The sequence below is a fragment of the Semicossyphus pulcher genome, unplaced genomic scaffold (genome assembly GCF_022749685.1).
Source record: "Semicossyphus pulcher isolate SPU_LCO1_2020_fin unplaced genomic scaffold, fSemPul1.0.p SCAF_5, whole genome shotgun sequence".
NCBI lineage: Eukaryota > Metazoa > Chordata > Actinopteri > Labriformes > Labridae > Semicossyphus > Semicossyphus pulcher.
In genome coordinates this window covers 27242525-27475046 of record NW_027211726.1, presented here as the reverse complement: position 1 = coordinate 27475046, position 232522 = coordinate 27242525, and the positions used below count along the sequence as shown (strand labels likewise).

At 40.3% G+C, this 232522-nt stretch overlaps 1 protein-coding gene across 1 annotated transcript; it reads right to left on the bottom strand.

Moving 5' to 3' along the window:
- Positions 1-102688: 102688 nt before the first annotated feature.
- On the bottom strand, positions 102689-227224 carry khdrbs3 (KH domain containing, RNA binding, signal transduction associated 3). The gene is made up of 9 exons (XM_069681438.1): positions 226804-227224; positions 168448-168566; positions 159182-159298; positions 149460-149606; positions 148491-148630; positions 139618-139798; positions 123651-123733; positions 108004-108056; positions 102689-103807 (listed from the first exon to the last, which is right to left on the bottom strand). Exons 1-9 carry the CDS (start codon positions 226892-226894, stop codon positions 103716-103718), a joined length of 1023 nt encoding a protein of 340 aa, XP_069537539.1. The 5' UTR covers positions 226895-227224; the 3' UTR covers positions 102689-103715.
- Positions 227225-232522: the final 5298 nt, after the last annotated feature.

Sequence of the window (232522 nt, the reverse complement as noted above, 5' to 3'; positions counted from 1 at the left end):
GTAAATGTGACACGTAGTGTAAAAGCAGCTTTGAGTGGTTGTTAAGACTAGAAAAGCACTATATAAGTACAGTACATTTACAAATATGTTGCAGCTGGTCAATATATGCTCTATTTCTCCATTATGTAATCAGGCTATTGTTGACCGATGTCTTATATGTTAAATCTAAATAATGTTAAGATGGCCCGATTTAGGTAACTTCATCAGTTACTGGAGGCAGCTAACTTCTGGGCCATCTCCCTCTTGACCACGTTGCTGTTAGTGAATAACTCTCAATTCAGTCTATACCATAGATGTATTGAGGGAGCCAGACAAGGTCAGTCATTGCTAGAAAACTTTTTGGGTTTTTACACTTGGTAAGCAATTTCAAGTCAAGTTAAGGGTGCCCTGGGTTTAAATCTGGTACTCAGCTCCTTCAATACATCCAAGGTCTTGGCTTGAGAATCCATGGGTGTACATCGATTGATTCAGTGTTGTAGAGTTTTAGCGCTGATGTACTTTGTGGGTGCAGGAGTTGGCCCAAAGCTCTGCTTCTTCTGCCAATGCAGTAAAAAAGATCTGAAAATAGACAATGCAGGACAACTGACAACTGTTACCCTTTTGGCTGCTAACATGTTAGCCGGGCTCATTATGCTTGTTCGAGAGGTTTCCAATCTCCAGCCTCAAGACAAATATCTTCAAATAAACTAATGATGTATAATGGATGTACTTTTTAGACTTTTACATGAGGCTGAGGAGAGGTACACAGTATTTGCCTATAACTATCTCCCACATTATACATAAATGCATTGCCCTTGTGGTACTGTGACTAAAGGGTAGCAGCTATTTCCTTAGCTGAAAAAAGTTGGTAAAAACTTAGAAAACCGACTTATTTGTGGGTGGTGACGCATGCTCATCCTTATCAAAACGATCAGACATAAAAGACTTGAACAGTGTAAAGCTGTTGGCGGCGCAGTTGGGTTAATACTGTGGCAGCATAATTCAGATTTACTGAGGCTGCAATATGATATAGTGATGACAAAGATCAATCCTGTGTGGGCGTATCATCCCTCCCACCGGGGAATATTGGGCTTTGGTGAAGTGATCTGAAATATGACTTACTTCCCTCTCTTACTTTCACTTTTTCAGACCAACACATGCACAAACACGCACATCAACTGTCAAGGGAGAGGAGAGAATCTGCAGGCTCCAAAATTTACACAGTTCACTATTCAAACAGCACCTGTTCAGTAATGATAGATCAACACTGCGAGGAGAATGAGAGAGCATATTTAATTGGATGTTTACATGAGGAATAACTTCAGCCATATGGATTAGATTATTGGACCATATGCACTTCGGCATTTCATCTGGGCGGCAGAGTTGCTGAAGAAAATCACAGCTCTCATGAAAACCTACAGAAAAGAAATCAAAGCTCCTTCAAATCCCATAAACCCACATCCTCCTTACAAAAACAAAAAAGGTAAAAATGGGGACATAAAACACATATCTGTTTAAAGCCCTGCAAACACCCCATATAGTTGCCTGAAGACCTTTAACAAACAGAAACTGTAAGTTTGATAGATTTGAAAATTGAAATCTGTTCAGGAAAGGTCACCTTTGATCACATCGATCCCAGCACAAAGGATGTCTAATATCACTAAGTAGATGATGCATTTACAAAAAATCAGGCTAACTGTATCCAGTAGGACATCACTACGAGACAAAATAACTGTACTACCAAAATGCCCCATACAGTTAACACATTAAATACACATTTATCAATATGAAATCTATCACAATTAACATATTTTCAAAAATGTATTAGAAAAATGTGAAACATTAATTCACATTCAAAATGGCCTGCTAGGCAGTTTGCTGTACAAACCGTCCCTCCAACACGTACTATTATATCATTTATATGTCAGCACCAAGGGCTGTTTATAAAGATGGACTACATGTCTCCATCTGCTTTCATCGTATGAAATTGAAGCCAAAACAGCCCCCGTGATAAGCGCTGCCATCTTGCAATAGTGACATCATTTGGAGCCAGAGTTACGCAATAAAGATTGGCGGGTGGAGCCGCTGTAGCCACTTCCATTAACGAAAACACACACTTAAATGACCAAAAAAACCCAGCAAGGATCCCGCACTCCGGCGTGTTTAACAGCTACCAACACAAATAGAATCTCGTGTTACATACAGTGCTTAACTAGCTCATTGGCAAGCTAATGAATTAGCCATGGGGCACAAATTGTTTAGCTTTGATAACTTGGCGTTTGCCTACCCTTCACCCCACCTGTGCCACCCACTTGTCAAATATGGTCATTTCTGGCTCCAGTAAACAAACATGTCGACAGACCAATGGGTGTCGTCACGGTGGCTACTTCCATTTTTATTCAGTCTGTTATCCCTAACAGTACATTATTTAAAGTAGGAAAACATTTTGGAAGTAAGTATTCAATGATAAATATTCTGAAACAAACTGTCAGTTCATCAAGTGCCTTGTATAAATTAATACACTGTGAATGTAGGCCTTCTGGTGGCCCCCAGGGGTCCAGGGGCATCTGGTTGCACAAACAAAGTGATGAGATAAGATAGAAACAGTTTCTAATTAAAATGTTGTAACATTCTGTTTCTACATAACTTATCTAACAACCAATGCATGACAGAGAAGATATTCATTATATACCATTGTGTGACCTACATTTAGCCACACTCCATTTATCCAACCATTAAACTGAGACAAAATCGTCCATTTCTGAAGCTCAAATGAAGATGTACCCATGCATCATCGCTTTGAGAGTACAGGCTCTTCATTATCCACTGCACAAAGTCCAGAAATAACATGCCATTAAAATAAAATCTTGTACAATTTAATTAAGTGAAATCAGAAAATAAGATGACTCCTTCTGGTTCAGTCGTCTCTAAAGTCAATGTGAAGCCGAACATAACTGAGCAGCATTACAAATATACTGTAGGTCGTATCTGATTTGATTATGCATTGGTTCAACAGGTAAAGAGCACGGCTGCTCTGATGGTAAACAAAAATCCTATTAGGTCATGATAAATGATTGTCTCTCTGTGGAAAAAACGGTTCCATCGTTCTCCTGTGTGCCTCTTAATTAAGTTCCTTTGCCCCGGTGAATTTAAAGAGGTAAATAATGATATGATTTTTTTATTACAATTCATCAACTTTGCCTTTTGCTGCTGTTGGAGCTCGAGAGTGCCCCGAGTCATCATCTCTCATTAAGTAATGAATAGTGATTGGTATGAAATTACTTCACCCCACTCTGCTGCCTGTCCATTAGTCCGTTAATCAACAGCATATGACTGCCAGGCTGCACGAAATCCTCCTGCAAACAAATCACCCTCGCCCTCCATCCCTTCCCTTCCCCTAAAATACAATTCCTAATTTGCATAATGAGGGCCAAAGGAGGGCAATGTTTGCTCATAATCAAAATGCATTTATTCACAGGAAGCTATCCTGTTGCACCCGCTTAATTCACACCTGCTCTTTTCTGTAATCAAAGCCAGGGTTCATGTGGAAGCACAGGCCTTGTAATGCGCTCTCATAGGGCCCACAGTCTGTGAACTGACAAGGGAAAGAGTTTTATGATTCAGTAAGCTTCACAAGCTCGGAAAAGTACAAGAGAATCGGGAATGTTCACCTTGGCAAATACAATATGAACACAACCAGCATGATTGTCAAACTGGGGATCCTTTTGTCTGTGAATTATTTTCATTTTTGGTTGTTTTCAATTGACAATGTTTTAATAAAGCGGCGTGTTAGTCTTGAACGAACCTTTCTTTGTTCTCGTAAACTGAATAACAATTCTCAAATGCCCTTCATTTCACCTCCACAAAAAATAAAAGGCTGTTCCTTCAGCTCATTCAGTCAACTTGTACCTGAATAAAGATATTCCAAATGAACACAGGTAGAAAGGAAGAATCCACACCATACTTTTTTGGCTAACATTTTCCTTTCCTGAATTGAGGGTCTAAGGATAAAGGATGGCATGTGAACATTAAGAAGACCCCTGAGGAAAATTAATGATTAGTGATATTGGGCTGTATAAAAAAATTGACTTTGCATTACCGCCTTTACCACCGTGCTGTCACATAGCTGTTGTCTCACCAACGTAGACAGGCCAGTTCTCATATTGTAATCCTAAAATAACTTACATGGCTTTAGACCCCTTGTCTACACCCACCATGCATACAAGAGCCGAGTAATGTGCCACCCACTCATCTGGTCAGAAGCACTCTACTGAACAAAACTTCATAAAACCTGAGCTGACTACTTTACTGATGGTAAACATCAGAGCATGAGGCTATAAGGTGGAGATTTACTACTGCACTGATGTGGTCCAGCAGTGTGTCTAACTCTGACACAGAGAAAGGTTTGACAGTTCAAAATGCATACTGCATTTGACTGCTGGGCTGGTAAGGTCTTTGTAAGGGCAATCATAAATAAATCGTTCATATGCTGTAACGCTGATGAAAGACTGTTTGTGCTGTGCATATAATGGAAATTCGAGCATTTAGAATACTTACAGTTGTAATTCTAATTCCATTCTATTATGTCCACATCGTGAGGACATTTTCTGTACAGTCTGCCACTGCACGCCACACATCCCAGGTGCTAATCCTGATTAGCATCTTGCAGCACTGTTTCTGAACTGCACCTACCAAAGCTCACTTGTCAGTCAAGCTGTGTTTGGTATAGTGTGGTGTCTCTTTGATTTACTGTTTGACTTTGTGTAGGCAGCAGCTTTTCTTTTCCTAAGACACAGTACAGCTACTGATGCTCGGGCTATCTTTATTTCCCGTGCATCTAAGGATTTTTCAGTGTAAAAGCCAACAATGATCCAACATAAGCTTTCATATAATTGTTATGAATGAATTCTGTTTTATGTTTATGGCTAATTGTAAGTAAATATACATTTATTAATATGGAAATGTAGCATTGTGCTGCTTAAAATCATTACGCGCTGACGTTTCTATTGTTATGGCCTCAGTGGCTCTATAAACCAGCAGCTCTTGTTCATTATAAGCTCACCTCAAATATGACAGTCCCAGTGAAACATGTAAATGTGAATATGCTCTGACCTAACAAGGACACCTTGTTAACCAGCGTCATTCTATATGATGAAATGAGAAAAAGCGCCCTTATCCATCTCTGTCAGAAAAACAAGCCTCCTAATAGAAGGGATAAGGTCAACACCAAATGTCGAACGTGTTTACCCTCCAGAGGCAGACAGATTGGCCAGTATTCATCATAAACACAACAGGTTCCCATTACTGGAACATTCTCTCATCGCATTTTGAGCTGCTCGGGCCCCTTACTCCGTTTAATTGTGTGAAAATAAAATGAAAGAAAAGTGAGGCAGGGAATGTCCAGCGCTGATTTTTTTTTTTCTCGCTAAACGCTTCATGCTGTTTAGGGACAGTAAAGGTCATCTGTTCATGAATGATGACACATTCTGAGCCTATAAAGCAGGGATTTTCCCTGTGATCGCTGAAGGCACGTGCAGGCAGGACTGCGTGTGTGAAAAGGACTATTGATTGTGGCGCTCTTGGCTGTTATCCACAGAAGAATTGGGGAACTATGAGCAGCTAAGTAAGATGGATTCTCCTGCTTCTCCTCTTCTGTTAGAGAACATACAGTCTGTCATATGAGAACATTCTAGATGGTATTTACAGTCCATCTGCTGCACATGGCAATGATGAGAACCAAATTGCTCCATAACACATCTTGAGTGATAAAGATTCATGGCAGAGTGACCTCAAATTCCCTCATGTCACTGTGTAATCCCTGTGCTTCATTACAAGTATAATAGAAGGTGAGAGTTTAAAACGGGTGCCCGGGACGATTTATTATTCTCTACAAGGCCCAAACAGTTTGAGATCAATAGAACAGGAGTTAGCAGAGGGCTAGAGGTGCAATGTGTCATCATTTTAATGAAATATAGATTTGGGACTATTAAACAGCTTGCTGGTGCGGGTAAAAATTGCTCACTTTTTCACCGCTAAACAAAGCCATCCATTTAACTGTAGAGGAATCGATAGCGGGCCGTGACCAATATGTACCTTTCAAATGTGGGTACAGTTACATTGAAGAGAAGCTAATAAATCAAAGCAAAGGGTATCGCATCTTTTATAGTGATTGCATCAATATAAACCTCTGTGGCTCTGAGCAGAGTCTTTCATCATGAGGCACCACTGAAACAAAACACTGAAACAAAAGTGCTCGTCCTCACTCGTTCTATATTATGTGCACGTATGCACAGCATTGTCTTAACCTTTTGTTATGGTCATTATGTAGGATGTGTGACTACTATTCTAACACTTTTGTTATTTCATCAAATCACAGCTCATGTACAGCAACATGTTCTGCTGACGGCAAAAAACTTTTCAACCTTTTTTGATGACTATCAGGGTCAGGGAAAATCACAAGTCACACCATATTACATCCTCTATTGCTCTCCAGAAGTATCAATAGAACTACAATATTGCAACGCAATATTAGGTAACTAAAAACCATAGTTATCAGCTATATCAGCCAGTCTAAAAGCTGTCATCATTAAGATGTTATCTTGAAGATTTCAGTTTCGTTCTCTTTGGCGCCTCTAATGGTGATTTAAAGTTACTGAAGGAGAGCACCTCCCAATTTAACCAGACGTCTACGGTTGGCTCCCTTTGTCACGGTTGTAACTCTTTTCCTCGCTGATGGTCGCTTTCCCTTTTAAACTGTTTTAGACTTTTAGGCCACTTGTGATTTTTACCGCGAATGTCGCACCAGACACCCGGTCCATAATAATACTATATACTGGCAAAGGCTGTCATCAGGCTCAGTCACCATTGTGTTACCTCAATAGTAACTTAACAGACATTTATTTACAAGATTACGAGATTATCACCTTAATCTAATCATATTTTATTGTGATTAAGTTTACTAAAATAATTGTACGATTGTTAAAGTAGGCATGGAAGTAGATCCCATAACACACTTAGGTGAAACTGTTTTGTGGTCATTTCAAGCTTACCTTGCTTTCTCTTGAAGTAGATTTTTTTTTCCATAAAGCTACTTAAGTACATTTGTACCTTGATGTGAGTCTTTTACTGTCAAATGAAAGTCATTGAAGGTTATTAAACATGTATAACATCAAGGAAATGGCATGTGCACCAACTTCCAACCTGTCTAAATGCAATCCTCTACTGTCCAGATAAATCAAATTAAATATTAAATATGAATAACTTTTAACCCTTGACCCTCAAATCCAGTTGCCTTAATTCCTGTCTCCTTTGACTCTAGGCTAACTGACCATATTTAAGCACTACCTTATACTATCAATGCACCACGCGCAGCTAAGCAAGAGCTCGTACCATCTTACTAGTCTTTTGGCAACTTGACTGTGTTTAACATTCATGTGTTATGCTAATGTTGTTGTCATTTAAATCTAGTGAATGAATGAATGAATCATCAGTACAACAGACACTAAGAACCCCTTTTTGTTCAAAGGTAACTTTAAATGCCAAGATTAATGTTTGGACAATCGATGTTAGCTAACATTTAATGTAGCCTTATTAGCCTGTTATCTTTTTGCCTTTATTTATAGGACAGCTGAAGAAACACAGGAAATGTGTGGAGTTGAGAATGGGGGATGACATGCTCCAAATGATCAGGAACCAGGAGTTGAGCCTGCAATCAGTATGTTGAGAACTGTAGCCTCTTTATAGGGGACACCTGCTCTACCAACTGAGCTAAACCAGCGCTCCCTGTTGTTTTTCCCTTAACTGACTAAACTTACTGACATCACCATATTGTTGATTTAATTTGTGCAACATTGCAACATTTGCTTATTATTCATTGCTAACACGGTGTATGAACGTGTTTAGTACTCTGAGGCACTGCTTTGCTAGTATTAGCCACTTCTGTTGCTAAAGAGCTAAAGCTATCAGAAAAAGTGTTTTTTCCATCACCACATAGTTCATGAAACAGTGATGTCTGTAAATGATCTGATATTTCTTAAATGGATTATAGATTTTAAGCTGCAAGTTAGCAGTAAATTATTCAACTCCTTGTCATCCCAGCCAGTCCCTCCATGCAACCACAGATCAATATCCAGCTTGGACCAACTGAGCTCATGCCCACAAAGTCTGCACGGAACCTCTGTGTCATAACTGATGACCAGCTAAACTGTAAGGTTCACATGGCCTCGATAGCTCGTCATGTCGTTTGCCCTGTACAACATCAGACCCTACCTGTCAGAGCATGCAAAACAACTGCTGGTACAGGCTCTCATGATATCACGCATTGACTACTGCAACTCCCGACTGGCAGGCCTTCCTGCATGCACATTCTGCAGATGATCCAGAACGCAGCAGCGCGACTGGTCTTCAATCAACCCAAAGCAGCACACGTTGTGTTGCCGCTTGCATCAAATTCAAAACCCTGTTGCTTGCTCACAAAACAGCAACAAAAACGGCTCCTGTCTGCCTGAATGCCCTAATCCAGGTCCCCATGCATTGCTTTTTGGGCAGCTAACGCTATGCAAAGGAAAATCGAACTAGATGATGAATACTGTATGCTATTAAATGACTGAATGGCTTCAGTAACTCTCACTGTTTCACTATCATCTTATTGCCCCAAAGCTGATAAATGATCTTTTTATGGTTTAAAATATAAAGGAAACAAGGAAAATATGCAAAGTCCATATTCACTCAACAGCATTTTATTTGTGTATATATTTACACCTGGAGATCCCAAAGAGTCAATTTGTTGCTGTGTCTTCTCCGTGGGGTTTCTGCTCATCATGCGCAATTAAGTATGAATAAAGATTAGGCATGGTGGTATGTTAGATTTTTCGATAAATTTTTCCACATGTACAGGGGCGATGACAGCAACAATTGGAGTTATTTGTTGTAACATTATTGAAGAAAAGCCATAACATTCCTGTAGCGCATTTTAGTTCACAGCACTGCGTGTCAGTCTGCTGACACTCTGTGAAGCAGCAGTTCAGTCAGGTCAAATCCAACCTATTCATCACAGGCTTTTAGGCAAAGATGTCTGACACAAAATGGATTCAGACACGACCAATCAAATAGTAAAAGCCAGAGTCAAAAAAGCAACAACAACAAACCACAGTTGTAACGTACGTACAATTAGAAGATGTGCATGAATGGCACAGCAAGAGTCACTGTCAGGGTTTTATACATATCATCAAGCATCCCATTGTGAGAGCAAGTGCTTTTTAATAATAATAGGCTGTTGAACAGCAGCAGCGAATGCACTTGATGCATGTGGTGTTAATGAATATAAAACAAGTCGAGATTTGTTATCTGGACACATTCTAATTTAACCCTGCGTGATATGTTTGTTTTTAGTGCTCAAGCGCTGCATTTGGACAGATGGATCAGGAGACGAAAGCTCTTTGTATCAAGTGGTGCTCCTCCTACAAGAGGTCCCTGTCTCTGAAAGCGCTGCTAATGGCCACTTTTAAGGCAACCTAAGTGACCCTTAAAAGTGTGGGCGATGTTAAAGTGGAATAAATGGTTCCATAAAAGCCAGCTAGGATGTTTTGTCATCCGCCTTGAAAAATATCTCTGGGAAACGTGTATTTTTCTTTGTCACTTTTGTAAGACAGATATGAGACCAAGACCCCATACTTTATTTCAAGGCCTAAAATAACTACCCAACCTTCGACTTGGAGATATCAGTTTGAGCTTGGCTGGACTGAATCTCTTTATCTTTTTGCATAAAATTGACAACCATCTGGGGGAACCTTGGAAAATTGCCTTGCACTGAATAAATGATGAAGAGATGAGTCTACTGTCAGTTGTAATAATGTGGCTGCTTTAAATGCATTGGCACCATTGTGGTGCATAATTACAGCGGCAGGGGGATGCCATGTTTCTGATCTGGATCATGTAATGCAACTGAGCCGAGAGTCTTTTGGTAAGTGATGTACCTCATTTTGGGTGGTCTGCTATCATATTAGTATCTCTTCTTCAAACAGATGCGCTGTCCAGAGCTATTCAAAAGACACAGTTAACACAACGCTGCAGCTAGCTGCTTTGAGAGAAATGTCAAAACTAATCAGAGATTATCTGAGGGCGAGAAAGAGCAGGTGAGACTGGGAAAGTTGAGAATTCTGCAATCTGACAACGCAGAGCCGAGCCTGAGGAGCTGAATCTGAAACGTCATACAATGACCACTGTGCAGAGCAAAGCATGCATTCATTTAACTTTAACTCTTCTTCTTCTGCTGTCAGGAAATCTTCACCTTTTTGCCCCATATTACTAATGATTTAAGCCCTTTTCTTCCAGCCAAAGATTTTCTTGGCTCTCAGTGTTTCTAGTGTGGCGACACAAATTAAGTCTTATCTTAAACTACTTAAATAAAAGATTGCATGCTTATATGGGCTAATAATATTATAAGAATTTACGATATGCTAATTTTAGTTAAGCCTGAAAATAACTGTAGTTTTAATGTAAAAAAAAATACAGGTTATACTAAGTAACTAAAATGCTATTGTTTGTTTGTTTGACACTACTTTTGACTGTTAATGCCATATATTCAAGCAGGTTAAAGTAATACTTTTGAAGATGATGAAAGCCTATGGCAAGCCGTTTTAACATTTAATCGAACCACGCTCCTATCTGTAATTACATTTTAGATAGCCATAATAGCATTTCTCCTAGTCAAAATTGTATTCTCACTAGTCAGAATGGTAATTAAAGATACCCGCAATAACATTCTTACTAGTAGAGATTGTATTTCAAGATATCTACAACTTTGATTGTACTAGTCAAAACTAAATTTAAGATATCTAAAAATCCTTAAAAAGTATAAGTGGCCGTTTTAACATTTAATAGCTAGACTGGATATGTATTGCAGATATCTGTAATTCAATTCCTCCTAGTCAAAAAGAACATTTCAGATATCCACAATGACATTCTTCCTATCCACAATTATCATTTCAGATATCCACAACGCCATTCTTCCTGGGACAAATGACGTCACTTTTGCCATTCATGTGTATTGGGCTTTCAATTTCAGATATCCACAATTACATTCTGGATATCTAGAATGAACATTCTGGATATCTGCAATAGAATTCTTACTAGGAAAAACTCCCATTTCAGATATCTTCAATCCAATTGTTACTAGTCATAATTTTCATTTCATAAAATGGCGTCCTGTCTACCCGTCAACAGATATCAACAATACTTTTATGGATATCTGCAATTGTATTGTTTCTAGTCATAATCCTAATCGTAGATATCTGAAATTACATTTTTACTAGTCATAATACGAATTGTGGATATCCACAATGACATTTTTACTAGTCACAATGTATTTTGGATATTCAAAATTACATTCTGGATATCTGGAATAGTTTTTCATTTTGGATATCTGAAATGAAAATTATGACTAGTAACAATTGGATTGAAGATATCTGAAATGGGAGTTTTTCCTAGTAAGAATTCTATTGCAGATATCCAGAATGTTCATTCTAGATATCCAGAATGTAATTGTGGATATCTGAAATTGAAAGCCCAATACACATGAATGGCAAAAGTGACGTCATTTGTCCTAGGAAGAATGGCGTTGTGGATATCTGAAATGACAATTGTGGATAGGAAGAATGTCATTGTGGATATCTGAAATGTTCTTTTTGACTAGGAGGAATTGAATTACAGATATCTGCAATACATATCCAGTCTAGCTATTAAATGTTAAAACGGCTTGCCATAGAAAGCCTTTGCATTTGCAGTATTACAGACTGGGTGTCAGGTGTGACCTTCACAGAAAAAATCACAAGCCAGAGAGGGTAGGCGGAGCTAAATGGCTGCTTTTCCGGTCTCTGCAAGTGTTGTGGGTAAACAATAATCTACTACAGCGGAACAAACAAAGAAAAGATGGATGACTACAGATACAACTGCAATGCTTAGAAGGCGGCAAACCGTTTAACAAGGAAAGCAACCGTCAGAAAATCAAGAGCCAACTGTAGATGTCACACATGCAATACTGTTTAAATATCTGGGAAGTGTGCTTCCGCAGTTACTGTTTATTGCCATTGGTGCCGCCAAAAAGAACGAAACAGCAGGATGAGATTTTTTGTTTAAACTTAAGCATGTACAGGACAAAATCGGCTGACAGATAAGAGGTACGGCATTGTCCAAAGGGGGCGCCAAAATCAACACAAACCGAAAGTTCCTCACAGGAGCTTCAAGGTCAAAGCACAGCTGAGCTTAAGTAGCTAAGGCTTAGGCTGACAAAGAGTAACAGAAGACTAAAGAAAGAAGATGTACCCAAGTGGGTTAAACTAGTTATAGCCTGTACATTAGCGCCACCACCAGAGTTAGCTTTACACTTTAAACAAGCAGAGGTAAGAATATCATTTATGCACTTTTCATTAAGAACCTATTGTTTTCTGGTGTTTAATGAGCATTACAGCCTCACAGGGCCGATAGTATTTGCTATATTACTTTTATATTTTACAACTTCTTTTAAAGCAATACAACTTTAATTTTCAAATTAAGGAAAGGGAAATTTTAAGTCTTCCAGCCCCAAGACACTGATGTAAATGTTGCCTCCATTTCCACATTTCTACTGAACATTTTGACACTAAACTGCCATTTTTCAAAACGATAAGTTAGGAGAAAATCATCTTGATTCGTCCCTGTTCCTCTTCGCTCGCAGGATTATAGCAACGGATATCTCCTCTCTCTGTTGGTGTTAACTGCAAGCGATGCCAAAGTCTCATCCAACCAGAAGAACTAATTTAAAAAGACTTCATTGGAAACCAATGTTCTGATTTCTATGAAAAAGCTAAACTTGTTCTTCCAGACAAAATGACGTTACGTGTGCTGCGCAGTGCAAGGCGGCAGAGGAACAGGAGTAAGTGATCTGAGAGACTACATTTTGCACCTCATGCTTGAGATGTTTCCTGACAACCCTGATAGCTTACCATTTGCAAAACACTGATCAGCTCATGCTCCAGCGTGTCTGGCGGATAATATTTCAGCCTTAATGGTTTCATGAAGAAGCGGCTTCTGGTCCGGATAATTCTGCCCAACCAACTTATTAGTAGTGCAGAATTCCTCTCGTCTTTATGCAAACATACAAATATTCCTTGATGCAGCTTAAATTGATTTGAACTTTTGGAATCCATGCAGTTTCAATAAGTTGTATCTTTTAACATTTATTGTAGGGTTTTATTGTATTAGATGTAGTTATACATCGAAGGACACATTGTTTAATTTCCTGCTTTGTAGCACAGACACACTCTACTGCTGCTGAAGGAAGCGGGGGGAGGAGAGAATGAGCTAGGTGCTTGAATAATGCCTCGTGGAGTGTTGATAACCTTTCAGCTTATTATCCCAATTAGAGTACACAGCTGGAGGAGAAAATTAATTCAACACCGGGCAATTTTGTTTGTTTATTTACCGATGTGTGCGAATTGGAATGGGGTAAACAGAGCTCGCTGATCAAGGCTCCTAGTCGGCGCCATGATGATGGCCATCGCTCAAAGCAGACGCACAATGCAACCATTTGAGCTCCACAAGGTTGAAAAGAAACCTATACATTTTCTGAAATGCGAGTAAATGAAGCCAATTAAGAGCAGAATTTATTTTCCCTTCTCAGGTTAAAGAATGTAAATTACAGAAGGTGACATTAAACAGGGAAGACAAATGAAGAGTCAAAGGGCCGACTGCACTAACTACAAAGTAAAGAGAAAGCATAGGGAATATGTAATCAAGCAGCAGATGGAAAATTTTCTTTTGAGATCACACAGTTGGCACATTTTAAACTGCAAGATGTATGTGAGCCAAGAGGAAATGGTGCTTTCCTCTCCTCGCCTCATGCCATAATGTGGGTTTCCTCTGAACTGGTGTAATTCCCCTCCCAAGGGGACAAGGTTGTTCCACATGAGCTGGTTCCCTAATAACCAACCCAAGCCTCCCAGTGAAAAATCCATTAAGGTCAAGTCATGCATAGTTGATTGAACATCACGTCTGGTGGTCTGCTAAGGAGAGCCATGAGCCTAAGAATACCACATTAATCAGAGGCAAAATGTTTTTATGGTTATGGAACCGCAGATGTTCTTTAGGGGACTTTTTGGCACATTTGTATCATTAGCGCACAAGTCTGATTTAGCAGCATATTTCCAGCAATGAGTTGATGTATGACAGTGAAGTCGGATGTAAACAAAAGGAAAAGACCTTTAAATTGCATCCCAAAACAGTCCGGAGGGAGCGTCTCTCCCGCTCCGAACTCCCGGGGAAGATCCGGCAGCTCTCGCCACTAAATATTACTGCGCTCTCCAAAAAACCCACACTGACAGTACCCTGCTGTTGTGCAAATGCAAAGAGGTGCTTCAAGAGCACCCTGATCTCTCCTCCACCTCCTTCTATTCACAGCCAGCCTGTGTTCTCCCTGCTCCATTAGTTCAGACAACGCATCCATCCCGCCGAGCCTCGCACGGGGGAGGCAGAGCCAAGGACGTCACTGTCTGATGCCGTGTGTGTACTTGTGTGTGTGTTTTTCCATTGTGGCGGCGGAGGAGGAGGCGGCGGCGGTGGTGGTGGAGTGTAGCACCTACAAAATGATGCAGCCAAGCATGAAATCACCTCTCTTCAGCTTTAAAGGGCTTACATGGATTTTTAATGATGAGCCCATATCTTTTATATGCCAAATATACTCAATGACTCCATTCTTTTTAATGCATATTTAACAGTGAGAAAGAGGCTGGGACTATAACAAGATTAATGGGATATGCATAGGCGCAGGTGTCTCTCTCTCTTCGGGTTAACATTGAAGGTGTCATGTTACATGAGGCAGCCCTCTGCATTTTTAATTCAGTTATTTCTGTGGGTTAAGCAAACTAGCCATGAGGCCGACGAGGGGACAAATGAAATAAAGAGCAAATCTTTAATCATTCAATACATTTCATTCATAATCAGCTCATTACTGGTTTATAACAAAGCACTTTGTAGCAGATAGAATGATATTTGTGCAGCATAAAGCATCGACAAGCACTTATGAGAGCTTGATATAAGGAGGGTCTAATAGTTTTCAACAGATCTATAAACAGCTGTTAACCTGCTGTACATGTGTGAGTCATTTAAAACATACCAATAGTCAATATATACAAATTACTATGTTATAAAGAATTTAAAAAATGTGTTTGCGCAGGTGGATAATCACTTAATAAATGCTTTCAACTAACCAATGTATAGACACTCACCGGCCACTTCATTAGGTACACCTGAAAAATCTAATGTAATCCAGTCCACCAGCTCAGCCATGAGATTTGCTTTTATGCTGCCTGTAATGTACAGGCTTTTTTCTAAGATGTCATAGAGGTGTTCATTCAATGATACTTCAGCGTCAAGGTCATTATTGGTGGTGGGGCTGTACTGAGCTGCATTATATTCAGAGGTGTTTCTAATACTCTGGCCCCCTCATGTATGTAAATAGGGAGGACCAAAAATTTGAGAAACATCTCATCCTGTCATTGGACATTGGCGGGGTCAGTCAGTCACAGGGCTGACACATAGAGACAGACAACCTTTCACACTCACACCTATGGGCAATTTAGAGTCACCAATTAACCTTACAAGCATTTGTTTGGACTGTGGGAGGAAGCCGGAGACCCCAGAGGGAACCCACGCGTGCAACATGCAAACTCCGCACAGAAAGGCCAACTTTGCCCAAACTGGGGTTTGAACCAGTGACCTTCCAGCTGTGAGGCAGAGGCAGCAACGCTAACCACCCTGCAGCCCCTCAAAGAACCAGATTTGTCTGGAAAACCTGACACCTCATTCTGCATCCAACCCCCATGCTGTATGTTTAAATTATTAAATTATTGCATAAAAAATTGTGCTTTGAATATTTTTTTCTTTTACTCTGATTTAACCCCATTACTGTATTTAAAGGAATTAACTAATGTAGTGTTTCTATCTTTATATTGCCTCCAACTGGTTTGAACATTTAATGAAGGTAACGAAATACAGCAAGAGAAAATGCATTCCTGATTCTGAAAACTCAGTCGGAGAAAGCGACATGTACAGTATGTTGTCCAACATCACGTCTAACCCGCTGTTTGTCCTCTTATGAACACTCTGTGATAAAACTCCAATAATACACATCTAAAGAGACTTAATACTTGGAAGGGTAGTGCTGCAACAGTAATGTCAGCGCTAATCACAGATATTAAGCACGAGAACATCCTCATTTTACAGCTGCTAATAGAAATGTGTCATTTTCTGCAGCAGACCTTTGAAACTGTTAAACAGCCAAGGTCAGAGAAATGATCTAAAAGGAAGATATCCTGTTCTACTGCATCAATAAGAATACATTAAAAAAATAAATTATTATGGAAAGATATTACAAAAAAACAAATGCATCACATACACATGCTTGATAATAAAGCAATAATTAGGTGAACACATGTAAGACACAGTTTTTGTCAAAGTGCTGCACAGAGGTGAGACTGTACCTGCATGAAATCGTATGAGGAGCTCAGTATAGCAGCTCCCATCTGCTCAGCACAATGACAAAACTCTCACCACGGCTGCGGTTGTACCGCCGGAGGGGAAAGCCAATCAAATTAATCACCTACTCCTCAACCCTTGTGGGAATCACTGTGTGCATGAATAGAGAAAACTGTATTTATAATGGGGCATGACCCACTGATAAGTACCATGAGTGAAATGTATGATTAATTTAATGGGAGGCAGTAACATGTTGCTTGTGGGGGGTAAGAAGCCTAAACTGTTCCCAATGTGAAGGAGAAAAAAGTCAACAGCCGGGCTATTATACTTTCAGACAATTAAAATCATTATGGCTGCTATTCAAAAGTCACGACGCCAGAGGAGTTTCACTTCAGGTTCTAATTGTGTCAAGAAGAGATGGAGGGCACTGGCCGTCAATGCCCCATTTTTCATCTGCAGAGACATGCAGGGAATGTGTTCGCCTCTCTGCTCTTTTTAAACTCCACCTGAGAAACCGTGGCTGCATATTCCACATTCTGTAACGAGTCAATTTGCGTGACATTTCTGCACCAAAGGCATTTTTTTGTCATTGTTGATGTGCGTGCCTGTGGCGCTCTGGCGAAGAGGGAAAGCTTGTTGTCTTGAAAAAATGAGCTTCAGCATGTGTGACAAACACTTTAGCGGGAGTCTTTACACAGCCGAGGGCATCCTTCCCCCGGCACTCAAGCATGTTGCCGCTGTCAGTGCAAATGCTCACCTCTTCGAGCCTCCGCTGTTCAGGTTACAAGTCAATAGAGGGAAATTGTATGCAAATGTGACCTTCAGTTAAGTTGCCCATCTCGCTGCAATTTAGGACAGTTTGTTCAATTTTTATTTAAGTAACTCAATAATTGCTCTACTTACTGGACTGCAGGGAGAGTCCACGGGCTCAGATGTTTTCAAAGACAAGAGAGTTTTTAAGAAGAATGACTTTAGGAAATGCAACAAAAAACAATGGAATTTTACTTCTAATGCTGTAAGAAAAAAACTGCACTGTAAAAAAGGATTTTTGAGGGTAGTAAATAAAATTCATGCATGTAAATTATACTCAAAGTATATCAGTCAGTAAGTGAATTAATAAAAATGAGTAAAGTTTACCTAATTTTCAACATTAACAATTGCAACCCAAAATAATAAAATCTACCCAAAGATATCGGGCCTGTAGTGCAGAGTGCGCATGCGTCAACGATTGTTCTTGGCTTCAGGCCAGGGTTGGATTAATCGGTGCGAGTATCGCCAGTATTGGTGTGCCATCTGGGTTTATATATTTTTTAGTAAGATACCAGACGATTTGTAGTCACTGTGTTTGTACATAACAAGAAATTAAATTCCCAAAAGGCTGCACGGTGATGCAGTGGTTAGCGCTGTCATTTCACAGCTGGAAGATTCCTAGTTCAAATCCCGGTTCAGACATAGGGGAACTTTCTGTGTGGAGTGTGCGTGTTCTTCCCGTGCATGCGTGGGTTCCCTCCGTGGTCTCCGACTTCGTCCCACAGTCTAAAGACATGCTCGTTAGGTTCATTGGTGACTCTAAATTGCCTGTGAGTGTGAGCTTGAAAAGTTGTCTGTCTCTATGTGTTAGGAGTTATTATTACTCCTTTTTATTAAGTAATTAGATGTGTAATCTAATGAGAAATGTTAAGTAGAATTTACCCAATTTATTTTAGTATCTCATAGTTGTTAAATTCAGGTACTCTTCATTCAAAACATAGGGTAAAATTTACTCAATCAAAAAAAGTGCAAATTGTTACCTCAATTTTATTGAGTAGATTCTATAGGTTGCTTTTTATAGTGTATGCTGCAGTAAAAAGATGTTATTTCAAATTCATCACATTTAAGGAAAATATAATTTCACATGCGAGACCACAATATATGTATTTAATCATATTCTGCACATGATGTATAAAATAGGGGAAAACTGCAAGGCCATTTGAAAATCTATATTCCAAGTTTCTTCTCAATCTTTCATCGATGTCTGGTGTGGGTTTTTCTTTGCTTAAATCCTGTCTACTAACCAGTCATGTGGAAGACAAATCACCCAAGATACCATGTATGTAATTCATCATCATCATTTTCTTAAAATATATTGTATAAAAAAATATATTCCAAAATATTCTTCAGAATATGTATTTGTTAATACAGGCCTTTATCTTAACCAATAAATAAAAACATTGAAAGATGAATCTCTCATTAAAAGGCAACACATTCTTTCCCTCCCAACCTCATTATTCAGCCCAATCATTAAAAACACAGTATTCAAATCCCCTCCATCACTTAACATTTATGAATATCCCTTACGAAGTCTTTGGGTCTTCAAAGTCCTTCTGCATTTGAACTTAAAACATCCCTCCAATCCTCTCATAAAACTTAATTTCTAATCATTCTCAAAGGATATGCTGCAACACATCGGATCCAAAGTACAGCTCCCCTCTCATGAACTACATGACTTACAGCAGCCGTGCATTACAAGTAGCAGGGCCTCTCTTAGGGGACCGAATTTAGATTTTCAGACATAAATTAATCAAATTTCTAAGTAAAACTTGCAACGTTATGAGAAGAAAGTTGTAGAATAATATCTTTGAGAAGTATTATGAGGCTCTGCTTGTCTAAACCTGTCTAAACAACCAAGTATTTTTGTCCTCAGAGTCAGCTCACTGTAAGGGACAAATGTATGGGCAAGGCATTTCATAGTTAGGTTCTATGGCCTATAACAAATAATATGTGTACATTTGATTAGACTTGATTTAGAGTATTAACGTGGGCATGTTCTTAAGCATGATGGTTGATAAATGTCCCTACCCTATCTGTAAAGGGTGTCTCTTAAGGGAGTGCCCTATATGTATGCCTCATGTATTGTTTGCTGTTTAAAGGTGGACTGAAAATGTATGTATCATGAAGCACAGCACAGCACAGGTCTGCTCAGGCTTCAGGTTGCTTTTGTTTAAGGAGCTTCTGGCTCGATTCCCACATGGTCATCACTTATTGATGGCTACAAGACATTCTCCTGCCCTTCTGTTGTTGCTTTGACTCCTATGTGCCCCATGTGTCACGCTGTCAAGTACCCGGAGTGCATTGATTAAGGTTTTCTTACAGCATATTGTCATTCTTAACAGTGAGCTCATTGGGGAAACCAAAGAATGGCCTCACCTCATCGGGGACTCTGTGCACATGTTGGTCATCCTTTTTGAAAGGTGCGGCTAAGTGTTTTTGAGTGCTTTGCTGTGTTTTTGCAGCTTTCCTTCAGGCAACGTGGGGATATCAGCGGTGCAGCCATCACCTCAAACTCTTCTTGTTCGTCCTTCTGGGGGCTGAAGTTCTGTCTTGCAGAGTAGGGAACAATGTCAGAGGGTTTACCTTCTTACCTAGTTTGCAAAACTAGAATGCTCACTCTGACGGCATGATGTGACCACTCGATTTCAGGAGCCGCTGGTGCTGCAAGAGCAAATCTAACACACAGAAGCACCAGGATAGTGTAACTGTAAGGCAAACTGCCCAAAAGAGTGTGCCGTCAACAGTTTTCAGTGTGGACGTTTTGTTCAGTAAAAACTTTCTTAAGTAGAAAGTTGTTCAAATAAAAACTGCACAGAGAGGATTTCCTGGAGTAACTGGGCTATAATTTGTTCAAAGAAATGCTCTTGCTGTTGAGCTTTTCAAATGCTATTTTTCAATAATGTGAGCACTACCAACACAATGCCATTATCCTCCACTGTATAGCATTGTCAGCAGAAATCTCCTGGCTAAAGAAAACCAAAATTCCCAGCATGACTACATTCCACTGAAGGTGACCAAAAAGCAGCTTTTTAAAGGATTTGTTTGGACTGACCATTAGAGTGTTTTTAGTTTTGTAAATGTAATGTAACAGAGGTGAAGGTGAGGTAATGAAAACACAAACTCGTCCTTTTGGATGTAAATAGGGTGGCCTGGGGTGGCGAGGCTCTCCTGAAATCTGATTGGTTACCGCAGGGTGCCCCCCAATAAACTTGGCTTTGTGCCTGGTCAGAGCTGGAACTTAAGTTCAAATCAAGTTATAGGGTTTTGTTATAACAGGCTGCAAGCAGCATTTGTAGCATCTCAATGTAGCACATTGTCTTTAGTGGGAACTATATACTGTGACCTCTGGAGGTACAGCTTTTTTCAGTCTCCAAAGAATTAAGCACAGGAAATGTATTTGTTAAAAAACCTATACACAGGAGTGGAACAACTGTATGATTACTTCAGGTTAATAGGTAAAGATATAATGTATTGTTTCTCTTGAATATCTCCACAGACACCCAGTCTGTAATAATGCAAATGTCAAGGCTTTCATCAGTGGGCCATAGGCTCAATCACCATCGTGTTACCTCATGTGGCGATAGATAGTGACTTGACAGACATTTATTTAAATGAAAAACTTCGAGATTATATATTTAAAGTAGATATAATTAGTGGAGACAGAAATGGTGAATACTATTCGGACATGTGTGTGTTGAACTCTACTTAATGCGCCCACTTGCCAAGTCAATGCCCCATCGCCTCAATGAAGGCTGCATGATCAGAGGCCCAATGCTTTAAAATGTGATGATCTAGGTATCCCTCTGACAACAGTTTTGCCAAGCAGGGATCTGCAACCAAGTTAACAATAATAAATATGCATAGTCTAACAGCTTTATAATTTCAAAATAAAGCTGTCAAATTGGTGATGATCAAGAAGTAATGTACAGTTAGACTTTCAAAATAAAGCTTTCTGAGAAACATTTTAACTCTTTAACATGCAACTTTTTCCAACGCATGGTTAACACTGTGAGACGGTGTTCAGCCACCAAAACTATTTGGATAGGTTTAGGAAAAATATCATGGTTTGGGTTTGCATATGTAATAATGTGCATACATTAACTAACCTAGATCATGTGACCCTTTGCATAACAAACTTAATATTATAATACTAAAGTATTCTTAAACAACAAACTAACAAACTTCATGCTACTTCAAAAGATATCCACTTCTTAAAGCTCCAGTGAGGAGGCTGGTTATGAAACAGAATTAAATGAATTTTGATGACTCTATATGAGCTACAAAAGCAAACCAGACCATCAGCGACAAGATTGATTATTTCTATCTAGTTATTTTGAATGTCTGAGAACGCTGGTGTCAGATGAAGCGATTAACTGCACGCTGCCTTTGTTTACATTTTCCCAGGAAAAATCATCACAAGCAACAAGGTGTCAAAGTAAAACAGGAAATTATCTCTAAACAATAAAAGAAATGAAATACTTCACTAAACAAGACCAAATCATAACAAGAACACAGAAATAAACAATAAGAACTCATGACAACAAGAGACAAAGTGGCGTAAAACAGAAAATAATATCTGAACCCTGAAATACAAATCAAAAACATAACTAAACTAGAATAAAAAACACAACTTTAGCATGTACAAGACAAAATAAGCAAAGTGCTAAGAGGTACAGCTTTGCCCACAGGGGTCACCAAAATCAACACAAACTGAAAGTTCCACAGTAACTTTAAAGATGGCAACATTGGCGGCTTTCGATACTTCATACTAAATCTTCTTACATCAAACATGAGCAAGAGGACAGTATTAAGAAATGAAGCTACAAGGGGGTATCTCCAGCTTCATATTTTGAAGTGTTGGGCCACTGATGAAGCTGGCCCCTTTGATGAGTTTGTGACTTTATTTAATGGTGCTTTGAGTTCCTGGAACTTCTCTTCGAGGAACTAAATGGTTCCTGCGGCCCACTGACTGCGTTTCCACAGCGGCCTAAAGTCCCGGAGGATTATGCAAATCAGGCCAATGACGTATGAAGAAACTGTAAAAGTAACTGCACTACACCGCCATTCCAGTAGGTGGCGGTAATGCACCTTTAAGCTGGTTTGCCAACCACCATTAAAACTCAGAGAAGAAGAAGGTATCTTCATTTGTGCGACACTACAGTTAGCCTGTTAGCATGGAGGAGATTCACCTTGTGCTGTGTTTGATTTAGTCTAAAAACATGCCTTTTATTTTAATGGATTGACCTTAAGATATAACAGCAGGCTGCTTCCCAACCAATATGTGTTATAGATATAAATATATATATGTGTGTGTTATGAGTCTCACATTGCTTTCTCACATCACCCCTGGCTCCCCACTGTAACTCCATGGTGGGACAAAAAATAAATTCATAATTAAAAAGCATGATGGATGAGTGCCTTAATGTTTATATTACAGTGAATCCTCTGTATAATTGGAGTCTTACCTCCACATCTGTGATAGAGTCTGATGTCATTCGATTTATATGTCAGAACATATTCAGAGGCTTAAATCTGTGCTCTTAAAACAACTGCATGCACTTAATGTACTTGGCATTTTCAGCTTAACTGCAGCATTATAAAGTATGTCTAACTGTGACAATATAAAGTGATAACTTTTACATAACTCTGCTACAGAAAGGTGACTATTTGCATAAAGTTGGGTGCAATTCTCCAACACTCTTCTGGCTTTGGTCTGCAGTACAGAGTGGGAGGCTTGCTACTGGTTTATGGCTTTAATCCAAAAGCTGTTTAAAATGTCAATAGATGAGAATCGAACTTTGCACTTTCATCCGCTGACAGAGTTCCCTTGAGCAATGCGATTAATGTAATTGCCAACTTTTTTATAGGAACTATTAATGCCAGTTAAGACTAGATGCATTGATCAGATATACAGTTTAACCAAGCTCACATCTGAGTTGTTCAAGCAACGACCAAAAAACAACATATGTAAATGTTTTGTAACCGTATTATGTATTGTATTGTATGAAATGTATTATGACATTGTTCGCAAAAGTGGGAGTAATGTGATGTGATTATAGAATTATTATTATTAAAATATGCAGATGGAGAAGACTGGGTCAAATGGAGGAGTCAAAAACACGTTGGGCCACAGGAAATAACTGTTTTCCTCCTGTTCTCCTTTTTCACATTTCATAATCCTGTTCAAATTGATCTTAATTGAAAACTATAACAGCAAGCGCTTTGATTCCTGCAGCCGAATGTGAAGCCTGTCGTGTCATGCGTTATCACACACCTGTGTTGATGTCTTTTCATTCTGTTTTGTGTGGGGTAAAAGCAGTTGATGCAAACTGTCCACAGGAGATCATTGTGTGCATAACCCTGTTCAGATTGCTATAAATAAAAATAAAAATGTGTCTATATCTTTTTGCAAAAAAAGCCAAGACTTTCATCTGTCACGTCATCCATTGTACGCCTGTTGACGACATTAGTTAGTCATTTAAGGAATATAAAGCCTTTGTAATTGTAGGCACTGTATTTGGCATGACAAAACTTTGTACTGTTCTCATAAAAAAAGAGGACATTTCAAAATCTATAAAAGTACAGTGTTCAAATAATTTATGCAGTCATAAGAAATATTTTCTTCATTCAGAGCTTTTTCTTTTGTATTGCTGTTAAGAATACTATTTGACTCGGCCTGCCTGCTTGTGTGTGAAAAGGTGCAAAGAGACTCCCTCGACAAAACAGAAGAAGGATAAAAAAAAAATATGAGAAGCAGAAATGTTGAATTTATTCCATAATCTCTGAGCACTGACTCCACATTATTTGACAGCTGAAAGTTTGTGGGCAGGCAGACAGATTGTCAGTCTGAGACGATTTGTCACGCAGGGCCTGGCAGGTCTCCATTCAGTTTTAGACACTCCGGCTCAGTGTTTGCACCACTGACAGGATTGTCAGAGCTATTTGTCACAGCTCTGTTTAGCGATCAGATTGGTTGTAGCCTCTGTGGCCTCTTCCTCTGCTGTCCACAAAAAAATGGCAGCAGTTTAAATCTTAAGCTCTTAATCAAATTATCCACTCTCTGTGCGGATGTTTGTTTCCTCTCTCCTACTTCAATGACATATGAAGACGGAGGTCTAAAGTCACATCTAAACTGACCAAGTCAGACTGTTAAGCATGTGCGCTTTGAGGAGCATCATTAGCCTGAATCAAAGCTAGTTTGAAGCTTGCATAAAGACTTAAAGAGTGGGTTTGACTTTACAAGTACTAATGTCTTAAAGCTATCGAGTCTATGCAAGCAAATACGGTAAATTAATGAGAAGTAGAACCTAAGTATAACATTGGTTGAGACCAGGCTGTTGTCATTCAATGTTCATACATATACCTATGAAATGTAATGCTCTATAATTGGAAAATAACCCACTTAATCATGACCCAATTTAGAGGTCCTTTGACACCTTTGTTATCTATATGAGACTGCACTAACTCCAATGTAAACCAATCCAGGCATGGGGACAATCAGTTAACATAGCAGAATATAGTCCAGTTTAGGTGGGGGATGGAGGTGATGGATCAGTCAAACTCAACCAGGAAATCAGCGTTCACGTCCAATATGAAACAAAAAGTGAACATGAGTTATTATTTAAACCCACACCATTCATGGGTTAAATGTTTGTAAAATATCATACTCACCATATTTGAGGATTCAGCTCGCTCGCCCACAACTCTGTCTGGAGAGTGAGGGATGGGTGAATGACACAAACTTAAGTAAGTAAGTCATTTCTTACTTGACCCCCGGCATCTTTACGGGGAAATGCCAACAACAATCTACGCACGGGCCGCCACAAATAAATAATTGCAGAACAAACACATATGCACAGACCTGCTTATAAATGATAACATGAATTATGATAGTCCATTATTAGTCTGGTATTTGCTTTAATACATCTCCAAAAGGCTCCCACAACACAAACAATGCTGAGAGGATATACATTTAGTGCCTTCTATTAGCTGAGATGACGCTTGCAGACAGCTAGCTCCACCTTTCACTCAAAGTGACCATGCGTATAGCTTAATAATGCTATGAGACCCCCTCCAGTAAAAATCCAGTTTTTAACCTTGTAAACATCTCCATGTGGTGTTTGGAAATTGGCTTAGTGGGCGGGGCCTATGCAGATATGGGAATTTTTAATGAGGGAGAAGGAGGAGATGCCTTGGGAGGATTTTTACAAGGTAATTAAACATATTTTGCAGAAAAAAACAGATCAGACACAATTTATTATTTCAAACAGAGCATTGTATATGTTTTAAAACATGACTGGAGCTGGTCTTTAATGTAATCTAATATATAACCGAAGTTGACTCCCTCTCTGTGCCAGTCTCAAGTGGACACTCATGGAACTGCAGTTTTTATTTCTTTCTCCCTAAGGTTGCAGGATGATTTGGCACTAGAAAACAACCCCTTAAATATAGTTATATAACCCATTATTAAAAAATACAGATGATTGCAGCTTTGAATATGATGTTCAGTCTAATTTGGATTATAATATAATATATACAAATACTGGCCTTTGATCTAGTTTTGCACAGGTAAGGATGACATAAATACAGCACATCAGAGAGTTTCAGGAAGTTGTTGAATATAGCAGAGAAGTATTGATTTGATATTCTTCATTAGTAACATAAAACTCTGTAGGGATTTGTTGCCCCCTAGTTCTTCCCAGTCCCTCTGTGAGCGAGACAGTCAGGTAAATGAATCGAGCTTCTTGTCTGCTCAGGAACCTCTTTGATTTCATACTCCAGTTGTTTCTTACATACTCCTATGGTTTTTGCCTTTTCAGATTAGCAACAGAACCCCTGTCTGTATTTCTGTACAAATTACACATTCATCTTAGAACTATTTCCACCTTTGCAGCATTGAAGTTCTCAATCATACCGAAAAAGAAATGCTAGGTGCATTATTATACCGCCATTAGGCTGCTCTATGCCATAACGGCAATATGACACATTCGCTAAAATAATAATGTGTTTGAAAGGCAGTCGGTATTACATCAAACTAGCAGCAGCTGCCATCAAATGCACAGTGTGTTACTGGAAAACCAATGGCAACCAACTTCAGCACTATATACCCTTTTTTTCTCTTCTACTTCCTTCATTTATTTCCTGCTCTTTATCTTTCTTCCTTCGACTCACTTCAGAAAATGAACTGTATTAAATTAACTGGGTTGGCATCCACAGGGAAATCAATAGACAAAGGGGCCTGGATTGTATAACTTCACTGTACCAAATACTTTATTTATTGAACGGGAGAAAAGTTACATAGCTTGTATGGATTTTCTACCTCTCAATATTTCTTTCTCAAATCAAATTAAACAAGCGGAACTGAAACTAAAAGCTCAGTATGGATGATTAACAAGAGGATGAAAGATTAAAAAAAGGAGCCGTCACCTTAAACAACCCAGCGCACAGACTCAAACCTGAACTTCACACGATAAGTTGGTGCTCAAATCCATGGCCACATGGACTAAAAGGACTCTCTCTCATACACTGGGTTGTTATGGGGATCAGGGTAGTGTGATTTGATGCTGAAAAATCAGCAGAAATGCACAGCACTTCACAGCACGTCACAAATTGAAGAACTGCTGTATTTTACATGATACATAATATACAGTGAGGAAATCTGTGCCGTGAAGATGGGATGCTGCTCACTTAAGACTTGATCAGTGGTGGCCCTCTTATCTAAATGACCATAATGCTCTTGTTTTGGCCCATTTACTGAGCTAAACATGGTACAAGTGTAACGGCTTTGAAAAATAGGCCATGAAAGTGTGAGATGCATTACATGAGCAGCGATGTGGCAAGGCTGAAAGATTCAAAAGAAACACGCGTCACCTGAGTATCTTTTGTAGCATATCTGTTCTTTAAAGCTACATTTTATTCTCCAGTCTTATGTTCAAATCTTGAACCAGGACCAACATCTTTCCCTCACCTTGAAAAAATCAATCTTCACCAGAACCACCACACAAACCACACCACAGGCTGCTGTGGGAATGGGCCGGTATTTGATCAAAAAACCAAAGTATTGGACAAGATGTGTTTAATGCTGCGAGTTCGGAGGGTACAGTTTTCACGTTTTGTTTTGTATGGGGGCAGGGTTGCACTTTGGGAATCCTTCCAAAGCGTGGAGTTTACAGTAAGGGCATGGTTTTGTAGAATTTAACAGTGCACCCTTTAGCGAGCTCTGTGACCGTCACTGTGAAGCTATTCCTCTTTCACCCAGGAGACCGCTGTGTCCCCCCTGATGCAAACACTCAGTGTTAACATTTATTTTGGCCCAAAGCCAAACATTTGTTTGAATCAAATAAAACTGTGTCTGAATATTTGTTAGCTTTATAAAAAAGATCATGTTTAGGGCTAAATGAATAATCTATAGGCCTAATGTCAAAATACAGACCTTCAATCTGAGTACATTTCTTGTTGTTTGACATTATTTTTAAGTGTCAATATATTAGTCAAATATAGTAAATCCTTTGAACTTGCAGTCAAGTCACCTTGCAGCTGCAGCAGTGAAGTGATAAAGAGCAAAAGTTTAGCTTCATAAAAATTCTGAAGGTGTGATGAAGGTGCATGAGTTCTCCAGTAGGTTTCATTTTTTAGACACGGATTAGGTTTTAACCCTCCTGTCGTGTGCGTTTCTCCCCCCTACTTTGGTGTTCCCGGTCAAATTTGACCAGTCAGTAAATGCTCTTACACTAACACAAAACCATTAATCATCAACACCTTTTTAGGCTGTAAACAATGTCTCAGACTAGTGGTTGCCACGAAGAACTGCACTAAATACACAAAGAATAGACATTGAAAATGGTTTTGTTTTCCACGTCTGAGACATCCTCCTCTATCTCTGCTTCAACTTCAATCTCCTCTTCACCTGGTTCAAAAAATCGGCCCAGTTGTTCAGTCTGAAATGTGTGGTTCATGTTGGGGGGATGTGTGGGTGTGAATGTGGATGGGGAACATAATCTAGTGTTACACATTAATTTCATGCCATTTTTGACCGGGAACACCACAGGTGTTGCAAAGTTGACTAAACCACTGAAATATCAATGAAAGTGGTGATCAGCAATTTTATATGTTCAGATGCCGAGTGTGGAGGATGTCAGGAGACCTTGAGGCAATCAAATGTAAAACACAATATTTACGATTGATGAAAGTTGTAAATCAGTCAGATTTGACCCGAACACGACAGGAGGGTTAACTAAGTAAACACAGGAGCTGCATCTGGATCAAGTTAAACTCATAGAAAAATCAAAGCATAACCTGTAGCATGCACTAAGCAAAATTATTTTTTTAAATGAATGATTACATTTGTTTTAAAAGTCATATTTTCAGAGGAAAAGTAAACAGTGTGAGCAATGCCTTTAAAAGCTTCTCCTCACGCCACAAGGCTGTTATTTCTCCACATTAGTTAATGAACACTTACAGTTGCCGGCTAGATGTTAGAGTGGGGTAAAAAGATTCATTAATAACTTGCTAACATTCACAATTGCAGTGTGACTCACATAGAAGCTTAAGGACTTAAAGTGGCACTATACAGTACACTGATTACAGCCTGAGCTCGATGCTGTCTTACAGGCTGATTATTCTGCTGGAGAACTGCTGCGGGAAGACAAATGTAAGAGTTAATGATGTCACTCTTGGTGTCATTTTAGGATAAATGTCTTTCTGTGGGGCCTGTTTCAGGTGATTTGTGATTTTTGTAAGCGCACCAGAGGAGACTGAAATCCCATGAAATCGTTCTGTATTCACATCACGGCTTCAGTTTTAACTCAACATTGATCTTTTTCAGTTTTCTACTCTACTGTGAAGGACTCAGTATGAGCAAAAGCTCTCCTGTGGTGTACAGTATAGAGCCTGGCATTATCTCAATCATTCAGTACGAACTAAGAACATAAGAAAGAATCGTGTGACAGCTAAGCAATACAATCATCAGAAGGTGACGAGACATTTTCTTAATTAAGTCAGCTACAAGCTGCAGTCCTTCTTTGTGCTCGAGGGGAGGAAATGTCAAATTGGCCGTCGGTTCAGGAGCTCCTCGGCTTAAACAAACTGACTGTTGACCCTCAGCGTGCGGGTTCAAAGCTCCGCTATGTGTGACCAGGATGTCTGCTGAATATGTGCCTGCCTACTTAGTGTCAGATGAAAATTAATAGACACAGATGTACTCCACAGCTTAGGATAATCACGTAGCCCATGGGGCAGTGGGGAAAGAAAACCACAGTCTAAATATCTCATTAATTCAAATTCAGGGAGGTCACGGCGAGGTTTTGGCTTCTTGGCGCTGACATTTTAATCAGAAGTCCGCCCAAGTCTCCATTAATAGAATAATGGAGATTATGATAGCAGGCCTTGTGTAATAATACCTTTTCACATTTTGAGGGAGGTTTTTACTGCTGCTATTCTCTCTGGAATCCACCTGTGAGATATTCCAGCATTGATCGCTGCTGATACAGAGGAGATATTCTCTCTCTATTCAGGCTGTCACAGCACGAGACGTACCTCCTGTAGATGTGAGTACCCTTTCAGCAACATCGCATTTATAGCCCACGGCCCTGCTAAATGACACAGTTTTGCAGTAAAGGAGGTGTCCATTGATTCAATAATCCAACTTTATTGGAGCATTTTGGATCTGATCTCTTCGTCTTTGTGTGTTTTTTAACATGTTTCCACAACCTGTCAAATATGGCAGCTTGGCCAGTGGCGCTATGCTTCAAAATATGAAAGTCAAGGTACCCCAGTTGTACCAGTGTTGCACATGAATGGTTTTGTGGTTAATTTTTCTATAGTCTATGTGTAATGTCAGATAACAGTTAAAGTGATCTCAAACATTTTCATTTAAATAAATGTCTGTTAAGTCACTATCTCACCAAATAAAGTAACACAATGGCAAAATGGTGATTGAGCCTATGGCCCACTGATGAAAGCCTTTGCATTTGCAGTATTACAAGCGACACCGAGTTAGTGACGAGTTTTCCATCAGCCAGCAGTGGTTGGTCTGCCAGAGAAGGTAGGTGGAGCTAAGTGGCTGCTTTTCTGGTCTCCGCAAGGGTTGTAACAGTAATCTACTATGGCTGAACAAACGATTCACAGGGTCCCGATTCGATTCGATTTCCGATCCGATTTGATATCGATTTGTGTTGGGGGTATTTCAGTTACAATCTCAGTGCACCACTTACCTGGTGCATTATCAAAATGTTTAATGTTTACAATAAGAATTGACCTAAAAGAAGCTACATCATGGACTTTCTATTTAACATGACCAACACACAGCAGTCAACACAATATTAACAATTTCATCAATTAGACAGCTTATGAACTTTTTTTCCAGTTCAGATTTTCAGTCTGTACATCTGACAAGGTTTTGATCAAACGAACTGGGCTTCAACTTGGCCACGAGATCACATAGCGGGAAGAACAAAGGCACATGAGAGTTATAGGGAAAGGCATACTGTATAACAACATGCCGAAAGTACACTCGCGGCCAAAGCCAACACTAACAGAGAGTAACATAAACATCAGTGCAAAACTAACTTACATATTCACGGACGCACACACGATAAAAAGAGACTGTCGGCGATCACTGATGTCTCCGTAGTAGCTGCAGTAAACAAGTCCAGGCATGTCTCCCTCACTGCCGTTTTTTGAGGGGATGAGCTGAGTCGTGCTGCGTTCAGGAGCGCTCAGAAATATGATCAGACATGTTTTTACATATTTTTAAAGAGTGATCATGGGATTTATGAATCGATATTGGGTCATTCAAATGAGAATCGATTCGAATCGGAAAAATCAATTTTTTAAGCCCAGCCCTAATGTGGACGTCACACATGCAACACTGTCTGGATATATGTGCTCCCGCAACTACCGTTTATCACTATAGGTGCCGCCAAAGAGAACGAAACAGATCTTTGAGAATATAACTTTAAAATTAAAGTGGTCAAGTTAGTTGTAATAAATTGGCCATAGCTAGTCAAACTTTAAAAATAAAGCTTGCTAATAAAAATTCTACATTCTGAATGTGCAACAATAATTTACACAAGGTTAATTTTGCAAAGGGTGTCAGTTTGGTTAAGCACCAACATGAGTCACATAACTGGCAAAAGTTCCAAAACCAATGGATCGTATTTTAAGTAACAAACATGATTTTTTTTTTTACATCATTTTAATAAAAGTCAATTTCTTAAAAGAATTCAGTATTGACTATCACTTCCACACAGTGATTTTACTTTGGATTCCTGAATGATACATCTTGTACTGACACTAGAGGGGTACCTATTGTGTCATATTTTGAAGTGTTGGGCCCTTGAACAAGCAGCCATGGTGTGGAGTGAGAACGGGCTTGTATTTTACAGAAGGACAGTATTCACAATTTCACCTTCATGAAGTGCCACTTGGTGTTAACAGCAAAGAGGCCGATGGTATAATGTGTTGCAACACAGAGCATGAGAGGAATGTGGAAAGACTTAAGTGAGATTGAGGAATTAATTTGTGGCATCTTCAATTCATGATTAATTTCACAGTTTCAAAGCTAATTAGCAAGGGCTGTGTAATGAAGGCAACTAATGGGAACACATTCAATGTGTAAAACTGTAACTGAAATAGGCCCAGTAATACATTCAGCCATTTTTTACCATCTGCAACAGCATAATCAATACTTCAATACATAAATAAGTCTCCCCGAGAGCTTAAAAATCAATGAGAATCAGGTGAAACTGTGCTTCATAGAGGGTAAACTGTGAAGATACAAGCACTGTGTAGTGCTGGTGTGTGTGCTCACATGCATGCACAACATGTGTGTTTTTAATTAACAACATTAAACACATTCATGTTGACTTTGTGAATTGAACCTCGTGCATAAAGGAGAATACGTATCTCACACACATACAAATGGAGTCAGGGCAGATAAGGAGGAGATTAGAATAAAATTCATTCCTGCTATCGAGGCTGGATTATCCCAGCAGGAGTCCCGGGGGCAGACCCTCATGCTGAGCTCAATCACCATTCAATCCACTGAATGGACCAAGGATGTGAACCCCATCCTTCTCACTACATTTTATCCACTGAGGCTTCTAATGAAGTCCTACATGATCACCTTGGTGCTGTTCTTTTAACTCTAATGCAGTTCTCTAATACCCCTTTTCAATACACACTATTTTTTATAACTCACATAACTTTGTGTGTATCGCTGCATGAATATGGTTCAGAAAACTGCACAGCTTTGCTTTTACTTCACCAGTGTATTTAATTTAACCTTAAAAATGTGTATTAAGAAATGACATTTAAATTTGAACTTGTGTCGGCCTTCATGCTTTAAGAGATAAACAAGAAGTATTAATTTTTCTGATGTCTTCAAATGCCTTTGACAAAAGCAATATAATACTGTACACTCAAGTATTTTAGAGGACACACCCTCCTTTAAGAGTTTAGATACAGAGAGTACTTAATTTCTTTTAGAGCTCCATCCTGCAAGGGTGGGACGTAACCCATGAAGCAGCCCGACCCTATTGGGTTGTGCTGAGAGAATGTGTTATGTAAGTATAAAGAGAACAACCAACCAGGGACAAAAAAAGGAGTGGATTGGGAAAATCATAGCTTTTTTTCCCCTTTGTATCTTGTTTGGCTGACTGCTGGGGTCAGCCCTACACATGGGTCTGTATGTGACTGACTGACTGAGTAACTGACTAAGTGACGGTACTTTCAGAGCCATAGAGAGATGGAGAAAACGTATCTCACACACATACAAATGGAGTCAGGGCAGATAAGGAGGAGATTAGAATAAAATTAATTCCTGTTATCAATGGCGGATCATGGAGCATATTAGACCTCCACTGGCGCGACTCTCTGTCCATGTGGCTCTGGATACTTTGTTCGGGGAGTAGGCGAGCCTGCTCCTCCGCTGCTCCTACGCTGTCCTCACCTACGTCCCCAGCGTAAAGCGCACATTGCCCTGATGCGGTCAGCCACATACTAGGTTTTGTTACATCTTGTTACATCAATAATCATTCATAGTAATTTTTTTTCCATATAAAAACACCTAAGATAAACAAACATATTGCTAAGCATGATACTGAAATCATAAATGAAAGTTTTTGCATTTGATAACACCACTGTCTCTTCCCTATTGAGAACCAAAACACAAATGAAAGAGTTATCAGCCAGCTGGTGAACCTAGCGGAGCATTTAGCAACTAATGATCCCGACATATTAAACTGGAATTGGCGGAGACCAAAACAGAGCTAAAAGAAGAGTGAATATATAACTTAAATTCATCTCATGGCCTGAGACACAATTCATGCTCCCACAGTTTGCTTGATGTGTAAACAGGTCAGCCATATCAGCTTTATGAGGTGAAGAAATATCAGCTTGAGGCTTTATCCAAAGGTGGCCATTAAATGAACGCAGGTTTAAGGTTAGCATGAATTTGCGTTGTACATCAGGCCATGATATGGGTTAGATTACTTTTGCGCCAACTCTGGCTGACATATTGAGGCTACATCTTTATTCCAACAAACCAACATTAGTGAGTTGCACTACACATTGTTACTGCCAGGATCTCTTATAATAGAGAAATAAATGTGTTCATTGTTTTATTCCTGGCAGTAGAAACTCTAAATAGGGTGTCAAAGGTTCCGTTAAACAGCTTAACCTGAATAAAACCTTGACTGGATTGATACCAGTGGCTAAGTTTCTCTTAGCATGTAAACACAGCCGAGGACTACCCCTCTGGAAGTAAATGAGATCTAACGTACATTTATTTCTTTTCCTCTGGCTGCCTCCTAGACACAAAATCCAGACTTATTGTTTTTAGCCTTGGCAGTGACTGTGTGCTTCAAACAACAGGTCACTCTCACGGATTCTTACCAAGGTTTACCTACTTGAGGCTGTATTTAAACTCTTTAAAGCAGATTATAATGTGGCATGCAGCAGCAAAATGAGTCTAGAATGACTCATTAAGGCTCAGCTGTAGACAGAAGCTGGGAACATTCATAAGTCGTTACATTGTCTGAGGTTATTGATTACAAGTGTCAAAATCAGACGGAAGATAGAGAGTCACTTGAACAGAACATTCATATCAAAAGAACCTGATGCTATATTTAAGAGGCGAGCAGAAATAGAGATGAGAGATGATATGTCTTCTATTCATAGAGAGACGCTCTACAGAAGCCTGTCATGATGAGAAATAAGGAATATAATAGCTACTAAACTGAGAAGCCTATAAAATTTCAATCCCAAAAGTTTTCAATTATTGATATCATGGTCTCAAATGTAATTTAACAGGGCTTAGAATCTCAAGGCCTCACTAACACTAAAAGCTGCTGATGTTGATGACGTGATGCTACTTCATACAAAGGTATAAGACAGAAGAGATTAGAGAATAAGAGATCATACCAGTTGTAGGCTGAAAACACAATGACAGCATGTAAAAGACAAATAAGGTCATCTTTACTGGGGGAAATTAACCTTTTACAGATGGGGATTGAATTTGAGTTTGCACAAAGAACGCTAAATTAAGGCTAACATTGTTGTTCTCTAGCCAAAGACTGTGCAGTGTGTGTGTGTGAGTTCAGATTAAAAGTGAAGCGAAATTCGCCCCTCGAGCCATTTCTTGGTTCATTTCGTCCCCCGGAGGAGCGCCCGTTCATCTTTTTCTGGTAAGCCTATGTTTCACTGTAAATTGTAAATTGCACATGCAACATGCTAACCAAGCAGAAGAAGGCTGTGTTGTTGATTGCCGCGGTACTGTGCGCTGAAACCTCAAAAAAGAAGAGGCGCCGGCGCATCTGGACACGGAGATGGCTCAACAGACGTGGACAGTACGGGTTGTCCATTTTACAACATGAATTGGAGGTAAGCCTACTTTTAACTTGATAATAAACGCTACGCTTTAAATTCCCTGTTGTGCGGTATTATCCCCAAATCTGACTTTCTACGTTTTACGTTACAAGTCACTAACAACAGTTTAAATCAGGGTACAAATGATCTATTATCTATTATTATTATTATTATTATTATTATTACAAAGTTATCACTTTGCGCAGCCGCACTGAGGGAGAAATGCTCCGATCGGCTCGAGGCTCTGCTTCCACTGTGCGAAAGCCTTTGTCGGCCGACCAAAAATTTCTGACATGTCAGAAATTCATCCGACCGTCCGAAGGTGGTCCGGGAGCAAATGATCGGCCCTCACCCCCCCTGTACACTGCACGGAAAAATACGCCCGACGAAACGAGAAATCGGGCCGAGCGTCGCCAGGTGAGTTGCATGAATTATTAAACTTTGTAAACATAACGGAACCGTCAACACAGTGTGTTCAGTGTGGAAGATCAGCCTTTGAAACCAAGATCTAGTTGTCACACTGTTGTGGCTCTTTACCGTTAGCTATCTGGTACTGACGGGGTGCAGCACAAATGTTAGACTGCAGTCTCTTCTCTAATTCCTAAGTGGATTTATGGTCAAGAAGCCACAGGAAAACAATAGTAGGCTACACACTTAACCATCTTTATATGATATGGGCTTGCAACACAATGATTAAAATGTGACTGTTATTGTGACACATGGAAAAAACAACCACTTAGTGTAAAGTAGTTTAGCTCAAGTTTCAAGGAAGGTGGCAGACAGGCAAACTCAACAGACTTGCATATTTAGTGCCAGTCAATTACACGTGTAACTTATCAAACAAAAAAAAAGCAAATACAAAGAAAAACTTCAATTAACTCATAATCAACTCAAACAAAATGTGTACATGGTTGCACAGCTTTTCATCTGTCTCCCTACTGGAGCAAAACTTGACTTGCTTTATGGGGAGCACCACTAAGATTCTACCTGTCATCAGCCTATACCAAAACAATATGAGGTCTTCTTAATCAAACAATTAGACCTATACATGAAAACTCATCCCCAATTTGACACTAACTCGTTTAATCAACTAAATGTGAAAGAAATGTTTTTAACATAACTCAAAATGCATAAATTGAACACAAAGAAAACATATTTCAAGAAAGAAACCCCTAAACATGTCACTGATGACATCATCCACCCTACCCTTTCTACCAGCAGAACTGCATGTTGATCTGAACAGAGGAACAAACAAGGGTAAGTTTGGGCAAGGAAACAAGCAATTTAATATGTAAAGCTGCAACTTAATAAAAGTAACAGAAATTAACCCATGACTGTGTGTTTGCTTTAACTTACTCAAGTGCTTTGATGTGACTTGTAACATGATGCTTACACATACAAACCCGGGGTAGTAAGTGCTGCAAAGTTACAAAAGCAAAGGTAAATTATAGCAACATAAATGAATGTCCATAGTAATGTGATATATGTAACTGAACATAAGGGACAAGTAGTGAGGAAGCCACTTGGGAGCACATTTCATGACACTTTCTACATACAAAATATGTTGTGGAAAATTTGGCGTGGTGGTAAAGCGCCACAACATTCATGATCATAGTTGGGCACAGGAACAGTTGGATTTATTTTCAAAGGACCTTGAGCATTTATAGTACGTTTAATAGAATTCAGCAATTGGGTTTTGAGAAACAGTTTTGAACCAGAGGGGTTTTGTAAGGTTTTGAAAGTTCAGAGGATCACCAAAATCTTTAGAAATACATTTCTGGGTGGAATCATTATTTTCCAAATTTCAGGGCAATCTGGTTTGGCTCTGTTGACTTCTCAGACCAACCACTCAATAATAATTATGATGTTTGCACTCCAGTGTGTAATTTTCTTTCCTTATCACATTTGGCAAATTGAATATAAAACTGTTTTTGTATCGTTTGCTTCTTCAGCCATCAAAAGGCAGAACAACCACAAAGCAACTAACAGAAAACATAACAGATTCAATATTTTCCCTGGTGCAGGTAAGCTGTGCTTTTGTGGTCTACATTGATTTCTGAAGTGGCGACCTGGTGTGCCAGAATGGAAGGAAATTGCTCACTCCTAAGCAGGACACATACTTTGATATTGATTGCAGCCTATCGTCACTTTTCAAGGAGATTAGCTAAATTACCCTCCCCATAATTGGGACTTGCACTTAAGTAGAACTCCACTGTGAGGGAAGATTTAAAATTCCATTAGTGTCAATGACAGCTCGGCAGTGGGTTTAAGACGGGTCTCGTCTGATCAGCGTCCAAAATGTTCAAGGTAATTGATGATGAAAGAATTAGCCTGCCACTGCAAGGTGATTGATACCGGTGACTCTCTGATTAGAGAGCAGTGCCCATTTGAGAGGCCCTTGCACTTAAGCATGTTGGAAAATCTCTACCCCTTTCCTATCTGTTCAAAGAAATAATGACAGGGATTATAATTTTCATTTACAGTGTACGTATGTGGTCTAATCACATAATAGCACCTGAGTCATCATAAGACTTTTAGTTTGCTCATATCCCCGACCCCGCTCTTCACTATTTTGACATTTAGTTTGAGCTAATTGTGCCAGAAATACAGAAATGATGGGGTTTGCTTTGCTTCTCAGATATATGTTTTTTTCATCTAGAGACCTTACTAAATTCTGCACCTATCAACATTTTATTTCTTATTTCCAAAATGACTTTCATTTTTGTAGCGCCTGAAACTGACTGAATCTTGTAACTCAAATAACAAAAATAACTCGATACATAAATAAACAGCATTTAGAATTGGTGATAAAATAGAGATAGTAAAATTCAATTATTTTTCTTTCTTTTGTCTTTCCCTTGCTAGTTTCATCTTGACAGTTTATTTTATGTGTCGTAGTTAGCAGAGCAATTGATGGGACCTAGCTTGCTTACCAAAACAATTTAGCACATTTTGCCAGCCACCTAAAGCTTACACTCTTCTAGAACTGTACCTGTGTACCAAACATTGATTGTGACTGATCATGAGTATCATGATTGGGAGGGTTCCTTTAAAAATGTATTTTTCAGTAGTAGTAGAAGACGACAGGTTAGCTAACATTTTTAACTTTCATTCTGTGCAGCTAACGTTAGCGGTTGGTCTTACCTGTAAATGTTTCTTTAAATTAGATGTTGAGTCCTTGGATAATGACAGCATTTTCACAGCCAGAAGACAGAACTTGAACTTCTGCTGCCATGTTGCTCCCATGAATTGCTTTGAATTTTCCCATTGTTTTTTCCTCTAATCCCCACAAGTCAAATAGATCTCTGATATTTCGATCTTTTAATGATGCTTGGTTGAAAATGAGTGCAATATACTGTTTGAAAGAAAGAAATCCATGCCATGATATTTACTCAGTTTGTATTCAAGGTAGCTGTTATGACAGTCACAAGATCTCCGTCCCACTCGTTCACAATCACCATCTGCCTTCTCCACCACCACCACCACAAGAGAACAAGGTCTCATCTGCTGCTTTATTTCACACTTCACTTGCCATATTCTTCATTGAGCAGGACCTCTGACTCATCAGAGCCCCATACCAGCTCGAGAAATGTTATGCAAATGTTCATGTAGTCTGTGAAAAGTAGGAAGGAGGGGTAGCATCTATGAGCAGAACCCCTATCCGCTCCACGCACCAGTTCTCTTTTAAAGGGCACGCTATTTCCTCGACAACGCAGAAAGGAAACATCTTTAGCTAGGTGGATTGTGAATTTCAGTGGAGGGAAATACCAGCAGGGCAACAAGGTGAAGTTGAAAACAAAGAAGTAGAATCAACCCTAGCTATAGGAAAAAACCTTAAGTGAAATAAAGTATGGTTGCATGACTTTGTATAGAAGCAGCAACAGTGATGAACATAGTTAATAATGGATCTATTTTTCTGGAAAGACTTCCTGCTGGTGAACTCAGTTTCAACCTAGTGTCACAAGGTGACCCGTTTTAAGATTAAATCTGCCACATCTTTAACCACTTTGTCATTAATAAAATATTGACTGTAAAAGCATCCTACATGGTTAAATATTAACAGGTGGAGTGTTAGACATGAGGCCAGGTCATCAGATGGTAGTTGGCAAGCAAGTTGGTCCACACACCCCTCAATTAAAAAAATGTTTTCCAGCTCCTACTTCAGGGATTCCCAGGCATTCCCAGGTCAGATGAGATAGGTTATCCTCCCAGCATGTTCTTGCCTGGGGTCTTTCAGTTGGACATGCCCAGAAGACCTCCAAATACTTGTTTCTCAATCAAGAATGGCTGCCCTAAGTGACTGAGGGGTTTGCATGTCTTTTTGATCCTGGGAGCTCTGTTGTTGGGGGAAATGTTGTTGTAGGGTCTCCCAAAGTAAATGGCTACCAGGGTAGGGTCCAGACTAGCAGTGATTCATAGAGCCTTCTGAGAATCTGGGTCTCCCAACTGAAGCTGGACCTGGAAGGGAGGTAAGCTCACCGATGAGCTCCTGGTGGCCTTGCTGACTTGATTATTTGGGGCTCGGCTGGGCCTAAATATAGCCCTTAGGGATTGGCATTAGGGGTGGCAGGCAAAGGCTGGGACCTGGACATGCTGGGTCCAATAACTGGAGATGGAACATGGTTCTAAGAAAGTGAACATAATCTAATTCCTGCACAAATATGTGTTTCAGAAGAAAAACAATCGTATCAACCATGAAATATATTAAAAGAAACATAAATGGCCTGTGCCAGTTATTACCATGTCATGTCAATTAACTGTCCTTTAATCCCTATTGATATTGTGCTGGTTAACTGTTTCTTTTATGCTATGAGACATTTGCCACAGGACTTATCTGCTTCTTTTTATGCCCTTGGCATCCAGACACTCGGAAATTGGAGTAAATTGAATCTGAGTTGTGAGTGACAGAAGCATTATGGTTCGGCCGTCAGCAGTCAAAGTAGCAACAGGAAAAGGGAGAAAGAGATGAATCACACGGGGCTTTGTCGCTCTTATCCATTAAGGTACATATTTACCAGGGATGTAAACCAATACAAATACATTATTTGGATTTGGACACATAAAGCTATACAAACAGTTTTATTCTTCTTTTTTCTTTCTTTTTTTTACCACAAACATCGAAGCACTTCTTCTCAGAGATATATCTCAGACTAAATAGTCAAATAAAAACATAAATGTACCATCTCTACACACTGCTTCAATCACTATAGTTCAATTTGTTTATCTGTTGTTATCTCAGATTCTTCAAATCAATGCAGAATCTGCAGGCTGTGCTCAAGGTTTTGGCTGTATGCAGGATACATGTACGCGAGGAGAGCAAAAATATTGGATCGCCTATATGTTCTGAAAACAATTTAGCTTTTTTTTTCAACTCTATAATAAAGACATCTGCATACTAATACAGGTAACAATTTTAGACGTCGTCTCTCAACTCAAAATCCATTCTTGTCTCTTAAGTTGCCCGTCCGTCTGCCTTTGTCCAGGCAGTAGGTCATGGGTATCGACACCCCAAAACCTAAACCGACAGAGCGAAAATCAATTAATTTCCATGGCAATAACTACATTAAACAAGATGTGGTAACCATTGGGAGTCTTAGGGAATATATGGGTTAGGGGACGGGAAGGGAAGAGCCGTATACTTGTTTGTTAATAATAATAATTGAATTAAAATGTTTTGGCTAACAGCCAATTACAGGCACTTTCAATGTCTTGTGATAATATTAAGAAAAATGAGGATGATATTTATGATGGCTGCTAAAGATTATCTTAAATGATTACTATTAAACTAAAAGATTATTGTTACACTCCTAATTGTTACACAGAACTATCACATTCAAGGTCTGTCCTATCAGTGACTGGAACCACCTTGAAAGCTGATGTAAATATGTATACTTCTTAAACATTTCCCTTTAGACGAGGCTGTTTTACTGAAAGTAAACACTTCCCCGGACATATGAAGGGAGAGAGGTGGAGGATATGATGTAAAGGTCAACTATTAATTCATTTCTCCCTGGGGACACAACTGCCAAGGTCATTCAGCACCATGGCCCTGAGTATTTCTCACCTCTGAAGCAAATGAGCACAGTGTCATCTTACATCTCAACATGATGGCTTATTTTTTTCTCTGAAGCCCCGTCCTGTCAAAGTGTCCACTCTGAGTAAAGCAGTCCATCCCTGCACCTTTCAGGGATCTGCGAAAAAGACCACTAAAAGGAAGTGTAAATGCCAAAGAGAATTGGTTGATTTACTTTAACTTAATAAAAAAATTGTAAATAATTAAGGCTGTAAGCAGCACTATGCATCTCTCCACATGCTGGGGAGTGGCACAGTTACTGTGTGGTTGTTGGGCTCAGACAGGTCGACACAGCTCTGATTTATCATGCATTTTGGACACGTCGTTAGGAATATTAATGTAATTTCCGGTGTATAATGTGGGGCTAGAGAACGCCTGCCAATCATAAATAATCTCCCTAGAAATCAAAAGTTCCCATAACTATGACCCTGTATGTGGGGCAGATTGAATAATGTAAACTCACAAGCTCACAATAACTTCCTGTTTTATGTCAAAATTATACGCCATAGTGTTGACTGTAATCTTGCCAGCACATGTCATTCCCGGTTTCCAGCAGGTGCCGCCGAGTATAACTGAATTTTGGCATGTATGTGTCTCTCAGGACATGTGACGTCAGGACATACCACTTCCTGTTTTGTGACAAAACATGGGAATTTGACACCTTGCCACAGATGCTGTAAGCTTTTTATATAACTTAATCGAGTTTAATGTGGATTGGAAAAACCTCCAGCCTGTACTAAAAATACGACTCCAATGAATTGTAAAAATACACATACATTTATTTATTTATCTTGTTTTGTTATTCAACCATTGGTTAAAGTCTATCCTCCTTTACTTTTTTACTCAATCATTGGTTTTAAGTTGTTCCTCTTGTTTTGGTATGCCTTCCTGTCTTATTGTGTCTTCCTGTTTTATTCCTTCATTGTTGTGTATTTTATTGTTGGGCTTTTTGGTTTTGTAAAGCACTTTGTAGCCTATGTTTTGTGGTGCTATACAAAGACACTTTATTATTATTTCAAAATAAATTCAGAATTGCTTCTTGTTAGCTTTAGGTCATTGCAACAAAAGACAATTTTTTAAGTCTTTGGATAATATGTGTGCTTACCAAATCTGTGTGAAGTACTGCAACACAGTAGTGCTTGATATTTTTTTATGGGACGCTATTGAGCCACACTCAGGCATTATGAGCACCTTTAGCCCCTCGTATATGAGATACATTTTTCTTGAAATAATAAACCTTTAGGTGCTCAGGCCCTAAAAATCTATCTCACTTCTCTTATTAGTAAGACACTCACACACTCGCACACACACCTCTCTAAGTTCAGACTGCCAGATGGTAAATTAATGTTCAAGCCTTTAATACTCCAGATACTAAACCTATAAACAAAAACATTTTCCTCTATGTGAAGGAATATGCAGGTTGTATATTTATCCTGGACTCTAGCCGTGGATTCTTGAAGGATATGCCAATAACATTATAATTGCATGAGAAGAACAACAACACTATATTTTATGGTCCCATTTCACCTTGGTTTCTGAAGGAAAAAGTAAATGTAATACTGTATTTGAGGTAGTTGATCAAATACCATGACTCAGCAAGTCAGCAATGACTTCACCTTCCACTGGGTTTTTTATTATTATTAAAGAGGTTGTTATAGTCTGATCTAATATTCCAATATTTGACTTTACAGTGCATAATCACAGCTGTAGTTATTAAGCAAAAAAGCACAGAACCACCTCAGTTTTATATATGTACACACAAACACACACACATATATATATATATATATACATGTATGTTTGTGTGTATAAGTGAGAGAGATTTATTTTGATGTCTGTGGCACCATTTGAGGGCCAACAGAATTCCAGATGCAGGCTAATCTTATTTGTGTTGGTGTACCTGTAAATAGGCAGAATATGTGTCTGTCTGTGCCCTCTGCCAGTGACTAAGCCTGCACAGTAATCTTGTTACAGCTGCAGTGAAAAATGCTGTTATGGAACTTCTTGCACAATATTGAGTCTTGGCTGCAGAACAAGATCTGTGCAGAACTTTCCACTGTAACCCACGTTCATCAGGGGCTTGGTTGTAAAGGAAAAACATCTCAGCAACAACAACTACATTCGGTTTTATTTGCAGCTTCAAGGTAAAACGACCTGGAACTGCTTTTATCCATTTTTGAAGAAAAACATGGTCTGAAAAAATTCTGTCAATGAATATTTTGAGGAAATACTTAAAGCTGCATTGATCAATATATATGTGTATATCTATATATATATATATATATATATAATGGTGATGTGTCAAAAGGCAACACACAACATAAACATACATTTGAAATCAATTTTTGGCCACCTTGCAAATGCAAGTCCAATATTCATTCTTCGATAAGCTTGTAGCTAACCATGTCTGTTTACAGTGTCTGACCAATAACTTTATATATAGATGGACGATGTGGCTCCATCTGCTCTCATTGTATGAAATTGATGCCATGTTGAAAAATGCTTCACACATGCATTTCAAAACAGGCGAGAAGGAGAGGAACAGGTCAAACAAAAAAAAAGCAAACTCCCACACACTGTCTCACTTGCGGAAATAATATTTATTTGCAACTTTTTGAAGGCAAAATACCCCCGTGATAGGCGATGCCATCTTGCGATGGTGACATCATTTGGAGCCAGAGCTGTGCAGTAGAGATCTGCCGGTGGAGCTGCCGTTGCCACTTCCGCTAACCAAAACACACACTTGACTTACAGAGAAAAAAACATCAAGGATCCTGCACGCCGGCGTATTTCACAGCAGTAAATAAATCATAAGAATGACAACGAAAACATGAAATTATAAAAAGGTATAATGAAAAAAGTTGTACTGGCAAAAAAAGTAATAAAAAGCAATTCACATCATTGTTTTTTTAAATACCAGCGCACAACTGCATAATGTGGTTAAACTACCAGTTTAATTCCACAGTGTAGTTCTCCCCAACAGTGAAAAAAGACACTATGGACAGCTGTGGCTCTGTGGTATAATCAGTCATCTCTCAATCGAAAGGTTGGGGGTTCGATCCCTGACTGCTACAGTTACATGTCGAAGTGTCCTTGGGCAAGACACTGAACCCCAAATTGCTCCCGGTGGCATAGCCATCAGGTATGAATGGGCATAGATCTGACTGGAGATTGGCACTTATGCTGCCTTTTCCATAAGTGTGTGAATGTGAGTGTGAAAGGGTGAATGTGACATGAAGTGTAAAAGCAGCTTTGAGTGGTCGCAAGATTAGAAAAGCGCTATATAAGTAGAGTGCATTCCATTTACTATGAACGTAGTAAGAGTGAACCGAACAGCAAAGCCAGAAATCAACACAATGATAAGGGTTGATGATAAGAAAGGTCCATAACTAGCATCCCCTTTTACATTAAACACAGTCATGTTATCCATTGTAAAAGTATAAACAGGTTGTTGCTGCATAATCTAAGAATGTATGTGTAAAGTTCTTACTCTGGTTTATATTTATACCAGATGTGTTATTTTAATGCCTGACACAAGAGTAAAAGCTATATTTTAATCACTGACATCTGAAAAGCCGACCCAGTTCAATCAATGCTGGAACATATTCAGAGAACCCTCTCAGGAACTGCTATTTTTCAGTGTGCTTAACATTATTGTTACGTGTGACATTATCTTGTTGTGTGCCATTAAGCTCTTATAAGTTGATCTGTCAACACATTGTAATGTGCCAAGTATAAAAGCATGAAGCCTGGGAGGACATGAGAACGCAGAGAGCCATGGGGGACATCGACTCACCCATCAATTAATTGCACTGACTGTTGTCTGCAGCTTTACATCATGAAGGAGAGAGCTGCTGTTAAGCCAGCTAACAACAAACACTGAGTAGATTTGATGAAAGGCATTAGAAAACCTTTAGTGCAATGCTTAGACATGACAAGACGGTAGTTGGTTGTGTGCTTGGTGTGTCAGGGGCAAGCTTTATCTATATGGCCATGTTAACCTGACATGCATGTGGCCCACTTGCCCATTAGGTAGCATTGGAAAGAACTCAATATCATATATAACAGGTGGGTCTGTTGGAGGCCGTGACAGTCATTGCAGTTTGGGAGTTTTCCTTAAGAGGAAACCAATTGTTTCTTAGACGTACAGTGTGTGAATACAACTGCTCAACTATACTGTCAAGAGCACATGACGACTATTTTTAGAAAAGTTTTATCACAATGATCTACAAACGGCTTCTGGGTTTTAAAGGGCCAGTTTGCTGATTTTTAACCTCAGTCCTATCATGCTATTACGGGGAGCTAATGCCATTATGGTTGGGGAAAAAAAGCAATTTCTTCTGTGCCTTTGGAGGACTCTATCCGCTTCTCCAATGGGCCCCCGAAACCTTTGCCTGACTACGTAAAACGTGTCATCTGGCGGAGGCCAGGGAGCTCGCTAAACTACACTTCCTCAATCTAGGCCTAGGCCAGTGTTTAGTTGAAAGAACCACATACTGTAAAATGTAATCGTTTGTTCTGTGAGGTGCCTTGAAATGCTGCCTATTCTCCTGTTTTCCCTCTCAGACATTACACATTTATAATAAGAATAATTTTATTTATAAAGCACTTTTCAAGCTTGGAGCACAAAGTGCTTTCCAGGTTAAGTGTGATATACAAAAGTCATTCAACATACAATAGTATCACGGGGCAGATAAGATACAGATATAGGATATGATCACATAATAAAAATGGCAGATAGTAATCTCATATAAATAAATAGAATGACAAAAAAGAGTAAAAGAATAAATTCTTGAACATACGGAAAATAAAGTGCTTAGAAAGTACATAAATAATGATACTACTGCAGGCATAATGGCAACAAAAAATGTACATAATAAAATGGTAGGAAATATGAAGTGATGCGAGAAAAAGAACGGAAAACCTTCTTAGGAGTAGGCCATCTTGTAAAAGTGAGTTTTAAGGAGGCACTTAAAAGCTGCAGTGGAGTCTGCTGATCTGACACTGAGGGGAAGGCTGTTCCAAAGCCAAGGGGCCAAAACCGAGAACGAACGGTCACCCTTGGTTTTCAGTCTGGTCTGTGGAACAATTAAAAGGTTTTTTTGCCTGGCTGGGCTGTAGGGGGTTTAAAGTAATTTTATGTATTTGGGAGCCAGACCGTTTATGGCCTTATAAGTAATTAGTAAAATTTTAAAGTGTATTCTAAATGTAATGGGCAACCAGTGTAGTGCTGCTAAAATTGGAGTGACATGACAGAACCTCCTAGATTTAGATAATAGTCGGGCAGCTGAGTTCTGGATAAGCTGTAATTGTGAGACTGAGTGGGAATTTAAACAGGTAAACAGGGAGTTACAGTAGTCCAGACGTGAAGATATAAAAGCATGTATGACTTTCTCTGTATCATTAAAATTGAGCATGTGTCTGATTTTTGAGATGTTTCTTAATTGAAAAAAAAACAGGCTTGAATAACATTTTTGGTATGCTGCTCAAATGATAAGTGACTGAGTTGTGTTGTTCAAAATCGTCAGGTTTGAAACGTAGACTGAAGTTCCGATGTTATTTTGGATGATCCACCGGTATAATCGGTAGAAAACGATAGTATTTCACTCCACTCGTACAATAAACAGAAGAGATGGCAACACAATCATTAACAAGAAGGATGAGAATGTTTCTCTCTCTCTCTCTGTTTCTCTGCGCAGCATGTGATAGTCGGTAGACCCTTCTTATTACAGCAGAGCGAAGGCAAGGGCTGGGGTTAGATTGTCCACTTATCTTATGCAGACGGCATTGTCTTCTCGGACAGATAAAAGGATACAAATAAACCAGATGTACTTTCCATGCTAGAGCCAAATGCTGTGTTGAGATGTCCAGTTCACAAGAATGGGACGGGAATACTGGCTGTAAAAGTGAAAAGGGTGAAGTTTACCTTTGACCTTTTGGCACAAAGTGTTTTCACCTCATGGTTTTATTCTATTAGACATTTGTGTGAAATTGTGTTATAATTACCTTATGAATTCTTTACATATCACATATTCACAAGTTAATTTTGAGAGATGACAGTGACCTTACCCTTGATCTTTAAATTCTAAGCAGTTCATTCTTGAATCTAAGAGGGTGATTCTGAGAAGGTATTCCCTCCAGGTGTTCCTGAAACATCATTCAAGAATGACTTCACAAGAATGGAGTGGTTGTGAAGACCTTCGTACGTAGGAATGGATAGACATAAAACCAGAAAGGATCATTCCTCTGGCCACCGGTTATGTCGACCAGAGGCATACAAATGTAAAGATCCAGTTGACACGTTCACCAGACCATTAGAAAAAGCTTCAAGCATGGTTCTGTCACCACGTTTCCCTGTATTTTGAATTGAGATATAGGAGGAGTCCCGGCTGTAACAGACCTTAGGGAGTTATTTGTGGCGAAAAAAGTGTGAATAAACTTGAACGTGAACTGTTTTTAATGTTTCTGTCTCCAACACGCCTGTTGATTTGCTGAGGAAACTGTAGAACAATTAATCAGAGCGCCAGTTCAAGTTACTGAAGTTGTTATACAACTGATGTTGCATCCAGCAGATGTGTAATTTTGGCTTGATAGAGCCTAACATCACTCTAATTAAGAGACTTCAAATGGAACAGATACCTTTAGCTACCTTTAGACGGCTAGAAAAAAACAGACTAAAGAAAAGGCCTTCAGCACAGGCTACTAGCTGTTGTTGATCACAGAGCGGGCAAGTATTGATGCCATAACCGGATCATTTTTTTCTGTGTGATCACCTATCAGCTGGCTATAAAGCAGAGTACATAGAAAGCAGTAACACTTTATAAAAAATATCATGTCTTCTGACAGTTATACTGCATCAAACAGGAGAAATCAAGAGTGGATCTCTAAATGTGTATATTAACAGCTTTATAGCAGCAAACCAGACAACAGCAGTTACACAGGAGCCTCTCTGACTCTGTGATTTACATGTGATAAATTCATGACGAATTTAATCCATTACTCACTATTTACATAATTGATCAGATTGTCTGCGGGCTTTATTAATAGAAAGTGACAGTTCTTAAGATGAGATGCTTTGCAGGGCCACACGGTGGGTTCAGGGAGCCCAGCAGCTGATTTAATACGGCGTTTTTTCCCCCCGTGGCCCCAGAGTTGGATGGCACTGAGACCATCGCAGGGTCTTAATGAACAAATCGAGTTAGGTGAATCACCACCTGTACCCCATCAAACAAGATGATTTCAGCTCCAGAGTGAGGCAGCACCAGCGTCATTTGTCTTCCTCCCCTTTGGTTACCCTGGGATTAAATGGTCCGTATTTATCATCGGTGACAAATGTAGGGGATGCAGTCTACCTGTCAGTGGAGACACTTTGATAAAGTCTAACCAAACAAGTTATGGGCTTTAGCTTTGCTTGGACCGACAGTGATTCACATTCTCTGATTAATAATCCATGACCAAGTAAATGGTTGCACATATTGTTGTCACAAAAGCCCAACAAACCTGTAATTATTCCATCTCTAACAGTTTACCTTTTTGTTAATGTCTTACTTCCTGTCTGTACAAAGCCTATATACAGTTTTATATGTTCAGTCAAATGACACAGAGCTAATCTTTGCAGAATGTGGGTTAACATTGCCTTTACCTACAATTTGCCGACGGTAAAGAGACACACACAGTGACAAGCAAACACGTTCTGACAGCAGCGATGCTACTGAACTGGTGTTAGCTGCTGGTGGAAGAGGGAGACCTTTGATGGCTAATTACTGCAGGCAGCTGTCAGAACAGTAACAGCACAGATTTGAAAGTTTTGATATTACGGTTATATTTATGCTTTCACAGCTCGCTTTGTTCTCTGGGGGATTATTGGGTTGCCGAGGTGGTGCTGGTGGGAAGGAGGAGAGGAGAAGGGAACATCAGATTTCCTCTTCCCGCGCTGGATGTGACCACATTAATTATAGATCTGGGGAGGCAGCAGCAGCTTACGCTCATACAGTATATTTTTAGAATATAAGAGGCTGATTTATTTCTTTAATCGAAACGACAGGTGTCAGCTCGGTTCAGAAAAAAATACTATATGGAAAGCTGCTTAAAGTTGTCAGATGGTGACATTTTGAGCAGACTGAGGTGTGAAGCATCTATTTGTGAGAACCCGTGTGAGGCTAAAGATGCAGGTGAGGGCCTTACATACTGTACTGTGGTTTCAAGTTTCAGTATAGGCTACAATCTGAAAACCTTATGTTCAGTTATGAGAAGTAAATCAAAATGACTGAAGTGGAAGTAATATCAAAAATTAGCACAACCTATATGAATGAAAATAGATTCTGCGGTCAAAGTTAAAGACATACAGTACAGCTCCTCAAACAGAATTAGCTTCCATCAAAGCAAGATAAAAATCACTCCACGGTGATATAGCTCGAAAAATATGCTCTTTGAATAACTGGGTATTCTTAATGTATTCACATTTATGAAATCATATCCCACTTTATGTAGAAGCAGCCTACCATCAAACATGACCAAACTTTGGTCACTCACTGTGTCTTGACAACTCCTAATGTCATATCTGTTCTAACTTATATTGTCTATTTTAATTATTCAAATCTTAAACTTGGCCCTAAACTGATTCATTTCAAAGAAAAACATCACGACAACTTCTTCACAGCTTAACATAGATTTAAACCTATTCAAATCTTGTTAAAATTATAATCTTGAAGATTTTCATTTCAATAAATGTCTGTTAAGTCACTATCTATCGCCGATTGAGCCATTGGCCCACTGATGAAAGCCTTTGCATTTGCAGTGTTACAGACTGGGTGTATGTGGCGACTTTCGCGGAAAAAATCACAAGCGGCGCCCAGTTAGAGACACGTTCTCCATCACCCATCAGTGGTTGGTCTGCCAGAGAGGGTAGGCGGGGCTAAGTGGGTTGCGAGTAAACAGTAATCTACTATGGCTGAACAAACAAAGAAAAGACTGATGACTACAGATATAACTTCAAAATTAAGTGAAAATCCAAAGAAAAAGAAACAAACTCGACGCTCAGATGAAGGCAAACAGTCTGAAAAGGAAAGCGACCGTCAGTGAGGAAAATCAAGAGTTACAACCGGAGCCAACCGTGGACGTCACACATGCAACACTGTCGGGATATCTGGGAAGTGTGCTTCCACAATTATCATTTAACGCCACAGGGGCTGCCAAAGAGAATGAAACTGAGGTGTTCGAGATTACAACTTAAAATACTACTTCATATAAATAAAATAAAAGACCCATGGAATATGACTGGTAACAGCAGCAAGCTATAAGTAGCCTCATGAAACGCAATGTAACTTTGGTCACTTTCTGTCCCAGTGGCTTGCAAGGTCTCATCTGTTCTGTTCAATTTCAAAAATACTCATTGAAGTAATGTAATGCACTTGGGCCTCTCTTTAAATAACATACAGTAAAGAGTACGGTCTAGACCTGCTCTTTTGTGTCTCAAGATAGTTTTGGTAATGATTTGGCGCAAAACAAATAAAATTTGATTGATTGGTTGATTGAACTTAACAAAATATCACTAACAATAAGACAGCTCAGGTTAGCTAACATCAAACAGCTGCAAGTACAGCACCTCCATTTTGTCTTCATTTTGTTTTATGTCCCAATAAAATATCCTCATTATATTCCAACCACTGGACACACACTGTAAGTTAGCCATGTTAGCCCTGAACACGGTAACATTGTTGTCCGGATTGAAAACAGGTTCTGAACTCGCGGAGACTCGGGATGTAACAACGGTGCGCCGTTACCATACTTTATAGTAAACGGTATGATAACACGGTAAAGTCATACACAATGTTTGGTTTAGGTACAGTGTGTATGTATATATATATGTATATTTATATATACATATATATATATATTAAGGTGAGTACACAGGAAAAAATTAGCACATGGATTGAGCATTTACAAATGTTTATTTGATTGATTGTTTATGTATGTTAATATGTTTACAGTTAGAGTTGGGTGGTTCACAGTGGGACGCGGGGCTATCCATCTTGTCGTCCGCTGCGAACAGATGAGTATCAGTACACATTGATTAATGATTCAATTGTAGCAGATGGTTAATTGAACACAATATATTTTCCGACTCAAACATAGTGAATTTTAAGCATCAAATTGTGGTCATGGACCAGCAATCAACTTACCTCTGACTCTTCTCTCTTCCCAGGGTGTTCAGGCAAAAGAGTTCCCCGGGGCCCGGGTATCTACTTCTAGTTCTGGGAGGGTGAGGGAAGTGGGCAGAGGGGAGTTTGATTTTACTTTGCGTGTGTGTGTGTGTGTGTGTTTCTTTATATAGTATTTATGGGTATTTATTTAAGGTAATGAGGTGTGTAAATATTTACTAGGATTATATTAATTGTGGACTAATGTGTATGTAAATATGTACAGTATATTTTAGAGGTATTGTGATTTAGGTCTGTAATTAGGTGAATGGTATGATCCAGCCAATGAGAGTGTACACAGGTCAGTCATTTTTGTTTGATGCGGGTTGATGTTGGCTGTGGACTGGGGGAAGAAAATAAAACGTTTCCATGCTGAAACCGCCAACAGGACTGTACTTCTCATTTTCCTCTTAGGCCGCTCGGGCATTTGTAACACAGGGTTACCAGAAAGTTTCCGTCTTGTGACCCTGAACATTTCCACCCAGTGCTTTTGTGATGAATGTACTTTAAAGACTTTTCATGCTGATCTACCCATAAGTCTATGAGCCCAGTACTGTCACACTTCCTCAGCAGACCCACTATATTTACTGTAAAGACTCCCACACTGCTCCATTGTGTTCCCTTTTTTGAGTCCCAACATCACAAAGCAGTTACCAGTGATTTTAGTTATCACTCGTGGCTGTCTCTGAGTGCTCCCAAGTGCTTCTGAGTGCTTCAGAGTGCTGCCCTCTTTATTTGTTGGAGTACTGAGCACTTTTTTTGATTTTCCTTTTGTGTGGTCACCTTTGAGTGGGTTAAATACAGCATAGTTTTTCACACAGATTTTGTTCTAACCACAAAAAGGGACCTAAAGTAGAGAAGGCCATGAAGAAGTCTGGACTCAAAAGTTAATTTTGGCTGAAGACAAATGCTTGAAAGAACTTGAAGCAGTCTGGAGTTTCTTCCTCATCTCTGCCTGTGGCTAGCACCTAACAAATCTCAGATCATTCTATTGAACGTTGCATTGTGGGTAATGTAGGCAATGAAAAAATGGGGGGAAAAATACATTATTTCCAAAGATTATCTTGCCAGATGTTCCTGTGGTGTCAGGGATGTTAAGAGTGATTTTACTTCCCTGATCTGCTTGGAGGAACGTCTGGGCCACACTGATTTCAAATAGAAAATATTTAATATGTTCAATATATCTTGTGGATTGTGACGTGGAACGAACAATACCCATCTGGGAAGCGAGCTGACTGAAGAAGGAAGCGAAACAACCGCAACCACGTTCACGTTGTTGGTGAATGAATTAGAGGTCTGCACGGGTCTACCGGAACCCGGAACCCGGACGGCTTCAGGTCCACGTATTACGTGGTCAAACGGATCCGAGTCGGGACTCTATAATCCTTCGGTTCCGGGTCTGTTCAACATATGTGTATGTGTAATACCCAAGACGACCCGGGCGTGATTACAAAGCGTTCATGATTGAAGTGCTGTGTGTGTCTGTGTGTGCATTTTAACTTTATCAGTGTGTGATACGCAAGAGAACTTGTGGTAAATAAAGTGGAAAAAAACAGAAGAAAGAGCAACAACGAGTTTATTGACGTGTCACGTGACTGCAGGTTCAGAGAAAAGTTTAGGTCAAAGCTGGTAATGATGGATACCTTCGTCTCTGATGTGGACAAAAAAACTAAAAGAAAATGAATATAAAGAGGAAAAACCTTGTTTATGTAAATCATGGACAAAGACGAGAAGAAAGTAAGTGCAGTTAAGTGCAACGTGTGTGTGGCTTCTAAACGAGCCGCGCATTTGTCATCCATCTGCAACAGCAAGTGGACTTTTAATCTGAAATAACTAGTGGATTAGCATCGCTGCACGACATGGATAACAGAAAACTTGGATGTGTTTTATGAACTTTCTTGACGGAGGATGGATTATAGCCAGGCACAGTGGAGAAGGCTACGTCACACAGGTAGGACAAAAAGGTTTATTCTGACAGCTGACTAACGGTAACTTAGTTAATAGTAATCAGCTGTGACGTCGGTGCTGATCGGGTCCGTTTCTCCCGGCCGGGGTTGGGTCTGACATAACTCAATTCGGGCCCCAGCTTTCAAATAATAGACGGGTCCGATTCGGTTACGGGTCGCACAATTACGGGTCTCTTAGGGTTTAGGGCACAAAATTTTGGATCTGTGAAGACCTCTAGAATGAATGTGTTAGCATGTGGTGTGCTGTTTGGGTCATATCATTGCTCTCCACACACTATAGGAACAAATTCCTTATTTGTCATCATGTGTGGGGTCTAAGTTTAAGATTTTAAAAATCTTTTAGTGTGGGCCGGCCTTCACACATTAATACACCTTTCAGCAGACATTAAAATATGTTCTTTTAATTGTAGTTTCTTGTTGACCTCTAAAATTGTTTGGATGGGTCAGCCGAGTTAAATCCCGGAATGAGAAACACATTCCTATTTTCACTAGTAGTTGGATGACAGTAAAGAATTACTAGCAGTGATTGTGTAAGAGAGAGTCAGTCTCTAAAACAAACTTCCATCAACACTGGGGGAATCCCAGCACTTTATCTATTCAAGTAGTTTGCACCATTCCCAAGATATGGCTCTTAATGCTTAGTAAAATAAGCTTAATGTAGTAGCTTAATGTATCCATTAAATAGAGCTGTGTTACTAATGGACAAGAAGGCAACTTACCTGACTTTCGAGTGTGCATTTTATGAGGCAGTGCTGAGGGACTCTCCTGTTCTCACATGGCGCTTCAGAAACGATGAGGCCATTAGGACTTGGCAGAGAACATGATACATCCTAACTCTAATTTGTTTTGTCCAGGGATTAAATTAACTCATCTCTGAGCTCATTTGCACAGGAGAAGATTAAGTCCTAGCATCTCTCTGGTGTTTTCTGGTGTCACCTTGGGTGGAATTTCCTCCAAATGTGGTGCAAAATGATCAATACCCTGAGTAGTGTAAAATGGCAGGTGACATCCTCTGAAGGGGAGATGTGATAATGGATCCCACACCACGTCTGATACAGCAGCATGTCAGTGGCCTCTTCCTCCGATCTCTCCTGCGGTCTGCCAGAGGTGTATCATATCAGCTGATTGTTTTCAATGTGACTTTGATTGATATCAGATCCACGCTGTTGTCTAGTTCACAGACCAGAAGCTGGCTCTGAAGGGTCTCAGTTACCAGCGAGTCTCCACATTACCTTTGCTACAACTATACTTTGATACATGTGATGGCTCCAAAATACTTCATCCAGCTTTCAGGGATGTGTCATGTTTTATAGTTCTATAGATCACAGGGACGGAAAAGGAGTCACTTAAATTTGACAGATCAATAAACCCGTCATGTGTCCAACAGGGTGAAAGCTCGAGTTGAGCTATTTTTCTATCTCCATCATTTTGTTGAACTTTTTTCCCTTTTTTTTGTTTTGACCATAAATGGAAGAAACTGGCTCGGCTCAGGTTTGCTTCAATGATGGTTTGGGCTTTGAGGGTAGAATATTTGAAAGAGGGACACACTTAATAGCTGTAGAAAACATATAGACACCATCACTATTCACAGCGGAAAGAGCACCGTTACTAAAAGACACGCCACAAGATGTGTCTTTTCTAGAAATTCTAAAAAGTCATTTTGCTTTACTCAGTGTAAAGGTTTGAAATAGCGATCACTTACAGATGTTGATGCTGTGTATTTTGAATAGGTCACAAGTTGTGTCAGTACCATCTTTTACCATGCTGCTTTCGTAAGCCAATATCCTCAGAAATTTGTCATTGCAGGAAGTAGTGTGCCCAATGCAGCGAGGCAGAATGTAAGGACTTTTGGGTGGTCATAGATGCACTTCTTACACGGCTGTTTTAAATACTTGATTCTGATTGATTAGTTATGGCATTCCGAGGTCTGCTATTACTCTATAGCAGACAGTTGCTTTGAAGAACAGACCGTTACTAGGGATGTGGCTCTAATCACAGAATCTGGAGGACTAACTGTAATCATATCAATCCGCTGAAACAAGACCAGTAAATCTGACGTTGGTCGGTTTAAAGAGGGGAAAAAAGACAAGAGACGTAAACAGCAGAGAGAAAGCAATGGAGGTTATCGACGCAAAAACTGAAGGCTAAGACAGAGAGGTCTACGAAATTGAAGATGGCACATAAAGTAAACATTAAATAAGTCACGGGAGGTTTAAAGATGGTGAATGGAAAAGAGAATGTCAACAGACTCCAACAGTGACGAGACAGAAAGCCTCAATCAGCTGCTGCGCTGATTCCTGGGGCCCCATTCACCGTGTCTTACTTCACCATCAGTGGGAATGTTTCCGTTTAACGTGAGTAAAAACAGCTAGCTTAGCTCGTTTTTAGAAGGCTACAGAGTTAACCATTGCTACGGACGCAGCTATTGCTATGAGTTTAACAGACAATTTTTAAACAGAAAAAAGGAAGTATTATAATTTCAAAAATCTAAATTATGTGTCAAATTATGTTTTTCTTAAGTAAATAGTAAGGCGGTGTATTTTCGCGGGATAAAGTATAGTAAGCGGTTTGTTATGGTGGAATGGAACCCCGGCAGGGTGAGCAGGGCCCTGACGCGAAGTTTGATGTGATAAGTAACGCGTAACAAACATTCTTGTTTGAAAAACGTCATTAAACTCCTCAGAAAAATCTTAATCTTTACCAAGTGCTGTGAGTGATTCAACATGTTGTATTGCATGATGGGACATTGGGCAGAAAGCAAAATAAATGTTCTTTTTTTCTCTGATGTTTGATAGTAAAAGAAGACAGACTGGTGAGAGAGAGAAGGGATGATATACTGATTTTGACTTGATGATTTATTCAGTATCTACTTTTTTGGAGACTTTTGTGCTTCTTCAGCAACACATTGTGTATCCACCTTGCTATAGAGTTGCTTTACTGGTATGTTTTTTTCCCACTTAATTTATTTAACATTTGGTTGTGAGTTATTTCTAGTTTCAATACAAAACATCTATAGTATCAAAGTGACCACACAGTAAGTGATGGGGGACAAAATCCACAGTCTGCAAAATGCTTTCTGATCTTACCTGACAGTAATCAGAAGCTCAAGCAATTTAGCTTGGACAAATCAAGTGATTGATATCTGAAGTCATTTTAGCGTAAAATTCCCTGTCTGTCTTTCCCAGGGCGGACTCGGGACTTGCAGAGCCAAACAGGAAGGACATGACCTGATAGTTGGATAAAGGATTGGTACACAACACCAGCAAGCATACAGCATTATCTTTTCCTGAACCTTTCCAAGGCAGTTTTTCTTAAAAGTAAAACTACCTGTTAATGTTTAGCCACCAAAACTACTTGATAAGGTTTCAGTTAAATAGTGTACATTGAGTAAACACAGGCAGAGGTTAAGTAAAGGTTCTTTCATGACGTTACTGATGTCAGTTTAATGTATCCCTGTGCTTGTTCTGGCTCTATATTATACATCTCCAGCCTTCCTTAAGACCTTCATGTTAAAGGCAGAAACATACTACCAAGAGAAATACTGGTGTTTGAAATGAATGCTTAGTGACACAAAGAAAGGGATATTATGACATAATCCAGTCTACATTTGAATCATAAACTCAAACGGCTACATGGTGACAGTAAATGGACTGCACTTACAGTTATATGGTACTTTTCTGCCATAATGGACAGAGCACTATAATTTGCCTGTCATTGACCCTTTTACACACGCATGCACAAAGACACACGCAGAGATGGAGCTGCCATGGAAGGTGCCAGGTCTTGCTCAAGGACACTTGAAACCACCAACCCTGCAATTAGAGGACCACCCGCTCTACCTCCAGAGCCAGGATCTACACTTACAGTACCCTCTCACAGGACAGAAGACATCCGTGTATCTTGGAAAATATTGGCAATTGAAAACTGTAATCCATCTCGTTACAGAAAAGTCATCGATGAGCAAGCTAGCTAAAACACGTCAAACTGCAACTTTGGAACGACAGAAACATTTGGTGTCTTTTGGTAGAGACAGAAACACCTCAACCGCTAGCAGCAAGCTATCGTTTTGCAGACCACTCTGTCCACTGTATGCATTAAGACTTAACTGACTGGAAAGGGAAGAAGCTCTCCCCCAAATGTCAAAGCAAAGAAATGTTACTGGGACAAGTACCATTAATGCAACTACTGAATTAGCTACACTTGGAAACAACAGAGAATCCCTGGAGATTGAAAGGAAACAGTTTAGTCTTTTTTAATGAAGATAGTGTAAAGACAAAAGCAGCACTGTGAAAGCAGCAGACTGATCATAAACTGGTTATACAGAGATGATCACACCATATTGCCCTGTAAATATTAACAAGTAGCTCCAGATACCTACAAGCAAATTAAACCAATTAGTGAATCACAGCAGCACGACTGCTGCTCATTTACATTCATGCAAAACATACAACCGCATGTCTGCACTGTGGTAAAGTTGGATTCAAACGTTCCATTGATTATACAATTATATGATTCATTGGTTATACACAACTGTCACATCGCTGCCTGCTGATGTATTCCTGTCTTGTCAAGTGAACTACATGTCCCTGCATTGTATCAGTGATACTGTAGACACGCATGCACAAGTGGCAAATCAGCTTAATGCTGTTCAGCTATCTAGAGGCAATCACAAAATGAGCATGCTGACCAAGTCAATATATTATTACCAACCCCATTTGTGCTCTTTTCATAAATATAGAAATAGCTGTTTTTCTGTGGGAGAATGTAAAGTCAGGTGTTAGGTTGCACAGATATCTCTGCATGTATAAATGAACAACCATGGTCAACAAAACATGCTGTGATTCCTATCAACAGAAAATGCAAGCAATTTGTGTAGAGGCAGCCTTTTTTGTCAGCTCTATTTGCTCGATTTCCATACCCCCTCCCCTGCTGTTACCACCCCCACCCCCTCGTACCAGGCAGCAGGAAATAGGCATTCAATGCTTTCTAGATGACTTCCTGAAAGAAATGAATCTCTCACAGAAAATGAGAACAATGAATAATGAAACGCTGGATGGGATGTGCCTGACCCGTGCTATTCATACAACCTGTGCCATCGCAGAGAGCCATGTATGAAATTGAAGGTTGTGATCACGGGGCTGGAAAGAGCTGGTGGTAGCACCATTAGAGAGAGAGGAAACAAATAGGTTCTTCCTTGGTACACATATAATCATTTGATTTAGGCTAGATGCAGACCAGAGCGCTTCAGCCTGGATAAATCTTGCACTTTGCAACTGTTAGATAGATTCTATATTTTTCCTTCATTCGTAACATCCTGCGCTCCTTCTGGGAACAGTGGAATTTTCAATCACAGCGTTTGACAACAATTTCAGGCTGCAGAGGATTGAAAATTGATATAAAACTTTATCCCGCCTGCAAAAGTACACGCCCTGAGTGTAACTGAATGCAAAGTTCCTCAGGGAGGAATAATACAGTCAGAACTGAACAGACCATTTCCACAGCGCGGCCACTTTACTGCTGGAAAAGTGTCTTAACAACATCATAACCCCAGAGAGAAAATAATCCACCAATGACAACAAATACAGCTGTACAGCGCGGGAAGAATGCCGGGGCCAGGGGGTATTTTGGGTTTTGAAAGCCTCCTTCGCTTGCTCACATTAGCCTCAGCAGGATGGCCAAGAAAAGTAAGGCAAAGAAAAAAGTTGCTTGCGCCGTTTTAAAAAAGGAGTCCGACCGCAGCCCTGCAGCTACCGCTGCAATCCTGACATGAAGGAGTCAGCTTGAGCACTTACAAATCTTTCTAATCCCTTTCAACATTGAGCAGCATTTGCCAGACCCCTGCTCCTCCAGGGTCTTAGAGGCAGAGAGAGAGAGAGAGAGAGAGAGTGAGTGTGTGTCGATGTGAGTGTGTGTGCGTGTGTATATAGGTCTGTCAGAAAGGCTAAGTTAGGATGTGCGAAGGACTTTTGAGAGTCAATGGTAGGAGAGCTGAATCACAGCGGCTGCTCAGTATGAAACTCACACTGTGCTGTAGAGCTATCATTTACCCTTTGGGTGCCTGGGTGGCTTACCGCCTGCGTGTTACCAAAGGCTGTGAACTGCAAGATCAAGTAATTACTGAACACTGTCCGGGCTCCTGAGTGTGTGTTTCATGTTGCACTTTTTCATTGAAGTGAATGGCTTCAGTGTTCATTTGGCTGTGTATAATCATATTGAACGTGGTTGCAGGGGTGCCTATCTGACACCCAGCGCCGACTGCTGCGTTTCGGGTCACTGAACGCTGTTTACGAATCATTGATTTTGTTGTACAACAGCGAAAGACACAAGGCAAGGCTTCGCCTCATCACAGACAGTCCTAGTGAGGCGCCAACAAACAGAGTGGGGCCACCGTGAAGTGTCACTGCAGCCCAATTATGTTTTTGTAATAAGCCACTGATGCCTGGCCAGTTGCAGGGCCCCCGGGGGGGATCTTCAACGCTCGGTAATTGTATCGGAGTCGCCAATTCCAATCTAATCCTTGAAATGTTGGTATGGGTAATCAGAAGATTGATTGAAGGGAAGTGCTGTTCTGACAGAATACTGACATGGAGACAGCTGGCTGCCTGTCAGAGGGGAAGGCTGAGTGATATATGAGCATCCTCGCTTAAAACAAAGCAAAAACCGCCCACATTTGCAAGGTGATACTTAGCCCTCGCTAGTATCTGCGTTCACTCATTATTCCAGCATGTGAAGCAGAACCAGAGACCTTTTTTCTCCTCATGACTGTTGATCGCATCTGCACGTTTTTTTCTCCTTCCTCTGAAAAACGTCTTCAGCGAGGTTAAAGGGTGAGGCCTGCTTCTGCTACTCAGCAAACATCCAGCATCCCATATTCTGAAATATTCCCTCAGTGATAAAACACCAAAGATCTTAATTTCACTTTGCCAGAAAATAAACGACCCCGGAATCAAATCACCATCTATTTCCTCCTGTATTTGAATGAACGCTGAGACTAGAGTGCAGATATTGATATGCAAGAATACTCCCACACACACACACACACACACGCACACACACATACACACACACAATCTCATAGCTCATTTTAAGTACAGACACAATCATTAGGGGGAGAAAGCACAATAGAGCTACACTCCATTAAAGGTTAGCACTGTATAAAGCTGCTAGTGGATGATAATAAAAGATACTGTGTTATAATTAAAGCTGGAAATGCTGGAAAATATTATGAGCCTGTTCATTGTGGTGTACTGCAACAACACCACAAACTATGGCTGTGAAATACCTGCACATTGTAGATTAGTACGTGTGTTAAGTGTGGAGCTTTTGCACTGGATTGCACGACTTCATGTCCGATCCCTTTGTGAAATGTAATAGAGCAAATCTGTTTGTAAATCCATCAGATACTCCTCCTATGATCTGATTGATGCCGAGGAAAAGTGGTATTGATTGATTAGAGTCTCTTTATCATGTGTATTGATTGGGTTGAGTGTGCTGCGGATTACAGCCACATGTCCCCCTGCTTCAGGTAATGAAAGATGAGGATCTATTGAATTGGAAAAATAAATGCTTTAGAAAATATCGCTCTACAAAGTTAAGTTGACGGGCTTCTGAAATGATCATTATTTATGGGGGGGACAAGCTGGAGAAGATGACATGGCTCATCCCGTTCAGCATTTTTCATGCAACAAGATACACCACAGGAACGCTCGACTGTCTCCACATAAAAGACTGGGCTAAGAGAAAAAGTGCATGTGGCAATATGCGCGAAGAAAGCAGGATCAATAACCAATCTAGGCAGCAGAGAGCAGGTCAGGTTGAGAATGGCGGTGTTATCATATACTGTACCTCAACACGGCTAATGGATGTCTCTTCAAAGCGTTGGTCAGCTTTGTGGGTTATGGGTGCGGGCTGGGGTAGTATACATACTGAAAGGGTTTTTTATGGCTTAAACAAGAGACACCACACATCAAAATAATGTCATGAAAAATTATACAGTTGATCTTATGGCAACAACTGTATGCTTTGATTTTTGGCTCTTTATAGATCCTGTATTACAACGGAGAAGGAAAGTCCCTAACCTTCAGGTGAGCCAAGATGGGATTTTATTTCTGTTATTTTTCAATTCAAACATTCAATCATTTTGCAGGTCCACAAATGTGCAGATTTGTTCAGAACTGTTGAATAATAATACTGTGAAATATGTCATTAAAAACTTGAAGAAAGTCTTGGAGTACCACTTTATGCCGAAAACATGTTCAGCTCATGTACGTGTGTTTGCCAAAAAATAGCCATAACACATATAGGGCTGTATGCAGGGTTTTAGAAAGACCGAGGTCCAAAAACTGAGATTGCTCGTTGGGTTTGGGGACATGCCCCCCCCTGCAGAAATGTTGATTTACCTCATCTAAACATGTGCATTTTAAGACAAACGTCAGTGGGCAGTAGCATGAGAATCAGGTTAAATGTTGCACTGAATGATCCACACTAAAATCTGGAAGTATACGAAATATATAACATCTGAAAATGAATGTTGACAATGTTTTATTAATGTTTCACATCTACTCTTTGTTCTCTCTGACTGCCTGTCCCTTTCTCTGTGACTTCTCGCCTCTCCTGCCAGTGTATTAAAAATAATTTAGAAAAATTATATAAACTTCTTTATTTCATCTTTGTGTTTGAGTTTGCTTCAGTACATACACTTAAGCAAAGTGTGTGTTATACAATGATATATTTATAGAATAATACTACACTAGTATTATGTTGTTAAATTGAGCCTATATGTTCCACTGTAATTACCAAAGAGCATACTGTATATATCTCTGTGGTAATTACATTGTTTGATTTGGATCAGCACATGGACATAATGCTAGTCCTATCCTGGGCACTAGTGAGGGTTTTTTAACACCCACACCTACCCGACCCATTATGAGAGCCAATCAGCACCGCGTGACTCGCAAAAATATGCGTTAATCAACCATCTGACCCAAATCGAACCGCAAACGGACAACTTTATGAATTATAGTAAAATTGTCAGGACTGTTGTGTGTTTGAGAGAGAGAGAAAGAGAGAGAGAGACGGAGAGAGGAAGAGAATGTGGAAGGTGCTATGGCCATCTCTCTCGATAACTTTCTAGGAATTCTGCAGTGTGTGCACTCACTTCTTTTTTCAGCTGGGGGTGCCGTAATCTGCTCCTCATTACGGTTACAGGTTTGGCAAGCTAGCTTGCCAATACAAAGCTATGTAACAATAGGCTAACATTAACTTAACTCAATTCACAACTCAACTTTCCACATCCCCCAGTCCGTTTACCTTTGCAAGGAGCTGAAAGAACGGTCCTTACTGGAGGAACCAGCCAGCCGGCGTGAGGAGGTGAACGAGAGGGATAAAATCCAGGTAACAGCAGGAGTGTTGCTGTCAATTTTCAGATCCTCGCTAACATTATTGTCTTTTGAAAAGGCATTACGCACTTGTCAATCATCCTTGCTTGAAATATTTTTTTTGTAGGTGGGTGAAGGTAAGGGGAAGGAATCTGGCACTATGATTGGTCAAACTCTTTTTCTTCTGGTTTTGCTGCTGCCTCTTGCTGTTAGACGTGAGTACTGCCCAATTGGTCGAACGTACAAGGCGTCACCAGCTTTTTGTGCACTTGAATGTACAAAATGCGCACAGGTTGGCAGGTCTGCTTCAGTCAGGCTAGCTTTCACAGAACTGATTCACAGTGTTTCACGTAGCTGCAGCTCTGAACATGGCCAGACTGATTCCTGTTTCCAGTCTTAATGCTAAGCTAGGCTCATTGTCTCCCATTCTCAGGAACAGTTTATCATATAGGAATGTATGGTAAAATTTGAACATTCGTGTAGTAGAAGTTGTAAATTCCTTACAGTATACCCCATAAAAACAGGAATGTGAACAAAGAATCCAAGTCTAATATGAAATGAATGAATATGAATCCAATATGAATGACGGTCTGTTTCATGTTGAAGAAAGCTTGTTGGAAATATTTTCAAACTTGCAAATAAATGCAAAGCCTGAATCAGTAACACACAGCGGAATACTCTGGCTGATGACCTACATTAATGGAGCCTTTGACAGTGTGGTCTACTTATTAGAAACTGGGTTGGCAAATCAGATACAACAGTACCCATCATGCCATTTGTGTATTTAAGTAAGTATGGACACGCTTTGTTTTATTTACCTGATTGTCTTATACCCCAACAGTCATAGAAGTTGATAGCACTCAGCTCCCCTTCATATGTAAACTATTGGCATTGTTCAATTCTAAGTAATGTTGTTATCTTACATTTGGGCCATTTTCAAATCACTGTTCTGGGGTGTATTTGTTTATTATTGGTTGATTATATTCTTTTAATGGTTTTGTGACCTAAATAACTAACTTACCCTGCCACCAAACAAGAACTTAAATACTGAATAGCTTCCCCAGGCCTCAGTGTCTACTACAGTGATGCTCAAACAGGTCATAAATGTTCATGCTTGTAAGGGGATGAACCTGTTTAGCTGCTATGACCCATGGTCTTTCCTATAGAACCAAGCTCAGGGAATAAATTACATTTAGCACAACTGCTAGAAACGTTAAAATATCTATCTTTCATATTGCGAGGTACTGTATAAGCACGGTGGACTTTTTTTGTTGTACCTTATGTTAGCCTTTCCCGCTTCAGCATTCTGACCGTGGTCGGAACCCACAGGGGAGACTTGTCGGTCTGCTCTAGGGTCGAAGCTGCAGCTCCCGTCACTTTACACACACAGCAGCGAGCAGGAATCAAGACACGGGAGCGTGGCTTCTGTGTTGAGGAGTACGTGGCTTTATTCCACACACAGCCTTACTGTACAGTCATGCTATTATTCTCTTACAGGTGCATTTCTCTCTGCTAACTCCGCTGCTCCGCTTGCCGTTCGCTCTTATCCCTAATGCAGACACACTCACTTCCTGTCTCTCTCTCACTTGCTCCACCACACCACACTCACGCACTCAGCTATTCCCAAAAAGAGCTATGCTTCTAGTACGCGAACTGCCTTAGAGGATGATTATCAGTAAGTGTCCTTTTTTTTTAATTACTTTTTTATATTCCAAATGATTGATGTAAGGCTGATGGTAAACCCTGACTGATCCACAAAATTACACTTTACCCCCTTGAGGTTTTTTTTTAACCAACCTTCATAAATGATAGAAAACTCAGTGAACATGTTCAGCTTAGCCGCGGTTTCTCCTGAGTCCAGCTGTATCTCTGTTTCTGGTTTTACAAAAGTCTAATGATGAACGGTACCACAAATACAATTTCAGTTTAAAGTTTACAGTTTTTTAGTGCCTAGCTTTTTTTTTTTTAGGACATTAATGACCATTATTAAGCATGCCAGTACTTGAGCATTAGCATTTTCTGTCACTGTGTCAGACCTGTTACCGCTATCAAAAAGATTGCCATTGAATTTGGTACAGACATTAATTTACTCACTGATCCTTTATGTAATTAAGATGTATGCAAGAGTTTGATTGGATTGGTTTGAGGACCAATTCAAAATTAAAAAAATGAAGCATTAAATTGTTGCTTTAGCTTTTCTCAAGAGTATGTTGACAAAAAGAAAAGCATAAATAACATCCAGCTTTACACATAAAAATCATATTTTGTGAAAAAGTTACACAGAAACACGTTTTGTGGATGAAAGGCATCAGATTACATTCTGACGTGTGTTGATTACATGCAGTTCTAAAGTTCTGCTAGGTTCAGGTTAATTTCAAATATCTCATCTCTACGTTTGCAGCAGCCTTTAGGAACGTTCACATTGTGTTGATTGTGAATGCCCCTGTAAACAGAGCAGTATATATGTAAAGAACTTGATCTTGATATTGTGTCTGTTTTGGAAGGGAATGAAAGAAAGACGAAACTTCATTTAAATGTTTTAGTTTTTTAAACACTGCTGATGAGGTAATGTATCTATGTGGCTCTGTAGGATTCATTGCTGTTGTATAATGACTTTGTAAAGTTTATTTACCTTTCATACACATTGTTTTGCCTACAACCGACATATTTTGGATCGTATTAGTGGAACAACATTCCTCAGTTACCTTTTTATAATAAGCCAGCAGCTAAACCACATATTTAAATGGTAGCAGGGCCAACATGAATGTTACAAAATGAGCCAGATCTTTTCCTCCATTAACTGTACACAGCCAAGTCTCACAATGTATTTTATTATTGAAATAAACATGTTACAGGCGATTCACAGAAGAGTGACAAATCAGGATCTGTCTCTGACCGAGATTGACTTGTGTTCTGAATTGATCACGTAAATGTTTGAGGAAAAATCTCCTCCTTCTTCCCCTGAACGTACAACTACTGTTACGCACCCGCCTAGGGGGATAGGTGCACAGCATAAAAGTGCACACGATGTTCCTCCCCGGTTCCTCCCCGGTCCCCAAACCAAAGGCCGAAACTAAACTTCAAATTGACAGAAATAATTTGTTACAATTAAACACAATGCAAAAACAAGAGGAACCAAAGCAAATAACTCAGTGCTATTAGTTCTGTTTGTTTGAAGTGGGGTTGTATGACGTACTAATCTGTAGTAAGTGTACTACATACAGTAGGTAACAGTCAGCACGGCCCATGTTAGGAGAAGCCAGCATGAGTTCCTACACGGAAGCTAAGCACCGCTGCAGACAGGACCAGGAGTACCACTTACTTTAGCCATTTAAGAGTCGTAGATATATAAAAACAATTCCACTTCAAATGTACGCTGTATTTCAGTTTTTTGTCACCACGGCATGAAGAGAAAAACAATGTCCTCTAGTCCCAACCGTGAACGACACTTATATTTGTTCTCAGACTGACAGGTTTGAGACGTCACAAACCTAAGGAGCTAATCCCGTTAATGGACGGGGTGATGCAATGCATATCGTTACGTGAAACTGAAGGCAACCACTTCGGCGCTGCGCGAGTCAGCTGTACCCGACAACGTAATGTTTACAGACTCACTACTGACTCCTTACATTACTACTAATTACTACATTTCATGCTAGCTAAGTTTCAACAAGTTGCCACTAAACGATGGCAGAGACGTGTTTTGTTTTTGGCTGTAATTTTACAAAAGGAGAAACGTAGCACATAGTGGGCGGAGACTATGCAGAGTCCAGAATTTATAATGAGGGAGAAGGAAGAGATGCCATAGGAGGATTTTTACAATGTAGTTAAATGTATTTTGCAGAAAAAACATGTCAGACACAATTTTTTATTTCAAGCAGAGCATTTTATTCATCTTAAAACATGACTGGAGCTGCTCTTAAAGAATTTATAAACAGCCATCCTGCTGATGCTCTGGTTGCTTTTATAGGTCAGAATTCATTTGAGACTGTTTCATAACAAGCTAAAACTCTTGATAGTTGGTTAGAGTCTCTGCAGACCCTTCTGCACAGGGGGAAAGAAACAACGGATGAAAAATATCTGCTGCCAATTATCATCAATTAACCCTTTGTGGAAACAAGATGCAAAGACAATACTATTTATAGTTTGTTTAAGGAACAATTTGTAATTACTTTTACATAAAACACTGTGATTACATTCACACCCAGTATCTCATTAGCTTTATCCAAAATAAATACAACACTGTTAACATAACACAATTACACACAACACAATTGGAAATAAAAATATTCATCAGATATGAGACTCAGCTCAAAGACTTGTATCAGAGGTTATGCCTTATAAATAAGCTGCCTCGAGGAACCTAACACAGCAGCCAAAATAATTCACTTAGTTAATTAAAACTGGTAAAAGATCAATAAAGCTCCTGGTCCCTCTCTCCTAATTCTCCAGTATTAATTAAAGATACTCACTTTGAAGCGTGTTTTTTTCCCCTCTGTATCTAGTTAATTAGAAACTTTGAAGCAGTAAACGGCTCTAAAGGAGATGAACGAACAACGCTGGATCAAATGAAGCCACAGGATCTTAATCAGAGTTCAACAATGAGGCCTTTTGTCCTAAATTGACTAAAAATCTATATCACCGTATCAGGATCAGCTCAATATGTCACTTCAATCCTGCGAGGTTGTGCCATTAGAGTGGATGTCATTTTTTCACCAATCTGGATTCACAGTGAGGATTTAAATGTCATCTTCGGGGTCTGGGACAAAACATCACTGCCCTGAAATCGTTCCGCAGTGGCCTGAAGCACCGGAAAATGAGCCGAATGGCTTTCATTGCATCATAACCTTGACCACAGTGGCTGCACTGCTTTGAGCTTTGGCCGTCGATGCACCCGAGGGCCACTTTGTGCCAGTATTACCCCTCCATGCTGTCCTGCCATCACAATGCAGACAGCCCAGTGGCATAAAATAATAAAATGAAATGTCAAATCAAAGAGAGGACAGAGAATGGTCTTTACCACAGGGCTTAAATTTGAGAGTGAAATAGAAAAGCGTATTTACTGCGGCTTTTCTCTGTATTTGGCGGATATACTGCAAATTGAGTCAATGAAATACGGAATGAGCCAAATTCACACTCAGCTTCTGAGTAATGTATTCATCCTGTGACAAGTAGCATTATGTTAAGTGCTAAGAAAAGAATATAAACATGAATAAAGAAATTATACATTTACATTATTGTGTGACAAAATGTCATTTAGCATAAACAAACAGTTATACCTTATTTTACTGTTAACACAATAACAAATGACATAAACTCTTGAACCCTTGTTTAGTATCTGGATATCTAAGTGTCAATATTACACAATGATATGATGTTTTTACAGAAATGAAAGCTCCTGTGAGGAGTTTTTCGCTGGTTTTGAAACAGACTGAAATTAATTCTGATTACTCTTTATGAGCTACAAAAGCAAACCAGACCATGAGAAACAAGATTGATTATTTATATAGTTATTTTTAACGTGAGGTGTCAGACGAAGCGATTAACTGCACGCTGCCTTTGTTTACATTTTCCAGGGCAAAAACATACAGTGAGTGATACATGTGACTGTTAAAGAAAGATTGTTAAAAACCACCACTAAAGCATGTACAGAACAAAATCATCATAGCGATAAGAGGTACAGCTGTGTCCACAGGGGGCGCCAAAATCAACACAAACTGAAAGTTCCTCACAGGAGCTTTAAAAGTTGTCTCCCAATAAGTCCTCACCCCCGCTTCCCCCTGTGGTCTATCTCTGAATACTGTTATAATAAATATTGCAATGAAAATCACTTATATTCCATACAGTTCTTTTTTCTTCAAAACTTCAAATGCTGGAGACTATCCGAGCACGCAGTGCATCAGATGCAGGGTACAACCTGAACAGGCCGGGGGTCTACCACGGCTATCACACAGCGAGATCAATATCACTGACACTGACTGTTGAAAGCGGAATAACGAACCACACAAACGGTTTTTACATAATTATTTAGATGTTTTGTTTTAAGAAAAACACGAGACAATCCTTGTAAATATTATAAGCAAAACCATTACACTGTCCTCTGCCCCTGCCCTTTTACTAGTCCCCGAGACCAACATAGGTCAGTTTGCAGACAGTAGTGTAGTGGTTTTCTTGCTGGGTTTGGCTCCTGGCATCCCGGGGCTTCCCCAGTCTGACCCTCTGCTCAGGCCTCCAGAGATGGGCACAAACTGATGCCTGACATTCCTCTCACTCATCTTCCATCCCAACCGTGTCTTCATTACTCTCGGTGTCAGAGTCCACGTTAGCCTCAATGAAAATATCCTGTCTACGTAACTCCCTGTTGTCAAACTCCATTCTCCTCTGTGTCCCAACCCTCCTGGCCCCTGGTGGTCCGAAGCTCCTGTGCTAGTTTGAGGGGTGAACAATAACACACCCCTGTGTTCAGAGCCCTGACACCAGGCAGAGTCAGCTGATAGTACAGCTAGCTGCACGGCTAACTTAGATCCGTAGCTGTTCACTGCTGTACACTGAGCTTCTATAGGCTGGAGCACTTACGTTGTGTTGACTGGATTTGCAGCGTTTTTCTTTTGCATGTGTTTTCTGGGTTTGTGTGTTTTTGACTTTGCTATGCAATGCAAATGCAAAGTTAATGCATTTGTTTTGGACTTTTGAATGTGTTTCTGGAGTTTCTTCTAATGGAAATCGTCTGGGCTGTTGCAGCACGATTGCCCTTGTTGGGCACTGTTATTCACCTCTTAAGGTCAGTTGTTTTGGGAGGTCCTTTTTTCCCTTTTTATCGGGCTACTTTAATAACACATTTTTTTGTAGGTGTTTTTCTCAATTTTCACTTTAAGTTATCTGTAAAGCTTGTTGACACCAATTGGCAACCTCCGGTGTTGAAAAATCAAGCCAATGCGGAAGTGCAAAAAACTGCTGTTCCTCTAGTGTCCACTTGAGGCTGGCTCTGGAAAACAGGAAATGACTACTGCAGGTGGGATAATGCCAATTTTTACAGCAGAAATAAACATGTTTACAGGCTGGTACAAAATCATAGGAGCTAGGTCACTTGATTGACAGGTGGATCCTGCTGGCTGTCTGCTAGACGTCAACACAGACACAAAGTCACTGAGCTTAACTTCACCTGTTTGTGCTGTTGGAGCCTTTTGGGGATTTTGGGCCACTATCTCACCGGGCGAGCAAACAACGAGTCCACTACTTCTTTAGTCTGATAATTAAACACCTGCAGTCAGTCGCCACCACAAACAGAATCTCAGAAAGTTAAGTTTTTAGTCTCTTGGGTGCCACCTAATGGCAATATACGGAAATTTAAAGGAATACACATCCCAATTTAAACAGACGTCCATGGTTGGCTTCCTTTGTCACAGAAACCGGAAATGCAGCCGCTTAGCTCCGCCTACCCTCTCAGACAGACCAACCACTGCTGGGTGAAGAAAAACGTGTCACTAACTGGGCGCCGATTGTGATTTTCTCCGTGAATGTCGCCACAGACACCAAGTCCATAATTCTACTGTATACTGCAAATGCAAAGGCTTTCATCAGTGGGCCATAGGCTCAATCACCATTGTGTTACCTCATTCAGCAAAAGATAGTGACTTTACAGACATTTATTGAAATGAAAATCTTTGAGATTATTACTTTATGAATGAGAACGGAACCTAAATAGTCAAATGACACCATGGTGGGTGAAAACATCCTTCAAAATCTGTCTCTGCCACTGCACAAAGTAATAGTTAAGGACAATGATATTGATGCACATACGTGCTCAAAGTTATCTTTCAGAGAGAATTCCTGGTATTTGATGTGCCATGTAAGAGAAATGTTTACAATGTATTTAACATGATGTGAGGACCTGATATTATGATACAGTACTCAGCCCACAGACATGATGCATGTGAGTTCACCTCACACTCTGTGCTCATGCAGCGATATTACCAACACTCCATGGATCAAGCTGTAGTGGCAGCCTCCTGAGAGTCCAGATGCTGCAGAGAGGACCTCTGTTGACCTCACAGCAGACCCGGGATCAGTGTACTGCGGGCCCACAATGATCATCCTAGGGCCCTTTTAGATGAGGTGTGCATAATGGGGAGGTTTCTCTCACTGAAGGATGAATCAATGTGGCATGAAGAAGAGAATTTCCAGCCCATTTCCCCCCCTGATTACCCCACCACATACAGCTCCTTAATAGCTTGTTGTGTGTCATAAATCTCTTTTTACCACCATAGCAGCGCAGATGTATTACAGTGTATGCCTTACATATTAAACCAAAGGTGTCATTGGGATTTGGAGCTGGTAGCATGTTAGGACAGTACTGTAAGGATTCAGGTTACATGTTTCATTTGTCAGGTTGTCAGGGATGTGTTAGCCAGCACACAGAGCCAAACAGCTCTCTGGTTTATACTAAAACTGTCCATGTAGGGATGAAGAGAGTGATGCTGCATCTTCCTCCTCACAAGTGGGACTGGAGTGGACGTTTGGGCCCCCAGGCAATATAAACAGAACAAACTGTGGGTGTACATGGGCTCAGGGGTCACAGTGATCAGGTACCAGTCAGTTTCTGAACGGGAAAATATTGTTTTAAAATGATTCCAACTGAGACAACCGGATGTTGCTTATTTATTATCACTAACTTGACTGGTTTATTTTGAAGCCTGACGTTGCATACTGATTATAGTGGCTTGACCGCAGAGCTCAACACAGGCCAAAGTGACGCAAGAGAAGCACAGAGACTGACATATTTTGAAGCTTGGGGCCACAAACCCCGCTGCCATATTTGATGAGGTGGGAATTAGAATGTGTTGACATATCTGCACAATTTATATTCCCTTGAAGGCAGTACAATAAGTTCTAAGCACATTCACATATTATTAAATGTTGTTCTTATTTTGTCTCATTTATGATTTTTTCCACGAGATGAGACAGATAAAAACAGGTTGGTGGTCCATTTTTAAAATATGATCTTAATTGTTTTCTCTCCCATGTTTTTGACCTTGAAACATGACCTTCTGCAACAGTGCCTAACGAAGCTCGGCCATTATGAAGCCTTTATACTTTTACACTTAGGCCAGTCTATTATGGGGAGCTTCTCCAATGTGCCTTGGAGAGCGCATCATCTGGCAGAGGCCACTGAACTTGCTAAACTACACGTCCTCAATCTAGGACGACCGCCTCCGATGTCATGTCTCGTTCAAGATCGTCAGGTTTGAAATGCAGACTGCAGACCTGAAGATTGTTTAGACAATCCACCGGTATATTCTCGTCGTATTTCGGATTCTATACTGCTCTTAGACACTGCCTGCAGCGTTCAATTTCGGTAAAAATGGCAGTATTTCACTCCAGCGTCTCTCGCTGGGCTGTTCCTTTCAGAGGGAGGGGCGCAATGCACGCTGGGTGTTGTAGAAATGTAGAATAGGCGAAACCACAAGCTGTTTGTACAACTTTCTCCACAGCTATGGCGCCAATTTCAAATATTATTGCTTCTATTGATTACAGAGAACACCAGCTTTGACTGGCAGCGCCTTTTTCCAGGGGAAAATTTCTCCTTTAACGAACCAAGGCTGTAATATTACTGTCCTAGTTTGTATTTTTACACGTTTTCTGTACCTGGCAGATTTTTTTCCCCGCCTGTTAACCGATGAAAAATAAAATTCCAGTCCTAGACACAGGAGAGAAAATGTAAGTCATCCTTCAAAATGCATCTCAATATATTTTTTCTCTCAGTTACCTTTCAGGGCTTCCACACACAATGATTGTTCAAGGTAACATACCTGTCTTGATACGCAATGCATTTATACATAGTGCAAGGAAGCGGAGATGATGCTGTGACTTGCGAGGTAGAGTGGGTCGTCCACTCATTAGAAAAAAAAGCGGGTCATTCCCGGCTCCTCCAGTCGCATGTGTCCTTGAACAATATACTGAGCCCCAAAATGCCCCCCAACGCCTTGATGTGTGCGTGTGTCTGACTGAGAATGTGCATTAGATTAGATCCTGCTGAGCAGGCACTTTGCATGGCAGCCTCTGTCATCGGTGTGTGAGTGTTGACTGCAGTGTAAAGCGCTTTGAGTGGTCAAAAGACTAGACAGGTGCTATATAAGTGCAGTCCATTGACCAAATCAAACACAAAACAAAGAACACGCTCCACCTCCAAATCCTAAAACTGCACAAACTCTGATGTTTGATTTTAAAAGTTGTAGCAGTGAAAAGTCTGCGTATGTACATAAAGGGTTTTGAGTTTGTGAGTCACCCTTGAATAATATATTTTCATCGTGGATCATTGCTGGCTGGTACTTGTGATGTCAGAAATCATGACCATCATCAAGCTAGATTTCAGAGAAGTGTAGAAGAACCTTGGATCTTGTGCAGATGGCTGTAGTCAAAAGCAAAGGATTACAAAAAGAATATTTACTGATAAAACACTTTGCAGACATGAAATAAATAACAGCAGAGTGTGAAAAGAATCTTCATCAGATGTATGGACAGCAGCAAGAGTTTGGTGCAGTAAGCTTAAGCAATGTTTTCATTGGCCCTCGGCCTGAAAGCACCGTCTAACAAACCCTCTCAGAGTCATCATTTAGCAGACGAGGCCCAGAGGGAAATGTTTATTTGTCAGAGAGGATAAGGATAAGAGGATTTAGGTTGTGTTTCAACCTAGGTTTAATCTAAACAGAGTTTGATACAATACTTGGCATGTCCCAGTGTAGCCGTGGAGTTTCAGATAGATACATTCATGCTAGTCAGCACAGGTGTGAGGACACAACTTATTGTAAGTAATTCCGCAGTCAACCAATTACTGCTTTCAGACAGCTATCCTGTTGCTTTTATGTCACCTTGCCCCAGAGAGAGAAGTGCAAAGTCTGTAGTAGAATACACCGACTGCACACAGAACTCCAGCTACATTAATAGGCAATGGGATTTTTCTTTGCTGTCAGAGCTACATATGCAAATGTGACAGCAATGTACCAACTGGTCATGAAGAGCAGTGGGAGAGCTGTAGGCATTAGTCATCCCCGCAGAATGAACCGCACTGACAGAACCACTAATTAATGGTTAAAAAAAGATTCAAGAGTGATTTCCATCCAGCTCTCCTCCACCTAATCAGTTTATAATAGCATTTTCGTCCTCCGGGATGATAATGTCTCCTCTCAGATGTCTGCTTGCTCTGTCATTAAGCCCTTTGCAGGAGTTTAAGTGGATTTATCCATAGGTGTTTTGGAGAAATTGAACATTTACTTTGGGACCATAGTAAATAAGAGCAAAAACAGGAGGTATAAGAGAAAAAAGTTAAGAACACAGGACAACTTATGTTTGACACCTAGAATACTGACTTTAAGTCAGAACATTGGTTCACACTGCAACTGTCGTTGGTTCAAAACTTTCAGCGTTTTTAGGCCATATTAAATAATTTAAGGCAGATAGAAATAGAAATCATGATCGTATTGGTGGGTTCTTTACCCCCTGGTTTAGTTTCAAGGCAAACACTCAGTGCTGATACAGAAGCAGCTAAAGCAAAGTAAGGGAAGGAATCAGCGAGATTGGATTGGAGTGTAGCATGTCTGACTATATACAGAAGATAAGAGCGAGTCACAACTGCTCATTACAGCAATGTAGGCACAATCTTGCCCTAACTAACTATTTTGACTATTATAAAGCCTTTGCAACAAACAAATCTTCAGTGTGAACTAACTCTACTGCTCAACTAACTCATCAAAAAGGGACAGCAGAGGATGTACTTCCTGCGGCAGCTGAAGAAGTTCAACCTGCCAAAGACAATGATGGTGCACTTCTACACCGCCATCGTTGAGTCCATCCTCACCTGCTCCATCGCCGTCTGGTGCGCTGCTGCTACTGCCAGGAACAAGGGCAGACTGCAGCGTATCATCCGCTCTGCAGAGAGGGTGATTGGCTGCAATCTGCCATCTCTCGAGGACCTGTACACCTCCAGGACCTTGAGGCGTGCAGCTAGGATTGTGGCCGACCCCTCTCACCCCGGTCACAGTCTCTTTGAGACCCTCCCCTCTGGCAAGAGGCTGCGCTCCATCAGGACCAAAACCTCCCGGCACAAGAACAGTTTCTGCCCCTCTGCTGCCAGCCTCGTCAACAAGGCCCCGACCCCCCTCCAACCCCCCACGTGACATGGACTCTCATCCAGCCCCTCAGTCACTTAACACCTAAGATAGTGTTAACTCTGTAATTTGGACTATGCGTTACATTAATGCACACTGGACTTATATTGACTATACACTGTACTATTTTTAAATTAATACTGTAAGCTCTTTGCACTGTTCAATCTCCTGCACACCTGTACAGTTTTTAATCACACATGTTGTACATATTTTGTACTATTTTGTACTATATGTATTATACATATTGCTTTTCATATTTTTATTCTTATTCTTATTCTATTTAAGTCTTTTACTTATTTTTATTCTAGTTCTGTGTTAATTGTTCTGCACCAAAATCACCAAAACAAATTCCTTGTATGTGTAAACCTACTTGATTCTGCTCTCCAAAGGCTTATCACGGTCACTTCATTTTAACATCCTTATATCTTTTTTTAAACTCATGACAAAGTTTAAGCATTTAATTTTGCTTGTTTTAGAGAAAAAAGGTTTGTAAAAAATCTCTGTTATTTGACTCAAAACCAGATACAAACTAACTTTATCTAAATCTTTTCATGAGGTTAATTTTTATTCCCAAAAACCTTGCCAGTGGATTTGACCTTTGACCTAAAAGATGTAGTTACTCCAGTTTGCTTTGACGTTGCTTTCAAGAACCATTTATGGTTTGGGTGAAAATATTAAGTCAATGTTGACATTTGTTTTTACTAAGGACACAGGCACAAGTCTCCTGGGTGAAGGTACAGGGTTTGACCTTGAGGCGTCTCTGGCCAATCACAGCACAAAGGGTGGGATTAACGAGAGCTCAGTGGGGGGATAAAAATCACGTTTCTGAATCAGCACTGAGCTTCAGGCCGTACGAACAGTGATGCATTCACTTACTGTAGTACATGCTGAAGTGCATTTGAGGGGAAACCCTATTACTTTTATATAAAGTGAAGTGAACAAAATGATTGAAATCAGGAAATTGATTTGTAATTTAAACCCAGAGCCAACATTACCTTAAATACACAAAGTGACAGTGAATCAGGGGTGTCTTTATTCCTCCTATGGTTATGTATGGCTAACTGAACAGAATTTATGGTCAAAGTTTTATTGTGAGAAGTATTTGATTTAAATCCTGTAGAGTTGTTTGGATCTCTTTGAAGTTGTTGTGTCTTACGAACAGCTTGACGCGCAGATGTGCAGTAATATGGAGTTGCAGAGGACTGTCTGATTCCACTTGTCCTTCCCTCACTGTCTTGTTTTGATCAGAAGGTGAAGGATAGAGAAGAAATAAAAAATACCATCCTCAAATATACCACAGTTCCATGAACACTTTGTTATTTTGATTATAATAAGTTAAAGTAATGATCTCAAAGATTTTCTTTTAAATAAATGTCTGTTAAATCACTATCTATCGCCGAATGAGGTAAGATCTCAATCCTATGTATTTGAAGAATTACAGACTGGGTGTCTGGTGCAACTTTTGTGGAAAAGAATTACAAGCGGCGCCCGCTAAGTGACCCATTTCCATCATCCAGCAGTGTTTGGACTACCAGTGAGGGTAGGCGGAGCTAGGCGGCTACTTTTCTGGTCTCTGCAAGTTTTGCGAGTAAACAGTAATCTACTATGGCTGAACAAACAAAGAAAAGATCGATGACTACAGATACAACTTCAAAAATAAGTGAAAATCCAAAGGAGCGTAGGAAAATCAAGAGTTACCACCGGAGCCAACCGTGGACATCACACATGCGACACTGTCTGAATATCTGGCCAGTGTGCTCCCCCAATTACTGTTTATCCCCATAGGTGTTGCCAAAGAGAACGAAACTGTGATCTTCGAGATTACAACTTCAAGTCAGTACATGAGAAACAAGGTTTTCATAATGGAAAATTGAAAACGATTGTGATAAAATAAGTATTTGTAGTGCGCTGGCTTGGCGACCATATACAGAGGCTATCGTTGTCTCACCATCTCAAAACTGTTTAATGACGTTTTAATTTTTTTTTTAAATACATTCACAACATGCTCTTGTTTGTAAGGTGGGATGAAAAACCTGTTTTCAATTCATTGTCTTCTGTAGGGGGAAAGGAGAAGGGAAGTGAATATTTCACACCTGGTAAATGAAATATATTATTGATAATGCCCCACAGCAAAACAATTTGTTTCCTGCTTTTGGTTTAATCCCTCATTTATTCTGTCCAAGCGTTAGTTTAGCCTCCTAAAAAGAAAAATAAATATCAATCCGGAGTGTGTCAGATTTTTTTTCTCAAAGTTTAAAGACTTTGCCCATAGGTCAGGAGAAGCGTTCACCATAATTGGCAAATAAATGGGAAAAATGTAAATGACGGAGGATTCAGAGCGAGTGGGATCTGTACTGAGGGCATAGTTTATATTCTTTTTTATAGGACATTCGTACACCAGGACTAATATAAACGTCACACTGAGATATTTGTTATAGACTTACTTTATGAGGGGTGAATGTACACTAGGTGTACTCACAGCATGTGAATATAGACCCTTTGCTTGATAATTTCACTGTTTAAGCGGATATATTCTCTCTCATGAAAAGGATGGATTGAGAAAGCAGCTGTCGCCGGGGTGACGCTGAGTTCATTCATACCTTTGCTATGGAAATGAAGTCACAAGAACACTCGCTATTTGTTTTCCAGCCTCATTTAAAAAAAGGTGTCTGAGCAGTAACTTGTTTATCACAATAGCAATTCAATTGAGTGTTTGTCATAGACCGCTGCACTGACACTGTTTATTTGAATAAACAAAAATAAATCACCCCCCCCTTTCTGCATGAAGTGAAGGCAATAATCATGCACTGTAAGTGAAAGGCTTAGCTGACTCCATGGAAACCACAGAGTGTTGAGAATGACAGAAATTAATTCTGGTCTGGCTGAAACGTCTTTTTCAGCTGTATTTTTTATTGATTGTTGGTTTTGGTGGATCCATGTGCTTTATAAAGACAAATGTTTCCCAGTAAGTGTCTGATTGTCCGAAACAATAACAGATTCTTCTTTCTGAGAGGTGAGCAGGATTATGGTGAATGTGATCACTGGCCTATATTGATCCAGCACATGCTTTTGCTGTGAAGACCAATAATCAATACAACAAGAACCATGGGAAGAGTCATGTCTGTATGGAATAACAGACTGTGAAAAGGTCTCATTTAGTCTGGTTATTAATACCCTGTGTAAGATTAATATGCAATATTTATTACATAAATTAAGAACTAACGATTCTCCAATGACACATATTTAAGTGGTGTTAATAAATGATAGATAGCACAGTATAACATAACTATATATATCATATATATTTAATGTAAGATTGCACACATGAAGAGAGTTTTACAGTGTACGGTGAAGCATTTATTAACTGTTGATACACACGTACATCATTGACAGATGGGTTTTAAACTGTGTATAAAAATGTTTTGCCCTAAGGCATGCAGAGCTTGTAGATTTATTCTTGACACAGAAAAAAAACCTCCCAAGGTCCACTGACTAGATTTCTCAGGGCATTTAAAGCCACATTTTGTGGCCTTAGCTGTCATAGATAGTCAATGTGGTAGTGAAGTGAAATAATTCATATAAAAATACCAACTAACAAATATGTGTAAGTATTAAAGTATTAAAATGTATCAGTGAATAAAGTAAGGAAAAATATTTACAATGATGATGTGGTAATGAATCCTGATCCGAAGTCTTAAGCGCCTTGACTCAACGGGGAGATATGGTGATCAAAGGGTGTCGGCCCTGGGCAGCAGCGAGATACAGTATATCTACCATGGAGTCCAGACACTGGTGGTGGAGGTGTTGGCTGATAATGTCTTCTGAGGCTCATGGGATGACATAGGCTGATGAAACTGCAAAGACTGGGCGGTGATGGCGAGGTGGAGGGTTGCGCATAAGGACGGCATGAATCAAATGGAGGTATATTGAAAAAGACAGCAACAATATGATAACATGGTTAACAATGACGGTGTGTACAGCTGATGAGTGCAGAGAAATAAGAGAGCAGAATTGTATGAGATATTAACAACAGAACTGGCATGCAAATTATGGTCTTCCTGACTGAACTTACGCTTCACCTTCATGTAATTTTTTTCTATTTTCACACAATACAGCTTGTTTGTTGTCACTTTTGGCCTTCAGCACTGATTAGTTGGGTTGCAGGGGATCTCATCCTCAATGGAAGAAGAGTGGCCCCAGGCCATCACCTTTCAGGACATCTGATCATTTTATTTTATTGTATACGTAAGTTTGAGAGGAAAAGTTAAAGTGTGGTGCTGATAAAATGAACATAACACGAGGCATCTACAGGAGAAACTACTAAAATAGAAAAACATTAGATTCATGAAGGCAGTGTGAGAGCAAATGTTAAGTAATTAAATGAGAAATGAATGGACATAATTAAATTGTTACATTTGAAATAAAGCAGGGGGTCTCATTATAATGTGTAGTCACAAGCTGTCCACCTTTGTCACCTCACTGTATGAATGTATCAGCTAAAATTAATTGGAAAGTTAAAATGGCTATATTTTATTAAAAACCCCTTATCACTCCGGGCATTTTCGGCTAAAACGCCTAGAAAAAGCATTAAAAAAGTAAATAAAGATCTGTTTTTGAATCACTTGGGGTACATGCATGGTTTTGGGCTTGTTTGAAAGGTAAGACTCTGAATTTCCTCCTCAAACAGTCAGAATCACTGTCAGTGCTACTGGCATTGAGTTATGTAATTTGGAACAACACAGAAATTTGAAATTTTTATTGTCGCCTGAAAGCCTGCAGAGGATCACACTTACAGGTATGACCTGGAAAACACCATAGGGCCCTAGCAAAGTCGTAAACTTGTCTCAGTCCAAACTAGATAAGAATAACACAAAAAATGAATTTGTGTACAGCTGTTTTTCTAAAGGTTGGTCCATGCGTTTCCAAAATGGACCACTTGGAGACTCCAAAGAACCCATGCTAACCAAGGCCACATACTGAGGATAAAATGACTATAACTTTTGAATGCTTCAAGCTACAGACATGGTTCAGGGCTCTAATGAAAGGTGACACTTAGAGGTACCCTATCCCATATCCAGATTCCCTGTCAGTACTTCTGACACAGAACTATTGAAGCATAAACATCTTTTGAGTGCACTTTTATCCTGTATGCAAATTCACAGCCTGTTGGTAACATGGCAGCCATTAGAACAGTCAGAGCGAGATCAAAGCACAACGGCACGTCCCAGGACGAGCACTTTACTGGCGTCTTTGCATGACACTGCCTGCACTTCAGCCGACAAAACGCATTCGTAACTCAAACTAAGGCTTATTTATGTAATAATATACAGTAATATATGTTATATTACACACACACAAACACTTGCAGGTCAGCAGACGCACAGGGAAAACACACGGGAAAGCGATCGACAAAATGCGCATTCATAACTCTAAATAAGGGTTATTTATTTATAAATATAAAGTAATATAAATATATATGTGTAAGTTATACAATATAATCATTACTTTGAGGGGTCTACAGTCCAAAACAACAGCTCGAAGACGGGTCTCTCTGTTTACGCACCTAATGCGCACAGACGCAGCCAGCTCAGCCTCACCACTTTTCCCTTTACGCTCCCCCCTCCTCGGCTTGCATCTACAGTTACCCAGTCACATCATATATTGCCGCGTTCAGAATTTCATTGGCTTTCAGCTGACGTCAATCACACTTTGTTCGGTTGCATTTGGCCGGCTCTGCCTTCAGTCAAAGAGGAACAAGCACCTTCCTTCAACGCCGACTCTCGTTGGCTACTGTAAGCTGAGAATCAGTAATTGAAGCTCCTATTGGTTCAAATAAGACCTCTATAGAAAGCTAAGAAGCTTGCCTCCATTTTGATATCGGAACTGAGCGGTAATATGAATTTATTACAGTAAATACACTGGGAAATGAGGCATTTCTGACGGCCGATTAGTAACGACGAACGCCGATCTATGAATAATTATTGATGGAATAATGCTTTTGGACTAAATATTTTACTGGATTATATCATCTGGACCTTTACCAGACCTGGCAATGTACCAGGAGTGAATTTATGAAAAAAATATGCATCAATGGATTACAGTGAGCCTTCATCGGTGAGTTACGTCAATTTTGTAATTGTTTGTTTATGTATTGTTGGCGTTAATTGCACCTGCTGTGGTGATTGGATCTTTTAATGGTTTATATCAATGGAATCTTGAGAATCTTAGCTTTCTAACGTAGTGACACATGAGTGACAACATAAAGTAGATATGCAAATGTTGCAGTGATCGCCATGACGGCCCGCTGGCGGGCCGTAGAGTGGTAAGAGGCTACGGAACTTTGCCTCAGCTAAGTTAGCTTACTACAGAAGATACGAATTGAGAATAGGCATGTTTTCAAACAAGTGCCGTTGTACACTTTACATTAACGTTAGTAATGGTTACTTCCTTCTCTTTACGGGTTTTTTAATACTGTTTTATTTGCAGCAACAGATTTGTCAGTCCAGTGATGAAGGCCAGGAAGAAACATAGAGACATATAAAAATACATTTCCCAAGACATTCTTTAGATCAGGGGTTCTCAACTGGTTGGTCGCTGAGCTGTTTTCAGTGGGTCGCTGATGTGTGCTTGGACAAAAAAAAAAAAGTTGTGGTAACAAGTCTGTGCTGCGCTTTTATTTTGAAGGACATGGGTTTCCTTTGACGTGCATGCAGTAGTAGTGTAGTTTATTCACAGTCCATGTATCCACTGATTGGGTAATCCCAGCTTCAGTACAATCTTGAAACTTGATAAGCCCTACAGTGGTTGTAATTATGGTGCTGTTTTTAGCATATATATACTATATACTCCACACATGGCCACACTCAACACTTTGCTGTGCCAACAACACAGCCTCTACACAGATCTAATTCTATTTACAATTTAAAGAGTACAACCTGTCAGTCAAATATTGTAAATATAGACTGATATTGATCCAACATGTTCAACAAGCACATATGAGACAAAAGTAAAAGAATGCAGTGAGTCACAATATTTACAGTGGTTACATTTCAGTAAGGATTTCAAACTTCATTCAGGCATCAGAAACGTTTATCTTCACTGTTTCCTTTGAGCGGCAGAGACGGGATGAGCAGCTGAGGGCTTTAGTCAGAGTTCACGCAGACTGCAGGACAGCACTGCCTGATCCGCCTGCCGTCACAGCAGAGTCCTCCTCTGGCCCTGCATGCTGAGCAGCCACCAGGCGACCTTTGACCCCTGGCTAGTCACGGGGTTTTGATCCTACCGTCAGCCAGCGGCAGCACAGCTGTAGCAGCAGAGGGAGGCGTCCTCGGGCCCCAATTAGGCTCCAGAGTCGCAGCCGGCCCGCTGCGGCAGCGCTCCTCCAGGGAGCCGGGGCCTGACACTGATGTGGCTGTACAGCAGCTGAAGGGGAGGGCAGCGGGAGGTGCTACCTTTGAGGCAATGCCAATAAGTGGTTTAAAAATGTATGGCACCCTTGTCAAACTTTCTTCATTTCACGCTGCCATAGCAACCGACTTGGCTTGTGGCGTGGCTGGCGGTAAGAAAAAGGCGGGTCACATTTGTTCTCCTTGTCTTTCTCTTAGTTGCACATGCACACACACAATTCATAATTCAGTGACTACGGCATGGCTGTAACAGTGAGATGATGCCACAAGACGACAGTGATTGAAAGAACAGAATAGATTGTAGTGAGGATTATTGTTAATGCACAAAAGCAAACAATACTGTTGGAAATGATCAAGGCTGAAAGATGAAATGCTTCCTGAGAAACATTTTGGCTTTTTATTTGAAAGTAGTAGCTTTTTCTTTTTTACTTCTACAGTAAAAGCGAAGGCAGTTATGCTACATTATCCTACAGTCACCAGCAAATAAAACGTGTCAACATGTTAGTAAGGAATGTATTAGAAAAGACAAAGACTCAAATTCGCAATTGTGAAAGTAAATAAAAAAATGTGTGCATACGGAGCAGCATACAGCATTTGTAGTGAACTTAAATTGACCTTTGGAGCCAGCAGCTTTACAGCTTTTCACATTTTGTTCACAAGTTAATGCTTGTAATGAGTCACGGCCGATTCTTTGTTTTCAGTTAAAATGTTTAAGTGGAGAGCAACAGATGGGCAGTGGATAATTCCTGGGCATCAGAAGCTTGTGAGTGATTATAACTGACAGACACACTGAACTGACTGGTGCTCAACACCTTCCCTATATGGGGTCATTAAATAATTACTCTTTGTCATGGCCTTCGCTGTCTCATAGTAATGCAAAAGGTAGCATCTGTTTTCTTCCTCTCTAACGTGATGAAAGGTTCTGATGGTTAGCGTTTAGGCAAAAAAAAACAAGAAAAAAAAACTGTCAATATGTATCTGATTCATTTGTTGTGACCTTTTGTTGTCCTTCAGAGCCGGCAGCCTTTAAGCTTTTCACACTCAGTTCAACAGTTCATGCTCATACTCAGTCAGGGCTCATCCTTTTTTAATTGACATGGTTAAGTGGAAAGCATTATGAAAGAAAATCCTGGGCCACACTAGCTTGTGCTCATTTATACAGGGAAGGCACAATGGACTGAAGGATGCACACTTGACAGGACATGACAGCAGGGCTGCAGAACTGTCATAGAAGTCAGGGACCCATTGCCAAAGCAGCCTGGGTGGAAGACTATATTAGTGGAAAGACGGTACATTTACTAAGTACTGTGTATAAAGTCAAAATTAAAAAATGTAAGAAATACCTGTTTTTTCCTTTTTTTTTTCCTTTCTCCAAAACTTGTTTTTGTTTTTTACAACAAACAAACCTAATGTGTGAATTAGTGAATTTTAGAGTTGAAGGGGGATGTGATGAAATGGATGGAAGTCAAAGACACATTTCTGCCTTTTGCATGCAAAAAGCAGACAAAGTATTTTCTATTCTAATCTATTCTACTTCCTGTCATGCTAAGCTAGTAGCTTCTATCCCTGGCCGGATGTTGAATACCCAGCTAGAAATCTTTTGTTCTCAGAACGTTCTGAGAATGTTACGTGCAATGTTTTTAATAGTAGGAGAACGTTCTCTGAAAACATTCTCAGAAAGTTGCATTTCAGGAACGTTTTATAAATCACGTTCTGATAGTTCAGGCCATACGAACATCCTGAAAAGAACATCAGTAACATCCTTAAATCGTTCTTTGAATATTGGATTAAAACGTTTTCTTTTTAAACGTAATTACAACTTGTAGGTAATGTTAGCCAATGTTATGGGAACGTTCCCTGCTAGCGGGGTAAGCTTCTCAAAATCTTAAAACAGTAAAGTACACGTTTGAGGCTGCTTACTTGAGCGTTTCGATTTAATGCTAATTTTACTTTAACACCACCACAGCTTTTTTTCACTACTCTCATTTACAGCTATATTGGCTAATGCTATTTTGCAGGTTAAAGGAAGGGCAGGCGATTCATTTTGGAAGGACATTGTGTAATCTTTGTTGAAATTATCTTCCTCCTCCTGACAGCACTCAATAAATGAAATGCTCTTTTAAAAAAAGGGAAATAAATCTGGTGTCTGAGACCATCGAAACACTGTAACAAGTCAGTCCTTTTGATGGCCTACCTGTCCACCTCCACACAATCTGCCTTTCTACTTATTGTACCAAAGCAGAATCTTCCACAAGCCAAAGCTAGTGAGCTAGAATGACAAAGAAGGGTAGTTTGACGCTGTCAGCGCTGCACTCCTCTCACCAGAGCTCTCCCGTCGACTTGTCCTGCTCTGTACGCAGTGCACCTCAGTCACTTGTCTCTCTGTCAGACAGCACAGACTGCAGAGTGATGGTGGATGGCGTGGTTGGAAGAAAAAATACATAGAATTGACAATATTAAATATAAATTGCTCTGATTTTCTGCTTAAACAATATTCAAAAACAAAAGTTTGACCATTTCCTCGCCCGTCGTCTCTGTCTTACCTCTCAGTACTTTTGTAAGTTTGGGCCAATTGAGTGACTCTGATTAGCAGGTTTAAGGGTTTAGAGCAGAGGGTTGTTTCCTCTTATTATTTCTCACACATAACGAGGCCCAGTTTAACCCCTTTCTCCATAGTCACCAGCCAAACCATTTCTAATAAGGCTCTATAGCTACACAGCTAGCTATCAAGCTATGCAATCTGTCCACTTTCAATGTACAGTGATATGCTCACGTTATATAATGAAAAACATTCACAGCAGAACACTTGGCTGACAGCTCCTTCCCAACTTATGTTAATGAGCATCTCCCATGTTGAACAGTGGCCAGCACCCTGGCAGTGCGAGGGCGTGAGAATCTGTGCTGTCAATTATCCAAAGTGAAAGTAGCCTGGTAGGGACAGCTTGTAGCTCTGCTGCTCATCGACCAAATATAGTCACTCTAATGCATGCTGCCTTTCCATCAGCTGCTTTAAAGCGCTTGTTTAATGCACATCAAATCCTTTAAATGAAGTCTGAGCTCTGCTTTATGAGAAACAGTTGGTAATGGGCCATATTTGGTTTGATTTAGAGGGGAAAAATATGAGGGGTTTCCTGCCCTGTGACTGAAAAATGGCCAAAATGTGTCCGTGAGAGGTTTTTGATCAATACGAAATGACTGAGTAATTGTTTGGCCTGGAGCAGAGGTTTCTGGCTTCCTTCCTAACTTGAAACCCCCCTCTGCTTCACAAACAAACACACACCTCAACCCCACTTTAAGGGCTTTTTCTAACCACTTTTCGATGCAGGGAAGCGCTAAAAGCAGCCAAACAGCATCAGAAACATTTCAGCTCGGAGGGTTAAAAGTGAAGCTGACACACTGACAAAGCTGAATGTTTTTCCAGGATTCATGATGGCAACATGACTCCTCTTTACCAGACGTTTCTGCTGGAGCCCTGCTCTAATTACCCAGCATGCTGCTCTTGTGACATGTAAAGGGGTGGGGACGTCTGTGCCAAACACCTGGTGGTGATGTTGTTGGTTGCTTCACCTGCTGACAAACCTCAGAATAGATGACTTAATGTCCATTTAATTATGTTTTCAATCATTTGCTCTACCTTTTAGTACATTATGTGCATTTGACAGAAGGGGAAATTAAATGTGATCCGCTCAATCCATACATTATGTGCATGTGAAAAAGCTTTTATGAGGGATTGAGAGTATGGTCATGGTAGCCCTATCAATTTCCACCAGAGCTGCTGAAGCTATTCAGCCTGGATGCCAACCTCTCCAGAGGGGCTCTCAGCGAGTTCAACCAATGCCAATCATTCTGCCACTTTGTTCAATGTAATTTTCTCTTTTTGTCATATTTAATTACATTTGAGAGAACTCAATTGTTTCTCTGGCATTAAAATAATTACATTTTCAGAAAATCCAAGTTTCCTGTTTGGAACGGAGGGTCACATAACGCATAAGATCCTCCTCAGCGGGGCACAACATGGACGACTGATGAATGGAAGCTGCAAAACACATATTAACACATGAACCCTGTTTCTCATGCTGAAGGTCAGGCCTTTACATTTTATCTCTCTTGTGATTAGAGACGCTGCTAGCTACCGTTTGATCAGCTGTACCTAGTTTAAAGGATTTCATCATCTTGCAAGATATTTTCTTCATCCTAGAAGAATAAAAATATACCAATCTTTATACTATTTGTTTGGAATGAAGATATTCTTGATTTAATTTTCTCACATCGGCATGAGGCAGTTTGTTTAGATTATTTAACATTCTTCTTGGACAAGAAGTTTTAGTTTTTACACTTTCTACACAGCCAGGCTAGCTGCTTTCCAGTCGCTAGGCTAACTGCTTCCTGGCTGCAGACTCATATTTAACACACAGATATCATAGTGCATTAAAGTATATATATAATCACAAAATAAATTTTAAAAAACCTAAGAATTTTAAAGAGCTCAAACTCAAGTTATTTGTGTAATCATGTAGCCGATTAGTCCTGTGCTTTTTGGTTATGTCCTGTAGTTTACAGTTCTCTCTGCTTCTCTCTCACCGTCACACTTTTGTTCTCACTGTCAGCTTTGTTGTTATTTCTTTTGTTGTTTGCACTGACTCTTTGTTGCAGTTCTGACACATCAGCCTTGCGTGGGTGTGTTTTTTTGGTTCTGCATCCCTATTGGCTGTTAAGTTTTTGAGTGACAGCTCATTGCACCAAGATGCTTTTCAGTTAAGAAGTTGTGAGTTTTGGTCTTTGCTGTCATGAAAGACTTTAAAGAGCGGCTCATGATCCATCATAAATGTTGTCTGTGCTAAACAAACTGATTTTGCAGCACATAGTTTTAAACAGGAGTGAGTTGAAAGGTCGTTACACCTTTGATGTTTTGCAGTTAGTATTGGACGACTTGGAAATAAGAAGAGACTGATAAACTGATATTGAGGGATCGTTGGTCTGGCTGCAGTCTCAGATCCCATTGGCTACAGTCTGAGATGTTATAGCCTCTGGGATCACCGGTGAACGTGCCTGGCAGTAAGCGATAAATTACTTCCCGCCAAGACTTCCTTTTCCGCGTGCTGCATTGTTACAGAAAGAGAAACCGTTTTCTTGTGATTTACTTGTTATTATTGGGTCTCACCTGCCGAAATTTCAACAGCATGATTTGCAGATTTGTAAGAAGTAAAAAGTCAAGCATTGTCAGGTCTGTCCTCAAGAGGAGAAGATAACTTTTAAAATGCTTGTTTGTTGAACGGAGGTCAGATCGATCTGATGCATTCGAGGAAGTTGGGAAATCTGAATGCTGAATGGCTTTGGTGACACAGTGTCAAGGGAATTTTAGATCTAGAATGGATTGTTAGCTGAAATTACGTGCAGATGTCTTTTTATAAAGATGAATAAGAATCTAAATCGTCGATGATGGGAGCTGGGATTACGGCATTACGGTGGATTACGTTCCGCTTGCTTTTGCTCTCCTCACGGACAGTTTTTCTGCATACACCGCAGCCTGCTGATACGTGATTGCTCGATATTACTCGGACTACAAGCTTAGTTCAAACGGAACCAGAACACTTGCCTTCCTGGAAATCCACGTCCCTGCGTACAACAGAGATTAGTCTGGCTGTTCTTGGATTTGTTTTCTTTCTTTTGCTGTACATGTAACATTTTATGACTAATACATTTATCATAGTGGTCTTAATGAGTCAACACAACATTCTGACCTGCGTCATGTTTCGTCTGTTGAGTTAACCAGCTGATGGTTAACAGGAAAGGGTGCTAAAATAATCACTGAGAATATGATTTATGCTTATTTTGTCGGGGGAACAGAAAGTTGATCCAGTCCATCTGATCTCCTGTGGTGTTGTTGAATCACAAGTTGAGCCTCTTTAAAAGTGTAAATGTGGCAAAATCTCATGTTCATGTTGAGTTTTTACAATGAGGTCATTGAGCTTCTCATTCACATCAATGGATTGTCTTTGCTGAGGGCATGTGGAGTCTCCAGTTGTTTTGTGCTGTTAGAAACTTAATAAAAGCCCGAGCCAGTTGGAAAACATAAGAGATACTCTGTAATCCAAGAGCACACATGTGAAGGATGAGAAAGGGGAAAACAGAAGAAAAAGTGAAATTAGGATGGAGCTGTCCTTTAGTGAGACAGTAAAAGCACAGCGTACCCCTGAGTACCATTAGGGGAAGTCATTTGAAGAGGCCCAGTTCTGTTCCCTGCTTGGATAAAGACAAAAACATGCTAATTTCACCAGCTCTTGTTGGAACGTGACCCTGCTGCAACTCCAGGGGAGGATTTCTTGTCTAAGGTACCCCTGAGATGTGATATTTTTCCCCTAGTGATTTATTAAATGGGGCCGGCTGTAGAACAGTGGAGGGCCGTGATTGGGAGGGAGGCCCACTATCATTTTCCCCGGGGGATGTGTGTGCACACAGCTATGTGACAAATTAACATCAAAAAGGGCCTCTTGTTTCTGGAAACTTCCTCATGGCTGATTTATATCATCTCACCACTCCCACACACGCGGCCGCCCTGACCGTTCACACAGCTCTCACATTAAAGAGAGCCATCTCATTAAACCTAAAACCAAAGTACCTCATTGTCTTTGCCCTAAATATGACCTGCCATAACATGTGATGATCTGTCAGGATGAGCAGCCACATTACATTTCTCTGTCTAAGGGGGTTTTATGACTGCGAAGGTAAAGGAAGCATAAAGCTGCGGTCATGTGATGATTCTGAATCCCAGCGCTCTTTGCTTTTAATTGACAGATAATAAAGACATCCTCCGAGTCAGGTTCAGGTTCATTTTCAATTAAAGAAATATAGTAAATATATGCGCCACATAAAATACATCCTACTTGCATAACAGCACCTCAAGAAGACCGTGAAGGAGAATAAGTGATTTAGGCCTGGAGAAATACACTCTCTGTGAGAGGTCAAATGCCTTGGAAATATATTTCCGCCGCTAATCAACATTGACCTAAAGTAACAAGAGAGTAATACTGAAAATAAAAATGGAGGGGAGAAAGTCAGAAGAACCCAGAGGCCAGGCTGCAGCAGAGAATGAATGTGTATGAAAACCTGCCCTGCCCTGTGGGGGAAAAAGGTGCACAGACGAACAATCCCAGAGGTCAGGAGGTCCATCTCTGTAACTTTATTCTGCGGGCACAGAGAGAAAAGAGCACTGACAGTTTCATCATCTCATCCAACACTGATCTAACGCTAAAGCTGAGTCGTGTTCACCTGGCTGCCCAGGGGATTGCCCCAAAACCCGAGACAAAATCAAACTATCAGAATGACTACAGACAGAAGAAAACTGTGTCTGCAGGTCTACTGGCACCACGTTGTGTAAGGCAGCCTTTATGACAGGTTTATGAGTTGTTACTAATGGTTTTAATAATGCTTGATAAAAAAATTACTTATTTAGAAGTCATTAATAATAAGGAACTTTTAATTAAGTAATTAAAGCTTGGGTAGGCAACAAGAAAGCAGCCAGAGAGAGCCAGATGTTCAAAGTATACAACCGATATGATAACAAAGCCTCTTCCCCCAATGCATGAACATGCTCTCAAGGCGGGAGGGCGTTGGTGAGAGAACATTGTCTTTGCTAACTGTATCAAACTACCTTTCTCTGCTATTCACGTGTGACTTGCTAACTAGCGCTGAATGTGGCAGACTCTGCTCATGTGCATTGAGCAAGCAAACGCATATAAGGGAAATGTAATTACTTTTTCTTTTAACATAATGAAGAAATGAAATGTCACATAAATGTTGATATTAAACTGAAATACTCACTAACGACATATTTAATTAGTTTTCTGTCAAAATAGGCAATCTTGCATTACAATTTCCCCTCATAGTCACTTCTGCATCATTTAATTCATATAAATATTCTATATAACTCTTGATTAATGCCACACTTACAGCTTGATTCAGCAACCATATGGCTTTCATTTTTTAGAAAAGCCCCCTGACCCCTTCTTCACCTCCTCACCTCTCGCTCACTTTTCTTCCTTTAAAGGGGCCGTATCTTTTAAATGGATATTCTCATATTTTGCATGGCTTTCACATTTTTGGATGTTTATTTTTCACAATGAAAAAGTGAAATCTGCATAATTCTGTGTTTTACCAGATTGACATTTTTAAAAAGGTAGCCTCTGAAATGGGTCGTTCAGAACAGCTGCAAGTTTCTACATAGCACCTTGCTTTCGCTGAAATCGATCAATCGTTCACCATCATTCACCTCAGGATGCCTTCTTGCACGAGCTTGTAGTCAAGTCGTTGTCAAGATTTCAACTTACCATTCCGATACCTCCTGGTGATTCTGGCTCCTACATATAAGGTTGAATAACCGATTCTAGAGTTGCGGTATTTTCTACAACTTTGGAGTGACAGTGCAGTGTGGCCGTTCCCCCACGTGGGATCACACACATGGGGGAGGGAGGGTCACTCCGAATACTGTCAGCCAATTGTGGCTGAGGTCTAACCTTTGAATGAAAAAACGGCTTCTTTGTTCCAGTAGGAAGGAGGGGCTCCGAAAAATAATTAAATTAACATATGTTTACAATTTTTAAAATGAAATAAACTTTACCACCATAAGAATAATAGACAATTGATTGCATAGCTAAAATATGTCCCCTTTAACACTCATTTGCCACATAGTTCAATAATCACATGCACGGTAGAAATTATGGGTGTAGCTATTTAAAAAAAAAGTGCTCAGAATGCTGACGATTTGTCCTTTTGGCCGCTCCAGATACTGCAAAAACATTTTTCCCTTAGCTCAGCATTATAAAAGAGAGGTATTTAAAACTGTGGGGTCCTACTACAAACAAGGTCTTTTTATAATCTTTCTATCAACAATCACATTTTAAATCTACAGAAGTTTTATATTTTCAAAACTTTACCAGAGCTTAGAAGAAATGTCAAAATATAAAGAGGTATCGCGTGGGTGTTGCAAATGTAGGAAAACACTAATGAGCATGTGCAGTGGAGCGCACAGCACAGAGTAAACCTGAAAGCTGGAGAACTTCTTTTGACTTCTGCACTAGAGAGACCAATTTTCATTGAAATGAATGGACAAAATCTTGCAAGTCATTATTCAGCTCTAAAACTAATACATCAATTGGAAAAGGGCTTTTGTGTATTCTGCACCTGCTACATGGACTACATTGCAAAACGACTTGGAACTAAATGAATGCATCTTGTTCAGTGCTTTTAAATCCAAATAGCGGTGGACTCTTTCAGATTTAGACGTTTTTAACTGCAAAACCGACGGCTAGAAATCTAACGTTTAAAATGTGATTGCTTCTGTTTTTCTGTTCTCTTTTGTGTCATTTAAATGTTGTCCCTTTTTGTGCTGTTTTGTCTGTAACTATGTGTTTCTAATGCTGCTGCCTGTCTTGGCCAGGACTCCCTTGAAATGAGATTGTTAATCTCAATGGGAATTTTCCTGGTTAAATAAAGGTTATAATAATAATAATAATAATAACAATAACAATCAATGGTAGAAAGTTTATGATGTGGGATCTGGGATATTGTGGAATACGTGGTAACAAGAGACAGGTACTGCAGATGAAGTCAATGTCAGTGGTCCTTAAAAAATGTCAAACCTGAATAGATTGTTTTCATTCAAGCAGCTATGAGGAACTTTCAGTGTGAGTAGATTATAGCAGCCTTTGTACAAATGTGGTACACCTGGTGTTGTAAAGATCTTGTTCTGGATGGTTTGTGGATTTGTTTTTGAAAAGGATGACGAAAAAGAAACAAAAAAGCTTGTTTTGTCAAAATTAACGCATTCATTTTTGCGAATAATTTGAAATATTTAACGCGTAAAAATAAAACGCAATTAAGGCAGCTGTGTTTACTTCCTGTGGCAATTCCTGTGAGTGTTGCCAATTTAGCAACTCTCTCTCTCTCCATCTTGGCAACTCTTCTAAAAAGCGACTAGCGACATATTTAGCGACTTTTTTAGACCAGTGAACGACATTATATTGCAATTCATTTCTATGTATGAGGCTCAGAGTTCATGGCTCCTCTGCCAACAGCTCAGAGTTGCTCTCTCTCCTCTTGTCTCGTGCCCAGCAGCAACCTAGCCGAGTCGTAGGTGAGCACCGTTGGACCAAAGACTGTAGATGGACATGACAGCTTCCTAAAAGTGAAGCCAAAACATTTCGGCCACCCACAGGAATTGTAACTAAAACAACCACTACAGTCACTGAAGTTTCCATACCTGTGAACGTTAACCTCAGACCAACACAAAGAAGCTGCTCTGCTGTTAAACACGCTGGTGAGCGAGTTCCTTAAGTTAAGTGTGTGTTTTGGTTAGCGGAAGTGGCTACGGCGGCGCCACCCGCCGATCTCTACTGCGCAGACTCTGGCTCCAAATGACGTCACCCTCGCAAGATGGCAGCGCCTATGACGGGGGCTATTTTGGCATCACTTCCGTACAATGGGAACAGATGGAGACGTGTCGTCCATTGATGTATACAGTCATTGTGTTGGACTGGTGTTTTTGACCGCGCTCTATTTGTCCAGTTTAGCTTTGATGTTCCTTTGTCATTTTTTTCCTTTTTTCTTTGTTTAGTGATCCTGCCCTGTATGTGCATGTCTGTATTCTATATCCTGTCCTGCTTCTGTTTAACTGGCTAACGTACTGCTTACTATGGAGAACGTGCATGCCATGAATCACTTCATCTGAAATGATCCAATGACAGCAGTGACAGAATAACTGGTAGTGAGAATTGTCTGGTTTGCTTTAGCAAGTCATAAAGAGGCTCAGTTTTATATTGAGACTGCTTCATAGCCAGTTAAAAACTCCTCATCGTGTGGACAGGAGGAGCTGGGCCAATGACCTGCTCTAGTCTCAGAGGCCACAGCCTCCCTGTAATCAACTCCTGTGCTGCCTTTAACCTACTGCTAATGATAAATGCTGAGGAACATCATATGACTTTTCCAATCACAGTTTAATTGTACATAAAAAGCTGCCATTTCATTTGTACTCTGTTATTACACTGACGCTGTGGCACTTCATTAAGTGCAGGAGTGGACAGTGTATAATTTGCTAGTTCCAATATTTTATCAAGGCTACAACAGTCCAAGTTAACCCACTACAATTAAGCATTGTAGAGTGTAATCAGATTCCCCTTAGAATAAGAGGGAAGCACATTGATTATTTAACGTGTTCCTGGGCAGAGTTAAGGTGTCGTGGCTGAATAAGGACATTTTAAATGCCAAACACACTCATCTTAACAGAAGGCAAATGTCATTTAGAAGGTCAATGTTCCATGAGTGGAAAGAGGTGTTGAGGTAAACAGTATAGGTGATAGGCATTTAAATTTCCTCATGATGGTGCCTCCGCAATATCCTCTTACCCTACGAGTCTATTCAGCTCGCATTGCGATAGAATAAGTCCTGTGTTATTTCATTCTGAGTGCTCTGTCTGCTTATATTGCTGATAAATCCCTGTTTGCAATGAAAGCATAAGCAATTGTTTTAATCTCCCCGGCTTTGCTGGCGCTGCTGGTTTACAGAGCTGAGCAGCTCCCCCTCGCCGCTGCAGCTGAAGAAGAAAAGAGTGCGCCGAACAGTAGAGCAGGGACTGAGTACCATGAGAACCCAGCAGTACAATCACCAAGATGACCAGCGGCAGAGCCAACAAAACTGCTGCAGCCCCAGCCTCCAGTTTATTGGGTGTTATTCTCAGCTGAAAGAAAAATAAAGAAAAATAAAATAGGACAGAAATATGTCTGTGATGCATACACACACACACACAGACACACACACACACACACACACACACACGCATGCATTCCTATATTTCCAACTGTGGACTATTAGGCTACACCAACCAAGTGTGAACATCTGTTAGAATAGAAAAAAAGTGTTAACTTTGTAAACGAAAATAATGACGAAAAATGTTCAACAACCTTTTTCCATGACGAAGACTAAAACTAAATCTCTACAGTGCAGACTCTGGCTACAAATGACGTCACCATCACAAGATGGCAGCGCCTATCATGGGGGCTATTTTGGCTTCACTTTAGTACAATGGGGAGCAGATGGAGACACGTCGTCCATCTATATATACAGTCATTGATTTCCATTGACTAAAATGTTAGTGTCGGGCTGTCGGACATTCAAAATGCATATCTTCCTTCCCTGTGTGTCTAAGCCTTCTGTCAAAATACATACTTATGTATACATATACATGCAATGTAACTGTGTAACCCGGTTGGAGATAACAGGTATCACAACGGTGGTTATGAACTTTCTGTGTTAACAGGCTTTCTGCTTCAGGCTTTGCGCGCGCTCACAGAAAAAGGGCTGCTTCAGTCAGACGGTTTAAATAAGAAGTGATGGTGTAAAGTAATCTTTTGATGCTGTCTTCATCGTTCATTAACTGTATGGATGAATGAATTTAAAGTGCTCATTTTACCTGAAACAAAACAGGTAAAAATGAGGAGGGGGTCATAACGTTTTGACTAAAAGTAGGCCTACTAACTAAAATGTGACGACTTTTTATTGACCAAAACTGGACTAAAACATTTTGAGTTTCCGTTCGACTAAAACTATTAATGTCACAATGTTACAATTTCATTTAGCAGACGCTTTCGTCCAAAGCGACGTACATCTGAGAGATTATACAACGCAAGCAACGATCAAGACAGGAGGGGACGAAGTCAGTAAGAGCCAACAAACAGCTTCAAGTGCGATCGGACACTGGTGCCGACAAGCTGTGTATAGGGCGTTTTTTATTTATTTATTTATTAAAATAATAATAATCATCAGCAACATCAACAAGATCAGTTCAGGTAGGCAGGAGCCGTTTTTGTTGCTGTTTTGTGAGTGAGCAACAGGGTGAAGGTGAAAATGACTAAATGTGACTAAAACTCTGAATGAAAAGACTCAGACTAAATCTAAAATACGTGCCCAAATTAACACTGCTTTCCAATTACTGTACTGCAATTGCAATAATTAATAATTTTTTTTCTTGATTTCTTCTGGAATAGTATGCAAATAATCATGGGAACTGTAATTGACAATAAAGCGACAAAGTCTTAGGAGAAAAGTATAACCTGAAAATCAAGAGTCATATATCCTTAAATTTACATTCTACAGATTGATTTTATCAGTGCACTAATTTTAAGTTTCTCTTAGAGGTATTCATATTATTATGTTCTACTGCTGGACATTTTAATGATCTGTGTGGAATGATAAGTTAGCATTTTAAAGAGGACACACACAAGCCTTAGAAAAACTGTGCTGATTAAAAAAACTGAATTTCGAGAGGAAACAATGTGTCTGAAGAGGCCTGTCAGGGCTAACTGATCCAGTGAGGCTGAAAGTGCACATTATCATGTTGGGCTCCATCATTTTACGCTGCCTTTGACCTGTTAAAAACAACAACCGCTTCTTGTCTGCTTTTGTTTTTGTTTGCATCTGAGTACGTATTGATGGGGGGGCATGAGCAGAAGGACTTTAATCTCAAATTTCACCTCGCTGAGAAACAACTTCAAAGTGGAAAGGCCTGAAGGATGGAAGCAAGCAGAGGCAAGAAGCTGAAAGACTAAAGAACAGCAGCATTTACATGAGGAGAGAGATGTATCCAAGGCAAGCAGCGGTGGGGAACATACAATATTTAAAAGGTTGGAGACTGAGACAGCCTTTGCAACACAAACTTATTTGATCTGCAACTATTATTTCAAGGGCATATCAAGGTAAATAATATCCCTGCAATGGCAGGTTTTGAAGTTGGAAAAATATGCCAACTGCCAAAACTCATCATGAGCTTCCCCCACGGAGTTAATAAAAACATGTTTAGAGCAGACTTCATTATACTGCAGCGCGTCAGTCTTCAGCAGTCGATACAGTAGAATTGCCTTTATGGTTTGTTTGCCAGCATGAGTGAACATATACTGACTTTGAAGTGTGGTATCAAAAGCAAAACAGCTTCAGTGTCGCACAATCACAACACATTTGACAAAAGAATGTTAATCATCCTTTTTTACCAACATGAAGAAATTTTTATTAGCACATATGAGATTTATCAGCACATAGAAATGATAAAGAAATATGATATATACAGCATATTGTTGACAGGTACATACTCACTTTTAAAAGGTTTTGTTTTCTCAGTCCTGTTTGGTACCTGCCTCCCCCTTCAAAGCGTGTGTACATTGAATGGGAGATTTTCTGTTATTGTTTGTGTGCACCTTATCTCACCTTGTGTTCTCTTCTCTTTCCTTCTTTTTGTCTTTACCTGTGACTTTGTCTTCTTGTGTTTAAAGCCTCTCTGCTACTTTTTGCTACTTCTGTGTTGCCCTTAACGTGACTTAAATGCAAAAATAAGAGCATGTGGATAATTATACTTCCCAGATAAAGAAAAGCCTGGTGGGTATATTGGAGTCTTTCATTGGTCATCATAATGAAGGTACATTCCCTGTGTTATTGCTCGTGTTTACCCATGTTCACTTAAAGCCCCGTAACGATCGTTCCCTCTCAATCTGAGTTTCCACTCAGCAGACGACACAGGCTGACCCGTGGTCACATCACTGCTCACTTCTACAGGAGACGGAGGGGCACTTCAACATTGATCAGGGTGTTTTAATCTCAGTAAGATTAAGAGCCCTCCAGTTAATTACAGAACAAAAGGCAGGAGGCTGCCTCTTTGATCTGGCATGTGATTAAGAGGAATACAAGTGGATAAGCACACTTAACAGAATCAAAAAAACGCTCTTTTTAAATATGCTGGCTAAGCTAAAAAAAAAGGAAAAATCTAATTGACCATTACTCATATGCAGTTCTTGTAATGTTGAAAGTTGCTTGAAGTAGTCCATCTATCTCTTTCTGTATTTGCACTAAAATTGAAACCACTATGTGCAGAATTTTAACATTTCTGACTACGAAAAAAAGACACTATAACAGACAGCAATAGACGTTTCCCCTCACCCCTTCATATGACCCATGGGCTCTGAGGAAACAAGGTGAAAACATAATTTCCAACAACAAAACCAAATTCAAATGTAATACATTTAAATTGTGTTCATGACTTGAAAAAACAAAAACTACAAGTTTTATAGTTCAGAAAAAAAAACTCCCAAAGTAAGCAATGAACATTTTTCCAATTGAGGAAACACATATTTGCCTTTATGTTCATTGGGGAAATTGGAATCAGTTTGTATTGTAAATATTTATCTGGACCCAGTAGACCAGTAGAGTTCAGCTTAGAGAAAAAGACTGGAAACAGAGCATAAAAAATCTGCACTCCTTCTACTGTATAACTCACTAATTCTCACATTTTATTTTGTTTGCTCCATAAAAGCTGAATCCCACAGGATCCGTGTCCGGCAGGTTCCGTCTGCGCCGCGATTCAGTTCCGTCAGACGGCGCGAGCCCCTGCCCACAGGAAGCGTCTGATCTGCAGAACAGCGGAGCGCTGGCCCAAGCAGCTGGATTTGCGTGTTATTTTTTCAAGATTTCAGCATGTTGTTGTAATGAATGACCGGATGCTGTATGCTGTTTTCGTGTGTGACTTCGTGTTTGGAATGATCTGCTCTGTTCAGCTTAACGCATGCTTGAAGCGGCCTCCATCAAAAATAGACTGTGGCACGCATGGAATACGTTGGAGACGGATCCTGTGGAATTTGAGGGTAAGAACATAAACCAAAGTGTAAAAACAACATTCAACTAGTTTCAAGGCAACTCCAGGAAGTAACGGGTCCTAGCCAATAAATAGCCTAAATCTTTTCGTGGACTGTGTGGGGATGGTCTGATCACATATGATTGACAGTGCTGGAAACTCAAGGAAATTTCCCATTAAGATTAAGATTAAAGAAACTTTAAAATATAAAAATACATCACATAATTTGTTCCATCCGTTCCCATGTATTGTTCCTTGTAAAGAAAAGGACAACACCAGAACGGTTTAAACTTGTGTGTTCAAGTCGGGCCTTATCATTCATAGGAAGCAGCTGCTTGAGAAAAGACACTTTCAGGGTCTCTTAACTATTTCTAACAATGTTGTTCCAGATTCTCTGAAGCCTTTTAAAAACACCTCCAGTGGTCCTTGTACCCATCGTTAGTGACCCATCGATCTGCACCCAGAGATGGACTCGTCTGTCACACACACATCTCACAGTCCTCCTTTGTATGCATTCTTAATCAAATAAACTGCTCTTACTTTATTAACTTGGACAAACTCACTTCAGATAAGCCTGTCTTTTTAAGCCACCTCCGAGGGGGAATCAGCCCCCTGAGGTGATGAGAGTTGACTCTGGTAGCCTGAGATGCAAGCTTTAGGTCGCTGTGTTATTGTGTGAGGCTTGGCCCCAGGCTCCAGAGAGAATCACTTCCTCTAATGGAAAACTATTGTCTGCCACTGAGCACATACAACTGTGTGGAATACGGATCAGCCTATCTGGACTTATGCACAAGACAGAATGAAGCTCTCCACCCGGTAGAAAGCTATTTTGGAATTGTAATATCCACTGAAGTCGATTCTGATTAAGCAATACATCTGGGATAGACTGTACTCTTGTGTGTGACTGGGGGATGTTTTCCAGCATTGTGCAAAAGCGTAAAGAAAACCAACATAACAGCATAAAAGAAGAAAAAAATAGCTACTTCTCGTCTCATATTTTAACTCTGGCAATGAGACTAAACATCAAAACCTGTCATAACAATGCAACAACAAGGCACTTGCGGAATTATTTATTCATTGGAGTGGATTGGATATAGGTTAATGAGCATAATACTATTAGATTAGAAGTGTCTCAAGAAATATGATGTCATTTCCCTCGCATATTGCATTATTTATTTACTCATCCTCCCTAGTAGGCGACGGTTAATGTCTAATGTAAGTGGTAGACTCATCCCTTCTAACAACAGCCTTAATCAAGACATTCACAGAGCAGGTTCACAGTCAGTTCAGAGCACTCCTGTGTGTATGTAAAATGTATACAGAGCCAATGAAGCTCTGAAGGAAATATTCTCCGACAGATCGTCCCCGAGGATGTGGAACTCCATTTGCCTTACAGGTTTCCCCTTCCGCGTTCTCCGGAGAATGAAGATGTGCGATACATGCATTATCTTTCCCCCCTGTTTTTGCATCTCCACAGGTCACTTCATCTTGTCCCCCCGCAGGATTCACCTCAGTCCAGACTGTGAAAAATGTGGCCATTGGGCAGATCCTTTTGAGGTTGGACGGCTTTTTCAGGATCTGGTTTGACTTTGTGTCGGCTTGAATGTTTGGAGGGCAGCTCGTGTGTGGCTTTTTGGATCTATTAAGAGAGGAGAGAAGAGAGAGTCGAAGAATGTAAGCTTCATAACTAAAAAAAGGAAAAGAACATTTAAGGACGGTCATCACGTTCTGATATCTGCATTCTGTACTTTGTACGAGCACATGGTAACATTTTTGAACTGTAGGACCCAGCTGTGAGATAACACAGAGTGCTCTTATACACTTATTGCAATGGTACAAAGTGAGGCAGAGAGTCCAACGGAACAGGACTCTCCTTTTATGTGAATGTGGAAGGGCATAATAGGAGATCTGAGGGTTGAAATCCAAACTAGATGGAATGCTGAAGGATTTCTTCAAGCTCTGGAAAAATATTTTCTACATTAAACATCCATCAAGAGAACATCAAGTTTCCTCAAAGTCACATTAATATTTGATGTCATGATAACGCTGCGTCCTCTGAGGAATATTGCATTTTGTACTTGCTTAGGGTTTTCAAATCCACACCCAGACAGGTGACACCATCATTTGAGATTGTCAAGGTCCAAACCTTTACCAGTGCATTTCTGTTGTTGGCCTGTTACATACCCTAACCTTTTGGATGTAGACCATCTCAGTTTCAACCTTCCCCATTTTCACTTATTCGACTCACAGTTAGTGCTGTCAAAACTATTTTATAAAAAAAAAAATACGGAATTAACGCAGCCGTGTTTACTTGTTGCCCATTTAGTGACTTTCTCTCTCTCCCTCTTGGCGACTAGCGACAAATTTAGCAACTTTTTCAGACCAGTGAAATGTATTATATTGTAATTAATTCCCATGTATGCTGCTCAGAGTAATCGCAGTTCACGCCTCCTCTGTCTACAGCTCTGAGTTGCTCTCTCTTCGTTCCTCTTGTCCCGTGCGCAGCAGCAATGCACAGGCAGTCAGGGACAAGCGGGGCTGGCCTGGGGCAGCGGGCAGGAGGAGGACAGCGGCCAATCGGGGCAGCTCGCTCGCCGCAGCAGTGCTGCGGCAGCCGCCACACCGAACCATGCTGGCTAAAGACACACTTATAGGCCTGGGTTTTGTTGATATTTATTTTAGTAAATATAAGAAATATGCCTTTCAAGCTGACAGTAAATTTTGATGGCCTTGAGGGTTCTACTGGAAATCTGTGGTTCACAGGAGAGAATCTGTTTGAAGTTAAAAAGGTGCTATTAAAAAAAAGTATTTTAACTTAAATATATTTATTTTGTGTTGATTCTACATTCATTTCCTGATTTCACATTTAAATATCCCTTATTACAAGCTTCAGTCTTAAGAAGGAAAAAAAGCGATTAATCACAGCAGTGTGATTAATTAGTTAATTTTTTTTTCAATCGATCGACAGCCCTACTCACAGTATATAATCATGCTTACTGCAACAAAATCAGAGATCTTTATTTAAAGGAGTTGTGAAATTAAGCTCTCGACAATGTTTCTGTAGACTTCTTGGACGCTTTATAGAAATCCCCACGACTCAATGTATCCAACCTCAGAGCTTTATATTTGACATATTTTGATCCTGAACTAACCCTAAACTTTAAATATATTATGTTTCCATATTTAGACTTTTTATTGCATAATTTAGATCAATACTAACAATCATACATATTACAACTGAAAAGAGACAGATACAATGCTAATGCCTAAGGCCCCGTGTCCACATAGTAGTAATAGTGCATAAGTTTTAGAACATTTAGGCTGTAACTTGCACCTTTTAACTGTTTGTCTTTGAAATCAAGCTTTTGACAATTTTTCTGCAAACGTCTTGGAAGATTGTCATGGTTTCAATATTTTGACCCATATTTGACTTCAAGTTGATTTATATTTAACATCCAAACATAATAAACATCTCATGCGTAATACAGAGAGCAACATACCTTTAGCACCATTGAGATGATTGTATGGATGACCTTGTATAGCCGGGACATCGACCTAGAAAGGAATATAAACAACACTATGATCATGCAAGTTCACAACATAAACGTCATTTACATCTTATATTATGAACACATTGCCAAGACATAATATTTTATGGTTCAATTATTGTAACAGAGGATATGTTTTATCAAAGTCTTAGGATAAAGTTATTTCACTATACAGCTTGTTAAAATGTTACTGCTATTTATCATACTTATTTACATGTTTTTGTTAAAGATATCTAATTATTCCCAGCTTTGTGGCTAGATTACGGACTTAACAGAGACAGGAAAACATATTACATTTAAGTTTAGAGAGGTTTTATGTTAATCTACGTTAGGGGAGAGGTTAAACTGGGTCAGGTTGTTTACCTTGTGGGACGGAGGTCTTTTTATACAGCTACTGCCATCCTCTCTCTGCGGAGGTCAGCTGGGGGTCATTTAGAGTCTCTTTAATGGACGGGGCAAAGGCAGGCTCTTTAAACGACTGGGAGAGGGTCACATGACCAGAGGAGAACAGAAAGAGCAAAACAAGAAGAGAGAGCAATCCACCCCCACCCACCCCATACTGATCCGAACACGGCCTAGAGGTCAAGGAGGCTTTCATGCCGCGCTACGCGCTGTTTCTGTTGGGGTAAACACTCAGAAAGTTAATGTGTGTTTACTGATGATGCCTGACGTGATCAGCGTTCGCCTCACATCGAATTATATGAACAAACAGAGAGGAGAGCGCTTCAAGAGTGGTGATGTCGTTATCGCTAAATCCTCCAAATCTCAGTCGGAGAGATTTCCTACAAAATGCATCACATGGTGCTCAAATACAAATAGGAAACCATTCTTATCAGATTACACAGGTCATTTACAAGGTCACACACAGCCCTCTGCTGTTTGTCAGGATTTTTGGGAATATTACTGCAACCAATTTGGATTTTAGGCAGGAACATATGTTGTTCTTTTTGGTTAAGACGATATGCATGTTTTAATTCAATACATCTTTCTGACTAAAGATAAATATTCCAAACTATCTCGCTTTATCTTTTGGGTTTGTTAGTTTAAATTATAAGGCTTTTTTATGAGTCCATAATTATTCTCTTCCAACACACAGTGTTTTCTTTCAAAATGTTTATTCAGCATCAACAAAGAAGAAATATTAAAGGGCTTACATAAGCTCAAAATCAACAGAGTTGAATAAATCTCTAGATGGGAGTAATGACCAATTCAACAGCATGTGATTTAGGATATTAAAATTGATTCTTATGTCTACAAAGTCAGAAAAGTATCTTGTATTAAATCAAATAATGACATCAAAATTACTGAGTTAAAGCATCTAAAGAAATCACAAAAATGAGAGAGCTCCTGGACTGCTGTGCAGCTCCGGTCGTTCGGTCTACATAAAGTATGAGCGGTTATTTATAGATGTTTTAAAGTGGATGTTTTGGGGCCATAATGATGAACACAACTACATTTTTCAGAATAAAACAGCTGACAATATCCACAGTTGCACACCATGCTTTTATAAGCCCTTTAACACTAAAGAACTATTATTTTACAAAAAGGAGGGAACAGCAAAACAATATGTTTACAGTTGGACTTTTCTCTTGTTCAGTTTGTTAATGATTCATTTACAAGGGACACAATTTTTACCGATTACCCCTCAGAAAAAAAATATCTACAGTACTGCACTTTCCTAGAACTAAGCTACTACATTTTAAGTGATCAACCACGCAGTTCAAGGTTTGAAGAATAGAGGGTTATAAATTAAGTTGTACTGGCAGCTGTGTAGAAACATTGTATCGACAGCTTATACTGAGTCACTAATCATTACCAAGTAAAAGAGCTTGATACAATGTCATCCTTCACAATCACATCGCTGAGAGAGAAACTTAATGTACTATGGAATCTCAACGTCCAGTTGATCTCTAAGAGAGGAGCAGATAGATGACCTCAGTCGCTTTACAAATTGAACCCAGTGGGAGTATGTTTTTAGAATAAGGGGACGACATGTTGGAAAACCAGTTTTTACTCGTTCAGTGTCTCAATTTCATTTCTTTTCTGTTATTTTGTTTAGTTTCAATTCTAAAAAGGTGGGAGCGTCCATAAAAAATCCATTACTTGGGTTGAAACAGCCATGAGGACTCTGGTGTGGGTTGTATAAACAGTTCAATATCTGGTGTATGGCTGATCTCTGTACACTCCCTTGGTTGTTCGTGCTGACGGTGCCTTGCCGCGATTGTTTGCCCACTCCTCCAGACCTGGTTAGGAAGACAAGGAAAATAAGAGAAGAACAGGGAGTTATACTTAAATCATTCATTCACAGCAACCACTCTCTTCAGCTCTATGCAGATGTTGTTCTGAGCACTCTGAATGTCTGGTATTGATGTCTCTCAGCTCATAACAAAAGCACCTTTTCACGCTGGGAATAAAAACAGCGACGCACACCAAGACGCTTGACTTTCACCTGGAAGGATGCATCACAGGTAATTGAATGAGATGATCAAATAGATACTTGAAAAGGACCCGTTTAGTGGCTCCCAGCAAAAAGGTCACAATTACCATTAGCCCAAATCAGCCTCTGTTCACCCCCTGGTACTGTCAATGTGAAAGTGCCAGTATCGATGGCACCCTTTGTCTGATCTTCAGCCAGCGCTGAGACTTCCCTAGAGCTGAGGCTCACAAAGGCTTGTTTTTTTCTGTGTACAGGCTCTCTGTTGGCAGCACATAGCCAATACCCCTTAATTAAACCTGTCACCCTTTCACTGACAGTCACTTTGAAGAAGCAGACCAAGGTTACCTTGTGTTTCAAGAACAAGGATTCGCATCAGCGCTGTTTATCTGTTTCCTTTGAACTGTCGCCCTTTTTCTGTGTGACCCATGCGGCAGCACTTTTTATTTCATGTGCAGGTACGCTGCACTCTAATGAGCCCAAGGTGTTCAGCTCTTTCCCTTGTGTGGGAAGAAAAGTTGGTAAAAGTTTTTTATTAGGTTTGACTTCAGAAACAGGGACACATTTCTAAAGCATGATCAGCACATATACTGTACATGATAATAATATCCTCCTGATGCAGAGGATACAATTTACCTCATCTACCTTGTACCTCATATGTTTATATCAGAGCCAAACACTTCCTAAAGAAATTAATCATCTAGAAATGAAGTCAAATGCATTGCAGTAATTAAAAAGTAAAAAATCTGTCATCCCTTTGAGTTTGTAGCTAATTAAAGAAGTTAAAAAGTTAATGTTTATATTGTACATAAAAAAGTAAGTCATATTTTCTGAGCGCTTGATTATTTGGAGAAAGGATAAATAAACTCATCCACAACAATCCTAATTAACACTGTGTCCTGATGTTGCACCTACATTGTCAGAATGGTTGTAATTTAGATAATTAAATCAAGCACAAAAAAACAGTCTTTATAACTCCTTTAAGACTTTATTATCTACTGATGTATTTTTCAGTTCACACAAAGGCAGAAATAAATCATTAGAGATGGAACAACTTTCATCTATATAACAATCGGGTTACATACATAGACTGTATAAAAAGATGGACGACATGACAGCTCCCTAAATGTGAAGCCAAAACATTTTGAGCGCCCCCTGCTGACTGGCTGCAGTATAGGTCATAAAACCCTCCTCCATGTTAACAGATGGGACATGGGTCAAACTATAAAATCATAATACACATCAAATACATTTTTGTCAAACATGGTTTCTGTCATTATAGTTAGTTCTTATCATGCTGATTCACGTCCAAGTGTTCATTTTTCTGACAAGTTTATTTTTAATTAGTTATTTGATGCTGTCAAAATGATGATTGACAGCTCTGAATCTAGAGTCCGTACCTTTTTTCAGTAAATTAAAAACATGGAATTTTACTTGTAAAAAGAAAATCCAAAACCCAAACGTCTCATTTTAAACATTCTTATTGATTTAGAACATTAATTCATTTAATGTGGTAAAGTAATCAATATATAGTAATTTGGTCGGTACCCTTGAGAGTTCCAACACAAGCCCATATAGAGGCCTGGTCTGCTGTACTGTACTGTTTATCTGTACTATCCTTTGAGTACTCTCTGCAGCAGGTATGACCTTGGCCCACTTTTTCTTTTACCTGTCAAAAGCTGACACAGTATTGTTGAACATTATCTCTGTGGTTTCAACTTTGTCTGAACTCTGTGGCAAATGGAGCTGTTCACATCTCTTCTCAGACATGCTAAACTGCCTCTGACCCAGAGTCCACTCATTTTAAGTGGCATTAAACTTTAAGCAGCTGCGTTTAGCTGATTGCAGAGCCAGACAGTACTGGGTGAATCACACTCACCAACATTTCTTTGGTTTAAAACAGTGCTTCAATAAGAAGGCGCGTGGAGAATTTTGTTGTAGGTATATGTATGTTAAGGAGAGCATAATGACCTTGATGGAGACCTTAAAAGCATCCATACTTCATCATACTTTGCTAACCAGGCGCTGGATATTATCTACGGTGCCCGGTAGGGGACATGGGGGGAAAAAAATTAAAGTTGAAAAATAAAAAAAAATGATACATTTTTGGGAGATCTTTTGCAAGATCTCGCAAAACTTTTTTTCGGTCCACACCAACAATGGAGCGCACGCACCTGTGGGAGACGTTCACTGAATTTTAAAATGGCTTCAAATACAAAGACATTACATCAGTGCTTGGCAGTAGGCACGGTTTTCATATAAGCGAGAGGTCAGTGTACTACTTCAGGGTCACTTCAACCACACCAACAATGGAGCGCACGCACCTGTGGGAGACGTTCATTGAATTTGAATTGAATACAAAGACATTACATCAGTGCTTGGCAGTAGGCACGGTTTTCAGATAAGCGAGAGACACCTCGTCGCAGAGCTTCCTCTGACCTGGCAAGTCGTTTATTTCCTCGTTTGTGTACAACGGACACATAAGCCACGCCCACACACACTGTGACCGTCACCAGTTAATTCAACACCAGTTAAACTGTGACACGGGAAGTAGTACATAGACCTCTTCGAAAACTTTTTTTTTCTACCATAAATATGTTTCCCACATGTCCCGTCCCGGGCTCCATAATTATCTATCTTTGCCAAATAAAATTAAGTCACATTTAATCGATTTAATAGATACACAAAAAAAAAAGTTAACTATGACTGCTGGGTCTGTAGGTAATGCCTTCAATGCACTACAAGTATTTTAATCGGCTTGAACCTCAGACAATTTTTCAAATCTAAAACATTTCATTCACAGACTGTAGGATTTTACAACTATTTTGCATGATCACTTTTTACAAGACTACAACTGTCTGTGGTTATTGAGGCAGTAAGTTTAGCTCTGTTAGCATTATGAGCCTGCAGGCAGCTAGCAAGGCCTTCCCTTCTTTCGTACTATCCTATTAACAACAAAAGTACGACTGCCACATGAAATGCAGTAAGGACACAGTGACAGCAGCCCTTGAGTATGCAGTGGCTTACACCTTCCAGAGTCACCCCCATGTTTACTATCATCCCCAGTTCGCTGCTTCCTGTTTGGTGCCAAAGGGTGCACATACTGGTTGTTGACGGTGTTCACATGGTTGAACTGAACCAAAATGTAACACTTCATATGATATTTTAGGTCTTGATTTGATCTGACCATGAACAGAAAAAGACTTATGTTCAGACTTAGTTTTACGAGCATCTAACACCCTTCTGACATTCTGATAATTGTCTGTGACAATTAAAGTGTTGATTGAAATAAGGCCATCTTAACATATATACACCCGGTATTGTGGGATGTAAATTGGGGATGAATTTAGTAGTGTTTTTTTCTTCATGTGTAGTTTCAGCAGTCAAAGTATAGATCTTTAAGTGCTTTTCTAGATCCAGGATCACCTTTTAATCACAGAGAGATCAGTCAGTGTACAAAGTTCCTGTTAGTAAAATTATGGATTAAAATAACTTTTACAAATTCAGAGTTGGGGTGCAAAGTCTTAATATATATAAAAAGTGTTTTCTAAGATAATATCCTGCAGTTTATTAACATCAAAACAACCAAAAAGGAAAGAAAGGGGCACTGGTTTGGCTCAGTTGGTAGAGCAGGCGCCCCATGTACAGAGGCTATGGTCCTCGTCGCACTGATCGCAGGTTCGACTCCCGATCTGCTGATAATTTGGTGCGTGTCATCCCCCAGTCTCTAATCCCAACATTTCCTGTCTATCTTCAGCTGTCCTATAATTAAAGGCAAAAGCCAAAAAAATAATCTTTAAAAAAAAAAAAAGGAAAGAAAGTGATTGATGCAAAAAGAGCTAAATGAACCCCCACATGAGGGATAAAACCTGTGAATAAATTTAAACGTCAAACAACCCAGACACTCTTGCACCTGAGTTGAAGCAGTGGCAAATCGAGAAGTAGAAATTGTTACTCTGACAATTGACATGAGAGATATTGGAGTAAGAGAAGTCTGTGACTCACCATATGATTCATATGATTCCCCACTGTGTCCGTACTCATAGTAGTCATCTGAGCTGTGAACAGAGAGAACAGTGAGATGAATATCTGAATGTATAGATAATCATGAAATCAGATGGAGAAAAACCTCACTGTGCATCAAAGAGTGCATTTCAGTTATCAGCAAACAAACGGAATGTTTCCAGTGTTATTGTAGAAGATCAAAGCGATATTTACAATGATTCAATCTGATATCATTTATGCAGTGGCAATAAAGGAAAACATGCAGCAAGTGGTTTTACTCAGATATACTCTGCTGGATAGAAAAGTAAAACACAAACAAGAAGGAGCTTTCAATCCCTCAAAAGTTTGGTCACATTTGCGCTTCTACAAGGCAATTTCCTCCGGTATATTTCTGCACAAACTTCCAGTTCCAAATCACTGCATATGGAGATCTATGAGAGGAGGCATCTTTAATGAAAAATAAAAAGATGGGGAGGCAAGTTGCATAGCGGTTCATTTCTCTCTTATTTATTTATTTATTTATTTATTTGCGGTCGCAGGTGAGATGCTGACAGAACAATCCTGCCGCGGTATCATTCAGTAACAGCGCTATCATTCAAGAGAGGCAATTCATCATAAGGCTGCCACTGAGCCGACACCAGCCATCACAGCTGGGTCCTCTCCGCCTGCCTGTCACTCAGTCTGTCAGCGACAGCAGCACCTCTCTGCTCGCCGGATTAGAGAGCTGAAGGCACCATCTAAAACCCAACGCAGCACATCAACACCCCCCGACTGCTGAGGGCAAAGAGGTGACGGTAATGTCACACCACAGTGGAAGTAACAGATTACATTTTGCTCCAGTTACTGTCATAGAGTTACGTTTTTGCAGTGTGATCTTAAAAGCCAAACTGGGCTCTGAAAGGTTGAGACACTCTGCTCCTCTATCAAATTACACCGCAGTTTGCAGCACTCCAGGAAATCAATTTCAACAAATTCAGTCTGCTATTAAGTCTGCTTTAACTCAGCAACATGCACTTTGTAAAAAGGAGCTGCTTAATGATGAACATTTTCAAATAATTATTAATCTTCATGTCAATTTTTGTTTTCCTCTTTGTGTATTCCAACAAATTCTCTGACAGAATGAAAATGCATCCATCAGTCTTTCCTCCATTACACTGAGAGCTACTCGTAATAATAGTGCTACTGTGTGGTGTGGGTGTATTATATGCAGTGCCACCATGGCCTATAGGTTTGTGTAAAAAATGTTGTCAAACTACGATATGTTGTGATTATACAACATGCTTTATGTTACACAATCCCTGTGCTTGACATCTGCCACTTGTAGAAATCATATAATCATGCTACAGCACTTAACTTCACACTCAGTGCTTCAGTTAACTGAAATATTAAACTATATGGGTCAGTTGCTTAACGTTAACATGTTTGCTCTCAAGATAGTTTGCTGTGATAGCTAGCAAAATGCATGAAATATGTAATCTCATGGGGCACATTTATGGAACTTTGTAGTGTGATTCATTAAATATTTGGCTACGATGGTATTATGCTAACAAAATTACACCAAAACAACTTAAAGTGTCAGTTTACTCAAATCACAAACATTTTTTCTTCTCATGGCTCTTCTTGTGAGTACAGGTGACCTGGCTTTGGTTTTATCAGCACAGGTTTTTAGATGTTTGTATCTCAGATTTCTGCCACCACTTCACATGATTACATGCAATTTTTCAGTGGCGGCAGATGGCGGCACCAGTTTTTTTCTTGCAACCGTTGGCAAATGTTGCTAAGTGTTACTCATGGTGGATTCATGTTGGATCTCTCAATAATATGCCAAAGAGTACCTGCTCTTTATGTAAAGTTGATGGCGTTCTCAGCACTGAAAAACTGGTTAAAGGAAATTAAGCTTTTATGTGTGTTTGCAGAAACTGTTTTGCTGCTTTAAATCCACATAACAAACCGTCAACAGTTCAAGTTAAACTGGTGAACATTGTGTTGTGTCGCTCAACTTTGTTATGATAAATTAAATTACAATGAAGTTAACAATAAAAATAAATAATAAAAATACAATAATAATAATAATTACAATATGGACTGTACACTTTTCATTTATACAGCTAGGACTGTGGTTGGATAATTATACAGAGTGATTGCAAACAAAATCATTATGCACACATGGTGTAAAGAAAAACTCTGCTTCCCTACTCATAAAAAGAGTTGCATGGAATAATAGCGTAGTATAACAATTGTTGATTAAGGCTGATACCACAAACACTTTGTATGCACCTCACTTGTTTTGGTTTGAAGCCAAAAATCTAATAAACACAGACAATAAAGCTTGGGCAACGTAACTGTACATTTTCTGCATTGCTAAATATAATGTATAGTGAAAATGTGCATGATGATATACTGTCTTTTATTCTAGTACAAGTGATCGTACTTTGGCAGCTTCCCCTACTACTGCAAATGCCTCTCAGCAGCAGCAACATGACAAAGTGATTGGCTGCTGTATTGTTTCCTGTGACAATTTCTTAGTAAGTATGAACAAGACAACACGGCCAACTGAGGACAGTGGGAGGAATCGTTTTAAGAGCACTATGAAGGCTCAATGAGACATGAGACAGCTCCCTGCAGAGGCTTGTGCCTTAAGTCAGGCTTAGCATAAATTTTACACAGTTCATAATTCAACTACAAACAATGCCAAGCCAGCAGAAGCAAACAAGGCATTTCCCCTGTGCTAATATAGTCTCCCAGTGAGGAGCCAGGCCAGCTGCTGTTGCTGCGAGCGCAAGCTTTCCAGTCAGTCCTCGTGGCAGAGGTGCCACCATGCATCTGCCACAGATGTCAAGTCACTGCAATATCCTTGACACCACTCATTGGCCGACAGAGACAGAGGGAGGGAGGAGAGAGGGGGACGGAGAGACACGAGACAAGTGAATGCATGTTTGGCTCGTCATGTTGTGTACCCCAAGACAAGACCTGACAGGATACTAAATAATTAGATTTCACATTATGCTCGAAAGCAGGGGGTGTATTCCAGAGAGGTTCGCCTTTCAAATAAACAGCCATTTTTTATGAATATGAGGAAATTAATTTGCCACAGTACACAGGTGCTCACAGACATATGGGGAAGTATGTGGAATATGGGTAATCGCAGGCTTTCTTTTGTCATATTCAACAACAAAAACATCCAAATAACACAAAGCAGCATGCTGCACAGCGGTGCTAACACTGTTTCAGATGCTTGCTTACATGCTGTGGGCTGTCAGCATTATTTCCCTTCATTTATTTTCACTACGTTTATCTCACAAGAACTGAAAAGAATACCTTTCTCACTTAACTCTTGAAGTTTCCTTGTTGCTTAAGGCAGAAAAGACCAATAATAGCAGTCTGCCTTGCTGAAAGCTGCCAGTGCAGACCTGCTCTTTCCACAAAGGAGAGGAGTGCAACAAAAGCTGTTAGGCGCCTCTAATTTCTGAGGTGACATTTTATCAATATTGCTACAAAACTTCTCTCCGTAGTTACTTTCCTTTCTCAATTACAGAGACCGGTGAGCCTCGAGATGCATCCTGAAGGGCAAAGATTCCAGTAAAGTTGTGTTTTGTGTGTTCAAAGTTTGACAGCAACTGCTGTAGCTTTAACATCAATCAGCACTCTTTAGTGTGAGTATCCGGAATCTAACCCTTCGATTCCACAGGATCCGTTCAAGATTCAACATTCAAGTCAATGCTCGTGATTCCACAGTACGCGCCGCGGTCCGTCTCAAGCGCGTCCCAGAAGCGTGTCTCCGCTCTGCTCCGCTAAAGATACGCGCTGGGTCTATTTTTAACGGAGGCCGCTTCAAACATGCGTCACAGAGCAGATCGTTCCAAACAGGAAGTCACAGACGAAAGCAGCATACAGCATCCGGTCATTTCAAAATAAAACACCATGTTCAGACCGGTACAGACTCCCGTTTTTTCCCGTTTATTTTAAGATCAACGCACTGAAATCTCGAAAAAAGAAAACTTTTAATTAAGTAGTGTACTCCTCAATGGTAGAAGCACAAAAATCACGAAATGATTTCCAAATGAGCAGATAATCAACCTCGGATGTGCAGACATAACTGTAGTTTGTGTGTTGCGTGTTATTGCGTGATTTCTCAATTCTCGCGCGATAATGTAGTTCTCCCACGATCTTGTGCTCTCGCGAATCCAGCTGCTTGGGCCAGCGCTCCGCTGCGCTGCGGACCAGACACGCATCCTGTGGGCGAGGGCTTGCGCCAGAACGCTGCACAGATGGAACGCGCCGGAGAAGGATCCTGTGGGATCGAGGGGTTAGATTTTGTCAGTACTGCAAAAAAATGACTGCTAAAAGAAATCTGTAATGTGATTAATATTTTAACGCAGGTCCAATGTATGACAATAGACAATGTCATTAATTGTGCTACAAGCTATCCTGTCTGCTAACAAGGCCAGCAACCTAGCTAGACAACAAGTATGCTAATATAAGATGATTGACCAATACAGCTGTATCGTTGAGCTCATGGGTTTTCAAAGTGTGGGGAAGTGAGCCTCCCCTGAAACAACATAAAGTGGTGTCATTATGTAAGGAGACAGGGGGAACCGAAGCTTGCAGTCCGCTGTCCTGTAAACAACATAATTTCACTGGCAGCAAATGCACAGCGCGTCCCCGTGTTAGTAACAAGCAGAGATTCACGTGTTGTGAACTGGCCGACGTATGCCCATCTTACTAATGCGCTCTTTAAATAGCAGGGACATACTGCTTGCTGACGCTTTCCGGGTCCTCCAGATCGCAACGGGACACCTGTTTGCCTGACCACCCCTCATTTAAGACAAAGAAATTACAAAAATAATGACTGCTTTGCGCCAGGTGAACGATAGGGCCCTATGATGCGCACAAGCGGTTGATGCGGGATGCACTGTACAACGGAACATACGCAGATCATCCTCCACCTGCAACCTTCTTTACTCGCTTCGGATCACTTTCAATGTGGAAAACCGACGTGTGTCGTCTCTCTGTGTTACAAAACAAAAATACATCCATTTTGCCCACACATCGCAGAAGTTAACCAGATGCTTACAGATATTTTTCTGGTTTATTTTGTCTCACGTTGCGCCTCCCCTGAAATCCTCTGGCACCCCCCACACTTTGAAAACTGCTGATTTAGCACATTTTTGCAGCATTAGCATTGACTTCTCTCCCCCATAGTGATAGCAAAACTGTGGAATTTGGGTTGTACTGCATAATCACAATAAGATTGAGCTGTTTACGGTATATCTTCATACAAACTTGTGTCATTAGGCAGATGAAACGCTAAATGGCTGATTACTGGCATGCTTTGCACATTTAAGCAAATGTTTAAAACTTAAAACATTTAAAACTTTTTAAGTGGAAGAAAGTTAAGGAGGTATGAAACCCCTCTCCACTGCCTGATGAATTCTACATTCATCATTGATCCCAGATCACAGCTTCTCCTTGTCTGAATTCCACAGCTGGCAGCTTTACCACAGTCAGGAGATGAGGCGCCTGGGGTGGTTAGATTTCACTCGAGATATTGCCCTGTCATAGGTGTGAAAGAGCTTTGACTTTCTAAATAGGTCAGCTTTTGATTTGACATTCATTAGCAGAAGGCGGCCGCTGGTTTGTGTCTCCCCTAACTTCACGGGCCAAGAAAAGAAAACACATCTGTCTAAAGCGCAGGCGTGCACCAAGAGAGGCGAACGCTACACCTTTTAGATAAGTGTGTCTCTTTCATCAGGCATCTGATTCCAGGCCTACTTTTCCACAGGTAAAGACCCGGCCTCTCTGGAGCATCTGTCATCTCTGTAAATGCTTTGTCTTAAGCACTGATGTTGCCATTCCTGGGCACAGGAAACAGATGGCGGTGTTAAATCTGAATGATGTAGTACACGTCCCTGGTGGACTTTGTTTTCTTACATCGCCATTACTCTTCTAGTCCTCTGTGATAGATTAGAAGGAATCTAGTAGGACATTACGGTGGGCTGCAGAGGTAATACAGCGCCGGTCTGATGTGGAGGGAGGCTGATTTTCTTCTGCAGGCCTATTTCTTGCATATTGCACATTTTAACTCATCTGACTACAGTCCTCAAATTACTTCCTTGATGCTTCCTGGGTAAAAATGTTTTTCATTTATTCTTGGCACAAGGATGAAAAGGTAAAATGCTTACAAAATGCCCCAGATTGAATGCTCTGATTTTACAGACTCAGTGGTGATCTCCACTGACAACAATACAATGAAAATGAAAAAAGCTGCACTACCTTTCTTTTTTTTTTTTTGCCATTTAGTATGAAATGAAGCTCACATAATTTCAAATGGAAGCCCTCCTTACGGATACACTGGTGATTGCTCAGTGCGATGGCTGATTGCAAAGCTATCTCCGATGCTGACCCCCTGCTGGAGAGCCACAAAGACGGACAAAATGGCCTACGTCAAAGATTTGACTTTACAAATGAGTCTTCTTTCTGGGTGAAATGACTATTTATGTCACTTTGCTGTTTTTTTTGTAAAGTACATGAAATCCTGGTTCAGGGAAAATAGTCAGTCGACGGTATTTTAAAAACCACCATGTTGAAACCTTTGGTTGATATATATTATCTGTGGATGACTTTGTTATGTCTTATTGAAGGGGCATAACATTTATAAAATGCAGCTTTTTGTCTTGAGAGATAGAGAGAGTGATGTAAACCCCGCACCTTCTTTCCCTCAGATGGTCTAATTCCCGCCACAGCACCTGTCACTCATCTTGACAAGCTGTGTACCATGAAAACAACATCTAGGTACCCAGCATCTGTGAAGCACCGCAGGCATTTCACAGGCAGACAGCTAACACAGACAATCTGTACTAAGATTCAAGAAACACAATGTTGGTATTCCCATTGTACTAAATGGATGTTGTCTGCCTTAGGGCCCAGACACAACAAGCAAGCCTCAGAGAAGTAGCATTGACAAAGGCAGGCTCATAGAAGACATCGCGTCAACTGCGATTGAAGACAACTCCTGCCGACAGCTAGATGACTAGTGGCATACATGTTCTGTGCTGTTTTAGTTAGTGACGCTACTTTTATGCCAGGAGTATATAGCTTTTACATTGGTGCTATCATCCCATTGTAAAGGAAATGAGGTGACAATTAGGTAGAAACAACAATAAATGGGTTGTCTCCACATCTCTTCATCAATAGCCCAGTGACAGCAGAGGTTTAAATGATGTGTCAGGGCCTTTAGGATTAGCCTTTGTAAAACACTGCACGAGCGACCATTCATAGCGATGCTAGCGGCACGGCTTTAAGAATGATAATATCGACCTGTCAGTCCGTCCACCAGGTTGTTCCGGACCGAATTTTCTCAACTATCTCAATACTAATGGAGTCAAATTATTTAGGGCAGCTTTGTCCTCCATATTTACATACATGAGGGGGCCAGAGTATTAGACACCTCTGAATATAACGCAGCTCAGTACAGCCCCACCACCAATAATGACCTTGACGCTGAAATATCATTGAATTAACACCTCTTTGACAGCTTAGAAAAAAGCCTGTACATTACAGGCAACAGCCCCACAGCGCTGCACTGTACTCCTGAGAATTTCACGAGAATGTCCGTGTGAGGTGCTTGTGTTAAGTAAAATAGCGGAATCCGTGGAACCCCACCAAGTGGAACAATGTGAAGTCAGGGTGAGCAGATGTGTGAACGCAGCAGGTAATAGTCATTCAGTCATTCAGCTCTCTCATCTTTACTGATGGTCTCAGTTGCCAGCATTAGGTTTTCTACTATTGCGTTTGTATTGTGGAAATGTCTATACATGTTGTAGTATCTATCTAGTTGACCTATTCTAACCTTAATTTAAAAGCTCTGGCTTCTACATTTCTGACAATTTAGTTGCTTGGCTCCCTTAATGACAAAGCTGGACAAGCAAGAGAAACAAATAAACAACCATTTGCAACACCAAGATATTGAACCGCACACATGGATCGTAAACTTCCTGTTCCTATTCCAGCATTTACAGCCCCCTACTTTACTGGAGGGCCCAGATATTCACTGCTGTGACCACCATAATTTTATAGCAGTAAGCTGGATGCTTATATCTTTGTTCTGGCATTAATACATGTTGGAAAAAAAGAAGGCTGCAATAAGGAAACCTGCTTGGTGAATGTAGCATAAGCTAGAGTTAGCCCCCTTTGTCTGAATTAGCTTACAGGATGATTTCAACATCAACAAAACCGTCATGGAGCATCCCAATTAAATATTTTTACATCAGTACTTGCAGATGCATTACAGTCTTTTGTTGTATTGCAATGTGTTTAAATTACAAACCATCCCTCCATTCATTCAATGAATAGCACTTAGACTGAAGGTTTGTGTATGTATGTTAGAGCTCTGCAGTTTGGGACTCTTTCAAGCAATCCAGTCTAAACAGCTCCTCCTTCAACATTAGAAATCCAGCGTCTCTCCTCTCTTTTCCTCTGTACTGGTCCCTTGTACTAAGATTTACAGTTGCTCCTCAGGGAAGCGTCTGCCCTTTAAAACACTGTCACACAGCTCGCCTTGTGCCCTCAAGCCTCTGGGATCCAGCCTACGATATACCGTACCAAAGCAAGATGCGAGGGAAGGTGTGAGGTGTCAGCAGCCAACAGTCTCCGAGGTGTCAAGTATGAAATAACACTTTGATCACACCCGAGCTGCGAGAGACGACCTCGCTGTGACCTCCCCAAGTGTCCAGACAGGGCTGTGCCACAGCTGTCATCCTTCTCATTTCCCTACAGAGACGTCACCTTCTCTGCTAATAAAATTAAAGACGCTCTCCACACATGCAGCCCTCTCCAGCCTTCTTGACCTTAACATTTGATTGGTACCAATGCGCTGCTGCATCCAATACCTCTCCTGAGATGAAGCTCTCTGCTGCCTCTCCAAAAAAAGATGATGGCTCAGTGCTCAGTGTTGTATAAACACGGTAAGAGGAGGCTGTGATCTGGGAACTGGCGGACTGTCTGCCATGGCTGTCATGCTGAGGTAGTGTTCCACGAGGTTCCCCCAGGCGTCAGCTCTCTTCTGAAACATGTAAATGTCGCAAAATGTCCTCAGGGCGTCTTAAAACAGCTTTTTTAGCTTAAGTCTCATGTCTTAAGGTTGTGAGCACCTTATTTGCCTTTCAAATTGAATTATGTCTAAATTACTCAATTTTGGCTGTTCTGTTCGACAGGCTGTGTACAGTATAATTACACAGGTTGTCTCATCTCATTTGGCAGTGGTTAGTATAACAAGTGCAACATTTTGTTCCACTTAAACCAAGCTGAGAACATGAAGACTCTATCACTGACACTGCACCACACAGAGTATATGCTCAAGCACTGCAATAAAAGTCAAATATTACAGCTGCTGTGTGTGTTTCTTTTGTTATTATTGCATTTTCAAATGATGCAATTTGCACGCATTTTTGTTTGACACACACGAGACAATCTCAGGGAAAGCTGGTGTTTCCATGTATTTCATGTGGTGGATATTTGTCAAACATAGTGGCTGTGAAGTTACACTGAAACATAGTTCAATTCACTGATTGGTCTGTGTGTGTGGAACATGCAATGTTATCTAAACACACAGATTAATATTGAAATAGCCAGCTGTAAACTATGATCCACAGTTATAAAAAAAGGCTGTAATCAGGAATGATATTTTCAGTTCAACATCAAAGTGTAGCATTATTTTCATTATTGATGAATCTTTACATCTGCTGTATAAGTAAAGCAACTTTTTATTCAAATTGCTCCATCAGTACTTGCACTGGTATTTTTGCTTATTACGGTATAATGTCATTTTGAAATGCTTCATATCTCTTTAATTGATTCTAATCTCTATGTACAGATTCTACATAGAAATGTAGACAGGGACGTGCATTTCCGGGACGGCAAGAGTTATGGTTTCCGTTTGTACTTTGCTTGTAGTCCGAGTAATATTGACCAATCACGTAGCTACGTATCTAAAAGGGCAAACACACTGCAACAGCCCAAACGATTTCAATTAGTAGAAACAAGCTGCAAATTTAGAAACGATGTAAATTCAAAAACACATGCAAAAGTCCAAAACAAATGAAACGACGGAAACACGCTGCAAATGAAAAAACCTGCTGCCAAAAGCCAAAACAAATACATTAACATAAAACGCATTGCAAATACAGAAACGATATTAGATGTTCCTTTACTGAGAGGTATGTCTGATCCATCGGAGCTGTTTGATGTTTGTTTCCGCGTTGAGTCCTTTCCTAACTTTTTCCTCACACTGAATTTCAATGTTGTTTTGCGTTTGAAAACACTGAATTGAATTGAATGGACTATAGATTATCCTTACTATATTATGTTTGAATTATTGTTTGTGCACTGTTGGAGTAAAATCACGGACTGTATTTTGAACTTCTGGAAGTAATTGTTGTGCTTCATTGTTTGTCGTGTGTCTATGTTGCTGTTGGATTGTGTCTATTTTAGGTTCTGAGTTTTTGTAATTGCTTGATGTTGCTTGGAACCTTTGTATGGCTGACTTTTAAAAGGAAAACATTGACACTGACTCGCAAAACATGACTTCGGTATTGTAAAGCCCAGTCCAGATCAATGATTCAGTTTTAGAATGTTGCAGAGAAAATTGCAGCGTTGTGAACTGGTTAGTTGCAGAGTGTCTGAAGCCGTTGCGTGAAGTTGCAAATGATTTGACTTGCCAAATCTTCAAATGAAGTTTTAGCACTGCTATTTCACCTCAGCCAATCAGGAAACAGCAGTCTCTGGCGCTGCAGTAGCCAAAGACGGCTCCAGATCCTCTCTTTCCAAACTCTCTGTCTTCGACGTTTATTAATCAGAGTTACAGCTACCATTGCGAGCATGTCACTGTCACTGTCATCCATTTCTTTAACAGAAATCCAGTTAGTTAATTCATGAAATCTAGGCCTAGTACTAACGTTATAGTATTAATGCAGAAGTAGTGGGGCATGTCAGCGCGTCGTTACTCAGGAGACGGTCAGCTGCATTGCGTTGCATTGCTTTGATGTGAACGGCCCAGTTTTAGAACGTTTACAATCAGATGTCGAGGGATTCTTTTGGCAGTTGCATCCAGTCTTGTTGCAAATCATTGATCTGAACTGGCATTTAGTCTTTAACCTAACTGGCACCCCGGCACATGATCAAACCGTTACAATGCAGGCAACGATCTCCCAAAGATTGTTAAGGTCAAAATTTGACTTGTTATCAAATTATCTGGAATAGTAGCAGAATATATTTCTTATTTGACTGTGGAGCCCTGCTTTGATATCCATCTATAGTTAAATGTGTAATGGAAACATATTTCACCATTAATTAGAGTATGAGTAAATCCCATGATGCGGCATTACAGTCTTTCTAAGAGCAGAGGTCTTTTATAACCATCCTCTTCCTTTCCTTTGTGTTCACAAATGGCAGGCCTGTTTCTAGCATAAGCCATCGGGGTAATACCCTGACAGAGAGACTGTAAATTGTTCTGCTTGTTATCCTCCGGCAACTGAAATCCTGCCATGCAGTCAGAGCTCAGATTGGTGACTGGGAGCTCCTTAGGCTTCCAGAAACATTGTTAGTAGACTTCTTGTCCACATGCGCGCGCTCACACACACACACACACACACACACACACACACACACACTCACACACAAACACAAACACACACATACACAGATCTGCACGTCTCCCTCAGGCCCTGCTGCAGCTGGGACCTGCTATGACTTTCCTCGAGCTTGCGGTGAAAATAATGCACCTTTGTCCATCACAAAGCTAAACAGGAATGTGACTGTGAAGAGAAGCGTTGGAGGGACAGTATTATGTTGCAGGATTAACTGCAGATACTAAAATGTAATTAGAAAAGTGGGCAGCTGCAATGTAATATGCACCATGGACCCCTGGCCTTTTGATAGCATTAGAAGGCCTTTTATTGTCATGATGCACATAGTTCTTGATTTACTGCCTTCAGGAGTTAACAAAGGACAAACAAAATGAACATGCCACAAAATAGATCTTCTATTTATAGAAAAATTGTCAAAACACTTAAACACAATTAAATGCTGATAATATCACAAATATACTAGTTTAAGCATCTGCTGTACACATGCACAATGTCACACTGCAGTATCAGTAACTTCTCAAGCAAATCCAGCACACAGGACACACAAACAAGAGAAGAAGTAAGTGAATCAGCTGTCTCTGGAGGCACAGGCTTCGATGTCTGGGTCCTATTAGTTGCTTTGTCTCCTGCCTGATACGGACATGAAAATCTCTTTGAGTCAACCCAGCCCCCAGCCTTTACATGATGGACTCCATTTTTCTTCTCCCCCTCCCTGCTCCCACCTTCACAACAACATCCCCCACCATTATTCACGAGGCTGCTTTTAAAACAAATAGCTGCAGATTCCTGAGGCGGACCTGCCTTCCCCCCGGCAAGCATCTCTACACCTAACCCACCAACACTTCAAGAGACACTGCTCAGTTTGTTACAGTGGCCGACGATTGTGTGTGCGCGTTTGTGTGTGTATGTGTTGTGATCTGGCCCACCGGAAAAAGAGATAGCACAAAAGATGGATGAAGCCTGGGTGACATACATCCTGACACCTCGACAAAAGAAAACATCGACCACCCTGCTCACAAAAGCCAGGGGACAGAATGATGTTTTTTTCTGTTTTCTAGCTGCTGCCAATACAATTCAATTTTTGACACACTAAATGTGGGAACAATCACTCTTTCTTTGAAGTAGGACAGGCAGGCATACATAAATGTAGCACATTGTGTGCTGATGGAATACAGTGGGACGCCAACAAACCAAAGCGAAAGCCTTTGACCTTGTGTGGCTTGAAGAGTGTGATGGCTCCCTGGATATAAGGAAATCAATATTGTGCATTTAGCTGTGCAGGACCCTCTGCTAAATGGAGCAACATACCACTAAGACTGTTTTTCTGTATTGACATGAGAAACACTGCGAGGTATATGCAGCTTTGGCAAGATATTTTGAGTGCTGATTAAATCAAAGGTAATACACGTAATGAATGAGCTGCAATGCAATAATTGGATCCAAATGCGATACGTCACTGAGACTGGTTTGTTTGGGTCCCAAACAGAAGACCTCAATGAGTCTTTTCAAATCTTCTAATCCTGAAATTCAATGCTACATTTCACCTCCCTGAGTCAATCTTAAAGGACAACTTAAAGGTCAGTCAAAACATTTCACACTTCACAAAATCCTGTCATTAACAGGAAGTGTTCTAAAGAGTTTCAAACAGGGCAGAAAATGAGCATAAACGACTCAGAACAGCTCATGCACCATAATCCAGCTGCTTCGCATTCAAAAGACTTCAAAATCCCAATTTGACCTCATATTCTCGTCCATTTACTTTAAATGGCCAGACTTATATGCTCCTCTTAAACTTGTTCTTTACATAGTGGGAAGGCAGTTAATGCTCAATGTGCAGCTCAGGGTGGATGAATGGGATAAACATAAGGCCCGACCGATTTAATGGTCAACCGATTTTATCGGCCAATATTCGCACTTCTCAGATATATCAGTATTGGCGTGTATGTTCTCCAAAATGCTCCGATGTAAATTGATTTAACTTTTTGCAGTGCTGTGGGAGAAAGTCATAAAACCTCCTGACAAGCAGAGGGTGCAAGTTTTACTTTTAACAATAAGAAAGCCAGGCTTTCTATATTTGTAATAAATACAGCGGAAGTCAAGAAATGAAACAGCCAGCTCACTCGATACTCGGTTACAACGATAAACCAGCATAAAAATTACAATTACCAACATTTGCAGAACATATGTTCCAAACGGACACATATATCTTTTTGCATTTTGGAACATAAATCTTAACTTAAGTGGAACTTAACAACTTAAACTACTCAGTCAGTACTAGGCTGCATGCATGGTGGGAAATGAGGACGTCCCTATCACTGCCAGATTGCGCGTCACAGCTGAGCAGAGAAGCACACGCAGTGACGGAAAGCATTATCTTTCCCATACAGAACGAAACATTGTGAACAACAAAATCGTGTTAAAATCACAGTAATCAGCCAAAGAAAGCTTGCTTTCAGAGCACCGCTGTTTCTTTCTATCCTCTGCGCATCTAAACTGCGCAGACGAGATCCCGTGTGTGTACAGTCTGCCTCTCAGTAAGTTTTAAGTTCGATAGTGACGAAGGTACAGGAGCTTTAAGCTTTATTGTCTGCTAGTTTCACGGCAGTTACGCTCTAAACAACAAGCTTACACGTCTAAACCTCCGTATAACTCCGCAGGAAGATACAGGGTTTTGTTTTAATAAGCCATCGTCGCACTGCTGCCAGGTGTGTGCGTCTGTCTCCTCCGCCAGCAGCACACCTGCAGCTCCTTACAGCAGTCAGACACACGCGCGCAGACTGTTCTCATTCACAGAACGGCAAATGAAGACATTTTGTGAAGTCCCTTTCACGTCTCCTAAAGATGTTAAAGTTACGATGTTACGGTGCTATAGACAGACAGAGAGCAGAGCAGAGAGACAGCCATGTCATCGCCATGTTACGTTTTGATTGAGTCCCGACCTGCGGACTGTTGGCTGAGCTCCAGACCTCTGATAGACAGTCTGTGGATAGTCCAAAATGCCCCAAACAGAGCAGAATAATAAGAAGAAGAAACACAGACGAAGGGCAGATCCTCTGCAGATACAGACACCATCTCACACTTCTCCTGGATTATGATGTTGATTAAGAGGGAATATTTAATATGGAAAATCCTGCTCATTAAGCCTTTTATTACTATTATTAACAGTATCAGTCTGTCAAATGAGTTGGTCTGTGTTTAGTGACTTATCTTCAGCAGCACTGTGTGAAGGTGGGCAAAACAAGAAAATCAATTTTGTTCCTACCTTTGTGTGTTTTTGTGTTATACTCGTAACTGTTTTACAAGTTGGTTAACTTTAGAAACCCAAAATAGTTTGTTAGATTAAGGTACCAAAACTACCAAAACGGTAAAGTTTCAGCAACAACTACTTGTTTAAGTTTATGAATATATCATGGTTTGGGCTCAAAAAACATGCCAATGATAATGTTTTGTTTCACATGGGACACAAGCAGTGTCTGCTGGGTGAAAGAGAAAGAGCAAGTGTGCATTTGCGAGATTTTTGCAAATGTAGAGTTACCTTTTTGCAAATGTGTTTGCCTCTTTACGCATACAGTAGTGTCTACTGTATGCGTAAAGAGGCAAAGAGATTCGTTCTGGAGTCGTGGGGTCTGGCAACCTGGTAGAACAGGTATTCTCCTTTATGGAAAACTAGGCATAAAAACACCTTGCTCTTTAGCTTATTGCTCCACTATGTCCTGCAGCTAGTTAATTATTTTGCCTGGATGATGTTTGCTCGGCTGGTATTTGCTATTCCATACATTAGCTAGAAAGAGATCGATTATGTCAGCTAAGTCACTGACAAACAATTTCTAGCACTGAAGTCAAATGTGCTAAAGCTCCCTGATGCTTTGCACTCGTGAAACATGAACATGAAACATGAAACGGGACTGTTTTTGCGATGTCTTGAGTGCAAAATGTAGTATGCTGCAGGAATGCTAAATGTGAAGAGAATTCTTAGGAATACTTGGCTTTTAAAAGGTTACTTACTTTTGTCCTTGATTGCTGTAGTTGTTGTCATAAGATTCATATCCTTGGTCATCGTAAGCTGTTCCGTAGCCGTCGTCGTATTCCTGAAGTAAGAGACAAAATGTAACCAATTAGATGATGCAGAGAAGGAAAAATACCGGTGAACATTTTGACATTGATTGAAGAGATATTGATATTAGAACCTGTGCAAAATAATAATGTAAAGCATAAAGGCTGAGAGGACATGTGCAAGAAAACAGCTGCAGTGAGTTACACTGTTCTGGTTAAACTGTGAAGTTAAATTGAGTTAAATAGTGAGCCAAGCATCTTGCTGAAAGTGATTTATAACATATACACATATATTTTATCAAATCATAGTCTCCTATCTTAAGTGTTTTGTATCCATCAAATCCTCACAGACTTTTCAACAACACATCGCGATGCACGGAAGCCTTCACTTTGCACTGATATAGGTCAAACTGCTTCATCTGCTGCTGTTGATATAGCAGCCCATGTGTAGCACCATTAGAGTGGCAACTGCAGCCCTGCCCTTGTCTCTGTGTCAACTGACTGACAGTGGGATGTAAAGACTCTCGCTGAGGCAACGTTTCATCATCACCTCAAAGGATGAGCCTTGAACATCTGTTTGTGCTCCAGCAATCTGCCTGTTCCCCCCCCCTCCTCTGCACTTCACCCGGGCCCCCGCCAAGAGGAACATCAAAGCAAGCCAGTGCCGCACCCGTCCTAATTTGGGATAAATGGGACTTATGTTCCACAAAAGGCGTCGACCCCTAGCGACACATCTCTCATCCCCCACACACTTCTTGGCTAATTCCATCTGCCCCTGATTTGCATGCTTGAAATGAATGTCTGTAAGATTTAGCACATGAAGAAAATGCTCATCACATCCATATTATTATTAAGGACCTAATTCCTGATTAGAAACATGCATTTGCCAAATGACAGCAGTTCAATTGACTCTTTTATCTTTAATCCTCTAGAAATGAAGTAAGTGTAGAAGAACTACACATGACCCTCAGAAAAGAGACCCGGGTGTTTGATTACTTCCTCCTCTCAGGGTAAATATCCAGGTGCATTTTACACAGAAGAGTTTTTATATGCTCAAACCTCTCCTTGGTCATCCCACTGGGTTTCTTTCAAGACTTGTTTGTGATTCCTTTGTTGTTTGCATGTATGTGGGAGGTCTGTTGGTTTTTGTGAAGGTCCTTGTCAGTTCCCTTCTATTTGTCTAGAGGTAGCTTGAAGGGAATTAAAGTCCCTTTTGGCATTTGTTATTCAGCAGCTACAAGAGCTCATGCAAAGTCAACAATTCCCTGAGCTAAAGCAAGGACTAAGTTTAGTCAACAACTGTACTTTTGACAATATTAAACCTCCTGAACACTTAAAAAAACAATACGAGCAACAGTTCTCAAAGACCTCTGCAATTTTGTCAGAAGGCATGTAATTATAAGCAATTTTCAACAGGCACACTTTGATTTGCAATTTCCTTTGATAACCCTTCCTGCCAAAGGACACACAAAAAAGAAAATAATTACCCGTGTTTTTTGAATAGTTTTTGTCAAAGATAATCACAACACTGAAATCAGTGAAAAGGAATGTTAATATTTATGTGAGAAATAGGTGTATAAAAAGTGGACATGGTACCCTGAGAGCTTCAGAAGGCAATCTACAAAAGAGTAGAAAAGTTGACATGAATGTTGAACCTCTGAAATAAATTGTAGTTCTGCTCGTAGTCCTTGAACTACAAACAAAAGACAACTTTGTGTTGTACAATGTTGTAAATGAATGCTCAATAAATTCTGTGAAGGTAAAAATGCAACAATTTTGTTTTGTTATTAGTTTTTGTAATTTTTTTTGTGTTTTTTTAATTGCTGTAATTATTGTCATAATGTGTTTTTATTGAATTGTGCGGGCCTTTTTTTTCCAACATATAGATATGGTAGTAATTGTTCTAGAGGACTGGACTTAATTTGGTTCAGGTTCCTGACAGAACCACGAAACACACAAGCTTATTCAGCAGTTAGTGCTGTATTTGACAATGAACAAAAACAAAAAAGGCACCGCGATTTTACAGCCTGCAAAACGCGCTCTGTCTGATCGGGCCCTGGCGGTACTTTCACAGCCGTAGAGAGAGAGAGTTGCGACATCGCAATGGCAGATCAGGTTGCATATTGGACCTCCACTGATGCGACTCTCTGTCTATATGGCTCTGGATACTTTGTTCGGGGAGTAGGCGGGGCTGCTCGTCCGCTGTCCTCACCTACGTCTGCAGCACGCACCTGCTTTCAAACACGTTGTCATCGGCCTCTTAAGGACAGTCCTTGTAACACATTGCCCACAAAAGCGCACATTGACCTGGCCTGATGCGGTCAGCCACATACTAGGTTTTGACCTAGTCTTGTTAGTGTTTCATATTGTCTGAGCAATACTCTTTTGTATGTGCAGCACGTCCACTTCCCCCGGCTCAAGTTGGCAAGGGACAAAAATGCCCAGAATAAGGTGATGAGAAGACCTCATGTCAAGGTAACACTCCACCCAACAACTGCACAAGTATTAAGGTCAGAAAGTACATTTAACAAGTTCTTTTAACACATATTCCTCTATCATAAATTTTATCGAAGAACTATGTCAAAGGTTCTGATATTTTTATCCCATCAAGATGCAAAACTTGTTTATGCATTTATTTTAAGTAGACTGGAGTGTTGTAAAGCTCTGTTTTTAATGCTCTCCCAAAACAATCCTGTTTCTTCAGGTTTTAACTACATTAGCCCACTTTTAGCTAACGTGCACAAGTTCCCACTGTCTTTCAGAATTAATTTGAATTAATACATTTTAGGTTCTTTTACCTGTTTACAAGGTTCTTAATGGGTTGGGACCGACCTTCATTACTTCATCCGTTGTTTTATCATAATTCACGGCCCTGAGATCCTCTGCAGCTGTTTTTGAAACACAAACTATCACACAAAATCCAGATTTTTTAATTTTTTTAACTGCACTAAAACATTGAAATCATATTAAAAAAAAAATACATTCAACATGGCTGTTTACTAGCTGTCATGCTGTTTATTCTTATCTTCTTATGCATTCTTGTGTTTTCACATCTGTCATGTATTCTGTTGCTCTTGGCATTTACCTTTTCTTGCTATGTGTGTGTTTTGTTTGTTATTCTTGTTACTGCTAGTTCTCATGTGTTCTCACCTTTTCATCTCAAGCTTTGATCTTTGTAAGTGAAGTATGACTGTATTATAGGTTTGACTCTAATATTGTATTAATTAGTAGGTTCTTACAAACAATACAGCAGCAGGATTTCTGCATGATAAATTAGCAGACACATTTCACGATGGTGTCTCGCCCTACCACATCAGCAGCAGCCGCCTCAATTAGAACAACGCAGAAATAAGCATTAGGTTACAATTACTGTATAAGAAAACAGTGCAATACACACTTCTTATTCAAAGCCACAAATACAGTCTTTGAAGCAGAAACAGCTTTCACCAAAAGGCACCAACTGGAGTTAGTTTGTGCATCGCAAGAAAATCATCCCATTTGAAATTGAAATAATGTCTCTGTTGTTGTCAGAAAAACGCCTGTTTTTCTTACAAAACTCTGAGACTGTGTTCATTTCAATCTTTTTAAAAGACGTCTCTATTATACCGAACCTATTGCAGGCTGGAATAAACAAGCAGGGTTATGAATATTGAATGATAGGAATCTCAGGAGGAAGACACAAAGTGAAATCATGTTGCTAGTTTTTTTTTTAGGCAGGCTCAGTTATGAAATGAAATACTTTGTTTATGTAAACGTTGGGATGGTCCAAACATGCGCAGCAACTGACTCAACTGCTCTACAGGTCATTTGTATACTGAGCACACATTTTTGACACATAAAATAAGCCATTAATCTGATTTGTATTTGTACCCATAATTATGAATACTTTCAAAAAGGGGAAAAACATCATGTTCTTTATAAGCATTTTACACCTCTAGCAGACTACTACTACTATATGCATACACACAGCTTGGTTTTAACAGCTTGGCTATAAACACAGATTGTGATACTGGGATGTGTATTTTTTAAACCTTATTTATGGATAACTGTCAGTATATAACACGTCACCAGACGCATACAATCTGAGGTTACCTTTTAATGCTATCAGAACAGTGGGATCTGCATTAGCATGTATCACAGTCCCTGTAATGTAACATCATAGCACTACTGTTTATGAAATGTAAGTAAAATAATTAACATTTGCCCAAAGCAGAACAGTATGAATAACATTTGTTAGTGATACACTGAATAAAACAGAATATTTCAGTACTCGGATGTATTGACATTTTCTTACGTCCCTATATTATACAGGAGATGTGTCATTGTAACTCAAAAACAAAGCAATAAGCTGCACCACAATATAAATGCAAACTATATTGTTCATTATCTGAAGAAAATTCGACACTACCTAACCACTCGGGCATGAAGCTTCCGGTCTAACAGGACTATAAATGGAAAGTGAACTTGTTAACATCAGAAAGTCTAGGGACCATACTTCTTGGCAGCAGAGTTATCATTTGATGTGCAAAACACCCATAAAAGACTTCTGATTGCCTTTAGGGCTCAGTATTCGCAGGTTCAAGACAGCAGTGTCAAGAAATGCTGGCAATTATGGACTGAAAACGTGGGCCTAATTAAATATAATGAGCTGCGTGTGCTGTACTATTAGGGTTGGGTTAGGTACCATTCACATTTGAACCAATACCAGTACCGGTATCTGGACCAGTACCCAACAGTCACTTTTAACCCTCTCTGTAATGACAAAAATGTAATGAACCTCTTAATTTCAATATGGGTGTTAGAAGCCAACATTAGCTAGTCCTTTAAAACATTTCACATCACATTACTTCCTCCCTCTCCCCTCTCAAACCCGACCCCACAGCCTCCTGCCTGTCACAGCCTGTCACCAGGACGTATCGTGACAACCCTGTCGACTGTTTCTTGGAGGAAGCTCCAGAAGTGTAATGCAGCTGGAGTGCTCCAGTCTGAAAGGTTCTCTGCCACTTCTTTCTCCAAGTGAAGAAATTGAATATTCAGAGTTCACATCATTTGGTTTAAATTCACATACAGTTTTTCTCCACTCTATAGCTAGCTAACATTGGTCAGTAAAGACAAGGAGGCATCAAAGCAACCTCTACTTGCACTGTAACTTTTCCTCACAATGGATGTTTAGAATGTGGCTCCTTCTGCTCGGCACAGGTGAGTAAATAAAACTATTTAATCTATACTCCTTTCTGCCACTCCAATGAAAACCTACAACTGCATCCATGTGAAATTCTACTTGGCTGGATCGTTGGCTGACTGCCCTGAAATATTCTCAACATGATAAAACTATTCCTAAAACCGGTCTAATAAGTAATTGTGTGGTCAGTTGTAGTTATAGCTCCAAGGGTTACATAACCTTTGGAAAGAGCCACAACTTAAATGTCATGAGTGCGCCTTGGTAGTACTAGACAAATATCCCTACCCCCTGAAACTCTGTGACTTGAACAAGCTGCAGTAGTGAGGTAGTCTCGCCCTTTCTCTTTTTACTTTACTCTCGCTGTCGTCCTGCGCTCTGCTAATCCAGAACTAATTGGCTGCAGGAGCCGTATTGGTCAAACGAGCTGTCAATCATAATTTTTACAGCATCAAATAACTAATTAAAAATAAACTTGTCAATGAACACTTGAACGTGAATCAGCATTATAAGAACTAACTATAATGACAGAAACCGTGTTTGAGGAAAATGTATCTGGCGTGTATTTTGATTTTATAGTTTGACTCATGTCCCATCTGTTAACATGGAGTAGGCGCGCTTTATGACCTATACTGCAGCCAGTCAGCAGGGGGCGCTCAAAATGTTTTGGCTTCACTTTCAGGGAGCTGTCATGTCGTCCATCTTTTTATACAGTCTATGATTGATACCCTTAAAAGTAGCTGAACTGAAAAGGTTCAGTATCAAACCCTATGTCACAGAAATCATGATGCTTTATACGTATAAAACAACATGCTTGGTGAAAATGTGATTAATATAAAAAATATTGCTCCAGCGTTTCCATACTCCAATACTTGCTCTTATGGAATGAGCGTACTATTCCAGAGAGAGAGAGAATTTAATTTGGAAAATGGACAGCATTTATATGGAGCTATTATCCAAAGAGCTTTAACAATTTGCCTCTCATTCACCTGTCACACAGCAATGATGGAATGCTACAATGCCAGGCACTGGGCTAACCATCAGGAGCAAATGGGCTTCAGCAGCTTGCTCGAGGACATTTTGACATGTGGACAGGAGGAGCTGTGGATCGGGGTGCCAACCAGAATTCTTTTGAACATCCTGTCCAGGGGGGTCCAAATGGCAAAGGACTTAAGCTGTCAGTTTGTTCTTCCAGGGGGCTGATGCATTTGGTCAAAAACATTTTCAGTACATGCCCACATCAATAGGCTCGAAACCAACACAAGACTGATATCTGGAACTAACATTATGTTATTGTAAGACGTTAGAGAACATTGCCACCAATGAGTGATCAAAATGTAAAAAGTGAATCCTCCGGTGAGCGTGGATGTGCTCAGTTATACCATGGAGGTCTGATACTTACATTGAACAAGTGATAACTATTGCATTAACCTGGGGCTACAGCTCTCGAAATGATTCACTTCTGCAACCAAGAGGCCGAAGTGTCAATCTGCGTTTGACTTGACCTAAAAATGTAGAATGTATAGGCGCAGGACCGGATTTTATTGTGAGACGTGTTCTGTGTTTCCGTTAGTAGTGTGTGTGTGTGTGTGTGTCGTGTGTATCAGCAGGTTTTGTTTGTATGCAGGAAAAATTGTCCATGTGGAGAGCAGAATGCAATCCACCAGAATGCCATCCAGAGAGAGCGAGATATGGCACCAGAAAAAATAACATCTATAACCTGATGTAATTTCTATTATTAACATAATGTCCAAAGGGCCTATGTGAGACTGACAGTATTACTATTTTTTCTCTTTACCTTAAAGAAAATGAAGCAGAGACCCCACTGGCCTTGCAAGTGACTTGATCTAACAAGCAACTGCCCTGGAAACACATCAAAATAAAAGCTTTGTGTACAGATGAGGGGAGAAATTCCAGATAGGGCTATTAATTTGAAAAGCACTGGAAGCGTTACTACATTTGATTTTTTCATGCCTGTAACATATTGTACACATATAGGCGTTAATATTGCTGATACAATGTCAGTATGACTTTTGAAAAGTAGGTGATCTTCAGCACTGCAGTTCCGTGATGGACACACACTGCTCAGGTGGGCAGTCTCAGGAGACGTCATATCTTAACTCGATGATTGATTCTAAAGTCGCTAGTCTGACTGTAAACAATGCAGTGCAAAAAAGGAAGGAACAATTGACTGTCCATTATCACTGACTGCTGGCTACAGCTAAAAGCCCACAAGGTTGGCCGTCAGTTCTAGAGGCTGTACCGTTGTCAAGATTCAAGACGTTCATTGTCACTCCAGTTATACAAGTACAACTGTATGAAATTCTTATGCTAGGAGGCTCCAATTACAGGGTTAATATTAGATATAAAATAAAATGCATAAGCAAAAATGGACGCAGTAATAAGACAAAATAAAAATATATACATTTAAAAATATACACATGTAAGGCAGAGGCAGAAATATTCACTGGTATTGCACATAGGGGTTTGATTGCACTTGTGTGTGTTGAGGTTTTATTTATTTAAAAGTCTGATGGACTGGTGGAAGAAGCTGTCCCTCAGTCTGCTGGCCTTTAGGGACCTGTACCTCCGACCTGAGGGCAGCAGGGAGAAAAGGCCGTTGTGAGGGTGTGTTAAGTCCTTGATGACCCTCCGGGACCTTCTGAGGCACTGCTGGGCATACAGCTCCTGCAGGCTGGGCCGCTCACACCCAGTGATGTGCCGGGCCGTGCGCAGTGCCTTGCGGTCCATGCTGGTGCAGCTGCCGTGCCAGGTTGTGAAGCAGCCAGTCAGGAGGCTTTCTATGGTAGAAGTCCCTGAGAATCTTGGGCCTCAGGCCAAACTTCTTTAGGTGCCTGAGGCCGTATAGTCATTGTTGGACTTTTTTGACGACCACAGTGGTGTGGCTAGCCCAAGTCAGGTCCTTGTGAATGTTCACCCTCAGGTATTTAAAACTGTCCACTAGCTCGGCTGTTTTGCCGTTGATGGTGTCTCCCCTCCTCCTGTAATCCACAATGACCTCCCTGGTCTTGGAGACATTCATGGAGAGGTGGGTATCCTGGCACCACTGTCTCGTCGCCTCGGGAGATCAGCCCCACAACTGCTGTGTTGTCTGCAAACTTCACAATGGTGTTTGAAGCCTGTGCCTCCATGCAGTCAGATGAGAGCCAATGGGTTCAGAGATTGGAGGCCCACAAGTAAGGCAATCACCCAACTTAGAATTGGAAGCCATATCTGAACCAAATCATTCTAAGTTCTTCATTACACAACAAAAACAACCTATTATTTCTTGTCATATACAGGACTGTGCCATTAAAACACAGAGCACAGTGTCTGACGCAGACCATGCACAGTGTTAGAGCAGGTATTAGATACCCTGATTAGTTTTTCACTACAAGTCATTTGTCATTAATGTTAACTGAGTCCTTCACTGAATTCAATGGCGACTCTATCTAGCTGCTGTCCACTCACATTGGACAGCACTGCCTGGTATTAAGAAGCACATTAAACTTTAACAATGGCATGTTATTGCCATTTATTAGAGCAGCAACTCTATAATTGAGTTACAAGCAAGCTGAGAGGAGAAACATGCCTGGCTTATAAATCATGTTGGCACATTCAAAATGATTCTTTTCTTGGAATCTGTCACACAGAAAAACACGCTTAAAATGGAAAGCAGTGACGACAGTGTGATTGAACCTATTGTTATATCTGATGTGTTTTAAATTGATATACCATTTACTCAAAATATCTTGGAGAGCACAATAGCACGACAATGCCGCGGCAGCGCTGTGTTTCCATCACTAAACAGGATTAGTGTGACAGTGAGAGGTTGGATGGGGGAGGAGAGACGGAGAGGGGACTGAGAGAGGAGCCCCTAAGTGAGTCTTTCATTTGTATGCCAGCGGATGGCTGAGAGGCGTGTTGTTAAAAGATAAGGACTGGCCTCAGAGGCCACTGAAGACTAACAGAGGGCCTGGCACTGCATGTTACAACAGTGGTATCACAGCCGCTCCACTGTGCTCTACAATACCACTGTAACAGATAGGATGCCACTGACACTAAGACCAGGCTTTTCAGGCGCTGGATTTCTTCCCTGTACGCCATACTAAATCCAAATGTGTTCAATGACACACTGTCCTCATATTATGAACTTAGTAGAAAATTGCACATGCTGCAAGGTCTGTGCTAAGACCCAAAAGGTGTCAGAAATGCAAACAACAAAGTGAGAAAATTAAGCAAATCAAAAGAAGATGTAAAGCCGTGTTCTCAGGCGGCTTCACTAGGATACCATCTGTTCAAAGATAAATGTTGCGCCTCCGCACAGCTGTGCCACACATTGCTCTTAACTTTTTAACTATAAAAGCAAAATAACACCCCGTGACACTGCAGTAAGAAAAACAAATAACCCCGCATTTGTAACCCCTGGTCATCTGTCTTGGTCTTAAAATTTCACAAAGCAAGGTGTCATTTATTCAGCTCCTCCTGACATCATATTTCAGAAAGCTGAAGAGGCTGGAATTTGCTGAAACTTTTCCGCTGCAGGGGTAGAAATACAACTCAAGCGATCAGATTGAGGATGCCAAAAAAGTTGGCCCATGCATCAAGTTGAAGTATCACCACCCAGCGTTACGCTTGACAAATGTCTTACTATTCCTTACTGTTATTTCTTTACCACCTTTGGCTCTCACTTATAGACTTTCTGAGGGTTAAGTTTCAGATCAAGTCTACTCACATCTGTTACATAAGTATTATTAAGGCAAGGCAACTCAGGTTATTAATGAAGTAACCCTGCTGGGATGCATCTGAACTTTAATATAAAATCCAATATCACTACTTTAATACAACAAGGTGTCCTCGCTCATCCTGTGCATGGAGGTCGGGAACTTATCAAAGCTCTTCTTGGGCAAGGAAAAGAATGCCCCATTTGGGCAGTTCACTTGTCTATCACAGGGCTAACACATGGAAAACCATTCACACCCACATTCAGACCTGATATAGAGTTATCAGAAACAGCATGTCTTTGGACTGTGGGAAGAAACCAGACCACAAGGAGGAGCATGCACTGGGAGAAAAGGCAGACTGTACACAGCATTGCCATGGCTGACCAGCGTGATTGAACAGGGAGGACTTTGCCTTCTACAAATGATCATTAGTGAATGAATGGTGTCAGTGCATTTGGCCCCTGAAGCTTGTTAAACATACAATCTGGGTGGAATGTAAAATGCAAGGCGCAACTGGGCTGTATTTCGTTATTGGTTCATTCTAGTTGTTTTGGCTGCACATGAAATAAACCAATCAGAGAGTCGTTTGCCATTTTTAACAGAGCAGATTTTCAGCTTATTGAAAATATATATTTATATATTATATATTTAGCTTCTCTCCTTCTATCCAGCCCATATAGATGCAGGACACCGACAGGCCACTGTATGAAACACTGTGATGTGCAGTTTGAAGCTATAGCCACTGATGAGATCCCTCCGCAGCAGAGACAATATGTGCTCTCCACATTAAGAGAGACACTGTGGCTTTTAACACATGGGGCACAGCAGCAGAACTTCTTTGATTATTTAAATCTCCAGATAAACAGACATGATCCTTCATTAATGAATCTAATTCTTCCTGCTGGATCGTAGCTCAGCTATTTTCTCTACTGCATGCGGGATGGACAATGGAGAATCTGCAGGAATATTTGATGATATGATTGTTTGTGGAACTGGTAAATATGTTTGAAGCCTATAAATGTACTGCTTTGTCATATGTGTGCATGTGTGTGTTTTTACTAGAGACAGCGTGCATCAGACAGAGCCCGGTGTCTGTCAGGGCAGGGAAATTACAACAGTGTCGTCAGAAACTAGCACTGACAGTTGGACTGCGTCATGCCCTGCTTTTCTTCAGGTGTAAGATAGGGATCTAAGGCCCTGTTCACATTTGGTATTTCCTCCACAGCTCTGTGTTTATCAAATATATGATACACAGCAGACTGGAGTCTCTGTTAACAGTGAAAGACAGACAGACAGAAAGATCCTTGCGATTATTATGAAGCGTCGGTCTCCTCCCCGTGCTGCGTTATTGTAAACTATGATGATCTGCAAGTGGGTTATAGCTCCTGCTTGTGTGTTTCACGGCATGTCATGTGAAGATGTAGTTTATACTTTAAGTGTGCGCGAGAATACGGGACAGATCGAGACTGCTATTAAGCCAGGAGCAGAGCATGACACACACACAGATCTGTGTCCTCTTCACTGCGCTGCATAATTAAAAACTCTGATTAACTTCATGTGGATTACTTGATTTTAAAACTGTGATAAACTGCTCCTCGATCATATCTCTAACCCGCGCACTCTCAGTGAGTAAAAAAGATACGATCTATCTGTGTTTCCATGCACACTCCGCTCTCATGCATGAACTATGTTTACACAGCTCGAGTGACATGAGACATAAATTAAAAAAAACGATTTTTAAGACACAGCGGAGAAATGTTAAATCAGACAGGAATGAAAGGAGAGGTGATTGTTACAGTGGATACGGGGAGAGTGGGCGGTGCTTAATGTGGCCCAGGACACATGTGCGTTCACACTACCAGACGTATGTGGATAAATGCGTCCCTGACCAGCTCCGTATGTGGCCTGAGTGATCTAATCTGAATGCGTCTTCAATCCGCCCTGGGAACATTCAGACCTGTAGTTAAGGCTGTGCACTTTGATCACGAAAACCACATGTTGATACCAGGTCTGAACGGGGTTGATGAGTCAGGAATCAGATTAGTGGCTCTGTGGGCTTAATGCTAATGTAAACATGCTAACGTGCTTACAATTAAAATAATACACAGGTGTGAAAAATAGAAAATAGAAAAATGTGCAACATCTTAATCCAGTGTGTTATAGTGCTTGCTAATTTGCACCAACCCCAAGGAACAGCTGACGCTGATGTAAATGGTATACGTTTAGCAGGTATGATCACAAACCAAAGGATTGAACCAGGCACAAATATAAGCGGCTGGTGGGGCTAAAGTCAGGGAACACCAAAGCCAAGCAGCTAGCATGGGTAATAAAAATAGGACAATTTGTGATACAAAATCTGATAAAAGATCATTTCTGAGAATATGAATTAAAATTGAGTTCAACGTCTAACTTTTAAAGGGAAACAGATGATTCACAAGTGTAAGACATAAAAGAATATTTTCTCTGCAAGTATTACAAATCACAGGTTTTGTCCAATGTGAATGGGTTTCAATCGTATCTTAATGACTCTCACCACACCAGTTGGATGTTGCCTCTTTATGACTGTATCTGAAATACTTTCCTAACCATTACACCCAATTTAGATTGAAACAGCTGCAAGGACGGTGCCACAGAGAACATGATTCAATTAACAATGCTTGGCTCTCACCAGGGCTGGATAAGAAGAGAAGAGCCTGAGGGGGATGAGTTTTTTTAAATGCTCAGCAAGGACCCACAATGCACAGAAAGGATTACTGTGTCTGGAGGATTTAACATAAACAATACCAGCCCACGTGCATTGCGCATTTCTTGGTCTTCTCACCTAGAGGAATTAAGCCTCTGTGTGAACACAAACACACACTGTTGCACGCACGTATAGGCTCTAGATTTCGTGGGCTTCATATTGGCAATGTTGAAACTGCACACAAAAGATGACATGCAGCCTCGTTTCTGAAATGAGAATTACATCTAGTTTAATTCTCCTCCAAAGGGATTAGCAGCAGGTAGGACGGAGATCACAATAGACTTAATGAATTACATGAAATGAGATTTGGCTGCAATCATAGTTACCATTCAAGACTGATGGGTCTGCCAAGACTGGATCACGGGATAATAACATTTCTATGTTTTGTTTTGTTGCAATTGGATTCAGATTAATTCAATATTGCTATAAAAACAAGTTTTAACAGGAGCGAATGATGTCAACTAAAAACCATCCAGACAAAGATAATGCACACCCATGTGTCTCTGTGACATAACCGCTTAGCGGTAACCTCGGTCTGGTGCTGTTTGTCTGAACAAGAGGAAGAAAACGCCTGCAGCTGAACAAATGTTTTGGCCCGTGGCGATGTCGTGCAGAAAAACGAGCACGGTGGGAACACGCGTATGAGTCAATGTGAAGCAGTGACAAATGAAGGCAGCAAACGTGAACATGAAACCTTTATTTGTCATTTCATTGATAAATACAAGAGCCTATTTGTCAGCGCCCGATGGAGAACACTTGTCCTGGGATGGTGATGTATTCAGATAACACAGAGTCAAACTCATTCAGCCTTTAATTTGTTGCGATGTGGTTCGATTTATCATCTGGCAGATGTTGGGGGTCCATTTTTTTTTCCACCCAGACACACAGGTGCAGGTGTTGGGGGATGCAGTTTACAACTGTGACAATGATGGGAAACAGCTGGTCCAGGAGTCATTCTCTACGACCTCCACACATTTGAATTGCAACCTCTGAATAAACCTGTCAGATGTGGTTAGGTATGGGCTGCTGGGGCAATTTTCAAACGCGGGCCACCTCCTCTCCTCCTTCTATCTGCTAAATATGCCATGTTGATGCCGGGGTCCCTGGGGAACTTGCCTTGACAGTGCGGCGGAGACTCTCTTGGCAAACGCACAAAGGCTCTGACTCTAAGCCTAATATATTCATCTCTGGTAGCTGTTGATATTACAGCCAGGCTCCCATAAGACTGTGCAGGTATGCTACTAGACCAAATTAGAATAATATTACAACAAATTGCTAACACCTCACATAGAAAGATTACTCAGTGATGCATGCACGTTTACGCTCAACTCATACAAGCTGATATTTAAACACACACATTGTCGCTGGCCTACGTGGCAATGTAGCAAACTGTGTCACTTGTACTACTATTGGTATGCAATCTTTGCATTGTGATATGCTAAAAGGCCTAACAATTGCACTCCAAGTGGCCAAAGTGCTAGCAGACATGATCAGTTCTGTAGCACGGTCTTATACTAAAAGCGTAGTTCTGTTTTGGGAAGAGCTGAGTGTGTGACAGTGGGGTGGTAGAGCGAATGAAGGAGAACGGAAGTGTGTGTGTGCACGAGTTACGCTTAGAGTCGGGACTGGAGCAGCGGAAGAGCAGAGAAAAGAGTGATTGGAGGCTGTATAAACAACAGAACCAATGTACAGTTTAGGCTGTGTTTGTGCATAATAAAGCCTACGACTCCTAAAGACTCAAGCCGTGCTCCTGTGTCGTGCTTGCTGCTGGCATATTAAAGCGACGGGAGTTAGCCCCGAAGCTAGCTACAGCTTTGATAAACTGGTAGCATCACACGAATACCAAATTAGGCATGATGGCTGCCCCGTGTGCCCTGCGTCTGTTTAAAGGGCTGGCTTTGCACGTCTTCATAATTTAATGGTACGAGGTCGCGAGATGCAGTCTGCACATGAACAGTAGGGGCAGTGTAGAGGCAGAGGGGACGTGACAGGGTCAACACAGCAGCAGGGACAACAATGGCACAATGTTTTCAAGACAAGCTGATAGACCAAGTCCACAATTATTATTCTCATTTCCACTGCCATGGAAGTCCACGTGGAAACCTGCAAGACTAAATAAAAGTTTGGGACTGTTACATCCAAGCACGGAGGTATTTCCCATCACTTTTCTGCCATGGTCTTAGAATTAACATAATCCTTCTTGAGGAAAATGAACTTGATTGTTGCTAACACTTCGTTACCATAGGCTGCCAGCTACCGCTAGCGACAGCACCAGTAGCTTGTAGGATTGCAAACTTGACATGGTGAAAACAGATGGTAGGCTGTAATTTGTGTGTGTTTTGAATGTGTTTCAAATAAAAATAAATTGATTTAGTGTTGCAATAACTTGAACAGTATACACGTCTTTATTAATAAAGAGCTATAGAAAACCTTTTTCCCTCTGGGATGCCCCAGACGGACTGCGTCTTATATTCGGGGGCGACTTATATTCTGGATTTTACGGTATATCTCCGGTCATAGACAACAATCATTGGCTGCTGTGATACTGAAGAAAACGTACAAATCTGTGATTCTCTAGCATCTATTTTATGGTTTCCAAGCTCATTGATGGAGGTTTATTTGTAGCAGACATCTAAGTTATTTAAGAATTTTATGTCATACTAAAAAATATGTGAATAATGTTTTTGAGATTTCAGTGAGGTATGACTCTAAAAAGGAATGTGGTGTTTGACACAAATGATGACACCAATGAATTAAAGTGACTTGTTGCCATGAGCTGTGGGTCACAGATTCTGCTGCGATAGCTGACCTTGTCGGTGAGCGGTCAATTCACCAGCAAAACTAAAACACCTAACTTCCTGTTCTTTTTACAGTACCAGAAAGCACCTGTCCCTCTCAGCCCTGTTATCATTTTGATTAGAACCAATAATTGCTTTCATCATTGCTTCATGTCCATCTCATCTCTTCTTAGATGGATAATCTGCTGATTGTTTTTCAATGCATCAGTTGATCAAAGGAATGACAGAAAACAGTCCAAAATTCTTTGCTCATGTTGTCAAAGCCCAAAATGAGTTAATTTGTTTGTTGAGTCCAAAACCCCGGATTTCATTCTAAGATGAGATGAGACAGAGAAAAGCTTCTTGATGAATGTCTCAAACGATTAAATGAGCAGTTTCAGTCCTATCACAGAGACAGCACAAGCAGATTTGTGTACTTTGTGTCATTGCTGACTCCTCTTGGCCCGTTTCGGGTGCAGAGTTTGAATGTACTCACATATTCGCCATACGTGTCCTGGACTATGGGAGGAGCTGGCCTGTATCCGGCGGTTGGGGGGGTGCCTCTGGCTCTCTGAACCCCCCTCCCTCTGGAAGATGGAGCCCGGCTGGGTGGGGCTCCTCTGGGTGCTGCTCCCCGGGGCACTGCTGCGTGCAGGGGGGGAACTCCTCCTCGACTCCTGGCACAAGACACAAACAACCACCAGGTTTAGATCAAAGAGAAGAAACCATTCTCTGAATTTTAGGAGGTAATAACGCTGGATTAGATAACAAATATGTTCATATTATCTTAAAGCATTAAAATATGGGGTGCAGGTTTAGCTCAGTTGGTAGAGCAGGTGTCCCATATACAGAGGCTACAGCCCTCGACACACCGATCGCAGGTTCGACTCCCAGACTGCCGATCATCCACATTTCCTGTCTCTCTTCAGCTGTCCTATATAATAAATGTAAGAGCCAAATATATCTTTTAAAAAAGAGCATTAATATATGCTATTACAAGTATTACATATCACTAATTTGTCGACTGCATTGCAAATCTGATGAGATGCTGTAATTTATCATATTTGGCGTCAAGCTGTCTCATCCACTTCCACTCCTCTCAATGATTTTCTCCATCGGCCACGATGACTGGGTACAAGCTTATAGCGGTGAATTTGATACATTCAGCTGCAGGTTACATGTGTAGGCGGAGACAGCGGAACAGCGAGGGTGGAGGGCAAGTTCCTCCAGTCGAGAGAAAGTGAGTCACGTCCATTACTTAAAACACAGCATGTCTTGTCGCTGAATCGCTTTCCTGTCTTTTAAAGAAAATGCACTGTTGCCTGCTCAGTCATAAATGTTTCCTTTTGCATTAGTCAATTTTTAAATGATCACTCTTGAAAATGAAGCCTTTGGACTCTGAGAAAGTAGTAGAGAAAAAAAAGATTTTGATATGTGAAGTGTTTATGATATCGTGGTTTCGGGTAGGATATTTAGGTAAACAATCATGACTCTATGATTCAATCTTGAATCCTCCATCAGGTGTTTTTAAGCAGTTAAAAAAGTGCTAAACTCTGTGGCAGCACCTTTGCCGATAAACGTTAATTGCAGGAGCACACTTCCCAGATATCCAGACAGTGTTGCATGTGTGACGTCCACGGTTGGCTCCGGTTGTAACTCTTGATTTTCCTTGCTGACGGTCGCTTTCCTTATTAGACTGTTTGCCTTCATCTGAGTGTCGAATTTGTTTCTTTTTCTTTGGATAATCACTTATTTCTGAAGTTGTATCTGTAGTCATCCATCTTTTCTTGTTTGTTCAGCCATAGTAGATTACTGTTTACTCGCAACACTTGTAGAGATCGGAAAAGCAGCCGCTTAGCTCCGCCTACCCTCTCTGGCAGACCAATCACTGCTGGCTGATGGAAAACACATCACTAACTGGGCGCCGCTTGTGACTTTTTCTGAAAAAGTAGCACCAGACACCCAGTCCGTAATTCTACAAATGCAAAGGCTTTCATCAGTGGGCCATAGGCTCAATCACCATTGTGTTACCTCATTCGGCTATAGACAGTGATTCAACAGACATTTACTAAAATGAAAATCTTATGATCACTTTAATTCAGAACTTTTGCCTATAATAACATACCAAACCAGACGTTGAGCAAGTTTTTCTTACTGCTTGTTACTGCCGTCACTGGGTTTGATCCAAAGAATTGAGAGGAGCCTATCTGTGCAGTTTACCAGGCTAAGCTTCATGTCAGCTAATTTAAAGGAATCAGAAAGCAACTTTTCTTCAGAGAACACGACTCGCACACATACTATAGATACAGCACAGAAACAGCAAAGAGATAAAAACAAAGTGTTGAGAAAAAAAGAAGAAAAAAAAGAAAAACTAAAATGGACAGTGATGGAGCCCAAACACAAGAGAACTGTTTTCTTCTTCTTCCTTTTTTCTGTTTCTTCTTATGTGTTCTTTTTTTTACTCTTTAGTCTTTATAACTTATTTCTGCTGTGTTATGTCAGATCATTCTGTAACTGTGTCTTACGCAAACCTTGGTCAGTTAAGGATGCAAAACAGATCCTGACTCTTCCCCCTTCTTGTTGACAGATATGCTATAGACCTGTTTTATTTATCAAGCATACATTGCTACATCTGGCTGTGTATAGTGCATCACACACAGGGTGCACATTACTGTAAAATCCATAGACCGTATAAATAATGGACGTAGTATCAGTGACATCACCATATTGCCATATTGGAAATGCCAGAGGCTGGCAAAGAGGCGGAGTGCGACCGAGCTGAAGCCTATTGCTGAGCTCTATGGGCTGCATGAATCTGCCAGCTACGGCTATGAAGCTAGGCTATATTCTCCTCAGCTTAGCTAGCGTAGTTATTAGCCACAGACTGTATAAATAATGAATGAGCTAGTTTAGCCAACAACTTGTGACTCCTGTTTACTGGCCGACAATTAAATAAATGTTTGATAAACACTGCACAGGCTTACAAGCAGCTAAAGCGAGAACAGTATACCTGCTACTTAGTGCTAAAAATATATCAATACAATATAACTCACTGAAAAGCTGGAGCTCAGACTTCTTGCACAGCCCTAAAGTTCCATAAATCTCATAGAGAGATTATTTGTGTTTATAAGTTCAGTGTCTGTATGTCTGTGTCAACGTCTAGCAGACAGCCAGCAGGATCCACCTGTCAATCAAGTGAGCTGGCCTCGATGATTTAAGGCTTAATATAATTAAAACAGGTGTGTTACAAACCCCCCCCCCGTACAGTTATATTGAACAATAAAATTAGCTATTTATAATAAAACCGTTATTTGTACCAGGCTGTAAACATTTTATTTCAGCTTTAAAAATAGCATTTTCCCACCTGCTGTAATGAGCCAGCCTCAAGTGGCCACTCGAGGAACTGCAGTTTTTTGCACGTCTGCATTGGCTTCATTTTTCAACACCGGAGGTTGCCGCTTGGTAAAATCGTATAATATTTATATTGGCCTTACTAATACTGAGCTAGTTTTGCTTTTGGCTTACTATCAATGAAGACAAAACATTGCTTTGGAATATAAATATAAAAAACAAACGTAAACACATCTTTGTATCTTTGCTACCATCCTGCAAAAAGCTGCTGAACAGGAAAAAAGTCATAAGAGGTTGCATCTTTCTTTCACTAACAGAACAATGAAAAGCACTTTGTATAACCTGTTTCTTTGTCCACAAAGCTGCCAAAATAGACCCAAAATTAAAGTTTCTAATAGCTGCTTTAAACTCTGTGAGATATGATCTGTATGTGTCACTGATGTCATCTAGATGAATGAAACACCCAGCCCAGAGTCTAACCTGCACTGTCATCAAGATGGAAGAAAAGTCAAGCTGCTGCGCTGGAAATCAAAGGCGGTCCGACCTTGTGGCTCGGTAACATGTTGTCAGAGCTTTTTATACCGGCTGAGCTTTCTGTTAAAAGCAGTTAACTGATCTGAAGCAGCAGCAGAAAACCACAAAGGTTGCTCTCTGGGTCATTTTCTTTTCAATGCATTCCATCTGAGCCGCGCAGCAAACTGGTGGAACATCACAGATTTGGGGCAGGAGGAGAAAAAAGAAATAATCTCTCTAATTTTCTGACTAACAGGGACAGTGGAGGATGTTTACTTGATTGAAACTAGACTGCCCTCAAGCTGAAAAAACAACAACAACAACAACAAAATTGAGAACTGAAAGTCGATTCCTCTTTCAAAGCAGGTCTTCTCTTCCAGCAAAGGCTCCAAGAAACTGAAAGCAAAGAGGGATACGTGACAAGCAACAAAGTCTCCATCCAGAGCGTCTGTATCGATCAAAAGCAACAGTGTGAGGATGCTGGAAACTGTGCGGACTTCCTGCTCGGGAGCCTGCAGGACTTCTGTCTTATCGTACTCACATTAGACATGGTAAGTTCTAATTACAGTGTAATTTAAATAAACTGTGACTCAGAGCAATACAAACACCCCGTCTCGGTGACCTTGTTTATCTCCAGATCTGATGAAAGAGAGTGTTTTCTTTTGTAAACACAAAGAACAAGCAACACAACTCTTTGCGTTTTTGTTGTGTTTTCTCTTTTCGAGCACATCATTGACGCAGTGTGTGTACGTGTGCGTGTGTGTGTCGGTGTCTTCTAATGGCCGTGAGTGTTTTTATTTGTAGTCTTATGAGGTCTCAGAGGAGCAGGAATTAGCGTGGGTTCGCAGGGATAGTAGAGAGGCAAGCATCTACCAGGGATCATTTGCATATAAAGGCTTTTATGCAAATGTGGCTTTGCTTTGCTAATGTTTATGGACACCAGACATTGCATCACTGGGTATTACTAGGCAATATTTACTATCAATTCTGTCTTTCTGCTAAGGATACGTCCTCACTAAATGGCCAGTCTGAGCTGTTTCAGCACACATGGGCACTAGTGTTAGGTAAAGTATGGCAGCTTAACACGGAGCAAACACTTATATTCTCCTTATTTCCCTTTGCCTCAGAGGTCCATGCCTGCCCAAATGAATGTATGTCTACTTAACCCTCGTGTTGTCCCTATTTTCTGTTTACACCCCCTTGTCCTTCAGGTCAAAAATGACCCGCCTTGGCTAAACCCCTAAAATAAAGCAGCCTAATTGAATTTTAAACCAACAATGTACTTTAAATGACGAAACAACTCGTCATGTGTCACACACTTTGTGAATATCTAGTTTTTCCATCTTTGCAGGGAAGAAAGCATGTGTTTAATGAATGAACTCCACTCGTTTTTAGTACAACACAGCAGACATACATTTTGTATTGACTAAGGTATAGCTTAATTGTAATAATTATCATTGTGACTGTTATTGTTTAAGGTGTGAGGATTATTTTTTACAATTAGATAGCCTTTTTATTTCCTAAAGAAGGCAGACATGTACAGAAAATACTTTCAACTGTATTTTATACAGTATACAGGAAACACTGACAACACGAACATAGCCCTTTGCCACGTGTCATCCCCCACTATCTTCCCCTGTTTCAGACACTATCCACTGTCCTTCCTCAATAGAGGCATGAGAGGCCAAAAAAATTATCCTAAAAAAGAAGACTTAAGCAACAAAATAGTTGGGTTGTATTCTTCTGAATCTTCTTCAAAGACATCTTCCTCTTCCAAATCATTGTTCTCTGGTTCCTGTTCCTCAAGTGACACTGAAATGTGTAGCCATGGCTTTAGCAAAGAGAGAACTGGATGGACTCTTGTGAGCTTATATAGCAGATGACACCACTTTGATATTCTCCATTGGCAAACAGTGCTTTGAAAAAATGTTTTATGTTGTCTGAAATCTAGTTTATTTTACCTGTAAACCCTTTGAACTTGAGAGCACGAGTGGGGTCAAGATGCACCTGCACTACAATGTTTTACTTTTGTCTCAATCAGTTGTTCTCTTGGAATGTTGAAATGCTTTTAGAACTGTCGGGTCGTTGTGGTGTGCCACCATGTGTGCTGTTGGTGTACAGCTCACATGGAAATATAAACAAAGACAATGTTTCACTATTTCAAATGTTTGGGTCATTCTTGGAGAAGTCTTTAAATTTCAAGTTGAAAAAGATCAAAAAGGTGTTTTTCTCTGCTGTTTAACATGGCGGCGGTCATTTTTGAGCCGTAAGACAACACAAGGGTTTAGCACTTGATCCAGAGGCATTTGTTAAACAACTTCAAGATTTTCTGTGTCCTATTTGTGGATGCTGTATCTGGTCAAACAACTTCCCTCCCTCTTACTCTAGTCTAGATGGAGTGTTGATGCCAAAATGGCTGCAAACCACCACTTTAGTGTTTATTGTCAATAAAATGCAACACTTAACATTATCATTAAAACGATTAAATCTTTACGATATCATGAAATCAAACCCTGTTTTTGATACCAACATAAAGATAATTAACCCATCACATGAAACAGGAAGTCTCTGTTTGGCTTTTTTATTCTAGTACGCCCTCATCGAATCATTTCATATCAGCATGTAAACTTTGATTCCTGCTAGGGCTGCACAATTAATCAAATATTAATCCCGATCACGACTTTGGCTTCCCACTATTTATAAAATTATTACCTTTGATAATGACGTCTAAAATACGTCCTGCACCCGTAGAAAGCTGCACAGCAAATCATGCGCTCCCTAAACTAACTGCCAGTCCACCAGGGGGCGATGGAGAGGATCAGGCTTCACGTTGGGGAAGCTGGCCTGTCAAGTCATGAGGGCCTACCTTGCAGCCGCAGTTTAGAGTGGAGGAGTAAACAACAGACCGATGTTTCAGCTCAATGAGTGACCACGTTACCTGGGGACTTAAAGCCAAATGCATCTGTGGTTGTCATAGTTACAGCAGCTGTTGAAAATGGGAAGAGAATACGTAGCTGTCCTTGTGAATGCCTCTTTGTTGTTTTTCATGACAGTCTCAACATGTACTTATCTGTTACGTCTCTGAAGTGTTGTTTGTGCAAACGTGTCATATTGGCTACTAACACTCGGTCGCATTTTGAACACTGGTTGTTGTTACGCTAAAACAGGACGAGAGAAAGTCAACTGTTAAACCAAAACACTGCTCCCCCCGAAACAGCTCGTCATCGGTTGTTTGGAGGTAACATGCAATGCAACGTGCATTAAACCTGCATCTGTACTGAATAGCAACACAACCGGAAAAAAACACCAAAATGGCAGTATGATGAGTGCATGAAGGCCAAGAGGAATAACATCGCTACTCCCCGTCCTTGTCCAGAGTCAAGTCAGACATCCATAACAGCATCGCTTTATAGCGCGGCACTCCATCCACCCAACTCCCAAAGACAGACCGAAATTACCAATAGAATTTGCATTGCATTTTGTCTCTAGAAGATGCACCAAATCAGGTAAAGAACCTTATTTTAAGTCTTAGTTTGATGCAAAATTTGTACATGAGCTGGAAAACAGCACAAAATAGAACTGCTACTGCGTCGCTCTGTCTATTATATGTGAAAGTACATTTAAATAAATTTAAATAATCTTGTTTAATAATCGGGATCTCAATATTGATCAAAATAATCATCACTATCATATTGGCCAAAATCGTGCAGCCCTACTTCCAGCACTTTTTAGCACCAAGTGATCAGCTTTAGGGAGGTCAAAGTGAGGAAATCTTCCCACCAGTAATAAACTCAATAACAACATGGATACAGATTACACTGGCAATTTTACAAGCTCACCAATGAAGCTTAATGCACTGAGTACAGCTAAGCAGGTATTGGCAGACAGTAGTTGCATTGGACAAGAGCTGGACATCACAGACTAATGTCAATGGTTTCTCCTCATACGAGGTCCTGTCATCTTGTTCTACTGTTGTTTTTTATGTTCTGGCCAGAAGCCGTCTGCACTCTGTCTGAATCCTTTTAATGCTGCATGACTTTAATGGTCCTCTGCCATCCTTTTGTCAGTCAACTGCCTCTCTACACAGAGCAATACTTCAATCAACATATGATATTATGTTGTAGTAAATGACCAGGTAGAGAGGAGTGTGTGCTTGTGCTCATGAAAGTAATAATCATGTAAATAAATGTCTGTTGAATCACTATCTATCTGTTAATGAAATAACACAACGGTGATTGATCCTATGGCCCACTGATGAAAGCCTTTGCATTTGCAGTATTATTGACCAGGTGTCTGGTGCGACTGTTACCCAGTTACCGACGCATTTTCCATCACCCAACAGTGGTGGTCGGCTGTTTTTGCAGTGTGCGAGTGTGTTGCGAGTAAACAGTAATCCACTATGGCTGAACAAACAAAGAAAAGATCGATGACTACAGATACAACTTCAAAAATAGTTGAAAGAAACAAAGATGAAGGCAGTCTAAAAAGGAAAGCGACCGAGGAAGCGACCGTCAAAATCGAGAGTTACAACTGGAGCCAACCGTGGACGTCACACATGCAACGCTGTCTGGATATCTGGGAAGTGTGCTCCCACAATTACCGTTGATCGCCATAGGTGCCGCCAAAGAGAACGAAACTGAGATGTCCGAGATTATAACTTTAAACTGAAAACAGAAAGCAACAGCACGGTTCTGTTTTTTGATAAGATGTTCCCTTAAGGCACTTGAGCGTGTTTACCTCAGTATCTTAGAGAAGCATCCACTGTATCAACACCATCTCCTCCTCAAACTGCACTGTGAGCTGACGGACCGCCTGCTCTATTATTAATCCATCTCTTTTTCATTTCAAGTTTGTTTGTCTTAAGTTGATGTGATAATAATAGATTAAAAAGATTGTTGTATTATAACTTCATGAGTAATAACATTATTCTCGTTATTCCATAAAAAGTATATCTACTGTTAAAGTGAACATTCTAGAGACCAGATCACTTGTGTATTTTTTTGCCTTATTTAAGAAACCCCAGCACTGAATGAACTCTCCTTTACTCGCGGCATGCGTCAGGATGGCAGTCCCAGAATCAGTCCAGGAGCTGACTGTGTAATGAGCTGCTGTCTTAGTCAACACATGCACGTCTTACCCACATTGAGAGCTGCAGCCAAAATTTGCTCAGACAAATTTAGTAAGGCGACTAAATCTGGCCGCCATTGTTTAAGCATTTGAACCTAAAACAAAAGAGTTCTGTTAAGAAATAAGGTGCAGAACATGGAAACTTTAATATGACATCCACTTCTTTTTTTGTTCTGCTTTAATTGCAGCAGACAGAGGCAGCCCCTAATGTGCTGTAACTCCAAATGACACCATTATCTTAGAAAAGGCAAAAGGATACTGAACACATCCACGAGCCTTCCAAGTAGCCCCTTAACTGTAAATAATACCCATTCCCCAGCTAAAGTAAAGTGCTTACACAACATCTTGCACACACACACACACTTGGAAGGTAGTTACCTGGGAGGCCCTGGAACAGGTGTCCCTCTTCCACGGGCGGCTGACTTGCCCCTCACCGACGGCACCTTGGCATCCTCCGAGCCGCCGTTCAGGTATGTGAGCTCCTGCAGCTGGGCCTGTCTGATCTCATCATTGTAATCCTGCACAGAGAGAGGCAGCATGTTACACTCGCACACACACATGCAGACAGCAATAGACTCGCTTTCAATTACACTGTATTAAATTTCGTTCTTTATCTCCAGGGCTACAGCCCCGGGAATATCTAATTAATGTACTTTACAGTGCTGCCGTGACCGCTGTTCCTGAGGCAGCAAAACATTTCAGATCGCCTGCTGATAAGTCCTCGAGACCCCATTTGCCTTTATCTTCTAACACAGTTGTTTTCTGCTGCTGAATTAAAATACATAATTAACAAGGAAATACGTCTTTTATCATAAAACGATTGATATGATTGTCATGTGTCCGCTTTATCAATAAATATGTTTTAGTGCAGCATTAGGAAAACAGAAAAAGGGGGTTGTGGGGGAGGGGTCTGCACATAATTAATGGTAAGATGTAAATCATCATAGCTCTGAGCATTTGAGATATCATACATAATGAATGGAGGAAGAGTAAATAAGCTCCATGCTGCATGCTGCTGCCAAAGAGGGTTTGGCCCGTGCAGAGATTCCCTCCTGCGCTCTTTTATTCCAGTTACACCCACGACTTCCCACCGAGGATCACACACACTGAATCAGACGCTTCCACACACACAAACACACTCCGACGGCGCAAACAGAATTTACAGCACAAGTAACAGACAAAGAGAGAGTGTGAAAGAGCAGGTTGTTTCTGCTGTTACTCACTGGTTTCACTGTGGACAGGCAGGAAATGAGTTGGCTGGGGCCAAAGAGCAGCAGAAGAGAGACTCAGGAGGAGAAAAGGGAAAGCCAGAGAGAGAAAAGTGTGTGTGGAAACAAGGTAACTTACTGGTATGAGGAACTTCTTGATCTCCTCCAGAGCGTGACCCATCCTGGCGTAGGCCTCAGCCGGCGGGGCGAACACCTCGATGAGCACATGCAGGTCTTCGTTCAGGTGGTGATATTTGGCCTCGCCGCTCTGCCGTAGCTCTTCTTCCTGATGGTACAAAAAGAAAAGTTTGGTATCATATATCTTCTGACAGGGGAGTGAGCAGGGGTTAGCCGTCACAGTCAGGAACATTTATCTTCTTTTTTTGTATTTGCGTGAGGATTCACTGCAGAGTTTTTCCATAACTGTTACATAATGAGGTTGAATGCTTGAATGCGGCAGAGTAACAGAAAGACGGAGAGAAAATATTTATGTGGGTTCTTGTTAACTTTAGTCTGCAAACTGGCAATCCTACAATCCTGCCGACTGCGGCTGTCACATCTAACAGATAGCTTTTGTCCTCACACAGCTGCCTGTCCTCATAACAAATGTACAGATTAAGTGTGTGCTTGCATACACTTCATCATCCCCTCTGCTCTGCTTGTTGCATTTTATCTCATCTGCATGATGACTGTAGATTCATTAAAATACATTCAACAACTGTGGGAGGCAGAAACATATTTGATAAGGTTTAGGACTGGATATTTGTTTAGAAATACAGCATTTTAAAAATAAAATCATTAATGTGGACAAATACCAGTTTGTATTTGTATTTGACTCAACATGGACCAAGAGTGGTTGTCTAGAGATTTAAAGAGTAGTTCAGTAAAAAGGTGACAGGCTTGTTTAAAAATTGTCCTCAGCCTAACTAAATAACTTGACTAAATAGGTTGAATTGAATGTATTATGATAGTATTACAGAATTAGGTCCAGGCATGGTTAAAAAAAAATAAAAAAATCAAGAATTCAGTTGAAAAGGGAACACATTTAAAAGTTAAAATATCAAGAATTATGTCAAACTTTAAGCAAAACCTTTTCTTTTTTGGACATTTACACTACATCATTTCTCTATCTTTATGACATATCTTTCTAAATTAATTGCAACATTACAAGACTTGTAGACAGCAGCCATCCTCATCAACGGAAAGTGTAAAAAAAAAGACAAGGCATCAAACGATTGGACACACTGTACTTTACTGGCAGGTGGTTCTTGGGAAGCTGGGAAGTGAAGTGCCAAAAACTGCAGCAATTAACAAACTGCATGAAAGAGTCAGAATTAAAAACAAGGATCTGAAGGATTGTTATCTTAAAAAAGCACACATAGATAAATAAATAAATAGAGGGTATCTTGTTTAACTTAACTAAACATATTTGCTTCTAAGGTTGCACTACTCTCAGAAACACTATTTTCTTTTGACCAGAATGATTCTGGGGCAACCTGCAAGTATTGGCCAGTCGATGAGGTCATTACTTTGGTCCAGACTGAAATATCTCGACTACTGTCACATGGATTGTCACAGAATTTGGTACAGATATTCATGTTGCCCAGAAGATTAATGTGTCTGACCCCAACCTGTCCATAAGCAACACAAGTGTCAAATATTCCCAGTGATATCTCCACATGTACATGATTGACTGAAACATGTCCCATCGTTTTGGTGTCGATATTAATGGTGAACAATAGCTGCAGTATGAACGTTGCAGCTTTAGAGCCACGAGCAGGCTGTAGACTTTTTTTAACTGATGCCGATGGAAACATCATCGTTACACAATGATTTGATAAAAGGTTTTTGGTTACAGTCTAGTGCATTTTAAGTGATATTAAGCACTTGACTGAAGATAACTATGTCTCTGTTTTTCTAGCAAGCTAGGATGATAGATTTTGGCGAGTCACTTATGTGAGCTTAGCTAACTATGGGCCGGTGGCCATATCTGATCATTATGAGGGCCACTTTTGCCCAAAATATTATTGTGCATGTGATTAACTACTTATAATAACCTGGCTTGTACTCAGTGTGCTTTCTCTCTCGGTGCAGCCATGTGCTTGACACACTTTTAATATTTACTTCCTAACTGTAGACTACATTAGCTATGAAACATATTTCATATAGATTTATGAAAGAATCTTCATCGGGGACTCTTGCTGATGGGGTAAGAAGTTGTGGGGCGCTTGCAGTTCAAGGGGAAACGTTGGATAGCATTCATATTATATCTGACATGTTTTCTTGGTGTTGGCATTATTTACCAAATAATCCCGCCATGTAGTCCCTGCCAAATCCTTGTCACAAGCCACAGAACTAGGGATGCAAAATATTTTTTTTTGCCAACTGCCGATTTTGTTACCGATTAGGCACATGTTTTTTTTCTAATTGCCTAATTGCAAAGAACATCAAGTCTCCCCTGTAGCTGAGTTGATATCATGCCTGCTCTTATTGAAGTGGCCGATGGCAGATGCAGAAATAACATAATACAGTGCTTTTCAAAATGTGCACATTCAAAGGCGATATAAGAAAACTACTAACTGAGGTTATGTACAAAACGTCATATTTTTTGTATGTAACATTTTCTTTCAAATCAAACTGTAATATTCATACGACTTAGGCTTGGATGATGCTCTCCCTGAGACAATCCTGACAAAAGTCAAAACTAGGGCAGATTTTACCTATTGCACAGAACAAATACGTAAAATGAAATAAGCCTTGCTGTCCCTTCGGAAACTTTGAAAAACGGCCATACCATAAACATCTTGCACCCTTCTTCCCGCTTGATGGAAGCGGCGTGGTGCATGCAGTGTCGTAGCTCTTTTAGGGAATCATCGAGCATTTAGGTGCAATTAAAGCGTTGTTTTATCGGCGGAAAATATCGGCAGAAAATGACATATGTTAATATCATTTTCAAGCCAGTATCTGCAGATACCAATAATGTGCCTATAATAATGTGCATCCAGAACAGTGCATCAGACATTCATACAACATATTTCCACAATGTTATCCACCAGATCTCACATCTGGATATTCTCTTATTAATGATATATGCAGTGTTGATTGGTGGGACGTTATCGACTTTTTTGATAATATATTGTCGAATTTAACTTGTGCTCAAAATCTATATAGGACAAACAACATTATGTTTCCTACTCCAAATTATCAGTGCCAAAAAGTAGTTTTAAGAGCTGATCCAGAGTGTCAATATCTAAACGCTGTCAATATACTGTAAATAAAATGATTCATCCGTCTGTATGGGGGAGTTTCCCAAAGCGTCTGATGTGGATTGAAAGATGTCGATCAGCTTGTCAGGTCAGACTTGTCGTGGCTGGCACTGCCAATAAAGTCTGTTCAAAACAACTGCTGTACCATACTTACATTACACATGACATCTTTATTTTCATGCATTACACTCGACAACTTAAACCTAGTGGGAGAAAATGCTATGTTTTCATTAGCTTATTCAAATAAACAGCAGGCTTCCACAACGACTCGCCATCTTAACTGGAGTTCCAACATCAGTGTGAAACGCTTTCTATACAGAAAGTTACAGATTTAAGGTTTCAACAGCATTATTGTATGTTCTGACTGACTGTTAAAGATCATATATATGCTGTTTTGTTGCTATATACTCAAGCTTGTAAAAGTAGAGCAGCTGTAACTCGCTCCTCTCTCTCGCTCCTCACTTGCCTGCAGAAGCGCAGATCATTTAGAATGCAACAGAAAAACATACCATGTAAACAGTGGGGGGCTGCACAGGCCATTCGGGCCCGACAGAAGCAGGCCAGTATAATGTTATTGATGGCGAGAAATAGGACAGCAAAACCCCCAAATGTCTCCCGCACACATTACACAAAGGAAACAACAGGTTTGGCGTCCCAGTTTCTTCTTTTCAACAAAAAAAGAAAAAAAGTCTTCTCCGGGGCCTTTCCAGTGGCGGCAACTTCCTCTTCCCCTTCTCCCTCTCCAGCACCATGCAAGCCAGTGTCTCTGATGTCACCTAATTATAAATAACCTTCTTTTAAGAGAGCCTGTGGTATGTTAATGATATGTTAATTTCCCTCATAAATCTGTACTTTACGAGCAGAGGGCTCCTTTGCGCACAGCACCCGGCTGACGGAGCTGCCGGTGTCGAGCGGGGAGTGTTAGCAGGGTGTTGGGAAGAGACGGCTGCTTGCAGATCTGTCTCTCCTCGTTCCTTTCATGTGCTCCTTTGCATATTTGCATGAAAGCAAGATATGCAAAACAATCATTATCTTGCGCTTTAACTATATCATCAGCCAGAAATCGGACAGTCCAGTCTCATGTCGGCATTACTCATCTGAGTCATCTTAAAACCCATTTGTTTTTTTGCTTCATCTTCACATCTTTCCGTCTATTTAATGTGCCACTGTTATACCTAGCAGATATCTTTCTTAGTATGACACCAATCTGCATGTGTGACCACATCATTTGCATATAATATTTTAGATATAATAGCAGTTTTCATGCATTGGGGTCCCTCTCCCAGCGCTGATAAGAAGCATCCGTGATCCAGCAGAGTTCTTTAGCAGCTGAGCAGCCCACGGTGAGAGATTACAGCTGTCTGTTCCTCATATCTATTGGCAGCATCTTCCTCCTGTTTACATTTTTTCCTCTGTAAATCTGCTTATGAAAAGCCGTTCATCCTGGAAACAGAAGGCCACGACGCTCTGCACACCGGAGCTACTGCAGGAGGAGCCTAAAGGTAAAGAATAATGTCGAGCTCCGAGCTTTCACTTTCAAATGAAATTAAGGACAGACAAGACAGGGGCCAAATTCTATCAGCCTGTCCGGGTGAGAGGTGACGCATCAAACTGAATGCTTGAACTGTAAACTGGGTTGCACTAATGATTGTTTTTAATATATATTAATTATTATTAATTATCAATTATAATTAATAATTTTTAACATTGATTAATCTTTTAGTCTACAATATGTCAAAAAGAATATAATATAATATAAATCAAGCATTTGGCATTAAGTGTAATTTGAATCAACTGACCCATTAGTTAATGAATCATTCAGGTCAACAAAAGTATCTTATAGCTTGTAGTAGTCCTCATCAGTTCCAAGAGGCTCTACTGTATCTGCCCTTTACAGGCGTCCCTCCGCTGGTCACCAGTTATATACAGAATTGATTTTTTTAGATTCTCTCATTTCTCTCTAAAGCGCTGCAAAGACCGGCTCCAGTTTATATATCCCATCTCCTCAGCTCCTGTTCCACGTCTAGAACCCTCACACCTACTGACCAATCACTGTTCTTAACCTAACAGCAAGTTGAAATCATCAGCAAAGGTCATGAGGCATCGATGCCTGTATTATTGTCATTTTTTGACAAAAGCTGTTGTTTGTTTGTTTTTTAACAGAAAATTAAGATTTGATTATTGATTTTAATTATTTGATTTTATTTTTGTGTCATGTCCCATAAACAGGCTTTTAAAACAACATTATTTTAGAAAAAGAGACCAGAAACTAAAGTAGCAACAGAAATTTAAAATCATTTTCACCCAAAAAAAAAGGAAGGAAGTTTTCTTCAAGCTGTAGAAATTAAAGTAAGTTTAAGTGGAAATAGTAAACAAGCATCTCATTCTTATGTTGCCAATTAACCAACACGTCTCAGGATTTGGAACATATATTTCATATATCATAGTTTTTCTTATCTCATCACAATAATGACAGTAAAGTAAAATGAGTTTTTATATTTGACAGCTTCAGTGTGTATCTAAAGACCTCTGACTCCTTGTAAAGTTTTGTTAACATGAGGTTCAGATACAAAGTGGTGCTTGATTTGGATATAAATAGTTTTAGAACAATGCCTTGCGGCAATCAAAGCCAATCTTCCATCTCTGCACCCTTCAGATTTACTGTACAATCACTGCTCATCATTTAACACTCTTAAATCCAAACATAGCTCATTGAATACAATTCAATCTATATATAGATATTTAATCACCTGTCTTTAGATACAGTCTTTTTTTGACTTTTTAAGTATTGCCTATACTATTAGCTAATTGATTTTAATGAGCCTGCATTTATCTGGTTTTGTTTTAACTTCCAGAGCATATTTTTGGCCAACATTGTGTAAATGCTGTTATTTGACTGTGTTTTTAATTTAAAAATCTTAGTTGTTAAACTCATATTTCAAGTACCATATCAAACAATTAATACTAGCAAAGCCCTAAAGTATTGCAATAGTGACTATTTCATCAAAAACTCCACTCCCTTCAGCTTCAGTGCACCCATTCACACCTGTATTTTATATGTATTTAGTTTCCATCATTGGTGGCTTTGGCTCATAGCTCAGGGGTTTGTACCTGGCCTGGTTGAATGGATTTCCTTTTGACTATGCTGGTGCAACTAGATGGCATTTTTTTTCTATGTTCAAAAATGTTGGCTACTTCTCATCACACTATACTAACACTGTAATTGCACTGATATCAAATGAACCACACTTGCATCACTTCATGTGCGTCATAGCTCCAAAGAGAGACACAAAGGGCATTAAACAGGAAGTCTTGAAATCCTGGCAACACCTGTGACACCTTTAGTGACGATGCAAACGAAATTAAGACAATGGAAATGGAATTTAAGAACATGGCAAAAACGTATGGTCAACAGCTTTAGATAAACCATATACTATACAATCACATGGAGCAGCATCAATTCATATGATGATGTTATATGTCATATGTCATATTAGCCCTGGATCTTTAACAGCCTACAGACCTACATGTTATTTGCAAGCAAACACAGATGGGTTAATTCTTTGGTGTAGGACGATGCTCAGACAGACCACACCTTGCAGTCAATGAAGGTGTTTCTCAGCAGCTGGCAATTAGAGCCGACGCAGGACTTACCGAAAGTGAAACGGAGACAATGTGATTGTTTTGTCTATCAGGAAAATTAAAGAGGGAGTACAAGTCCCAGGGAAGGAAAATGGATGAGTTAATCACGTCGCTAACGAGGAGGGGGCGCGGAACACGGATGCCTTTACATCATCCTGCTCTGACAGCGGCAGGACAGCCGAGGTGCCATAACCAGGCAGGGAGACTCTGACTCAGGCAGCTCGGTGCCTTTCAACCTCTCTGCTCTCACATTCTTGTCAACACAAGATCAAGGTGGCGCAGCAGCAAATATCTGAGCAATTATCCCGGCTCTTTGCAGCGAATCCGCCGTATGTAAGAGCTTAAAAGGGAATGTACTGAGCATTGTAGAGTTTCATCCTCCAACACATCTATTGTACTGAGCAGCAAGACGACAATTACATCTCTGTCTAATGAGTTCCACAGGGTGGGAACTGTACATTTTTTCCTTTTCTTTGTACCCAGACATGCAGAGCAGGATGTACTTTTATAAAAAATATATTCATATAAATAGAAACGTGTCTTTAAAGGCGACAGTGTCTCACTCACTGCAGAATGACGTCTTTGTTTTTACCGGACTTGAAAAAGCTTTGAAAGGAGACTCTCGTTTTCCTCTGCAGCTTTTTGACCTACAAGAGGAATTTCAAGGGCTGAAAATTATGATGACACATTTTGTGCAGCTGAAAACAGAAAGTCAGCAGCCAGCTGAAGATAAAATACTACTTTTGGAGTCAGGGTGTATCCCCTTAAAAAGAGGAAGCAGCGCTGCACGGCGTGTCCTCGATAGAGAGCTGTCCGTCATAAATCCCCTGGTGGGTTTGTGCAGACAGGTTAGGGCTGCCGAGGTCAGCACATCTCCATGACAGATCTTTTCTCCAGGTTCTCAAAGACTATTGATCACAGTAATCAAAAGGAATGCGCTGTATGATACGGAGGATCATCGCCGCCAACAAATCAGCCTCGACAAACAGAGGGAGAGGAGAGACGCAGACCAGCCAAGTGAAGTCGATTTATTCTCTGCTCACCAGTCCAGTCTGCCGTCAATTCTGCTGCTAAAGACCTCACATTTATATCCCCTCTTTATGTAGCGGCGACTGATGATTGAGGTCATTAAAGTGGATTGTGTGTGAATTTTCAAGTTTGAACCTTTTAATAAGATACTCTTTTTATCATCTGTGTTTAAATCAGAGGATGTTTCATATACGAGACAGATTGATGTGTGCGTACAGTCGGCTCGTGATTTGTGTGTTTTGTTTACGATGGGAGAGCAGCCTTTGAAAGATGTGAGACATGTTTTGGCGAGCCCCGAGATCATCCGCATTTCCATAAACTTTTGAAATTTGTTTTCAAGATGAAACTGTTTTTTTTCAAAATCTTATGCGGTCCATGTTACCCACGAGCTGTCAGTCAAAAGTAGTTGGAGTTACTGGGGTGATCTGATCTGCAGCGAATTTAAAATGCAACAAACATCCAAACATGCAGCTGAAGTTATGGTGACAAGAGAGAAAAATCTAAATGCTTGTGCGATTATATTTTTAAGAGTGAGAAAGTTTAAAGGTTTTCAAAGAGTTTCAATTTTCTTATTATCTAAAATGTATCAACTGCATCGCAAACTAGCTGCTGTTTAAATCAGCTCCCGAGAACACAGAGAAAGAAGGCAACAAAATGGAGAAAAGTTGCATCAAATAATAATAACTTTCTGCCGACAACATAAGATTGTTGAAGTCGAACTATCTGGTTTCAAAGGACCCGGAGATATCTTTAGCAAGTGCTGCGAAGCCTTAAAGAATGACATTTGTCTCATACAAAAACAATGTTTAAATATTTCCTCAGTATGTAGGAAAATATGCTGAAATTAAAGCATCCGACACTATTGCATCTTCCTGAAATAATTCACAGAGAAAAATACTAAATTGTGCCTGAAATAGATTATCTGATAAATCTGCTTGTGCTAGAAAAGCGAATAATCCCAGGCAAATCTATAAAATGTATGTATAAACCAAAGTCCTTGTGAGGGATGTAACAGCATTGTACATTAGGTCACATAACTTGTGTTATGGTGTGTTCAAGAGATATGAAAAGTGTCCGTATTCTGTTTGTATTAAAGAGTACATTATTGATGTGCTGTGGTGTAAGACTCATAATATAACGGCAAAAAGAAAATCTTACTTCAAAGCAGTTTTGTACTTTTCTGTGTTCATCAGACAGCTTTAATTCTGGTCCTTTTAGTTCTAATATCTCTGGTACCAGTTATACAATCTTATTTATGGGCTAAAAAGTCTGAAACAAGTAAAAAGTCCAGCTGTGGCTCAGTGGTAGAGTTGTCGTCTCTCAATCAGAAGGTTGGCAGTTCAACCCCTGACTGCTGCAGTCGCAGGTCGACGTGTCCTTGGGCAAGACACTGAACCCCAAATTGCTCCCTGTGGCATAGCCATCGGGTATGAATGCATAGATCGTTAACTCTCAGATGTACATTGCTTCGGACAAAAGCGTCTGCTAAATGAAAGTGTAGCATTGTAACATTGTAAAAAGCTGTGACATAAAAGCTGCATAGTTAAGAGAAGTATTTGTTTGACAGAAAACCAGCTTAATAAGATGTTTTACATTTAAATTTCTGCAATAGTTTAATGATTTTGTTGTTGAGAAGCTACATGTTAAAAACTATTCCTGAACTAAAACAAACTATTGAACAGAACAAGAGCCATTGGACACTCAGTGCATCAGTCATTTAGAAATTATTCTTCTAGTTGGAATTCCACTGGATCTCCTTATTAAAGTCCCCCTTTCTTCATATGAAAGCCAGGTCCAGCCCCCCTTCACTTGTAACCGCGTGACAGACTTGCCGCAGCAGGCCGAGATGAAAAGACGTGGAGGTAAAAGAGTGAAAAGAGCAAAGAAAGCAGGGCCAGAAATGAAAAACAGGGTGGAGTGTTACCTTTTCTTTGTCTCTCATGGATCCTTTTCCCAGAATTGACATCTTTGTGAGAGTGTCCTCCTGTAGTCTCTTTAACGAGTTCCCGCGTGGCCCGAGGAGTTTGCCGACAAAGTTAAACTGCAGAAGAGAGAGGGAGAGCGAGGATCAATCAGAATCTGTGTGTTTGAGATAAAGAGCAAAGACATTTCTTGTGTCAATCACATCGAGCTCAACCAGCGACTGACGCTAATGAAAGCTCATCAGCAGTTTTTCCTGCGCGCGTCTCGATAAAATCAGTGCGGAGGCGTTTTTGCATACTTCACTGAGAGACGTTTTGTCCCAGGTTCACTGTGTCACCTTTTCAAGGGGTTAAAGTTTTTGCATGAAGATGATCTGCGTGAAAATGGCTTAAAGTAACAGTACAGATGTTGTTGCAGATACAAAAATACATTTACTTATTAAGTGCTTAACTGCATATTAGTGCATTAATGAAATTAATCCTGTCATTAGAAATAATCTTCAGTATAATCAAAGAATTAGCTGTTGTATTTATAATGAGCTGCAGCCCAAGTAATAATAAATACAGCCGGCTTCTGCAATCAACCTTCATTCTTTAAAGGTGCTTTTGGAAGCTTTTATTAGCCGGATGACTGCAGAGACTGGTGTGCCCGACAAATGAATTCACTATGATATATTATTTTTTACAAACACTGGTCAGAATCGATGAAGCACAAGCAAAGACAGCCTGAATTTTAGTTACTAGGTTGAGCTCACAGCTACCTCAGCTAAGCAATGTCAACTTCGCAGAGTAGTTAATATGAGACATATTCGCAGACTGGCTAGAGATACCTCCAGAGATACAGAAGTTAAAGCATCTGTTTCCCACAGTAGTCCTCCCCTCCCCATGACCCGTACATTCACTTTGAAGTGTATAATTGGAGCTCCCCTTTAAACTCAGAAAAGGAATTACAGTATCAGACATGTACAGTATTTTTAGGCCATATAGCCGATAGCTTCTGCCAATTTTCTTTAAAGAAATCAGAACTCCTCTGATATCAGTTCAGAACATTTCCTGCACAGGTTGGACTGCATGTAACCAAGTGTTTGTACTGAAATATTCAACGTGCAACATTATCATAAAGTGATGGTGTGAGCTAACATTGATCTTGAGTACCTTTGGCATGTCGCATCCATCAAAGGAATCCTACCTTAGATTACCTCACAAGGTCGCAGCTTTGTATACATAAAACCAAATGTTATGCATTACTGTGTCTATGAGGTATGCCATGTGCAGACACACATATTAGTCATACAACCTTTACACGAGTTAAACATAATTCCACCAGCAGCTGCAGATGGTCAGGCAGACAAAAGGAGAGCAATGCTGCCCCCCCTCTCCATGTTCTCCTTTAACAGTGAGTTATACAGCTTTTCCCTCCAACCATCTAGGTCATCAATTAGCTGGCAGGAGGTAAAAAGAAACAGCCTGTTTGGTTCTACACCTCACCTATATCACTCTTGCCTTTTGTTCAGAAAGAGAGTGCTTATTAGGAGGCTCCTGCCAATTCCCCTGTGAGGGATTTCAGAGTCCAGCTTTAGAGTTTCTCTCTCATGCAGTAACTGACTGTTTTCATTCCAGCCAGGAACAAGTCCTGCAGCTCTCGCTGTGTGTTCCTTCAACTTTTATAACTACTCCAAGGCCTGTGATTGGATGGGATCATAAAAATACACAGGTTGTCACTCCCAGCTTGTCATAAACAGCTTTTGGTCAGCAGCCCTATGTTTTGCATGTGCAGGGCGCCATGCTCAAGTTAGCAACAATACATGCAACACGCAGAAAGATTTCTAAGAAGAAGTGAAAATAGTTCAGTAACGCATGGTTGAAAGTTTAATATAAAGCCAGCTGAGAAACATTAACATTTAATGCCTTTGGACATCAAACACCAGTGTGAAACTTTAAAGTTGTAATCTCTGCGATCTCAGTTTTGTTGTCTTTGGCGGCACCTATGGCGATAAATGGTAATCGCGGGAGCACACTTCCCAGCTGTGTGATGTCCACGGTTGGTTCCAGTTGTAACTCCTGATTTACCTCGCCGACACTCGCTTTCCTTTTTAGACTGCTTGCCTTCATCTGAGCTTGAAATTTGTTTCTTTTTCTTTGGATTTTCACTTATTTTTGAAGTTGTATCTGTAGTCCTCAATCTTTTTTTTGTTTGTTCAGCTATAGTAGATTACTGTTTACTCGCAACACTTGCAGAGACCGGAGAAGCAGCACACAAAGTTCACCGTTGCACTGTTGATACTACATCACCGACTTTAACTGCACATGAAACCACTAAGCAAGAGAAACAGTTTCCAGACATGATCCAAAATGATCTCAGAGGGGCACCTGCAGCGGCATCTTATGAAACGTTAGGCCAAGCCGCACGCTGAGCTGACTCCCTTCCTGCACGTACAAATGGGAATAAGTGGCCTCCTGCAAAGTTATGACCTTGTATTGATGAATATGTAAAACAGTGTTTGGACTTTGATGCTACTTGGGTCCATTTGTACGCTTCATACATTCCTCTGGTAGCAATTTGCACACTAATGAACTCCAAATATATCGAGTAAGACCCTTATTGTCACGTCAGGAAAATTGTACTTGTACTTGTAATCTAAGCAAACATGATGGGCCCCGCCTCTAATGTATTCACGTTTACAAAAGGATCATCAAGGGAGACAGGGCTACCGGGGCGTACAGAGGGTGTCAGGAAATGTTTTAAATGTGCTGAGTTTAACTGATGCCCCGTGCATCCATCATTTCCACCTGGATAGAGCCTTGATCACTGAGCTGTGCCGTCTCTTGAGCAGTGATTTCACACAGCAGACTTCTTTCTGGGTTACTGCAGCTTTTGTCCACGGTGCTTGTACGGACAGCTCAGTCCTCAGTCTACCAGCAGTGACAAGCCCATGGATAAAAATGCTTGGGGAAAAGCTGCTTTTCCAATAAAGAACTAAACACAACTGTGTTGCTTTTAATATCCTAGTGTAGCAACTGTGCATACATGGGCATCAGGCGGAGAGACTAAAGGAGTAAATTTACAGGAATGGAAAATTTGAACAGATTGTGACACAGAAATTGAGCCAAACATGAATTTAGCTTGTTTGAGTTTGTGTACAAACAGGGACACAGTTAGAGACTGACTTGTGGGTGAGCTGAGGATAGAAATAAATGCCCCTTTTTTATTTAGAAGACACAATGTTGTCTGAAGAACGATCCAGGGAATCTGTTGATTTAAGAGTAATAACATTCAAAAATCAAATCCAGCACAGTGCATTATCACTCTGCGCAACTAATCCAACAGAACACCCGAATAAAGTCCTAATATGAAAACTTAGATTTAATTAAAGATTACATTATTAATTACATTTTCTATGACTGAATGTCAGATTTTTTAAACAATGTGTGAACATCCAATTAAAGTCATGCAGGCAGGTTTCAAACGTAATTGTGCTGTCACTCCAAACAAGACACATGTATCATAAAGATGTTCATTATCTGTCTTTTTTTATTTTTTAGGCAGGCAGAGCTCCAGTGCTTAAAGTGCCTGATGAAGAAAAATGAATTCTTGGTGAAGTTTAGGATGCCACTGAGGTTTAGGTCCTAAGATTAATTGCAGGGGTATAAAAATCTCCAGTCTGCACAGCAGTGTTGTAGGACTCAAGTCCAGGACTCGTGACTCGACTTGGGCTCGAGCACTGATGACTCTGACTTGGCCTCAGACTCGGACATTGACAGCATTCGGACTTGGAAGGTGGAGAGAAATGTTTCATTGTTTTTAATAAGAATTTACTCAGAAGAGCTGGGATACGTAAAGAGGCGCCTCGTATCGTGCGTTTTACTTTCAAAGATTTTACAGCAAAGTGTAGTTAGAGTGCACAAAAAGAATATCCACATACTGGGATGATGTGAGATGTTAATTTAACCAAAGTTTAATGTACAGCTACGTTACTGCGACTCTAAACTTGTAGATATGTGTACGCAGCTTTGGGTGTGTTGTGGTGATGCGCAGATTATAGTCATGTCACTGTGGATTGGACTAACGGGGAGTAATAGCAGGTGAGTTGCAGGTATTTTAGAGTTTATTAGACGCCTGCACTTGGACTCAGTCTCGGACTCAGATAATGGGTTCTCTACTTGGAAGCCTCGGACTCGACTTGGACTTGAACGCTTGGGACTGCTGCACAGGGACCTCTCTCTCTCACTCCCTTAGTTCCTATTGTCACTCCGTTTTTCGTAACACATGCTCCAAAAACACTTCTAAAAAAAGTATTGGTATTAGTATAATCGTGTAGTGTTGAATCTAGAAAACGACTGCCCCCTGACGACCACACACAAGATCCAGTTTTGTTTTTGATGGCGCGGTAAAAGGCACCATTCCAACACAATGAAGACTTCTGTATTACCTGATCTTCAACTCTGTCTTCAGGAAACTACATTTACAGTATGCTATTGTTGCTTTGCCCATTATGTTTGGATAAGACGAGTATTAACTAAGGTAAGAGAGCATTCTAGGAAGGTGGCTGTGGTGGATGCGTGATGCACAAAAACAGGACTTACACACTGCAAAGCAGGTGAGTGTTTTGTTTCAGTGTTAATAAAATAAACCCATCATGATCCCGTGCTCAGTGTTGTTTTTCAGTAGTACACCTTGACCACAGTGTATCTCTAACCTGAACCAAGTGCTGTGAGTGTCTAAACATAACCCTAGAAAAAAGTATAATTAAACTCAAGTGGCTGCTGGCAGATGTTGTACTGTAAAAGAGCTCATTGAAGGGAAACACTTTTTTGTATTGCAACTTTAAATATGTGAAAAAACAAACTCAACACCTCCAGTCTGACTTTTAATTGAGCTCTATTTGTTTGGTATCTGTTGAATTATTTATCGCACTTTACCTTTTTTTAATCTGGCTTTTAATTGAGTTTTAATATTTGATTTGTCTATATATATTTGTGTATTTAATTCTGTTTCACTTATTCAGGCTCATACCAAGTAAGAGCTTTAATCTATTTATAATTCTGTCTCTGGTGTCTACTCACTGTTAAGTGATGATATTCATGATAGCATTTTCGTCGTTGCTGCTGTTATTTTTACTGAATGCTGGTTTTATCTAGTTATTTATTAATTACAGTCCTTTATCCATCTTTGGCTTTATGTGTGAAGTACTTTGTATGATGCATTTTAGACCTTCATTATTAGAGCTGATTGTGCTTAAAGGTGTAAATTGCTAAATTAATTAAAAATGAACAAACACCAAACCTGGGGCCAAGTAACATGTAGCATAACAATGTTGAACACACAGACAGAGAGGGAGAGAATCAGAGGGTTGATAATTGATAGGCTCTGTAGCAGTTTAATCCAACCATGGGAATAACTTTTTAGCAGGCACGCATTGTCCTGAGCCACTTCAGACAGAATGGTGGATAATATATTGACAGGGTGTAATGGTATTTGTTTGGCACTGTTTAAGTTCCTGACTATTTAAAAAGAGATCATGCAGATTTGCTTCCTATTTGTCTGACTAATGCCGGTAAATGTCAGACAGAAGTCTTAATCTCGACATTTCAACACATCAGCACTCAGTCGATATGTTTGCAGAGACACACACGTCTCCTCATATGGACAATCCTCTAAGTCTTAGTGAACACATAAATGTAATCCCTTCTGTTTATCACAAATCAAAATCCGTCTGACTCCCACTGTGATTGATGCTGTGGGGTTTTGCTAATGCTTTAGTTATCATGAGGGATTATGTGACTTACAAAAACCTGCCTGGGCTCCCGTACTGGTTCATGTCATTAGACTGTTTGAGAGGATTGTGCTGCTGCTGCTGCTGTAATCACCAGAATAAAAGCTGATGTGTTTAATCACAGGTCGTCTCTACTGCTCTGTTATGGTGTCAGTCATGCACAAAAATAAATACAGATAGAGAACAAAACAGAGCATTGACTGAAAGCATACAAAACAGATGTTTTTTTTGTTGCACAATATTCAGCTGACACATAAAAAGCATGTGGATGATTAGAAAGACAGCCGACACAAGTCGAGAAAGGATGTATGATTAATCACACTTAACTTGAAGGCGGTGCAGGGGGGAGGGTTTCAGAGGGAGGGGGGAAGCTTGCATCTGAGATCTTTTCATCATTTGCAGAGTGTAATACTGCGAGCCTGGCAAAGGTGTGCTCACGGAGACCGAGTGATTGTGCTGAGGACAGCAGGACAGAAACGACAGCAGAAGGATAAATCACGGCTCCCAGCGCAGAGGAAAGCCACAGTCTGAACTGGAAATAAACCAGTGGGACTCCTTACGCCTCGCTAATGGCCTGCGGTGCTTTCTGCCAAAAGAATGCTCTCCGAGAGAGGGCCCACAGATCCAGCAAATGTACTGATGAGCGTTGATAGTGCATCCTTTTACGGAAGGTGAGATATTTTTAGCTCCTGAGTAGGAGTGACATCATTTGTCATACGGCTTAAATCTTGATCTAAAATCTTAGACTGTCTATTTCTGTAGACAAGGTTTCAATTAAATCTTGTCTTTAAAAAAAATCAATTGGGTGAGAGCTTTCTGTGCAGCACTGAAGTGTCCATTACACAACATAACTACACCATCCAACACCATAACATCATCACTCCTGCCAATATCTTACAAAGTCTAAAAATGCATCAGTGTTGGGTATAAAAAATCACAGCAGAGGAACAGCTCCGTTTCATCACAGAGAATCAGCAGCCCGGAACTTGCAGCGTGGCGTCCCTTTCCGTTTCATTTTGATAAAAAGCTATGTTTGTGGAGGATGGATTGAAGCTCTCCACACATGCTCCTAAATGGCTATTTGGAAAAATGTCTGTACCACTTCAATGCCAGAAGCCAAAAGGTGATGCTTGCAGCTCAGGAGAAAAAAACCATTCAAGTCAGACCGATCACTCTTGCCATTGCAACCTGTCACATGGAACAAATTGAATTTGTCTTCCTTCGGTGGCTTGTTGGAGCTCTAAACAGCGTATTAGTGGCTCTACTTATCAAAGCTGTCAAAGCAAATCTGTTTAGCTGTGAACCTAGGAGACTCAGATCAGCCTGCAGATGACACTACATACATACATACACAGTCCTTTCAGCTTTTTATTAGAGTGCAAGTCAATTCCTCGTGAGAACAATGAGTCTCTTTCTTAAAGTTTGAGAAGAATCAAGTAAGCTTTGAACTGGTAAATAGGAGAGCTCAATTTGTTAAGTCAATTCAGCAACGCCGCTGCTTCAGATTTCTGTGCAATTAAACGCCTACGCTCCAAATGAACGGTCATTTGCCCGCTTTCCTTGTTGAAGAAGAGCACTGAAACAGTGACAGGAGTCACAGGACATCAGGACACTCTCTGTCCGCACAGAATCATATGCAGTTCTGTAACGCAATGTAAACATTCCTACTGTGTATCTCCGTATGTCCCTATTGTAAATGCATTGATTGTCGCTGTTTATAAAGCTTATAAAAGGTGATGTCATTTGGTAATGATTGATCGTTTTGATCGCTACGTCATTCATAAAGTCCCTCATGCACACACGGTTCACGTGCTGTGAGAACTGAATTGCGAGAGAATATATTTAACTTTTGTGACTTAATTAAACAGATCAGATTAAAGTAGTTTGTGAATTAAAACGTGAATTAAGGTGAAGAAGAGAGTACAATTAAACTGTGGAAGGAAGAAATAAGCATCTAGAAAGAGGGTAATCCACACTGAGTAAGTCTACATGTGATGTGCTTCTCACAGAAATCATTGATATGTGCGATGATTACCATGTTATGCTTTCAGCATATTTTTTGAGCATGCAGTACGTTTAAGGTTATTTTGTAGAGTCATTGTTTTGTAATGTTGCAATGATAATGAACATTTGCATAAAGGAAGCATATTTGTCCATTCCCTGAAAGAGTATTAAATACTTTAAAAATTATCTCTTTAAGGTACATTTACAACAGGTAAAAAATGTGTTAACTATGGACAACCATGCGATTAATTGCGATTAAATATTTGAATCGATTGACAGCCCTACTCTTAATTCTAAATAGTTGAGTTCCTTTTCACAAATGTGCTCACAAGTTTGGATTTTTCACTGGCCATTATTTTAAATGTGTTGACTGAGGCTCTGTCTGACGCAGCTCTATGGTGGGTCTTTAAAGCTACCTTAAAGTTTTGTAAAGAAGGCTGGGGGTGGATTATTTTGAAACCTGGTGTATCTCTAATTTTAAATAAACATTAGCATTAGTCGACTATACTATACTATAACTATACTAAGCAGAAGAAAGTATGTTTTGTGGAGAAATACACCAATGAACAGTTAGAGCTGTGTTGTTTCAGGGTTTGTCTCCTGGCTGCTGTGTTTCCTCCCTGCTGTCCTCCCCATCCACACACCGCAGGTTACCACTGTCCTTCCCTCTGGTGGGCCGAAGTGAAAACTTGAGTGATGTCCCCATCTAAGAGTGGCCCTCTCACTTTTACACCAACCTCCCCGTCGTGCTCCCAGCGGGAAATCCCTGTCATGCACCGAGTGGGTGGCTCCAATAAATGCTGCTGCCGGTGCAGGCTCCTCGCGCCGGGGCGAGGCTGAAGTGCTCTCAAAGGTGGCGACAGTGTTATCACTCAAAAGCGCTTCATGTGGAGGTCATCGTGAAGCCGACTGTCTAGGACTCTATACATGTGACTTATATGCTGCTTTGCAATTGTACTCTCACCTTACAAGCTATTATTCTTCTTGAAAAGAAAGCTTCTTGAACTTGAGAAAGACCTAGAGGTGCATTGTAAGAAATCCACTGCACACTCAAGAAAATGAAACCCACTGTGAGATAAATCCTTTGAATCATATATTCATAAATATTCATTGACAAATTAATATACCGAGACATCAGAGCGTCATTGATCAAGGTCAGTGTAATAGGGAGGTGTGTGTATGAGGGAGGAGTGGGAGAATTACAATGGTTACATTAAAAAAAGCTTAAACAATTCTTCAGACAGAAGGTAACATCCCAAATATAGTTCTACCCCAGTTCTGTCAGCCGACACGCTGAACACGTCCTCAAGATATGCTACATCTAATAACATAAAGCATCAACAAAATGTGTCAAGTGGCTGTTGTAAGGAATTTAATTCAAAACCAGAGCTACTGTAGTCGTCTTCATTATCTATAAATAACACAATCTAAAATTCTCTATCTGTGCACATTCTTCGAGAAGTCTCTGGTGGGGTTCGGATTGCACTTACTTTAGGAAACTGCTTGACTGGTATTAAAACTTTCTGGCCCAGTTTCATGTTCTTGTTGATGACGACGTCGATGAACTTCTCCTCTTCTTTCCCCTCATCTTTCTGAATTTTTTCGATCTCTAGAGAGGCGGAAGAAGAAATGAAATCAGTTAGTGTTGATGAGAGGCAATTAAACGTTAAATTCATTTAGTGGCTAAAATGGATCTTCATTTTTAAATGAAGGAATATTTCATTATTTCAGGCAAAATCGTATATTTTTTAGCTTTCGGACCCTTTCCAAAAAAGAGATAAGAACATCTTTAACATTGTCCCATCTGTGAGTCAAGAACAGAGCTGGAGTCAGGACCTGGTTAGCCTAGTTAAGCAAAAAATAGTCAGAAAGGGCTAAAGAGTTATGTGCTGAATGAATGTATTGAAAGACAACAGTTTTTCCATCTGCACAGCAATTTGTTGCTACGTTTCACATGTTGCGTTTTTGCCAGATGAATATGTATGTCGCTGCTGTTCACCAAGAAAACAGCTCCAACACATGATCATTCTTAACCTTTTCAATGTTTGTGCTTGCAAAGATTTACGACATAACATATTGTTAATAAGTGACCTTTAGAGAAGTTAAAAAGGCACTTTATTTAATTTTGACAGAATGAGGCTGGTTGTATGCTCCAGCTTCCAATATTTATGCTAAGTTGAGTTAGCCATGTGCTATCTCAAGCTCTGTTCTTCACTACAACTATAACAAATGGTTGACACATTAATAATTATATTCACAGAGAAATAATTGAAACCTTTTCAAATAAATGGCAGACACTTTTCAAGAAAAACGTGTTATAATTTATCACAATTAAGAATGAACAGCCTTCCAGTTTTCTTTCTTTGTAAATGAACAAGAAGAATGAAGGAACGAAAACTATTTAATCAATCATGAAAAATTCGGTCATAGCCTCCATTTTTTGGGTCATATCTACGTTACAAGTAAATAACATAAATAACAGCAGTGTTAAACCGTTGCTTTACCCTTACACTTTAAGTGTCTACAAAGTGTCAAGAAAAATCCATATTTCCTGTAAAATTTTGCCAAGGAGAGGACATCAAAGAGCTTTTTTCCCCCCAACCAATGAACCAAAACTCAAAGACGTCCAATTTCAAGTGATATAAAACAAAAAATCATGTTTGATTATCCTGAACCAGTGAACATTTGACATGTTTGCCAGATAAATGACAAAAAATAAAACAGTTCTGTCATTATTTTCTCTCAATTGACGCTTCTCCTGGGCAGTATTTTGCAGGAATACTCCTCCAGGCCTTGTAAACAAACCCTTTCACTACTGTTGTTATTGAGAAGGAATGATAGCTTCTTTCAGCGTCATTCCTCTCACCTACTGCTGGAGTCTCAATCACCATAACCATTTGTAATTTAAGCAGGGACACCAATTTACTTATACAGGGAAAAAAGTGATGGGGAGGACACTAGAGCTTACACCTCGAGGCTACCAAAATATTGGCTGTCACGCTTTCTCTTTTGGGAGAGGTAGACTTTGATGTATTTGGAGATGTAACCTTGAACGTTTAATCAGATGGATAACATCTGTGTTTCAGCGCCAGCAAAATGGTTTTTCAAAGAGGGCAGCGGAGAGGTGAGGGGAGGCTGCGACAACGACTCCAGGCTAAAAGCCCGGCAGGGGAAAGGGTGAGGCAGAGGGCCAGCTCCATAATAGATTTATTTCTTGTGTTCAAAATGATTTTTTAATGGAAAAATATGATAAAAACAGAGCAGCCAGAACGCTTTGGCTTCACAGTTCACCTTTCAAACAGACGTATTTGAAGATTGGCTCAGAATCAGATGTGCTGGTGATTAGATGCCGGTAAAACAAGCTCTGTTTCAATCTGAAAACACGATTAACTCAAACGATCACATGTTCAAACACTGTGAGACTAGATAAAACACATATCAATTTTTTTAATTACTCAAGACAGAAAATTTGCCACACATACCAGCACTGCAAACTAGGAACTAAAAAGGCAATTGTAATTTCTCCACAAAGCTCTGCAGCGTCACATTTGCAGAATGTAATTAAAACCCTTGATAGGAGTTTTAACGAGGATAAAAGAGGTATCAGTGAGATGGAGATATCTTTAAGCTTCAGTTTATCCCAAGGGGGGCAGAGAGTGCACACGTTCTGAAAAAAGACAACATTAATATTAATGCATCGCCTAGCAACATGCCAAGACGGAGTATCCTGCTTTCTACCAGGCGTTGTCCTCAAAACACGCAGCCTCTGATGTGTTGGGAGATTGTGACTCAGATTGTGTTTCAACTGCAAATCCTCTAATTTCTTTATTTTTTAAAAGCTTACGGCACAATTTTTTTCCCCCATCTTTTCCACAGAGAACATTTTCAACATTTTCAGGTTCAAACAAACTCCAAAAGAGCACTGCCATCAATCAGCAGGTGTAATAAGCAGCCAAACAGCCGCTTAGAATGAGCTCGTCCTCTGAACATGGCAACACAGAATCAGCACGTGTGAACTACAGAGCAGTTGTTTTTAAAAGACCTTGTTTGTGCTTCTGTTTCCGATGGAGAAAATGTAGCAGCGTGAACTGAGAACCACCTTCACCTCCGAGTCATTACCGAGTGTTCAAAAGAGATTTAAACATGCATCACTGACACAAGCACACCATGCCTGTTGTTTTCTTTTTCTCCCCCTTCCAGCTCTATCAGACCCTCTCTTCTGGCTGCAAATGGATAATGAATAGCGTGATATTATAATTTGCCAGTTTGAGAAGCAAAACACAAACCTGTTGTTGAGTCAGTGCTTCAGAATCCTGAAAAAAAATATATCGCTGGAAGACGATTTCCTGATTGTTATGTCCTTTATGTGAATATGCATCGTCCTTTCAGCTGTAATGTCGACTTCTATGAAAGACAGTCAGTGGTTTATAAAGCTTTTAATGTGTCTCAGCTGCTCAGGGACACAAATGGACTGAATGGATGCAATCTTCAATTCTGAATAATTCCCTTAAGGCATGTTATGTTTGAATCTATAGGCTCAGGAGGAGCCACTTGGCCTATATATTGTTGTAAATGTATGTACATTGTGTTCCCCTGATGGGACTGTCTTTGCTATAACAAGTGGCTCTTTCTTGCTCCTGAAAAGCAGCCGAGTTATTTTCAGTCCTATGCTTCCATTTGAGTCTTGCAAACTTGCAAAATATTGTTTAATCCTTCAGGCTCTGAGGCTGAGCGAAGGATAATTTAAGATTGAAGAATAAATGAACGGTCAGAGTTAGGTGTACATCATAAAACTGTGTGCACAATCCATGGATGTATGATAAAAGGTGGATAAAGGACTCAAAGATGGCATCTCGTCACTTGAATGACAAACAGTTTTCTAGCTTCTGGGTTTATTTCATTGAGTAGCACACTGCACATGTTTCTCGGCCATATCCAGCTCTCCTAATATCACACATGACTTCAAACAACTATGCTAGGTAAACAAGGTCAATGGACAGTTTAGGAGCTACATTTGTGTTCACCTTTGTTTTCTCCTTCACTAAGTTTCATAAGCAAACCTGATGGTTTCTAAAAAACCCTGTCTGATGAATGTTATTGATGCTGTTTCCTCCCCTGCAAGATTTATTTTCAGTTCCTAAGCTGCAGCAATTTCAATGTTATTTCTGATAAGAAATAAAAAGGGTCAGTGTGCTTCAATTGCAGTGCTAGCTACTTCCTCCTCCCACACCTTTACAACCAATTTCTTACGTGTGTGCAAAGGCGAGAAAGTGGGCTTTACTGGAAGTTCTCTCTTAATTTCTTTTGTTTTTTATTCACACACAACTTTTATGTGTACGAGGAAATGCAACCACGAAAACATTTGAGAAAGACAGTTGAACAGTGTGTGTTCTTTTCCCCGTTTGTATGATTCCTCACCTCAGGCTCCTTTCCAAAAGAACAAAGTTTTCGCCTTGAAGTGTGGCCATTTGGAACACATCAACCAGTACAATGAAAATAAGACTTACTGTATGTTTTAATAAACCAGAATTTTCCTTTTCTCTTTGTTTTATCAAATCCCTTTGAGCCTCAGAAAAATCAAAAGGATAAAACTCTACTCTGTATGCATGGCACATTTGCAGCTCCTCTTAGGAGCATGATTCAAATCAAACAGGAGGAATGAAAAGAATTCAGCCGCTCTTCTTCATTTAGAATAACCGACGTGTTTCTGCAGCAACACCTCTCATCATATTCAAAGATATATAGAGAAAGTGACTCCTCCTGAGCTCATAGAACATGAGCCAAACACAACTTAGAAAATTACATTTTGCCTTCATGCAGTGAGCTATTACTTGTTGCATACAAAACGACCACATTTGTAACAAACCAGAATTATCCTTTAAGCAGAAATCACTAACAGTGTCCCTCTTTCTCAGAAGAGTCTGGTCTGGGCTCTACTTGAAAGTATTTTTTTTTCCGATTTCCCCTGAAGTATGTCAACTTTACAACCTTTGCGCACATTAAAAATATATTTGCAGTCTCTAAAAAGCACCCGCCTTCAGTACGACGCCCAACAACGCGACACCATCCCAGCTGTCTGCTTTTCTATTAGAAATGGACTCACTTAAAAGCGGCTCTGTGATTTAGGCCTCCCCATTTAAAATTCATAAGCTGGGTAGATTTTTGTGGGATTATGCATGACTCTGGCTGCGCGTTGGAGAGCGGAGTTGATAACGGAGGCAAGTGGGTCATTAAGTCTACCAGTAGCATGTAGAGGGGTGAGATATAACGGAAGCACAGTCTGCACGCCGGGTCTAACACTTGTTACAGGACACAGTGAAAGGGAATAATGTATCTTTTTAAATCAAAACATGAGCTTTATGCAAGCAGAGAGATCACATGCATGCAAAGTATGGTCCTTTGGATTCACGTACAGCATGGTAAGTATTAGGCTTGCCGTGGTAGTCAGTGTTACTGGTGTTACACGGTGTTCAGGCACCGACCCCCTCATAACTCCCCCACCGCCCCCAATATTCTGCCTTTCTTCTATCAGCGCAGCTGTTTAAAGTGTAACTGCTGAGAAACTAACTTTAAACTGAGAGCGAGACTGTGCACATGGGATCTCGTCGGTGCAGTTTTAGATGCGCAGAGGGTCAAAACAGCGGTGCTCTGACAGCAAGGTTTCTTTTTGTGACTACTGTGATTTAAACACGAGTTTGTCGATCACAATTTATTGTTCTGTATGGGAAAGATGAGGATAACAAGTTTACTGCGTCCTTTTAGATTTGAATGCGTTGGAGATGCAGGACGCGTACCTAACGTCATCACTGTTTTTTTTATGGTCTGTGTAATCGGTAACACGGATGGTGTCACAAGTTTATTAACCAGTGGGATAATTTCCCCACCGTGACATCCCTAGTAAGTATGTGCATTTATCATATCTGATTTATTCTACTTCTAAGTAGACAATAAAATGTTTGCTCATCTTTTATAATGAACAAATCCAAAAGTATGCGTCTTTGGAACACCAGGTGTGTGGTAGGTACACATAAAGCCCACCCCAGACTTTAGAATTTAGACAAAATAAACATCACATATTAATTATTGACACTTCAAAAGAGAGAGATTAGACTTCCCCTTTAACTACAATGTTCTGACTTAAATTGAGGCAATATACAGCATATTCATAATGTCTAAAAGTACTATCGTGGGTTTAATTTAGGGACATTTACCCATTGATTGAGGGGTGGGGGTGTATGCAGACACAGAGCAGAGAGGCCATTAGAACGGGCTTTGTTTGAGTGTGCTTCAGCTGCATTCAAACATCTCCGGCACACACCCACAACTTAGGTACTGTTGATATTATCCATTGTCAAACCAATTGAGTTTGTACTGTTTTTACTTGTTACCCTATAGTATCCTGTTTGTTTAATCCCCGTAAAATGGCATAGTCCATGTTTTTGGGGCACTGTAACTATTCCTCGGCAAACAATATTCCATTAAAAAAAAGGGGAGCTCATGTTCATTCATTCACCCAGTGCATGCTGGGGGATAACCCTAAGTGAACTGGGTAGAAGGAAGGGACCACAAATCTAATAATGGACAACACGTTTGGGAATAATTGCTTTGCATTGCATTTACATTGCTATATAAGGACCTTGTTTCATTTCCCATGACGGATTACAAGTAATATCAGTACTTAGAGCCATTGCTGCTTTAATTTAAATGTGAAAAATAGCACTGGGTCAGCTGTTCTCTAATAAGGCAGTCTGGGTGCCCTTAGTGGTGCTGCTTTTGCTTCATACATATTGTTTACAGAGTTCACAGATATAATGAGGAGTACATTCTCCCTAGTGTGTGCAATGATTCATACACTAATTATTGCAGACCTTATATTGGCTCTGTGTGTTCAAGTCACACAACATTTATGTCTGAATCTTTGCGTTAACCCGATGCAGAGTTGAATTATAGATTTCATGAAAACGTTTAATGCAAGGACAATATGTCTGCACGGAAAAGAATAAAAAAACGACCAGTTTTATTTTATTTTTTTTCAATGTCTGGGTCCAATAGCGGAACTGACTCATGCTTTGCAATTAATTTAACATAAAAAGTGTTTCCTGACACCTTTTATGTTGCTGGCTGAACCTACAAGTATTTATCTAACAGTGGGGCGGTGTGAGCGTCTCACAGAAACCTTTTAGCTGCAGACTCTCAGGAGTTACATCCACTTCTATGCACTATTCATTAACGCTATGATTTCTTTTATTGTGTTTGATTTAAATTGTTATGTTATGTTGTTTAAATGAGTTACATTTATTATCTGTAAGGGAACATGCTTGCATTCCTAATCAGAAAATATACGAAAACATCCTGTTCGTATTCATTTGTTTTATGAGTGTTATTAGTGTTTGCAGCGCTCTTCATTCTATAACAGCACACACAGGATGCACCTGTTTAAACAGCTAACCTTGCCTAGCATAAATGATTAAATTAAAAATTGGTAGACATTGTGTTTCATTTCTGCTCTAGTAACAGTCTGAGGCAATATAATGATATAAATCCAGTCCAAGTAGCGCAGTTGTAGTTTTTATCGGCGGCTTTCTGCCACTTCCTTTATGATGCGGCGCGCTGTCGTCTGTGCCAGACAGACTCATTATTTTGTTGTTTTGCAATTACAGGTCAAATGAATGAGATGTTCAAACATGGATGTTATATCATTATTCTCATTTTCCACTTTCCATCCACCAGAACATGCTTATATAAACCCCGTGGGGGGACACAGAGGTCACTCAGAAAGTTGAAGCATTCAAACTTAAATGTACTTAAATTCCAGATGGAGGCTTGTTAAACGTTAGGTCAAAAAATCCACTGAATGTATTTTTTTTAATTGTCTAGCTACATTGAGCAGTGGTATCTTACATGACACCTTTTTTTTAATTGTTTACTTTCTTTTTAATGTGAACAGTATTTGTGTTTGCTTTTCTTACTGGCTTGAAGTCGAAGGGCTAAATTGGAAGAGCGTCACATGTTTTTAATGTGTTTGTAATTCAAGAGCAGAAAAAATAATTTTCCATCAAGAGAAAGTGAAACTTAATTTTTTTTCTGTCCCTATACCGTTATAGTATCGCAAATGTAAGAGCAGGTCCGAGCCCCTTACACAACAAAAGCCCACAAACCATACAGCTCAGTATGAGACTGTTTAGCTGAGTTATTTACCCAATTTATGTGCAGTGGTTTCATTTCTGCTCAGAAAATATTATTTGCCTTATTTGTTTACTTTAAAAATCTATCCTCTTCACAAAATAAACTCTCAGATCTGGATTTTTCATGGACATCCAGAACCTTGTAATTTCCCATTTGTCTGAATCAGCAAATCGTTTTAGCATGACTAAACTATGCAAGTCCTGCAATGTGGCTACTGCACATGCAACATCACAATGTCCATAATAAACAACATATCCTGAAGAATCGCTGCAAATGCAACAAAAGCCCATGGACAAAAAAAGCTACTGAGAATAATTTTATGAATGAAATCCATTAAAAACTACAACAATAACCGCTTACTGAAACACCGTTCATTCAGCTAACTGAGGCTGCATGAAGCAACGAACTCTGAGGATACTCTTTGAAGGATTGAGAAATTACCTCAGACAGTCACAAAGCCAAAATATTACAGAGAAGATTTTTTTTTTTCTTCATTTGGTTAAAAAAATAAAAATAAACAAACACTTTCATGCAGGCCAGTATTAGTATTCCTTAAACACTGCAGAGGTATTCAATCGTGGAGCACATATACTTGATTGATTTTAATGCGCCGAGCAGCTGTTATGTCATCGTAAGTAGAATTTTTGTATTGGGATTTTGTATCAACAGGTAAACATTATTTAATGACTCAGAAACAAAACTTGATAGGGTCACAGAGAAACATTTACGATAAAGTTGTGTAACTAACTTGTCAGTAAGTTTGTGAACATTAGCTACTATAAGACAAGATACACAACTGGTCGTACCAAGCGAAGCAAAAGCCCTGAGAATATAGAACTGAGCCACATTCTGTTTCATTAGTTATTTATTAAATGAATCTCAAACCACATTGATTCATGTTAAGTTATTGTACAGTAGCTTACAATTAATCTGTGTTTTAGGACTCCAATATTTCATGTGCAAGTTCCCAATTATTGTTATTTTTAGCTGACCGCCGGGGTCAGCCCTACAGATGGGTCTGTATGTGACTGACTGAGTGACGGTACTTTCAGAGCCAAATAAAGTAAAAGTTAAAGTGTTGACCTACTTAACTCTCCATGCCTGTGACTTTTACTGCAGGAAGAGATGTTAATGTCAGAGATCAATAGGACTCATCACAATTCATTTTCAACGTGTATTTTGGCCGAGAACCGTGTGCTGCTCCTGGTAAAAATAGGCGAGCCTCCTATTCTCTAAATTTTCGGCGCGCGAGTGTCATGCCAGCATTGTGAAGACTCTCGTCTGTTTTCATGCATTTCAAATGAAAATGAACACGTCCAGCAGCCGTCACGCTCACGCCAGGCTTCAAGTGTTGCCCACAAAAGCGCACATTGACCGGATGCGGTAACCCACATACTAGGTTTTGACCTAGTCTTCTTTTATTTCAGGAAATGTTGGTACAATGTAGGGAAACCAAGTCTTTGCTGCTGTCAAAATGTGAAAATCAACACTATCATGACATGTGAGAATCAAAATATAGAACACTGGCTGTTTCCAGTCTCAATAAATTAGGACAACTTCTGCCGCTTTGGATATTTTTTATGTTGTTTCTTCACCCCGTAGAGACTGCAGCAGACTGACTGACGGCCGAATGTTTCAGGCAGTATGGTCAGTGCCAGAAACAGTTTGCCCCACACACAGTTCACGTGTGCTACCAGTGTGACCACACACATTTAGCGTGAATCACGGTGTCAAGGCTGTGACCCTTGAAAGAGAAACGCTAACGCTCAAAAAAAAGACGAAAAAAAAAAAAGGCGCCTCGACTCGCTCCTGTCCTGAAATCTCAATTTCACTCTGGCTCCTCCATTGCCTTGACAAGGTCAGGCTGGCAGCAGGAATTCGTCTCGCCCCCTAATCTGGAGATTACATTCTCGGCGGCCGGGCAAGGCCCTCCCTCCTTCCCTTTCCCTTTCTGCCTCTCTCCCTGCAACCCTGCCAGCCTGGCTCACTACTGCGAGGTAACGAGCCAAGACCCGCTTACAGTGTAGAGATAATGTCCACGGATTAAGACAGAGAGCCCCTCGAGTGGTGCCGCTTTCATTTCAGCATCCGGCCTGTGAAGCATCATAAATATATCCAGCCAGCCAGGGACTCCATTCTGTGGAAGTCAAACTCACATGATCTTAATCCGCCAAACTAAGTGTTAATGGCTCAAGCATTAGACAAATACAAACGAACATTTTCACTGCAGAAATCGTAGGATCTTTAGGAATGCTCTGTGTCACCCTCGGGGTGAGTCAGATTTGAAATGGTTTGGTAAGAACATTAAAGTTCCCTGAAGATCCCCTTGGGTGGCGAGGTTGTTCAAAGTGCACAAGCTTGTTTTTTTCTTAAGCCTTTAAGGGTTCGACTTTCCTCAAAGATGCCAGAATCGCTAAAGGCGTCTACCTTATGTGGCAGCATTCCATCTACTTTGGGCCTGTTTGTTTGCTTATCATTAGGATAGTCTCAGGGCGCATTTATCTTGGCACCTGTTCATTTAAAGACTTGCTCACAAGGAGATTATCAAAGTGTTCTCAACCTGCCAGAGGATTCTGCTCTACATATTTACGCTCATCCATGAAAACACGGGCAGCTGCATTAAGCGGCAATGTGTAATGATGAAGGTTTTATAGGATACGATGTCAACAGAGAGTGTTGTTGTTGTCTGTTGTTTTACTTGAGCTCACATGTGGTTTAAAATCAAGTAAAAAAGCAGGATTTTTTTTTTTTTTTAAATAGTTGGAGTGAAAGAAAGTGAAGAGAAAATCAGGACACCAACACAACACGAAATGAGTAAAAAGGTTTTGTTGTGTCTGGAAGGTGATAAAAGGAAGAGACAAGAAAAAGTTAAGGTAGTGCATCAGCTCATCATACCAGTGTTTTAAATGCTTACGATAATTCATAGTTTCACTGAGCAGTCAACAGTGGCTGATGCAGAAGAGTTGAGAAGACTTAAAAAGATGCACGTTGGTGGGGGCATCACTTTTTGAACTGAACACTAGTGTTGGGAATTTCGGCGTTTTGTAATGGAGGCGGATCTTACGGATCCATAAGATCAGAGCCATAAGATCAGATCTTATGCCATAAGATCGGCTCTCGGAAAGGAACGGAGCCATAAGATCAGAGGTGAGAGAGTGATCGGATTTGCGAACGTGCCTGCACTCTTTCCCCGTGTCAACACACATATTTAAAATTCTGCACTTTTAAAATGTAAAAGGAAACAGCATGTAGGAACAATTAATCAACGTCATTGATTTGCCAATAATTTACGAAATAACTCTGTATGATTACAGAGATGTCACAGAAGGGACGATGGTTTAGCTCAGTTGGTGGAGCGGGCGCCCCATGTACTGAGGCTTTAGTCCTCAACGCACTGATCGCAGGTTCGGCTCCCAGTCTGCCGATCATTTGGTGCACATTATCCCCTGCTCTCTCTCTTCAGCTCTCTTCAGCTCTTCAGGTTATCAACCTCGGCCTCAAAATGGACTGTGATTAGTTTTAATCATTTGAGGCTTTTATCAAACAAGAAGAAGTTGGTTTTTATCTTTTAATGATTTTGAGCGAATGATACATGCTTTTATCTCTACTCGTTTGCACTACTGTAATGCTCTTTATGTTGCCGTTAACCAGGCCTCTCTTGCATGCTAACCCTCAAATTCCACAGGATCCGTCTCCGGCGTGTTCCATGTGCGCCGTGACCTCCGGAGTCGATCGCGCCCATTCAAGCCAATGTGCATGATTCCACAGCACACGCCGCAGTCCGTCTCCAGATGCCGGGTCTATTTATGATGGAGGCCGCTTCAAGCACGTGTCGAGCTGAACAGAGCAGATTGTTCCAAACAGGAAGTCACACAGGAAAACAGCATTCAGCATCCGGTCATTTCAAAATAAAACACCAAGTACGGACCGGTACAGACCGATTTTTTCCGTTTTCATAACAACAACAAACTGAAATCTTGAAAAAAGTACACTTTTAATTAAGTCGTGTACTCATCCATGGTAGAAGCCCAAAAACACGGATTGATATCCAAATGAGCAGATAATCAACCTCTGAGGTGCGAACATAATTGTTGTTTGTGTGTTGCTCTGTTTATTTGCAATTCTTGCGCGATCTTGTGATCTCACAAATCCAGCTGCTTGGGCCAGCGCTCCGCTGCAGAGACACGCTTACTGTGGGCGAGGGCTCGTGCCATCTGATGGACCAGAACCGCGGCACAGACGGAACACGCCGGGATCCTGTGGGATACAGTTAGTCCAAATGCTGCTGCTTGTCTGTTTGTTCCTAAGACAAGGCTGAAAACCAGGGGTGACCGCGCATTTTCAGCGGTGGGCCCCAAATTGTGGAAACAGCTCCCCCCCAACGTTAGGATGGCCCCCACCTTACCTACTTTTAAATCATGTCTTAAAAGTTACTTTTATTCTTTGGCTTTTAGCCCAGCATGAATGTTTTTGTGGTCTTTGTCTTTCTGTGTCATTTCTATTGTCTTATTACTGTATTTTTATGTGTTTTACAGTTTCTTCCTGTGTGCGGTTAATGTTTCTATGTATTTTACTGTTGCTGTTTTCTTTTATTTCATTGTACACCACTTAAACTGGTAAACTAAACATTTTAAAAACTAACATTTTTAAGATGCGCTATATAAATAAAGTGGATTGGATTGATTGGAGCTGTCCTTTCAAAATAAAGGCAAAAGCCAAAAAAATAGGCTTAAAAAAAAAAAAAAAGATGTCAAAGAAAAAACAACAAACTTGGCAGAGGCTTATAATGTTACTCAGTGTGGGCACTATGTTGTGGTGACATGATTCCACTGCACATGACCTATAGAGCAGAGTTGCAGCTGAAAAAAGCTGCCTGTGGTAACTCAGCATAAAGGGGAGTGGATCCAGGGCGGGCACCACAAGAGCCGTTCAAAAGAATCAGATCATTCGCGAATGTCACAACACTACCGAACAGTAGAACCCATCCTCTGCTTTTCTGATGATAAAGATGCCAACAGTACAGTGCAAATATTGGAAACAAATTCAATGATTCAGTAGAGTTATGATATCATGCTTTCAAGCTTTTTTGTATCTGTTCAGAAACAATAAAATGCCAGTTTGTGCATATTTACCAGAGAAAACAAATATGACTGAAATGAACTTGCAATTGAGCTGTCTCTGTTATTTTGCTTTCCCATCAACTCACTCGGGAAGTATTAGCTGTTTTTTTTTAATATTGTAATAATAAGACACTTTGCTGACAATGCTTTGTACAGTGGGTGTAAGATCCAAAGCAAATCTATAACATAGCAAACATTCAAAATTGTAGTCGAAGAGATGCTGAATTTGGAATGAGTTTGATCCTCAAACATCCTATATAGGTTAATATTATTCCCCATACATAATTCAAAATATTTCTCAATATAAAATATTCAGTTTTCACACAATGCATCAGAAAACATCAACTGCTCTGGAGTTTCCTAGAAGCAGCAGAATGAAGCCATCCTTCCATATCGCAGTCTGGGGATTAAACATGGTGGCCACACAGGGCTACCTGCATGATATGTGGGGACATCACAGACAGGCAAACTAGACTCAGTAGAACACCTATGCTGTGTGAGATGAGTTTATTTGATGCATGCCAAGTGTGAAAGCATATAAAATGTATGTAATTTGTAGACTTGGTAGCACACCTGTGTACATGGGAAGTCTGCCTTGTAAGCTTGTTTGGACTTGGTGTCAGAATGCAGACTCCTTATTAAAGTAGGTTTTTGTTGTTGGAAGAATTCAATCCATCTACATTTAATTTAGCATTATTTGGATAAACATAGTTGAAGTATCATGTTATGATGGTCAATTTGAGTTTATCGACAGTCAGGTAAAGTTGCAGGAAAGTTTATTGCTGTTGCAGCCAGGCCAGTAGTACAGTTAAGAGCAACCAAAATCTATGGATATCTTCGTAAAGTGAGCGTCACAAAAGACCAAAAATCTCATCTATGTGAGGTTAGATTGACGCATAAGTTGCCCTGCAAGTTTTAGTTAATTAAAAAAATGACAGGACGACCGAAGGCCAGGCCACGAGATCTACCGTAAAATGGTAAAAAATAAAACAAAAGCGGGCTACGTCCTATATACCGGTGCGACCAATATACCAGTATAAAATGCAAAGAGAGATATGGTATTGTGTTATGGTATTTTACCCAGACGATGGGGCTATCCGGTTGTTAAGTGGTGACTCCATGTCTCCGCATTATTGTTTGTTTCCAGGTCCAAGCCGCTACAAGGTCCCCTATTTACAATATGCCTCACTGCTGTTTTCCTGGTTTAAATGGTAAATGGTAAATGGACTGTACTTATAAAGAGCTTTTCTAGTCTTTGTGACCACTCACAAAGCTGCTTTTACACTACATATCACATTCACCCATTCACACACACATTCATACACTGATGGCAGAGGCTGCTACGTAAAGTGCCCAACTGTCAATCAGATATCGTTGGCTATTTGGGGTTCACTTCGACATGTAGTCTGAGGGTGCTGGGGATCGAACCTCCGACCTTCCGATTGAAAGACGACCGACTCTACCACTGAGCCACAGCCGCCCGTTTAAGTCAGACAAACTAACTTGATTTTTGCTAACGCTTCGTCACAGACACGCACCATCACGATCGCCATTGCAGCTACCACCTTCTGTAATCTGTGTGTGTTTTAATGTGTTTTTTTGGTTTTTTTTGGCCTTTCATGCCTTTATTGAGAGAGGACAGTGGATAGTGTAAGAAACAGAGAAAGAAAATGGGGATGTAACACGGCAGAGGGCCAAAGGTGGGAGTTGAACCCGGGGCCGCTGCATCGAGGACTATAGCCTCAGTAAAAGGCCGCCGATTTAACCGCTGAGCTAAAGCGGCGCCTGAATGTGGTTTTAAACGAAAATACATTGAAACAGTGTTGAAATAACTTGTATACACTGTTCCTCCCCCCAAAATAGACTGCGTCTTATATTCTGGTGCGATTTATATTCCGGATTTTACGGTAAGTAACAAGACTGTGTGTGATGCAGGACGTAAGGCACAGGCCGCTTGGTGATAATTGTGATTTGATGCACACCCTGATTTGTTTCTTTGACTGCTTTTTGGATAGACTTTATAAATCTTCTGTATGTGAACAATTGTGCTCATGTTGGAGCCAGGTGTCAAGCGTGCATGTTAGTTTAAAGCAACTATATCACACTCCTACAGCAGGGTGACCCACGGCCCCTATAGACTATTATAATACCCCTAATACACTAGCTAACTTTTCATGTCGTGTCTTGTACTATGTAATTTTTTACAGCAACAAATGAGGCGTTACAAGTGAAATTCAGTGCAAGCATCACAAGCACACACATCTCTGTACTGATTGCAACCCTTTTTACATAGAGTGTCCGTGGCCATGGTACTTCCTCTCCCGCAAGCAGTGGAACTTGAACTTGAAGCACTTGAACTCCCCATTCGGACTTCGTGGGGGGATAATGGTGTACCATTCCTGCCCTGAACAGGCTGCGTATAAGAGGCTAATAATCCTCGGGCAAACTCAAGGATACATGACACGGAGGAATGCATTAAGAAAAAATAATGAACATGAAGTGGATAAATACATGTAATGAAAACCTGTAATGAGTCTTTTTATATATCCTTGGTCAATGAAGAGCCTCCATTATACCAGAGATTGACCACATGACTGGCTGAGATGTGATACTTATTAAAAGCCTGTATAATCCCAATACATTGGTCTGATGTTAGAAGACACCCATTTGCTGTTCTCCGCTCAGATTACACTTTAGATGAATCACTGTCTTTGTTTCGCATTCCAAAGTAGCAGTGCAGCCTGTAATGCTTTCTCTTCATTAGGCTATCTGCAGACCACTGTGCTCAACAAAACACCAAGTCCCACTCAATGTGTGTGAGTGTGTGTGTGCGGATGAATAGAGAGGGAAGAAAAGGATGGAGCTGCGAAGATAAATCATTTATTAATTAACAATAAATCATCTATCTGGTCACACCCCAACCTCAACAATGTTTTTGTGGACCTCAACATGAAAGGACCACAGCAAGGCCACTTTATCCCGCAATTAACATAAGCTGATGTTTATCGGTTTGACATCCCTTTGCCTAATGAAGTTTCCCATAAAACTGTCATTAGGCTGCGAAACGGTGGGGGGGCCGGGGAGGGAGGATTTGAGGATGAAAATGAAAACAGTGCCGCTTAATGTACATCATTATCTGGGACTCATCTCAGGCCGCATTATCAAAATACACTGAATCATCATAACTGGTAATGACCAGACCACCTTCATTTTTTATTTCAATTACTCATCGCGTGTCAATTAAAACTGCAGACTAATGCATGAAAGCATGGAAGTGCTTCTTAAAAGCTTTGGATCTGCGCGCATCGCGTCTCAGATTCTGGTAAATCCATTGCAGCAGTAAGTCATCGAGCATTAAAGGGAAGCAGTAAAGGGTGCATGAGTGGTTATGATATTATCACATGCATATTATTTTCTAACGTTTTCTAATGTGGTGTTGAGCAAACATGCCGCCTCTCAGCATCGCTCGTCCTCTGATCGCAACAAGCTCAGACAACCTCTGTTCCTAACTGAGCCAAATCAATTAGATTGCACTTTGTCATCTTTTCATGCTCGCGAGCATCAAACAATTCGAGAAGGAAGAAGATCAATATTGCAAATGAAATAAGGCACTTGATGTTCTCCAGCGGAGGTGCACTCATTTATACACAGAGATGGAGACAGTGCTTGGCATCAACTGTGAGGGTCTGGATAATACTCTGTGGATCAGCTCTACAAATACATCGTCTGTTGTTTTATTACCACAGATTATCAGACTGTTTTGTATCCGGGATTAAAAAGCACAGCGGCTACATGATCACACAGTGGATATGTAGGCCCTAATATGTCTCTGTCTTATTCACTTAAGTCATCATGAGTTGCTCATTGTCTTTTATTACAAAACATGAGCTCCTCAAAGACACACATCTGTCTCATAGCAGATTCACTTCACCTCAACCGAACATCCCTTCCTGGTCCCTTCAAAGGCCGTATTTGAAGGCCGATTGCGTCACAGTAGCACGTCAAAGGCTGTCCCGATTCTAAGGCTCCTTCAGATGCAGCTGACAAATGGGATGGAGGAAAAGGATGCACCCGATGGATCCTTTGCAGCCCAGCATATCCCAAGATTCATTGCGCGACAAGGAATATACTTCAAAATGTAAAAGGTTTTTTTTTGGCGCCAGTTTGTCTCAGTGGTAAATCAGCTGCCATATACAGAGGCTACAGTCCTCGATGCAGCAGCCCCGGGTTCAACTCCCGCCCTCGGCCCTTTGCCGCGTGTCATCCTCACTCTCTCTTCGCCCATTTCCACTACTATCCACTGTCCTCTCTCTAAAGTAAAGGTATAAAAAGCCAAAAAAATAATCTTAAAAAAAAAAAAACTGTAAAAGTTTTCGGTTTCAACTCAGCTAGCATTACACATGTTAACAAAAACGAAAGGGCCCAGTAAGTATTAGGTTACTAGTTAGCCCACTAGCTAGCTGTTGCTAGGCGACATGAGCTCGTTTGGTGACACAAGGGCAAGGGTGGGAACAGCTGGTGACGCAAACACCACATTTCAATTCGGCTTTAATGTCAGTCAACTCAATAGTCAACGCAGACTATGAATGACACATGCGCCGTAGACCACCCCCTTCGAAGGCTGCAGCCCCTGGATTGGGACACAACAATGGGCTCCAACTGGCATGCTACCATGCCAAAAAGTAGGACTTGATTTGATTTGACTTGATGATGACTACAGAATAATAGCCTGTGGTGTCTAGTAGCTGCATGACTTTGTTTGCCACACCTGCTCAATCTTTCTCCACTGTAGTGAACTCCTGTGCTTCTAAGAGCCTGAAAGTTTGCTTTTGTTAAAGCTAGCATAAAGAAATGGTGATGTTTGATGAACTATAATGGTGCGTTTATAAAGGGTTGATAATTATGGATAATACTGTATGTAGAAGCCCTGTGATTGACTGGCGACCAGTCCAGGGTGTACCCCACCTTCCGCCCAATGACAGCTGGGACAGGCTCCAGCCCGTCGCGACCCTGAACAGGATAAGCGGTATAGATAATGGATGGATGGATGGATGGATGGATGGATGGACTGTATGTAGATGGCTAAATCTTCACAATGTCAGTGCAAACACACAAATATTATACCATCATAATGGTGATCATTTGTTCTTTCTACATGTATCATGCTGGCTTGGTGATGTGTGGTGGTTAGCACAAAGCACAGCTGAGGCTGACAGCAAAGTCAATAGCTATGTGGGTGCTTGGTCTTAAACCAAAGTATTGGGTAAACTCAAAGTTTGAACTTGTAGTGGCACTGATGGTAGCACCAAGTAAAAAATCTGAGTGCACCAAAACCCATTGCAACAAATCGAATGATGGAAAAGTTCAGGGATCACCCAAAGAATTTATCCTCTTGGGACCATACAGTACATGTCTGTGCAAAGTTTCCTGCTAATCCGTTTTAAGGATGTATAGATTTTAGAAGAAAGTGATAAACCATCTAATTTACCAACAGGTACAATGTAAACCCAGATTTGTTTAAACTTTTGAGTTGACTTTAATTATTCTTTTATGTTTTGTAAAAAAAACACTGTCAATACTAAAGTAAATGAGTTGTTTGAACTATTCAGCTCAAATGTACACTTTCATGTTAAAGTCGAGGCATTTCGAGAGTATCTAGCTTCCGTTTCGTGACGTATTTCCGAGTGAAAAAGGGCGTGCAGGCGGAACATATCATTAGAGGGATTTGATTTGATCGTTGAGAAGTGACGTTCTCCACAGCGCAGTAGCTAGCTAACTGACCGAGCGTGCTTGTTGCTCTGCGGCTAAATGTTGCAGATTAATTAGCTGAAATTGTTTGGGCCTAAAATCACGCGTGAAATTTAGTTTTACCGGAAGAAAAAATGATCAGATTTTGATATAAGACCACGAATAAATGGATTTTCTGTTTTTTTTTTGGCCTATATTGTCAAATAGATGCACAATATTACCGGGCATGTGATCTAAAAGGATTAAAATGACATTTTTCATTTCACCTCGACTTTAAGCACAGAGGGGAGGGGCTCGATCGTACTTCCGTCTAGCAACAGGCCAATGACTGTGGTCCTAGGGCTATGCAGAGTGTGCAGTCTGCTCCAGCGGCCCATCATGCCTCGTGTCCCATCATGCTTTGTGCTGGACTGGATTTCTAGTTTGTCTAGTTGTTGTATGTGTTTATGTTAATGGTGTAAACATGTACTTATTATTTTGTCAATCGTATGTGCATGCTGAATATGTTGTTTTATGTTATTTAATGCCATTTTATTTTAGACTTTGTTTGCAACATGACCGAGGGGAACATTGCATTTTATTAAAGTAACTGTACTTTAAATATGTAAGATGAAGAACTAATGCCACCTAGAGTGCGAGGTATAACAGGGTTGACACACTAAAAAAGCTCTTCCTCTTCCTGAGCAAGTTGCTACATTACAGTGAGACATTGGAGTGTGTGGTTCATTGTCTATAACAGTCAAAATCATATTTAAATATATCACAAGAAAAGACATCACTAATCTTAACAAATTAATTTATGTAGTGTTTAATTTAAGTGAACGAATGATTTGGAGAAAGGACTCCTTAGTATTACCGTGTGCAAAAACGTAAACGGTTTATGGCAACGGGTTTCCACGCAAATTTCTACCATGCAAAGTCAACTAGCTTGGGCTTAGAGTGTACTGCCATTTCTTTAACTATGCTACTATAATAGCTAAAAAAAATGCAGCTTTGAATTACATGAACGGTAATTATAGACACCCCCACATTACTTCAGGACCTGAGAATAAAAAACTATAGATACATACACTTCAAAGAAGCCAATCCATATCCGTATCTCTAAAGTAAAGAAGCAGTTGGGTTAAAACACAAGTTTATATTCAAAGTGTTTGTATTTAATAGTGAAAAAGCACTCTGCACTAAATCTCTACTGACATATGAATGCCTAAATTTGTTTCTATTAAAAAAGCAGTAAATTGTGTAGGACCGTCAACATGTTCATTCCGATGTTCATAATATGATTTTTTTAGTTACAGGTCTATAAATGAATGTTTCTCAGAAATTGCTGACAAACTAATCTTTACAATAATGGCCACTTAGTTCCAATGACACTCTCGATGACCACTGTTAACTTTGATTTGCCTGCTCACATGCTCAGTGCACCTTGCAACATTAGCGCAAGAGTCCCATTACACATAAGAGCATCTCCTATGTAATGGGTTGTAAAGAACACATAATTGCTGCAAACAAAGAAACACCTATTTCCTGTCCTTGTATTTGACTTTGACCCACTCTGGTGCAGGAAATAGCTGCAGGGGAGAAAGTAACGTACGCAAGGAAAAACAAGACATAAGATCTGAAAGAAAATGTCTTGATTAAGCATGGGTCCGACATTCGAAAGCATATCCAGATGCCAAAAAGAATTCCAGTCTTACTGCTGAGGGAGCGGACCATGACGGCTTTTACTGTTATGAGGGAGGTCCTAATGAGTCTCCGAAGGCTCTGAAGAGGGAAGAGTGACTCTATACAGCCTTAACAGAGTTGCTTAGCACAGCTGCACGGATGATATGCCTCCTATGAGGGGAAAAATCTCCTCTCTCCTTCTTTAGCTCTTCTTTTATTTCTTTTCCTTCCTCCTGCACTTTGCACTTACATGATCCTTCTGTGGTCACATGAATATTTCAAGGCCAGCGAGGCTACAAAAACCTATGTGATCCTTATTTTTGGTTGCTTGTGATCCGGGTAACGGAAGATTATTTCACTGTTGCACTCAAAGTTAAGTCACTCAGGATGAAGGCATATGCTAAAAAGAAATGTAAAATGTCAGAACTGGTGTGCGGAAGATGTCATGATCTGAGCTCCTAGATACACAGAGAGACAAATCTCGGGTCTGCAGTTTATAGCTTACTGAAAGAAAATGTTTGGACCACGAACTGAAATCCGCAGGGGAGGCAGAACCAACAGCTCTACTTTGTGTTTGTTGAATACACTCAATTTCTTTTCCTGCTGCCCTGTGACAGCGGGTCCCCACTGAGACTGCAACAAGACTCTGAGAGCAGAATAAGGCGAAAAGAGATGATTTAGCAGGTCAATCAGAGTCTTTTTTTAATACTATATATTGATAGATCAGTAATTATTTATTTGTACATATCTTTGTTATGAAAGTTTGACATATAAAGGACAAAATAAATGAATTTCCCCTGTTTTTATGTTCAAAATAACCTCCTGTGTCGTTCTCCTATGAATCATCCGATTTAATAGCAATGTATATGCAGAAATACTCTAATGAGTTTGGGAACTAATTAAATAGTTATGTGATATTTTCCACATTTCTTTTGCCGAACCTCCATTACATGACTGTCAAAAGTTTAATTACAAAAGGAGATTAAAATGATTTCACAATGATCAAATATTAATACAGCAGGGGTGATCATTTCTCTTAGTCTCATATTTCTTCATAATAACTTGACATGTATGAGATTTTTTTATACAATTTTTCTGCAGGGAGACTTGACCTCAATGAAAAAGCAGCCAAGAAAAGATGACGCTTTTGTCTGAAGTTTAGTATCCTCTAAGCACTGTTAATTGCATGTATGATCACCTCTCAACTGGAAGCCATCTCATTCTTTTTCTTACAGTGCTGCTTATAGAGGAAAATAATGTTCACTTTTTCAGGAGCACAGTTTTGGGCCCTGAACATTCAGAAATAGAGCCACTGCAAACATGTGTGGTGGACATTTTACCCCGTCATATCTGAAAGATGTTTTGTTAATTAATACTTTAAAGTAATCTTTTTCTTTGACACATTCATTTATAGGCTGCACAGTGGTGCAGTGGTTAGCGCTGTCGCCTCACAGCTAGAAGGCTTCTGGTTTGAATCCTTTGGCTTGAATGTATTAGGAGCCTTTCTGTGTGGAGTTTGCATGTTCTCCCCGTGCATGTGTGGTTTCACTCCAACAGTCCAAAGACATGCTCATGACTCTAAACTGGCCGTAGGTGTGCATGTGTGCATGAAGGGATCTATGTCTCTATGTGTCAACCCTGTGAGTGGCTGGTGATCAGTCCAGGGTGTACCCCACCACTCGCCAAATGACAGCTCGGATAGGCTCCAGCTCCCCGCAACTCTGAACTGGATAAGCGATATAGAAGGATGGATGGTAGGGCTGCATGATTTATTGTTTAACCATAGCAATTACGATGTGCGCATGTGCGATAGTCGTAGAACATGCAATGTCAATCAACTGACCTGACACACTTTAACTTAGCATGGATTGTATGTACAGAAAAATACACTGCATTTATCCGGTATGATTTCCTCTTTTCATATTGCAATGTACATTGCAGAAAGAAAATAATTCGCAATGTCAGTTTTTATCAAACTCGTGCAGCCCTGATGGATGGACATTCACGTCTGGCTAATTGAATTTTCAGTAATATTGAATTTAGCTTTTCTCTTTAAAATATTTTTTTTGTCAGAATAATGAACAAAAGCGCTTTCCTTTAAAAACTCGACACAACATGCATGCAACAGACATTAAATTACAGAGTGTGGCTACAGTTGTCAGATGCTTTTTCTTCTCACAACGTCAGTGCAATAACCATTAACTATTCACCATACCAGTGTATGATGTTGTCTATGGTGTCACTGTAATGATTGACTATCAGGTTAAAGGATGCACATCACAAAAGAACACAAATGTGATGCTGCGTTTTTGCAAAGGCTCCATTTCTAAATGGATTCAGGGCCAAGTGGAGCCAGTTTCATGCCTTTATTTTTTATAGCTTTTGTAAAGCTTTTTATTGATGAATTACATTATATTATATTATAATAACATTAAGTGTGTGTGGGGCGCCGGTTTGGCTCAGTGGATGAATCGGCGACCATACACAGAGGCTATAGTCCTTGATGTGGCGGCCCCGGGTTCATCTCCTGCCCTTGGGCCTTTGCCGCGTGTCATCCCCACTCTCTCTTCCCCCATTTCCGCCACTATCCGCTGTCCTCCCTAACCCTAACCCTAACCCTAACCCAAAGCCCAGAAAATTATAAAAAAAATAAATAAATAAAGTGTGTGTGTGTGTGTGTGTGTGCGGTGGGATGATTGTAGGAGAGGTTCACTTCGTCTTGAGGATCCTGGACAGGTGAGGATATGGCATTTGTGGCACAAATATAAATAAATAAATAAAATACATAAATGAATAACTAGCTGTGATGTTATTGTATTTGTAGAAAAGTGTAACAATTATCATAAACATTATATAGGCCTGTAGTATAATGACATAGTATAACGTAATAACATAAGCAACAAACTAATTAAAAAATAGAACATGATATAGTACAATACAATATGATATGATATATTAACATAATGATGATATAATATAATATAATAGATATGATATAATATAATATGATAATATAATATCATATAATGTATGTAATTTAATACATAAACAATATAATATTGTATATTATGATACTGAGCATTATGATAATTAATAACAATTTCATGTAGCAGTGAGGGGGTGAGGCCGGACCGGGGCATCGGAGAGGCGAGCAGGAGACCCCCCTCCTGGCCCCTAGAGGCACAACCCAAAGCCCCAACAGGAGACAGGCCAGCGAAGAAACCCCCCCACCCCACCCCCACTGCAGAGACAGCCCGAATCTCATGGCCCATCCTGTACACAGACCACTCCCAGACCATAGGAGAGGGAGTCTGTATGGTGAGGGAGCACATGCTTTCTTGACTATACATGCCCCCCCCTTAAATAGTGTTGGTGCAGAGGTAGGCTCCGCCGACCCCACTCTCCACCTGCCCCAATCAGAGGCCCCGCCATACCACCAGACAGCCAGTCACGAAGCCCCCGTCCACCCTGTCCCCAACCAGGCCGGCCCAACATCCCACCGCTAATGTTTAATGGTTTCATGCTTTTGAGAAAAATAATATTTAGTGGAGAAAATTACTCCTTATAGCTTTGGACACAGTTTGGACAACAGTGAAAAGTACTTCAGCGTCTAGTCAGTGTCCCATAGCAGCGTATAGAGTTACGGTCAGTGATATCCTTGAATGGACAAGAACTTGATACACCCTGCTCTCTTATTTCCAGGCACACACACCGAAAGCATTGTTCACTTTTACTTTTCTGTGCTCCTTTCACTTAGAAACTGAGGCTACTAAGAATGGCCCACGGGTGCTAAATTTAGCAGGAAGAGTCTGTGTTTTACGCCATCACTGGGACAGCAAATCAAACATTACATACAAGGTGGAGGGGCATGGCTTTAATCTGCATTAGCAAATTAGGGAGCTACACATCCACCCATGAATCATTAATTCCAGAGTGGAATAACGTTAGCGCTAATTACTGAGTTCAGCAGCTTAATTCATTTTACTTTAGCCTGTTTTACTTGCAAATATGGAGAATTAACTTCAGGTTCTCCTAAGGCTTTTTATCAACAACCAGAGGGACTTCAAGTATTATTAAGACATAATTATTCATTACACCTTTTGCAACATGTTAGCCTGGTTGTTTAACAGCCAGCCTGCTTTGGTTTCTAATAACCACTGTGACATAACTGAATGGCTGGAATATTTTAGACACTGTTTAGAGGAGGGGTCGGCAACCTTTTTGATATGAAGTGCCATTTGTAAATGTTCCAGTTACTCACAGTGCCATGTCAGCATTAAGGTTATCATCAAGTTTAATTATGACACTGCAACAAAATTCAAATCACCAACAAATCTATTATTTAATTCCATAGAGTCAACATGCACAGCAACATTTTTAAAAAACATTTTTCTCCCATTTTCAGGATTATGTAATTATAAGAGCACGAAAAGGCTGCCATAGTAAGTTAACAACACATCTGAGCACTTTACAACAATGCTGCCATCGTTATGAAAACATCCACATCTGAGATGTTCTTGTTGAGCTCCATTATCTGGGGGCCATACTTAGTCACTTTAAGTCTACTTCGGAGATGGTCAGCTGTCAAACGACAGCAGGAGGTGCTGAGCACGTTCTTCATGTGTGAGAATATCTGCTCACAGAGATATGTTGACCCGACGACTGCTGCGTGTTTTTCATGCTGTGCGTGGACATAACACGGAGCTGAATTGCTGAGTGGTGAGCCATCTCGCATCCTCTCTGCTGAGAGTTGCACATGCAAGATAGCGTCCTGGAATCGACAAGTAAACCACAAAGTGGCGGCGGCCGATGCAACACCATCGCATCCTACAACATCACAGCACGCTCCTTCTGAAACACAAAACCCCACTTTTCTGTACACAAGGGCTGGAATGCCCGGACCTGTACTTTAGCGTTCATAGCGAGAGCGGTCCCGTCATCCTCCACCGAGCCCACTACAGTAGCGTTACATATTTCCCATCTGCATGCTGTGAAGAGAACGACGAGTATTAGCCAATCAGAGGCAGGGTGGGGCGGGTCTTCAAGGAATGTGTTCAAGAAGATCGGGGGGAAAGAAATCAATCAGACTACCGTTAATGACAGGCCGCAGATGGGAGGGCATTTCAATATTTACCCAAATTTTTTTTGCACATTTATTGCCTGTCTTTCCCTATAAATCATGTTGAATAAACATGCATATTTTTAGCTTTAATGGGAATTAACTTTTTTTTTCCTGAAAAGTAAGCGGCACCTTCTACTTCAAATGAGGTTTTTCTTACCACAGAAACATAAGTGTCACACAACAAAAACATCACCTATACCAGAAGCTTAAAAACCTTATACACCATGGAATGGGGGAATAATTGATTCTGATTGGCTACATGGTGTCTACACTGTGGCTACACTGTTCTAAATAAATGCGCTGGCTACATATTAACATTAAATAATTAATAAATATACATTCCTGGTGCAGTAAAAATATACATTCCTGGTGCAGTAAACCACTGAAAATATTCCCCCACAGATGCAGTCATTATTTTTGAATATTTGCTGAAAGTTATATTACCCTTTAATAAAAGCATTACTTTTTCAAAAAATGAAAACAACGTATTCATGACACCTTTTTATCTTAAATTTCATCTTCATTTAAAAGACATGAGCTTCAGGCACAAGTAAGGAAAGCTGCAACTAATTCAGAGACACACTGAGGTTTCTGTTTAGGCAGGACGTAGTGGTGCGTTACTGTATGCAGCCTCACTGCAAGTAGGGGTGTGGTATATAATTCATCACTTAACATTAAATATTAGTATGGTTTCTCCATTTACTGTTGTTAGGGGTCAAGTCGGCTGCATATGATCAGATAAATTATGAAATATTGGGAAGCTTTTAGTGTAAAGAAAAGCTACACAGTGAGTCTAGAGAGGCAGAGAATGACAGAAAGAGAGATGTTGATAGAGGGGGGGAAGGATGGGAGTCAGAGCGCGAGGTGGAGGGCTGGTTAGCAGCAGGCAGCTGGGGCCGGCTGTGCTGAACGGGCAGCAGCCAGGCTGATGGATTACACCGGCTCTCTCCTGGGTAAACGGACACCGCCACCCCTCCCCTTTTAACAATGTCTCAGCCTGTATCGTCATTGAAATGTCTCCAAAGATGGAGGTGAACATGCAGCTGAGCTACTTAATCTGAGAGGCTACATTTCTACCACAAGCAGAGGATTTGAGAGACCCCTGCAGAAGATATTTTCTAAACAAATCTGATATCAGTTAATGCAGATATGACTTGTCTAACAATACCAATATTATCTACGCTGAAAAACAAGACAATCCAGCCGCTTATCGATTCAGTCAACGCTAATTGCCGGGAAAGAAGCCCATATTGTTTTCATACATGTATGCTATCTCGTTGTCATAGTGCAGCTATTAGTGGAGGGACTCCTCGGCCACGGCTCGGCATGTGGTAATATAGGTTATGACACCAGAGATCATCACTAACTCTCCTGCTATGAATGAAGCTTTTCAGGGCCTGTTAATAGCTACACAAGCCGCTTCAATCAGGTCTGTGCTCAAAGGTCACGCTGCTTTAGAGCATACTCTGACTAAATAAATAATGAGAAATGGGAATGTACAAGAGCAAAGCAGCGCAAATTAACCCACCCCTGCTAAACACACACGCACTTTCACATTTCCTTTCATAGTGTGTGTCGGGGGGCCGTCCTCAGCTTTCGTAGTAAGACCCTTGACATTTTCTCGCTGACTTCAAAAAGCTTTTAAACAAGGAAACCCCACAGTCACATCCCCTGCCTGGATGCTCTTCTGCAACATATTACAGTAAAAATAATTAAATCACAGGTGCTCTAATCCCATTTTACAGCTAAACAGCCACATTAGCGCAACATTTGTTTAGGCAATTACAGAAACTAAATATAAGAATATAAAAGTTGAAAAAAAAAGGTTATTTCCTTAGATTCCCTAGAAGTATGTCTGGAGGCAATGGAGCTGTAAAATTAAAGATGAAACAATTATGGGCGTAAATAATTGTAGCATAATTCTCACAGCAGCTGTGTAATTGTAATAGACCAGTTTCATGAGAAATACTCTAAATGGCTGGCATGTGTCCATTAACACTGTATACTGGGACATCTCATCAGTTAGAAATTGTTTATCATTTCTCTGAATAGACCTTAAGTAACCATGACAACGGTGCTGATATTACATTCAACTTACCAATGGTTCAAATGACGGTTACACATCATATTTGTACCAAAAAAAAGCATGTCAACTTTCAATTTCCCTGTTTTTGCTTTTTTGGTTGGTGTTCGGTAGCCGTGTTGGAAATGTGATGATGCACTACAGAAAGTTTATTTCTTTTTATTGATGCTTATTGACATCAAATAGTTTTCTGGTATCTTTCAAACTGATGGTCCTAACTGCAGGACAACTTTGTGTGTCTTCCAAAACAGATCAAAATCACTTTTCCAGATATTATTCATGTGATAACGTTCCGCTCCCCCATCATGTTCATGTTCTCATCCCATATTGTCAAACAACGTCATACAGACATCCAAAGTAACATCAGTTTTCGTCTTTTCTAGTTCATGCTTAACGTGAAACAGTCTGCTTGGTAAGTATTGGCAAAAAAACAACAACACATTATTAAATAAAAATAAATCATGAGGAAGACAACTGAAAGTGAAAACAAGTGTGTAACCTTGTAAACATCTCCATGTGGTGTTTTTCATGTGCTACAAGACATATCAGGGACAACATAAGCAGTCATCTCCATGGCTGGGCCTGTCTGCTTTTAAACTGCAGTGTACCAAGGACAGGCTGAACAACACATTTTTAAGATTGGCAGGTTTGAGACGTCACAAACCTAAGGAGCCAATCCCGTTAATGGACGGGGTGACGCTATGCATATCGTTGTGTGCAATTTATGGCAACCACTACGGCGAGCCAGCTGTAACTGTCATCGTAATTTTTGCAAACTCACTACTGACTACTAACGTTAAAGATATAATCTCGTTGAATTTGGCGGCAATTTACGGCGATAAACATTAATTGCGGGTGCATGTGTCCCAGATAATCAGGCGTTTATGGTTGGCTCCCTTTGTAACGGTTGTAAATCTTGATTTTCCTGGCTGACGATCGCTTTCCTTTTTAGACTGTTTGCCTTCATCTGAGCGTCGAAGTTGTTTATTTTTCTATAGATCACTTATTTTTGAAGTTGTATCTTCAACCATCTTTTCTTTGTTTGTTCAGCCAGAGTAGATTACTGTTTACTCGCAACACTTGCTGAAACCGGAAAAGCAACAACTAAGCTCCGCCCACCCTCTCTGGCAGACCAACCAGTGCTGGCTGATGGAAAATGCGTCACTAACTGGGCGTTGCTTGTGATTTTTTTCTGCGAAGGTCGGGACAGACACACAGTCCATAATGACACTATATACTGCAAATGTAAGGCTTTCATCAGTGGGCCATAGGCTCAATCACCATTCTGCGATAGAAAGTGACTTAACATTATTTAAATGAAACTCTTCGAGATTATTACTTTAACGTTACTTCTACCAATTACTAAATTTCAAGCTAGCTAAGTTTCAACAAGTTGCCTCTAAACAATGGCAGAGACGTGTGGCAGAGGGGGCGGTCAGTAATTTTCATAGTGGGCAGGCATTTTTAATCAGGGGGATTTTTACAGGGTAATTAAACCTACTTTGCAGATAAAACATATCAGACAAAGTTTATTATTTCAAGCAGAGCATTTTATATGTCTTAAAACATGACTGGAGCTGCTCTGTAACTTTTTTGTCTAAGCTTTTCCACCCCTGATCTGAACCTCTGTTTGCTGCTCCACATAAGTTAGCTCACAGCTCACTCCAAAAAATAAATAAAACTGAGTTAAGTTTATATGGTAACTTTTTATAATCAACAGTTCTTTTGTGAACACCCAGAAAATACAGAGCCAAATATTTACAGTCCCTCGCTCTATCGTTGGTCTCCACGAACTCCTGAGGGAAATATCTGGCTCTTTAGCTGCCAAATACTCCACCATTCTCGATCTAGTTGTTAACTGTAAGTCTGTCGTGTGGAGCAGGTACCGTCCAGCAGATTTTTACAGCTTATTCACTAAAAAACAGCCTTGGTTGTGGCCAAACTGACAGAGAAGCAAAAGAGTCAAATTTTAGGCTGAACAGAAAACAATTGTTAAAGCTCTGTGAAGCTCAGGTGGGCTGCAGACTCTGTCAGTTCATCACTGCGAATGGCAATTTTCACATTGTTCTCACATTATCACTTGTTATCGTGGAAATATGACTAATGGCTGCTTTAACGATTAATCAAGTAGTGTGAAGTTTGGGATTCATTGTTTTTCAGTGGATTAATGAACTTTTCATTTTTGGAATATATTTAGAAAAGTATCAAACAGCACATATTCAGTTTCACAGCGTTCTTTTTCGTCTTGTGTCCTGCCCATTATACCCTACATCTTTTCATCCATCTTCTCAAACATTACTCAACTTCTTTTTGAAGACATTTTGACATGAATTTCAAAGCAAAGAGAGAGTGTCAGAGTGACCCAGTGGATGGCATTATTGATTGATTAATCTGCCGTCCCTTTTGAAAATAACCCTTGCTACTTTGATAGCACAGTCTCCAGTAGGTCACCATATCTGATTAACCTTTTGTGCGTGGCCAAGCTTTTAAAAGCAGGAGGAGACATGAACAGAGCCTCGCTATATTCTGCTCCCATTCTAAGTGACTGAATCAATTGTGAGTGCTTAGCCTCGCTTCAGGCCCTTGCTGTAGGAGCGATAGTGTCGGCCTGATGAATCCGTGTTCGCTGAGTCACCCGGCGTGCACTGCCAAGCACTTACCAGATCCCCGGGAAGCACATCAAACCTGGGATTTTATAAAAGAGGATACTGCAGAGAACCACGACGGGGAGCCAAGCTTGGTGACAAGATCAAGGGGAAGAAAATGAGAAAAAGCGATAGAAAGAATATGCGCCTTTGTAAGGCTCATTGTGTTTGGTCAAAGCCCGAAGCAGAGGGAGCACTTGTCCTGGGGCCACTTATACTCTCTGGTCTGGTGGCTCGGGGTCACAAGTTGCTAGAAGGCTTGAAGTTGCATGGAAGTCTGCAATTAATCATCCTACATGGGGCTGAACAAAGAGATTTGTTCACCATCTTTATTAAAGATATTGAATTACGGAGCGTTTTTCATTTGAGCGGTGGATTTTTCTTCCCGTCTTCATCCGACCCCATAGGAAGCGATATGTGTGATCAAGTAGCGAGCAAACTGATGGAAAATAATGACTCAGTGTTAGTGGACTGGCCTTTGGGCAGAGATTAAGGAAATGAAAAAGGGTTCACGGAGTTATTCATGCCGCTCTCCCAGTCTCATTATCGACCACACACCAGAGGGGATGACACTTTGGCTCTCAGCACCTGCGTCCTCACAGCCGCACTAACTTTGCCATGACTCCAAACAATATCATGATGGAGGAAATGAGAGCGGTAACCGAACGAGGCGGGGGGAGTAGCGGCGGGAGGGAAAAGCTATAACGGCAGTGCTCGGCTGAACCCTATTGACTGACAGCTTAAATGTAGAGTGGAAACCCACAGTGGATGTGAGCAGTTGTAGCCTTTCACACCACTGAAAGTTACTGACCAGATTGTGTTTCAACTTAGCGAGCAAAAACTGTACAGGGAGAAGCATTATAGGAAAGATGAAAGAAGACATTTTCTAGGGTTGCCCCTGATAACTTGAGGATTTGTATCATCATTCAGAAGAGCGCAGGTCAGCAAGGGTTCCTTTAGACAAAACTTTGCACTGACATACAAGCGATGAAGGAGCAGAAGTGTGGCAGGCTGTAAACTTGACCAAACAAGTCTCAGAATTATCCTCAAGTGTTTCTTGCTGCAAGTTCTCCTCCTCTCAAAAACAAACAAACTCACTGATTAAACCCCAGAAAACACACAATTAAGAAGTTTAACTTTGAAAATCAGTGTTTATCTGACTCTCTTTAGCGAACGCACCAAGTCAGGAGGGGGTGCAAGCTAAACTGCCGATACCTTTTTTCAAGCTTGTTTAGGCTGGGATTCCTGCAGGGCTCATCTGCACAAGTTTTTTTTTAACAGCAGGGGTCTCCTCCTCTCAAAATCAAATACCTGGTTATTAAAACCTGATTATAAGGTGATTAAAGCACTTTAAATTAGAGACTCTCCAACTCTATTCAGCAGAGATTCAGGGGCTCTGAAAGCAAACTGCTGCTAACTTTACTAAAAACCTTCATCCAGTTAAAAACTACAGTGACGTGACTTAAAACACTAAGAAAGTAGTCTAATAGAATGTTTTAATGTCCACCTGACAGGTGATGTGTATAAAAAACTAAAATTGCGTCCTTACGTTAAAGCATGAGAATCATGTAGAGGCTGATAGTTTGGTGTGACTCTGAAATGAAAAAACGCTTGGTATTGAACAGCCAAATCTGACTCGGGAACAGTCCTTGCTGCTGGGAGAGGAAACAGTAGATTATTAGCAAAAGCACTGGAGTGTACTGTCTCTGTTGGCTTACACACTCCACAAAAGAGTGAATGTATGGCTCATGACTGTGCACATTGTGCACTTAGTCTTTTTGGCAAACAAACAGACTTAAACGTTTGTCTAACTGGAGTGGGTGGTTAGCTTTGTATAGGCTGACATAGTTTAAGATGGAGCTGCTGAACCAACTCCTCCACACACCTGAAAGCTCTCTCCCCCAGCATCTGCAGCAAAATGCACATAAATACTCCAGGTATAGCCGGCGTCATGGGGGAAGCATTCATTCTGCAGATTGGAGTTTTTGTTCTACAAACATTTTTCAGAGGCAGAGCTGCTCTGGAGGCAGATGGTTCGGTTAGCTTCTCAATGCGCAGGGCTTAGAAAAAGAACCAATGCTTTTCAGGAGTTATTTGTGCTGCAAACTTAAATGGCAGCGGAGGAACTTTGTCAGAATATAAATAAAGATTCAATGACTTGTTTTGTTTTTGTCATTCACACATGGATTGTAGAGCTGCTCAATGTGGAAAGTAATCAGTGCTTTGAAAGATATTATGATTTGAATGTGGTTCACTATACATGGGAATGAACATTTCTGCATAATTTTAGTGTCACTGAAAAATGTTAAAACCCGGATGATATGCCACCTGTTGGGTGTTACATATGGATATGAAGATCTGTAGCGGAACAGTCCTTCATTATAATGCTGTTTTAACCCATATTTTATCAAACAATCAGCTGTTGTGATTTGAATGCAACACCTCCTAATTTATACAGAAATCTTGCACCAAGCCAGCTTTAAGTTATTAGCCTATAACCTTCTCTTAAGACGCAAAGTCTTGAACATGCTTCGGGCAGCAGAGAGGTTTTCTTTTATACTTGATGACAAGTTTAGTGTAAAGCTGCATCTTCTAATAAGGCTTTAATTCATCTGGAAAAAGGAGAAAACGAGGATTGGGAGAAGTTAATGCTGCACTAATACATCTGTATTATACTAACAATGGATAATACGATTACATGAAAAGCAGAAAGGCTTGCTCATTATGCGTGTAAGACAATCTGATGTACTTGATTATCTCAATATTAAAATCACTGTTCCAATTTTTAATTAATAGTTTTATGAATAGATTAATGGCAGTGGTTCAATTTGTGATGTGCTTAAAGCCCCAACTGCTCGATAGAAGTATTCTAATCGTTCTTCAGCTTTGTGACTTTTCCACTCAAACATTACAAGGTAAAGTGAAACAGGAAGGAAGAACGTATTGCTAGCATAAAGACATTGCCTTATGAAACAAGCAGAGTCATTAAAGGGGTATCATGCTGTTTACAATTAAAGACATATATGTGATGATACAATGTTGGATGTCCAAGCATTAAATATGGTTAACATGTTTCATGTGTAAACGTGGAGGAAGTTTCAAATCTGTAGGTAAAAGTACGTTGGAGTAATCCCCAGGCTTCTCAGCTCAGTCTGCAGGCTGCTGTGAACGCCAGGTTTCACACAGACTTCTCCAGATGCTTCACTTTGTGATGTCACAAAGTGTAGGAACTCTATGTTTGGGCATCTGCCCCAGATACAGCAGAACTTCCTGCCTCTGGCACAGTTCAAGGACACGCCCACCCAGCAGCTCAGTGTGCCTCAGCATTTTTTTTCACTCTACCACTCTGCTCAACAGCTCTGCTCGTGAAGTTGGTTAAAGATGTGTTGGAGAAAGTGTTTCTTTGTCTGTGAAGGAAAGACATCAGTGTTTACTTTTCCAAATGACAAGAGCTGCAGACGTTCTTTTCAAATCGCAAAAGTCAAGTTGACTTTTTTCCGACAACTCTTTAAAACGGCCACAGGGTAGGAGGCGTGCATCAAACACTGAGTTCTGCCCCTCAGCAGGCTTGGGAGAGCTGGCCAACAGGGGGCAGCGTTTCTGAAAGAGACAGAGCTGTCGTTTCAGGCATAGGCTGTGTGATGGCCTGCACAGACCACCAGTGTGGCACTGTTTATTATTCTAAGGCACTTCACGGGTATCACAGAGTGAAATATGAAGCTTGAAATTAACACAATATCCCACCTTTAAGGGTTCCAAAGACATTGGTGTGCTTTCAATATCCCTTTAAATCCAAATATATTGAATCAAAACCTCTGTATCTTAAAAGGTATCATATCACCAGATTCTTGCCAATATCCAGACCTATTGCTCATGCTGACCATCGCACAGAGAATGATCTGAGTTCCCCTCTGTGCTACAGAGCATTCAGGCTTCCCACAGCTTACTGACGCTCTGGTTCAGTCTCACAAATCTTACCTAACACATTTTCAGCTGTTTTAAGCACACTGAACTGTATTTGGATGATTAAAAGGCCAATGTCAGAAGACCTGCAAGTTCTTGAGGTCTCATAGGCTAAAACAAAATGTGATGAATAAAATAGGACAAGACCATGAGAGCTTTATAAAGCAATCAATGGACCTCGAAATCCATTCCAAGCTAACAGGTGCAGCCAGTGCAGACACTTTAAAACAGGTCTCTTGTTCTTGTCCTTGTCAACACATGAAGCTGAGTTTTGCAGAAGTTTCAGCTCCTCCAAGTATCTATTCTTTTCAAAGAACACAGAAAGCTTTATAATAGTCAATTCTGCAGACAATAAAACCGTGCATTAATGTGTCTGTGTAGGCTTGACAGATAAATAGTAGCACACTGGCAAAGTTCTGAGGAAGATAAGATGCATTCTAAGTTAAGTTTCAAATGCAAGGTGCATAAGGTCTGAATCAAAGATAACCCCGAATGATTTTTTCCCCCTGTTCTGGAGTAATGCAATTCCTGGGAGTGATACTGTAGGAGCTTTCTCAAAATATGTGGAAGTGTAGATTTGTGTTGAAACTTCCTCAGCTACCATTACACCACTGCGTTTCTGATGTTGCCTGGATACTGTAGCTGCATGCTGGTATGGCTCATCTGAACTTGGAGGTTAACCGGGGAACTTGGACAGCTCAGTACAGTCAGTCCTCACTGTAATGAAATCTGGTGTTCTAAAATAGCAACAAAAAAAGGTAAGTCCTGTGTGAATGATATAGAGGTCTGTGCACCAGCGTCTGGGCCCCTCCTGCCAACAGAAATGCGGCAGAATGTGCCGGCTGACACAGACCTCCATCTCCCATGGTTGCAGCCGCAGCCAGGCTGTCAGGAAGATGAAAATATGCCTGGCTTCATTTAGTGCTGTGGGGATCCTGCCGAGAAAAGGGGCAGGTAGAGCTAATGGACTACTCTAGGACACAGTGGGGCTGTCGACTCAGCACCGCCGCCGGCTGTCTCTTCAGGACGTACCATTTTTATGACAATCTCTCCGAGGCCACGGCAGGCACACGGGAGGGCCCAGGAGCCGTCACCTCCCCGCCCAGATTGTGCAGGATTTACTGTAAACACAATCCATTTTCAGGGAATTTCAGATTATTTCAGAACCAGTCGTGTTGACATGAATCATGAGGGCTGCTCTTCTGTGCACTGAAAAAAACAAGACATTGTCGATGTTTAAAAAACACTCGCTGCTAGAACTTACTGTTTTTTCTGATTCAAGTCTTGGTACCAGTGTAGCAGTTTTCTTTTATTCAAAAGTAAGTTTCTGCCGTGAGATCGTGCGCAGTAAGAGCGGGTGTATGTAGGTCTCGCTTGCATACATGCATGTATTTGCATTCTCGTCTGTGGTAATCACACATTTCTGCTGCTAACCGAGAACTAGATCTATCATAAGATGTCAGTCTAGCAGAGCAATAAGAGAGATACAGCAGCTGCACTGATTGACAGAGAGGAAATTGAAGTGTCACATGAAACATGTTAACCATATTTTGCCGCATGTTGTCACCCACTGGCACGTCACTTCACTCAAGCAACCAGAGCAAGGAAAACAACAACAGGAGGGAAAATTCAAGGAGGGGAAGAGCTGAAATAACAGGGATTGTTTCCCAATTATTGAGCATCTTAAGCGCTAGGTGAGGAGATATTTCTGCTTAAGGTCGGCACTCTAGCTCTCTGGGTATATTGTCTGACAGTAATCTCTGACAGCGTTGTCAATGTCAGACCCGCGACCTGAGACATTTGAGCAAATAAGGCTGTGAAAGTGAGGGAAAAAAGCGACTGTGAAGGCTATGCATACTTTTCAGGATGACAGTTCACAGTGTAACACATCGCAGACGTGTCTTTTTGTCATCTGAAAGACAGAATCTGTTCTCACACCATGGCAGAGGCATGTGTAATGCTTCAGTGCATCACCACCCACTGCACATCATTAGCAAGACAGCGCGTAGTTGAAACACAAAGGAGACAGCTGACCGCTGCTGTCGTTAGGGTCCTGAGTCGGGGCTTAGAGCCGGTCCGATTTGAATGGCACCTCACAGGGTTAACGGGTTATTTCAATCTGTGCAAAAACATCTGGACTGTTGTTGTGCTGTGACAATGGCTGATAATAGAAAGTGTTTGCATGAGACTTGGCAGTGAAAACTCTCCATTAAATGTTCACTGTGAAAGTCTGGGTGCAAAACACGCCTCTGAAGCACATACATGCCAACTGTGGGCAGGTGATAATGGGATGGATTCTCAGCAGATAAAGGTCACACACGTGTTATGTGCTGTTAACTGCTGCTGGTGGAGAAAATCTCCAAATCTTCATTAAAAGACTGAAAACGCACCAATCAAACCTTTAGAAACACACTATTAGGGGTGTATGAAAATAACGCCATAAGACAGTATCGCCTTATTAAGTTCTGTGATACAGTATTGGTTCTCAAAAACACTATCAATTTATAGATGAATAGTTTACATGAAAATAAATACATTTTCTAATGCAGGCAAATCTACTGTTGTGATTGCGTTAAAAACATTGGTTTTACTGAAAAATGTGATTTGATACATAAAATTTGATTTAAAGGTATAATCTCAAAGTTCTTAGTTTTGTTCTATGTGGCGGCACCTTTGGCGTTAAAAGGAATTGCGGGCGCATACGTCCCAATTTAAACAGACGTCTATGGCTGGCTCCCTTTGTCACGTCTGTAACTCTTGATGTTCCTCGCTGACAGTCGCTTTCCTTTTTAGACTGTTTGCCTTCATCTTCATTTCACTCATTTCTGAGGTTGTATCTGTAGTCATCCATCTTTTCTTTGTTTGTTCAGCCATAGTAGATTACTGTTTACTCACAAAGCTTGCAGAGACCGGAAAAGCAGCCGCTCACCTCCTCCTACCCTCTCTGGCAGACCAACCACTGCTGGCTGATGGAAACGCGTCGCTAACTGGGCGGATTTTTTCGGCTTATGTCGGTAATAACACTATATATTGCAAATGCAAAGGCTTTCATCAGTGGGCCACAGGCTCACCATTGTGTTACCTCATTCAGCGATAGATGACTTATTTTATTTATTTAAATATTTGAGATTATCACTTTAAACAATTCGAGTAATCGCTACATATAGCCTAGCTTATAGTATCGCATTATATTGCAATGTATTGAATTTTAGCCCATTATGTGATACATCTACAGTATATAAATACATATTAAATACTCTTTATCAAGACCATCATCCCCTTTCTAACATTTACATCCTCTACCTCTCATTCAAACCGTACAAGCCACAAGACTAAACAGGCATGAAAGCCAGTGGAAGGTTACCTCTGAGTAAACAAATGAGTCTCTGCACTGCCTTTACTAATGAAGACACTTTGTGGTACAAGTGAAACAGTGTTGATCAAGGGCCAGAAAAGTGCTTCTAAAAACAATAGCGTTGTTATGCAGTGCCAAAGCCGTCATTACACATTGTTATGCAAAAACATAGCATATCCTGTTTAGCATTGCCACGGGGCTTTGCTCGCTGTGCGAAAGAAGCTTTGTTGGAATTGTTGTGTTTTCTATCCTGCTTCCCAGAGCTTTCACTGAATAAAGTACATGAGCAAAACACTGCACGGTGATGTTAGACAGGCTACACTGAGGAGAATATCATTTTCAAAACATGTATTTGACTGTTGGTGCTCTCCCTCTACACCTTTTAGCACTGCAGCTGGCTTCAAATTCACGGAATGCAATGCCAAGTCTCACCATTTACATTTCTGGCTCCGACTATCAGAGAGCAATTTGGACTGAGTTCAACTTTTACACATTCAGACCTGTGGCTGCAAAACATTTAACATGCAATGAGAAAAGTTATGCCTCTTACGAAAAGGCGCAGAAGCCAAGTGCTGAGTGAGTTTCAGATTCAGGGAATGTGAAGATCAAATAACAGTGATGAAAATGTTCTCCAGGCGCTCATATGCGAAAAAGAGGGAGTCTTAAAACAAGACCTCATTTATTCAGGCCTAACTGTTGCAACTGTCAACCTCACAGTCTTCATCAGGCTGGAACGTAAAAACGAGTTGATTAAAACTTGTAATCTTTGGAGAATGGAAGAAATAAAATGTGAGAGTGTCAACGAGAGGCATCAGATTTTAAACTTTGATGCCTTAATTATATTGCATTCTGTAAGAGGAAAAGATCTGGACTAAGATTACTTGTGTTTATGTTTATCTTTATTTTATCTTTTAATCAAGTGTTAATTAGTTATTTGATGCTGTCAAAATGATGATTGACAGCTCTGTTGACAATCAGTTGCAACAGGAACTAAAACAATCACTACAGTCATTGAAGTTTCCATATATCTAAACGTTAACCTCAGACCAACACAGAGAAGCTGTTCTGCTGTTAAACACGCCGGTGAGCGAGATCCTTGCTGTTTTTTCGGTAAGTTAAGTGTGTGTTTTGGTAAGTGCAAGTGGCAGCCCATCACACAATCATTCCTTCCGTTATTACCCTTCAAAACAAAAGCATTACATTTACTAAATCTTCGCACATTCAGAGAAGCTGCTTGCAAGCTGCGCTCGCACAGAAGTTCAACGAGTGACAGATGCATCGTTGAAGTGTTTCTTGAAAGGGTAAAATGATCGTACATTCTGCCTTTTTTGGCATTGTTTATCGTACAGAGGGCAAAAATATTGTATAAACACGATCAGAGTTATTGTACATCTGGCAACACTGGTCCGAAAAATGGTACAAAATCCAAAAATATTTGGCAACTCTTTAATAACATTAAAGGAACCAGGAAATATTCACATGTTCACTTTTTACAACAAATCGCTTGTCAAGATTGTCACTTTCTAAATCAATAATTCATTTGTCGTTCTCGTGTTGATGAGAATGCATCATACTCCATGATATGTTCTACTATTTTAATGTCTGTTCTTGAAACTAAATTCTTTATAAAATTGAGACATACACTGCATTTTTTAAAAATGGTTTTCATTTCATTTTATGATGGAATCATTTCTTTGAGTGGGTCTGTGTAAAATATGGGCTGTTATGTATATTTTTTCCGCCCTCATGGTGACCCTGTCAGCTGAACACTGGTTGTTTTTGAACCATTATGTGAGACCAAATAAAAGCTCCATGTGTAAACTGTTATCAGGAAACGTTTGTGGGATTTAGCGCTGTATAAATAAAAATTCACTTGACTTTTTATATATTTTCATATTTCATTTTCTTCTTGCTCCAGCTAAGAGTGCCTGCAGGGCACTTTCTCTTACATTTTACTTTTGAACCTTTGAACTTTACTTTTGCATTCTGCATTAATAAACAAGACAGCACTACATGCCGTGTGCATTATGCTGTTAAATCCATGTGCTTTAAGCAGTCTCACATGAATCACAGTGCTTTCTTTATGATTTCAGATCATTAGACCAATATATGTTCTTAAAAAGTCCCGATCTTAACTAAGAGACATTCAGGTTAAATACAGCCAATGTAGTTTTTTCTGTTGAACAAAAATGAAATAGCGTGTTATCCTGGTTCTACCGTTGGTGCACCTCTGCAGCTGCAGTAAGACTTTACTTCGCTCCTCTTCCTGCTGCTCTTAGCCTCTATACTTAGTCCCTGCAGACGTCTTACAGTTCTTTGCTCGAAGGAGAGAGAACCAGACATGCACGTCTCATTAATTATGTCTCAGTTGAAATATCAGTCCAGAGCTCCCAGCCATTTGACTAAGGCAGAGGTAATGAAACCCCGTGCATTGGAGCTAAACGAGACAGCGTGGGGATGGAGGGCGGGGTGGGGGGGTTGCCAGGTTGGGAAGGAGCTAAATCTGAAGCTAAAGCCGGAGCTGAGGTTAAATCAATTTGAGGCTAAAGTTTGTGGCTGTGGGGCTGAGTGGGTTAGGCTAGGTTTTTAAAAGGAAAACACCATGGCTTTGGTATCTTAAATCCTATAAGAAAGCCATCACCCCAACTCAGGTAGAGCAAGGCAGCCTGGAAAAACAAACCAGTGATCTGCTCCCCCCATGCAGACAACAATATCATATCAGCATGTGCAGTATTTAAAGCACAGAGAGCAACCTTTATCAATAAAAGCTTCCTAGATGTTAAGCATTGAGAAGGTCATCACAGTCAATTAGATGGATAAAATAACAGCGATGACATTCACGTTGTCACAAAAGGAGAGGGTTCAATCCCCTGGGATGTGCAGGGACAGATAGAGTTGAGGCCTACAGCTGCAGCCGCATCTACAGGAAGTCAATGACTGATGCCATAAGAGACAACAATGTTTTTGCCTTTGTGCAAATTGAAGAAACATAACCATAAATTTGCAAGCGGCGGATCAATACAGCCCAGACGTGGCCAAGTCCTGAGAAACGTATCCAAGGGAAACCATTCGATAACTCCGATCAGAGATGGACCGGTTGCCTGCTATTAATCTTCCATTACCAGCCACAGGACAGAGGCCATTGTGAACGAGCTTGAGACGTTTAGTGACAGATTCGGCCATTAAAGGTTGCACTGATGTGTGTACCCAGCAATCGGACAGATTTCTACTTCTATTATTGGTGCAATCATGACCATCTATCAGCTGTGGTCCATTAGAGTGGTCACGTTACAAAGGACGGCACCCCAGCCCCTGCCTTTCACCAACATGACTCTATGCACTATATCACTGGCCACAGGGCAAACATATTCAGTTTTTCATCTCATATTGCTTACATGACAGACCATTGATCGAATGAGTTGGATTTCCAGCATTCCCATCATACAAAGATCGAGGGCTCCTTTACTACAGGCTGCAGTTTTTGAATGTATCTGTAACAATGTAGTCATTGTAACCGAAAACAATGCTTAGTTAGGAACAGAGGAAGTGTTTCTCTTTTCCTTTTAATGACAAGGACAAGCCTGTGACTATGCTTAATAGTAATGTTCCCATTATGCGCAGCAGCATCTCTGGAGACTACCTTTAAATATGAGACTACTCAATCATGACGAGAGGAACCGATGTTGGAATGAAATGGGTCATACTATACTTTAAATAAATATGATAATGAGGCAGACACTACCAATTGCCAGGGGGGTTATTTGTGTTATGTGGAGAGAGCAGTAGGTAGATGGGAACGGAATAATGTTGCTGCAGAGGAGAGAGGTAGAGGAGAGTGCAGCAGAACACCGGAGGGAAGATGCGATGTGCTGTGGCCTGTGTATGTGTGAGGAGTTTGTGTTCAATGTGTTCATAGGAGATGTGTAAATCGACAAATGTGAAATATTTTAAATTATCAAGTGTTTTTTTTTTTCGTAAAATGTGAAGAATGTTTGATTAGCAACTTACTATAACTGATACGACAAAATAACAGTAAATCATTTACTTCTTTGAAAGGTAAAAACAGGACTAGGGCTGTGTATTTGCAGGGGGGGTGTATAAGATACTTAACACAGTACATAGGTTAGGATTCAATATTGCAGTTTATACAACAGTTAGTTACGACCAAGTGATCTGATTGGACAAGAGGCATTCAGAGTGGCAATATAGAGAACAACATCACTGAAACTTTTCACTGTGTGTATCACTCCGCCTCTGCCAGGTGTTCTGAATACTGTTAATAAACATTACAGCAGACGTGTATGTCTACATTGATCAAGCTGGTACCTCTGAATCACACAGCAGACTCTTTTTTCACCAGCTGATGATAAATTAAAACAAACAGATAAATATACATGATAAAAAAAACAGCTGATGTGTGGTAACCTGTGGACACAGGGAGCAGGAGAATGTTTGGGTTGCTGCATTTGTGTTTATCACAGAACCTTTGAGAAAATAATTTGCCTAACCTGTTTAAGAAAGTCCTTGCATGTAAACTATTATTAAGATTTGATCAATAACATGTCACTAAACATAATTTTGCTATACTCAAGTGCAACAATATTTTCTTACACCCTGAACAGGACAGCTTCTGGTGTCATTTAGGTCTATAAGTGCCCTACAAGGATAAACACTGTTAAATAAAGCCTATATGTCATTTTGGCTCAGGCAGTAGAAGGAGTAGAGATGAGTCATATAAAGTCAGCAACAGTGACTCAGTAGTGTCTGTTCATCTGCCTAAAGTTTGCAAACATAAGCCGCCATAAGGCACTGATCATACCAGACCAATAGCAGTAGAATTGTGTGAGAGTGCATTTAATTTCTTATTAAAACGATGTTTGATATGTTAAAGAACGACATCCTTATGTTTGTTGTTTTCAAAGATAAGTAATCAAGCTTTAAAGTACATGCCAACTCCAATTGCATGTATAATGGTAGATGGTTAAAAGGCCCATCAGTCTTACTCATACAGCCAAGTTCATTTAACAAATTATTTAATAATACAAAAAAAATGTGAACAAAACAAAAACAAAGGGAATGATGTGTATCAGGAAAACAGTTAGACTTTACAGAACAGATGTCCACTGTTTGTGTTTTTCTTTACAAATAAAGCTAATTTAACACATTTTAACTATTTGGAAACACCTACATTAAGCATTCTGTTTATATTAAAAAGCTCCACAGTTGACGGTTGAGACATCATGGAGAATAGGATATGTCATAGAAGTAGATGTGAAACATTCTGGTTCTTCTGTGAATCCCAGACCTTAAGTTCTGCATACTGTGAATTCCAAAAAACCAGAAGGGAAACTGAATAGTTAATCTATTCAGGGCCCTCGCTGCTAGTTGTAACAACCTCCGAACATACAGAGGGTTTAAGAAAAACATGATAGGAATGAGCCCAGGATTACCACTTTAACTGTGAAGGAAGAGGCTTTAAGTGAGTGCCTTGTGATGAACAGAAGGGGGCTCCTGTAAGTTGGGCTCTTCCCTCTCAGCAGGGGTCACAATTATCTCTCACTGGGTGACCTGAGGAGCTCAGCGGGGGTAATGTACTGCTGACAGTGAGATCTATGACACATAGTGCAATTTGTCCTGCAGCACTGTGGATTCTTCAGGCTAACAGGTATTGTGTATGGGTGTAAAGGGAGCAATACGTCAGGTGTTTGGAGTCACCCTACATTAAGGTGTAATACGTGTATTAGTGTGCCTCCATATTTGGCTTTTGTTACACATCATATATTGATCAGTAATGTGATGCTGTACATGGAGGTTCTTCACAGACAACTGAACAAGTGTGATTAAGTCTGCAGTGCAATTTTTATTTTACACATTCATAATAAGGTCTTTACAATGTCACGTCTGTATTGCTATGAATTATTGGCTTATGAAATCAATTTCGCTGTGTGTTACGTCCCGTTCCGATTGTAAGTAACATCGTTTTCGGTTAAGACCAACCCACAGAAACCTTTAAAACAAAGACCTGGAAATACCCCTGGATATGTACGCTGCCGACGTAGGTGAGGACAACAAATGAGCAGCGGACGAGCAGCCGCACCTACTCCCAAACAAAGTATCCAGAGCCATGTAGAGAGAGTCGCGTCAGTGGAGGTCCAATATGCTCCATGCTCCGCCGTTGCGATGTCGCAACTTTCTCTCTGTGGCTCTGAAAGTACTGTGAATCACTCACTCAGTCAGTCACTCGTACGCTATGTAGAAATCGATCTATGATTTCTTGCAGAGTTAACATTATTATACCATGAAAGTTGTAAAATTAAGAAATGTTAAATTATGTTTTTGTGGTTGTATACCTATTAATACAAAGAGTAGGAACATACTCCATAGTAAAATACTCCATTGTTTCAGAATAATGTGTCTGAGTCGATGCTCCAGTAAATTAAGCAGCATTGTAACAGCTACCTAACATACAGCATGCAGCCAGCTCCCCTGTGTTTGTGTTTTGTTTTGTAAATCAATGCACTTGCCCTCATTGATTCTGAATACGATGCTCCTGGAGCATGCAGCTGTTTCATTGAACCTGTGTTACAAGGTTACAGCTTTGTTGCTCATGCATGCCACCTTCTCTGGCATACTTTGACTATGCATTATTACTGTAAGATTTCAGACTGTTTCTGTGCTCCTCAGTTGTTGCATTTGACCCGGGACCTCAAAGACTCTTCTGAAAAAAAAAAAAACTCTCATTCCTGGCACTGAAATGCAATCCGCTCCTCCGGGTGTCTCCCTGGATCCAGTGTTCTTATCAGCTCCTCCAGGATGAGAAGCTGTCAATACAACAACCACAGAGAAAGAAAACCATTCCTTGCCCCTACTTCTCGTATCAACGCAGCCCATCTCCACACAGAACCGGCCCTGGTCAGACAGCAATTAAAACCCCGGCCCCCCGGTGTAGGGGTGGGTACGTGCGAACCACAGATCTATAAACTTGATTTCTATCCATTCACCTCTTGCTGCCTCTCATTGACGCACCAGCTCGGGAGGCATTGACTGTGTGGACTGGATGCTCGCTGTAATTACAATCATCTTTTCCAGAGATGCATTACATATGACAGAAGAGAATTGAGCGGCGATGCTCCTGTCACTAATGAATGAGCTGCAGCTGCAGTGATTGGAGTTTTAGTTTCACAAACATTACATCTCAACAAGTATTTGTGTTATGCTGATATGGCCTTATGTGCCTAAAATAAAGAAATAAATAAAGTATTTGGAATATGGAGTCATGTTTTCTCCATTTCTGTACGCATCAAATAAGTATTGCTCTGGAAGACGTGCTTCTTCTCTACCATGTGTACCGTACTGCTTTAAAGTGCTTCAAATGTGTGTTAATCCGCAGCGGAAAATAGTCCCCAACATATCCTATGTACACACTATTTGTTCCTATTTGTTCATGCTTTCGAGAAACAGCAAACAGCACCCACCCTTTTTAAGAAATGACTAAGCCTGCTTTTAAATTTGTGGAACCAATGAGCACCAAGTCTAGGGCCCCAGCGAAGGAAGGAAAGTCAGCAATAATTCATAGACAGAAATACATATTGTCTTCTTTTTTCTTTTAATGGAATTTTATTGACAGTAGGGAAAGTCTAAAATAATGTCGGCCTTATCATCCAACCCTTCTGCTGTGTTGTTAACTGTTTCATTGCTTGTATTTGTCCAAAAGTAGGTGGCTCACTTTAATGCAGTTGAAATTATACTGAATACTGTTTAACACTATATCACTAAATTGATTCCCAGTCATAAGAATGAGTTGTAAGATTTCGATAGGTCCAATGTGACCATAACAGGGAACAATTTTTCGCTTGTGACATTATTTCTAGGGAGGAAAACTGCATTGGGCACTAGCATAATTAATTTTAAATAATTATATCTCCTCAAGTATTGTTAAGTTTCTATATTAAAAATGTGTTTTTATTACGTTTTATTCTACCAAGTGTTAAGTAACATACAAATAACCAGAAAGTACTGCTCTATGGCTCTGCCCAATTAATTTCTGCTTGCAGAACATCTGTCCCTTTTTAAAAAAAAAAGCATAATAAGCCAATCTGTTGCTTTTGTGAGGGACATGCTCTCCTCAGCAGTAGGCTGCAAGGAATTTGTTTTGTCCGGGATTTACAAAAAAAATACACTCAAAAGATACACAAAACATTTTCTGCGGTCTAATGATGGTCACAGAAAGAGACGGGGATTTAACAAGCAGACGGACAGAGATCAACTTCCAGGTCAAACTTTAACAAGCCTCTTATTGGGCAAATCCTGGGTCGGACTTAACAAGAGTGCTGCCAAATGGCACCGTGAAGGAGCACATATGAGGCATCGGCTGGAGTGTCGAGTCCACGGCGGCACCAGTACAATTTTATCACCAAGGTGAGAGTGGATAACTGTGCTTGTTATGAGGGTCGTATATCCTGATTTGACCCCTTGTTTATGGGTTGCCTATAAGACTTAATGAATGTTTTACAGCAGCAGCAGTGACAAGATAACAGGCTGACAAAAACAATACACATGCTGCATCTGGTCGCTGTGCTGTATTAACGACAATGAGGGGACAAGATCATTTATTAAAAATGCCATTCTCAACACATACTGTGCTTTGCATTTGAATCCTATACTTGAATGATTTTGGTTGCTAACATATGATCAGAAAAGGGGGCACAGAAAACACAAGGAGATGTCTCTAAAAAGTGAACACAATTAGGCTTTAATATCAGGCTCTTAAAATAGAGACGGGGGACACGGCGAAGCAAGCAGCCCAGCAGGACACGAGGAAAGGTCTCCTGGCTCTGGTGGTAAATGAGCATCCATCTCTCCGCTGCTCCCTGTATATTACAAGATAACTTTCCCTGCTCCAAAAACCCAGAAAATGCACTTAACTTTCTTTTAAAGATATCCCACCATCCTGGCTCATTAAAGATTTATGCCCACGTCTACCAAAGCCTTGGCTTCTTTTTCTGTTCTCAAAGGTGAGCAGGGTTTTTAATAGTGAAATAAAATTGCAGGGGGTTTCTCTGCAGCAGCATATCTACGTATATGATGTATAAATCACTTGTCCTGCGTTCTCCTTTGAAAAAATAATCAGATACCTAAATGGACAGGTCTATATATAATATCCTTTGGTTTTTCCATTTATTTGACTGAATTCACTTATTTCAATCAAATCTTAAATTCACCATTTACCAATATGGCAGTAGGCAAGTGTAGACAGTGTTAAGAGTATTGTAACCTATGGAGTCACTGCATGTTATGTTGGATAATTTCATGATGACTGCATTCCTACATTAACCCAAACATTGTTTTCTGCTTTTATACGTTCTGTAAAATAAGTTTTCTTATCGGCATTTATCCAAAAACGTACACGCCTGTACTGGTGCTGATCCCTGACAGGCTGATATCAGATGATTATACCGTCCCACTGATATATCAGCCGGTCTCTTGATATTCATCCCCCTTTTTTTTGATACAGCCTATCAAATCTTGCATAAAGCAGAAACATCAGCGCTCTATTATTGGCAGGCGATGACTAACAGCCAGACAGATTCCTGCTATACAACTCAAGTGCCATAGACTCTGAACAAAAATCCAATAAAGCACACGTCTCGTCCTTCACCTTAGCTTGTTCAATGAGAAACCAAACAAATGTTCACCAGGGGAAAGGTTCACTGTTCAGTTTTAGTCTGAAAGTATAATTAAGAACATTAAACAAAAAACTCATTTACCGGCAAAAGTCAAAGCAAGCTGCGATTTGGTCCTTAGGTATCTTCTACACCAACAACTACAAGCTGCCGATGATATGTAAGAAAACATTTAACATGTTTAAAAAAAACAAACATATTAACACTTTATGGCTAAAAGACTTCATGTGACTTCAGTTGAATATTGCAGTCAAAAGAAAATGTATAAGCGAATGCGTATATTAAACCTTTTCATCATTACATCAAACATTACATCAAAATGACACACAACGTTTATTCATCTGGTTCTGTTTCAGTTATTTTTTTTGTAATCTTTTTGTTGCACATGACATACAGCCTGTAAATGCCTCGTAGTTTTAGCTTTGTGTTTATGTTTCTTATGTAGCTCCGTAGGAAAATACTGCTGTACATCTCAGCACAACTTCTTACATCGAAATACAGAATAATAATACAAAACCAACTTTGCTGACAACAGAACAAACCTATAGATTAGTCCCTTGGTTATAAACCAGAGTCGTTGCGGAGGCGGCGCAGATGACCGAGGAGCATTCAGGACAGCAAACAGAGCAGGGTCTCTTTATTTCTTACATCCTCTCTACTTGTTGGCCTGTAACATCTGCTGCTCGGTGCCGTCAACTACACACACACACACACACACACACACACACACACACACACACACACAGACTGCGTGCGCTGAGACTGGATTGGAGGCCTTTTTCACCCATATAGAAATTCTGACATCAGTGCCCTAAAGGCATAAATATATTTAACCTGCAAAAAAATGTAATGCTTTTTGCTGCACAATTGCTACATGTCAGATTTCCACCATGGTCGGGCTCTCTGTGAGCACTTAAACTGTGCCCAGTGACTAGAGAGTGCTTGAAAATACAATTTTAGGTTTTATTGTGAGCTTTTGAAATCTAATGCCAAGGATTAGACCCACTGAAGTAATAAAGGAGGTTGTATATATAGCGGGTGCATAAATTCTCCCAGCATCAGAGGGGGCGAGGGATGGATGCTAAACAGGACAAATTCCCATTACAACAGCAATAAAAAAACGGGGGTTATGATCTTAACCTTGGATATTTTTTCCATGTCACAGAGATGTTTCAGGGGAAGCTCTGAATCATAATATTGTACCTCACATAGTATTTACCGAGAGTGTAGGTGACTTACACCATCTGTTTATAAAGCAACAGGCTCAGGCAGACACTCTGCCAGCAAAAAGGCACAAGGTCCCCGGGCTTATCTCGGGCGAGGTGTGCTGCTGCTCCTCGGCACCAGCGAGGTGGAACGATAAACATAATTAAATTGAGTTGGATTACACAAAATGGATCGGATCAGTTGGGAAGGCGGAGAAGCTAATCCAGTGCAATCCACTCTATAGAGGTGCCAACCACACAAAACGACATAAATAAAGAAGAGGGAAAGTGCTGTCGCAGGGGGATCAAGGCAGGGGCACAGAAAGGACCCCTTCAAGTAAAAAAAACAGGCCACAAAGTCAAATATTAACTCAAATATTTCAGTTCAGTGCAGCAAATACAAAAGAATAATAGAAAAGGCTGTGAATACTTTTTATTCTGCACTGAATCTGACACAAAAATAAGACACGTTCATCATAAAAGGATGTGTTTGGAAAGCTTCCATAGTGTCAAAAATGAATAAGCAATGAATTTCCATCACTCTTATCCTTTGAGGAAGTGGGAAATCACACTTGTCTTTCATCACAGCAGTTATGACAGTGCTTTAGTCATGGATGAAATGCAACAATCCCTTTTTTACACCTCTGTATACACTCATAGAAAATGTGGTTTTGTTAAAGATTGATGTATGCGGTATAAAACAGGGGTCAACAGCAGCCTTAGAGTTTCTATATTTTCTTTCTTTTAACACTTAACTTTTGTTATTAATCACTAACACATCTACGACAGAACTCCCATAACCACTGCTTCTTTCTTCGATTTCTACTCCCTTTCCATTCCCCTCCTCCATTTTTTTCTACACCCCTCTCAGATTGCATTTTCCCTTTTGTAACTGACTTTTGTACAATCCCCTTACAAATAACCTTTCCCGGGGGAAAGACACTCTTTCTTTCTCTACAGCCCCGCAAAACCCCCAAACCCTCTCCTACCCTCTCTTTCCTTTTTCCATCCCCATCTCGCTTTGTCTCAGCCTCAGGCTAAGCAAACAGATTGATACAGTTCGAAGGGTTTCTTCTGCTTTTCAAACTAATCCAGTGTAATCCTAGTCTGTCTGTATCCTGTCTTGGGCAGCTCTGCAGAGCGCATTATCATCCAATAAAATGATTATTAATGGATCTATAAGTGCTGCAGGGAAAGCTAAAGTGAAGGCTATATTGTCGAGGTGATGACATGGGCTCTTTTCAATATCTCGACTGCAATTAAAGATCTGGACTGCTGGACTTGAGCACTAAGGCAATTTTTGTTAGGCCGACTGAATGAAAAGTTTCTAACCACCAAAGAATGAAAAAGTGTCAAGGACATAATGTCTGCATACAACCCACTCACAATCCAACTCCTAATGTGGCCCTTTATAGGTAGCCATCATTTCTAAACACTGTTCTCTAGCTTGTTGTCTGATTATGCTGTCGAAGTCAGGTGACGTAATGCAATGCAAAAGTCTGCAATGGTTGGCTATCAGGGCTCATGGTGGGGTCAAACAAACAGGGTACTTTCATTCAGGAGACAGGGGTTCAATTCCTATGAAACCAATTAAGAAGTTATCTGTGTTTAAAGTTATGTAGAGTTTATTATTAACGAAGGATGCATGTTAGTTATCTGACAATGAAACATACATGTAGTTATTTAGCCCTGTAGTTTTGGTGCCTAATTATAAAGGCACTCTGACAAGTTGATAACATTAACCATCTGTTTACAATTGTTGCACGTCCAAAACTCATAAGTCAAATCTTTCTTACTGAGCTTTATTTTGAAAGTCTAATGCAATGTTGTTAATACTTGCGAACTTGACCGCTTAATTTTGAAAGTCTAACTGGATGTTTAAAATGTTTTATTACTAACTTTGCCACAGAGCCCTGCATGTGCAGAAGTGTTGCTACAGGGGTCCCTAAATCGCCACATTTTGAAGAGTAGGGCTACTGACCTATAGTACGCTGTTTGACAAGCTGTGAGTAAAAACATATGTAGTCTTAGTGACGTAAATTGAAATCTAAACATTCTTGTATGAGTGACTGGGTTTACGTTATGTGTAATATATGAGAACTTTGGCCGTCTTTGGTAAATAAAATAAGAAGTGGTGAATGTAAAACTCAAGATTAAGGTATCAAAAAAAGCTATGTTTTGTTGTATTAGCACTAGACTATATTCAGCCATATTAGAGACCTTGCAACACAGGATCTCCTTACAAGATATGTGAAGTATCAGCTTGCAGCATACTCCTGCCCAAACAAGTGCAGTTTGCATTATTTAAGCTGCCCCGGCTGGCCGCTTAATTGAGACTCCCCTCTTGGATAGCCATCCTAGCAGACAGCTCGAGGCAGGCCCTCAGCAATGTATGCATGCAGGTGGAGGAGAAAAATGCACGTCATTGTGGCGTTTGAAATATGAATGCAGCATTTTTTACCGAGCAGCATGTTCAACATGGAAATTTGACAGTCCCATAAAGCTGAGCCCAAGGCAACCTTTACACCAGGTGGAGCCTGTATGCCATGCAATATGGTGATGGGACTGCATGGACGGTGATGGAGATACAAGGAAAGACCAATGTACCAACAGCTGGAGAGGAGGAAAGGCTATTAATAACTTGTGGGGTTTTTTTTATCTCTTGTGATCGTCTTAAACTAATTGTGCTAAAGTCTTCAGTGCATCAGTATTGAGATTATCTTGATTTCTTGTTGTTCGATATTGCAGTCATACAGCAGCATATTCACAAAAGAATTGTGTAAAATGAGCAAACTCAGTTTCTAATTAGAAAATATCTCATCTCAGACAAGTAGTCTAGCCTTGATGCTCCTGACACTATTTGAAAGTACCTTAAATAAGGTGATTTCTTTAACTTGGTTCAGTATGGAAATGCACAGTATACACAGGCCCGGTGGAGTAACAGAAGACAAGTAACAGCGTTACATAATTAGGAAACAAAAAAAAGGCTACTGTATTCCGTTACAGTTACAGAAAAAAGAGGAAATTAGATTACAGATACATTTAATAAAATGGGGATTAATAGCAGGATAACAATTTTAAAATTAAGACGATACAATTCCAAAGATGATTTATAACATCTGGCGTCTCATTTCTAAACCGTCCGTCTGACTGTCCATCTGAACCAACACTTCACCACACACACCTCATGGTTGCCATGGTCTGTGGTGAAAACAATGCTTTCACTGGGTGGAAATGGGAGCAACATTGCAGTAAGTCGTGCCTTCCGGCTGGGAAAATGCTGTCATTACCCAAGGACTCGACTTCTAATTTAAAAACATTTACAGGTAAAACCAACCGCTAACGTTAGCTGCACAGAATTCCAGTTACAAATGTTAGCTAACCTGTCGTCTTCTACTGCTACTACTGAAAAATAGTTTGTGACTCCGGTGATGGCCTTGGCCGGGATGGTGTGGGTAAAAACACAAGCAAACTGGAATAAGTGTACCTGAAGTTTGAGTGTGAAGTTGTGTGAATAGCAAACTTAACAAGGACATTTAAATGCGCATAATTACCACTATTAATTTAAACTGGCATTCGCGCATTACAAAAGTATTGACATTTCTTGTCTTTATTTGCAGATTTAGTATTGAAGTAATCCAAAAGTAACTAAAAGTAATCAGTTACTTTACTTCAAAATTGTGATACTTGGATTAGGTTACTAATACATTTTTAAACAGGTAATTAGTAACTGTATCGGAATACATTTTTAAAGTAACCCTCCCAACCCTGCAGTTGCAGTAAAGTTTGACATGTCTGGGTTCAGTGAATGTATTAGCTAACTATTGCCTGCCTACACATCCAGGAAACACATTAGTAATCATTTGGACTCCTGCTTCTAGTAACCATTTGTAGGTAGGCCCAAATGCTCTGATAAAAAACGGTGTTTGTTCACAGCCTAGGCTCTGCAAAGTATAAAGAGATAAAGTGGATTAAAGTGAGCCACACCATTCCAGCCAGTCAGAAACAGGCCGCGTTCCTGCATTGTGTGTTTGGACATATTTGTGATAGAGCCTGACACATATCTTTCGCTACAGGTAACAATGTCGATTTTAGTGGAAAAATTTAGATATCTGATATAGTAAATATACTGTATGAGCTGTCATGAAAATAGACCCTTTCTAGGTGGATAGTGCAATGCTTTTTCACTTACTTAGCAGATGTGAACAGAAAGCTGCTTCATTAAAACAAACAACCTTATTAAAGCTGAATTAATATTATTTTACAGACAGTAAAATTTTATAGACAGTGCTGCGAGTTTTGTAAACTACGGGGTCGGAGTGCACTCTGCTGGACAAACTATGTAATAACAGCACTTCTAAATTCCCCCCGACATTGTTTTCTGCCAATCTGTCCAGGTTTACCCGCTTCTCGTCCAATGATTGTTTTCTGCATTATATTTTCTGTGAAATTAGTTTTCATATCAGTGTATATTTGAAGGAAATACAATATATCAATATATATGAAATACGCCCTGCTGACAGTCTGTGTGGCTGTGGAGTTCAAACATCAATGATCTTTTTCAAGAATCCCACATTGCACTTTTTAGGGTGTACAGTCCATGTAAGACATTACATTTTGTTCTGTATTTAAACACATCTCATCCAGGTGAAGCTATGACTGCAAATGGCTTTCTTCCAACACTGTTATACAGTTATATTTTATTACTTCCCATTAAAACAACCATGTCTGTTTACACACAGAAGAACACAGGTGACTCAGGGTTGACATTTTAACCATAATAAAGCCTAACAAGGGCTGTGTCTGAGGAAGAAAAGAGCTAAATCACTTCCTCACTACCTCATTATTGCTGCTATAACGAGTGAGAACATGCATCCCACATTAGAGGCGAAATCAATGCAGCCTTGTGACTCGTCGCGTCTGTAAACGAGGTGCTGTTAGGTTTTATAGCTGGGGTCTGTCTGTGTTAGTCCTGGCCTACATTGATTCCAGTGGGATCTGTAGCAAAGCAGAGACAGAGCTCTGCAAACACCTCTTCCCCACAGCACCGCTCAGCAGCGTTCCACTGCTTGTCTGAATGCAGAGCGGGTTGTTGGAGCTCCCCTGTCTGCCCTCTTACAGTTCACTTGCAAGTTCACTACACGAGCGGGTCAAATCACTAGTCGGCTCTCTGCCTCAGACAGGTTCAGAGCTGCGGCAGCGTCTCCACCTCACTGTGTGGCTCAGCGTGTCGGCCAGCCGCAGATCCACAGATCATTATCGCTATCAAGCACTGTTTCCCCAACAAAACGATATCTCTGCCTTTGATCCTCTGCCAAAGCTTATTTTTGTTCACTTCTGGGCATTCTAACCCAGGAACTGCTCTCACTCGGGGCAAAACTCAAGCGCAGCTAAAAATACCCCACTGTGCTGTTGATGAGATGGAAATGTATGAATTAAGGATGGGGCATCGGAGGATAAGAATACTTTCCCACACCTGCTCTGTCCGTGCAAATAATGTGTGTTTTTTTGTTATTGTTTGTCTTTTATGGGAGAGCTAGCTGAGGCAGCTAATGTAATGCAAACATTGTGCCGGCTCCCGCTGTGGAATATCCAATTAAAAAGCACTAGACGTGGAGCGTCTGTGCAGTACGGAGGTTAGGACGTTCAAACTGGGCCAGAGGTCCTGAAACATTCAGAGAGGGCTGCACGCTGCTCCGCATCCACATCCTCAACAAACAGAATACATCTGGTGCAGGGAGTGACTTTACATTTTTTAACATCGTACTGTTAACACAAGCTTTCTAGGAAAGTCACACAAAGGTAATATTCATTTACTGTACAGCTATTCTGTTCTAATGAAAGTCTTCATAGCTGTGGTAATAATAATGTTCTTTATGAACTTTACAATATCTTCATGTTTTATTTTATGTAACTTACAACTGTTGGGGATATCTTCAATATATTTGAATATTTTTGATATAGTTTTATAGTTAGTTGTGCAGTGTTTAAAAGTTTTCCTTGTGTAATTCTTTAATTTCTAATTATATTTTTTTCTTTCTGGTTTTTATCATCACAGGCAGTTTTGAAGGCTAACCATGTCTTTCATCATGGAGCCGTTCAGCCTGCTGATACAGTATATAAGCATGGACATGTAGAAACATGAATATTACTTAGGATTCCATAACTTAATGGAACAAACTCCTTTTGGTAGTTTCATACACGTTGGAAATACTAGTTATTTTTTGCCTATTGTATTGTAATTTCTTCGAGTATCTTCAAATACTTATCTATGAAATCTGTACAACCTAAAATTATGTAAATTATGCCAGAACTACTGTATTTTAAGATCAATTTAAATAGAATTATGCAAATGTGTTTTGCAGCCAGATGACGGCCACCCCCAACCCTGAGCTTACACCACATTTTGCAAAGCAGGTAATGTAAGGTAATGACCTCTTCAACAAACATACAGATGATGACGGGTAAGACGCAAGCCTTAGCTTTCCATTTCAAAACAGATGAAAGCTCTGCCCATTAACGTTTTCTTTAAAGATCATTTGAAACAGAATCGTGCACCATTTTGACATTTTATTTAATCAACTGTTATAAATTTTAAAAAGTTAAATTTAACAAGTCAAGAAACATTCATTCTTAATTTGATCACACATTTCTGATCTGTCATGACTTGCTAGCTCTGAAATCTACTCCTGTTTGTGCTGGCAAGGACAACAATAGGCCAGATTTGTTCCCACATTAGGGTTTCAAATAACAAAGTTACAGCTAAGTATTAAGATTTTACAAGGTCAGGAATAACTTTCCTAGTAAAAAACTTTAACTTGCTTTTTGTGTTACAAACAGTGTTGCTTGCAGCCCCCTGTGCCCCCATGTTCTGCTGAGTAGCACTGATTTCATGTAAATAACAGATGCACTTCATGCCTCCGGAGGTGTTTCTGCACCTAGAAGCCTGTCATTAGTATTCTGCTGAGGATTTTTCATTCCATGTAGGCTGCTGGTCCTGCCTGGCTCTTATTTGGCTTAAGATATTTCTCCAGCTCCAAGTGTCTGCTGCTGACTGTATGAGGCTTGTCACAGGGGCAGAGATATGCTCCTTTTGGGAGGAGAGCTCTGCGAACGACCCAAACTTATCAAAGCCGCCCGCCCCTGTCCCCCAGCTCCCAACACAATGCTCCCCTAATTTCTCCTCAATGGGAGTCTCTCTGGACCTGGAGTAATCTCATAGTCGCCGCTTGCACGCAGTAACTCTAGTTACTCTAGCTGTGTTCTCTGCGTCCCCTGCCAATTGCATAATCAGGTCCAGAACTCATCAGCAAGATGGCAGAAGAAGGGCTCTATTAAGCTGCATCCTGTTCCATCTGTTGTGTAAGAGAGAGATAACAGTATTTACAGTTTTGGAGTTGTGGCAGACTGTTTCGGCCAAATTTTGTGCACCGCAGAGTTCTGCTTACTTCATAAAATGTCACGGATTAATTCTGCCGCTTGCGATGGTGTCCAAATGCAACGTTTGCCCCCACCAGAAATATCTCAAACTAACTTTATTGGAACTGTTACACCAAGAACTTGTTCTAGGTTAAACTAAAAGGAAAACACAGGGGGAACATTTACACAAAAATTGTTTTTTTGCTTCTCCTGCTTCATACATTTAGATGTGGGGTAATGGCCAAAATATGTTATCAATCTGCACAGGACCTGCGGTATGCATAAAGAACTCTGAAAGAGACTCTGTCAGGGAAATGGATGTCTTTCAACTGGTATTTAGTATTCACTTCTATTTTTTAGAGGAATATGTGTTCTAAGAAGAAAAAAGACTAACCCAGATTTGAGAAACAGAAGCAGCAGATAACAGAAAGTGCTGAGTAAAACACAGCCTTATCTTCCTCACCGACTGGAATACATTTACCTTACTGTACATGAATCAGCTCACTGAAAGATGCATTAACCTCGCTCTGTTCTTTCAAACGAGACCCCATCTGCAACTGATAGTGTCAGGCAATTACATCCATTACTCCAACACACACTGAATGAATAGAAGTCAGTGATTCAATGAGCACACCAGTCCTGTAATAACATCACAATATTATAAAGTGATAATCTACTGTATGATGGAATCAGTCTGTTAAACATATTCTTTTAAACCTGCACTTTTTTTTTTATACCTGCACATTACACCTGTCACTAAGAGGTTATCTGTGCGTTCTCTAAGTGAAATTAATTTGACCAAAAATACATTAATTAATGGAAATGAATATATCTGATTGTACTAGAGAGGAGGTATTTCTGGTAAATGTGAAAGACTAAATTAGGGATGAAATGAGTCAGCCAATTTGATTCATCTAACAGTTAATCATTCACTTGATCAGAAGAAACTGTTTCCATTATCGATTAATCTTCAAGTAAATTTTTAAGCAAAATATGAAATATGTCCTGTTTCATGCTGAGAAACAGAGAGCATTAGCAGCCACTTTTTTCATTTCACACGACTGTAAACAGAATATCACGCATATTGAAGACAGCACAAGAGTCTTGTGATTAAACCTCACTGTACATCTGCTAATTGAGAAAATAAAACAGCAGCAGGGTCTGACTCTGTGTGCAGGTAACAGGACGTCTCTCTCAGTCAGTCAGACTTTCTGTCTGCTGCTTCTAAAATGTATGTGGGACTATTTAAGAAGTCTATGCACTGAATCACTGGTAACTGAGGGACACAATAAAAGGAAAAAAATAAAGGAAAAGAGCACTAATTTATATATTAAACTAGAAAAACCTACCTGCAGGTTACATTAAATTCTTATCTGCAACAGACAACTTTTGCCCTGCATTTACTTTTAATCCCTGAGTAGGAGACTTATCATTGTCAAAAAAACTCAGTTACAGCCTTTAAGTAATTCTATACTCTAGGTTCAAACAGGGTCTGTTTAACCCGGAAAGAAATTTGTTTTGTCACTTTTGTAAACTCCATGCAAGTAAACAACATGAAAATTAAATCAATGCCTCCCTTTGCTGCAGCCGCTTTGGAACCCTTTTAAGGATCTCCTGATGTTCCAAGTTTGGGAAGCAGTGACTGGGGGGGACATGGCTGACTGAATAACACCAGCTCGGTGCAGGAGCTGCATCTAGGGCTACAACAGAATTTGTTACAGTGCAGCTGCTCCTTGCGTGTTGCCTTTAAAGCCAACAGTCTGCTAGACTGTAGACAGAGCCCATGAGTGGTACTTGAAGGGAGCACTTGGATGCTATAACAGTGCACTTCCCGCATGAGGAGCTCCACGGGGCTGCGTCTGAAGAAGTGTTTGCAAAAATTCCGACAGCTTCAAAGCAGAAGGCTGTGCAACGGATTAATTAAAGCGTCTGCTAGCTGCTCCATCCGTTCAAGATTCCATTTCAGTCACGTCCACTTCTTCAAAGGAGGACACACATGTACATTCAAATAAGAGTGTGATTATTCCAGCACGGCTTACACATGTCTGCATGGGATAGGGGGGACTGCAGCCTGCAAACTGGGATGTTAAATGGTGTTTTAATGCTGATTACATCCATAAGCTGCTTGCTGTACTTTGATGATATGCAATATGTAATAGGTGCATTTTCCGCACAAATATCAACTTATCATCATTCATGTTCATCTTTTTTTTTTCAACTCTGTGCCAGATGAAAACCAGAAACAAAAACCTAATTTAGATGTTCCCAGCAGAAGGAATTTTCTTATTTAAGGTGTTATACCCATGCTTCAAATTAAAAGTTTGTAATGAAGCAGGTGCAGTCTCCAGTCAAACCTGTCTATTTTTTTCTGTGATTTGTACACCACTGAAGGCTTTACATGGCACATTTGCTCAATAACAACTTGGCAAAACATCCATGATGCTAAAAGGACCTCGCTATTTTAGTGTGACCAAACAGGAAATTGTAAGTAGACCCACAAACCTCTTATTTATAACTTCAAGTAGGCGGGCTGGTGGAGTCATGTAGCCTGCAGCCCAGCACCAAGCGTTAAACCTGAACAGTGAGCTTTAGACTCGGAGTGTTTTCACGCAGCTAAACTGTTTACTTCACTATTTAACCACGGATGTTTACCTTGATCCAGTAGCCGCAGGGAGTGCTGAAAAGACGGATCCAGCGTGTCCTTCTCTGCCATAAGCTCCGGCAAGTACTTCTCGCTCTCCATCTCTTCCTCGGCTTCGGGCTCCAAGAAAAAGACTCAGATGTTTTTCGAGTAAATGACAAACAAAACTTGCTCAACGTCCAAACGACTCCAACTTAGCTCCAAATATCTTTTCGTGAAGCAAAAACGCGGGCGACAGTGTCATTCGCGCTCGCGCTACCAGAGCATTTCTCAGTCCTCGCGACACACTCACACACACAATCAGCGGTTAAATGTGACCGGAAGGTTTTATCCCATCGAAGTGTTGTTCAGCCAGCAGAGCCCCGCTTCATCACAGCCGGAGTGAGGGTCCCTCTTCTCTTTGGGTGGACAGGCTCTTTGAAGCTCACGCTGTTGTTTCCAGTGCTAAAGTGAAGCAGCGGCAGCTATTGGTTGCCACGCGCGACACGCAGCCGGTAGGAAGGGGGCGGAGCGACACGCCGGAGCTGTCCGCGGTGCTGAGACCTTCCATTACCATGTAATTATCATAAAGTTATCATGAACAGGGGCGGCATGTCACAAACACACTAAGCTGGAGCAAAGTACATGAGTCTGATGTCAGCCAACATTAAAACTAACACCCTGTGTGCTTGTCTGTTGTGTTAATAAATCACAGTATCTCTACAGCAGCTAATCTACAGCTCTCTGACTTTTAAACATGCACACTACAGTAGCACTGGACACACTGGCTTTTATATCTGAGGATGGACTGATTGAATTATGAATTACAACATAGATGTGATAGTAAGCCATAATAAAAATCAATACAGTGTGGTAGAGTAGCTTCATTATATTTTGAAAAGACCCAGAAACTAAACAGAAATCATGTTAATAACTTAATTAATACAATTTTGAGAACTACACTGTCACGCAGTGCAACAAAAGTATGTAATAATGCAGAGCCCATCTACCCAGCCATTATCTTCTGCTTATCCGGGGCCGGGTCACGATGGTAAATAATGCAGAGCCCATGTGATTATGTACTTAGGTGGTGCAAATTACCAAAAGCATATAGTGCACAGTGAACCTGGCTTTCAATCCAGCCTGGTTGGTTAAAGGGACCAGTGATCCTAAATTTGGAGCATAACTTGTTGGCTTTCATATTTTCTTAATAAAGTTAAAAGATAAAAGCAATAAAACCAAGATAAATTCTGATTCATTAGTACACATTGCCAACCCAACTGAGCTCAAACGAAGCTGCAATGTCAGCATTTAGTTCAGAAGCATGTATTTGCTGGGTGAGATAAGTTGAGTCAACAAATACTTTAACTTATAAAAAATAATGTACAGTATAATTACATAGATCTTCATAGCCATTCATAACCCACCATATAATGTTTAATCATCATCCTTATAGAGGAGTGTACAAGTTTTAGTCTTAGCAGTGCTATAAATACTGTTAAATGTAATACCTGTAAACTTCATGATGAGTAAGTCACACAATGAGTCATTAGACAGATTGTTTTAGGGCAAAACCTTCATAAATATAGTTGCTCCTAGGCTATCTCACTTATAATTACATTATACATATAGAAAGTGAGGCCGTTAAAATGACCCCTGATAATTGCTGACAGATCCGCCCAGAGGATACAGACATATATGTGAAAACATACTGTATGCGTCCTCATCCTGATGCCGATAAGTGTAGAGCGGTAAGTTTATGGTTTCAGAGTTGATTGACGTTTAGCTTTCAAAATAATGCTGTAAAAGGGGTTTCTAAAGATGATGTATTCTAACAGAGGAACACGTGTACCTGTTCAAATCTCTGAGTACAGTTACAGGAGAATCTCAGGAGGCTCCATAATTGTCCTCTTTACTCATTTAAGCAATTGATTAGGGCTGCATGACTCCTCAGGTTGCTTTAACTTGTTAGGACAACCTGTCAATAGATCTTAGGAAATCCATTCACCTTCTCATAGGTCAAGCATGCGTTCCTCCCGGGCGTGTTTTTGAATTCATTAAATAAGAAAGAAAACACAGCCACATAAAGCCCTGGTCATTATTACAGCCAAACTTGATGAGTCTCCAGTTTGTAACACAAACCAGACAGTGACTTTAAAGTATCATAAAAAGACAGCTGTGGAGTTTATCCAGACAGCAGAAATCTAAAGACGCTGCCACAATGCACTTTATCAGACATCCTGAGCCTAACAGCCAGTTCCTGGAAACATACAACGAATGCCAAAGAGTCTTTGTGAGGAATGTGGGGTGTTTAACGGCTGAGAAGAGCTGGATTTGTATACAAGCATGATTGTTAGAAAATGTGGAAAAAAAGATAAGAATTCTGTCAATATTTGTGGAGGATGTCGAGGTAGCCTCAGGTGGGCGGCTATCTGTAGGCTGATCAGCACTGGTTATATAATTGAGTTTTTTTTTCTCCATTCTATTTCAATAACTTGGAGAAAATGTGACCCAGAGGCTAACACCAAGATGGGTTTATGTATATTTATTAACGTTATATCCTCCGTGAACTTTGGAATGTGCTAGTGGTTATTTTGCTTTTGTGGCTTGGGTTGCGCTATGGAATAACCGCTCCAGGCTTCAATGATGACTTATATATATATATATATATATATATTAATATACACTGTATATATAAATTGGTAAAAATCTGCACATTTTACTTGGTGAGGTATGCAGGGATGAGAGGTCTGCAGTGAGAAATGGAGACTGTGTGATATTTGTAACACAATAAAATGCATTTCAATCATTTATTTCAACCTTTCAACATTGTAAGAGTCATGAAATTGCAGCAGTGCAGACGAGACGTGTCATGTTGCCTTCTACTTATTCATATAACTTCCCACCAAAAGCGTATTTGGAGATTCTTTGCCACAGATCTTTCCAGATTCTTGTTTATGAGTGATTCAGTGCATAGAGAAACGCATTATGAATCAGCTTACTTTTTAATCTCTCCCGGAGACCATTAAAAACCGGCTCAAATGCACTAATCTCCTATTCAGAAGAGCGACTTATTTATAGATATGCTTGCCATCTGTTGCTCTCGTCTTCATAAACAAAGCCTCGCATTGTCATTGATGTTTGAATCAAAGTTGCAGGCCTATATGTCTTCTTCAAGACGCCCCGTTTCCACCGCTAAGTGATTGCAATACATCACTTGCAATGAAAATAATGATGGTTTATGGGGCAACATTTTTATATCTGTCACAGCTGACCACAAGGGCAGCAGCACTGGTGTAAACAAAGCAATGAGAAATGTTCTGTCAGTGGGTGTAAAGAATGAAGAACAGTGGGCTATTACATTGACAAAGTGTTATTTTGATCATTAGAGAATTTCTGCCCCCTTTTCTCACCTTTCAGCCCGTCCCTGCCCGATAAATATAACGTTAACTACACCTGGAACTGGACAGCCTGAGCAGCGCCTCGGGGCGCCATACATGGTATACACACCCGTACTATTGTGTCTGCACACATTTAGAGTCAGACTTTCTCCTTCTCTTAACAAGAGGCAGGGATCTTATCAGAGCTGCAGACTTCATGTAAATCCTCACTGATTTAAATGGGAACGCTTGTCTTGTCAGCTTTCAGTCTTCATAAAATCCTCTTTCAGCCACAGGATGCCACTGGGGTCTTTTCACCTGAGAAGTAATTAGACCTTGATTTGTCCGCAAGCTGATTGCTGGGTCGCCTTGTGCCACAGAGAGAGCCTGATCAGTGATCCCGAGGCGAGAAGGCTTCCCATTTCCACTGTATCTTTGCCCCATGTGAAATGGACAGGATTACAGTGGCAAATCAGGAGAACTTTTAACACCTTAAATAAGCAGATTCCTTCCTTCACCGCATTCCAGTGCAGGCAGACGGATTGTTAGTAGAGTGACAACACTGCCTCCTTGTGACCATGTCAATTTATTTAAGAAGACATGCAAAGTTAATATGAGAACATAAGGCTTTTTTGCAGCTTCTACTGGAAAAGAGCAAGAAAGTGAGGGACTAATTACCATAAAGCTTTGCTGTAAATGCTGCAGTTTGTTTAATTTATCAGCAGACCCAATGTATACTGTGCAGCTCTGCTGGTAAAAGCATCATTACACAGACCCGAATGTGCTGTGTTTACATCTAATATTGCAGGCACTGGAGAGAATAGCTGTAATTGGTCACAACAAAATAAGAAAAGGATTACAAGAGGTTTACTAATACAGAGAAAATAGTTTTTACATCATTGCGTTGCCATTTTCTTTATTTATCCTGTGTTTACAAGGTTCTACAACCTCCGTGCTTTCTTGTTAAAAGCCAAAATGATGCTAAATTGTATTTTCTCCTATACTATGCAAATACTTCCAATGCCCTTCAATAAAAGTGTAATAAAACACAATTTCTCTTTTTTCTTCCCCAGTAATTTTAACAAAGCCCTTCTTCCAAGATATTGTTTCCCTCTTCATACAGCACCACAATGCTGCTCCAGCCACAAAAAGGCACCTTATTGTGCCTACTAAATGGAGCGCTCACATCCATTAAACAGCCATTCAACAGAATTATATTGCCAGCGCCGATCTATCAGGTACATTGATCACGCATCGTCGGCTGTGAAGTGCAGACTCTGGGCTACTCTCCTGGAAGTGTTGTGCAAAAGAAACCTAATGAGAAACTGTCAGGAGCGCACAGGTAAACAAATCAATGGCACCCAGCAGTGCTCCCAAGGTCGAGTCAAACACACACGCACACACACACGCTACATCAACACCTCTAACAACCCAGGGTTTGGAGCTGAAGCCGAACTGTCTGGTGAATAGGGCGCTGTCGAGATTTGACTTTTAGCAGAAGAATATAGGAGTCACTGAACCTGGTTGGATTTCTGTTCTATGTATCAGAAATATATGGAATATCAGTAAATATGTCCTATATTTGTGTTCTTGCCGAGCCTTGGTTTAAAAGATTGAAACAATTTTCAAATCTGTATTTTGTATATAACACTCCAGCCAGCTGCTGGTTAGCTTAGCTTCGCAAACAAAAAGAGCCAAGAACCTCAACAGCCAACAGATTGTAACACGCTTATGTGTGGGACTATTTATTTTGTATTTTTACACTTTGATATTATGTTTTTTAATCTATACTGTAAACAAAGAGTCATTGGTGAGCTTAAATAAGTAAGTAAAATGTATTTAAATAGCCCTTTTCACAGACAGAAGTCACAAAGTTTATTACATAGGACATTAAACATCATACAGAAATAAAAGCATTAAAGATAAGGTGGTGATCCAAGCAATGCAAATAAAAGAGAGCAAAACTGAAGACACATTAACCATGCACAGTAAACAAAAAGACACAGTACGTTCACTATATGTAGACCTTGTTCAGACACTTTACCAGAATCTGTCTAGGAGTCAACAAAGCTTGATCACCACGAGACTTAAGGTGTGTGAGTGGCATGAGGAGCTTTAGAGGAGCAGGCTAGCTGTTTCCTCCGTATTGGTGTTTGTGCTAAACTAAGCTAATCCACCACTGATACAAAAAAAGGATTATTCTAAACTTACAGACATATTTTCCACAAAGCCAAACATTTATTTTCAATACCATATTTTGTATCTGAACCTGTGAATGATTAAAGAATTTGAAATCAACATCAAGTAAGTAAACCAGCTGTATGTGTGGGTGTTTTATTTAGCAATACGTTTGTTGGAAACTCAATCAAAA

What these genes read in the sequence shown, in the direction of transcription:
- khdrbs3 (XM_069681438.1), bottom strand. Translation starts at nt 226,894, where the DNA reads ATGGAGAGCGAGAAGTACTTGCCGGAGCTTATGGCAGAGAAGGACACG. An exon ending in TCAAGAAGTTCCTCATACCA is followed by an intron (nt 148,631 to 149,459) that starts GTAAGTTACCTT and finishes CTCTCTGTGCAG; the next exon opens with GATTACAATGATGAGATCAG. An exon ending in TACAGCAATCAAGGACAAAA is followed by an intron (nt 108,057 to 123,650) that starts GTAAGTAACCTT and finishes CTCTGTTCACAG; the next exon opens with CTCAGATGACTACTATGAGT.